General features: G+C 45.9%; 1 protein-coding gene across 1 annotated transcript; it reads left to right on the forward strand.

Moving 5' to 3' along the window:
* Positions 1 to 11,062: 11,062 nt before the first annotated feature.
* On the forward strand, positions 11,063 to 138,902 carry EFNB1 (ephrin B1). The gene is made up of 5 exons (XM_073360981.1): positions 11,063 to 11,684; positions 89,564 to 89,841; positions 125,725 to 125,817; positions 132,127 to 132,255; positions 134,509 to 138,902. The coding sequence occupies exons 1-5, from the start codon at positions 11,560 to 11,562 to the stop codon at positions 134,895 to 134,897; spliced, it is 1,014 nt and encodes a 337-aa protein (XP_073217082.1). The 5' UTR covers positions 11,063 to 11,559; the 3' UTR covers positions 134,898 to 138,902.
* Positions 138,903 to 288,358: the final 149,456 nt, after the last annotated feature.

Here is a 288,358-nt window from a genome sequence, read left to right on the forward strand (position 1 = left end):
ATTAAGATAGGTTTCAGAGTAACAGCCGTGTTAGTCTGTATTCGTAAAAAGAAAAGGAGTACTTGTGGCATCTTAGAGACTAACCAATTTATTTGAGCATAAGCTTTCGTGAGCTACAGCTCACTTCATCGGATGCAACCGATGAAGTGAGCTGTAGCTCACGAAAGCTTATGCTCAAATAAATTGGTTAGTCTCTAAGGTGCCACAAGTACTCCTTTTCTTTTTACTAATTAAGATATTTTCAGTGATGTTCAGTGTCTGAAATTATCAGCCCCACAAAAGGGATGCTGCTGTGCAGCGATTCATGGGGTCAGTTGATCCTTTTGTGATTGTTGTGAGAATATATACCTTTTTCCGCAGCTTATGTTCTGCCTTTCACTCTATCATGCTCAGCTCTGTGGGCTGAGGCCCATATGGAAAAGTACTATAGTTTCTGTAGACTCTTCTCTGTATATAGATGAAAACTGTGACAAATAGAAACTGCAATGAGAATGTTACGTAATGATTCAAATATAACGTTACAATTTATTTTAAAATACATTAAAGTATCTCATATCCTCAATCCCACATGGGGGATCTGAGATCTTGCCTTGCCCATTGGGCCAGCAGTGGTGGGAGGATACATACATGCCCAAACCTCACAGTGGGAAGGACTGCATCATTCTTTGTTCCCTCCTAAGGCCATGCATAGGCTCTAGGAATCTGCATTCAGCTCTTCTCATCTGCTCTTAAGAGTATCCATGTTCTATCAAGTCTGTGTATGTGTGTGTGTCTTTCAAATGAGTCCTTACACCTTAAGGTCTGGTCTTCTCAGTGTGGAGATTATCCTTGAATTTAAAGATGGAAAAAGCCCTGCTAAACCACCCAGTCCATCACTTGGCTACATGCAAACTAGTGCTTTGCCCAGTCCAGTTTAAAATCCTAAGTGACATAGACTCCACCTCTTCCCCAAGGGAGACTATGTTCCAACCTGATACAACACACTGTTAGGAAACTGATGCTGATATTCAGACTTCATTTTCCCTTGAGAAAAATATCATCCCATTCCTCCTACTTACACCCACTTGTATCACCCTCAATAATTTCTACCCTTTGTGCCAAAACCTTTCAGATATTTGTACACCATTATCATTTATCTTCGTCCTTGCTAACCCAAGCAAGATTGATCTCATTTTTTAAATGTTTCCATATAAATTTTGAAGCCCTGATTCATTTGTTTGGCTCTTTTTTCTTTCAATTTGTCAGTATCTTGTTAATAATGAGGTGCCCAGAAGTGAACACAATATTCCAGATGGATTCACATCAAGACATAAAGGATCACTGGTACCGCTCTGGTCTGTGATGACTGTATATTAAGCCTAAATTATATTGTCCTTTTTTGTTGCCTTATCTGTCATATTGAAACTCTTTTCTAATTTGCTGACCACTACCGCTCCTAAAACTGTCTTGCTATTACTGCATACTTGGTTTCTCCCTCCTTTGTGATGTGTGTTTTAGATTACTTTTCTCCTGGGTAGGTTAACTTATATTTTTTTCTACTAGGATCATTTTATTTTCTGCACATTTCTAAGAACATAAGAACAGCCATACCGGGTCAGACCAAAGGTCCATCTAGTCCAGTATCCTGTCTTCCGACAGTGGCCATTGCCAGGTGCCCCAGAGGGAATGAACAGAACAAGTAATCATATGGCTTAGACTACATGATTAGTATACAACCAGATTTTCTGAGTATTGTTTTATCTTCTCTTTATTGATAGTTATTTTTACAAATTCTTCCCTACTTCCTTGTCCAAACTTATTTTGTCTTGCTGAAAACAGATTAAAATAATGCGTTCAGTATCTCTCATCCATTTGTGATCATTAGTTCAAACCTCATTAAAGACCTACTTTCTCTCTAGTACTCTTCCCCCAGTATATTGGCAAAAGTGTCTCTTAGGTCTTGATGCAAGAAAGCATCCTTATTCTGGACAGAATTTAAGCACATGTTCAATTCTCATGCAAGCCATCATGTGCTTAGAGTTGCATATGGATGAACATCAGCATGTGCTAAGTGCTTTCCTGAATCATGGCCCTAGACCAGTGGTTCTCAACCAGGGGTACATGTACCCTTGGGCGTACGCAGAGGTCTTCCAGGGGGGTACATCAACTCATCTAGATATTTGCCTAGTTTTACAACAGGGTACATAAAAAGCACTAGCAAAGTCAGTGCACACTAAAATTTCATACAATGACTTGTTTTATACTGCTATATGAACTATACACTGACATGTAAGTGCAATATTTATATTCCAATCATTTTATTTTATAATTATATGGTAAACATGAGAAAGTAAGCAATTTTTCAATAATAGTGTGATGTGATTTTTGTATTTTTATGTCTGATTTTGTAAGCAAGTAGTTTTTAAGTAAGCTGAAATGGGTAGTCTGGAAAGGTTGAGAACCACTGCCCTAGACTCCTTAATCCCTGTGGCGTTATTCACTAATCTTTTTTTATGCTGCCCGCATTTTTTCTCTGGAAACTCTAATCGACTATACTCTTGTTTGGTTGTCCTTTCTCATTTGCTTTCTCTGATATGGACATTTTTAATCTCAAAGTCATGAGTGACCCCTTGTGAAGCTGTCGATTCTTGTTTCTTGCATTCTTCTTTTTCAATAGAATTGTAACTAGCTGTGCCTTAATCATCCTGTCTCTGAAAACTGCTTATAGATTTTGATACTTCCTCCCATTGAGCGTTAGTCTCTAGATTTCTCACGTCCATAAAATATGCCTTGAATCTAATACCCTCATATTCCTGCTGCATTTGGTACCCTCTCCATTCCTTACTTTTGTGATTCAAATAGCACATAACTACTCGTTCCAACGTTCAGTGTTATTTTCACCTCTTCGCTCAGTTCCTCCCTAACACTCAGTAGATGATCCAGAAAGTTTTCTCTTGTGGTTGGAGTCTCTGGGCCAAATTCAGAGATGATGAATAAGGTGGTGTGGGTTAAGCTTCCTTAAATCTATCTGCACCCACTTTATCAATATGTAATTGGCATAACTTACATGGCAAGGAGCCGGGAAAAAGTGGACATTAACTTAGGATGTGGGCCATTTTAATTTACATCTTCTTCCAGTTAATCAGCGTGTAAATTACATCATCTTTGATATCCAGCATATCCATGGGGAGGGTATCAGTAAGTCTCAAGGAGTCTTAATGCCAGAAAGTTTAAGTTACTGTAAGGGAAACTTATTTATATCACCTTACAACTCTGAATTTGGTCCTCTGGTTTTGGGTCATAGGTTTTCTGCTGCCTTTTTGGCTGGCTACACTTGTTATCTAGCAAGTACCTAGGTAGTCTGAATCTCCACAAGTCTTTTGTCCAGGAATGTTAAAAATCCCATGAAAGATGGTGGGGTTTATAAAGTGTACTGGTCCAAATTCACCTTCTGTCCCATTTGTACATCATATGGCATGTCAAGCCCCTTTTCGAGAAGCTATATTTTAGAGATGTGTGTTGTGATTCCTCTCTCTCTATACCATTGACTGAAAAGTGACATTGGATCAAGTGTACTGTGTGAATTATCACTAGAAAGGTTCAGGTGTGTTAGGTCCTACCCATTTCATCACAGAAAACAGCAACTGGGAAAAACCTATTAAGTCCCATCTAGTTCATACTGTTGGGACCAGTTCAGGATGATTCCCTAAAGTGCTGTGTCTAAGTGAGCTTTAAATAACACAAGCAATGGGCTTTCTCCATTTCCCTTGGGAGATTGACTGGAATAATCTACAGATTTAACAATTAAGCAATTTCCCCAGGTATGCAGCCTAAATTTTCTTTTGTTCAGTTTTATCACATTACTCCCTTACTATAAAATTCCTCAGGTAATTTAAATATGAAGTGATTTTGGAATATATTTCTTGATGCAGATCATTACTTGATGGGAAAGTGTTTGTTCATTATGGGAAACAGTGGGCTACACAATGCTGGAGGAGACAGAGAGGCAAGTTACAGGAAAGCAGAGGTATGTCACAAGCATATTGAAGTCCATTGAAGTGTGTAAGGGAGCTCCTTCCCTTTCCCTTTGGAATGAAGTAAAACATTTCAGGAATAATAGAAAGGCATTTGGGGGTGAACTTCCCCACTCTGTACCCAGGAATAGCAGTGGAGTTTTTTATTAGATTAAAAGGAGAGGAATGGTACGGGGCCATTGTGTGTATAGAATAGTGTGACACAGGACAGGTCCTAAACACAAACATTCTGAGAAACATGGCAATAAAGTTACTGCTCTATCTGTCCTTATAACAACCCTCTGGCTGTAGAAAAAGTTTCTGGATATGTGCAAGAGAAAATCCCCGGGCTGGATTAAAGAGACTCCTCAGATAGAAAGAGGGCACTGCTATGTTTTACAGACTTTGTGAAGAGGAGCTGAGACCCCCAAAAAACTCGTTACTGATTTATATATATATATATATATATATATGAAAGATTCCAGGATTGTCACTGTGTGTCACTTTGAAGCCTAGTGTATCTGTTGAGTCAGTGTGAAGCAACAGAAACAGCTGTTGAGAGTTCTTTTTGTTCAGAATATCAGTAGGTTCAATTATCACTGGGATTTGAGGTGTTACCATTCACTTTTTAAGTTCTCAGCCATTTTGACTTTACAGATTAAATCTGTGTATCAGCAAGGTATGTCTCTACGTCATGTCAAGAGTACTAGGTCACTGTGGTATCAGAGGTAACTTAACCAATCACCACACGTACTCAACAGTTAATTTGCATACAATGATTTTGTTGGTGTATGAAGGCGAATACAGAGATGGCAGATTACTTCTTGGTCCATTTGCCACACCCATGCGACAACACAGGCTTTCGACTACTAGTTTAATATATAAACCAGCTGTCCTGCCTCAAAACTTCATAGGCAAGAAGAACAGCCTTTTTCTGCCACAGCAGCTGAGAGCTGGCTACATCCTGGATTGTTTCTTTTATATCTAACATCCCCTATGCTGTACACATGCTGTGTACTTGTGTTTTTATCTGTATTCCATGCATATTTTTGCATCTGTGAAACATAAGTATTCCTCTTACATAAAATTCTGTATCTGTGTTGTGTCTGTTTATATTTGCACTCCATGCACACGTGTTGCATCCATCCTCTTGGCATGGAATCTTTTAAGAATGGTTTGTCCTGATGTGTGGCATGTGAATCCTTTGGACAGGTGGGAGGGCTTGTTGCATCACAGCTTGAGCCTCTGATCTCTTGCTATCATGGTAAAATGTATGAACTCTAGCTGTTGCTCCTAACAGGTGCTCCTGAGCCATGAGCTATCATAATACTATAGAGGATGGAACACAGCAAGTTGGTCTCCACTTTTGGTTAATGAGGAGAATTGAAAATGTGGATGCTAAACAAGTCACCAAGCTTCTCATTTATCCCTTTACTGTACTTAAACGTATTGGCTGAAGAAGTCACCAAATTGGAACTTCACAGACAGAACCTTAAACTCCCCCTTGCCCCCGATTCCAATTTAGGACCCTCTTTTTTCCCACTGAAATGTATTGGTGTAAAGGACAAGGCTAGAGTGACCATATGTCCCGTTTTGGCTGGGCCAGTCCCTTTTTTAAGCCCTGTCCTGGCTGTCCTGACTTTTTTGGCAAACGGGACAAATGCCAAGTTTCGTCAAAAAATGGGGCGCAGAGGAAAGTGAGGAGGGGGAAGGAGCAGCGATGTCAGCCCTGAGCAAGGGGGAAGGTAGGACTCGGGGAGGGGGTGCAGGCAGGGGTTGGGCGAGCAGTGATACCAGCTCCAGTCTGAGGCAGGCAGAGCGAACGGTGAGTGGCAACACCAGCTCTGGTCTCATGCAAGGGGGGGCAGGCAGGGCTCAGGCGAACAGCTTGGGCCAGGCCCGCGCAGTGTCCTGTTTTCCCTTTCAGAAATATGGTCACCCTAGACAAGGCCCCAAGGGTGTGTGAGTGGTCCCATGCTGAAGTGTGTGTCCAGTGGTAAAACTGCAAGTGAAGTTAAGCAGAAAGGCAAAGAGAGTGAGACAGCAAGGAAAGGATGATTTAATTCCCACCCATGTTACCAAGAGGCACTGGGCAGGACTTGATGGTGTTCATGAATATTAACTTCATTCACACTTCCAACTGCTTTTTAAATCCTGAGAAGGGCTTACAAAACTTTGGATTTTAAATGTATTTTTCTGAGGAAGGGTGGGGGTTCCATTTCATTAGCTGTACCTGCCCAATTAATTCGCCTCCTGGCAATTACTTATAAATCCTCACTCCCGCCCCCCAGCCAAATCAAAAATAGCAAATCTTTTCTATTTCTGCTAAATAATAGCTAACATCTTTCCTTGGAGATGGTTCAGTTGTACTGTTCTCAGCCCAAAAGTGAGATTTTATTTTTTCCCAAGGGGAAAATTTAGCAGAAGTCATTCATTTTGAAGCAACAATGAAGATATACTTTCTTGTTTCTGTGACCTTTTCTCCCCTCTATGCCAGGGGTTCTCAAACTTTAGTAACCTGAGGACCCACATTTTGATTTAAAATTTTGCCATGGACCCCTAAGCCTCCTGCTTAGCCCCAGGCCCTGTCCCCACTCCACCCCTTCCTCCAGGGCCCCATCCTTGCCCCAACTCTTCCTGCCCCTCCTCTTTCCCGCCTCTTTTCACTCCCTGACATACAGGAGGTGCTGGGAGGGAGGGAGGAAGAGAGGGCGGGGGAGGAGTTGATCATCGGGGCCCGCGGACCTCTGGAGTACCCTCGCGGACCCCCAGGGCTTTGCAGACCCCAGTTTGAGAAATGCTGCTCGATACAGAGAATTCTGATCTTTCACAGTTCAAGATGACATTGACATAGTCCTCCTTGAGTGCCAGTGCTTCTGCTTGGTTAGAGAGATATGACTTTGCATTTGTCCATCTGCTTGTCAGAAAAATTCCAGTAGCAGGAGAAATAGTAAAAATCTGCTGTTAAGCTGCATATTTATATAGCACATAAATACACAGCTATGTTTTTGTGTAGGTCATGTATTTAGGGTCTTTGATAACAATAAAGATGTACCAGCTGGCCTTTGATTGCTTGTTAATGACTGATTGTACCTTAGGCCCTCATTTTCAGAAGTGCTGAGTATGCACAACTCCAGCTGAAATTAGTAGGATCAGCCAAAATTCAACACCTCTGAAAATCACACCTGTAATTTTCCTGGGTTATTTTGATATGCCAAGACTGGCAGATACTGGTAAATTCTATGGCTGCATGGTTTGAGATGGATATACCAAGTGCACATGGGTAGAAGAATGCACAGTTCAAAGACTGTTGGGAAGCACAAGTTGGCCCACTTTTTCTTCTCTTTCCCTTTAAAAAAACAAAACCTAATAAATATATATAAAAATTATTACTACAACATTAAGATTGAAATCTGCAGTGTTAAAATCAAAGTCAGGAAATGCCAAAGTTAATATACCAATGATTGTATATTGTAAACCAGCTAAATTGCAGAGATATAGTGTGTGCTAGTTCTGTTTTTCTTTGTAATGTGTAGTTTCATACATTACTGTGTATAATAAATATTAAGAGCCATCCACAAGAGATACAGGATGTGCAACACTCCAGATGTTCCTATCACTGCTGCTGGAATCCTAACTTTTGTATTTCTATAGATTGGCTTTTTCAGTGCATCCTTCATGTAATGTTAAATTACTTTCTTTAGAAATTATTCTGGTTCCGTTGGATCTATTTTCTCTTTCCATTGTTTATTCTTTTTCACAAGGGATGTTTCTTAAGAATTCACCTGCTGCTTATTTTCTACCTGAAGTATCATCCTGTGACACTGGTCATCTCCATGGAAACCAATTGTGTTGTCATGTGCAGAGATTATTGGTCAGGAATACTTGATAAAAGTCTGCCAGTTTCCATGGGCACTTCATGCAGGTCAGGAAAAGTATGAATTGCTAGTTTACTTCCCCCATTGCTTAGAAATGGGATATGCAAATAGAAAGAATGCAAAAAACAGGTAGCTTGTACCTGTTAAAGGTAAACTACTTCCTGGCACAAAGGACAAAGGGGTTATTAAGCTTGTTGTGACGTGTCTGATAAAATCTCTTGTAAAAGTGTCTCTGTTCTTGATGTTATTCTTAATTTTCTGACTGGAAGAAATGATGGAAGACACAAGAGGAAGTCACTGATGCTATAATGCAATTTTCTATTCTCCAGCCAACTTACTTAGAATAATTACTTTTGTTGCAATATAACTCATTGTTGTAAGTTATAAATCCTCCCACCTAAAGAGAAAATAACTCTTTCTTCTTTTCCCCCAACATTTTTCTTCTTTTCTGAACTGATATCAAATAAAAATGGTAAGTGGCCTCACTCATTAGCTTAAACCAAATCTACAATTTCAACTTGTGTTCAGGATTCTAACTTCTCCTTAAGTGCCTAACAAAATAATTTAGCTAGCATGGGAATGGGTAATACAAGACACTGCTATATCCCTGTGTTTTCAGGGAAATCTCTGCAGAGCTTCAGTTTAGGAGTATTTTATCTTCCAGTTTGCAAATACCAAAGGATCTCAGACTAGGTTACTTCCAGGTTTGTTAAATGCCATACTTATAAGAGGCTAGAGTTTTGGCTTGAATGCTATCTGTTTTTAGCATTCAGCTCAACAGCAAAAAGAAGTGGCTCCACAGGTCTGCTGCTGCTTCTCCAAACTCAGGCCTGAAGTGTCATCTTTCTCACATTATCCATGACTTAGGCAGATGTGAAACAATGAAAGATAACTTGAGAACTTTGCTTGAAGCATTTTCAAAATGAAGGAAGAAGTGAGGGAAAGAAAGCTACCGTTTACCTCTTGCTCTGAAGGGACCCTCCCATTCTCTTAAGTGGAGAAATGGAGTTCTCTAGATTAGAAGAATATCTAATGGAGAAAATGCCTGGAGGACTGTCTGTAGCCCAAGAGTTTGATTTAGTGCTGACAGCTGCTCATCTCTTCAACCACAGGACTGCAGCAGCAGCAACAGGAGGAAAAGCTGAGCCTGCAGCAATCTTTATAGACTCTCACTGAGGCATATCAGGCTATGGACTGAAAGCAGGATGAGAGAACTGTCTTTCAGAGTCTGTTTATCTCTAACAGTTAATAGGGACATCATACTTAAAAATCAAGGTGAGCCATTTCAAGCAAGAAGCAAGCTATGGATATGAACCAAACAGTGAAGTTATTAGCCAGCAGGGGGAGATATTGGTCCATATTTGAATGCTGTAGCTGCCATGTCTCAGTAATTTAGAGGGGGAAAACGTAATACAGGAACCCTAGGGCAGTATTATTGGTATTGAAACACAGATAAAGATCAAAGTTGTACAAGAGTAACTGATGAAAACAACATATTACAAAAATAATCCCTTTTTTTGTAACAGAAGAAAAAACAAATTTATAAAATCCAAACCCAAATCCTAGGGCTCAGAGTACCATAATGTCCTTGAAATCATTCAAATACCACCCCAAAATCAGAGAAAATCCAATCAAACGGAAAACCAAACAATATTAATGCTCAAAACTCACAAACCCTTTGTAAAAACAACAATAAACTGTATGGCAGAAACAAGAGTGACAGAGGCTCAGGCAAACCCAGAGATCATTAGATACATAGCAGGTAATCCACTCCAGTTAGCACTATGACAGATTAATTTTAATCAGGATTTTATAATCATAATCCCAATGAAATAATGCGCACACACAGTATGACTTTTTCCCCCCGTTTTAAAAGCAGGTTATCTTGGACATGTCAAGGTTATGTAAAGTAAGAAAGATGTTGCGTAGGGAAATAGCTGAACAATTTGCGGGGTTCTAGAACTTGTTTCGGACTTTTATTTTATTTGTGTTGAACAGGGCGACTGTGTTTTATGGGAAGACGTCTACTATCCGTGATTCAGCAGGGAGGGAGTAACGTTTGAGACCTTGTGGATAAAATGTTGTATTTAATTTTACACCAGTAGAGAAGACGCAGAAATGTAACGGAATTATTCTCAGGGTGTGGTGAGGCGAGGAGGGAGAACTGAAAGAATAACCCCACTCTGCCTGCCCCATGAAAGAAACGGCTGAATGTTATAGAAGCGGGAGAGCTGCTGAGTAAAGAAGGGGGCGCCGCAGAGCGAACCCCTCCGCAGTTTCTTCCACCCAGCTCTTCGAAGAGCAGTACTGTTTGCAACACCTCCGAAGCGCTTTGCAGATCCCTGTCGAGTGGCTCAGAGACAGAGCAGCCTGTACACCAGATAAGGCTCAGACATTTCCTTCTGCAAACAGGGCTCGCCCCCCAGCCCTACTCTCACTCCGCTCCGCTCCTTTAACTAAACAGGGAGAGTCTCCTGCAATTCTTGAAAGCGAAGTGAGCCCTCTTTACCCGCCTGCTAAGAACTGCATGGAGTGTGAGCTTTCGGGCCAGGGCTTTAAGTTATCTGGGTGCACCAAGCCTCTGTACCCAGGGCGGCTTCTCCTTTCCAGACCCCAGTGTTGTCCCCACACACTTCGCTTTGCAAGGGGGAGCGCCCGAGCCAGGAGCTAGAACCAGAACCCTCGTGAAGAGCAGCAGCCGCCTACCCCCAATTATTGCCAAGGTTCTTGGCTCAACCAGTCTCCAGAGCAGGGAGAGGCTTGGCCTAGGAGAATAGCCCTAGCGAAGTCCTGCACAAGGATCCTAATGCTGCAAAGGCTACAGCGCCCCAGAACAGCTGATTCATCCCCCCCGTGTAATCCTGTGCATTCCTCACAACGCTGCCTACTTCACTACAGCCGCGCACCACCGCGCTACCCTCTTCCCTCGCATGCACCAACCCCAGCTCTGCGCGCCGGCAGCCGTACACATGCACCCCATCGGTCACTTCACGAGCCCGCTCCACGGGACAGACATTCTTGTACCTCGAACTCACAGCCCCACGCGGCGCTGCAGCTGCACCTCCCTTTAAGAGGCCGGGCTGCCCCGCCCCTCTCAGCCTGAGAGGCGGGGTGAAGGCGAAGGCCCCACTATTCCGTGTCGCTATTGGTCGCTAGGGTGGGGCTGGCCTTGCTGGTGCCTGCGCTGGGGAGTACAGAGAGTGGCGGGGCGGGCTGAGGCGCTGTGCAAGTTAGGCAGCTGGAGGGGAAGCGCTAAGCCGCCGGGACGGGACGGGCTGAGCCCGTGGAATTACAGTGTGGAGCCGGCAGTGCATGGGCGCGTTGAGCCCGGCGGGACCCGACAGCGGAGCCGGGAGACCCGCGGAAAGCTGGACTCCAGCCGAGGGGACCCTGAGGAGCTAATCTGGGGCGAGGCGCGGGGGGGCCCGGCTCGTAGGGACTAGCGCGTGGGGGAGAGGGGCGGATTTCTCCAGGGGAATAGCCCGTGCAGCAGAGCCTGTCTGGGGGAGCCGTCGCAGCTGCGCGGGGAGCTCTGGATGCGGGCGGAGTGAGCCCTGCTGCCGGGGGACGCCAACCTCAGGGGATGGGAGCGTGAAACCGGCTGGGAACTAGGGCAGCGGCCGGCGGGATTTACAGCACCGGGAGGATTAGCGGCTCCCCGGCCCCGGCGCCCCCGGGCGAGGGGGAAGATGGCCCTGCCGGAGGGGCTCCCCAGTCTCTGCAAGTGGCTCCTGGGCGTCCTGCTCGCCATGTGCCGGCTCGCTGCGCCGGCCAAGAACCTGGAGCCGGTGTCCTGGAGCTCGGCCAACCCCAAGTACGTGCCGCATCTTCGGGTGCCCCATCGCCGCCGCGGGCGTCTCCCCTTTCCTTTTAGCGGGGGCCGGTTCTCTGGGGCGGGGGCATGGCAGTGTGGTCTGGGCGCCTCTGTCTGGCGCAGGAACTGGCGTCCAGGGCGAGGCAATCCCTTGGCAATTCACGACAGGCTAGGGCCGTTCTGAGCCGGTTGAGCTCGCCCCGAGTCTGCGGTGCCCGCTCCTGCCCTGGTGCTCTCCCCCGGGCAAGGATCGAGCTGGGCTCGGCTGCTTAGAGTGGCAGACCAAGCTGTCATGTTCCTGCGGGTCGCCGCGCAGCCTTCCCTCCTTCCCCGGCCCTTTGAAGTGCCCGGCGAAGGCGTCTGGAGTCTCCGCTGCATCTGCTGGGGAAGCTCGTGGGAGGAGAGAGAAATTACAGAAGTTTAACGCGGCCCCGGTGCTTAAATCGGGCCCGTTGGGCTGTAACGTGGTTCGGAGTTCAGCGTTGCTCCCGCGGACTTTGCCTCCCCGTGGCCGATCCTGCCTAAAGGGCCGGCCCCATTGTGTCTGTTTTCTTCTTTCCCCCAAATACATAGCTCTGCCTAGATCCAGCGTTTAGAGAGCGGGGAAGATGACATGCACCAGGTTTTTAAATAGACTAAAATGAATATTTTATTAGCTTTTCTAGCTCTGGATAATCTAGGGTTTCATCTCTTCCACCGAAACCCATTTAGGAAACTGGCAAGGCATCCCGCTGGGGACTCCGTAGGTAACACATATACGCAGATGGACATAAATGATTTATAGGGCGAGGCGAGAGCCCGAAGTGATCACTGATGAAGCATTTTCTCTCTCTCTCTCAGATGAATTTAAACACATATTTTTACTTCTCCCTTACCCCCTCTATTAGGCTATCTGACTTGATAAAGCTAAATATATTCACTTAATCTTACCGTCCTAATAATGCATTTTCTATTCTAATCAATCATAACCTGGGGGAGATGCTCCCTGACTATGCCCTCAAAGAAGGGTGGAAAGACTGATGATATGCCCTTGCCTCTTAGAGAAATACCACAGGTCCCTTATTTAGGACAATGATAATATGAAAGGAGCATGTACAATGTATTAGTAAAAGAAGATTTTCTTATTTATCTAATTTGATTTTTCAGTTCATGCTGGTGGGACAGTTAATACAGTGGGAGAAGAACATCTCTTTCTCTCTCCTCCCGCCCCCCCCCCCGCCCAAATGGTTCAAGAAGTACAATATTGGAGTCCCATCTGTTTCTTTTATGCCAGTCTGTGTTCAGTCCCAAGCTCTAGGCATTACTTTTCTACAGGAGAATATTCCAGTTTTTGGATGTGCCCAATTAAAGTGGTGTAGAAATATTGTATTTTTAAATCTTGCATCTCACTTAATTGCTGCTGTTCAAATATTTTTGTGGGAGCGTCTCTTTTCTTTCACGAGGATTCCCTGGCTGCATTTAAAACATTACCTAAATTGTTCCTTCTTTTTGCAGTCTTATGACCACACTTTCACAAGATTTCCCCCATTTTTTTCTCCCCCACCTCCTTTTCCTCAGGGGAAATCGGTGTTGGCAAAAGTGGCGTGGCAGTGGGGTAAATTTCTTTTTATTTGTCATGCAGACTTTTCTCCAGATCTTTGAACCTTTAAGTGTATTATGATTTTGTCCATTCTATTCAGAAATATTCTATTTTAATGGCTCACAAGGGATTTCAAGTTGAATTTGGATTCCAAATTTTAGTGCCCCTCTTTTGCCAGTTACTTGTAAAATGTAATAGCTATATTTGGAGATTGGGTTTTTTTTTTGCTTGTTAAAAATAGGTTACTGAGAATCTTACTACTTAAGCTGTAGATATTGGTCTGGAATTGCCAGCAGATGGCTTTCAATTCACATGTTTTGTGAAAACTTGGGCTAGAGGCAAAAGAACTGGAGGTTAATATATCAAAACCTCATCACATCTCTGTCAGTTTATGCCAAAACAATGTTCCCTTTGCACAAAAAATTGGGTGAGAACTTTTCTTTTTTTTTTAATGTGTGAACTTACAACTTTCTGGCTGCTTTTGCAGATACAGATGAGATCTTGGAATGTGTATCAAGTTATTTGCAGTCTTAACAAGACTTCAGTTTTATTGCGAACAGGATTTCTGTTGATATCTTTATTAGATCACCTAAAAGTAATCTATGCTTTTTACCCTGGCTTTAGAACTGCACAGATTGCCTCTCCATTGTGCTAGGTTCTGATTGACTCTAGGCCCACTCTCCATTTTTTCTTCTTCTTCCCCTACTGTGCTAGTCTGTAAAGGATTTTTTAACACATTTTGACCAATGAGCAAATATTAAAAACTGGCCCCTGGTTTCTACCATTTACCTGAACTCTGCAAGCTGGTGCCAGGGAGACCTCTGCCTGCAATTCACATTCCCATTGACTCCAGGAGCCAGCATCCAGGGATATCAACTGGCTTCACAAGAGAAGTTTGTAAACTTTGGTGCCAGCCTTTATTTAATAATGCCTCTGGCTGGCACCTAGTAGCACATACCGTCTTTAGGTGATCTAGGATACACAGACATGGTAAACACTTTACACCTAGTTGTAGAAATATTACTCTTTATATGTACTTTAATAAAATACCAGATATGCTCATCTGCCTGCTTCTTTGGAGCAGATCCTCAAATTGTCCTTGATTCTAAAATGGCTTGGAAGTACTATTTTCTGAGTCAAAAGCTGGTCTTCCTTTGCTCCTGGCAAATTTGTTGTTGCCTGTTTGTTTTACCTGGTGTAAAGTGGTGGGGACTTTCCTATCTGTTTCTGTAAATGTCTTTGTTTGGAAACGTTTGTTGTTCAGAACCTAATGGAACATGTTGCCTCTTTGTAAATTGTTTTTCATTTATATTTAAGGCACCCAGAGGCTGTTAGACATGAGTTGCCCGTAAATTAAAGATTGTTAATAGTTCTGTCTTACCAGTTCAGTACTGGTGTACTTTGATATGGAAAGGCTGGTACGGCTTGTTAAAAAAAAGTAGATATTTTTTGAAGATTTCTGAGAGGAAGGAATCTTTCTTGCATTAAAACATGAACAGAGACGTAAATCTTTGCTTCTACATCCCCGGTTTCTGAAATCTAATAGTACTGATTCTGTTACCAGAAAAGCTTTTGAAACAACCAGAATTTAAACAACCCTTATCTTCAGGGTAGGGTGACGGGGAAGATTTAAGCACTTCCTTTAAATCCTACTTTATATATCTGATGGGATTCCAGCATTCACTCCTTTTTCCCTCAAGTCCTTATTGTAACGTGGCATTTACAACTTCATGTAGAATACGTTTGGTAGAATCCCAGAACAATTGTGCTCTTAACTTAAAAATATTAATGATGAAAGTTACTTTTTCAGCATGTGCTTTTGGATTAGAAAGTAACTGAACGCTTTTAAAAGACGTTTAAGAACCCAACTTGGGTACTAATAACATGTAGGCATTTTGAGACCGATTACATCAGGATGTTTTTGGTAGCAGTCTTGCTGAACTTTATCTTGTAAATCAAGTTTATCTTATCCCCATCTCGTCTGAATTTAAAAAAAAAAAAGGCTTTATCTTGATAACTTTCTTTCCAAATCTCTTAACAATCAAATGAGTTTATGGCTTTTCTGGGAGAGGGAGGAAAGGGGAAAATGAAATAATATAAAACAGTTTGGACATTCTGTACAGCTGGACACTAACACTTAAACACCAATTTATGTTGCTATCAGCATGCGAATGTGGATGTAAACGCTCCCATTCTGATCCAGAGAAGTTACAAAGACTAGGAAAGAGACTTTTTCTGGCCAATAAAATCCAAGTAAATGATTGCCTCTATTAGATTCTTCCCTCTCTTCTTCCCCCCCCCCCCGCCCTTGAAGATACCGTCATGGGCCTGGAGCTCAAGAGGAGCCCCTTTCCCCAAGAAGTGACCATCTGCTTTGTAAATCTATCATGCGGGCTTTGAGGGGGATTAAAAAAAAGTAAATTGGTTCCAGAGACCACCTCAGCTTATTTAAAAAAAAAAAAAAAAAAAAAAAAAGAAAGGTGGGGAGGGAAGAGTGGCTCTAGAAATCATTTGTAACTGATTGCATTATCTTGGGAAGTCATAGGTGGATGTACCTGGCATGGGACTGATGTGAGATGCCATTTTCTTAGTGCAGAGAGCTTGCCATTCTCATTTGTGCTGGGAAGCAAAAAGAAGACTCCCTCCTTCATTATGTGATGAGTCGTCTTTTTCTGAGTTAGCTGATACCCTTGAGCTGCATTTCTGGTACTTTTCCATATCTGGGTAATGTAAAATGTTCACTTTGAGTAGACAAACCTGACTTATTAAATTGTTTTTAGTGTTAAATTGTTAATGCCTGCAAGGTTGGGAGGAGGTTTATAAATAATTACTCTGCGTGTTTGGAGTATGATATTCCTTTAATGCCCCACCCAAAAGCAAGCATATGGCAATGAATTTTCAGAGTGCCTAGCTGTCACAGGAAAACTGGTTGCCCTTGTAGTCTAAGTTGTTGCAGTACTTGCCTTAGAATGTAACACTGAAAGGTTAAATTAAAAGAATGTTTCATTGCTTATGAAGATCAATGTGTGGGTGGATTTGGAGACATCCTCTTTAGTTAAGATCCTTGTTTTCCTTCCCATACAGAAGGTTTGATGAATATGTGCAGTAGTTACCCAATGGAGGGTAATGGTCACTCCTTGATGCTTGTGGAATTTGTTTGGAGTATGGTGGAATTGCTGGTCCTACTTCAAAGTTCCCGTAGTATGGATTTCAGAAGCTAAAGTTTGTAGGAACATTTGCTTATGTAGAACCTATATCTCTGATATATTCATATTTCTGTTTCTCTTCACTTTTCTGCCAGCAGGTCTCTGGTGTCAGCAGAATTTCCCTTTTGAATAGCCAGAGTAGAGTGCAGGACTTGGGTGAGGACAAAGGCACAGCTCCATTGCCAGGCGTGTACTGGGGTCTACCAGAGTGAATAGGGAGCAGTGTTGAAAATCATTTGTTCTCCTTCCCCTCTACAAATTAACCTGCTGAAGCAGCGCCAACTAGATAGGAATTAAAGATTGGCTGGTTATTCAGTGGTGGTGAAAGGCTGAAATGAACGTGGAACTTCTGCATGATGATAGAGTTCCCACACAGAAAATGTTCAGTTTTTGGTTTTCTGTCTTCTAGTTATGGATAGGTTGAGTTTTTTGGGGTACTTGGTCTCACAGCATTTCTTCTCTGTTTTGCAAGCTTACTAGATAGAACAGATCCACCTCTATGTCTCTAGTATCACTGTAAGTTTTCTGTATAGAAGGCGGCTGTGGATACCAGTGAAGTTTATCAAATTCTGTCTAAGGCTTGGACCCTTGTGGAATATCCTCCCTTGCTCTTGTGTTTTAATACATATGTGAAAATCAAATTCCTAATTTCCAGACTCTGGTTTTTCAAGGTTTGCCACAACTAAATCTGTGGAACCCCTCTCTGGTACTTTCTTTTGGGGTTCAGGTCTCATTGGAGACGACTGGTTACCAAACAGAACACGCTACGCTTTTTAATCTTGTGTTAGAGCTTTTGATTTTTGCAAGTTCTGATCAATTAGACATGTCCCCCTTTTCACTATGTATTGCTCTCGCTAGCAAATGCAATTGAATAAACATATTTAAAAAGTGGGGTGAAACCTACATAGCCCCCATCACACTTTGCGCCCCCCAACCTAATAAAAATGAACAATTTGCTTTTTGTTACATTACAATTATTTCCTCTGTGTAGATGCATTTAAAGACCAGTCACTCACTAGGATTTTTGAAACACAAAAAATGTTTTCTCTTGTGCTTCTTGGAAACATAGAACTGCGGTGATTCCTTATCCGTTCTCTATCCAATTGCACTTAACAGTGCTTAGAATGAATACTTCTTTTTAGAAGAAAGAGTGAAAGCCTTTAAAAATATCATGTGGAATTTTCTAAGAGATACAAGGGAAAAAGGATCACACTTTAGACTGGCTGAGCTTGATAGTGTCACTTTAAAGTATGTCAGTATTTTTATGCCCTTTTCTCCCTGCATCCCGCTACTGTTCATATAAAGGATGAATTTATAATTTTATTTTTGTTACACAAGCAGGTTTCTGACTCTTCCGTGGGGTGAGAGAAGTAGCTGTGGTTACCCTTTGGAATTAAGTGGACACTATCGGGTTAAATATTGGATGTAGAAGGGGAACTTCCTTCTAGATGAACAAAATGCCCTAGCCTTTTAAATCTTTCATTTAGACACATAATTTACTTTCCACTGTGCCAAATATTTTACTTAGTTCATGTTGAGTGAGAAATGCGGAAAAATTCTTTTGTTTCTAGTCAGTTTCATTTTTGGCCTTTGCACTAGCACATATTACTGTATTTTGTATTGTGAAAAATGCAGGATAAGGATGTGTATCTGAAAAATACGATGATGATTTTGATGGGCTTGAGCTTTTAATGTGTATTCAACAGACATTTCGGACAAATTTTGACTGGATTAGTGCCCCTTTAAGTGAGCTTTGCATTGGAAGTGAGCAGAGTTGTTCTACAGGGGGCTCAATGAACCAATGTGGTTCTAATTTTATCACATCATCTCTGAAGGGGGCTCTTTGAAAACTGCTTTCTGAGTTTACAGGGGGACAAAAATTGAAGTGTGGTTTCAATGATTTAATCAGACTGTGTGTTATTTAATAGATAGTGTTTTTGATCATTGGCTGGGGTGTACTATTGTTAGACATCTTGGAGTTATGCAGAAATTCTGACTAAATCTTAAATCCCATGAGTGTAATCTTGGAGAAATATTGACCCTGGTGGGCTTCTGTGCTGAATGCTGAAAAGAAACATTCCTAATAAAATATGGTTTGGAAAATTCATTTCAGGCTGGAATTTGGCTTTCCAGAAAGCATTTTAATAGGGAGGAGAGGGAAATGGGACACATCATCCATGTAGCTTTTAAGAATTGATTATAACCTACTATGCTTTTCTTTCCCTCCCCCTGAAAATTTTACTCCTAGGCTTGCTCACTTATTAGCTTTTTGTAGCAAGAAAATTACGGCCTTAAAAAAACAAATTAAAAAAGAAAGTCTGCCAAGAACAAAAATGTCTTATCCTTTGTGGTATTTTTATTCTGTATTTAATGACATCACAGTGTCCTATTTAATTTTGTAAGCATTGGGTTTGAAGACTGGTGTCTCTCTGCTTTTTTTTAATGTCTTTTATGAGGGACAAAGTGCTTGTGGGAAAGCTGTTTTTGATGGGAGTAGTTGGCCTGGAGCTCTGCATCAGTGGGCTAACACTTGTAAGAGCAGATGTAATTTAATTACCGTACTGGGGGTGCATGAGGCGCTTCACAGTATAAGAAGTTGAGCAATATTGAATACATGCTGCTTATTTTTAATTAAAAATGTATTTTGATTGTAGAACCTTTTGAGCCTTCCTTTTGAATAAGAGTGATTCTGCTGGTAGTAGTTGGCTGTTATCTGCTGTGGTTCCTTGCTAATCTGAGTGGGGGATATCCAGATGGCAGCGTAACTGATCTTATAGCATGCATGCACCTTTAACTGGTACATCTGAAGGGTTTTTCTTAATCTCCAAAGACTGGTTGGGATTAACTGGGGCTGGGCAGCTTGAATCCTGGTTCATGTTTCCTGCTGGAATGAAAGAACTGTTCTCAAATGTGCCAGGAAGACAAGGGCGGAAAAGGGGCTTCAGAGCATTGCATGCTTTGGTTCGAATAGTTCAGATGTAAGCTTGGCCTCATGATTCTGAGCATAATGCTAGTTCAGTTTTATGCAGGGTTGTTCAAAGTGCATTTTCCAGGTTGGCTAGCTTCAATTTAAAGTGCAAGCAGAACATTGTTTGTGTGTTGTGATTATAAGGGTGCAACAGTCTACTAACTACTTTGTAGTAAATCTGCATAAATTTGTGTTCGTGCACGATGGAGGGGATTTTCATTACACTTTGCCTGTCTCTCCATTCTAGTGAGGATATGGCAAGTTTGGCATGTCTTGGCGTTATTCAGGGAAGAGATGAATAAATGTAACCTTCAATTTCGGAGAAAGAGGAAATGGCTTTCTTTCTAAGTCCTGTTTCCTTTCTCAGTGCCTTTGCCAAGAGGGAAGAAGCACCCAAGGCTCACTGAATGTCTTTAGGGAATGACTCTTCTGTTGACTTAAGAAAATTAAAAAAAAAAAAAAAAAAAGAGGTAACTGAATTTGAAGCTGCGACTGTTGCAGTAGCTGTGTAAATACCACAGAATTCTATAAAACAGATTTAATTGCTTCCTTAAAAAAGAGCTGTGATGGGGTGACTGTGAAAGGAGCTGTAGTTTCATGTAGCTAAACAGCTGCTAAAGTACCTTAAAACACGGTCTGGAATTATGACAGAATCAAAGCTTTTGTTTCTTTGGAAGAGGTTTTTTTTTTTCCCCCTCTTTCAGCGTTTCAGATGAGAGGGTCCCATTTCATATTTGATCTGAAGGAATTAGTGACTTCAATATATCCTCTACCCTTTATATTTTTTTTAAATAGACCATTTCAGATATACATGACACTTTACATAGCGGTTTAGCAAACAGAAGATGAGTCTTGTCCAAAACAGGCATAGTACAGCAGATGCAGGTAGTGTATCCGTGGAACGGTGTGTGGATACTAGCATGCATCATGTAGGCCTTTCCCGTAAGGAGACCTCATCTGCAAGAGACCTATCCTCATTGTGTTAGTTATGAAGACCAATGCTAGTATTTCAGACTGTCTAATTAAAGCTTTTTGCCCCTTTATGGGATTAATATTGAGTGGAGTTTAGAAAGTTCTCTGGTTTCAGAGTAGCAGCCGTGTTAGTCTGTATTCACAAAAAAAAAAAAAAAAAGGAGTACTAGTGGCACCTTAGAGACTAACCAATTTATCTGAGCATACAAAAGCTCATGTTCAAATAAATTGGTTAGTCTCTAAGGTGCCACTAGTACTCCTTTTCTTTTTGAGAAAGTTCTCTAAAAGTCTTTGATTATGACGGCACTATTATTCTATAGGATTTTTGTGTCTTAGGTGGGTAGTATTCTCTCAGTGTCTCCTTCAAAGGTTTCAGAGCTGCTAATATCTAGCAGAGTAGCCCTTCTACAAAGTGTTAAGAGTCAAAGAAGCCTTGGTGCTTGGAAGCAAATCTGCTTGAGAAGTGCAGGAGTCCTAGTGGAGAAACGTCTTGTACAGATCAGTAGCACATGCTATTTGGAATCTGGCAGCTGAAGCAGGGTGTGGAGAAACAAAGCTGAAATCCACTCTGTGTCTAATTAATGATTCCTTGTATAGGAGGAAACTGGAGGGAGTAGCCATCATGTCACATCTGGGCAAGGATGCAGTGATGTGGTGGTGCTTTTATTATACTTATCTTATTTCCTCTAGAAGGTTAGTGCCTTTTGGCTTTTTTTGGTCTGTTTCCCCTTTGATTAATTTCTTTTAGGCCTTGTCTACATAGGGAGGTATTCTAGATGAGCTATTCTGAATTAACTCCATGGAGTAAAAATGTTTTATTCTGAATTAATCAACCCACTCCTCAGGTTAATTTGGAATAAGGCACTTGTATTGTGGTGGGGGAAAAGCGTCTATACCTGGGGTCAATCAGGAATAGTCAATCCACTTTAAATTCTCACACTACCTTATTCTGGATTAATTTTCATGTGTAGACGAGACCTTACTAAAGTTTGTATGGCTAAGAATCTAAACTCTTTTCGAAACAAAAACAAAAAAGCCGCCTTCTGTGACCTTACGCTTGGCAGAGGTGCTCGAGTATCAGGGACTGAGTTTTAGAAGCTGAGCCTCTTTGGTCACAAGGCAGCTCCGCAAGGGTGGTCGTTTCCCACACCAATCCTTCAGGGGACTGTCCACGCTAATGGGTGCTCATTCTCTTAGTGAAGCTTTATCACTAGCTGTCTGTGTTGGTCATTACAGTTGAGACTCAGAAGTCCACAGCCTCGCATGGAGGGCAGAGTCTGCTACTTACTGGACAGCCTTAAAAGCTGTGTGTACATGAGCAGTTTTTAACATTGCCTGCTACTGCACTAGCACCAATGCAGTTCCAGCAGTAGAAGTGCTGGTCAGAGTTGCAGACAGGGCATAGATGTTTTTATCTTGCCCTGATCCCAGTGGGGCGAGACAAGGTGGTGCTGAACATCTGTCCTGTCTATGCTGACTGGCCCAGCCCCTGTGTTGCCACCAATGGAGCAAGATTTACAATTTTTTTGCATTATAGCAGCATCTGGGAGTCCCAGACAAGATCGGGCTCCTTCATGGTAGATGCTGTTCAAACACGTAGGAAGTGACTTTGGCTTTGTCTACACTGCCACTTTACAGCGCTGAAACTTTCTTGCTTAGGGGTGTGAAAAAACACCTCCCTGAGCAATGCAGGTTTCAGCACTATAACGTGGCAGTGTAGACAGTGCACCAGCACTGGGAGCTACTCCCCTTGCGGAGGTGGTTTTATTACAGCCTTGGGAGAGTTCTCTCCCAGCTCTGGAGCCACGACTACACAGCCACGTTAAAGCGCTGCCGCGACACTGCTTCAACATTGGTAGTGAAGACATACCCTTTCTCTGTCCTGAAGAGAGTGCGGTCTAAAACAAGACAAAAGAGGAGAAAAAGGAAGAGTTATCCTCTTTTTAGAGATGGGGAACTGAGAGACAGAGATTAAATGACTTGTCCATGGCCCCCGGGATGTTTGTGACAGAGCTGAGACTAGGACTCTGATTTTCTGAGTGCCTGGGCAGTGTCAGAGTCACATAGCTATTCTGCATTAAACAAAAATGCTGCTGTAAGCAAGGCTCAAGAGTTATGATGGTGGTGGCAGGTAGGGCTTTGCTTTGGTTAACGATGACTTCTCCTCAGAGCTCTCTCCATTTACTCCCCAGAGCTGGATATAGAATTATTCAGGTGTCAGCATGGCAAGGCCGCCAGGGCCCTGGAGCTGAGCAGCTGCACTTAAAAAAAAAAAAAAAAAAAAAAAAAAAAACTAGCTATTTTTAACCCTGGCTTGTCTGTTCTGCTTGGAATAACCTTTCCTGACTACAGCTTGCCCTTCACAGGTGCTCTGTCTTCTCTCTTCTCTTCCCACAGCAGTCTTGTCAGCTTTTGTCTGTGGTGCTTGCTTTGGATAGTAGCCAGGTTGTGCCATGTTGAGGAAATACCAGTCTGTGGGTGAACAAATCACTGTGTAGGCTATCAGGGTAGGGAGCTACATAAAGGCAAATATGTACAGCTTGATACTGATGAGATAAACCTGTTTTCAAATGAAGTTGTAACAAACTGGATTTCTTTTTTACTTTGCTTGCTAGCTTGTCTTTAATACCTTCAGAATAGCAAATCTACATCTGGCTCTATGTACCGTGACCCTGGCTACTGAATTGATGGCTTGTTCCCCTTCTGCAGTAAAAGATAGGGATGGGCAAAGCTTGCATATTTGTCCTACTGGTTTAAATGAAAAAGGACAAAGGAACAACTGGAAACTAATCAACCACAATTCCAGCAGGCTTCTTCCAGCATTGTAGCTGTGTGGCATGCCTGACTAATTAACAAGCAACTTATTAGAGTGCAAGATATTGACATGATAAAGCATGAACTAGATTTGTGATATTGTCATGTCAGAGTGACTGCTACTCACAAAAACCCTTATGAAATGTTAGCATGTGGTGTAGCAGTTTGAAAGGGTGTTGGAGCACCTGCTCCAGAACTGTTTTTTTCCAAGCCCTTTTTAGTTTTCCTTTTTATTTATTAGCCCCTTTCCCCCACCCTGAAATCCCAGATCTGAGATGCAGCTTTATGGGCTAGCTAGTGGCTTGCAAAACATCAGTGTAAACATCCTGAGGGATTTCAGGAGCCTGAGCTGCTCTCACCACAACTTTTCAGTTGTATTTTCTCTTCCATATTATGGAAAAAGCAGATTTGCACCAACTTGTGAAAACTAGTAACACAAGAGGATTTAAAATGTCATTCTGTCACATGATCTGCAGCTGGGATTCCCACTGACTATGGCTTGGTGGTTGCTGTTCTAGTATTGGGGAACAAACTCCTTTTTCAGCTTATTCAAGGATATAGTTACTTGGAGAGTTGTGTTTTGGGAGCTTGAATGTGGGCTCTCCTCCCTTGACTGAGGAAGTTGAATACTTTACTGAGGCAAGATACTGGGGTTTTGTATACTGGGGTTTTGTAAATCAGACTGGGTAGATTCTTAAGCCTGTATGTTGCTTGTAATGGTGGCTCTTGTGTGGTGGTGGGTTGCGGAGTGAAGGGGAAGAGGCTCAGATCTTTAGTTCGTATACTAAATATGCAGCATGCATGTATTTTCTAACAACTGGTATCAGGTCTGGACATGGTAAGATTTCTCTCTCTCCCCTATCCCCCCACCCCCTATACTAACCCTCCCACCCCAGAGTGGAGTGGGATTCTGCCCTTAATGCTTAATCACTGTAAGGAATTGGGGACAGGATGCTATACAAGCTAATCATCTCTATCCCTGGAGAATATCATTGGTAGTGAGTTTGGGGAATACATTCTTCAAGAGCAGATCAAGTGTCACCCCCTGGTGGCTGAGCTCCTAACTCAGGTGGCTGGGGAAAGGAATGGAAGAGACCGAAATGAACCTGACACATTCCTTCGCTACCTAGAGCATGTGAATGTATTTTTCCTGCTGTAAAGGGCTTTACTTCTTTTTTTTTTGTAGTGACTGAAGTTCCCTTCTTTGCAGCTTCATCTGAACCTTGGAGAATATGATCTGCACTGCTTGATTTTATTTTTTTTTAATTATGCAACAGCTTCTGGTTCAGTACTTCAGAAAAAACAAAATGTCTTTGCCGCTTATCAGCTATAAATACACTTATGCCATTAGTATTGATCACTGAATATTTGCATATTTTATTTCTCATTAAAGCTGAGAAGTCTGTTTGTGGTTGGACCCGTTAAATGTGACTGCAAGACTTTACGTTTCATTCCTTTTGCTACCGATTTCAGTATTTTAATGGGTTTCTAAAGTGTGTTTGCATGTATGGTATTGTGTGTGTGTGTGAGAGACTATTAAATGAAGACATTCAGCTCCCCGTTACAGCAGCACTGAGACAAACGAGTGCCCAATTTGGATTGCGAGAACTGAACTGAAGGATGTCTGCCTGTAAATACAGTTGCTGTAAGGGTTGGATGCAATTCCTTTGTTTAGCTTTCTTGTAGTAACCCAACTGAACACAAAGGGGAGACCTGCTGTTTTCCTACAAAGCCTTAGTATAAGTCCATTCCCCACCTGGAGTTAAGAAGCAATTTTAGATGCAGTGTTTGTGAACGTGGGATCTGTGGAATGGTGACTCTTCCCCATTAAAAAGCAGTATGATGGCTGGAGTTTTGCAAAGGGGGACCCTTGGGCTATTGTTAGGCATCTTTTGGCATTTTCAGGATTATGGGATAGTGGGCCTCTCTTTTAGGGGAGAGTGTGAGATGGTTTGTGTTGTGCAGGGGGAAATTCCCCTGGAAGCCATGGGAGGGATTAAGGCGGTACCCTGTCTACCGCCGCAAGGGCAGCATATGGAAAGGATCTGAGTGTAATATCCCAAGCTGCAGAACAGCTTTACTGAAGAGGCCACTTCAGCAGGGGACGCAGTGTGGTTAGTCCTCACCGGCTGACACATCCCAGGCCTTCCTCAGACTTGAAAGAGCTTGAGTTTGCCTTTGAATCTAAGGATTTATAGCCCTTTTAGGCCTCTCCAATAAAAGCAAGGCTCCCTTCTCAGATAGAGCCCACCATCTCCCTCCTCTAGACTCATTATCCTGGGGATTTGTGTTGCTTTCTTTCTCTTTCTCTTGCTCTGTTGTTCACAACTGCTAGTTTCTTCTTCACACGTACAGCCGAGAACTTCAGAGTACAAAAGCAGAGTCAGCAGGCGCCAGGAGACCTGCAGATAGAACTAATGTTGCCAGACCATGGCCCCCACCCCATAACTGAACACCCTCCCTACAGGCCAGCAGTCCACTGCAGAGTCAGGCTGAAGCTGCAGTGCCAGGGAATCTAACAAAGACATCTGCTCCAAGGCCATCTCTGAGCAAAGACCCAGGGGTGCAGACAGTAAGTGCCTCCTGATTTTTATACGATTATGTAAATTAAAAAGGTCCTGAATGGAGAGGGGCACAGCTTAGAATTGGCTCAAGGCCGGTTTATTTTCTGTTTGGGGGAGGGGAAAGGGAGGGGCTAGTGAGACTTTATCATCTTTGGAGAAGAATCCATCTTGCAAATGTAAAATGCAACATAAATATAGAAAGATTTTTATACTTTTCACACTGCCTCATGACTTACAGCAAACTGAAGAGACCAATGTGCTTCTGTGTCTCATTGCCCATCAGATGCCTCCTTGTATCTGTGGGTTTGGGGAAGAGTTGGAGCTGGCTTCTTGGGTGCTGACCATGCAAGGAGCCATGGATGATGCTTTCTGATGTACAGTGAGATCTAGCCCAGTCTACAGACCATATTGTCCCCAAAGCTGAATATAAAAATATCCTGATAAAATGTGTCCACTCATACAAAGAGCTTCTTTTCTGACCTCCTGCTGTTTTAGCCTTGTGCTGCCTCATCCTTTCTGTGTTACATTGAGCAGTTTGCAGTCTGCAGTCAGAGTACTGACTTGTCACTACAGAGGTCTTTAAAGCACCATGCCCACTTGGGGTGTTATATAAACTGTACAAATCCAGCTTCCAGCAAGCAGTGCGAAGCTGCTTTGGGAACAAAGGTCCAGCCTCCTGGTAGCTCTGTTCCTACTAGCGTGTTTGTTTTTCTGCAGGGTTTTCAGAACCCATCTCAAGTCTGTGATTAGTGGCCTGTGACTTTGCTTTTCATGCATCTATGGCTGTGTCTATCTTAGTGTCAGGGGTGCTGGATTACTCACTCCTCTTGGATCCCAGGGTTATTAGAGCTTACCTCTGTTTTGAATTCCTGGGCTGTAAGACAAGCTGTACCCCTCCAGGTGTCTGCAAATCTTATTACCGACCGCTTTTCGACTTGCCTTGGCTATGGTCTTTAAATTTCATCTGTTTGAGTGCTTATTTGTCTGGTTCTGAATGGCCAGGACTGTACCCTCCCGCATTCAGACCGAGGGAGTGTTCAGCTGCTCAACACATGCTGCCAGATTTATTTGGTGTCTTGTCACGCCCCTCTCTCCCCTCCCCCCCATATATATATATATACACACGCACGTTCTTGCTTAGTGCCAGCTGAAGAATTCAAAAGCTCATAGTGGTCTTGTCTCCATGCAACAGGGCGTGGGGACAGTCCGGCACGTCTTTTTGCCATTCCCCATGGTCCAAGATGCACATTATTGGGGGTACTTGTTTTGCCCTCTTGCAGCATATATCAGTGGGGTCTGTAGTCTGTCACCTCAGTGCCTAGCAATATGAGGAGAAAGCTCTTTCCACATGAGTCTCTGACTCCATTTTCTGGCCCACATGAAGCCATGTTTGCAGCATCCGTCTGATATCTTCTGTGCAGGGCTGGAATTTATATTTGGGTCTGGGCTGCAAGGAAAATCATGGATGAGTTTAAAAAAAATCTGTCTCCTGTCTTTGGTCAAGTAATAGGTACAGTTTAGATGTAATAAAATGTTAGTGCAATTCTTTGAATGTCCTCTGCTATCCTACTCCTTTCTATGTAGGAGCTGTACACCCAGGAAAGGGTGGGATGGCTCACTGGACACAGAGGGAGGGTTTAACACTGCCTCTCCCTGTGGCTACATTGCAGCTCCTGGGTTTAGCCATTGTCTCATCTGAGGCAGGTAGTGGAAGGATGTGACTTGCTCAGCCTGTCATGCTGTGTCTATGCTGTAAGCTAGAGGTGTGATTTCCCCTGTTCGTGTACACGTACCCAGCTTAGCTCTCATTGAGCTAGCATGAGTAAAAGCAGTGTAGTGGTGGTAACCAGGGCAGTGGCAGCGGAAGTGCAGCTGAGCCATGCAGAGTACATAGCCGCTGGTTTCAGGCAGGTTTGTACCCTGTAGCTCAGCCGTGCCTCCGCTACCCAAGCTGTTGCTGCTATACTGCTATTTATACTCATGCTAGCTCAGTGAGAGCTAGCCTGGGTATGTGTAATGAGCAGGAGAAATAGCCTATATTATCTGTACACATGTAGGCACTACAGACCATATCTGTTTTATATATGCATGTCAAGGCTCTAGCTGTTTAAATAGAGGTTTAGGAAAGAGTCCACAGAAAAGACCTAATGTATTACATTTTTTTTCTTAATGGGCCCTGTCGGATCGCTCAATCTGCTATACGCATTGTGCTCTCCTCCACCCTAAACTCCTGCCTTGCCGAACTTCCAACAAGCTTTTTCCACTGCTTCATGTTTCTGCTTAAGAACCAAGCCCCTTTGGAAAATTCCTTTACTTTGGAGCCTCTTGGAATCCTAATGAGGAGACAGTTTGCTCAGGGAAAGACAGAGGCTTTCATGGGCTCATTAGCCTGGCCTAAGCTGTGAAGGGGCCCAGCAGGGACTGAATGCCTGAGTATAGCGGAGGTGAGTGCATACTGCTATTGGTTGGGACATGAATGGTGGTGGGGCAATTGTGGCAGGCTCTACCCTGGGGTAGGCCAAGATGGGAGGAATGCTTTAGTAGAAGCACATCCAATGAAGAGAGAGAGGCAGCTCCTTGGGCAGGAGTGCCCTGGGCAGAAACCATTCTTCAGGCAAAGGGAGGGCAAGGGATTTCTTATGACTGGCATTTCTTCTGTAAAGCATCACTGGTGGGACTGAGTCATTTTTGACTGCTGCAGGTGCAGAGAGGCCTTTTGGGACTGCCTCCTGCAGCAACCAATGGCATCATATGGGTGTCTTGTTGAAGCTTTAGCTAGTTGCACTCTTAAGTGAATGGCCTGGTTAGTCTGGATGGCCTGGGGTCTTAAGGGCTGTTTCTAAGGAGCTGGAAAGTTCCTCCCCTCCTCAGCATCCAGCGGTATCTAATGTGCCCCAAAGACTGGAGAGAGAGGAGCAGTGCCCTGGTTTCCATCTTTTTCCTCAGAATGGGCATTTCAATTGGCTGTTTGTCTCAGGTGTAGGCATCTAGATCTCCTCCTCTTCCATCCAATTTTCCCTTCCTGGTAAAACCAGCTTCCAGTTCAAATGTCCATTTCCCCCCTGAATCTACCTAGTTTGATATGGTGTTGAGCACCTAATCGTGTTCATTGTTCTGGCCAGTTGTGGGGTATGTTACCAATCTGAGCTGCATCATGGCTTTTATTGTGAGAGGTAGGTCAGCACTTTCTAGACTTGCTTTGTACCCTGTTGTTGGTCTGCCACATGTGTTCCATTTGGGTGTCTGGCATAAGTCATGCACTCACACTGGTCATACTCCCGTTCTGCCATTGAGAATTAACCTTAAAGCAGTTCCATTCCTCTTGGGCCACAGGTTTGCCTTGTTTTTGGTGTGCTGGAGCTTCACTCCCCAATGTGCACAGGGGAGTAATAGGACTGAAATATGGCCCTTCTACCTCAAACCTCACTCCATGGGGCATACACAGTTCATCCTACGCAGGTTTTTGGCAGCTCTCACTTGCAGGGGTGTAGACTGTAAGCAGAGGGAAAATGTGGTGAGTGACAGTGTGTGAATTTTTTCTTTGCCCCAAAAGTAAACATGTTGGAATTAGGGAGCAGGTTATGTTTCTCCATTGATGAGCATCAAATATGTTTTAAATTTGACAGCAGGGAGCAAAGAGCGGGTGGGTGAAACTTTCCAGGTATTGCGTTACATTTCCCCCAAAAGGGGTCTGCTAAAGTGCTTGGGATTAAAGGAAAGCAAAGGAGAGGGAAGGCTAGCCTGCAGTGCAGCCAGGGGATGGCAGCCTCCTGCAAGGACAGGAGTGGGACTGCCTTCCTCCTCTCCTCCTGGATGAAAACTCTGTTCACTGCCTCTAGGGGTTAGGAAAACCATAGCCCCTTTTAAAAGCTCTCTAATAATAAATAGGTGCACCGACTGTGAGAGCAGTCTGCCTTTACAGGGCACATTCCTAACACGCTATGAGGCAGCATGGTTAAGGCCCTACTTAATTCACAATAATGTGGAAAATTGTGGATTCCGCAATATTAGGCTTCCACCACAGTTTTGACGGTAGGAACTCCTGCTCTCAGCCCTTCTCCAAATTACTGCAAATAATAAGGTCCATTATTATTTTTCCGTGATTTTTTTCCATGGCTCATCTGCAAGTCACCTGCAGTTTTTTGACAATCATCCCGTGTTTCAAGTAGGGCCTTAAGCATGATCTATTTGCTGGAAGCTGAGAGCCCCTGAATTTCATTCCCAGCTGTAACGTGGGCTCCCTGTGACTCTGGACAAGTTACTGCTCATCTGTGCCTCAGTTTCCCTATCTCTAAAATAGAGATTATATGGAATTGTGCTTGTCTCCCTTTAGGCTGGCTAGACCCAGAGTGACTGCTGAAAAAAATCTGCATGCTTTGCAGTGAGAAGCTACTGCATGCACTAACCAAGCTTCTCTCTTCCCACCTGAGCTTTGTACAATTTTGTGGGAGTTGTGTCCCCTTCTGGAGCTGTTCATTGAGGCACGTGCCCCTGGCAGGGGTTGGGCAGGAAAGCCCCAGGAAATGTGCATGCTTGTGAGAGCTCCTTTCTGTATAAAGTTTTGTGGTGATGGATTGAAATTGAAAAGGGGGCCTTGCTAGATTCCGCCCCTTAGAAATGGGCTTTGAGGAGTAATGAACTCCTGTCCTTTGAGAGGCACCAAGTCTGTGTGGGCTGTACTTGTGCTGGGCTTGCTCAACTCTTTTTTTTTTTATGTGCAATACAAATGTAAAGAGAGGGTTCCCCTAGAGATAAAAGCCGGGGTGGAAGTAACTTAAAGGACTTGCCGGTACTCCGGAGTCCTGAGGAGAGGGGCTGGGGGCTCAACCAGAAGAGGCGTGGCCTCTATCAGAAGGGGCGGGGCCTTTAAATCAGGATTTAAAGGCCCAGGGCTAGGGCTGTGGTAGCAGCAGCTGGGAGCCCGGGGCCCTTTAAATCAGACCCTGAGCTCCCAGCTGCAGAGGTGGCTGGGAGCCCTGGGTCTCGGGGGCAATTTAAAGGGCCCGGGGCTCTAGCTGCCGCTGCAGAGCCCCAGGCCCTTTAAATTGCCTACAGAGCCCTGGGGGTCTGGCAGCAGGGCCTGGGGCTCGGGCTGCCACTACACTCCAGGGCCCTTTAAATTGTCCCCAGAGCTCTGCTGCTGGAGCCCTGGGGTAGTGGTGGTAGGGCTCTGGCAGCTATTTAAAGGGCCCGGTGTGGTAGAGGCAGCGGGAGCCCCCGGACCCTTTAAATAGCCACCGGAGTCCCGCTGCCACTACCCCAGGACTCCGGCAGGCTCCGAGGGCTATTTAAAGGACCTGGGGCTCCCGCTGCCTCTACTGCCCCGGGCCCTTTAAATCGCCACCCGAGCCCCACCGCCACTACCCCAGGGCTCTGGTAGCAGTTTAAAGGGCCCAGGGCTCCATCCATTGTTGGGACCCCCAGGCCCTTTAAATTGCTGCCTGGGGAAGCCGGTCTGCCCTGGTACAGCACACTGGCTTTTGCTGGCAGGGGTGGCAGGTTTGTAGAAATTTCGGTGGTGCCCAGAACCTACCCCTGCCCAAACTCTGCCCCCCCAACTCCCCCCACCCCCCACCTGCCCAAGGTTCTGGAAGGGAGTTTGGGTGGGGGAGGAGATCTGGGGTGCAGGCCCTGGGCTGGGGCAGGGGATTGGGGTGCAGGATGTAAGCTCTGGGAGGGGGTGCAGGTTCTGGGAGGGAGTTTGAGGATGGGAGGGGTGCAGGGGTGAGGGCTGGGGATGGGTTTGGAGTGTGGCTGGGGATGAGAGGTTTGGGGTGTGGGAGGGGGCTCAGGGCTGAGGCAGAGGGTTAGGGTGCGGGGGGGGATGGGGGCTCTGGCTGGGGTTGGAGATAAGGGGTTTGGGGTGTTGGACAGGCTCAGGGCTAGGACAGTGGGCTGGGTTGTGGGGGGGATGAGGGCTCTGGCTGGGGATATGGGGTCTGGAGTGGGGCAGGTCTTGGGTGCAGGCCAAGGGACTGGAGCCAGAGAGGAGGACCCCCCCATCCCTCTCACTCCCAGCAGCAGCGAGCTGTGGGGTAGGGGCCCCCTCTCTCCCCCGGCAGCACACTCACCCCCACCACTGTCACTGCACGTGCTCCTCGGGCCCCTCTCAGGTCCAGGAATCTTCCTCGCCTCCCCTGTGGTGGATGCCCTGGCAGTGGTGGGGTCTGCCTCACTGTAGCCTCACTGGGGATGGGGCTGCCTCTTGCCCAGCATGGGGCAGGAGCCGTGACTATGGGCAGGGGGGCGGCTGTACTGGTGGAGGGTCATGCTGGAAAATGAAAGGGTCTGAGGGGGAAGGGCAGGGTAAGGGCAGCCTGCCCTGGCAGTAGTGGATGGGGGACATTAGGACCCTGTGGCGGCAGTTGATGCAGGGAGGCAGCATGGAGCTGCAGGGGAGAGAGAGGGATGCTCTGCTGGGACCCAGGGAGACATGTGGGGGCAGCAAGGGGTGGGGCAGGGGAGAGGCCCGGTCCCAAACATTGGTGGAGCCGGGCCCCCGGGCCCTCAATGTTGCTGGAGCCACGAGCCCATATAACTCGCCTCTGCTTCTTGCCCGTACCGGGGGGGGGGGTACCAGCTTACTTTCACCTCTGGATAAAAGGACAGTTCAGGCTCCCCTTCATCTGATGGGCTGCCAGTTGCAGAGCTTATGAGCTGCTGCCTTCTGTTCTTTCTCACATGAGATTGCTTCAATCATCTCATCTCCCTTCATAGTACTCCAGGGTGGGTTTCTCTGTAACAGGCTCTTTGGACTCGAAAAACAGGGACAGGATTGGTAGAAGATGTAGATCAAGGTTGAGATACATTGCTTAGCCTGCACAATAGGTATCTGTACTTGATCTGACTCGAATACACTCCTACTCAGGGCAAAAGTGTATTGTGGGCTATAACTGGGACTAACCTCAGGCTTTCCTCTCTCTGGGTGCAATGGAAGTTTCCATCTCTTGGAGTCTACTCCTGGAGGACACCACGCAGTTTCTCTGGCTTGCGTGGTGTTGATTTATTCTAATCTCTAGCTCCAATGTATTTAATAAATGTTTCATGCAAGAGTGAACCTGGAATTCACTCAGAGAGCACAACTGGGGCTCGGCCAATTAGTCAATTATTTTAGAATAAGTAATAAAAAAAAATTAAAATCTTTCTTGAAGTGGGGAGGGGCTGATCTGGCTAATGCATCAGTGAACAGCCTCTTTCCTCTGGGAACCACTGGGGTCAGAGTGAAATGAAATTCATGGTAATAAAGGTTGGTCCAGAGCATGCAACTGCTGCGCACTAGTGATCTGTTCAGAAGTGTGGGACTCGAGTGGTAAGAAGTGTTGTGCGTCAGGACTGAGAGGCACTGCTGCGTTGCAGGGAAGCCCGGGGCAGAGTTGCTCAACTTTTTTTTATTTTTTTTTAAACTCCAGCTTGAACAACTCACCTCTCAGTAGAAGTCTGGATTCTAGCTTGTGTGTTGTTGACTGCTGCAGAAAAAGGCAGAAGCTGAACATTGGTAGGGAACATCTAAAGCCTACAATGTAGGCAGTTGCTGCTCCTTTCTGTGTCCCTCTCCCTCTTCTTGCAGCCCTGCCACTTTAAAGGCTGCTGTTCAAGTGATGCTGGGGAATAGGCAGTTTAGGTGCTGTACTCATCTCCTTTTTCTGGCCCTGGCCTCAAAGGAGCTGCTCTTCTTCCTAATCCCTGCAGAGCTGGGAACAAGCTGTACCTGGAGGAGTGAGGCTGATGGAGGAAATGGCAGAGGGGGATGGTGTGTGTGCATGTGCTGCGGAGCACTAGTGTCTTGGATGTTGAAGACTGCCTTGGCAGCAGGGCCTGGCTGAGGTTATTGTATATGTCCTGTGATCCGCACCACCCTCCCAGGCAGACACACAAAGAGCTGCTTTCTGAGTGTGATTGGAGGCCGAAGCAGCTGATGAGGGAAAGGCTGTTGTGGAAAGCTAGGCCTGGTTGGGTTAAAGTTTCAGGAAGTAGTTTGGAGGTGCTAAGAGCTGAAGGTGGCTGGAATTTCCCCTTCAGCTGTGTTTGTTTTAAAACTTCTATTATTCTTATTTTGTATAAACTCAGGAGACACGTCCTGATCGCGTGTGCACCAGTGCATGTGCATCCAGAACAAAGTGCTCTTAGATAGGACTCTTCCCCTCTCCTGTTCTCCACCATTAGCAGTTTGTCGTCTATAACTAATTGCTGAAATAATTGGGGCAGCTACAACCTGTCAGGATAATTTTGCTGGGCCAGAGGTCAATGGAGAGCCCATCGTACAGCTGTGCCTTTCAAGCTCTGCATTCCTGTGCAGCAGCTCAGAGTGATCTAATCATTAAATGAGTCTCTCGCCCTGTGCACGTGCCCTATCCCACCCTTAGTGTAAAAGCTCAGGGTACTGGCTCTCACTCCAAGGCTGGTTGTGTGCCCTTTCTTCTCCTGTAGCTTCATCTTACAGTCAATGCCTGGGTTCATTGAAGAAAGATGTCCCAGTGCAATATATTATATGAGGGTAAGGGACGTTGGAAGTAGTTACGGGGCCCCTGAAGGAAGGAAGAAAGCCAGCCCAGACCTCTAGCTCAAACTGGTCTGTAAGTGGGAATGCTAGTGTAATGCTGACAGACCTTGGTTGCCAGCGGGCAGGATTGAACCTGGGATCTCTGTAGCTTAGTGCCTGAGCTTGTAACACATTAGCTAAAAGCCAACTGCCTGTTAGCTAAGGCTGTAGAGCAGACTCATTTTATCTCTCTCTGTGGTCTTGGTGCCACTAGATGGGACAAAACACCACACCCAGGAGGTATGTTGGTTACACTAGCTCATTAGATGTTCCCTGATCTCTCACTTGTGCATGAAATGTGTGAGAATAGCCTTTTCTAGAGTGGTGGGTTGCTGTCAGGCAAAGGCTAGTAGGGAAAGGATAAAAATCCTCTCAAGGCTTTCAGAGAGGAGCTGTTTCTCCTCTTCTAATGGTCTTAGTCCAGGGGGAGATGCTCCCATGTATGTGAGCTGACTGGCCATATATGGGTCTTTCCCCTTTCTTCTTGATGGGCTTGGGAGGGGAGAACTCTGTGCCTTGGCTTTAGGGCAGAGTTATTTCAAAGTTCCCATGAGAAGTGAAATCTGTGCAAGTTCCCTGGTGCCTGATGCCTCACAACATTAAGGGTGGCTGGGATCTGGCAAGTGTAACCTTTACTACTACTGTGGCATTGGGGCCAGTGTTGCACCCCAGTAGCTTACAGGTGGGGAACAATGTGCTCAGAACTTTCCTGCCAGTGAACAATGTATAGATCTGCCGCTCCCTCCTTGTGTTGGTGCCGGCTCTTCCCTCCCTAAGATGGGCTTACTGGCTGATCAGGAACTGGACTGAGCTGCATTTCTTCCTCTGTCAGCTTGGGCAGGGACTGTGCTGGGGACAGAACTCCCAAAAAGAGGCCCTTAGCTGTTAGTTTTCAGCAGCTTGCAATGGGAGACAGACCCTTGTTTCAGTGGGGTGAGTCTAACAGCCAGTATTGTGGCTCAGCTCCTCTTGGAGAGAGTGCTGTTAAATTATCACTTACATTGCACTTCTAAGCTTTGTCCATGCATTGGTTGGGAGCAGCAAAACTAATTCTCCTTTGTGACTGGAGCTGCTTCACTAACTGCTCCTTGGGGTAGGGCTGTTCTGGGTGTTTATGCTTAACGTGCTTTTTGGAGAAAAATTATTTCTGGAAGGAGAGGAGAATGAGAAATAAACTTTCCTATATTTCAACTGGAACCTCAGAGCTCTGTTCATATAGCCCTTGCTGTCCCCATCCTCTTGAGGCAGCTTCTTGTTGCTCTGCCGGTTTCATAACATCTAGGAGAGGCATAGAAATCTTCCCAAACCACCTGCCTTTGCCCTGTTTTGGAGGAGAAGCTATTCTGAAGGTGGGTAGTCTTATGTTCATCAGGGCCTGTGTGCACCCTAGGCTCCGCTGTCCTGACAAGAAGTCAGTCAGTCAGTGATAGCTAGATTGAACTTCAGTCAGCAGTAACTGGCTTAAAGGGTGTGGGGAGGAGATGGATCCATTTCACATGATTCAGAACCATAAGATATGTTCCTAACTAATCTGTGGAAATGATTTTGCTCTACCCTAGTCCTCCCTCTCCCTTCCCTTCTGTTTAACACTTGTTGCATCAGTTTCAGTTTCGATTGTAAACTCTTCAGGGCAGGGACCTCATCTTTGCTTTGTGTTTGTACAGTATTTGAGGCTAAGTGCAAGTCTGAGACACAGGAAGCCTGGATTCCATTCCTGGGACTGCTGTAGACTTGCTGTTTGCCCTTGGGCAAATCCTTTCCTTTCTCTTTGCCACATTTATAATATGGGATAGCACCAGCTTGCTTCCCGTGGGAGTTGTGAGGGTTAATTCATGTTTTTAAAGTAATTTGAGTGTTTTGGAGAAAAGGGTAGCCAAGTAAAATATTAACAAGCTGCAATTTTAGATCATAGCGAACACTGAACAGAGCAGCGCCCCTTAATTGCTATTAGTAATCTCCAACCTCTCCTCTCCATTTATGCAAGTATGTCCTTCTCTCTTCACATGATTGTATCTACCCTGTTCCCAAGATGCATCCTGTTCACATGCCCCATATGCTTTGTGACTGGCAGGAAAGACATAAGCCTTTTTAAGCCTTTGCAGCCTACTTTCTCCAGGGAGAGAAGGAATCACTTTCTTAGTTTATTAAAGATAAACAGGTTGGTTTATCTTTAATAAACTATTACAAATTATTTCCTTACCCAAATACAAAGAGGGTGACAAATACAAAAAGTAAGGGGTTAATTACTTCCAGACAAACGCTTGCCCCATAAAATAGCATGGACATCTATGCTTGTGTGTGTTCCAAATGGTTGTCGGCTCCAAAGCTTAAAAATCTTGAGTCAGGCCTAAAAGAATCATGAGATGGGTTTAGAAAAAACATGCTTGAAAACAAAATAATTTTGGGTTCACTATGTCATAGTATTTGAACCTTTAGGGTGTTTTCTGGTCACATTTCCAAACTTTTCTCCACAACCATTGGTGTTAGAAACTTTTTAAAAAGAGAGCTGAGATTCTCACAATTACATAATCTGAGTGTTGGGGCTTTATAAAAAATATCAAATATCATGGGCCGTGTGATCATGAGTAGGCAACACTGATTCTAGGTGAGAGTCTCTTGTATTTTAATCTTCTGATTTTCCCCAACCCAACTTCCTGTCTGTGGGATGCTTGAATTGTGAGAGAGACCACATTTCTTTGGCATCTTGGCACAATCTTTTGCAGAAAGCATCAATTTAACACTAGTATTAGGAGGTTGAAAATACCAAATGATTTAAACATCTGGCTAATGGAACACAAATGTTACCAGCATAGAGTAACACAATACAGTCACCTCTGAGGATTTAGGACACTGGCTTAAACTGGCAACGTACTTTTTTGAGCATTTTCTGAATCCGTCTAAGGGGTAGTTGTTGCTGTTGAAGATGGGTTTCGTTTTAATAAACTTATGCTGGGATATCAATATTTAAAATATTTCTTGCTTACCTTTTTGCTAGTTGTAGTTTTGCAGCACTAAAGGCATTACCTCACTTTCAGCCAATTGGATCCTTTTATTCACTGATATTCTAAGTTGTCCTACCTTAACCTGGGCTGTGCTGGGAAAAGAGCAAGTTAATTTTTGCAGAGGCTTTTAAGTATGTTCTTGTATTTACATATAACATCTATTTTGTTCCCAATGTAAACTGCTCAAAACACACTTCTCAAGTGAAACCTTAAATTCACAACCACCATAACTTATAAATAGGACCCTTCATTTTCAGTTTTCATTTTTTTAAAATTTTCTCAGGAATTTTTCGGTGTTCGTTACTACAGCAACAAAAACAGGTGAAAATCAGTGGAAAAAACTATTAATTTTTCTGGGTAAATATCAGGTTTTATTTTGATGGATGGAAGGACGGGACAAAAGTATTCAGTAGATTAATGCTTTGCTCAAAGGAATTCAGTGTGGTTTGCTGCAGAACTAAAACAGAACTCAAAACACAATGCTACCTCTGAGTTTAAGAAAACACTATATCTCTAATCCCCAAATAAAACTTTTCATTTGAATAAACAGTTTACTGTTGTAGACTTACTATCAAGCTATAAATATTTACATTTAATAATTAGGCCACACCATTTGCAGTGCATACACTCAACTTCATCCTTTTCTCAAGTTTTTGTTTTTTAAAACTTCCTTGTGTTGTGCAACATATTCTGATATAGATTTTTGTTTTCTTCCCATTTGAGTGTCAGATCTTTAAACCGTTATCTGCTAACAGCTTAAAATGTGTACGTGGTAGGTGTGAGATTCATCAGTACTTTGAGGTGCGCACATATTTCAGAGCTTGTGTGCATGCCTCTTTGTTGTGTGTATATTCCAGATCAATACATAGCCTTACTTCAACTGGCAGCTTTGCATAGACACACAGACTAATGTATTATCATAATACATACATCTCCTGCATTGTATTGTATTTTCCTAATAAAACATGTTACTTTTTATATATTTGAATGATACAAAAGTAGGGTGAAAATCAGGAAAAAATGAATAATCTTTGTAAAACCTGGGATTCATGACTTATGAGGAGAGGCTGAGGGAACTGGGATTGTTTAGTCTGCAGAAGAGAAGAATGAGGGGGGATTTGATAGCTGCTTTCAACTACCTGAAAGGGGGTTCCAAAGAGGATGGATCTAGACTGTTCTCAGTGGTACCAGATGGCAGATCAAGGAGTAATGCAGTGGGGAGGTTTAGGTTGGCTATTAGGAAAAACTTTTTCACTAGGAGGATGGTGAAGCACTGGAATGGGTTACCTAGGGAGGTGGTGGAATCTCCTTCCTTGGAGGTTTTTGGGGCTAGGCTTGACAGGGCCCTGGCTGGGATGATTTAGTTGGGGATTGGCCCTGCTTTGAGCAGGGGGTTGGACTAGATGACCTCCTGAGGTTCCTTCCAACCCTGATATTCTATGATTCTATAAAATCAGTTTAAACTGAAAACAAAAGGGCTTACTTATAAATTGCAACCACACTTACAATCTTGGTAGAAGCACCCTGGCTGTAGATATTGTGACTTTTCCCAAGGAAATGTCCATGCAGAAACATCAGGCTTGCTGGTAAGAAGGGTACAGAGAAAGGGAAGGATGCTGGATGGCTTGTGCCCTTTGGCATGCCCATGAATGTATGTTTTACCTCTCTGCAGTTTCTCTAAACGCTGGCACCAGGAAAAGCTCAGTGGAGAGGAGAGGAAGCAGGAGTGTTGGAACAGTTTTTATAATGGCGGTGCTGAGAGTCATTGAACCAAACTGTAAACCCTGTATATAATGGAAAGCACTTCAAGCCAGGGTGTGCGGCAGCACCCCTAGTTCCAGCACCTATGAGAGGACAGGTGAATGGAGAGTAACTTATTAGTCCCCTGATTTCTGCAGTGCTTCTGAAGGTGAGACTTGAGTCACTTTGACTTGTACAAGCTCAGCAATTCTGTATCCTCCCCAGAGAGTTACTGAAGCCATGAAGGGAGACATAATGCATGGGGTTAAAAATAGACACTCAACAATAGGAAGGAATGACTGAAAAAGCTTTTTTAAGGGAAGTGGACAGAAGCCTGGCAAAAGGCATCTGAATTATACTGCACCTCTGAGGTTTGGCTTTAACGCTTTAGTCCCTAAATTAAACATAATTTGTAATAGTTATCTGACATGGAAGGTACTGAGAAAGAGGTTTAGATGTCAAGAAGCACACAGAGGGCTACTGTTTTTGTAGGGGCAAGAGCAAAACAATGCTTGCTCCCTCTGTTGGCTCCACGTTGGCACTTAACACTGAGTGCTGTGCAACTTGCTGGGGCACAGAGAGGTTATAAGAATCTAGATGGGGAGAAAATGAGAACCTCATTAAATCCTAATTGTGTAAGGAGGGCAGGTGGGAAATACTTGGTTTGCCAAATAGAAAAGGAGAACTTGGCAGAGAAAGAAATGTTCCAGCTTCTCCAATGCTTTTACTACCAATGGGGAGGGAGGAGTTCAGATCAGATTGGGGCCCAACTAGGCATCTAGGTCTCACAATGGCATTCGCAGCTAAACTTGTACCTGTGAGATGGCCCTAAAACCTCTGTTGTAAAATGTCTCCTTGTCAAGCTGTGCCAGCGGCAGAGCTCTTACCTTGTTAGGAGTGACCCTGCTTAGCCAAACTGTGAATTGCTGTGTGATTACAGAATTACATGAAGCAGCTGCAAAATGAATGTTCCTGCTTCCTTGAGGTTGGCTACTATATGGGATGTAAGTCCTGGGATGGGGTGTCTCAGAGGCAGTTTAGGCTCAATGCTTTTCAGCAAAGCATCTAGGGCTTCCTACGGGAAAAGCAGCATCAAGTTATTGGGGGAGTTCCACTGACAAGGCAAAGAGCCACATGACTTCTTAGCAAGAGGCCATGCCAAGGAATTCTTACACCAGAGGTGCAAAAAATGGCTCTGTACAAAATGCAGAAGTGTTAATTCTAAAATCATTGCTTGAGGCTTTTGTTAAAGCTCATTAAAACCATCTGTTGTTACCAAAGCCTGACTAGGGAGCTGGAGTGACACTGTCAAGGAAGACTCTATGACAGCACAAATCTAGGACTTTGTCAGCAACGCACAGTCTCACCCTTCCACAGGCAAATCCTGAACAATGGAACCCCCTTGGAGACTTGGGAGGGAGGAAGAGAGGAGAAAAAGATCAGTGCTCTTGCTATAGGGAAAACCAAGAGTGATTCTGGTTTCCTGACTGGTTTTAAGCTGGATTCTTTGTTCCATTTCTTTTACTCTGGCAGCTTTCTTGGCCTCATCTCTTGTGTAAGATGCCACAAATGCTGTGTGCACAATGGTTGTTGAAGGTGGGGGTAGGGAGGGAGATAAAAGAGGAAAAGTAAAATTGAGCATCTCTGGAAGAGCATTTTGATGTAAATAGGACTTTTTGATAGACTTTGAGAGACACCAGCAAGAAAGGGCATCAGTCTCCTTTCAGTTAGGAGAGCTCCCTGGGACTCTGTGCTGAGCTCTTGGCCCTTTCATTCTGTCAGGAAAAGGGCACTTTTTTTGTCAATGAAATGGGTTCTTCTGTTGGGTGCACCTAAGATTATCTAATGTTCTTCCCCATCTTTATAATCTCCCATGTCTGCCTTAAAGGGCGCTCTTCCCCTCAGACAATGGAGGAACAGTAATTGGATTGGAGCCGCTCTTGCTCCCTCACAATGGAGGAGCCTTTGAGTTAGGGGCCTCTCCCATCTGAAAAGGTACAGGACAAACCTTTGACAGTCCGCTCTCCACCTCCCTGCCTTTCTGGGAACAGACTAGGGTTTTAAAATTAAAACTTTGTGCAGAATAGTTTCACTGAGGAAGAACAGAGGCCTGGTTGGCTTAACAAATTTGATTTTCTTCTCCAGAGACTCGCGTTCAAATGAGACTTTGCAAAATCAATTTTCTCTTAACAAAGACTCTGCATTGTTGGTGTCACCATTACAGGGCTAGCTGCACCCTGTCCCCTCTGTGGTTTCTGAGTGCACACCCTCAGGTGATGGGCCTCGTGCCTTCCCCTCTCCTGGGGTGGAATTCTTCCACTCTTAGGACTGGGCTGTAGGCTACAGTATCTTGTGTATCCAGTGTGCTAACCCAAGGGGTGTGGCTGGGCTCAGCATGTGAAGTTCTTTCTTGTTGGCAGTCTGACTAAACAGCCTTCTTAACACTAAAATATTGTTTTGTTTTTTTAACAGTAGGAACCAAACATTTACATAGAGGATTTTGAAATAAGTCTGCTCATCTCTGTCTAACTTTAAGACTTCTCATCCCCTCATGGTAACCTAGGCAAGCCTGACTTTTTCAGGCAAACCAGCAGATTGAGTTCCTCTGAATGCCCACACCTGAGGGTCTGTTTTTAAAATGCTGTAGTCCTTTTGATTTCATGAACCTGGTCCTTTTCCTGTCCCTGGCATTCTTTTAACCCTCAAGAGACTGCAGGGAACTGGCTTGTCTTGAGTCATACTTTCTCTTTCCTGGTTGTTTTCCTTATGCTCCTCTATTAATTAAATCAATATATTCATGCAGTAAACATCACAATAACTAGGTCAACATACTAGTAAATTATTACAGAGCAGCTCTGATTCAGTCACAACTGGTGTTACAGCTTAGGAGAGATGAAGGACTTGAAAATATAGGGAGTTGCATGGCAGGAGTGAGGTGCATCTGCAGAGCTGCATGGGGACCCGAGACTGGAATAGCTAATGGAGTGGGGAGAGCTACATGTCCGGAGTGAGTGGTGTTGGGAGGCCAGCCATACATTGCTGCTATGCTTCCTTATTGGTCATATGCTGCCAGTTTGGACATACCATGGGCAGTGGAAAGCTGGCCAGGAGCTGCAGCCAGGGAACTGTCTTTACACACTGATTTGGCTGCGAAGTGCAAGTAACTAGTATTGCTTGTAATTAGTTTTGTTTTCTTTTGCTGATTGCAGATGGAAAATGACTTTTTTACTCCTGAGGGAATTCTGTGCCTAAAAATTCTGCACCAAAAAATTTAAAATTCTGCCCACAATATTTTAAAATTCTGCAAAATTTATTTGTCAATAAATAAATGTTCCAGCCTGGCAGTGGGGAACACAGGTTACTGACTGCATTTAGGTGGGAGATCACCCTGAAGCCCCCACCTCTCCCGGTACAGGGACTCTGCAGTGAGGCTGCACCTGACCCTGACAGTGCAAGGGCTGGCCTGCCCCAGAAACACTGTGTGGCCCTGCCCCTCTGTGCCAGGCACATCAGGTGTGGATGGGCAGGCTCAGCCCAGTGGGATCCAGGTGTGGGGTGAGAGGTTTCTGTGTGGGGCCATCTGGGTGCGGGTGGCTCAGTGGAAGATCTGGATGCACAGGGGCTCATGGGGGGGTTCTGGGTTCAGGGGCAATGGGACTGTGCAGATGATCCAGGTGAAGGTGGTTGGAGCTCAGCGGGGGGGTTCGGGTCCTGGGGGAGTGGGGCTTGACGGGGTGGGGGTCCAGGTGCAACTGGTTGGGCATCAGTGGGGTCGGGGTCCAGGTGTAGGTGGGTGGTAGGGCTTGTCAGGGTGAGGGTTCGATGGGCCTGCTTAATGGGGAAGCCCCAGCTGCTGTTGAGGGGATGCTGCATGCAGGATTCCTGCTTCCGCCCACAATTCCCCTTTCTTCTCCATCCATCTCCCCTCATTCCCACATTCCCCTCCCCTGCCCTATTCCACCACCCCCTCCTTCCCTACTGCCTTCCCCCTTCCCATAATCCCCCCCCCCGCAGGATTTACCCAGCCCCAACATGGGCACTCACTATTGCACAGAAAACAGGAAGGCTCCCAGGATACAGAAAGAGCACGACTGGCACTAGGACCTAGGAGGCGACGTTCAGCTACAGAGGCAGGGGAGCTGAGAGGCAGCCTCCTTCAGCTGGGCAGCTCTGTGCTTGCAGAAATGGGGGTGGGGGGGCAGTTGAAGTAACCCTGTGTGCCACCCCCATGTCTCACCTGTGTTTGGGGGGAAGTCCTCCCCCCCCCCCAAAAAAAACTGCACCCATGGTTGTCCCACGGTCCTTTGAGGCTTCCCTGCAGTTTTTTGCGGGGAAGCATAGGAATTTGCGGGGGGGTGGGTGTCACACAGAATTCCCCTAGGAGTACTGTTTCAGGTTTGCTTCTCTGCCCCTCCAGTGCTGAGAAACTGAGGATGCTAGTCAGTTTCCTTTTGTTACCTTTCTGTGTGTTTACATGCTTCTGTATGGCAGCTGCTAACCTCGGAAAGGCCAGTAAAGGGGGGTGGGGGGAGAGGAAGTGTAATAGGACAGAGATATTCCCAGGGAGAGACTTGAGAGAGCTTGGGATAGAGAGGCTAGAGGGAAGGGTAAGGGAGGAAGAGAAACCAGAAAAAGGTCCAGTAGTTGTGGTTCAAACTCTAGTGTCCCACACTTAACTGCAAGTACATGGAACTCTATTTCTGGCGTACGAAGTTACTGTATAGTGAAATTATTTCTTCACCTCTGCTAAGAGGAAACTGGGGTTGTAGCTGGAGAGCTGGCCTTCCATGGCCCTCCTGTTTTAATGTTGTGCCATTGACACTTGGATGGCATCTACCTCTTTTCTGTTCCAAACGCCTCGTAGAACCAGTGCTTTGTTTTGTTGTTACATTTTTATGAAGCTGTTATGAAAAGTTCCTCAGTCGCCATAGGATTTAATCTTCAAGTTCCTTATGCTGTAGCAGTGATGTTGCATGCGATGCTGCTCCAGATTCTCTATTGGGTCACTTGCTGTGTAGCAGTTGTCCTTCATGTCCACATAATGCTTGGCAGACCTGTAATTTTAAATAGCTTTCCTGCCAGAAATTACTCTGATGCTTAGCTGTAGAAGGTGGAGGAGCTTTTGGTCTGTGGTTTGTTGCAACTGCCTGATGAATTTCTGTTGTATGGCTTGCCTGGTTTTCCTTGTCAGTGGTACTCTTTCCCTCCACAGTATTTTGAACTTCAGACTTTTTCTCCAGGTGCTGATGACTTGACTCTGGCTCTTTGACTTGGCTACTACTCCTTCCAACTCCTGCCAAGACAGCTTTCTCCTACTGCTACCAGATGCGGGAACTGCTTTCACCCCTCTTAAGTTGCTGTCGCTACTCAGTTGCCAACAGTTAGAAAATTTACTGCCAGTATAAAACCATCAAAAAACTGACTGTTGGTAGAAGTAAAAAAGTCAGTAAAAATTGTCAGCGAGCTCAGGCAAACTAGCTTCTGCCTCTGACATAACTTTCTTTGACTCAGTCTTTTAATCTCTAATCTAGATTTATGGTCATCGTTATTGAAATGCTGGGTTCTGTAAAATGTTGACATGTATGAACATCATAAACAGAAGTTATAGGAATCCAAAATTGCTTTGATAGTCTGTCTGGAGGAAGCACTTTTAAAATCTGTAATCTGGATTTATTGGCCTCTGTGTCTGAAACAGTCAGTAGAAAATAGAATAATCGGTCCGTGTTTTTTCAGTTTGGCATCTGACTCCTCACTTCACTGTCTCCTTTGTCTGACTTATCGCTTTGAACTCATGTCTGTTCCCACACTAATTCCAATATCTTTTTTTACTTCCACTTCCTTCACTTGAAGTATTAGGTTGGGAAAAGCCCCATTTCCACAAGTAGTCCATTTTAAAACCTTTTCTTTAGCCTGTTCCTGGCTCACACTGTGCATCTTCAGTAGTAGTGACCAGTGCTGCTCCTACTCAGGATGCTTTCCTCTGCCTCCTGCTATTGAGGCTCTGCAAGAGTAGCAGAATGAAACTGAGTGAGATCAAGTTTGTTTCACACTGTTGCAACTTTTGGTCCCACCACACATGAAATGTGCAGGAGAAGCAGCAGAAGCACTGTCCATAGTGACAAAAGAACCCTGTAGAATTTTAAAAACCTGAGGACACGGGACAACATGTAAGAGCCTCCCCCTGCCCCAGAATAACGACGTCCTGTAACTGAAATGGGTTAGAGAATAGAGACTGTGTGTTTCAGGAAGGAAGCTTTAAATACATCCCTGTTAAGCCAGTAGGAAAGTGATAGAAGTGTCATAAATCTCCTGCCACTGCTGTCATAACTCTTATGACATTGTTGAGAGAAGAGTGGAAAATGTCCCATGCATGTTCCTGGCCTTGCTGAGCCCATGCTTCCTATGTCACTGCACTTTTCATTTATGTGTGGTATGGAGGGGTATTACACACAATGAATATACATAGTCTGACCCCAAAATATCCTGTCCAATGCATCCCAAATAGCATGTGTGTAAACTATTAAATACTGGAACTGTAGCTTTTCTAGCTGCAGGGGAGAGTGCAGTCCTGGTGGCTAGTGGTTTCTGCACCCTGCCTTCCCGAACAAATGGGCTGTTAATGTAGTAAAGGGGAGACCTGGGAGTCTTGTTAGCATTTCTGTGGGATGCCTAGGTTACAATGGCATCCATGACTAATATAAAAGGCAGAGAGACTCTTCCTCATAGATTCATAGAGTTGAAGGTCAGAAGGGACCACTATTTATTTGTATTTCCATAGCGTCTAGGAGACCTAGTCATAGATCAGGACTTCACTGTTAGGCACTGTACAAATGCAGAACAAAGACCATCCCTGCCCCAAGGACTTTACAGTGTAAATACAAGACGAGACAATATATACAGTTGGGAGTATTAGGTCATTAGATTATCTAATCTGACTTCCTAAATATAAGGCCATTAAATTTCACCTCATTACCCCTCAGAACTGTTTGGCTAAAGCATATCTTCCAGAAAGGCATCTAGTCTTGATTTGAGGACTCCCCAAGCAATGGAGAATTCATCCGTTCCGTTGGTAATTTGTTCCAATGGTGGTTCATCTGTTCTGTTAAGAATGTGTGCCTTTATATCTGGTTAAAAGAAAAGGAGTACTTGTGGCACCTTAGAGACTAACCAATTTATTAGAGCATAAGCTCACGAAAGCTTATGCTCTAATAAATTGGTTAGTCTCTAAGGTGCCACAAGTACTCCTTTTCTTTTTGCGAATACAGACTAACACGGCTGTTACTCTGAAATATATCTGGTTAGAATTTGTCTGGATTCAGCTTCCAGCGATTGGTTCTTGTTATGCCCTTTCCCTATGGATTAAAGAGTTTTTTAGTACCTAGTATTTTCTCCCTGTGAAAGTACTGATACATTGTAATTAAATCACCTGTCTTCTTTTTGATAAGCCAGACAGATTGAGCTCTTAGTGTATAGCAGTGAGAGACATTCTCCAGCTCTGGAATCATTTTTGTGGCTTTTCTCTGCACCCTCTCCAATTTTTCATCGTCCTTTTTTAAAATGTAGACACCAGAACTGTACTCAGTATTCCAGTACTGGTTTAATCAATGCTGCAGAAAGGCAAGATCAACTCGCTTCTCCCCATTTATATAGTCCAAGATCACATTAGACCTTTTCACCACCACCACAGCATTGCACTGGGACCTCGTGTTGAGTTGCTGCTTGTCCACAATGACCCCTAAAGCCTTGGCAGTGCCACTAAAGGATACAGTCTTCCATTCTGTAGGTATGGCCTGTATTCCTTGTTCCTAGATATATACCTTTGCATTTAGCTGTATTAATGCATTTTGTTTCAATGGGCCCAGCTTACCAAGTGATCCAGATCGTGCTCTGACTGCCCTGTCCCCCTCCACTCCACCAATCTTTGTCATCTGCAAATTTTTATCAGCAATTTACTTCTAGATCATTAATAAAAATGTTGAATAGTGTCAGGCCTACTATTGATCCCTGGAGAACTCCACTAGAAATACCCTCATTTGATGGTTCCTGATTGTTACTTTTTTCAGATCTATCCGTTCTTAATCCATTTAATATGTGCTTTATTGATATTGTATGGTGCTAATTTTTAATCCGAATATCGTGTGGTACTAAGTCGAACACCTTATGGGAGTCTAAGTATATCACATGTCACAGTTACCTCTCTTAACCAAATTTATAATCTCAAAGAATTAAACCAGGTTTGTTGTTTGAAACCTATTTTCCATAAAATCATGTTGAGTGGGGCTAGTTATACTCCTGTCCTTTATTTCTTTATCAATTGAATCACATATCAGCTTTTTTCCATTATTTTGCTTGGGATTTATGTCAGGCTAGCTGGCTAATTGTAAGCGGGATGACCTCTGTTGTTGTTGTTGTTGTTGTTATTATTATTTTGGCACTGCATTAGCAGTTTTTCAGTATTCTGGAATTTCCCCAATATACCAAAATTTATTAAAAGCTATCCGCATGCCAGAGATCTCCTTAACCAACTCTTTTAGGACTCTTAGGTGCAAGTTAAGTGGGCCTCCTGACTTAAAAATGTTTATCCATAGTAGATGTTGTTTAACATCCTACTTAGTTACCAGTGAACTGGAAAGTACTTCAAAGGGCAATGGTTGACCCTGGAAGAGAATGCTCTAATAGCAAAGCTTAATTTCAGTTGAGGATTTCCTGGTGCTGGGGTTCTCTACTGGCCTAGCCTCCAGGTTGCAACCCAAAGAGAAGGTTTGGCTGACCATCCTGGCAGACTTAACTTGCAATCCCCTCTTGCAGGGGGTCACCCTAACAAGCTTTCTCGCTGACTTCAATTCAGTATTGGGGTGAAGATGACTTCTCAGTTTACACTGTGTAGCACCAGAATGGTGCACAGCACTTTACATAAGGAGTAAAGGAATCTAGGAAGCAAGTAGCAGGCCTCTAACAGTTGGTGAGCCCTGCTTTCTCTTCTTCCTGAGCTCCAGATAACTTCCTATGTTGTAGTTCTTGTCTTCAAAATCCCCTTACTTAGGAGGGCTTGCTCACAGAACTGCCCTGGTTGGGGGAGTAGTAGGGTGATGTTTTAGCTGGGACAGTTGCTTTTTTAAGCCCTGTCCCAACATTTTTTGGCAAAACACTGCATTTGTCCAGTTTGCTTTTGTCAACTGGCTCAGGCCAGACCTGCATGCAGGGAGGAAAAGGGGACCTCAGTTGGGCCCTGTGTGCCAAGGGGAGGGAGAACTTGGACCAGCTCCGTGCCGGCAGGATGCAGGGTGGGGCTCGGACCAGCCCCGTGTGGTATCCTGTTTTCCCTTTTGGAAAATATAGTCACGCTAAGGAGTAGCAACTCTTGAGATTTGGGGATGGCTCTTCCACTCGGTATGCCCCTCCCTCCTTCAAAGATGCTGGGGAAAGTTTTTCCCATTTGCTGATGAGTTCTATACAGACCTGGAGTAATTGGATGCAAATTGGAACTGTTGGAGGCTGGGAGACCGTCAAAAGAGCCTTTCATGAGCTGTGAGAAGGAGACAGAAAGAACGGAAGGCTAAGGATCCTGGGGAGGAGGAGGAGAGGGGCTGTTCAGAGCTCTTCTGCAGTGAGGAAAGTTTTTGTGCAATTTCTAGGCTTTGTCTGAAGTTGGAGAGTTCTTTTCTGCTCCCCTCCCCACACGCCCCTGAGCTGGGTTGTCTATCTGGTGTTGTTCTTGTTCCCAAGACAGCTGTTTGCTCAGTCTTTTTCTTAAAGGGCATTAAACTCCCTTTCCTTCCACTTGCCTCAAAATGAATCTGTCTCCTACATTTGTATCCACCTGTATGTGAGTGTGAACTGTAGCAATAAGAAAAGGAGTACTTGTGGCACCTTAGAGACTAACCAATTTATTTGCGCATAAGCTTTCGTGAGCTACAGCTCACTTCATCGAAAGCTTATGCTCAAATAAATTGGTTAGTCTCTAAGGTGCCACAAGTACTCCTTTTCTTTTTGCGAATACAGACTAACACGGCTGTTACTTTGAAAGCTGCTCAAACAGTTTCATTTTTGTTTCTACTGCCTGTCCCTCCCTTCTCACATTTATCTCCAGACTTCTCCTCCTTGTCCAGAGCTATTCTGCCCCCAACAATCTTCTATTTTTTTTAAAATTTTGCACTTTTAGAGAGAAGTAAGGGATTGACTCTGTGTACACAAATTTGCAGAGGACAATAGGATTGAGGTCGGTTATTTCTCACCTCTGTATGTTTTATTTATTTAAAAACATTTTTTGCTGTTAACAAGCATGTTCTCTCTGGAGACACAAATCCACAGTTTGAGAACTGCAAAACTAAGCATCTCTGATGGTAATTTTCTAGACTGAGTACTGAGTCCCGTTGGGTAGATAGAAAGATTATCCTAAATAATCTATACAGAAGCCCCTGGAGCCCCATAAGATTGGGTCCCTAATCCATGAACTATTGGAACTAATTTACAAAATTTTTCTTAAACATTACATGAATGTATTGTCTCATACTATGGAATTAGAATTTATAATCCCTATTCCATGATGAGATATCTTTGAGCTATAATTATCTTAATTAAAACGATCCTTAGGTAGGATTTTTTCCTCAAACATTTCATTTAAAAAAATCTGATTTATTTTATTTTTTTAAAATAATTGATTTTTATCCAACCGGCTGTTAAGTATTTCAGAATAGTCAGTCTGCCCTCCTCCTCTTAAGTTGCAACTCCGGGTTCAGGTTTTTTCTCCACTCACTGCCATCATAAGTGAGGGGTCTGTCCCGAACAAATGTCTGTTTAGCATCATTAATGTGCATAGTGCTGTCAGTTTCTGCATTGTGGGCAATGCGTGCTAGTTACTGTGATCTTAGCAAATGGAGGCTGTTGCATGGAAACTGGGGAAGGCTAAGTTGCTTTGTACAAAACCAATGTGGGGGAGGAGGTCAGGTGTGATGTGGGTTCTGGAATGCCACGCTCTGGGATGAGGAGAAACAGCAAACTCTGTGGGAGCCAGTATCCCAGGGTAGAGTTCCTGCAGTACTGTTTTAGTGTCATAGCATAGCTGTTGGCACTTCACCAGGGTGGGAGTGGTTTGGGGTGGTGTTGTAGTAAGACAGTTGGAGAGGGGTCTCTGGTATTCATTAAACACACACTATGGCAACAGCTTGGTTAGCCCTCTTTGTGTGAGCCGAAGTCCTGTTACAAGGCACTGCCTACATTGCTGGCCCTGTGTGTATATAGTGGGGGGATGGAGGTGGGTTAGCAGCTTCCGATCATAACTGGTGGCTAATGTACGTGGCTCTACAGTGGAGTCTTCTGAGGGGCATTTTGGTTAGGGGAGTTCCCTGACTTCACTCATTGGCACTGTCAGAGCTGATGCTTAACCTTTTAGTATTCTCCATATATTTGCTTAGAACCCCTCACTTTGTGGTGCACTGGACCGTGGTGGGGGTGTGTGTGTGCATGGCAAACCTTGTATTTGCCTCCCAATGTTGAGCTCTGTGCAGTTATCGGACTGCTTCCTTGTACAGTGAATGTCCTGGCTTGGCTCTTAGCAACATTATCAATACCCTTTGAGATCAATGGCATTTTTATCTCAGGGTACTTTGGGGTGTGGGTCCCTAGGCTGCCACTCCCATGGGCAGAGTCAGAGCCTTCTAAAGGCAACAGAGGAAAAATTGGGAATTAACTTTATTTAATGCACTTCTTTGAGCACTAACCACTTTGATCATCCACCCTTGTTATTCCAGGTTCGTTGTTGGCAGGAGTCCCATGAGAGATCTCCCTCTTAGTTTAGTTATCTTGGCCTTTCACAGACCCTTGGAGTAGTGAAGGGATAGCATAAAATCCCTGGTACTGACCCAAGGTACTTGGGGAAGTGCAGTAGAAATGTTAGCCTGTAACCACTGGGGGAAACTGACCACCTGTAACAGGAAGACAGTGTCTTTCTGCCCTTCACCTCCCCTCAGGCAAATAAGGAAGGGCTTTAGAAGTAAGAAAGCTGGTAGCTTCTGATGACTTTGCTATTCACATAGCCCCTGAGCAATATAAGTTACATTGACCTAAGCCAGGGGTGGGCAAACTATAGCTCGGGGGCCACATCCGGCCCTTCAGACGTTTTAATCTGGCCCCCGAGCTCCTGCCCGGGAGTGGGGTCCTGGGCTTGTGCCGTTCCAGTGCTCCAGTCAGGGAGCGAGGTTGGGGGCATTCCCCACTCCGCGCATGCCATGGCTTTGTGTGGCTCCTGGCAACAGCGACATGTCCCCCCTGTGGCTCCTATGTGCAGAGTCAGCCAAGGGGCCTGCCCCAAGTGCTACCCGCACTGCCGGGAACCACGGTCAATGGGAGCTGCGGGAGCAGCGCCTGTGGACGGGGCAGGGCGCAGAGTCACCTGGCCGTGCCACCACGTAGGAGCTGGAGGGGGGATATACTGTTGCTTCCAGGAGCTCCTTGAGGTAACCTTTGCCTGGAGCCTGCACCCCTGGCCCGCTTCCATGCCCCTGCCCCAGCCCTGATCCCCCTCCTACCCTCTGAACCCCTTGGTCCCAGCCAGGAGCATCCTCCTGCACCTCCAACCCCTCATCCCCAGTCCCACCACCAGCCAGAGCCCGCACCCCGACCCCCAATTTTGTGAGCATTCATGGCGCGCCATACAATTTCCATACCCAGATGTGACCCTCAGGCCAAAAAGTTTACCCACCCCGACCTAAGCGCTGGTGTGCACAGCGCTATATTGGCCACTCTGGGAGGTGGAGTAATTGTGCTCTCTCCTGTCAGCATAAAGCATCTGTACTAGCAGCGCTAGAGCAACGCAGCTACATCGGTACAGCTGTGTCACTGTAGCAATTCTAGTGTAGACTAGCCGTAAGAAAAAGCCAGCCAAGAGGCGAGATTTATGGTGTGGCTTGGGGAAGAGAATGTTTTTTCTGAAGTGATCCAGCCCCTCCTAGATCAGTGAGAAATTTGTAGTCCTGTTTAGTGTGGCCTAGGACATAGACTTGAGTTGACATGCAAAATGTGACCTTTACAGGGGCCACCAATCTTGCAGAACTGTGAGAAATGTCCACAGGGACTAAGCTAAGAATACCAAACTCATTACACTTTTGTGTACAATAGTCCTGGCTTTGTATACATTAGTCCCGTCTCCAGAGGGTAAAGCTAATATATAACCCTATGTACTGCCCCTCAAAGGCTATCCCGAGAGCAGGTGTTACCAGTGTGGAGATAGGAGGAGAGGGTCGTGGGCTCCCAAGATCACCTTGTAGAATCTCTTGCTCTATTGTCATGCGCTTGTGCTGGCAGAAGGAGTAAATCTTTGATACTGGGAAGGTTTTGAGCCTAAGTAACTACCTTTGAGAAGGAAGCAATTTTAACTCTTCATTTATCAGTTGCTTCATTTTGAGTGTCAGGAAGGCAGGATCCAGCTTAATAAAAGTTTCCAATGCAAAAGTTATTTTTATTAGTTTGCATAACACCTTACAGTCTGCCAGGCTCTTGAGCTCTTTTGCTCTCTCTGATTTTTAACCACTTTTGCCATGAGCGGGAATAGCCCCAATGTAACTTGCTTCCAGTTTGGTGGTGAGCAGATGGTGCGATTTGATGTTCACAAAGAGTGTAAGCAACCAGTGGAGGAAGCCGTGGAAGCTAAAAAGCTGTTGAGGATAAGTGCTGTCATTGGTTTTGCTTTGATAAAATGATTGCAGTGGGAGTTAGCCAGTGGGGTATACTGTGTAGTTTTTGTATTTAAACATGATAGAACCAGAGCAAATGCTCCAAGTTGCCATTAATATCAGTTGCTCTGCTTCCCTGTTGTCTTGCATGTGGTGTTGGGCACTGGCCAAGCTTCAACTTTTGCTGGGTACAGAGGGATAGCAAGTATTTTTGTGCTGTCTCTTTGGAACCCAGTCCTCTAGGATTTGTCTCAAAGGGACTTTTCTCAGAGGAGGTGGTGTATGTGCTGCGTCCCCAGTCTTTCTATATGCTGCAGTTAATAGGCAGTCTTCCTCACTCACCTGTGCTTCTCATGCTTTCAAATGATGACTGTAGGTTTTCATAGACTTCAGGTATCTGTCTGTCTGTCATCTGGTTTAAAAACAGAAAAGCAAGAGTGAATAAGATCTTGTTCAGTAGGAGGTGGGTTGGAACATGACACAAAACAGTGAACTTGTGTCTCTTGCCTCTTTGCTGAGGCTGCTGAGTTCTTCATATTATGATCATTATTCTGACTCACATTTATTAGCCAGGGAAACTGGGGGCAGTGCAGGAATACATACGGGGGGCAATGGGGTTCACTGCTGCTTAGATTGCAAGCTTCTTGGGGCAGGGGATGTCTCTTTGCTGTGTTCGTACAGTGTCTAGCCCAGTGTGGCTGTAATCTCTTGAGTGGGGCCCCTAGGCGCATTGCTGTAATACAAATTGAGTCCTGGTCCATGAGTAAGGCCCCTGCATGTATGATGATACAAATAAATAATAAATGCTTGCTGCTCCCCACAACGGGAGAAGGCTTTGGGAAACCTTTTGTTTCCCACTTAGTGATCTTCTTGACTTTTAGGAACAAGTCAGTGAGCGAGAAGGTGGCTTTATCCTCTTTCTCAGGGTGCACATTCACCAGGCTTTAATGTCCAAGATGCAGAACTCTTGAACTCCTAGTTTCTTTTTGTGCATGGAGGGATGGGGGCAGCCTTCTGAGTTGTTAGGAGTCTGATGTGGCTTTTCTTCCCAGCCCATCTAAAACAGCCTGTTGTGAAGGGCAGATAGGTCCCATATGTATGGTGTGAAGGACATGTGGCTGATTTGTAATCAATGAATGTTGGTTTGGTTATTGACATGGTTACTGTATAGCTGTATTGGGCTACTGGAATGTTTACTGTGCCTACACGTTTATTTAGCATAATAGCAGGGCTGTGAAACTAGCAGGAAGTCAAGTGGCTCTAGATAAGCAACTCCAAGTAAACATGGCAGAGGCCATTAAGAGACAATGCTGAGCTGTTGGTTGGAGTATAGAAGTAGCATTTTCCCAGCCAAGTTAACAAGAATTGTTTTGCGAAGGCTAGGAGCCAAAAAATCAAAAGGACACCAAATAGTTAATCACTCTAGGGAAGGATATGGGAGACAGTGGCCGGAGATCCGTTTGAAGAACGAAAACCTGTGTGACCACCTATTACAGGGTGGTAGGGCTAGGGTAAGATAGGATGGGTGTAACCCTCATGTTTTAAAACCCTTTTCTCTTATGCTTTATCTTCCTCCTACTGTTAAGATTAAACAGTACTTCAGTTTGAGAGAGCTGTCAGGTCATCAGTGTACTGGTCACAGGCACCTGAAGGGAAGGTTTGCAGGTGCTGAACTCGGTTGGACCTGCTGGTTGAGCAGTTAGTATACATATAGGGTACTGTAGCCTAGGCCTGGCTTAAGAGTGGGAGAATTGTGGGATTCCACTGTTGGAGAGGTGAAGGCACTAGGCCTATCACCTGAGAAGGTGTACTCGGAGACCATCAGAGATGCAGCTAACCCTGTAACTGTGGCATATGGTTTCCTGAAAAAGTTCAGTGAAGAGTCAGCAAAGCTCTAATCCAGTGTGCATCATGAACTTGCTCTGCCATAGAGGATGAGTTTGGGCACAGTGGATTGGTGATCACATGCCTTGGCATTTGAATCCATGAACATGAATCCTGTTCCTTTCAAGGTGTGAGAGTTGCCTTAGAAACTCTCAGGCTTGTTCAGCCATATTAGAATCACTGATAGGATGACAGTTTGGAAGGCACAGGGCTGACTGGTGAAACTTTGTTTGAATTAAAGGTGGAAAGGTTTTCTGCTTGGCACTTCCAGGAAGTCTGGCTGAGATCAGAATGCTTGAGTGAAGCCATAGGTTATAAGTAGGTTTGTGTTATGTTCATTGGAGTTCTTGTAAAGATGGATTAGACTTGGTTCTGCATCCCTTTCCCATCTGAGGTGGCAATGTAGTGGAGGTGGCAGTGGTGGGAAGGGAAGAGGGCCTATTTCTGTTCCTATAGTTGTGTGATGGTGGCATGACTTGCTAGTGTGACTTCTTGATCGATATCATTTTACGAATGTTTCCTTGTACCAGTTGGTGTGTAAAGAATGGTTTTCACCATGGTGCTAACCATTCCTCCCTCCCACCCATGTGTTTGAAATGCTGGGACCTGTAGAGCCCTCACCTTCCCTGCAGGGGCTGGAGTGTGTTAAAAGGAGTTTGACTGAACAACTATGCCTTAATTATCTTTGTATTTTGGGACCCTAGCTGACTGAAGGGCAGGGTGGGTATAGGGGCAGATGTAACTGCCTTCAGATCCAGAGGTGTGGCTCAGTCTCACTTGGGGTTCTGTGTGCTGTCAAGTCCCTAAATTGTGCTACAGAGATTAAGGCCCATGGAGGAAACACGTTCTTCTGGCCCCAAAGTGATTAACCATGGCCTGTAATTTTCTCTTTGCTTTTGTGTTTTTAATTAATTCTTCAAAATGAATTTTTGGTGAGAGCAGGAGAGGGAGGGAGTCTTTGGGAGATTAAAGGACAAAATACTACATTTGGTTTCAGATCTTTGACCAAACAAAGGGTGCTTCCTCCTCTTTCCCCCTTCCAGGTCTCCTACTCTTGGTGGGGGGCAAGGGATGTTGTAGCAGTGAACACGAAGTCCATTCATACCAGTCCCTCCACCAGGCTCTGGATTTCCTGTGTAATGGTCCACTATGACGTTGTAGATGGCTGTAATTTGCCTCCTCTGTGTTCTCACTTGGGATTAATCTGCATTACGATTAGTGGGGTTTGGCTGGGAGGTCTTGCTCTCAGGTTCCCTGGGTGTATTACTGCTGCTGCCATTTTTCCCTTCCAAGTGGGCACACAGCCGCTGCTGTGTTCCAGGCCAAAGTAATTCTTTGCTTTGGAACGAAGAGACAAAATTTTCTCAGTCTTATTTCCAAGGGGTCAGGGACGGAGTGGGACACCTGCTGATCAAATCTCATTCCCTTTTAACCTTCTCCCTATTTCCCCCATCCTCCAAATGAATAGAGAAAGAATAGGGCTGCAGCATGAACGCAGACACAGGCATTCATGGTCCTCCCCCAAACCAAAGGAAAATAGAAAAGCAAACTGAGTCAAGCAGGGAATCTGATCTGCTTCCGTCAGATCATTTAATATCTGTGGCATCCAGGGGTTGGATTTTTGGTTCATGCCGTTTCTGATGAATTCTAGCTTTTGAAATTCCTGGTGGTGAACAGGGCTTGGCCACTGGAGGTTTTTTCTGGCTGGGCTCCTGCAAGAAGAACCTTGGATATTTGGAAGGCAGGAAGCCCCCTGGCTCAGAGTGAGCTGTGTGTGTGTATCAAGTTCTATTGGGCTTGGTAAGTGGGGTTTGCAGAAGGAGCAGAGATCAGTTGATCAGCCAGGTGGTCTTGCTGAGCTTTGAAGTTCTATAGAAAGAGAGCCCCTTGGTGCTCTGCTTTTACTGCTTTCCTGTTTTCATGGCTTTTTCTCTTCTTCAGCTTTTCTGCATTTTGGGGGGTGTCTCCTCTCTCTTCCTGGCTCAAATCCAGACCACTCCCCTTGCTGCTGGGAGAGCTCTTGCGTAATGCTGAGCATACAGCTGTCGACCCCTATCAAACTACTTGAGAAACCCCATTAAAAAAAAAATCCTCCTCTCTCCTAATTATAAACAGAAGGGGAGGGGGAAGTGCTTTCTCCCACCCTCTTCTGCCCATGTCAAGGCAGCCCCCATCTAGTACAGCCTTGCCAACTGGGGCCCTGCAATCAGAGCCTGCGCCTCATTGTCTCACTTTTCTCTCCATTCCTACGCCAATTAAAGCACCGTGTTGCCATTCATAGCCCTTATGGTTTTGTTCAGTTGTCTGTCAGTTCTTGTCAAGCACTGTTCCCTTCCCCTCCCCCATTTAAAAAACAAAACCTCTTACAAACCCCCCTTTGAATTGCATCTTACCTCATTCCCAGCATGGGGGCCCATTGATGGAGATATGAGCACTGACATGCCGGAGTGGGAGGAGGCAGGGAGACTGGTCCCCGGGACTCCATTGTGGTGGTCTGCCTGGCAAGCCCCTCTGGGCCAGCGGAATGCCAGGTCAGGCGCTTGGTGGCAGAGACACAGCAGCCCTTCTTGACGGCATTAATTAGATAACTTTTGGTTTGCCTTTGTCTCTTTTGAAGGGAGGTGGAGGCAATATCATTTCTGAGGGAAAATATATCATTTTTCAAAACTCTCCATGCATGTTGCCCCTCTCTAATAGCAGAGTTACTCGTTGTGCCTGAAAAAGAATTAGTTTCTAGGAGGGTCTGTGGGGTGGTTTTGTGTGGCTAGAGAATGGGGGTTGGGAGCTTGGACTTGACAGTCTTGGTTCATTAGCCCTTATTCATTGCAATATGACCAGGCATTTGCATTGCAGGGTTGAAAAGAGGCACTTCTAACGTTAAGTTGGGGAACCATTGTATAGAATCTCAATCAGGTGGGGTAGGGGAATCAGTGTGCTTAGCCTGTTTTGAGCAGGGTCTGGAATACTGACTTGTTTCACCACTGCTCTCTGTTCATGAAGGCAGCTCTTTGTTCGAGAACAGGGTGAACAATAACATTCATGAAACTAGTAGCAGTAGTTATGTTGAGAGGTCCTTATACTGCACCTGGACTCTTATTACAGTAGCACCTAAAGGCCCTGTAGCAAGGCGGTGTGGTTCTCCACTGCCCCGGAGAGGGACGAGCCCCTCCTGACACCAGAGTGGGCGGAGCCAGCAAGTCCTGCGCCCGTCCCCCAGAGGTCAAGGCGCAGGACTGGAAGTATAAAAGCTCGACCCCAGAGCTCACTCGAGGAGCAGCTGCCAGAGAGGCCAGACGCCTCCAGCCTAGCTTCTGGTTGGGAGACCCCGGTGACTTACAGCGGACCCGAGGACTGGCCTGACCTGCCGACACCCAATATCAACCAGAAGCTGGAGGAGCTGCCCAGCCTGCTCCTTGCCAGTTACCCAGAGGAACCCATGGTGCTTGGGCCCCTTCCCTCCTCCCCCCCAGAAGACACTGTCTGGACTCGGGTCCCTTCAGAGGGGGAGTTTGGAAGTAGCCCGGGGGACACCCAACCCTAGTCTGGCTGCAGCACTGCCAGAGCCTATGTCAGCGTGTTGCGGCCAGGATCCCAACTGACTCAGCAGCACGCCTGCTGCTGCTAGGGACCCGGGCTGGGACGCAGTCCCCCCTGCCACCCCAGCTTGTGGGTGGTAGTCTTTCCCCTCTCCCAAGCCATTCTGAGCCAAGAACCTGTGCTTGTTGTTTACCTGCCTTTGCTCAGCTCCTGCCTGAGGGCCTGAGCCATTGACTCTCTGCTCCACCCTGACCCTGGGCCTGCTAATTATATAAACTTGCTCAGCTCCTGCCTGAGGACCTGAGCCCTGGGCTCGCTATTGCCTGCTGATCATGGGCTGGGCGCAAATAACTGTCTGCCTCTATTGCTGCTGTGGCGAGAGACTCCAGCGGCCAGGCTAATTCCCCGTCAGCAACTGGAAGGAAGTAGCGAGGCAGCGTGGTTCCCTGCTGCCCCGGAGAGGGACGAGCCCCGGCCAAACCCCTCTACAGGCCCCAACTGAGATTGAGGCCTCATTGTGCTAGGTACTGCATGAATGTAGTGGGACAGTCCTTGTCTCAGAGCTTAAAGGTCTAAAAAGACAAGGCAGACAAAGGATGGGAGCAGAAATAGACACCGAGAGTGAAGTGATTTGCCACTGACCTGTGTAGCCTTGAGCAGACAGAGCCAGGAATCGTCTAGTGCCCTATTTACTGGACCTCAAGCCTCTTTTGAATGGATATAGAACATGTCTATTAGAGGCTGAGACAATCAAACTTGCTTCAGCTGTGACCTAAATATAGCTTGTGCCCTAGGTCTGTAGTGGCAAAAGGTTATTGTGTTAGTCATAGCCCCACTGGAACTGCCCTTTCTTTCACAGCTACCGAAAACACAGCAGGTGGCAGCACTAGCAGCATGCTGAGGTAATCAAAGCCCCAGTTAAATCTCCTCCCAACGGCCTGACTTACCAGTTTTCAGTGGCTATGGGCTAATGTTGGTTTCTTATGTGATTTGGGTACAGGGTGTTATGGACATCTTAACTTGTTTTGTGCTGGATTGGGATCTCTCCTAACATTTAGAATTGGCTGCATTAAGCATTTAGCACCAGAGACATGCTCTTGTAACTTCACTGTATGCTATCTGCATCCATCCATGGGATCTGGTGAATGGCGAGAACAATAACCAGTCTTCTCATCCAGCATTGGAGAGGTGTAAGTGGTGTAAGCTCCCAGAAAACCTTTTGGCTCTTCCTTTACCATGAATAGAGGAGGAAAGGCTGACAGTGTTTCATTGTTGGCTTTAGGTTAACAGCTTGCTACTTGTAGCAATAGTCAGGCAAGTCTTATACTGGCAGTAGATCGCACTTCAAAGCCCAAGAGAATTCTTTTGTATGGCCTTGGCACCACACAGGGTTTGCTCTGACTAGTCTTTCTGCTGTGCCACTTCAAAAAGTAAGTATAATTTAGAGGCACTGGTTTGAGGATCTGTCTGGTATCTTCCTCTGCTCCCCATCACCTCAAGCCCATGTTGCCTGACAGGAATCAGGAGCTGCAGAATAAATCCAGCCTTAAAGAGAAGGTCTGCATAGGACCTCCCAGTGCAGACTGAGCACGATCCATCTTTTACTCTTCAGTTCCATTCACATCTAATCCTGCATTTAGGCAGTCCTCGGAAAGGGGTCTTCCAAGGCCAGATACCAAATTGTACAGCCTGAATGAAAAGTCACCCCCATCCACTTTGCTGACCCCCAGAGTGGTATATAGTGTGCTCACAGTATAGTGCTCCATAGTCAGCAGCCCTTCTGTGATCAAGGGAAACAGACTTAAGCACTAGGTAGACAGACAAGCATTTCTGTTCTTCCCATGGCTGGAGATAGCTATTTCTGTGTCTGCAACCTAATTTGTATGTTTGTAAACAAACCACTGTCACATCACAGGGTTTAGAAAATAAAAATTTCTCTGTAAATGTCAGAGTTGCCCCTATGCAGTCTCTGTATAGCTCAGAAGTACAATGCAGACTGTAACAGAAGCCTAGAGCTTCTTGGGTGGAATACACGTGTGCTCAATTCAGTTCCAACTACACACAGTCTGCTTCCCAACTCTTTTTTGGAAACTGTACCACTTCACTCAGGGCCCTGAATTGGTGGTTTCGGTAGTGTCTCACCAGGCCCTCACCTTCTAGTCAGATGCTCCTGCTCCCTCTAACTTGCATAAAACTGAAATTGAAGCAGCTCATGCTCCATTAAAAAACTATTAGAGCCTCCCCTGGGATAGTGCTTGGGGTGTGCTATAGACCACCGGGATCTAATTTGGATATGGATAGGGTCCTTTTTAATGGTTTTAATAAAGTAAATACTAATGGAAACTGTGTGATCATGGGAGACTTTAACTTCCCAGATATAGACTGGGGAACGAGTGTTAGTAATAATAATAGGGCTCAGATTTTCCTAGGTGTGATAGCTGATGGATTCCTTCATCAATTAGTTACTGAACCAACTAGAGGGGATGCCATTTTAGATTTGGTTTTGGTGAGTAGTGAGGACCTCATAGAAGAAATGGTTGTAGGGGATAATCTTGGCTCAAGGGATCATGAGCTAATTCAGTTCAAACTGAACGGAAGGATTAACAAAAATAAATCTGCAACTAGGGTTTTTGATTTCAAAAGGGCTGATTTTCAAAAATTAAGGAAATTAGTTAGGGAAGTGGATTGGACTGAAGAATTTATGGATCTAAAGGTGGAGGAGGCCTGGGATTATTTTAAATCAAAGCTGCAGAAGCTATCGGAAGCCTGCATCCCAAGAAAGGGGAAAAAATTCATAGGCAGGAGTTGAAGACCAAGCTGGATGAGCAAGCATCTCAGAGAGGTGATTAAGAAAAAGCAGAAAGCATACAGGGAGTGGAAGAAGGGGGGGATCAGAAAAGAAAGCTACCTTATTGAGGTGAGAACATGTAGGGATAAAGTGAGACAGGCTAAATGTCAAGTAGAGTTGGATCTTGCAAAGGGAATTAAAACCAATAGTAAAAGGTTCTATAGCCATATAAATAAGAAGAAAACCAAGAAAGAAGAAGTGGGACACACTGAGGATGGAGTGGAGGTCAAAGATAATCTAGGCATGGCCCAATATCTAAACAAATACTTTGCCTCAGTCTTTAATAAGACTAAAGAGGATCTTAGGGATAATGGTAGCATGACAAATGGGAATGAGGATATGGAGGTAGATATTACCATATCTGAGGTAGAAGCGAAACTCAAACAGCTTAATGGGACTAAATCAGGGGGCCCAGATAATCTTCATCCAAGAATATTAGAGGAATTGGCACATGAAATTGCAAACCCATTAGCAAGAATTTTTAATGAATCTGTAAACTCAGGGGTTGTACTGTATGATTGGAGAATTGCTAACATAGTTCCTATTTTTAAGAAAGGGAAAAAGTGATCCGGGTAACTATAGGCCTGTTAGTTTGACATCTGTAGTATGCAAGGTCTTGGAAAAAATTTTGAAGGAGAAGGTAGTTAAGGACATTGAAGTCAATGGTAAATGGGACAAAATACAACATGGTTTTACAAAAGGTAGATCGTGCCAAACCAACCTGATCTCCTTCTTTGAGAAAGTAACAGATTTTTTTAGACAAAGGAAATGCAGTGGATCTAATTTACCTAGATTTCAGTAAGGCGTTTGATACCGTGCCACATGGGGAATTATTAGTTAAATTGGGTAAGATGGGGATCAATAGGAAAATTGAAAGGTGGATAAGGAATTGGTTAAAGGGGAGACTACAACAGGTCCTACTGAAAGGTGAACTGTCAGGCTGGAGGGAGGTTACCAGTGGAGTTCCTCAAGGATCGGTTTTGGGACCAATCTTATTTAATCTTTTTATTATTGACCTCGGCACAAAAAGTGGGAGTGTGCTAATAAAGTTTGCGGATGATACAAAGCTGAGAGGTATTGCCAATTTAGAGAAGGACAGGGATATCCTACAGGAGGATCTGGATGACCTTGTAAACTGGAGTAATAGTAACAGGATGAAATTTAATAGTGAGAAGTGTAAGGTCATGCATTTAGGGATTAATAACAAGAATTTTAGTTATAAGCTGGGGACGCATCAATTAGAAGTAACGGAGGAGGAGAAGGACCTTGGAGTATTGGTTGATCATAGGATGACTATGAGCTGCCAATGCGATATGGCCATGAAAAAAGCTAATGCGGTCTTGGGATGCATCAGGAGAGGTATTTCTAGTAGGGATAAGGAGGTTTTAGTACCGTTATACAAGGCACTGGTGAGACCTCACCTGGAATACTGTGTGCAGTTCTGGTCTCCCATGTTTAAGAAGGATGACTTCAAACTGGAACAGGTACAGAGAAGGACTACTAGGATGATCTGAGGAATGGAAAACCTGTCTTATGAAAGGAGACTCAAGGAGCTTGGCTTGTTTAGCCTAACTAAAAGAAGGTTGAGGGGAGATATGATTGCTCTCTATAAATATATCAGAGGGATAAATACCAGAGAGGGAGAGGAATTATTTAAGCTCAGTACCAATGTGGACACAAGAACAAATGGATATAAACCGGCCACCAGGAAATTTAGACTAGAAATTAGACGAAGGTTTCTAACCATCAGAGGAGTGAAGTTTTGGAATAGCCTTCCAAGGGAAGCAGTGGGGGCAAAAGATCTATCTGGCTTTAAGATTAAACTCGATAAGTTTATGGAGGAGATGGTATGATGGGATAACATGGTTTTGGTAATTAAATATTCATGGTAAATAGGCCCAATGGCCTGTGATGGGATATTAGATGGGGTGGGATCTGAGTTACCCAGGAAAGAGTTTTCTGTAGTATCTGGCTGATGAATCTTGCCCATATGCTTAGGGTTTAGCTGATTGCCATATTTGGGGTCGGGAAGGAATTTTCCTCCAAGGCAGATTGGAAGAGGCCCTGGGGGTTTTTCGCCTTCCTCTGTAGCATGGGGCACGGGTCACTTGCTGGAGGATTCTCTGCTCCTTGAAGTCTTTAAACCACGATTTGAGGACTTCAATAGCACAGACATAGGTGAGAGGTTTTTTGCAGGAGTGGTGGGTGAAATTCTGTGGCCTGCATTGTGCAGGAAGTCAGACTAGATGATCATAATGGTCCCTTCTGACTTAAATATCTATGAATCCATTGTATGCTGTGGATGCAACTGAATAGGAGGGTGTGTGGCCATTGGGAACGGAGGCTCACGGAGGGGCAGCTAGAAGTAGCGGTCTCAAACCTGAGAGCAAATACTAGTCTCTGTGCCTCTTTGGTGAGAGCCATACCCCCTATATCAAACCTTTCTCCTTGGGTTCCTTTCCTAGCATGACTGTTATTTTAGCAACTGACTCTGGACTACCCATAGTTTATTATCTCCATTACAAGGTCATTCCTTTTAGTAATGTATGCACACACACAGGTCTCCTAGGCTCAAAGTGCATAGCACAGCCCCAACTTGATCCTGCCCCCAACACTTTTATTGCTCATGTAACTCAGGGAAGAATCTTCTTTTCCGCGACATTGTCACTGCACAGTTGGTCAAGAGAATAGTTGTGAATAATGAGGTTCTTGCGCTTGCCAGAGGCAGAATATCAGACAAGGGGGATTAATAGCATGATCCAGTTTCAGTGGCATCAGAGGGAAGGATGTGGGTGTTTTTGAGGTGTGTGGCAGGAGCCTGGGGTGGTGTGAGTGCAGTATAGGTGGTTACTTGTAACTTTTTAGCCTCAGCAATTTTTCCAAGATCTTGCCAACTTTGAAGCCTGGATTGTAAAACTGCCAGATCTTTCTCTTGTTTTCCCCTTTCCCTGCTAATGGCCATGGTATAACTGTTATATCCCTGCAATCTGGATGCATGGTTAGAATTCAGGCAGAAATGTGAACTGGCAGAGAGACACAAGGTTGAAGGGAGCTGGCCTTTTTGGCTGATGCTCAGTGTCAGCCTCTTGTATCTGAGCTTCCTCTGCCATTTCCTCTGATCCATTTTAATTAGGGCTGTCAAGGGATTAAAAAAATTAATTGCGATTAATTGCATTGTTAAATAATAGAATATCATTTATTTAAATATTTTGGATGTTTTCTACATTTTCAAATATATTGATTTCAATTACAACACAAAATACAAAGTGTACAGTGCTCACTTTATATTTTTGATTACAAATATTTGCACTGTAAAAACCAAAAGATTGAAATATACTATTCATCTAATACGAGTACTGTAGTGCAATCCCTTTATCAGGAAATTTGAACTTACAAATTTAGAATTGTGTACAAAAAATAACTGCGTTCAAAAATAAAACAATGTAAATCTTTAGAGCCTACAAGTACACTCAGTCCTACTTCAGCCAGTCTCTCAGACAAGCAAGTTTGGTTACAATTTGCAGGAGATAATGCTGCCCACCTCTTGTTTAAAATGTCACCCGAAAGTGCAAACAGACATTCACATGGTACTTGTGGCACCTTAGAGACTAACCAATTTATTTGAGCATAAGCTTTCGTGAGCTACAGCTCACTTCATCGGATGCATACTGTGGAAAGTATAGAAGATCTTTTTATACACACAAAGCATGAAAAAATGTACATTGTAAGGAGAGTGATCACTTTAGATAAGCTATTACCAGCAGGAGAGAGGGGTGGGGGGAGAGAAAACCTTTTGTAGTTGTAAACACCCATTTTTTCATGCTTTGTGTGTATAAAAAGATCTTCTATACTTTCCACAGTATGCATCCGATGAAGTGAGCTGTAGCTCACGAAAGCTTATGCTCAAATAAATTGGTTAGTCTCTAAGATGCCACAAGTACTCCTTTTCTTTTTGCTAATACAGACTAACACGGCTGCTACTCTGAAACCTGTCACATGGTACTGTTGTAGCTGGCATCACAAGACATGTATGTGCCAGATGTGCTAAAGATTCATATGTCCCTTCATGCTTAAACCGCCATTCCAGAGGATGTGTCTATGCTGATGACAGGTTCTTTTCGATAACGACCCAAAGCAGAGCGGAGCGACGTATGTTCATTTTCATCATCTAAGTCAGATGCCACCAGCAGAAGGTTAATTTTCTTTTTTGGTGGTTTGGGTTCTGTAGTTTCCGCCTCTGACTGTTGCTCTTTTAGAACATCTGAAAGCATGCTCCACACCTCCTCCTTCTCGGATTTTGGAAGACACTTAAACCTTGGATTGAGTGTGGTATCTATTCTTAGAAATCTCACATTGGTACTTTCTTTGCATTTTGTCAAATCTGCTGTGAAAGTGTTCTTAAAATGAACATGTGCTGGGTCATCAAACGAGACTGCTATAACATGAAATATATGGCAGAATGTGGGTAAATCAGAACAGGAGACATAAAATTCTCCCCCAAGAAGTTCAATCACAAATTTAAGTAATGCATTATTTTTTTTTTTAACGAGCACTATCCGTATGGAAGCATGTCCTCTGGAATGGTGGCTGAAGCATGAGGGGGAATATGAATGTTTAACATATCTGGCACGTAAATACCTTGCAACAACAGCTACAAAAGTGTCATGTGAACGTCTGTTCTCACTTTCAGGTGACATTGTAAATAAGAAAGAGTCAGCAGTATCTCCCATAAATATAACCAAACTTGTTTGTCTTAGCGATTGGCTGAACAAGAAGTAGGATTGAGTGGACTTGTAGGCTCTAAAGATTTACATTGTTTTTTGAGTGCAGTTATGTAACACACAAAAAATCTACGTTTGTAAGTTACATTTTCATGATAAAGAGATTGCACTGCGGTATTTGTATGAGGTTAATTGAAAAATTATTTTTTATAATTTTTACCGTGCAAATATTTGTAATAAAAATAATAATGTAAAGTGAGCACTGTATACGTTGTATTCTGTGTTGTAACAGAAATCAATATATTTGAAAATGTAGAAAAACATCCAAAAACATTCAATAAATTTCAATCGGTATCAGGGTGGATTTGATTTAAATAAAATTGATTTAAATCACTAGTCAGGAAGACTTGGATCATGGATTTCTACATAAAAGTGCATTCTTGTTGATTGTTATAACCTTAATATTCTTCACAACTCAGAGATAGATGTGTACCTTCTGAAAATGGAACCTACGCTGTACATTTTTTTAGTGTTTTATTTTGAAAACTTTTCAGATTAGTTCATAGAATCAGAATATCAGAGTTGGAAGGGACCTCAGGAGGTCATCTAGTCCAACCCCCTGTTCAAAGCAAGACCAATCCCCAACTAAATCATCCCAGCTAGGGCTTTGTCAAGCCTGACCTTAAAAAGCTCTAAGGAAGGAGATTCCACCACCTCCCTAGGTAACCCATTCCAGTGCTTCACCACCCTCCTAGTGAAGAAGTTTTTCCTAATCTCCAACCTAAACAGCTATAGTTCTACAGCTCTATCAGAGAATGAATGATTGGTTATTTCATTTACGACAGGTAATTGAAGCAGTTATTTATGAAGTCATTGGGAGGTGAACTATCTCCAATTCAACAGGTTAATCATTAATATTTGGAGGATTTTCTTACCATGCTGTATTAGGAGGAGAACATCACCAGACAGACATTTAAATTGTTTTATTTAACTCAAACAACAAAGTTATGTATTCTGCATTTTTTTCTTAAAAAGCAAACATATAATACTTTTTTTTAAAGGAATTTAGTTAAACATTCAAGTATTTTTTTTTAAATCAGGTTTGTTTTTGTTAAAATTGTTAACTAAAATAGTTAAATGAAATATTAAAAAAACCCAAAAATTAAATACTGTCAGGCAGGTCAACTTGAGAAACTTAAAATATTGGCTTGTGCAACTAACTCAGTCATCTTCACCTTCATTTTCCTGTTTTCATAATCTGGAAAAGAAAAACAAGCTTTCCTGCTTTTTCAGGTTTCAAACGATTTCTCAATTTGGAATGAATTGGTCCAAAGGAAGAAAATATTCTTTCTACACTGGCAGAAGAAGCTACTGCTGTTAAAAGTGAGATGATCACTTCAACGGTGTCTGAATCCAAGTGCTTAAGTGACTTCCACCAGTTCACTGGTGTGACTTTCTTTAAAACATTATCAGCAAACATATATTTCTTGAGTGGTTCACCCTTAGCTCTGAAGTATATTATAGTTGGCATTATGGAGGGATGATTGCTGGATGTCCATGCCATAGCCAAATCCTCTTCTTCAGCAGTTAAGGTTTGACCATGGTACTGAGTATTGAGAATATTTGCAAGAAAATGAGCTGAAGATAGTGCTTGTCCCATTCATTTTTTTTAATGCTTTTAACTCAGTCATTGCACATTTCTCTTTTTAAGATCTCACTCAGTTCCTTCCAAATTTCAACAGCGTCAGTAATAAAACAGCTATTCCCCTGCATTTTGTTTAAGGCCACAGAAATTGGCTTCAGGGTACTCAGCATGTGTTCAACATTTCTCTTAAGCCCAATGTTGAGAACTCTGGCTGTGACAGCACCATCTATTTTTTTCACGATTTTGTTCACAAACTCTCATCAGATTAGGCCAGTTCTTGATCTAGTGCTCAAAACAGTCCACTACCGAGTTCCATCGCATGTCTTGTGGGAGAGTTAGCTTAGTTCCTCCCACTTTTTTCAGAGCAGCTGCTGCAAAGTGGTTGTTAGGGAAGTATTTTGCAATTTCAACAACATTAGCCTTTATTTCTGGAACACTGAAGTCTTTGGCGAGGAGGTGCATCAAATGAGCACTGCAACTGTATGTTGTTAGATTGGGACTCTCTCCTAAATAATTTCTTCTCATCTTGAATACATTCGCAGCATTGTCTGTGACCAAGCTGCGTACTAGACGTTTGAATTTTTTTTCAGTTTGTTGCAGCTTTTACTGCTGCTACTTGGAAGTATTCTGCTGTCTGTGCATTTCCTGATGTATCAAGGATGTATCTTCCTGATGTAAGGAAGACATTCCCTTCTTCTGTTGTCTCACAAGCACATACAACAGGATCATTGTGGACATTGCTCCACCCATCAAGACTCAGGTTAACGGTTTTACCCTCTAGACCTTTTGCACACTGCTCAATTTCTCTTTCATACACTTTATCCAGCAATTTGCCTGCGACATCTGCTCTGTTGGGTGGACTGTATCCTGGTCTTAATGACTGAACAATGTTAATGAAGTGTGGGTTTTCAATCAAATGGAAAGGAAAGTTTGTTGCATAAACAAACCAGGCAATTTTTTCATCAATTACCTCTTTTTGTAATTTGCTGATTCTTATCACAAACTTATCTGTGGTTGTTTCTGGATGATGGAGATTTTTTTTTTCTTTTTGCTTCAGGTGATATACTGTGGCTACATGACATACATGATGTGACTGAAACACTATCATTGGCAGATAGCTCTGAAACTATAGAAAATGATAGTAATCTTGAAGGTGGATAGTCTTCAGAATCCTGTGTGTTGAGGATGGAGTCTCCTAAACAAAATAAGTCAATGCAGTTATTTAATTATTACTATACTGCTTATTTAGTATTACTCACTGCATTCACTGACACTCAGTACTACTTTAAAGGTGAAATTGTAAAAGGAAGATCTGCCTATTTCAGCTATTTTTTTTTTCACAGCTGCATCTAAAATGATAGTACCATAGAGTAATAACCATATTTTTGCTCAAACATGAGAATTCAAGAATAATCCAGAAGGAAGACAGACAGTCCTTAAGAAAGAAGTATGAAATAAAAAAGTTTACCAACCTGAAGATCCTGCATGTTCAGACATGTTCCTTTCATCGTCCTCAATGCAGCTTCCTCCTTAGAAGGAACACTTCTCATGATGTTTCATTCGGGCAACCAGGCCTTGCATGTCTTTGTTGCACTGTTTCGTTTTGCACTCATGCCCATCTTTCTCATAGTTAGAGGAACTTCATTAAAATATTCCCAAACTGGGTCTCTTTTACAGCCTGCTGCCATTATAAGTTTTCCCTTCTAGTGAGAGAATGGTATGGTAGATCTCAAATCAATGAAGGTTACACTCAGAAAGACCACGAGTTCTGGAATATGCTGCTCAAACAGTTTCATTTTTGTTTCTACTGCCTGTCCCTTCCTTCTCACATTTATCTCCAGACTTCTTCTCCTTGTCCAGACCTATTCCGCCCCCAGCAACCTTCTATTCTATTTTTGAAACTTTGCACTTTTAGAGAGAGGTAAGGGATTGACTCTGTGTACACAAATTTGCAGAGGGACAATAGGGTTGAGGTCTGTTGTTTCTCACCTCTGTATATTTATTTTATTTATTTATTTTAAAACATTTTTGCTGTTAACGAGCATGTTCTCTCTGGAGACAAATCCACAGTTTGAGAACTGCAAAACTAAGCATATCTGATGGTATTTTCTAGACTGAGCACTGAGTCCCATTGGGTAGATTAACCTAAATAATCTATACAGAAGCCCCTGCAACCCCATAAGATTGGGTCCCTGATCCATGAAGTACACCTCTACCCCGATATAGCGCAATCCTCGGGAGCCAAAAAATCTTACCGCATTATAGGTGAAACCACGTTATATTGAACTTGCTTTGGCCTCGAGCATTTCTGTTATTAGTCACTTCCCACCCCCTGACTGATCCCTCAGAATCCCCAACCCATCCAACCCCTCCCTGCTCCTTGTCCCCTGACTACCCCCTCCAGAGACGCACCTACCCCTAACCACCCCTCCCAAGACCCCAGCCCCTATCTAAGCCTCCTTCCTCCTTGTCCCCTGACTACCCCCTCCAGAGACACCCCCGCCCCTAACCACCCATCCGAAGACCCCACTCCCTATCTAAGCCCCCTACCTCCTTGTCCCCTGACCGCCCCCTCCAGAGGACCCCCCCATCCCTAATCACCCCCAGGACCCCACCCCCACTGCTTCTTGTCCCCTGACTGCCCCAACCCCTATCCACGCCCTATCCAACGACCCCATCCCCTGACTGTCCCTCCCCCAGAACCTCCGAACCATTGAACCCCCCTGTCCCCTGACCGCCCCTCCCTCCCCCCGAGACCCTCTGCCCCTTATCCAACCCCTCGGCCCCAGCCCAGCATCCTTAACACGCCGCTCAGAGCAGCAGCATGTCGGAGCCAGACATGCTGGCGCGCTGATCCACCAGAGAGCGCAGGCCCACCCTCCCGCCCCAAGAGCGCTGCTTTACCACGTTCTATCCAAATTTGTGTTATATCGGGTCACATTATATCAGGGTAGAGGTGTATTGGAACTCATTTACAAAAACTTTTCTTAAACATTACATGAATATATTGTCTCATACTATAGAGTTACAATTTATAATCCCTATTCCATGATGAGACATCTTTGAGCTATAATGTATCTTAATTAAACCTATCTTTAGGTAGGATTTTGTCCTCAAAAATCATTTAATGAAATAAATCAGATTTAAATAAAAAAAATCTGATTTTTTTTTAAATCACTGATTTTTGTCCACCCTGATTGGTATTCTATTGTTTAACAGTGTGATTAATCATGATTAATTTTTTAAATTGCAGTTAATTTTTTTGGGTTAGTCTCGTGAGCTAACTGCGATTAATCAACAGTCCTAATTGTAATGTATGATGAGTCTGCATTACACCAACACCTCATTGTGGTAGGAGGGGGTGGTCGTCTTTGTTGGGGAATCTTGTTGGCTGAGACAAAAGTGAAAGATGTAGGAAAGAACTTCCTTTTGAAAGACTGTACCAGGGATGATCCTAATGCATTATCACGAGTGAATCTGGATACAGTATACTATTGTGCCACCCAGAACTGCCTGTGGGGTTTTGAGGGTGCAGGGGTGGGACAGCTAGCAGCTCCTGGTTTTTCCTTCTCACACTCTCAAGTATGGTTTTGCAGCCGTAATTTGGTGGTCCATTGTGGAAATCTGGGAGTGAGTATAATCTTTTAAAGATAAATTTCTGATCTCATTTCTTTTGCTGATTAGGTGCAGCTAGGGTAATGGAGAAATCCCACTTGGTTTCCCCCTTCTTTAGTGTGAATGCCTTGGTCTCAGACCTACAATATCATCTTCCCTTGTCACTTCCCAAAATTGACTTACCTATTTATAGGTAAGAAGTCAGTGCATCATGTAGGTGTTGAAATACAGTAAAATGAGGGAGAACCTTAAAACTAAAGTGGGTGTTGGTTTCCCTTTCCAAGGACTTGCTTGCTTGTACTTGGAATTTTTTAGTCATGCTCTTAGGTTTTGTTATTGTGGGTACCTTTTGGCAAAGAAATGAGTTCTTCATTGGGCACTGAAGCTGGTCAGTCTAGAACGCATGATGCTGATCTCCCCTGGTAAAGTGTTCGAGTTTAGGGCCTAGCACTAGAATGGACTTTTTCTCATTCCTAGTTCTTTATCTATCAGGTACATGAAAAATTAAGTGGTCTCGGAAGGCTATAATTGAGGTGGCAGGCACAGAGGTACCTTGTTCTTGACTCCAAAGATTAGGCCCAGACCTTGAAGCCAGAAGGGATTTGGGAATGGAAGGTGTGCAACTTGTAAGTGGTCTCTACAGCTTGTTCAGCCTTGTTGGCTAAATGAGGCAGCCTTCTGTTGGATAAACTGGAGTGGCTGCTTGGCTTTTGAATGATTATGCTAATAAAGGGCGTTGTCCTGTCTTGAGGTGCCCATTGTTACTATGTCCTATAGTGAGAGAATGAGCATAGTCTCCAAACACTGAAGAGAGGGGAACACTGTTCTGCCTTCCTGCAGGTAGGAGTCTCATAGGTCTCATTGCTCCATTTATCTGTACTGGGGGCAAACACTGAACAAGGCCCCATCTAGCATGACCATCTGTATGTGCAGTAGATTACAGAGCAGTGATGGAATTGTAGTGCCCATGTTCATGTGAGTGGTTGGTGACAGGAAGCCCTTGCTGCATGCCGAGAGACAGAGCTCTGTCTGAGTAGGGAACTTAAACTCCTGCTCTAACCTGATAGGGGGGTCGGGAAGGAAGTTCAAGTACCATATTTAGGTAGGAATAATCTGGCTGTATTGGAGGCTACTGAACGCATTTACTAGACCACCAGGAAGGTAGTGGGTGGCTGCTACTGGTTAGAAAGCTGAATGTATGAGTTGATGTCCAATGCCCAGGAGCACAGCTAGCAAACTCCCTCCATTATCTATCAAAGACTACCTTGCTTTTAATCAGCTTAGCACTTCCCAGGTTTAAGGTTAAAACCTCTTTCCAGGCAATGATGGTTTTCAGGAGTTGGGGTTCACATGGGGTTTTGCGTAAGTTTTAGCTTAAATTTGATTATAAACTTGAGAATCAGTCACTGGTACAAAAGTAATGACTTATGTATGTGTATATAATAAACATTACCTTTATTCCAGCTCTCTTCAGTTAGAAAATTTCAGCCCTGATTTGAGGGTACTCAGATTGTGGTTCCTGAAGACCTAAACTGCAGTCCTCAGGTCTGCTGTATCTGAGATTCAGAACTCTGGCGTGTGGATGCTAATGATTTCTTTTTTTTAACAGGCAAAGCTTTAGCATGCTGCTCTCCTCCAGTAGCCTTAGGATTTGTCCCTGCTGGTGAACTTAACAAACTAGTAACTTCTATTCCCCTACTGTGGAATATGCAAATAGAGTATTGCTGGTTGTTTTGATAATATCATATTTGATTATATGATTTACAAACTATATGATGGGCACAATGGAAATATCTTAGCAGAAATTAGATGTATCCTTCAGGCTCCAAATAGGGGCCATTCTCAATGTCAGAGTTTGTGGTGGGACCTAACATTATTTATGAAGTCCTCAAGAAAAGCAAAGATTTTTTTGCATGCTTTGCCAAAAAAAGAGAGAGACAGTTAGACTTCTGTTTCATAAACCCAGTGCTTTTTATGCAGTAGGACTTTTAAGAGGAGAAAGTGAGTCTTAATCCACAGTACGTCAACCAAAAAGGGGATGTCCTCAAATATTAGCAGCCAGCCTTGCCATGTGATACCAGAACTCTGATGCTGGAACAATAAGTACATTAAAAATCTCAGGAGGCAAACAAAACAGGGACTGTTTTCCTGCTTTGTCCCTTCAAAACCCTCATCCAGGTTTTCTTCAGAGAGGTTTAGGGATATGTCCGACCAAGGAAAAGTCCTAAAATTTGAGGCACTGGCATCTTTAATATCTGAATAGCAAAAGTTTGATTGTGCTGGAAAGAATGTTTCCATAGTGAGAACATTTCCTATTTGGGAGCATGAAGGCCTTTTGCTGTGTCTTAGGAATCTTCCCGTTTACAGGCTGGTCTCCTTCTTTAATTCTTAATCAGTAAAGATGTCTGCAGAATACCATGTATGTGGCAGCACAGTTGGTTATTGTGAAGATGACTGTGCCACAGATGGGATTGTGATCTTAGAGGAAGGATAAACAACCGTAGTAACTGAACTCTTGAGAAACTGAGCCCATGTTCATCACAATATACTGCTGGTGCTAAAGAACAAAAGGGAGCAATAGACCCTTTGGAATATAGAGGAATTGTCTGCAAAGGGAACCCTTTCTAGGGAGGTGGTGGTAACTCCAACTGTAGTTTACACCCACAGACTGGGTTTGAACTTCCATCTGTCTGTGTGTGTGCTCTTAGCATTTCTTGTACAGGCTGAGGGGAGCTCTCCCATAGCTCCATTGCATGGAGTATCAGTAGCTTATTTCCTTTTTAGCTGTGGGCTTCACGTCCTCTTTCCTGTCTCTCTTGGCACCAGGAGAGAGAGGGGGTGTTAATGGGGTTTAACTTTTTTGTTTTTTCCCCAACTGATTGGAATGTAAAAGCCATACCTAACACAATGGGAGAGTGTTGGAGCAATGGAGATACAAAATGGCAGCTGTTGAAGGAGGATGGGGCTGAGAGTTCAGGGGATTGGAGCTAACCGTGACCATGGACTTTATCTGTGGAGGTGGCTTCTCAATTCTCAACTGTTCTGTGTTAAGCACAGGAGAGAGGAAGGGGACTGCTTTGGGGGAGCTGAGGTTACCATGACAACCGTTTATGCCTCACTGATGCGTTGTGTAAATCCATTTAGAAACGAGAAGGGCCTTTTGTCTTTGGGAGGCTTGAATGGGCCTCATTAAACCTGAAATGTGAAAAAAATTCCCTTAAAGTGTGTCTGGGAGGGGGACGGGTCGAGTGGAAGGAGTGAAGAGGGCAGCCAACAAAAGCCCTCAAGTTGCTGCTTATCTCTCAGACTTTATTAATAGGGGCCTTTAACCCCTGGCAATTGATGTGGGCTTGCTTCCATTGGGGGTGCTAGGAGAGGAGGGGCCTTCTTAGAGCATCTCCCCATGGTGCAGCACCTGGTAGGATTTTACATAATTTAATTAAAGGGAGTTCTCCCTGCAGTGAGGAAAGGCCTGGTCACTTGGGCCTTATTAGATTATTCCACCACTCCAAACACTGGCAGCCTCTCCCATTAGGCTTTCTGATTGGGGAAGTTGTCAGGGGTACAAGAGAGCAGGCTGGTCTCTCTCAGGAATGTTGGTGCTGACAGACCATGAGCTGGACTGTCATCCTTTCAGTTTTTGGAATAACACAGCATAAGTGCTCTATGCCTCCACTAACAGGGGTTACTTCATTGTTTTAAGGCTTTTGCTGCCAATGGCTGTTACTCTAGCTCTAGATGCCCAGTTTATCCTCCCATGCTCTTCTCTATTTGCAAACATGTGGGAGGGATGTTATAAGTGGCTGGGGTGGGTGGGGCATTTTCATTCTTCCTCTGGAAGAGTTCAGGTTCGATATTAAGGAGTACTTTCAAACTCCATGAAGAACATGGGGCAGCAGAACAAGCACCTCAGGGAGGCTGTGGAATCTCCTCTCCTGGAAACATTCTAGGTGGAGAAATGGAGGCTAGCTCTCAGAGTGGTTTATGTATAATGAAATTGATCTTTCCTGATGAAGAGTGAGAGCCTGGATTCTTGCCCAAATAACTCTTCACATCTTATCACAAATCAATGGCTTCTCTGTCCAAGTTCTTCTCTCCAGGCTTGTGTGCCAGCTCGGTACTTTCACAGAGAGCATAAAAGGCGCAGCTACTCCTTGTGAACAGCTGGGTGTTTTCTACATGATGAAACATTGGACATTTATAGCACTCTTCACCTGAGCATCTCAGTGCCTTAGAAATGGGGATAAGAATTATCCTCATCTCTCAGAGGGAGAAATTGACACAGGGTGTGCTAAAATGATTTGCTGAAAGTCACATAGTGAGCCAGTGAGAGATGTGTGAGTAGAAGCTATATTTTTCTACCTGCTAACATGCTCTCAACTAGACCATACTGCCCCATATAACGAATTAGGGATGTGGTGCTCTCTAGCAGTACGAATCTCCCTCGAGAGCTTATTGCCTCACTGTCAGCAGCTATTCAAAGACTCTTTTTATCTCACATCTTTGTGTGCTGCATTCTTTGTCCGCTGCATGGTGCTTTTACAGAATCTTCCCTCCCTCGTTTCAGCATGTCTACCTCTTCTCTTGTAGCTGTGGAAAGCAGGTCCTGTCAATGGAGCCTAGGCCTGGCTGAGCTCCCTGGATCTCATGTCTCTCTAAATCACCCTGCATTGAGAAGTGCCTGGCACGTGACGTTTACATTCTGTGTTTATTGACATCTGCTGCTCAGATTAGCTGTTTATCAAGATGAACATAAAATCCAGGAGGCATAGCTTCTAAAATGGGCTCCAGGGTGGGATCTAGGGAATGGGGGAGGAGTGGAAGCTTTCCTTTGAGCCACCTTTTGTATGCAAATAAGGTGGTATTGTGGTGGTGGACTTGGAGCAAAGCGTGTAAAGAGATGACATATTTAAAGTGCTCTATACAGTATGGCATGAAATACGGTGTGTGGGGATTCTCCTCCCTTGGACATGAAAAGATTAGACAAGCTGAAGGCATCTGTTTGAGTCTGTATCCCTCCCCCTCCAGCCATCACACATTTTCCTTTTAGGGTTACATTCCCAAGGCCATGTGGTTATGCTAATAGGGCTGATTAATATTCATGAGCTTGCTACATGCACATGGTCACCTGCTGGGTAGCTGTAATTTGGGGTTTGTGAGGATGTTAACTTCTTTTGTGGGAGGGGATGGATGGAAGTTCCCAATTTTGGTATGGTAGTGACAAAATAACCAAGGAAACGAGGAAGCTGGCTAAAAAGAATTTAACAGTAAAAGTTAAGTAATCAAAATTTTGGAATTAGCATAGAGGCCTCAAAACCATACAGTAATGTAAGCATCTTGGAGGCAAAACTTTCCCCTAGACAAAAAAGGAAACAGGAGGGCAAAGCAAAGAAAAACAGCATGGCTAAATGACAATATAAAAGAATTAATTTAAGCCAAAAAGTCATCCTTCAGAAAGTAGAAATCCATCCTAAGTGACAGCAAAAGACAGGAATAAGGGCAGGCAAAACATAGGCTGGAGTAAAAGTAGTAAGAGGAAATTTGAAGACTAAGTAGTCATAGACACACATTCCTTGAGTACATCAGAAGTGGAAAGCCTGTGAGACCTTTTGGCTGATCAGGGAGTAAAGGGAGCAGTTGGAAGAGTGATGGTATAGAGACGCTATATCAGTCTTCATAAAAAAGGATGCTGGGGAGGCTGCCTATCCTGGACCAGCGCTTTGCAGATAATAAAGATGAGAGACAGTCAAACAGAGGTGTTTGTGTATATGTGTATAAAAATGTACTGGAACAAACTCATGGGTTAAACTGCAATAAGTCAGAAGGAGCAGATGGTATTCATCCAAGAATTTTGAAGGCATTTAAAGTAAAGTGGCTGAGCAGCTAACAAGATGTAATCTATCATTAAAATCAGAGGATTGGAGGATAGCCAATACTGTGCTTATTGTTAAAGGCATTTGGAATGATTCTGAGAATTACAGACCAGTTAGTCTTACTTCAGAACTGGGTAAACTATTTGATAAAATCAGTTACAATAGGGACAAGGCATCACAGCTTCTGTTAAGGAAAATTGTGCCCCTTCAGTCTATTCGAATTCTTTCAGGGAGTCAGCAAACTAATGGGTAAAGCAGAACTGCTGGACAGAATCTGTTTGGATTTTAAAAGCCAGTGATAGATTTCCTCCCAAAAACTTACTGGCGGAATTAACTAGTCATTGGGTGAGAAGTGATGTTCTGTAATGGATATAGAACTGGGTAAGAGATGAAAACAAGAAGTTATAGTCAGTGTTCAGAATGGAAGGAGGTTAACACTTAGGGTGCTCCACTGTTGTGTGGTGTTAAGTTAATGTTTGTGATCTGTGAGAGAGGGTGACCACTGAGGTGGTAAAATTCAGAGTTATCCCTAAACAGCTTAAGGCTGTCAAGACAGGTTTGTGAACACAAGTTTGCAAGGCCCTAGCAAAATGAGGTGATTGCACAATACTGCAGCAGATGAAATACATTGTAGACAAGTGCAATGTAATGCATGTTGGAAAGAACAGTTGCAGCCACTCTGGGGAAAAAAACCTAGATGGCATTGTGAATAGCTCAGAAAAAAATCTCCTCTGGGCCACTGAGGCCAAAGAGCAAACAAGATAGTATTTTTTAAGAGCGGCTCCTCTTAAATACTGTGTTCAGTTCTGATTACCTCGTACTGTATCTCAAAAAGGATAACATAGCAGAAATAGAAAAGGTCTATAGAAAGACAATGAAAGTAACTAGATGCTCTCAGGTTAGAGGGAAAAGTGCTGTTTAGAAAGCAGATAAATGAGAAAAGGGAACGTGACAGAAATATATGAACTAATAAATGGTATAGAGATGGTGAATCGGGTGCTGCTATTTACTATTTCTCATAATGAACAGCTCAGTCTAACAAATAAAAAGGCAGCAGAGGTAAAACTGATTAAGATTTTTTTTACATGATGCATAATTATCTTGTGGAACTCACTTCCACAGGATATCATTGAGTTGAAGAGTTTAAGATTCCACTCTGGTGTTTCTTGCATGTTTCTCTAAAACATCTGATACAGGACATTGACATCCAGGATACTGGACTAAGATGGACTATTAGTCTGATTCTGTATGAATTCCTGTGTCCTAGTTTATTGGCCCTTTTGAGGCATAAGGGATGGTGGGAGACTTATGATATGACACAAGCTGTTAGCTCCATTGAGGGGCCTTCAAAGTAAGGGTATCTTGTAGGCCTTACTGGGGAACCACCTTGTAAACTTGTCCTTGTGAGCAGAACTGATGCACCTTGTAATTCTTCAAGATAGGTGAGGCAGATGGGCAGGGCTTTCCATTTAGCTTGGTACTTCGGATTTTGGTTAATTTGTGACTTTCTCCGTAAAGAAGGAACTTGGGTGTCACAAACCAAACTGCAGGTTACTATGGGTGACAAAAGGACCCTCTGGCCCCATCATTCCCCTCTGGTTTGGTCTAAGTCTGTTTATGCTGGTGGGTTGGTTTTTTTGTTTGTTTTTTTTTGTTTTTTGCCAGGGCTGTCATTCCCAGTCTCTACTTGACTGTGCTACTGCCTAATCTGATGTACCACAATCTGCTGATACTAGCCCCTTGATTTTAGTAGGCCTGAATAAATATGCTTGCCAAGGTTGTGATGACTGCATTGTATAGAGCTGAGCAGCAGTTGTGGGCTCCAGGGGGAGCCCATGTCCTCTGGAAAAAGGAACGGTCTCACAATGTATGCAGATTCTGGAGGATTCCTCCCTCAGTAGGGAGGAAGTGAAGAACACTGAAGTTTCCTGTAGCCAGTGATTGTGAGCTTGGGGAAGCAGGGAGTGATTCTAGAGGTGGGGAATTTATGGTGGAGTAATAGCAAAGCCACAGTTGTTATGGTTGTATCTGTTAATTGTTTTTAACAGGAGAAAATAATAAAAATAATTGCTAAATGATTTATTCTAGGAAAAAAAAAAGCCTGCAAAATAGTGCAGGACGGCTTTTAATTTTCTATGAAGCTGGAGGTTGTAGTGGAGTAATGTATTTTACAAATATTTTGGATATAAGAACAGATGGTTTTTTAAATTGGGTCTCTAGCATTTCACTTTTTTCAGAACCCTTTTGCAAAAATAAATACACGTAGCGATCCTGCACTGAACTTCCAGTTTAGTATGTAGATATTTAGTAGTTACATTTCTTTTTTGGAATTTGAATGAGGGAAGACTATTTCATAACTGATTTGAGCTGTGCCAATTTGAAAGCACCACATTAATGATATGATGACACTGATTGCTAGGCATTGACCTGTGTCTGTACATTGCAGCAGATTTGTCAAATTCCAGTGGCTTCATTCTCTCTAATGTTGATTTCAGCATTGCCAATTTGAAAGCTTTGGTTAACTCATGACAACATTCTTTCCTTGGTAATATCCGATCTCTTACACATGACAGCAGATTCACCAAGTTGCAATGACTGTGTTCAATCTAACGTCAGCATTTCTTCAGAGTTGAACACCTGCTTCAGCTGCTGTTTTTTTTCCACTACATTGTTGTTCTTTATAAGACCTGTTTGCTTGTTCACTTTGGTTTATAGTCTCTACACTAAAAAGCTAGCAGATACAGTTATTAACAGCCTCACACTTCTCTCTGCCTACAGCGACATAAAACATATTCACTCTTACGACTATCCTCCTTCCACAACACATTAACACCCAAGACTTCCTAAACTACCTTGCAGCCTTAACTGCACATATATACAAGAACTAAAAGTAGATATCCTTTGGTGATATACTACTGGTTTGGGATTTCTTTGAAGAAATTAGAAGACCATATATCATCTTCTGTGCATGCCAGAGTTTGAACTGTGTGGCAGTTTATACAAGGAGACGTATATTTAAATGCTGATCTGTTTTCTTCAGAGAAGTGCAAATGTGGGAATACATATACTATCCGTGAATGTGCCCTGCATTTCAGACCTGTAAAAAAACAGGTTCCAGCCCCAAAGAGCTCAAGAACGATGTGTGTGTTAAAATTAAACACAGGTTAGCTGTTATGGTCACTCTGGGATCCCTCTGAGGGCTGATTCCCTGATCAGTTGGCATTTTTCTAAAGATGAGGTATCCTTTTTGTGCTACACAAGTGTTTAAAAACACTATTTAAAACATGCTGACTAGGTCATGTTAAAAAAGTGTAGTGTGTTCGTAGTCTAGACATGACCATACCAAATAAAAAGGGGTCTGGGTGTGGGGGAAGGACTCACTCACTCTGCAGATTCCTTAGTTAGCTCTGGGGTTAAGCAAACCTATTATCTTAGTTTGATTCTTAGCTCCTTTCTGCTTTGTTTAACCCTTGTTAAGTCAAGTTCCAGGCAACAGACAGAATAGTGCTGCTTGCACCGATCACTTCCAAGTCTTTTCTGAGAACTCATTCATGTTAGCTGGGCTTGATTCTTTTAGTGCTTAAGAACTCAGGTTATTGTGTGGCTGGCTCCTGGTCTGGATATATGCCAAGTGCCATGGCAGCCTCTAGCATTTCAAATGTAGGGACTCAAGGCTGGCCCAAGCAGGGGTTTGGAGACAGGGGGCCCCCGTGTTCACACATTCTGTTCTAGCTTGCTGTTCCTGTTTCAGCTTCCTGCAGTCTGTGCTTGAGCTATGGCTGCAGTAAGCCTTGTGGCTGAAGGAACAGATTATTTCTTCCAGAGGGAGACAACTGATCTGTTTGCAGCAAGGCTGGAAAATAGCTGACTGTATCCACCAACTAACTTTCCCTGTCCTGGGACAGAGGAAGCAGGGCTGTGCTTGGAGGCACCTGCTGGGTAGGGTCCAGGTTCTGAGCTCGTGTTAGGAGCTATGCTGTCTGAGATTTGCTCTGATGTAGTTGGATAGCTGATCCCACCAGTGAATTGGATGGACCCACATCTGCTCAGTCATGCTTGCTGCTATGGTCTGCTTGAGTTGGAGAGGTGGTGATCACTCTTGGGCATGTTTCTCACATGCTAAAGAGTGCCACCTCCATAATTTGCTCTGGCCCCTTGCGCAAGAGCATACTTACCCTTGACTCTCTCTCCCAAATGGCTGTGCCGGACAGTTTCCACCAGCCTCTCTCTGTGCACCAGGATTCCCTGTCTCCTCCTTTGGAGAACTAAGCAGGGATTATCTATCACACTTGGATTGGCATATGTCCCAAACCATTCCCTAGGATTTTCAGGTGAGGGCAATGGACAGTCTGCGGTCCATCTTAGTCTTCCACTTCATGAATTCACTGTGGTGGGTGACTGCTGTTTTAAATCCATGCTCAGATGCATCATGCTAGGACCAAGGGGCAAGCTACTATTTAAATCTGGCTACAAACTCCAGCAGCATGTTTCGGGGGAATATCCTTTCACCACCCAACCCTCTTCAGTCGAATTATATTAGTGGCGTTAGAATACTCACAGCACCGTCTATACTGGGCACTAGTGGAGCCAGAGGATTAACAGGCCATTTATGGTACTCATGCCATAAGGTCAGGTTCCACTTAAGCCTTTTGAATCTTTAAAACTCTGTATAGAGAGCCTGGATTAACCCTGCATTGGTGAGTGCACTTGTCAGAGGTATTGGTGTCTCCTGAGCCAGGCAGAAAGTATTGACTGGTCTCCTCCTGCCCATCTGCCATGCTGACTGGCCTATGCAGCCCTGTCTGGTTGCAATGGAAGCCTTTGATTTTGAGGCTCTATTTCTGGGGGGCCACTGAGGCCCCTCTCTCCCAGAGAGGGGACTGCTCTTTAATTTAGTTTCTCAGCTCGGGCATCTTTCTGACTCCCTGAGGCCTGCTGCCAACAGAGCTCTCCTTGTTTACCCAACTCTGAGGAATCAGTTTACAAGCCTCACAAATACCCTTTTCACCTTTCCCATCAGAAAACACCTCCCGAAACAATGAGGAAATTGGATGCTGCCACCTGATAGCTCCCAAGGAACCTGCAGAGCAAGGAATTCACTCAGCAAACAGACTTCTGTATGTGCCCTGCAAGAAGAACCACAGCGAAACCTGCCTTTGTACTCTGGCCATTGAGGGCCAGCTGGCTGGCATACTGAGGCTTTCAGTGGCCCAGCACGGGAGAGGCTTTGTGGGTCTCAGGGTGGAGGGCAGTAACAGGAGTTCTATCCAAAAATCAACTCCAGGGCCTTAGAGTAATCAGTCCTCCTGCTAACAATGCAAATAAATACCATGAATACTCCCATCCTGATGTGTTTTTGAAAACTTGTGCAGCTTGCTGTGCCAGTAAAGATTTTTTGAACTGAAATGACTTGCCCCATCTTTCCCACAACCAAGAAAAGGTCTTCAGTAGCTGTCTCAGTCTGTGCTATCTTCAGTTAATGACTAACTCCATTACCTGACTGCAAAATTAAAACTAGACATCCTCCCTACCTCCCTCTTGTGGTGTGGTGAGAAGGCTGGGCTGGGAGAGGAGCTTCAAGGGAATCCCGGATGTGAGAGTTGAGGGGTGGATCTTCAGTGTGGTGCTAAGGGCAACTGGGAAGGTTTTATTATCAATGATGTACCAGCCTTTGTGGCATAAACTGCAGTGGAATGGGGTCCCACACTGAGCAGCTATCTGATAGTGAACAATCTGGCCCATTGCCTAATACTCCAATCACAAAAAAACTGGTAGTTGGGGGCAGATGAGGGACTTATTTAACCATCTCTTGTGGTTGTGAGGCTCCAAGTTCATAAAGGACTTCATTTTTCAAATGAAAGGAGATCTAGCCATGCAAAGCATAAGTTTTGTGATTTGCATCAGTTGAGTGTTTTCCTCTTTTTGTAGTAACGGGAATTGTTCTAGCTGGTGCCCTCAAACTGTTAGTCCCTCAGGGCAGAGATTTTTGTGCAGCACCCTGTACTTTTACATTTCTCTATAAATGTTTGCTTCCTCTGAAGTATACTGGCCCCCTGAAAGCCAAGCAAAACAACTACGCTATTTTTGCACCATCTCTTCACAGTAGAGCTGGCCTAGAAGCCAGCATTTGCTTTAAGTCTGGTTTATGGAACCAAATCTGGTGGGACCTGTAGGGAGGCTGTTGGTAACTGCATGCCTTTAGAGTTGACAGTCACTCCCAGAACACACTTAACAGGAGACTGCTCTACACCAGTGTTTGCCCACCCCAGCCTGGTTCCTGCTGCATTTCTGCATCCCAAGTTGTAGTACCACAGACTGCCTCAAAGGGGGTAGTGTGATTTGGGAGGTTGTGGGGAAATTAAGGGGGGAAGTAAATTGTGAATGGAATGAGAGGATTTACGCTGGTCCTTTGCTGTGTGAAGGAGAGCCAAGAGAGGAGGAGCGGGGACTGTAGCTGAGGACATGCTTCAGTCTTCTCTGGATTCTGCTTTAATTTGCTTGATTGGTCAGAATATCCATCTGGTCATGGTACAAAGAGGCTCTCTGATCAGGGGGATCCTGCGTCAAGAAACCACCCCTTCTTGTAAAGGGATTGCATGTAGTGGGTAATCAGTGTCTGCCGTTCTCTTCACTACCTTGAAATTTGATGGGTGGCTAACAGATCCTGCCTAATACCACTCTGCGTCTGTCCTTCCCCATTTTTCTATAACTCCTTTTTGTTGCAGGGATGAATGAATATAGATCTTCTGCTAAAGCTAGGGTAATCACACTTAATCTCTGAGCCTGTTTCCCCATCTGCAAAATGGGGATATGTACCTTTAAGTGTCTTGAGATGAAAGATGCTGTATGTTAGTAAGAACTATAGTAAAGGCCTCACTTTCAATAGGAAATCTCCTTAGAAGGCCTCTCTTTAAAGAATTCTATAGTTTCCAATATAACTTTGTTAGGCCAGCCTCTTTTAGGCAACTGACTTTTGTTTTGCTAGTCCTGGTCCCTTGGATGGCTGCTGGCAACAGGTGTGTGTGTTTTTGTGTGTGCACTCTACCTCAAAACAAGAATAACTGAAATTGCCTGCTGGGCTGGCCTGTTCATTGGTTTCCATGGGCTGTTTAAGGAATGCAGCAGCTCAGCAGGTGCACTGAAGGATTAGCAGTGAAAGGGTTAAGACTACAAGTGTTCTTCAGTATCATTGGCTGGGGTTATTGGATTCCAGGCCATCTCTCACCGATTCACTGCCAGTTTTGTTTGTGAGGGGCCTACCAAGCTCCTGGGTCTCCTTGGTGCTGCAGTTGCATGTGGCAGTGCCTGGCTTTTGCCCTTCGGTTAGTTTGGGGGATCCAAAGGTAGTAATTCAAAGCAGGGAAAGCTGTCAGCTAATTTAAGACTTCTCTGTTAAGTCTAATGGAGAGTGCTTGCAAATTCTAAATACGGGAAGATAGAGTTAAAAGCTGCCGTGTTTTGGGAAACTGGATTAAAAAATATTGGGTCTCTGTGCTGGGCCCACTCTCACTGAGAACCCTGTTTTCTGCTCTGACTTTGCTGACATACCAGACTGTTCTCCAATTGGCTGATAGCACTAATGTGCATCAGCATGGATAGGCAGCCAGAGGGTGCTCTTAGGCTTTCCGTGCTTGTTGTCTTCTCCCAGGTCCTTCCAATTCAAATGTCACAAAAGAGTGTAACCATGTGGAGAGGAGACGTTTGTAGATCACAATCCAGATCTTTGATTTTTCCATGGGGCCATAAGGTGGGCCCAGTCACATTGCCAGAGCTAGTCTGTACTGGTTGGTGTCATTTGAGCCATATCCTGGATGGGTAGGTAGATTAGCACTTCAAGCAACTGATCTGTACTCTCCTTGCTACCCTTCTACCCAATGCTTTGCCACTTTTACTGTTTTCTGAGGTGTCTGTCTTCCATGGTTTAATCTACTTTATCCTAGTACATACTACCTGCATCCCAAAGAGCTTTATTATGGAGGTGCATGTCATGGCTTCATAGTTAAGGTTGAATTGAGTTGTGCATTTTAACGAAATGAACTCAGTCTTTATGTATGAAAAATACAGCAGATCCTCCTGAGGTTACAGCACATGCTCTTAGGGCACAGAATGAATTTTCTGTTAATTTACGAGTAGATCTGGTCGTTAGTTTTAGATCAGATTAATTTATAAATGGGTCATTCAAGAGACTGGGCACCGGCTGTCAGATTCCGCCCCAAGTGAGCTTACTAGAATAATGCACTCTTCATATGCATCATGGTTAAATGTCACTACCATGTTATGTATAGGCCACATATGAAGAATTTCTTTAGGACTAATAGTACATTTTTTTCTGCTGTTCACAACTGAAAAACTTCAGCAGAACATGAAGAATAACTTTATTTCAGAGAATTCCATAAAGAACTGACCTCTTCCAAAAGGTCTACCATTTGTTATTCTCAACAGAATGGAGACTACAAGCTACCCTTAACAAATGTAGTTCCCACAGGTTGCCTGTTTTTCTCTGCCTTGTTATAGATTAGGAGCTGCAATCTTCCCTGAAAGCAACTTGGGGAACTGCTACTGGAACAATAAGAGTTGGTGGCCGTTTTGGAAAAGGGCATCTTAACTGATGGCAACCTGTGGTTTCAGTTTTTTTGAGAACAATGGAAGTTGGCAGCCATTTTGAAAGTATTCAGTTCTTCATGAATTTCTCTGAAGATTTTGTCCGTTTTTGCTTGAGAGAGAACGGTTATGAAAAAGTCAACAAATTCCCATTATTCCTACTTATTTAATTTTGAAAAAAATACCTTTTGTGCCAGATCTACTCGTCAAAGCTTTGGGGAAGTATGATGGGGGCGGGAAGGAGAAGAAAAGTGAATGCATGTGTATACAGGAATGGGCGGGACAGGACATGAGGCAAAACGGGTATACACACGGGCAGCTTGGTGGCAGTCTGATGCTGCAAAGCAGATGTAAACCCAGTTTCTGTGGCCACTACAATTTGGCTGATTTACATTACTTGAGTGAAATAAAGTAGCTAGAGCAGAAGTGGGCAAACTATGGCCTGTGGGCCAGATCCGGCCTGCTAGCTGTTTTAATTGGGCCCTCGAGCTCCCGCTGGGGCTTGCTCTGCTCTTGCGCTCCAGCTGAGGAGCAGGGTCGGGGCGCACTGCATGTGTCTCCCGGCAGCGACATGGCCCCCCTCCAGCTCCTATGCATAGGTGTAGCTAGGGGACGCTGCCCCCACCCCAAGCGCTGCCCCTGAATCTCCCATTGCCCGGGAACCGTGGCCAATGGGAGCTGCAGGGGTGGAGCCTGCGGACAGGGCCGTGTGCAGAACCTCCTGGCCGTGCCTCTGCGTAGGAGCCAGAGAAGGGACATGCTGCTTTTGGGAGCCGCTTGAGGTAGGCGCTGCCTGGAGTCTGCACCCCTGAGCCTCTCCCCATGCCCCAACCCCCTGATCCCCCTCCTGCCCTCCAAACCCCTCGATCCCAGCCTGGAGCACCCTCCTGCATCCCAAACCCCTCATTCCCAGCTGGAGACCTCACCCTACCCCGCCTCCCCCTGCACCCCAGCCCAGAGCTCTCTCCCACACCCTGAACTCTTCATTTCTGGTCCCACCCTGGAGCCTGCACCCCCAACCGGAGCCCTTACTCCCTCCTGCACCCCAACTCCAATTTTGTGAGTATTCATGGCCCGCCATACAATTTCTATTCCCAGATGTGGCCCTCTAGCACCCCTGAGCTAGAGCAAAGTGGTGGATCTGGATCTAGCTCTGAAAGCTGAAAATCTTAAGTGTTCAGGTATATACTGTGTAATGTCTTGATAACTCCGTTTAATCTTCTTTGAGACCACACCCTGTTACACCTTAATCATAATTATACAGTTATTGCATGGTGTCATTTGGGTATATAGGGTATTGTTGAGGGGCTTTGTATCATTGCAAAGACCCCTCTGGATAAAGTTATGCTGGGATCCCACTGAGGTGGGAAATGTGTAGCATTCTTCCTCCTTTGCCCCAAAACCTCAAGACATCTGCTTTGCTTTGTCTGTAGCTTCCTATTTGGAATCTTTTGGTTAGGAAGGAGCCAGCAGAGGCTGAAGCCGGGAATTTGGAGTTATCTCACCAGAAAATGTGTGAGTCAGACGAGCTTTGGAGAGGTGGAGGTTAGATCCTGCTTCCTGTTAGGGTGGAAACCTGTGTGTGTACAAGTGTTTACTTGTTGGACCAGATGTGCACACCTGTGGCTTGTCACAGGGTGGATAAAGAGGGGGCAGTTCTGTACAAGATGTAAGCATGTTCAGGGGATTGCATCAAAGCTCAGATGATGGGTGGGGAAGCCTTTATCACTTGCAGTACCTTGGAAAAAGCATTCTGGCTAGCGGACAAGTGGCATAGCTGTGAGGTGACCCCTTTGAGGGCCAGATCTAGTTTACATGCCAGCAGCTCTGTTGAGTTGGAACACAGCTGCATCATTCACTTCATGCCTTGTGAGGCACTGGAAACTCTAGTGCAATAGTCATTTTCCCACCTTCTTTTCTTCTCTGTATTTGCAGTTTACAGTGACAGAGCTCAGTCACTTAGGGGTTAAGTTTCATGACCTTTTAAGGTTACTGTGTATCTTTTGGTCTAGGAGTCATGGCTTTTATTAAATTTCATTACTTCCCCACAGCTTACATGGTAAAAGTGCATCAGCTAAACTGATATGTGCTATTGGTATTGGAATCGGACAGGTGAGATAACTTGCTCAGTCAGAGTTCCAGAGGGTGACTGACTTCCCATGTGCCTGATGGGTGCCCTGTAGTTAAGCATTGAGAGCTTGTTAGCTACTGAGTGTTAAGTTCCAGCTGCTGCTGAGCTCTGGCTGCTGGGAAGAGTTTGAGCAGATATGCTACACCAGATAGCATGCAAATACTATATCTGAATCAAATTCTAGAACAGGGAGTGGCTCTTATCAAAAGTAAATGTTCCTGCTGCCCCATAGCCTCACCCTGTCTTGTTGGGCTAGTTGAGGTCTGGGGGGAGGGCAATGGCAATTAGAATCAGGGCTACTCCAATCTCTGAAGCAATTGATGCAGGTGAGATCAGTTTTGGCTGTCTTTTGCCTTAACTGCAGCTGGAATGTAACTTGGAATCTTTGCCAAAAGTATGTGGGCTCAGACTCCACCTTTCCTGCCGGCCTCCTCTGAGCTTGGGCTGTCAATCCTCTCTGTGGAGCTCATGTGATGGGAATTTTGAAGCCCAGGCTGCTGGCTCTGGCTTCAGCCCTTTGGCTTCTTGCTAAGACTTGTATGAGAGCCACAGAGCAGGTTGATCTTGTATGTCTGATCTTGTTTCTTTGATGCCTATAGTTTTGAGTTGTGCAAATCTCTTTGGTATGGAGGAGGGGACAATAAAATCTGCTGGGCATATCCTCAGAGTGATGTCTTCTGGTTAGCAATTTGTTGGGGGAAGGGATTTGATTACATCTGGGAGGGGCGAGAGAAATGAATGGAGGTGTAGCCCATCTGGGAGCTCTATCCAATTCTCAAAGCACCCATATTGCATCAAGGGAGCCATGGCTGCACAGCAGAGAGAATTTTTGGTTATCTTCCATCAAGAAGAGATTATGCTGTTTATGCTAGGTAGATGTTTTGCCCTTCCCCTCTCTGCTGCCCCAGTTCTCTAATTGCTGTTGTTTAAAATTCAGCTGAGTAATTGCCCTGTAATAATGGAGCCTAAGTGTTAGCCACATTGCCTTCCTTCCTTTTGCTTAGTAATGGCCTGCCTTCCAGCCCTGAATAGATTTTTTTTTTTTTTTTTTACCCCTCCTTGCCATTTTCTGTCCAGTCCTCCCTTGGGCATATTGCCAAGTTTAGGACTTCGAGGCAACTGCTGTGTTGGCAGGAGGCACCCTGCTGAAATAGAGCTCTTCTTCCCTTTCCTATTCAGCAATTCCGTTGGTGGTGAGGGTGTGGGAGGGATCTCTCCACACTCACCAGTTCTCATGCTCCCAGTTAATCCTCCTTTTCTAAATGAAACCCAGTGGCAGAACCTCACCTTCCCAGTCATGGAAATCTGGACAAGGTACTCTTCCCTTCACTTCCCTCTGTGTTCCGTTCCTGGGTGCAAGGAGAACTGTCTTCACGGTACTCTAGTCCATGAAGAGAGTAAGTGGTCCCAGCAGCAACAACGTAGTTCTCTCATAGGCTAACCATATTGTGGCACTTCCAGATTGGGGCGTGGTGAGAGATTGAGACTTCTCCCTGGCAGCTGTGTGAGACTTAACTGTTCAGGAAGGTTAGAGTGAGGAGAATGAGGGACTGTCGCCTGAGTCTCCATTTAAAAATGGACTGAACCGAGCCCTGGGTAATGTACTGTAGGCAGCAAACTGGCTGTGACCCTGGCATAGGGGATAAGTGTCTGAACGTGGGGCTGAAAGGGAACCTTCAGACAATGGCACTTTCCATCCTCACTGCTGGCATTTGTCATGAGAAGGAAAACTTGTTTCAACATAAAAAATGTTTTGTGGCATGGAAATGGTGGGAGTTCCACCTGGGGAAAGTACTAGGTTTCCCTCCAGGAGGGAGGGGGACACAGTTCTGGTCAGGATGAAATTTGTGAATATTGCCCCAGCCAAGCAGAAACTTGTCGCTGCCCTGGTGCACAATGTGGAGCTTCCCCGCTCATCTGCATCCAAATAGGGCACATGAATCTAATCTCTTACTCTCTCTCCTCTCTAGATTCATGGCGGGTAAAGGGCTGGTCATCTACCCAGAGATCGGGGACAAGCTGGACATTATCTGTCCCAAGGCGGAGCTTTCCAGACCTTATGAATACTACAAGTTGTACCTGGTGAAGCGGGAGCAGGCAGAGTCCTGCAGCACTGTCATGGATCCCAATGTGCTGGTGACTTGCAACCGGCCGGAGAAGGAGATCCGCTTCACCATCAAGTTCCAAGAATTCAGCCCCAACTACATGGGCCTGGAGTTCCAGAGGCAGCAGGACTACTTCATCACATGTGAGTCGTCCTCTTCCTCATTGCCCCAGTTTACAGCTGTCTTTCCATGTACTTTCAAAGCCTTTCATTGGCCTGATGGTTGTTCCCCCATTAAACTCCCTTTTAGTAGCTTTCTGGGCCAATGCTAGGGCATGTTTTCACTTCACCACAAGAGGGCATACTTCATTGTCTTGTTTAGAGGATCAAGAGGAGGCTTACAAACACGTTTAGCACATAGGGATGTTTCTGGTTTGGGCCCTGCTCATGGCTGACACTTATGGAAACTCTCCTTGATCCTTTCCTGTGGGGGATCATGGGGAGGAGAACAGTGGTGAGGAGTGGAATGTAAGCTGCCTCTTGGGTTGGTGTATGGTTCTTATCCTGCCAGTGTGCTGAGTGAGTAAGCACCCCTCATCTTCCCTCCATCCCCTCAAAAAAGCCACAACACACTCTTGTTTAGTTAAAGGGGCAGGGAATATTTTCTCAAATTCCGAATGGACCAGGGAGGGGAAAGAGCCATGTTCAGTTACTTCTTTGCAGCATCCTTGGAGCATGTGTGTTCAGTGATCTCTGTGGGGCAGGAAAGAGGTCAGTATGTGAGACCTTTTTTAAGGGCTTGTTCTGGAAGTAGGAAGAACTTTGTAGGTATCGGATCTCAGACTAACCGTGAGAAATTGGCCCAGTGTAGGAAACAGCTGTTCAGTTTCCCTTCTGGACAGAAGTTAAAATTAAGCCTGTTGGCTGCTTGGAGCTGTCCTTGTTGAAACTGACCACAAAGTTGCCTGCAGAAGCAGCCCTTGACAAAGGATCTTGGTATTTAGACAAAACGTACTTGCAATGTTACTGACACTGCCTTAGTTTTGACATTGTTTCATTGCTTCATAATAGATGACGAGGGGGAAGGACTGAGATTCTCCAAAGCCTGGAGGTCCTCACAGACACAGGAAAGTGACCATGTTGGATGTGTTCAGCTGATCGTGCCTCTTTATTGCTGTAGAAGGAGACACCTATATCCTGTATAGATAGGACTCCTTTTGATCTGCCCTGAAGAAGGGGAGGGGCTCTTTCCATGTGTTGACTTTTTTTTTAAAGCAAGGGCACTGCAGTCACCTCATCTCCTGCAGTCAGTTTGGTTGTGATGGGGGTTCAGTGTGCCGTGTCTGGATTCTGTTAGGTAGGCTTCTCTTTCTTCTTTCTTTTCTCCTGTGGATTCTCCTGAACCTTGCCACTCGACTTGGTGCACTGCACGAACCCAATAGCAAGAAAGCAGGAAAAGGGTACAGCGGCCCCACCACAACTCATCTGTCACCTCATGCATCATTGGCTCCTTGTTTGCTTGCTTGCTGTCACATGCTGCTAACTTGCCCCTCAGCAGCCTGGACCAAAGATCAGCCTGCGGTGCCAGGGTCGAGCTCAGAGACATGTAATTGGGCACACCTTATTCAGAAATCTATTCTAGCCCACATATCTCATCTTGGCAGTCGGGTGGGGACGGAGTCTACCAGACCAACATTAACTGTATGCTACAAGTACAGCAATTGCCTGGTTACAGTGACTGCCTTTGTGGTAGGTGCTTATAAGCCCTTTGTGGGGCTGCGTTGCTCATCTTAGCTAGCCAGATCCAAATCTTCATGGAGTGTCTGTATTTTGCTTTGGGTTAAACTGAACAGAACCTGGTGCCCGGAGAGCAGTAGAGATGGGCTCAGGTTACAAGATTCAGAGCCAGATACAGATTTTCAGACAAACCCACTTTTGGGACTGTATGAATCTAGACTTTGGCTTGGGCCCATCTCTAATTCTTGGTGGGAGCAGAGGCTGGTGTTGGAACTTACAGAAAGTTGGCACTGTTGATGTGACTAGCAAGCAGAAACTGAACTGGTCATATGAATGTGCCGAGTGTGATGTCTTTGCAGCCGTGGTTTGTGCTGGGAAGGCCTGAAACAATTCATCTACAACCAGCTCATTATGGTTTTAGTTTTCAAGAACAGTTCAAAGTTAGGGGTGGAAGGAACCAGATGTTGGCAATTCAGCATCACCAGTTTTTTTTTTTTTGACCTGCCATCCTCAATCTCCCCTGAGAATGGGGGGTCATTAGAGGATCTGCCCCTGCCGCACCCCATTCTTGGGTAGACCGGCGGATGTCTCCCAGCTCAGCACCACACTTCTTTGGTGAGGCTTAAGGTTTGGGAGTCAGTGATGAGACTCAGTTGCTCCCACCCCTTTCCCATTGTTATACGGGTGCCAAGAGGAGTAGAGGGGTTTTGGCAACAATGATAGAAACAGCTTTAAAACAGGGTGTTCTTGGTATGGGGGTGGCAGCATTGAGAGTTGTCCTTCCTAATATTTCCAACAGCAAAGTAGCCTGCCACTTGACTCCCGGACTAATCTTCATCTTCACTTCCAGTCTCACCTTCTCGGCTGGGATTGTGGTTCCATTGTCTCACCCTGAGTTAACTCCCCTACCCACCCACTCACACCTGCACATGCTTTATTCACATGGTTCTTAATTCCCAACCACCGCTTGCTTCTGCAGGATGTTGTTAGCACTTTGAATGGAGAATCCGAAACTCATTCCTGGGGCCCCCATCATGTGCAGCCAGCCGTTGCTGCTGCATGCTGTCAAGGGCCCCAACGCAGATTGCCTTCTCCAGCATGGCAGCTGTCAATCTCAGCTAGGTCACACCTCAGTCCTTTCCACAGCTTCTCAGCCAAAGGAAGATTTGATTGAGCTGCAAGTTTCCCTAAAGTGAGCAAAAGAGGCGGGAGGTGAGGGGGCTAAATGCAAAGGAACGAGTCAGCCTTTCATATCCCGGGCAAACATCTTGAAGCACTCGGTCACTGGTTTTTCCAAGTTAAGGGTCACTGCAGGTCAAGTTCAAGCAGAAGTCGACTCTTCAAACTAATGAGGATTGAAAGCAGGGGTCCCAACCGGGGCCTCTGTGTTACACCCCATGGGACATCAGGGATTCTTGTACCAGAGCTGACTCGAGCAGTTCTGAGCAAGAAACCTACCGACCTCTGTAACTGTGGGGCGGAAAAAAGACTGAATGACAATTCATGCACCAGAACAAGCCCGTTAGCTAAGGAGTTCTCAAACTGGTGGTCGGAACCCCTCAGGGGGTCGTGAGGTTCTTACATGGTGGGTCATGAGTTGTCAGCCTTGAACCCAAACCCCACTTTGCCTCCAGCATTTATAATAGTGTTATAAATTTAAAACATTTTTTTTTATATTTAAGGGGAGGGTCGCACTCAGAGGCTAGCTATGTGAAAGGGGTCACCAGTACAAAAGTTTGAGAATCACTGGTCAATAGTTCCCAAACTTTTTAGTACTGCAGTTCCTATACAGATATTTTAAAACGTGGTAGCTCCCCAGAACCAATGCTGTTTATTTAACTGACTCGGGACATTAGATTCAAGTGTTCAAGAACAGTAGATTCACAAGGGACATTAGAGTTGTGGTGATTTTTCAACTTTATTCAACTATATACAGTTTAATTATATAATCCAGTCTAATCCCGGTTTCTAAAATTATAATTTGAAAATATGAATTGTTTGGCATGTTCAGACACATTTTTAAGATTTTAGTGAGCAGAACAGGCCTGTCTCGAACTGCACAGTAGAGCAGTGTCTGGTTGAATCTCTTAATGGTGCCAGATATAAGTTGTTCTCCAAGTTTAAATAATTTCTGAGTTTCGCTTTCACAGAAATTGTTGCTGAAAATAGAGAGACTCAGAGATAAGTGGAAGTGACTGGAAGCAGCACTTCATAGCTTTATCACTGAGTTCATCTTACTCTCCTTTAATGTAAATCCAGAATTCCTGGTTTGTTAAATTTGAAAACTTGGTCTTTGGTGTGTGATCATTGGGTAATTCTAAGATTTTCTTGAGCCAAAATACTTGATCTTGAAATGGAATCAGCTGTTACCAAGAATGATTTTCAAATACAGTTGGCATCTGAAGGTTCATGTTAAACTCCAGGAAAATATTCCCCAAAATGGGAATACAATCCAAGCAAATTAGTTTAATACTTGGCCTTTAATAACATTTTGATCACTTTCACCTTTTTCTTTCGTAAAAGTCTGATAACAGTGAAAACATCTTGGTAACTCATTTTTCAATATGGCATCTCCAGAAACAAAATGTCTTCATTAATCCACCGATTTTTCTCTTTGATATCTAATATGTTTGTATTCCTGCCTTGACATGTTAGGTTTGCCAATCATGTCCACCAGCTAACATCATCGTGGAGTCCACACTTCCCATGTAACCTTCAAAGCTTGTTTTCCCAAGCAGAAAAATCCTGACTTTTGTCATGCAATTCAAAGACGCCTTGTAACACTTTTCCATGTGACAAACCTTCTGACTTCACTGTGAAACAAAAGCTGAGTGTGGTCAGAGTCCATCTCTTTGCACAGCATATTAAAACATACTCAGTGCCAAGGGTTTTACAAGATTGACAGTTTTTATAACAATGTTGAGGGCTTTGTGTACTTTGATGCCACAGCTTGGCGATGAGTCGTGCAGTCTGTCCAAATGGCTGCTGATGCCACTTCTCTACTCGTGCTGCAACCTCACTGTTCCTTCTGGTCCCGGCTGCCGCACAGACGTGGCATATTTAAGACCTTCGTCCACTACAAATTTGAAGATCTGTAATATTTCCTCACCAGTGTTTCAGTTGGACTTTCTTTGCAAAATAAACATTTTTAGGCTGTTGTACCTGCTTTGACAAATCTCACATAACACAGAAGCTGAGCCACGTTGGCTGAGTCTGTGGATTCATTGAGGTTCAGTGCAAAATATTTACTCTTCTTAACATGCTCTGTCAGCTGGTCCTGGGCATTTTCTGCAAGGCCATCGGTGCATCAACAGAATTATTATTTGACACAGGAATGTTTTTAGTGCCATTGTTGCTTCTTACCCAGTCATAATTTTACATGTCTGTTGGTCCTGGAAGTAGATGGGTCTTGCAGATAGTATGTACTTATTTGTATTTTGCAATTCGTAAGGCCACAGTGTAAGATGCTTTTAAGGAACAGTTGCTTCTTCAGATCTGACTCTTTTTTTTTTTTTGGCTGCTTTAATTCTTTTCCTTTCTGAAGGAAAACACTGCAGTTCTTATTTACAAATTCTGGATGTTTGGTTTCTAAATGTCTCTTAATTTCTCTGCCCTCATACTTTCTTTCACGAACCCTTGAAAAGAAATGACACATTGGGGTTGTAGACTTTTTGCCATAATATTGAGAAGTGAAAATCCAAACATCAAACAACTATCATTGTGCTGTCTATTTTTCTTCCTTTTCTGTTTAACTTCATTAAAATCATCTTCAGTCAATCGTTTGTTACCTGTAGGCTTAGCACTTCGTAAAAATTGTTCCATTATAAAGATAAGATGCACTGTCTCTCCCTAAGCCTCCTTCCCCTATCTGCTAGAGCAGGTGTTGCTGCTGCTTGCACCAAGAGCCTCCCTGTGTCCTCTGCTTGAGCAGGGAGCTTTCAGTACAGAGATTTCCCACCCACTGCTTCCCCAGCAGGAAGTCTCCCTGCTGAAGCCCCCTGCAGGGGCAGAGACCACAGAGAGGTTCCCAGTGCCAGCAGCCGCATAAGACGCAGACCCACAGGTAAGATGCAGGTGATTTTTAAGCCTGGTTTAATACTCTTAATTAGAAAAAAAACCAAACAGCATATGGATATTTTTTCTGAGATGCTTGTGGCTGCCCCATGGAGCCATGTCTTAGTTTGGGAAGCACTGCACTAGCTTAACATCTTGTACTCCCAAAATCGGAACTGATCAATGCTTTGATTTCCATTCTCTGCTACTGATCCTTTCCAAACTCTCAAAGGAAAATGCTCTTGCTCCTGACACCCCCAGATTAATGAGAGGAAACCAGAGAGTGGGGGTGGGTCATCCTTTCCTTTTCACGGGGGGAGGAAAATACAAATTTTTGAGGTTCTGGATTTCACAAATTCAAGGAATTTACTTGGTGTTTCATATCACAGAAGCATGTTGCTTAAATCATTTGCCTTTAGCTCTAAAAGGCTTTTTTTCCACAAACAGTGATGGAAAAGTGTGCTGCAAAATATAAACACTGTTCATGAGGGAGGAGTGACTTTGAGTTTATCTGCCATCATGCAGGCAGGATCCGTGTTGGCTCTGCCAACACATCTGTATCACTCCAGCTCTTCCAGACCTGGGGCCCTCTGCAGCTTTGCCAGTATCCCTCAATCCTGACCTGTTGCATCACCTGTTGCTATTGTACAGTCTGCTGTTTTCATAATCTGAGCACGTACATAAGTCAGGAATTAGGCTCAAGGTGCTAAACTGATTTAATTTTGACCTAACTGGAGTCCGTTACCCAAAATTTGAATCATGTATCAAAGAAAAAACGGTGTCATATACTGCTTTTTACCAATGTCTGGGATGGCCCCAAAGACCTTTATAAAATCAGGCTTTACCTGTAGGTGCAAGTGGTAAATATAGCTTCCTGGCTTCTTGATCTATTGTTGCATAGCCCAGTAACTCACATCCAATACAAGAGCTTTCTTGCAATAGAGGAATGTTGGGGAGCTTGAGAATCGGGGCTTTGCCTCTCAGCAGAAGTGAGATTTTGCCAGTGCCTCAATTCTGTTTAAAGGGCCTTCGCTTAATATGCTATTTCCCCCTCTCCAAGAGCCCCTAACAGGGGAGTTAAGGAATCCGGGAGAGCCCTAAGCCTGACACCCCCTCTGGCCCTAAGACCATTTCTCACTTTAATTTCTCTTGACTTCTCCACTCTTTGAAGCAGCCTCCTTGGCTCCAGGATTGTGTCTGTTGTGAACTGACCTTTGGCCCTTGGGTGGGCTGAAGATGCTCCTGCGATCTGGCTGTACCTTCTGCCAAGAAGCCCCAGGAACTCTCTCTGCCAAGGAATAAAATAGCCAAAAAAACAAAGTCAAAAGTCTCCCATGCAGACCACCCACATGTTGTCTCTTTTCTTTTTCTTTTTTTTTTCTTTCAAACTTGCCTTGAGACACAAAAGGTTTTTTCTTCCTTTTCATTTACTGACGGCTTTAAGCCTTAGGGAAGCTGTGTTCAAACGGAAAGGAGCATGGACAGCAACATGATGTGGGCTGCCCAGGCACTGGCTTCCCAAGACCAGCTGAAAAATCCTCGCCATTGGAGCGAGAGAGCTTCCTGGGGTTCATCCTCATTCAGTGGCTGCTCCCCCTTCCTTACTCCCCTCACAGCCGCATTGGATATGCCAAGCTTCATTTAGGGCCACTTTCATCATCTGGGGGCTCTGCCCCAGGACTGGGCTTAGACTGCTTAGCAATCAAAAAGGCCTTTGAAAGCTAACATAACCTCTCCCCATCCCTCAGACTCCCAGCGCCAAGCACTTGAATGCCATTTTAAGGCTTTCATTAAAAGCATCTTTTCTCCAAGGGTTAGGCAGAGAAGAAGATTCCTCTCCTAATCCTTTTCTGAAAGAATAAAGCATGAGAACCCTTGTCTGCATGTCCAAACTTTGGCCAGGGTCTCCTTGGGCTGCAACAGGAGAGTAGCACCTTGAGCTGAGCATCTTGGGCCCAGCCTATAGCACTGGAGCCTTGAGAACAAACATGTACCAGGGTTTTTCGTATTCCACTTTGTTCTGTAAGTGCTTCAATAAACAGATGGCACAACACTTCTGCATGTGCTGGGCTCGAGTTTATGGAATGTTGGATTTCTGTTGGTGGGTTGAAGGGGGCATGCAGCTCTTCAACACCTGCAAACAAGTGGCAAATTCCCAACAACTGGTGTGGGTGTGGGAAGCTGCCTTGGCAGGAAGTTCTTTGTTGTCTTGTGTCTTGTCCTCTCCATGCCAAATCACTCTAGTTTCCACAGGGTGGTAATGTGTGAGTGGAGACTGTTCTGACTCCTCTAGCCATGGGTCAACATTTCTAGCAGGTGGCTTTTTGGGAAGAGTTGAAGGGCGTGGCCTCGGTAGCTGTGATTTTCCCCCTCCCACCCCTTCTTGTGGAGGATGCACAGACAAGAAACACATCTGTTCTAACACCACCTCCTGTAGGGTATCCATGTGGCCAGTGAGGATAGAGGCCCTAGTGCTGAGATATACCAGCAAGTAGGAATGAAAGAAAGGGACCCCCTTGGGATCCTGTGTGGGGATTATGGTAAGTGGTCTGGCTCTGAAGGAGGAGAAAATTCCTCAAAAGGCCATGCCCTACAGTAGAGCATACACCACTCACACCACCTAACAGCAGAATGAAAGATATGGGTGCAGCTTTGCTTGTGGCATTTGCTAATTTCCCCTGTCCCAGCCCCTTTCTCCATTGTAACTGGAAGGTAGGACCTGTAATCCAGTCGTGATTAACTCCTGTCTTCTACTTGTAAGAGAATCCAGACGGAATCTGTAAGATGTGGAGGGAAGTGCAGGATCCAAAGGAAGCTGTAGAAGCGTATGGCCATCTTGGTTCTAGCTGCACGGCAGCTGGCTCTGAATAACATTTTTACTGCTGCGGTCCCAAATAATGTATTGGCAAACAGGCCCTGCCATGCAAATGTTTGGTAAGCCATTTTGGGAGCCAGCAGAGGGGTTAGATTCTGCTGCAGGAGCCTAAGGCAAATACTAGTGCTGTGGTTTACTATTACACCTGGATTACACCACCTAGTTTGGGAGACTGTATTCCACAGCATAAGAGATCTCACTCTCGGGAACTTTTATATTCAGTCTAAATTGTGTCTTGTTAACTCCAGCCCACCTCATCTACTGACACTGACATCTACTGTATCAACCTAAATAATCTCCTCTGGTGTTTACATCCTTCAAGTATTTGTAGACTCTTATGGTTTCCTCCTCCAGTAAACACCTAGGTAGCTTTTCAGTTTTAGTTTATATCTTACTAACTTACTCCAGGTCTTAATTATTTTTTCTGCTCCTCTGAACTTGCTCCAATTTGGAAATCTATGTGCCCATAAATAAGTGTACTAATTCACGTGTATTGGCACCAAAGCTGTATAGAGAGAGGAAATACTCGCTCTGTCCCATGATGCAATGTCTTTGTGGATACAGCCCCAAAATGCATTGGTTTTGTTTGTTGTCATATGCATTTGTAGGGAGATGGACTAGAGATGTCCTTTTGTTATATTCATGGCATACAGGTGAGTCGCATCATACGTGCATTTAACTTACATGAATTCAACTATACGCGCTTGGCAAAAAAAAAAGAAAAATAACAATATCTGTAAATAGTGCGGGCGATTCTACCCACCATTCCACTCAATGAGCATATGCCCCAGAGTGAGCGCTGTTTCTTCGGTTGAGCATCAGATGATCTGTTCCAACGCTGGGGGAGGAAAAACTGGCTGTGTTGGACTTATTGAGAGATGGTATGTCGGTCTCCAACGTGGCTCGTAAATATGGCTGCAACGAATCTAGCATCCGTGTCATTAAGATTCAAGAGAGAGAAATTCTTCAAGCCGTGGCATCAAGTGCTCCAATAACTGCTAAGGTGATGAGCCAGGTGCGTGATAAGACTTTAGCGAAGACTGAAAAGGCATTAAACTTATGGCTGGAAGACATGAACCGTAAACGTGTGCCTACTGATGGCAACACGTTGCGAGAAAAGGCTCTTAGCCTCTACGCGCTGTTCAAACCTCCTGCCGAAGAGGGACAGCCTTCTGATGAGAAGGAATTCAAAGCCAGCCAAGGTTGGCTTAACAGTTTTAGGAACCGCTTCAATCTCAAAAATGTGCAGGCTACTGGTGAAGCTGCATCTGCTAATGAAGAATGATTTAATTTCTGAACATAATCCTTCTGTGGAACGAAGCCTCAAAATCACACGTAGTATTACAGAAGATTTGAGACTGTATCAAGAAATGTTTAAGCAGCTCAAGAGACAACAGTGACAGTTGCCCATCACCATGTTTTTCAAGGAAAAAGAGCCAGCTTCAGATGAGCCTATGCAATCAACTTCTCGAGCTGAACCAGAGCCAGCCACTTCATTTACAACTCGCTCTCCGTCACCGAAGCTCTCCGTCTCCTGGATCGACATCAAGCCCTGTAATTACCCCCTGTAATTAATAATACAGTACTGTAAAATTATATTTTGCATATGTACTCTTCATTATATACTGTATATTACTATATAAATTATACATTTATAGATATTACTGTACAGGGTTGTATACACACAACTTTGTACAGTATACTGTACTTTATGGGCGATTTAAGGGATTTTCAAGGGTAATTTTGACTATACGCGATTTTAGCCTTACATGCTGACTTTAGAACCTAACCCCTGCGTAAGATGTGACTCCACTGTACTTTCAGAGAAGTGAGACAGAAACATCAAATACTCTTGTTGGAAGGTTCCAATATAATGCTATTTTCATCCTTAGAATCGAGAACGATAATACCCAGTAACCAAAAGCAGACAAGGCAAAGCAGGCTGCTCCATTAGGCAAAGAGAGACAACTTACCTCACCTTGCTGGAGGCCAGGTTGTCTGCAAAACTGACTGCTAAGTCTGGAATCACACACCTTTCTACAGATCCCGGAGTCTGCAAGTGAGGCTAGGAAAAGCCCCATAGCCTTTAAAGTGATAGATTACAATTTGGATAATTTTCCATGTACTGCATCTTTTCAGTCTGTAATGTCTCTTTTTAGCTTTAGAAGTATTTGTTTAATTTGCTTTCCGCTTTCACCCGATCTGTTTATTTTTAGTGTAGTATAGGAATTGTGTGTGGTGCTGTACAGAGTCAGACAGTTCTTGGTCTGATGCAGGCCTCTTTCAGCCTTTGCTACTTTCCAAATTTTTCCTTATCCCTCAAGTATTTGAGTTTAGAATTATATTCTAGAAGTATTAGCTGCATTTCCCCAGGTTGAATCTCTTGCTTTCTCCCTTGTATTTGAGTGTCTTAAGTACTTCTGTGTTATATGTTTGTCTTCACTGGTGTTTACAGCTCTTCTCAATTTAGTATCAATCGTAAATGTAATTAATGTGACTTGCCTTCTCTTGCATTGGTTCACAAAGGTTTTAATCAGCTCCTTTAGCATGTTAGGATTTGGTTCCTCCAGAAAAACTCATTATGTTAACATTTTCCCAGGTTTCAGAGTAGCAGCCGTATTAGTCTGTATTCACAAAAAGAAAAGGAGTACTTGTGGCAAATTAGAGATTAAACAATTTATTTGAGCATAAGCTTTCGTGAGCTACAGCTCACTTCATCGGATGCATTCAGTGGAAAACAGAGTGGGGAGATTTATATACACAGAGAACATGAAACAATGGGTGTTACCATACACACTGTAAGGAGAGTGATCACTTAAGATGAGCTATTACCAGCAGGGAGGGCGGGGGGAGAAAAACCTTTTGTAGTGATAATCAAGGTGGGCCATTTCCAGCAGTTGACAGGAACGTCTGAGGAACAGTGTGGTGGGGAATAAACATAGGGAAATAGTTTTACTTTGTGTAATGACCCATCCACTCCCAGTCTTTATTCAGGCCTAAGTTAATTGTATCCAGTTTGCAAATTAATTGCAATTCAAGGAATATTTCCAACACACCTCTGAACAACATACTAACCCACAAAGACCTTCCTACCTAGACTACAAAAAGAAGGATTCTGGGTGGACTCCTCCTGAGGGTCGAAACAATAGACTGGACTTCTACATAGAGTGCTTCCGCCGACGTGCACGGGCTGAAATTGTGGAAAAGCAGCATCACTTGCCCCATAACCTCAGCTGTGCAGAACCACACCACACAAAGTAAAACTATTTCCCCATGTTTATTCCCCCCCCCCCCCCCCCGCACCCACCACTGTTCCTCAGATGTTCCTGTCAACTGCTGGAAATGGCCCACCTTGCTTATAACTACAGAAGGTTCCCCACCCACCCACCCCTGCTCTCCTGCTGGTAATAGCTCACCTTACCTGATCACTCTCATTACAGTGTGTATGGTAACACCCATTGTTTCATGTTCTCTATGTATATAAATCTCCCCACTGCATGCGTCCAATGAAGTGAGCTGTAGCTCACGAAAGCTTATGCTCAAATAAATTGGTTAGTCTCTAAGGTGCCACAAGTACTCCTTTTCATTTTCCCAGGTATTTATCTACCTGTTTTTAATCAATATCTAATCTGTAAACATCTTACTTCTCTTAACTCTTTTAGCTACCATGAACACTTTCTTTTATGCTTCCCTAATCCTTTCCCCTGTAAGTCCGAACTAATTTTGTATTCTAGTTCAGTTGCCTGCGCTTGTTTCTATTTCCCATATGTGTTGGGTTTTTTTCCTCCCAAATTTTAAACCAACCCCTCATGAAGCCACTTGAGTCATTCTTCTTTTTTTCAGACAAATTGTAGTCTCTACCTTAATGATAGCCCAATATTCTGCACTTTCACATTTCAGTACTACTTCCCATCACATCTCACTAAATTGTTTAACTTACCCCAGATTTGCTATCCTGAAAAATTAATGCACAAAATGAAGCAATGCAGGGGTATCCATTCTTTCTTGTGGTGATGTAAGTGGCTCACAGTCACTGATACCAATCTTGTGTATTATTCTCAATTGGTTCTTCCTTATCAGCATTTATCTAGGTGGGTTCTTCTGTGGCTGGAGTCTCTGGAGTACAAAGTAGTCTTTTGTACCTTAAGTACATTTTGAGTATGTTTGGCTGTTGGAAAACACAAACAGCTATCTGGATAGTTAAAATTCCCCATGAGAGTAGCATTGCAGCTTTGAGTACTTCTAGAGCTGGGCCAAGAATGTTTCGTTCTTGTTTTTTATAGCCCTGATGTTCCGATGCCTCTTGTTTAATTTATTGTGTAATTACCAAAACATCACAATCATTCCATTCTGTTTCTGAATCATCAGTATTTTTTACGCAAGTATGTCTTCTCCACTTCCTCTTCCTCTTGTTCAAGACATCTAGACAGAATTGTGTGATGCTGGGGAGGAGCGGTGATAGTGGTAGGCACCAGTGACATAGAGAAAGGTAGGAGAGCGGTCCTGGAGGCCAAACTGTGCTGCTAGGTAAGAGATTAAAGTCCAGGTCCCCCATGGTAGCATTCTCTGAAATGCTTCCAGTTCCACACACACAGCCAGTTAAACAGGCAGAATTGCAGGGTCTCAATGAGTGGGGTGAGATGATGGTGTTGGGAGGAGGGATTTAGGTTTATTAGAAACTGGGGAACCTTTTGGGAAAGGAGAAGCCTATACAGGATGGATGGGCTCCATCTAAACCAGAATGGAACCGGATTGCTGGCATGTAAAATTAAAATGGTCATAGAGTTTTTTAACTAAGGGCTTGGGGAAAGCTGCAGGTGTGGAGAAGCACAGGCTTCAGACAGACACAGGGAGGATTTATTACAGGAGACATTTCTATATCGTAAGAAGAGGCAAGGATAGAAGTTGATGATGTACAGGTAGGAACTGAAGAGAAGCAGTCAAACAAAAGGGTCTGAAGGCAGACAAATACTGACAAATTTTATAAGTGCTTGTATACAAATGCAAGAAGTCTAAATACAAAGATGGGTGAACATCAGTGCCTGGTATTAAATGAGAATATTGTTATAATAGGCATCACAGAAACTTGGTGGAATTATGATAATCAATGGGACATGGTAATACCAGGGTACAAAATATATAAGAATGACAGAATAGGTTGTGCTGGTGGGGAAGTGGCTGTGTGTGAAAGAAAGCATAGAATCAAATATAGTAAAAATCTTAAATGAATCAAGCAGTAGCATAGAATTTCTATGAATAGAAATTAAATGCTTGAATAATAAGAGTATAGCTGTGGGAATATACTACTGACCATCTGACAAGGAAGGTGACAGTGATTATGAAATGCTCAGAGATTAGAGAGGCCACAAAAACAGAAAATTCAGTAATTACGGGAGATTTCAACTATCGCCATATTGACTGGGAACATGTCCTCTCAGGACAGGGTACAGAGATGAAATTTCTAGATACCATTAATGACTGCTTTGTGGAGCAGGTAGTCCTGGAACCCTCAAAGGGAGAGGCAATTCTTGTTTTAGTCCTAAGTGATGCACAGAATCTGGTCCAAAAGGTGAATATAGCTGAACCGCTCAGTAATAGTGGCCATAAAGTAATTAAATGTAACATTATTTTTTTTGGGGGGGGAATACCAGTGAAGGCCACCATAGTAGCATTTAACTTCAAAAAGGGGAACTGTACAAAAATGAGGAAGCTAGTTAAATGGAAATCAAAAGGAATAGTCACACAAGTGAAATGCCTGCGAGATGCATGGAAACTTTTTTAAAACCCATATAGTTTGAGCCTCTTATGTGTACTCACGTTTTTGGGGTTTTTTTTAAATGTGAAGAGGGCCAAAAAAATCTATGGCTAACCAGGGTAAAAGTGGTAATTAGAGACAAAAGATATCTTTTAAAATGTTTAAATATATCAGAAGCAGGAGGCCTGCCAAACAATCAGTGGGGCCACTGGATGATCAGGCTGCTAAAGGAGCCCTCAAGGAAGACAAGGCCATTATGGAGAAGCTAAATTAATTTTTCTGCATCGCACTGCACTGCAGAGGATATGAGCGAGATTGCCACATCAAGCCATTTTTTTTTAGGTGACAGATCTGGGGAACTGTCCCAGATTGAGGTGTTGATAGAGGTAGTTTTGGAACAAATTGAGAAATTAAATGGTAATAAGTCACTAGGTCAGTTCTGAAGGAACTTAAGTATGAAATTGCGGAATTACTAACTGGTGTATATAACCTATTGCTTAAATCAACCTTTGTACCAGATGACAGGAGGATAGCTAATGTAACACTGATTTAAAAAAAAAAAAAAGCGGGGGAGGGGGGGCCTCCAGAGGTGTTCCTGGAAATCACAGATCAGTTAGCCTAACTTCAGTATCAGGCAAATTGGTTGAAGCTATAGTAAAAAAATAGAATGATCAGACAGATAGATGAACATGATATGTTGGAGAAGAGTCATGACATGTTTTGTAAAGAGAAAATCATGCCTTACCAATCTATTAGAATTCCTTGAAGGGGTCAATAAACATGTGGACAAGGGGGATCCAGTGGATATAGTGTACTTGGATTTTCAGAAAGCCTTTGACAAGGTCCCTCACTAAAGGCTTTTAAGCGAAGTAGGCAGTCATGGGATAAAAGGGGGTCCTTTCATGGATCAGTAACTGGTTAAGAGATAAGAAACAAAGGGCAGGAATAAATGGTCAGTTTGCACAGTGGAGAGAGGTAAATAATGGGGTGCCCCAAGGATCTGTGCTTGAATCAGTGCTGTTCAACACATTCATAAATGGTCTGAAAAAAGGGGTTAACAATAAATTTGGAAAGTTTGTAGATGATACAAAATTATTCAAGATATTTAAGTCCAAAGCAGACTGCAAAGAGTTCCAAAGGGATCTCACAAAACAGGGTGACTAGGCAACAAAATGGCAGATAAAATTCATTGTTGACAAATGCAAAGTAATACACATTGGAAAACATAATCCCCAACTATAAATACAAAATGTTATGGAACCATTAGGAAAGGGATAGATAATAAGAGAGAAAATATCATAATGCCACTGTATAAATCCATGGTACTTCCTACATCTTGAATACCGTCTGCAGTTCTGGTCATCCCATTCAAAAAACGATACATTAGAATTGAAAGAGGTACAGACACATGCAATGAAAAATGATTAAGGCTATGGAACAGCTTCCGTATGAGAAGTAAAAAATAAATAAATACTGGGACTGTTCTGCTTAGAAAAGAGACGACTAAGGGGGGGATATGACAGAGGTCTATAAAACCATGCCTGGTGCAGAGAAAGTGAATAGGGAGTGTTATTTACCCCTTCACATAACACAAGCACCAGGGTCACCCAATAAAAGTAATAGGCATCAGGTTTAAAACAAACATAAGAACGTACTTCACACAACACACAATCAGCCTGTGGAACTTGTTGCCGGAGGATGCATTGAAGCCTGAAAGTATAACTGGGTTCAAACAAGAATTAAATAGGTTCATGGAGGATAGGCCCATCAGTGGTTATTAGCCAAGATAGTCAGGGACACAACCCCATGCTCTGGGTGTCCCTAAACCTCTGGCTGCCAGAAGCTGGGACTGAGGATGGATACATTGGCCTGTTTTGTTCATTTCATCTGAAGCATCTGGCACTAGCCACAGCTGGAGGACAGGATACTTGGCTAGATGAATCATTGGTCTGACCCAGTATGGCCGTTCTTATGTTCCCTTTGTCTCTCCTAAATAGATTGCACCTGTTTATATCAATATTCAAGTTACATAGCATCAACCCAGCAGATGGCAGTTTGTCATTCAGTGACAGTTCTCCTTGCTTGTTTTCCCATTCTGATTACATGTGTTTACATACCTTAATATATCAGTACTCTTCATTTTCTATTCTACAACAACTTGTTTGATATGGTGGAGGTACATGCCAGATTAATTAAGTTAAAAGCTCCTAATTTTCCAAGTTAAAAGTGGAAGTGCTTAGTCTATTGTAAATGGAGATTTCTGTAAATAAAGCCCCCCTAAGCAGCTTGACCCTAGGAGGTTGGCACCCTATTGAAGTGCAGACTAATCTAAAGTTACTACTTCTCTCTGAAGGCATTGCAGTGTTGTGAATCAAAATCTCTTTTATGCACCAGTGGCACAATCAGTTGGTTTCCAGTATTGGTTTGTATTCACTAGTGCTTGGGCCCAGAGGGATTTCTCCAGGTCATTTTAGTTTTTTCTCTAGGTTCCTGAAACCCGTTCTTGATTTAATTGAATCTTAATGTACTAGTGGTCATTTCCACAAGGCTTATGACCATTGAGTTTCTCCAAATACTTCAAGATATCCACTACCCTTATAGTGTTCGGTACCTGGGAGATGACACCGTTTTCTTTCTCACTATGGACCTTGCTATGGAGTCATTAATGAGGGTTGCTACCCCCCTTTTTTCCCAACAGGAGGACTCTAGAGAGTAGAGTAGGAAGAGTATCTGTGTGGTGTTGAATGGATGGACCTGCAGCCTTTCCAGTTCCATCAGGAGCTGCAATAGGGAGTGAGTGATGGAGTGTTGGCTATAGGATGCTTGCAACTTCTCCTCTCCCCCAGGAGGTGCTGTGATCGAATATGTGGGAGTGCCCAATCTACTGTTATGAAGACAAATGGCCTGTAATAGTGTATGTCTCAGAATTTCAAAGCCTATGTATGCGCTGGATGTGTCAAACCCAAATAATGGCTGTTAGGTGACACATGGTTACTTGTCTTGGAAGCTTGTCTGAAGACCGTGACCAGAGTAAATGTGATTTTATTGAGCCCTGTCCTTAAGCCTCTGCCTCTTTTCTCTTCTCCGCTTCCCTCCTGACCTTTCCAGCTCAGAGTTGTCCCTGTACAGCCCCTGGCAGCTGATCTCATAGCTGAGCCTTTCATAGCACTAATAGGGATGAAAAGCCCTATCAGAAAGGGACTGTGTCCTTGCACCCAACCAGGAGGTAAATACCCAGAACTTTGATCTACTGCTTGGGGAGGAGGGGAGGCTTCTGTGCAGAACAGAGTGAATGGTAATGGCACCATCATTTTCAACTTTTTAGGAGCAGGGCAAATTTGACTGAGTTTTCACTCGCCCTTTCCTACACTTACCTTTGCTCTCAGGGGAAGCTTTTTCAGTATGATATTTGTGTAGGCTCCATGAAATTCCTGTTGGGGAAACCTCTCTTCCTGATTCCACAATGTTTGGTGCAGTTCTAAGTGAAAGGAAAATCTAACTAGATTCAATTATGGGTGCAGACTCTTCTCGGCTCACTCTGGAGCCTCAATGCTTTCCAGAAAAAATGCTTCCAATTTGCAGCTGGGGCTCTCTGTAGACTGAGCTGATGACTTATCCCATTAGGTAGAAAAATAAAATTTTTAGTGCTTATGACAGCTGAGATGACTCATAGCACTTTGCTGTAGTTCGGCATAATGCAGCAGATAGGCACTATGCAAACTTCAGCCAGTTACCTCTGATCTGCTCTCCCCTGCTATTTCAGTCTTGAGCGGAGACTCAGCTCTGTACCTCAATCCGCTCCCACTGCTCCTTCTGCTATTCCAGTTGTGGGCTTCTCTGAACCAGAAATTACCAACTGCATGGCTGTTTCATGATGAGGACAAAACTGAAGTCACCAGAATAATTGATTGTGGTCCCTTAATTAAACATGAAAATTCACAGAAACCCTTTTTAAACTCTCACTACTTTAGGAGGACTTGATTTGATTCTCCAGGTGCTTTTCATGCTCTTCAGAGCCTTCTGAGTAGAACTGGAAAGGTTAAAAAATTACTCCTTTTGCACTAGTATCAGAGGGGTAGCCGTGTTAGTCTGTATCCACAAAAAGAACACATCTGAAGAAATGGGTTTTTTACCCATGAAAACTTATGGCCAAATAAATCTGTTAGTCTTTAAGGTGCCACTGGACTCCTCATTGTTTTTGTCCTTTTGGACTGAGCTTCTAATGTTTTTTGGGCTCCTGTAACATTTACAGCCTCAAGATAAAAGCTTGCAGTTTTGAAGAGGCTTTCCAGGGGAATTTATGGGGAAATATAAGTGTAGACAGCTACTTGGTTAGTGATAATTTCTGCTTCTAGCCACAGAGGCTGACAACACTGGACTTCACAGAGAACTTCCATTCTTCAGTGCTGCCTCCCTGGCTTCCCAGCACCTAGAAATTCAAGTTCCTTTAGTCCTCCTGGCTCTATCCTTTTCCTGCCCTATGCGACTATCACCCCTTCATCTTGTGGGGGCCTGTGACAGGTCAGCACAGACAGCCCTGGCTTGGTGTACCTAGTATGGTCCATCAGAGTAGGGCTGTTCTCTGTAGGAAGTTTGTCAGAAAAGTTGCCCTCTTAGCAGAGGAGTCTCTGCTTGTCAGATGATCACCAGAACAAGGCTGCTCTCTATGCCAAACTCTTTTAGACTCTTCTTAATTTAAAATGTCAGGGGTATTCCCACACAAACATGCTAATGTCCAGTTGTAGTAGTAGAATTTTATATTTGTATTTTGTATAATTTAAAATAAAAAATAATAAAATAATAATGTAGTATGTATTACATGTATTGGTATATGATTTAATCATATCCTGCCAGCCACCCTTTTTGAATAGCAGAAAGGAATGGCCTAATGGACCATTTGGTAAAGATGACGGAATCTGTGTCTGGGCTAATTTCAAGGCAGTAACAGACGTTTTAAGGTCACTATTTTGTTGTAGGTTTAGCATTTTAAAACAAGTAAAAGAATAGCCATGATTGTTTCGTTGTGCATTGCAATTTAATGTTCCTGTTCAAAATGTTCTGTGTAAATTAATTCTGTTCTGTGTGTGAATAAGGAATGTATGTGTAAAAAAAAATAAGTGTGAAGGCCATCGCTGAGCCAAATATACAAGGAAGAAACCAAAAATAGACATAAGGGCGCCAGGAGGCTGCCATACACCCCTATTGAAATGTCAGAGGAGGGCAGATTAACGACTCTAAAAATAAAACAGGCACCTATCAATGGGGACAAAATAGCTGGCATAAAGAATGAGAAGGACAATTTAAAAAAACAAGCACTCGTCAAACAACAATTAATTACAGCATGACGGTGCAAAACTCATTGGTCCCAGTGAAGAAAAATCACAATATAAACAGGGTGTCTTACCATGAAACTTTGGGTTCGTCCTGCCAGCGCTTCCCCGGAGCATCGTGTCATGGCCGACAGAACCCAGCTCTTCCCTACCCGTGATCAGCCTCGCTGGCCACTAGATTGATCCGGACTCTGGACTAGTAACTATAACATCGACTAGCAGGATAGTGTGTGTGTATGTATGTGGTGTGATTGAATGCATATATTAATTGTTGTATCTTCAATAAATGTGGCGTATTGCCTTTTCCCCTGAAAAAGATCCCGTGTGCTTCTTATAGGCATAACACAGCTAAAGCTAGTCAATTAAGATGACTAACATCTTTAGTTGGGGTTGGTCCTGTTTTGAATAGGGAGTTGAACTAGATGACCTCCTGAGGTCTCTTCCAACCCTAATCTTCTATGATTCTGTGATCTTCCCCATCCTTGATTCACAAAGCAACACAACATCCAGATAAGCACTCTGATTCTTACCCTCTCTCGACAAACTTAATTCGGTTTCACCGCCCACAGTGCACACATCTAGTTCCTGAGAGTCTCACTCAAAGGCCCAACCTTAACCCTGACCTCAAAATTCCTTATATAGAAATGGCATGCTTTACAATAAGTTGGTCTTCTGAGATCTGTATCCTTCTGAGGTTTGTGTTAAGGGGGTGTGTGTGAGTAATTTAGGGAAATTGGATGTGTGCATTGTGGGTGGTTGCGTGTTGGAACTGAAGGGGTGGTATGGGACCGAGGAGTCTTAACACATTTGGAGGCTGGCTGATGTGGATGCTAATGTGGTGTGTGACCAAAATGGGTAGAGGCTATAATCTATATTTTGAAATCCTCTCAAACTGTGTGAGTGTCCTGCTGAGGACTCTCCAGTTTGTATGCTCTGCCTTTAAAAGCTTGTCTTTCCTGCGAGAATTAGTCCTAGTTGCTTTTTGAAGTTCCTTTGCCCTAGGAGTGATGATTTTTTTTCTCCTGCTGCTGCTGTGTAATGACTGTGCTCTTTGATCCAGGCTCCAAGCTCAGAGCTGATATTAACACAACTAACTGAGCCCCAGTTATGGCAGCAATGGCTGTCTGCAGAACAGCAAGGTTAATGGAGGGATCGGATGAAGGGCTCCCTACATTCTTCTGAAAATGAGCACAAGACAGGATGAATTGGGTAGTTATATTCTCCTTCCCATAAAATATCCCATATGCCCTGGAGATCTTCTGGCTGACCAAAAGAGAGAAGGAAAGATTTTTTTTTTTTTTAGTGGTTTCAGGTATTAATTTTGGGAAAGAAGCAGCCTGTCTCCTCTGTCCACTATTTTCTCTTGCTTTTCAGACACAAATGGCAAGTGAGCTAGTTCTGTTCAGGTTAAGTACACCCCAGGAGCTTGATTAGGGCTGATTTAAGAGTACCAAACAATTCCATAACACAGAAAACGAGGTGAAGGTTGCAAGTGTGTTGTTGAGTCCATACCAGTGTAGAGTGCCCAGAGTGCTCCCTGGGGGGAGAGTTCTCAGCTGTGTTTTTATTTAGTTCCCCAAGGACCACCTTGCACAGCCCCTCACAGTCAAGAAAATAATGCCTTGATGCTTTAGGTATCAAATATATGACCAGTTCACCCTTGGAGTGTAAACACTCCTCATGCTTACTCTGCCTGTCTCCCTTCCACCAGTTTTCAGGCCCAAGCGTTATGGATGTTACTGTATAACATATTATCAAGATATAAACAGAACACTGCATTATGGGGAGGATAGGATGGGTGTTGACTTCCGCCTGAATGATACACTCGTCCTGTTCCACTCGTGCAGGACTGGCTCCAACAGCACGCTTTTGTATGTATCATCCAGTCTAGTTTCAAATGTCCCAAATTAGGGGATTGCCAACCCTTCCCTTGGGCAATGATTCTTCAAATAAATCATTGTCACTAAGTGGTTCTTGATATTCATGCAAAATTTTCCCTTTAATTATAATTTGAATCCTCCTTATTGTGTCCCCCCTCCCCCCTAAATTCCTTCCCCTCTCATGGTTTACACCCTTCAGAGCATTGCATGCTTTCTCCCCCTTATTTGTCACTTAGCCAAACTAGACAGACTTAGCTCTTTTTGCATCTCTGGACATAAATCAGTCTTTCCCAGCCCCCTGATAACTGTGGTTGTTTTCTGAATACCCTCCAGTTTGTTGGTATCTTTTCGGTAATGAGGTGGCCAGACCAAGCCCAGCATTGCAGTTGCAGTCTCAAAGGGGAGTGTCGCTCATGGTTGGTATGTCTGCATCTCCTTCTATGCAGGCTATTAACATAAAAGTGAACAAAGAGCAGTCGTTAGCCTAACTGGGGGATTGGCAGTATCCCCACATGAATCTTTCTGTTCCCTTAATAGCAAATTTCTTATTCACTGTCTTGGATGTTTTGCTACCTAACTGGAGAGATTTACACCCTGTGAAAACTCAGTAAGTGCTTTCCTCCTCTTCTGGTCCCTGTGGGGCCAACAAATGACTCCGGCAGAGCATCAGGTGGAGAATTATATGGCACTTTATTCTGACATATAACTGTGCAGGGCCACCACAGAGCTTTTGTGAATGACCTTTTCCTTTAGTTGATGTCTCTTCTCTTGTTTGTTGTTTTTTTTTTCTTTTAAAAAGACAATAAAGGTTTTATTTTTGTGTCCCTCTCCCAGCAGCACTTTAAAATGAACGGGTACGTGCAGTGCTGCTAGGGATAGCTCGGCGAAGATTACAGGGACTCCTCAAGGCCTTTTTTGCCCCAGCCTCGTGGACTTTTCTCCTACACTGAATGTTGTGGAGAACTCGAGTTTGAACAGAACAAAGATCCCAGAGCCAATTAAAAAAGAGCCTTTCTCGGTTTAGTGAGAGTACAGGCAGTGTAGCTGTTTCTCTTGATTAGGGTTGGTCAAAAATTCTCCATCTAAACTGTTTGTTTTTGATGGGAAATGGGGTTTTTGATTAAACAAGAATCTCTGTGAAGTGTCTGATTTTCGGACCAAATGTCAGTTTTTCACCAAACAGCCAATACCAGAAATATTTTTATTTGAAATGCTGTTGTGGCGCCTCCTGGGAGCTGTAATTCAATTACCTCATGTCCCTCTTTTCTTCTTTGGGCCAGGCTCCTGGCTAGACTATAGCTCCCAGGATGCATTTATGGGAGATGTGGTCCAACCAGGGAGTTTAGCACACACAGGAGACTGGGAACATGAGGAATATCTAATGGTAAGGCTAGGAAATCAAACAAGAAAATTTAATATTTTGGTATAAAATTAACTCTTCCACATTGTACATACTGTGCAGTTTGTGGCTGATATAAAATTCTAATCCACGGTATACCTGTAACAAAGAACAGCAACAGAACATATCAGAAATGTGACAGAGTTAATGTATGAGAACTCCAACATTTTGAATTTCCTGACTTCCTTGTACATGTGTATACAATAACATTGCATTAATGGTAACTTTTGCATTTCATTCCTTTTTTTTATAAGGGGAGGTGAAATAATACTTTATACAGTATACTTCAGTATTTTTAGGAATGTCTTCAAAACTTATCTAAAATAACTTTTCTGTAAGTTAGGCTACTGTGACTTTGTGGGATGTTTTGCAGCTTGCTGAAGCTATAAACACAAGCTAGAAAGAAAGCCTGGATTCTTAATGGTGTGAAGCAAATGATGTGTTTCTTGATTGTCTCACCCTGACTATTCCTATTTCCTTCATACCAAAGCCGTTCCTAAGCAAGAGAGATGCTATTTTGTTAGGAAGTAGTCTCCCAATGGAAGGAGTTGGGAACCCAGTTGTTGGGCTCTGTGTGCAAATCACTGAAGGTTACGCCACAGGAATGAGCGTCTCTTCGTCTCCCCGTTACTGAGGAATGGACTAGGTACAACCTAATAGTCTCTTCCATCTCCATCGAGAATTTGTTGTTTTCTGTGAAAACAAAAGGGAACCACTTTTAACCCAAACTGGAATCTGTGCTTTTGGGTCATCTCCTTATCACCATGATCAGAGAGCCCAAGCTGAGGTGGCACACCTCTCACTGCAGATACACACTTGTAGAATTGGCTGTGGTGCTACATAGTTGGGGACTGGAGGGAATTAAACTATTTAGAAATAGTGGAGGCAGCAGAAGGCCACTTGCATCTTCATTCCTTGCACAGGGATGGGGCTGTACTCTGTCCCTGCACTGCAGGCCAGGAGGCAGTCCATCTCCATATGTCATAAAAAGCAGGCAAGTTTAACCTCCTGTTTGAGAGGTGCCTGTAAGGAGAGCCAGCAGCAGCTCCCAGCCAGTGCGCATACTTCAGGAGACCCTCCAAATATTAGCCCTCTTGTGAAGGAGGGAACTATATCCACTTGGAGCAAAGGGGTGAGCACACCAGGAGTTCAGCAGAGCCTAACCTGCTTTCCAGAACACTGCTAGGAGGCTGTTGCTGGGGCCCTCAATGAAGTGCAAGTTTCATGGGTGTCCTAGTACCTCTGTTGCCTATCCCCAGCTCCTCATGAACCAGCACTGTTGTTGTGTTCTGCCCTTCCCCATCACACTCTGGATTTTTTTATGTGTTGTCCTTAGACCTCTGCTGAGGCACCTCTAACTATTTCTCTTGTACTGTAATTGATTTTCAGTAGGTGGTGGTGATTTGTAGTGTTTTCCATGAACAAGCTAGGCAGATGCCACCAAATTTAGTTCAAATGTGCCCTAAGCAGGATTTATATTGTATGTAGGTTATTTCTAATGAGCCTATTATCCAGTGCCACACAACATAGAGTATTAATTAGTATAAAGGGCTTTTCTCTCAAGTCCATCCAGTCTCTTGAAATATTCAGAGATCTTTATTTTGGTTAGTTTAAATTTCTGTGTATTGGTTCAAGTGCTGGAGTACTTGAACGTTGGTCTCTGGAGGTAAATGGTTAATGCACTAACTGTATATCCCCAAGCCATGCCACTATGTCTGTGCTCAGTGAAAATTTGCTGTCCCTGTAGTAAGATACTGGCTGTTGCTTAGCCCTTTGTGAGAGAAACTGAACAATATAAAGACTTGATGGAACCTCCAGCACATGCATGTTCACATGGCATCACTGACTGCCTATACCTGTTCCTGCACAGCATACTCATGTCTTCCTTGTTAAGAGTGCATCTTCCAAGTGGGGCCCATATGGAAACAGGATATATGGGGCTTTTATGGACAAATAAGGAGGTGTGGTGATATCATCAAGCAAAGGTAATGTTAGATTGAATATTGGGAAATAGCAGTGTGGCCAGCTCTTATAGTCAGTGTTTTTAAAGACCTCGCTTTTGGAGTCCTCTGATTTTGAGAGTCTCAGCTTTCATTATCCCTCGTGGCTGTGTAGGAAAGCCTGAAAATGTGAACCCTGAAAGCAAACAAAAAGAACCCAAAACTTATTCATTTTAAAAACTCATGATTAAGCTAATTTTTTTTGGCTGTTGAGGGGGAGGAGGAGGAGGCTGATTCATGGTTTCTGAATGCTTGGGGTTGGCAATGTGGAAACAGTTTGTAATAGAGTGCTTAGACTGTGGGTCTCTCAAAGGAGGTGTTGGAAGGAGTGTGACTTGGGGATATTTAAAACTAGATTGGTGAAGACACTGCAGGTAACAATCTTGCCCTGTTTCTTGAGTAGGAGAATGAACTAGTTTAGTGTACCAGGTCTTTTCTGTCTCTGGTTGTTGAAAAGACCCTACTTGCTTCACTCTGCAGCATCTGTATTGAAACTTGATGGTGCAGTGACTGTTTCTGCTGACCCATTTCTATAGTAAGTTTCCTTTTAGCATCTGCAAAAAGGGTTATTGGTGACAGGAATCAGGTCAAAAGGGCAGCTGCCCCGTGCTGTTGTTGCAATGGAGACTAGAGGGACAAACTGTCTGGGAACCTGTGTGTGTGCATCGTGCATCTTTACTATCTGCTCAGGACAATGGGGGAGTGCAGAATGTTAACTCGAGTCTGGCTTGCAGCCACCTGCTTCAACCTGGAGCCAGTACCAGCTCAGCACCAGCTTTCACTCCATGGAAGCTTGGCCTGTGATTAAAGATCTGAAAGTTCAGGCATTTTAATCCAGTAATTACATCTTCCCAAAGGGAGCCCTTAAATGTCAAGGGTTATAGTGTATGGAAACCACTCAGGCCTGTGGCATCCCTGTTCTGAGTCTCTGTGCACGGGCCTGTCCAGAGCCCTCCAACCCTGAGAAATACTATTTGAACCTAGGGATTTCTAATCTGTTTCCACCAAGGCAAGTGCAGACTAGTTTACAGCTTTTTTCTTTTGAGGAGCCATAGCATTTTCAGTAACTGGCATGTCAATCACACACATTTCTTTTTGGGTCTGTCTAGAGCAGAGATTTGAACCTGGGTCTCCCCCATCCCAGGTGAGTGCTCTAACCACTGTGCTAAAGACTATTATGGGGTGGTAGCACCACCAGTACCATCACTGCTGGCCCTTTTGTGAATGGCCAATTTCTTTGTGTCAAATTCACAAACAGTTTTGAGTCGAATCAAAATTGCATATTTTTTTTTGGTTGAATAAACTATTCATCCAAAATTATTTTGCTCATCTCTAATTGCCACTCAGGGAAGTCCCCTCTCTGTTTGAGATGCACCGTACCACTGGAAGAAAGAGCACCCTGGGGACCTTGGCAGCTATGCTTTGGGGTGAGATTTATAGGCTAGGTTTGGTCTGTAGCATCTTTCCCTCTCCCACCAGAGTTCATCTAGATGCAGGCATCAATTTAATTTCAGGCTATTCCTTTTCACTTTGCCATCCTGTCCAGAACTAGCATGCTCTGGAATGTTTGTAGTCTCCCCTGGATTAGATCAGACAACTACCTTTGTCTTTGCTCTGAAAGGGTAGGTCTACAAGCACTGCCTTTGTCAGGCTGCTTCCTACTCAATGGGATGTTGCAGGCTGGGATCTGAAGACCCCCAGCCTGCCTCTCTATATTTAAAATAACAATAAAAGGCTATAGTCTGCTCTGTTTAACATACATTAGATACAAGCCTTGGTCACTTGCTGAGCTGCTGATGCTAGCCTTGACTACGGAAAGCTTAGGGTTCCCAAGTGAGTAATGAGGTAATTGCGTCTTGAGAGAAATGAAGAATTTGATGTATTAAATGTAATACACGTGCTGCCTGATGCAGTTCAGGATTAGCCTTCTTGAAGGTGACAGAGGCTCTTGGTTACCGTACTGATATGGGGCATGTAAAAAGCTAGGTAGATGGAAGCAGAGAAAGAGAGAGGCTGGCTGCTCTTTTCCTTAGATTCCCAGACTGGAAAGTGAACTTGGATCCTCTGCTCCTGAGATACCATGAGGGTGTGTGGAACCCTAGCCTTTCCCATGCTGCACTAATATGGGGTTGGGACAGGGCTGGACTGGCTTCAGTACAAATTTCTGTGGCTTTAGAGTCCCCTTCCCAGTGCAGCTGCCTCTCCAGTTTGAAAGGTTGTTCACAAACTCCTTGGCAGAGTGACAGCTCAGCATCCTAGTCCCCTGCCTGCCAGACCCTGCACAAACCTCCCCGTACTTGCTCTGGCAGGCAGTTGAATAACTGTTCCTGATCTGATGGAAGGGGCTTGTGTGCATGTGTGCTGCAGGGGGAGGGAAGACGGGCGGCAATGTCGGGAGAGGGAGAGCAAAACATCAGTACACATCAGGCTGTTACCTTACAGCAGGGCTCGGCAACCTTTCAGAAGTGGTGTGCCGAGTTTTCATTTATTCACTTTAATTTAAGGTTTTGCGTGCCAGTAATACATTTTAACGTTTTTTAGAAGGTCTCTCTCTATAAGTCTGTATATTATATAACTAAACTATTGTCGTATGTAAACTAAACAAGGTTTTCAAAATTTTAAAGTAGCTTCATTTAAAATTAAATTAAAATGCTGATCTTACGCCGCCGGCCCGCTCAACCCACTGCCAGCCTGGGGTTCCATTCACCTAGGCTGGCAGCAGGTTGAGCAGGGCCCACGGCTGGGACCCTGGCTGGCAAGGGACCAGCAGCCAGAACCCCAGACCGGCAGCGGGCTGAGTGGGGCCGGCAGCCAGGACACCAGACCAGCAGTGGGCTGAGTGGCTCAGCCCGCTGCTGGTCTGGGGTTCTGTCCGCCAGCTCCTGCCAGCCAGGGTCCCGGCCGCTGACCCCGCTCAACCCGCTGCCGGCCTGGGTTCGGCAGTGGGCTGAGCAGGGCCGATGGCTGGGACCTTGCCGGCAGCAGCATGCCTTAAAACTTGGCTCGCTTGCCGTCTTTGGTACAGGTGCCAGAGGTTGCTGACCCCTGCCCTACAGCATAGCCCAGAAATGAAATAGCCTCTACAGTTATTGCTATGTGCAGTAAAGGAGGGGTAGTATCACCCAGGTAACACTGGGGAAATGGGACTCCATCTACAGGGGTAGAGGATGCAATGCCTTCTTGTTCAGCTATGCTTTTCAAACAAGGCTTTGTGGTTGTGGTTTCCTGTACACATGATTGGCTCTGCTTTGTGACCTGGAAACATCCTTAAAGATCGCACCATGGCTTGCGGAGAAAGCGACAAGTAACTTGCGTCATAGGAACTGGAGGTAGAGAAACCATTTAATCTCTTACCCTGGGCTCAGCGGGAGTTTGATAGCTATGCTCTGGTCTCCAGGCCATGGAGGAAGTGTCATGAAAGAAAGTGCAAAGCCAGAAGTGGGAGGAGCAGGCAAAAGGAGTGGCTAAAAAAAATGCAGGAGTTGATTTGTATCTAAAACCCTCCCACAGTTTGTGGGTTTGCATAGAATCCTGTCAGCATGTGCCTCTGAGACATTTAGGGTATGTCTTCACTGCAGGGTTAACTTGGGCTCTTACCCGGGTGTTGCCTCTAACCTTCTTCCCTGTCCACACAGATGTAACCCTTTCACCGAAGTTTGGTGCTTTGACCCTGGGGTAGCTGGCCTGGCTGGAGCTCGGGTGCTGTTTTCAGTCGGGTTAGTAACCTGCTCACTTCGTAGTGAGAGCACAGGCTAAACCTTCTGGTAGTTCTCCAGTGCCTCCCACAATTTCCCCCCATGTGCCCAGAAGGACAGATAAGTTCCTCCCCAATTCACTGGGATGGAAGCAGAGCAGCTCATCTTAGTGCAATACAAAGAGCAGTGGGATATGCCCCCAGAAGTCCTAGTGACACACACACATGAGTGCAACACCAATGAGGACACAATAACTCAGGCAGAGCTTTGCGTTTGGCCACTCGCACTCAGGTTGGATTAACCCAGGTGCTAATACCTGGGTGCTAGATAAACTCTGTAGTAAAGACACAGTAAAAATTCCCCTGCCTGATAGAGCTTTCGGAAGTCTGGGGAGGACCTGGGAAGGAGAGGGAAACTGGTATGATGGCCAGGACTGGCACAGGTGAGGCGATGGGGAAGGTGGGGGGAATCTTAATGGGTTGCATGGGACAGAAGGAACCTATTGCTGAAAGAATAGTCATCTGTGATAATTTAGTAAAAATGTAAAGATAAATTCACTAGACAAAGTGTGTTGGTTCCACTTCCCTCTGGATGTTGGTGAGGGGCTGGTCTCCATCTTGTTGCCTTGTCCTTAGCTCATTAGCTGCCTCGTATAGAGAGGCCCAGGCTTTCCTGTGGAACGGATGAAGCATGTGTATGGATTTTCTCCCAAAGAGGGCAGAATTTCAATCCTGACTCTCCCTGATCCTGCAATTACAACAAAACCACAGCCCAAGCTCTTCTAGAGGGTTTTGTCCTTGTCTGGGTGTAGTCGGGAGTCACGTCTTTTTCTTTTTTTAAATTTCCCATGATGTGCTCTTGCACTGTTCAGAACAACCAATGGAGAGGGAGAGTGCATGGAGGAGGCAGGCAGTGGGGTTGCTGTGATGCAGCTGTTTTTTCCTTTAACCATGAGATCAATAGGAGCTAAGAGTTGGGGAATCTACGTCTTTCTTCTTAGCATCTGGCTAGATAATGGGCTCTTTTCTTGGAGTGTAATTGCCCCAGCCTTCCCTTCCCAAACTGCAGGGCCACTTGTGGCTGAAGAGCCTAATGTTCCTACACTTGGAGCTTCTCTTAAGCTCTCTGAGGTGGGAGCTCATCAGATCTTACTCTGCCCAGGGGAGGGGGAAATCATCTTCTTAAAAAGAAAAGAAAAACATTGTGACTGAAAGCAAAGGCCCTAACTGAAGGCTATATAAGGGTGTTGGACCCACACAGTTCTGGAGAAGAGGAAGAGGGATTGCAGAGCCAGATTGCGTACTGTATCTGTGCTGTGTTTGGCTGCACCTAGCGTCAGGCTGTTGTACACAGATGGCAGAGTATTTAAGAATAATAAAAGAAAAACTGTTTGGATTTGCAACAGTCTCAGTATGTTGATTGTGCATTGGGGCCCAAATCATAACAGAGATCTGCTAAAGGGAATCGTGAGAGAAATCAAACATCTTATTCCATCCAAAGTTGACCAGTTAAAAGACCCCTGCATCTGTCTGCCAACAGGTACGCCTTCCATGGCTTCAGATCCTCCCAAATCAAATTGTTGTACACCATTTAAGCATTTACACTGGAGAGTAAGACATGACCAGCTGATATGAGGGAAAGGCCCCACACAGAGGATATTCCTGCTGCTAGTAGCTAGACACAGGAAGAATCCTGTGTATCTGGATTCTCCTAAACCTCCACCTGGTATGTTAATACCCCATGTACTAGCCAATTGGTGAGCTTCAGCCTTCTCTCAACATTTTATTTGTCGTGTGCTTAGAAGCCATAAGCATGCTCTATCAACAGCTCAAGCTCTGCTCACAGCTCTGTATTAGCAGAGTGTTTCTCCTAAATTGATTAGCAGTGATGTAGTTAACAGCATTGACATTACATTCTTATCGCTGAGTCCGAGGGTTAACTCTCCCTTGAGATGAATGGAGACCTCTAACGACTCTCCAAACCGAATGCTAAACTCATGAAAAGAGAGTTTGCACAGGGGAGGCTCCCACTCCCTGTTCTGGCAAATGAAGGAAAAATCCTGCAGAAATTGATGTGGCTACAAGAAAATGCTGGTATGGCCAGTGCCACTAAGGCTGGCTTTGCTGAGCTCCTGCTTATACTAATTAAGGGACCTTTGCCTTCTGCAGCAAAAAGCATGGTGGGGCATGATACTAATCCAATCTCCTCATCACAGCTGCTGCTGCTTTGGCTTGAGGATGTGGCACTGATACTCTTGTGGAGAGGGCATGGTGGTGATGCTCATCACAGCAAGGCCATACAAACGGACCATGTAGCTGAATGTCTACACGACTTAGAAATACTCTGTGGTGTGCACTTCCCTGCCATAGCACTAGCTCCTTGTTGTGGTTTACACTGGCACGTCAAGTTGATCTCCTTCCGGTACTGGCTGCTGATGGTGCTGCTTCGGAAGGGAGTGGGGCAATTTGAGCTCTTGCTCCTGCTTTCACCATGCCTGCCAATGTTCTCTTTGGTTCCAGAGAGATAGCTTGCACCCATCTTTTCCGTGAGTCTTTTTCTCTGTCAGGAGCCACTGCCTTGTCTCTGGTCGGTGCAATCTTGTGCAGCTTTCTCTGGCTATTGTGCTCCTGTTTCTAAAGGGCTAGATCTAAGGACCAGAGCAGAGCACCCCATGGACCTGGATGGTTTTCTCTATAATAGGGTAAAAATTGATAGATGGAGAAAGGTATCCAATAGTTTTACATTTTCTTTTGTTTGTAATCCCCCTTTCTTCCCATAAACCAGTCACAAGTGGGGCAGGGGGAAGGAGGAGTGTTCCTTGATTTTTATCTTACAAAATATCTTGCCTTGTGCCCACCAAAGATGAACTGACTGCTATGGGTGTATGGAATACAGTTTACACTTGTCGCGTTCCCATAGCCCCATTGCTTGTAACGGTAGGCTAGGGTGTGTGTAGTTTCCTGTATGTGAAACTGTTTTAGAATTATGCTTTTGGCCATTAGTCAGTTCTGTTTTTATTCTGGACCCTAAACACAGAAGAGTGAATGGGTGTGCGGGCATCTTTCCATCTCCATGGCATCATAGAGTCTGTTAGGGTGCCCACTGGCTTGTCCTGTACCCTCCAGCCATCTAAATAGGGTAACTGCCCTGTCTTCCACAACAAAGGGGAAGTTCAGGATTTGTAGGTCAGATGATTTCAAAGAAACCTTTTTGCTGTTTCTGAGGGGAAATGAAATGAACTCGCCTACACCGTTCTCTCATTTGCCTGCTCGTCAGTTCAACGAAGAGTCCTCATTATGGGCCTGCTTGTCTCACTAGTGATCCTTTGTTTTATTGGGAACCCTGTCACTCCTCTGTATGGAACACAGGATGTTATTGTGTATGTTGATTATAATTTCTGATACGCAAAAGTTGAGTAGTGGACTGAGTTGACAGTTCTCAACATCGATAGTAAATTGGTAAGAGTGGGCTAGAGGCTGGTAACACTGATAGTCTTCTAGAAAATCTGAAGCAGATAAAGGCCTGACCTGAATTTACATGGCAGGGTGAGAAGGCATAGAGGGAACCATATCTCTTCTTGATCCCATAGGTGCTGGGACTGGGGGTGCTGCTGCACCCCTTGACTTGAAGTGGATTCCATTATATACAGGATTTTACTGTTCGGTTCAGTGGCTCTCAGCACTCCTGCCATAAAAATTGTTCCAGCACCCCTGCTTGTTCTGGAGCTACCCATTTCTCCTGACAGAGGAATTATCTCCCTAAAATGCTGCTGTGAGGGGTCTGAGTTCAGGGCCTGACCAAGAGATGGAAATTGTTAGCATGGTTCTCAAAGGGAAACTTCCCCGGCCCCTCCATCCAGTTGACTTAGGTCTGATGGTGACAGAGCACTTAATGAAACTAACAGCCTGTGAATCCCAAACACACAGTGAAATAAGACTTCAGGCAGTGACGAGTTGGTCGTCTGGGAAATTGGTGCCACAGGAGGGTTATCAAGGCACCCTGTGGCTGGATAACTTTCTGATCACTTATAACATTTGTGGTTATTTCATATTAAGGAAGTATCTGATCACCTGCTTCAGAGTATCAGCAGATTCCTGTGGGTTCATCAGGCAGTTCCTCTTCTCTGTGCAAAGCATTGCACTGTTAACTAGGTATACTAAGGAAGGCCTGTACCTTCCTGTGAATCACTGTTTATTGATTCTGACCAAGGCACCAGACTGAACAATCCTGGAACCCTATTTGTTTGGGTTGGGTCACTAGGAAAGAGACCTTGTTTCAGGCCCTTGCTACTACCCATAACATCCGAGCTGAGATAGAATCAGATTTGTAACCCTAAAGATTCCCTTGCGTTCCTGATGTGTTTATTCCAGTCAGCCACATGTCATCAGTTTCCTGTGTTTCCCCTTAAAATAAGACTCTTTGTACTACAGAGGGAGGGAAGGGCTCAGGCCTTTCACAAACCTCCTATCCTCTTTTGGCTATTAAATATGCCATGGTGCTCTGTGCAGGAGTTAGGGATGGGAATTAGCCCAGATATCCTGGCCAAATTCTGTTTTGCCCTAGTATGGCATCATCCATATAACGGACGGGTCGGGGATCAGAAGGCAAGGCGAAAAGATCCGTATCAAGGGACTCCATTTCCCACCCACAGCATCCACTCTTGGAGGGCCAGGATTATCCTGGGGCACTATTCTAAATTCAGAGACACAGCAGTTTCTCTTTTGATAATTATATGGTGCTTGTTAGGGTGGTATACAGTCTAACCAAGCACCTAACTACACATGACTCCCAGTCCTAGCCGCAACACAGGCAGGCATATCAGAGCTGCTCCAGTCACGAGAGGAGGCTCTTGAGCATGTTGATATGTCATTTTCTTCTCCGTAACAGCAAGAGGTGTGTGGCTTACTTCACTCCCACAGGAACAAAAGAGACTTAAAATCTGCACAGACCAAAAAAAAAAAAAAAAAAGTTAATGTGAGTTTAGCTGACTTCTGCCCTGAAATTATAGTCATTCGAATCCATTGGGGCTCTGAGTTTACATTCTTTGATGCACAGTGTGTAATTATATATGTATAATTTATACTGTGCATACATACATGTTCCTATCACACACCTCAAGCAGTAAGGGGAATTATCTACTGGCGGTAGAGGGGGCGATGAAGGGCCCATAAGCCTTGAGGATGAGGTATGGGTGATGAAGGGCCTGATTCAGAACTGCTTCCTTATCATGGGAAACACTGTCTTTTTAAGTGGCCCTGACGTTGCTGTTAAACAGCCACTTTCTCTTCTGCGCTCAGAGATGAGTGCATTCAAGTGGTCTGTAAAGTAATTCCTGTGTGTACTGTACTTTATTTGTATGAAATGGTTGCGAAACAAAAAATAACCAGTAAAGCTTTATTCCTGGCAATAAAAATGTCTCCCAGATTCTTTTATTTATGATTTGCTTTATGGTAGAAATCAACTGTAATTGGGGCCTCGTGCTAGACACTGAACAAATATATAGTAAGATACAGTCCCTGTCCCAAAGAACTTGCATTGAAGATAGGCAAAACAAATAAAAGGTGGAGAAAGGAGGTGGTATTGTCCTTGTTTTACAGATGGGGAACTGAGGTACAGAGAGATCAAGAAACTTGCCATGGTCTCTCAGTCTATGTGGCAGAGTCTGGGTCCTGAACCCAGATCTTCTCCATCTCAGTCCTGTGATTTAACTGAAAGACCATCCTTCCTGACTGTATGCTGAATTGTCTATACTTCATGTGTGGAGTGCCTCCCCCAATCCTTCTTTAAAAAAAAAAAATAAGGAAAAACTTGGTGTAATAGCATCTACTGTGACATGCTCTCAGGTAAACATTTTCAGGGCTGCAAGTCCTCAGGCTTCAGAGCATAAACTCAGCAGCAGCTGGGGGCAGGAAGAAATCCCCCCTGAACCTTCTAGTATGGGTGGGAAGAGGTGAGTGAGTGTGAGCGAGAACTGTCTCCTTCCTCTGCAGCATCTTCTTGAAGCCATGCTGCACAGATGGACCAGTCTTATCAAGTGAGATGAGGAGGAGGAGGGATAATCCAGTTCTAGACAGACCACTGGTCTGTGCTGCTGTAGCAGCCCATATTCCAGACATCATCTGAGCTCATCAAGTGCTGTGCTGTGCCTCTTGGAGGAGAAGCTGCTATGGGGCTGGAGCTGGGGACTGGGTCAGAAGGAGACAGCGTAACAAGGAGGGGAGAGAGGACTGTAGACCCCATTCCATGAGGCAGCTGGGGTCTGTCCATCAACTGCCACTTTTCTGAGCAGTAGCAGCCCCTTTAAGTGTTAGGCTAGTGCCCCAGGCTGCTCAGAAAGCCATTAACCAGCCTTAAGAGGGGGAGGGCGACAGGTTGGTGAAAAGAACATTTCACGTTTTGTCCTCATGGGGTTAACAAGCTCCCTATTAAGGGGAGACAAAGTGATGGAGAGAATCTCTCTGGTTTATGGCTTGGAAAGTTTAGCCTCCGGAGCATTCCTCTCTTCCAGTACCCTGCTGCCTCTCTGCAGCTTTTATCCTCATTGTGCTATGGCTGTGGAATGGGAGCCTTGGCCTTTGTCAGATTCGGTTTCTCATTTTTCCTTGGAGTACAATCTAATTAGCAGCTCAGCAACCAGTTCAAGCAGCAGGATAACTATTTTAATGGGCTGGAGGTTTGAGTGAGTGGAACTGGGGGGTGGAGCAGCTGGGATTTGGAGAAGACTACAGAAGACTAGAGTTCGGTGTATTAAACATTTACTGTGTGCTCAGGACTATAGAATGAGGAAGCCCATAAATATCCTGACCGAAGGCTAGAAGTGGGGAGGGAGGTGAGAACATTGTGGAATGAATGCGCACATCAGGAGAGAGATGGAAAATGTTACTAGGACTCATATAATACTATTTTGTAGCCTAACTGGCTCCTGCTCTCAGGAGGTTTTCCTGTTATGTTTTCTGAATTTCTTTGTTCAGTTTCATTCTCTTACTCTGATTGTAAACAGAATTTTGCGACGGTAATGTTAGGAGAAACCCTCAGGGTTTTTCTTGGGACCTTTCTGAACAGCTAGCCTGAGGTGACCAGCCACTGAATAAAGGTCTAAAGCACTGCATCCCACTGCTTAGCAAAGAGAACACAGCTGAAGAGACATGGAGCCCCCTGTGTTTCTGCAGCGACACAAGCAATCCTCTTTAAACTGCTCCCCATTCCTTTAGGTTACCTCAGCACAGACATGAGATCAGAGTAACTCTTGAACCACTCTTTTTGGGGCACCACCCCCATGTTAATCTATGCCTCTTTCCTTGCCTTCTTGAAGACCCTTCCATTTAATAAATGCTCTTTAACTGAGTCTTCTTTTTCCCTGTAGCCACTTCCAATGGGACTCTGGAAGGCCTGGAGAACAGAGAAGGTGGAGTCTGCCAGACACGCTCTATGAAGATTGTCATGAAAGTGGGGCAGGGTGAGTCACTCCAGTCGTCTGGAGTTTTCCCATTGGACATGAAATCAGTATTGAAATGAAATGTGCTACGTTTTACATAGCCGCTGTGCAGTCCAGGCTTGCTGAGATGTGCTAGCAAACCCTTCTTGGGAGCTTGACAAAGTATCATTGGGACAGCAGGTTTGCAACTCCCAACACTACAGGAGGCTTCTCATGAAGGGACTGAGCTGGGCAGGACTGAAGAACTGGTGTCTTTTGGTTGAGTTGTTTATCTTAATTGTGACATCATGTGGGGAGTGGTGAGGAAGGAGCTAGTTTGATGTCTTTGTATTTGATCACTAACTTATGTTGATCAATTCTATAATAAATGTTATGGTGCCCAGAAGCCTGTGGCTCATTTGATGCTGTAAAATACAGGTGATGATGATGCCTTTGGGTTGCTCCATTTTTGCTCCAGGCATACTGAAGAAACTGAGAGAGAAGACGACCTATGAAGTCCCCTGTAATCCAGGGGGCAGTGCAGGGTTGTTTCCTACACTTTATTTTCCAGTGCCCCAGACTTCCCACTTCTGATTGTGAATACCGCCCACCCCTGTCCCATTTGATTAGAATGTCATTTAGATAATGAAGAGGATTAAATCATTTGAGTTTAATGAAGAGGATTAAATCATTTGAGTTTAGCAGCCAATCATGGTTCAAGATTCTGAAGCATTCATGGCCTTATCTGGGAGGGCCCATGCAACAGATATTCTGATTGGCTGCTAATGGAATGAGCTGTTTCCATCTAATTAAATGTTCCATCATTACTTTCCCACAAGAGGGTGGTCTCTCCAAAACAGAGATCTAATTGGAATTATTTTTTTTCCCTTTTGTGCTAACACTTTAGAAAGTTCAAGCAACTTTTTATAGCAGCCTCTTCCTCTCTAGGCCCAAAGTGGGGTTACTGGCTATAGTCTGGCATGTTGATTAGGGAGTACAGGGCAACTGCTGTTTGAGCAGTGACATTTCCCAATTGTTCAGCAGAGTTTGAGTTTTAGGGTCCTGTTTTGGCCAACATTTGTGCACACACAGCATTATGAGCCCAAGTTACAGTAAGTGTCAGTTCCACCCCACCTTGGTTTTATCACTTCGCTGGAAATGAGCTCAGACTCTGAGATGGATGGTCAACTGAAACTGGTTTGATCTGTGATCGGGCAGAGTCCTCCAGCTTCCTCAGTGCCATACATAAAGGGGGTTGCCATGTTCCCCATTGCTGGGAGAACAAATCTGAATGTTGGATACTGCAGGTCCCTAGAAATAGCTGAAGTTGTTTAGCCTGTGCTGAATTGGCCTGTTCTCAGTTCCTGCCTAATATATAAACTAGACACAACTTTCAAGTCTGAACTATTCTGCACCAAAGTAAGATGGCAAAAACTGCTTTCTGCAAGAAAATCCAGTTCTTAAACTAAAATGGGGGCTTCCTGTCTCTCCCCACCTGTCCCATTATTGAAGTGAGCGAGAGATGGCCATCAGAAGGGAGAGCTAGAAATTAGGGGCTTCCCCTCTGAAATAGCTCAAAGTCCAATAGTTACTCCTAGTTTGCATAAAATGGAATTTATTGCAACCAGTCAGGAATAGAGGTCCTAGAAGCCACGTTGCCCAGACTAAGAATTGCATTCTAGCAGTTGCAGTTTCTGCAGACCATCCTCAAGGAATCCATGTTCTGCAGATAGCCGACTCAGGGAGCTACAACTAAACCTTGGGCATTCAGCGTCAACAGTTCAGGTCACTACTGCTTGAGCTAACAGAGATCTGGCAGAAGCCTTATCTTCTCTCTGGGATAGATCCTAAAGGGGATAATGCATCTACCAACACAATGCACTAGATGCTCATCAATATTAACAATGAAGGTGGCTGTGGGTCTTGTTGCAAAACCCACTGCATTGCATAGGGCCCTGGGCACCCAAGGCACAGATGGCTGTTCCTCCATTGACTCTCCTTTGAGCAGCCCCCTGCATATTTGTAGGCAATATCAGTCTGTCGTTTTGTGGCCCTGGACCTTTCAGTGTGTTCAGGGGAGAGTGATTTTGCCCCTAATACTAATGAATTTCACCTTCTGTGCTTTGAGATATTCTGGGAGTGATATCACAGCTTCATCCAAATGGCGTTTCTGGAGCTGCAATTTAATTCCAAGAGGTACCACATGGCCCAGTCTCTTTGGCCTTCTATGAGCTTTCCCAGTGCATGCTGGGATTCTACAAGGAGGTCATGGCGAAGGGGCAGCTGTGGGAACAGGGCTGAGGCACCGAATTCTTTCTGACATCTGATGCTTCCTTGGGAAATGCCCCCAGAATAAGGGATTGTAGTGCAGCCATGACCTATCTGAGTCCTTTAAATGTGCTCTGCTGTGTAATTTTTTCTGATGGCCGAAGCTCTCTGAAAACATCCTCTTCCCAATCTGTGGAGTTCTTCTGGGCCCCAGTGATGCCGCAGGCCTGACTCCAGCTCACTCCCTGGATGCAGAGCTCAGAGTGGCTGCTTTTCGTTATTTTGTTTGATGTTGTTGGAGCCAGTATTTATAACAAAACAAAAGGAATAGTGCTGCTGCCCTGGAAAGTTAGATTCCTTTGTGTTCGCTCAGCTGCCTTTGTTGGAAATATGCGCAGACCCATGCACTGGAGCTCAGAAGGAATCTTAAAAAAACCACCAACAAAAAACTGTTTCCCCCAAAGTTCTGAAATGTTCCAAGCCTGTGATGTCCCCGAACTCCTCTCTCTCAGCCTCCTGATGCCTCTGCCCTCCCTTAAAGACAGTGCTACCTCATCACTGCCCTTTCATGTGTGCTTTCTAGAGTGATGCCTTTCAGGCAAAGAGGCAGACAAGGTCCCTGTCCTGAAGAGCTTACACTCTAAATAGAAGACAGCAAACTAGGGGATGGGAGGCAGCAGCAGGCCACTGACTGAAGCTGAAGTTAGCATATGGCTTGTTAGTTCCGTGGTTTTCATTTGGCAGTTAGTCTGGTTCTGTTGCCTGTTTTGTTAATGCTCCTTTGCGGAGAGGACTAGCTTTGATGTTGCTATTTCAGTAACTCCTGTGGGTTGGCCTCTTTCCTTTCTGCATCATGTCACACTTCCCAGACCAGGGGAGCAGTAATAGGAATTGCTTGGCTCTCAGACTGTTGCTGGTTTCCCACACTCAGTCAAGTCTTATGCATCCCTTTGGTCTGCTTGTAAGCAAAGTTCCAGCCAGAGTAGGTGAAGCATCTTTGCTCCCTGGGTTGTGTTTGATGTGGTCACTTTAGAATGCAAAATTGGGCACATAATCAGATGGACGTGAAAGGGAAGGATGGGGGATATGGCTGCAGCTAGGGTGAAGCTGGCTTGTCTGTGTTGCCCATCCTCTAGTGATGCTGAACAGACCATGGTCTTGCCAAGGAGGCACCAAGAAAGCCATCTTGTTCTGCTCTGTCAAATGCCCTCCCTGCTCTGTGACATTTTGCTACCACCAAGGGAGCTACTTGCATTATTCATCAATGAGCAACAAATGCCTTGGAGGCGGCAGGAGGTGGGTCTGGAGCTCTGGGTTCTCCCAGCAACACCCATGACAGGCTCATTTCTGTGTGATACTCACAAAGGTTTAAAACTCCATGACTATGTTAAACTGGGAGTGGAGGGACACATTTATTAGCTCCCTTTCTGGGGCGGGTAAGAGGGCAGCCAAAATACGCCAGCTTCAGGTGGTTGTTCCTAAACCCTAGGTGGAAACATTTTGGGGGAACAAAATATCTAATGGGGCTTGTCACATATTGTTAGTGTTTAAGTTGAAGGCCTTACTGTGGTCCAAAAGGCCCACAGGCAACAAGCCCACACAAGCTTCACCCAACTAATTACAGTAAAATGCAGTTTGTAACGTTGTCCAAAGGGGAGATCCTGGTGCGTATAGGATTCAGCTAGGAATCTACCTCTGCTTCTTGTTTATCTGACTCTCACTGCTGTTTCTGCTCTAGTACTTCTAGCCTTGAAGGGGATGGCAGGACTTCCCACCCACCGAGCCAAGGGAATTGCCTAGACTCCCCCAAACTGAAAGCAATTCAGGCAATGTCAATCCTAATGGTCTTAAAAAGAAACAGATTGCTAGCGCTTGTCTTCAGCTTGTCTCTCTTGCATACCACCAAGATTAGAGGTCTGAGGGTATCATGCAAAAGCAGCACAGACCTTTGGCTCAAGACGGAGCGTTACCAGCTATGATCTACAGTGTCCATACTCTCTCTCTCTAGGCTCCATATCAGATTCAAAGTCTCACTCTTATATTTGAGGTCCTAGCCCCACCTATGTCTTGTCGCTGGTCACTGGCTTGCCCTCCTATTTGGACCCTCTGCTAATTCTGTTTCGGTGTAAAAATTCCTTTGTGCCGTTTCCAAGGCTGTCCAGGGAATGTTTTCTCTCAGCCTTACAATGCGCAGCCTCATTCCCCTCCTGCAGATCCCTCCTTCAAACCCATCTTTGCTCACAGGGCCTCAGACAGTGACCCATATAACAGATACTACTCAAGCCAACAAAATTACTTTAAATATGGCAGCTGATGCGATGCTCCCTGTGTCACTTCAGCAGCCATGACCACATTTCAGCTTTGTGCGCCTTCCTTCTTTGCTTGCTGTTGTTTTCCGAGGATTGTGTCTGCCATTCTCCTGTTAGATTGTAAGTGTCTCAGGGCAGGGCCTGTGCTTCCAGTCCTGCAGTGTTCTGCAGCACACTGTGTATGTCTGGGGCCAAACTGAACAATTGTATTACTTGTGAAATGAAGCTATCCATGAGCTGCACTTAAATCTAATGGAAACGCCTGCATTCTGGCAACAGATAAGGATCTTACTCCTTAATTCCCCGCGCCCTCCCGTGCGCGCACCCTCCCAGGCACACACGCTCCCCATAAAACTCTGAGCTGCTCCTCTCTTCATCTCCATTTGGTGGCCAGTTTCATGTCTGGTGTAGCCCTCTGAAGTCAGTGATGTTACCCTAGGGGTAGATATGGCCCAATCCAGTCTTGCTTCTGCAGCATGTAACCCCTTGATTTCCTGGGCCAGCCCTGTGAGGTGCAGAACCGTCCAGGCGGAGCTGGGTTCCAGACGGAGTTCAGGAGAAATGTTTGTTTTTGAGTGTTCTCAGGAAACGCAACCTCGCTCACAGTCCTGCCTTTTAACGTGTACTGCTCTTGAGAAGGGGTGCCTGTGTGAAACCACCTTCCACCACCCTCTTTCTGTTCCTGAGACAGCTGATACTATTTTGTATTGTGGTCACACTGAGAATCCCCAATAGGGATTGGGGCCCCATTGTGCTGGGTGCTTTGTGCACACTGGAAGATACAGTGTTGCCTTAAAGAGCCCTCCCTGTAAACAATTACTGAATGTAAGGGACGATAAGATGAGGTGAGGGAGGAGCATAATGAAGATAAAATCATGCCTCACATTAGGTTAGTGACTTGTGCAACTTGGTGGTCCTGATTGTTCTCAATTGTCTTAAATTTCAATCAAATCACTCTCCTTGACTTACAACTAAATCATTGTTGGCTGGTTAGTTTCTTGCGGGTGTCACAGCAGAGGTGAGTCTACTGGAGGGATTAGAAAGAGGAAACAGTAGTAGCCTTACAGATTAATTCAGGGAGGGCATTCCCTGCATAAAGGGGTAGTGTGGAGGAAACCACGGAGACTGATTAGAGAATGACTTTCAAATGTGGGACTTAACCTCAAACCATCACACATCCTCTAGTTAAAAGGAAATGCCTCAAATGCAAAACCAAGGCAGGACCTGTGCCTGCCTCCAGGAATCATGCTTGCTGGTGCAATAGAACGCCAGGGGCTGTTTTGGCCCAGAGTCCTGAACACTGGTTATTTGAATGAGGGAGAGAAGCCTTGTATCACTCTGGTTCACCCCGACCCTTTCTCTATGTGGTTAGCCTAGCACTCACCGTTGGAGCTGGGGGACATGAGAATCAGAGTGCACGTTTAAAACCAAGGGGAATGCTTGCTCCTCCATACATAGTAGGCAAATGTACCCAGTGTTCCTAAGCCTCTTTACCAAGCCTCCCACTCTTACCCATCAATCCCTTGCCCCATGCCTCTGATTCCTTCCTCCTGCCCATACAAGCATGTAGACCTTGCACAGGGCCAGCCTGCACTTGTGCACACGCAGCATGTTGTGCTGCACCACCTTTATGAACAACGTTTGACATGGGCACTCAGATACCAGGGTAAGGAGTGAGGTTTAAGCGATTGACGGTGGAGGAAGAGCAACAGCTCTTGATCTTGTAATCTAGCACCTGGAAGCAGATTTCTCATTCCGTCTTTCTTTTTCCCAGATCCAAATGCTGTGATCCCAGAGCAGCTGACAACCAGTCGGCCCAGCAAGGAATCTGACAATACAGTGAAAATCGCCACACACAGTCCACGCCACAAGGTCCCTGTGATGGAGGATCCTGGGAAGCCAGGTAGGTTTGCCTGTGCATTTTAAGAAAGAGAGGAAAACCAGTAGTGCTCTTAGTGGGTCCTGGACCAGCTATTGATTGCCAGAGGAGCCAGGCCCAGTTCAGTTCTAAGAGTCCAGGGAAATCGAGATACCTTAGAGTAGGGAGTTAGACATCTGCAAGCTCTCTGCACAGGTTCCTGCAAATTCATCATCTGGGGTTCCCTCACCATGCATCTCCTGATGTCGCTGCTCATAGACAGTGAGATGCTGCCAGAGTCCAGAGCAGTGGCAGAATGGACTTGGACTCTGAAGGATAGTTCCTGGAGCTCCCCGGTGTCTTAAGCAGGGGGAGTTTTCCTTTAGCACTCTCTTGCTCCTGTCCTCTGTATTGGTTGTTATCTGTCAGTTTACTGAGGCAGAGTTGGGGGGGTCAGAAAAATAGAGGTTGCCTGGATTTTTGAGCCAAGCCTGGGTGAAAGGCCTTTGAAGGTGGTTTCCTGAGTTCCTGTCAGGAAAAGTGGAATCCGATGAAGTGGGGGAAAGTTGCTCGTTTCTCCATCTGTGATACAGACAGGAAGCCAAACTGCTCCCCTCATGGGTCTTAGACCTGCCTTGTACTTGGGGGTTAGAGGGAGGTGGGGGCAGTAACAGGATATGGCAGGTCTACAGGCATCAGAACCACTTTCAGTAGAGCTTTCTAGTCTTCTGGGGGGAGCAGGGACTCCTGGGGTTCATCTGATTACATACTGGATGTGAACAGCCATCTGTCTCCAGTCCAGTCAGGTGAACGTGAAAAGAGAGGATGTCAGATTAGGGTGAGGAAAGGGGGCAACAATGGGACGACAGTGTCTGTGAGTGGCCAAGGTTTCTCTCTTATGGTATGTCTACACTGCCAGTGAAGGTGTGATTATAGCATGGGCAGGCATACCTGCGTTACCTGTGCTAGCTAGATTAAAGCTAACAATAGTTGTGTAGACATGGTGGCATGGGCTTCAACACAAACTAGCAACCAGAGTACAGGCCCTCTAGGAAGCCTGGGTAAATATTCTACTCTAGTTGCTAGCCTGTGCCACTATGTCTACACTGCTATTGTTAGCTTTAATCTAGGTAGTTTGGGTAACACACAAGTATTCTTACCCGTGCTACAAACACATCGTCACTTGCAGTGTAAACATATCCTGAGATTGCATTGCTTCTTGAGACTGAGTAATTGGGGTTACGTACATGGGGAATCCAGTACATGCAAAGTGAAAGAAGATATGCTGTGGACACTGCTGTGCTGGGGTTTCTCCAGAATATACCCATTCCTCCTCCTGGAATCAATGGGTCTCATGTTCCCACTAACTGGACTGTTGCCTCTGCTATCTCAGTTCACTCGGAAGAAGGGCTTTGCTGCTGACTACCATCTGTAAGGGTTGGAGATGCAAATATAGCAGAGTGGGGGCCCTTGGGGTATTGCCAGCCCCTTGGTGTGTACTCAAATCTGGGTGTGGTACTGGAACCAGGTACTTAGGCTCCATAGTTTAGACATAGCCTGTGTCAGCATAGGGTATGACTCCACTATGGGGACTATACCAGGCTAGACATAACCTACACCGGCAGATGGGTTTTCTGTTATAGGAAAACTACCTCTCAGAACGATGTTAGCTATATTGACAGAAGTACTCTGCTGTCGACATAGCTGCGTCTACACTGGGGGCTATGTCAGCATAATTATGTTGGTTAGGGATTTTTTTCACACCCTAGACCATTGTAGCTACGTTGACATAACTTTTAAGTATAGACCAAGCCTTAGACTGAACTTCAAACCCTACCCCCTGAAATCACCTGGTAAACTCTCTTCCTCTGCCTCTTTGGGTTATGCCCAGTCTTGTATCTTAACCTTTTCTTCTGTCCCATCCTATAATAGCTACTTTTCAGTTGCCATTGGAGTACATTAGTGAACTGAGTTTCCTTTTCCTTATGCAGATGGGTGAATTTGGAGCTGGGCCAAGTGCTGGTAGCCGTACAAGCTTCTTCCCGAGAGCTCTACCAGTGTACCTCATCCCTGACTTGCAGTTCCCCCTGCTATTCCCGTCCACCACTCTTGCTAAATTGGGTGTGGTGGCTTTGCAGTGGAGCAACAGGATTAGGCTGAGACCATGTAAATTCTTTTTGTGGGTTAAGCAAGAGAAGAGCCCAGGTTCCCCGAGGGGGAAGGGAGAATGACTAAATGCTTGGGCAGGAAGGTCATTTCCTCACTTTAATCCATCTTGTTTTCTCCCCCATGCCCCAGGCTCCGTTAACCAAGATGGGCAGAACACCCAAGGTAGCAGTGATGGATTCTTCAGCTCTAAGGTGGCAGTATTTGCTGCAATCGGTGCAGGCTGTGTCATCTTCATCCTTATCATCATCTTCCTTGTTGTCCTCCTGATCAAGATCCGCAAGCGGCACCGGAAGCACACCCAGCAGCGGTCAGCAGCCTTGTCACTTAGCACCTTGGCCAGTCCCAAGTGCAGTGGTAATGCAGGTTCAGAACCCAGCGATATCATCATCCCCTTACGGACTACAGAAAATAATTACTGCCCTCACTATGAAAAGGTGAGCGGGGACTATGGGCACCCCGTCTACATTGTCCAGGAGATGCCCCCTCAGAGCCCAGCCAACATCTACTACAAGGTCTGAGGCCTACTACAAGGTCTGAGCCTCGGCATCCTACCAATGCAAGAGCACTAGAGAGCTGAGGGCCCTGGGGGCAGCCGCTGGCTCTCCCCACTAGTGTGCTCGCTCTGTGAGGGAGGAAGTGAAAAGAACCACATGCCAAGACCAGGGGAGCGCAAGGGTCTCGCACCTGATAGTGGATCACTCGCACGCTCTCGCTCTGTTTTCCCCTTTGTATTTAGTTTTGTAGTTCTCAGCTTTTGTAATCCCAAAACTCGAGGATGGACCTTCAGCATCCTCCTCCTGCTTCAGACTGCATCCTGGCTCTAGACACATCTAACCGTGATGTGGCCCTAGCTGCGCACAGCAGCCATTGTGCGTGGGCGCTGTGCCTTTCCTCACTCTGATGCCCCTGGCGATACCAGAAAACTCTGCCCTCTCTTGTTTTGGGGATGTCCCTTTCAGCTTTTCCATCTATATTATGTTAAGTATTCTTGTGCTTGGGGCTGTGCTGGTTGTTGCTTTGGTCCAGGATTGTCCTAGGAGTCGGATTAACTTGTGGGCCCCAAGAAGAACCTCCACTTACTTGAGGAATGAGCAGCTTGCGGCAGCACTTTGCGTAGGTGTGCCAAGGACGTAGACCCTGTGCAGGGAGGAGGCTGACAAACCCAACATACTATTATTATTATTATAATTATTTTTTAACTTTTGTAACATTTTTATTTTTGTGAAATATTGGTGGGACTCTGAGCCACCACCTACAGCCTTCTGGCATACTCTTCTCCCTCTGCCATGCCAATCCCCTGGCCATGCTCTGCCAGGACACAAACTCTCACCTTCTGCTGTCCTTGCCATTTTAAACTTTTGTGTTAAGTTTGTAGCAGTCAACTCTTGTTTACCTGCTTAAACGAGGGGGGAGAGGAAAAATATAACTCAAATGGTCAGTGCATGAGAAAATCCAGGGTTCTACCCCATGCCACCAGAGCCAGGAGCCTCCTCCCTTTCAACAAGACAGTAGCCTTTGTGGGAACTCCTCAGAAAGGCATGTCTTCCTCATGGCATGCCCCTTGCCTGATCTCTTTTCCTAGGACAGAGGCTGAGCTACTTTCTCCAACATCAGGGAGAGGGCAGGAGGACAGCATTCACTGATCGCCTCAGTCAGGCTGGATCTGGGACTGGGCTGAGAGAAAGGGTGGGAGCATTCAGTAACTTAGTCACAGGGTTCATTCTTGGCTCTGTCGTTTCCGCAGATCCTGAAGTTGGTTTGCTCTTTGGGTTCAGGCCACAGGGCTTCCATTTGGACAGGAAACGAAATGAATCATGCCTGCTCTGAAGCCCGTACTTGACATGTTCTCAGGAGGCTAGAGCAAATGTTAAGAGAGCAGGAGAAAGCAAACTGCATTGATGTTGGGGGTGGGGCAGATATTCAGTGGCCACAACAGTTAGGTTGTTCTGACCCTGGCTGAGCTGGGGTGGTTGGAATTCTGAGTAAACTCAAAGGCCATCTAGGCCCCCATGTACCCCAGCATCCTCACCCCTTCCACAAAGAGCAGCTGGGCCTCTTCTCCCACTGACCCTTTCATTTCTAGAACTCTTATGTATGTTTGATCTGTTTTCCCTAGTGACTGCCAGGCATGAGCCAGTCATTCAGCACTAGAAGCTGGGCTTAGCTCCTTCATGGCTTCAGCAAACCCTATTGATTGCTGTTGTCATGGCATGAACACCAGTCAAAGACCCTGCTCCATCCTCCTGATTTACTAGGTAACAGATCACCCTATCTGGCTCCATTCCGTGAATGCATGCGTCCCACCTCACAGGGCAGGAATGGCTGTGTCCTGCACTACAGAGGAACCCATCACAGGAATACTGCAGTTCCTTGCAGTTATGGCCCCAGATCTAGTAGTAACATGACTGAGTGGCAGTGTTTGAGGGATCTTGGCACGTCTTTGAGAAGGTCCTGCCATGCTGACCTTGTGTCCAAGGGGTCGGTGGCTACATTCCCAGTCTGTCCTTGGGGTGGGATTTGCCAACATCTCATAAAAATGTAGGGCTGAAAGGGACCTCGAGAGGGCAAGTGTAGCCCCCTTTCATAGAATCATAGAATATCAGGGTTGGAAGGGACCTCAGGAGGCTTTGAGCAGGACCTCCCTGCTCAAAGCAGGACCAATCCCCAACTAAATCATCCCAGCCAGGGCTTTGTTAAGCTTGAGCTTAAAAACTTCTAAGGAAGAAGATTCCACCACCTCCCTAGGTAACGCATTCCAGTGTTTCACCACCCTCCTAGTGAAAAAGTTTTTCCTAATATCTAACCTAAACCTCCCCCATTGCAACTTGAGACCATTACTCCTTGTTCTGTCATCTGGTACCACTGAGAACAGTCTAGATCCATCCTCTTTGGAACCCCCTTTCAGGTAGTTGAAAGCAGCTATCAAATCCCCCCTCATTCTTCTCTTCCGCAGACTAAACAATCCCAGTTCCCTCAGCCTCTCCTCATAACTCATGTGTTCCAGTCCCCTAATCATTTTTGTTGCCCTCCGCTGGATTCTTTCCAATTTTTTCACATCCTTCTTGTAGTGTGGGGCCCAAAACTGGACACAGTACTCCAGATGAGGCCTCACCAATGTCGAATAGAGGGGAACGATCAGGTCCCTCGATCTGCTGGCAATGCCCCTAATTATACATCCCAAAATGCCATTGGCCTTCTTGGCTACAAGGGCACACTGTTGACTCACATCCAGCTTCTCATCCACTGTAACCCCTAGGTCCTTTTCTGCTGAACTGCTGCCTAGCCATTCGGACCTTAGTCTGTAGCGGTGCATGGGATTCTTCTGTCCTAAGTGCAGACTCTGCACTGGTCCTTGTTGAACCTCATCAGGTTTCTTTTGGCCCAATCCTCTAATTTGTCTAGGTCCCTCTATATCCTATCCCTACCCTCCAGCGTATCTACCTCTCCTCCTAGTTTAGTGTCATCTGCAAACTTGCTGAGGGTGCAATCCACACCATCCTACAGATCATTTATGAAGATATTGAACAAAACTGGCCCGAGGACCGACCCTTGGGGCACTTTCCTTTATACCAGCTGCCAACTAGACATGAAGCCATTGATCACTACCCGTTGAGCCCAACAATCTAGCCAACTTTCTATCCACCTTATAGTCCATTCATTCAGCCCATACTTCTTTAACTTGCTGGCAAGAATACTGTGGGAGACAGTGTCAAACACTTTGCTAAAGTCAAGGAACAACATGTCCACTGCTTTCCCCTCATCCACAGAGCCAGTTATCTCGTCATAGAAGGCAATTAGATTAGTCAGGCATGACTTGTCCTTGGTGAATCCATGTGACTGTTCCTGATCACTTTCCTCTCCTCTAAGTGCTTCAGAATTGATTCCTTGAGGATCTGCTCCATGATTTTTCCAGGGACTGAGGTGAGGCTGACTGGCCTGTAGTTCCCAGGATCCTCCGCCTTCCCTTTTTTAAAAATGGGCACTACATTAGCCTTTTTCCAGTCTTCCAGGACTTCCCCCGATTGCCATAAGTTTTCAAAGATAATGGCCAATGGCTCTGCAATCACATCCGCCAACTCCTTTAGCACTCTCGGATGCAGGGCATCCAGCCCCATGGACTTGTGCTCGTCCAGCTTTTCTAAATAGTCCCAAACCACTTCTTTCTCCACAGAGGGCTGGTCACCTCCTCCCCATGCTGTGCTGCCCAGTGCTGAAGCACGACCAAGTAAACCTAGACCATCCCTCACAGGTGTTCAGAGGCTATTAAGAACACATTAGACCAGGGGTGGCCAACCTGAGCCTGAGAAGGAGCCAGAATTTACCAATGTACATTGCCAAAGAGCCACTGTAATACGTCAGCAGCCCCACATCAGCTCCCCGCACCTAGCCCCTCCTACCCGCTGGCAGTCCTGTCGATCAACACCTCCCCTTCCCTTCCCACGCCTCCTGATGGCCATGATCAGCTGTTTCGTGGTGCACAGGAGGCTTTGGAGGAGATGGGGGAGGAATGAGGGCATGGCAGCCTTGGGGGAAGGGGTGGTGTGGGGGCAGGGCCTGGGGCAGAGCAGGGGGTTGAACAGTGAGCAACCCCAGCCCACTGGAAAGTTGGCGCCTGTAGCTCCAGCCCCGGAGTCAGCGTCTATGCAAGGAGCCGCGTATTAACCTCTGAAGAGCCACATGCGGCTCTGGAGCCACAGGTTGGCTACCCCTGCATTAGACAATGATGGCAATTTCACAACCACCCGTTATAATAATTCCACAACTATTCCAGAGTTTAATTACCCTGATGTTAGAAAGCTTTTCCTAATATTTAACCTGAATCTCCCTAGATGCAGTTTAAGCCCATTACTGCTTGTCCTACTTCAGTGGACATGGAGAACCATTGTTCCCTGTCCCATTTATCACAGCCTTTCACATATTTGAAGACTGTTGTCAGGTCCCCCTCATCCCAGCCGTCTTTTCTCAAGACTAAAGATGCCCAATTTTTTTCACCTTTCCTAATAGGTCAGGTTCCCTAACAACTTTTATCCTTTTTGTTGCTGTGCTTTGGACTCTCACATCTTTCTTAAAGTGTGGTGCCCAGAACTGGACACAGTTCTCCAGCTGAGGTCTAAAAGAAGCATTGTCTTAAGTGAGTGTGATGTGATAACAAGGTGAGAGCCAGTGTTTCTGTGACCTTGTGTGGCTGCCTTCACGGCTGTCCCGGGGAGGGGGGGTTTTCTGACCCTTCTGATGCTGCCTCCGCCTCAGGCGTGAGAATGGGTGGGGAGTGAGAGAGTTGCTTGTTTGTTCCTTGCCTTTTCCTTTGGGAAGTGGCTGCTTTGGAGGAAGTGCAGTGTGAGGGATAAAATTTGTGGGATAGACATTTCCTTAACTCATCCTTGAACCAAATAGTGAAGATATTTCCAAGAGACAGAAAGTCCCTTCTCCCTTCCTGTCCTCTCTGTAAGATTCAGGTATGGAGCAGGGGAAGAGTCATCACTTCTCCCATGCAGGTCCTGCTTTGCTGGGCACAGTACTTAGGAGTCATTCAGTCCACTGGACTCACTCTGAGGCTGCCATCTGCCTTTCCCAGCCCTATTTCTGGGCGGGGATTAGTCATCTCTTTAGTTTACTGGATCCCATTTGTAAATCCATGAAAGGGATTGGCTACAGCACAGTATCTTAAACTATCTTGGGAACCAGAGGCTGTCAGGACATGACAGGGGCCCACAGCACCCACATCAACCTCCAAGCTGGGTTCTGCTTAAGGAGCTGGGCTAGTGCCCTAACCGTCCCTCTGTTTTCCCTGCATGTTTCTTTGGTGTGTATTCAACTGTTCACATTTACTGGTGGCCCCAGAATTGGCTTTTTGGAAGTGCATGGCCGGAGAGCACCACCATGCAATGCAGCTGGGTGCAATAAGCACATGCCTGCAGGCTGCAAGGGGAGATGTGGCCCAACTCCAGGTACAGCCCAGTAAGTAGGGAGAAGGAACACAAAGCACAGCATACGGTGGGGGACTCCACTGTTCTGATCTCATTACAGGCAGTCTCTCCTGAATCCTGCCCTTGTGCCTTCTCCCTCTAACCCAGGGCACTTATTTCCATAAGGCGTATGTAAAACCAGGAGGGATATGGGGCCCACTGAGATCTAGAGGGGAAAGCGGGCACTGTGCTCTGTGGAAATGGCCTCCTGCGGGCTGCATCAAAGAGCAATTGTTCAGTTTTTTAGAAATGAAAAAATGAGAGCTCAGGGTTGAGCAGAGCACCATTCTCCTCTCCCTCTCCCTCCAATCCCAGACAGGGCAAGAAGCAGGATGCCCCCCACCCTCCACTTCTCAGCACCGTGCAGGGCAATAAACCGGCTAGAGTCATGGCTGCCTTTACGGTGGGAGGAGAAGAGCCTTAGAATCACAGGGAACTTAAGCTGATCCCATTGTCCCTCCTTGTGGGCTCTGGGCTGAGGCACAGCGGAAGGGACACTGTTCAGCTGCCAGCCCCTGAGAGATGTCAGGATTGCAAGAGGTTTCATTTTACACCTTTCAGTTTTGCTCCCTCCCCAAATGCACCTTTACTTCCCCGCTGTGGGGGTCTGTGCAGGATGCCGTGCTGTGCCGCATAGCTGCCAGGCTGGGCAGTGTTTTGCCAAGGTGTTTCTAAAGCGCTTAGACAAAAGTGCACTTTGAGGCTTGCTCGGCTGAGGTCGTTGGCCAAGGTCCAGGTTTTTCAGGACTCCACAGAGGATTGACTGAGTCTGTTGTGCAAAACTGCGAAAAGATTCTAATCTTAGAGATATCCCCCCTCTCCAAAAAATCAGCATCCTGTTTCCAAGTGCAACTAAAACAATCGAGATTGCTAAAACTGGAGAAGCAGCCCAGCCTGTGTGCATTGTTAAAGAACTGTTTGTTTACAAGGAGTTTCACCTCCCAGCCTGGAAAGGAGTGATTGGCAGTGGTTTGAGACTTCGATGGTCAAGCTGGAGGCATGCTTGATGGGAAGGGCTAGGAGACACAAGGGGCTTGGGCTGGCCAGATGTTTAAACCAAAAGTAGATAAATACAATTGTTCCAACTTTTATTGTTAGCTCTCCAATGTGATTACTGCCCCCTGAATGCAGTGACTGTCCGCTCGCCCCTCCTCTGTTTTTCTGGGATTTTTAAATCTTAGTAGTATACTGCTAATGAAAGGGCAAAACCACCCATCATCAACAGAATGTGGGTTGCTTGGTAGTAACCCCCATAAACGTAACTAACTCCTCTAGCTGTGGGCAGCTGAAAAAACTTGTAACCATGTCAAGGGGTGAAATCTGAACTGTAATCTTGCTGCACACCTCAGTCTGCTGGGTCCTATAACTGAGTGTCCCTTTTGTTCTTTTCACTGAAAGAATTGAAGGTGGTTTTTGTTTTTGTTTTGTTTTTGTGTGTAAATACTAGTCTTTTTTGGAAGAAATAATGTAAAGATGTTTTGTATAAACTCTGAATTATTTTCTGGTTGCTTTTTCTTAGAAAAACAAATGAGAACTAAAAAAAAAAATAACTGCAAGAACGGGTGTAAAACATTGTCATACCGCAATCAAATTCAGGAGGCTCATCGGCGAAAGGGTGTGTGTGCGCGGGCACTTCGGTGGAGCTATGGAGAATCAGGGAATGGGGTCTTTATTGCACCGCGATGCCCTTCTGACAACAAAAATTACTACATGGCCCCAGGAGGAGGGACTGAAGCTTGAGCCCACCCAAGCCCCAGCACCCCACGTGAGGGGCCAAAGGCTTCAGTCCAGGCAGGGGGCCTGTAACCTGAGCCCCACCGCCAAGGGCTGAAATCCTCGGGCTTTGGCTTCAGCCCCAGACAGTGGGGCTCGGGCTTCGGCTTCAACCCCAGGCCCCAGAAAGTCTAAGCCAGTCCTGGTGACCCCATTAAAATTGGTTCGCAATCCAGAGTTTGAGAACCATTGCTCTAAAGGCTCTAAAAGCAGTTGGTAAATCCCTCCCTCCCCCCCCCACACACATTTTAAAAAAAAGTTTTTAAGCCAAACTCATGAATTTGGGGGGCCTACCTCGTGATGTGTGAGTTGTCAGTGCTGGGGTGGGATGTTAACCCACCCCCTCTTCTTTCTAATTGATAAGAGAAAGCTAAACTCTCCCCACCCCTCCTTACTGTGCCTGATGCCTTCATGTTAGAGAAGTGCACTTTGCCTAACTAAAGTGAATGAGTGGGGAAGCACCAAAGGTTAGTCCCATGGGGGAAGGTGTGCACGTGCCTCATGGAAACCATTTCCAGCTCTGCTGTCACATCACGAATGGCAGGTGGTTCAGAGATGGAAGAGGCCTAGTACGTCTGTCTCCGAGGACTGAGTCTGTGGTGATTGCCCTGTGTATTAAAGCTGCTGGTCAGTTAGTTATGCCAAAAACCTTCTGCATTATAGCAACACAATGAGTTCATGTGAGGTGATTACTGCAGTGCCAGGTTCTCTGGAATGTTAAGATAAGTTGATGAGGTGGAAAGGGTCAAGAGAACCCATTGTCTCCATGGCAGTGCACGCGCAAACACACCCCGTAACGAGGCGTGCACCCACATTTCAGAGATGTAAACAGGTACACGTTCGTGGGGGGTGTACACACCGTGTGTATGCAAATACACCCTGGCATGACAGATGAGCCCATGCATCACAGCCATGTGCACATTTGGGTCATCTCATTAAATACCACAATCCAGTATTCTGCAGCAAGTTAAACTTCCTTCCATTTTCCTAAGTTGGGGACGACCTTAAGTCATGTGATCAACCAGTGGCGCTGCTGCCTCGGCCGCCCTTGCCCGTCTGTGCTGGAGCAGTAACAGTCAGTTATGGTCTCACAGGCATTCTGGCTGGATCATGCTCTCGCCTTTCCTTCCTGCACCTCAAGCTCTTTCTTGCCCCTACAGCTGATGTTGCCAGCAGGGTACTCCCAACTGTAAAAGATCTGAGGTAGCAAGTATTCCTCATACATTTCTGGAGTGTCAGTGAACCAGACAAAGGAGGGTGATTCACGAACACGTTCTGGGACAAGATTAGTGGTCAGGCTGCCAGTGCTGTGCTGCCCTGCTGCTGTAACTGATGTCCTCATCTGTATGCAGAGAGTACAGATGCTCTCCAGCCACAGGGCTAATGAGTGTTTACACATTTTGCCTTCATTAACAGAATTAAAGTACTCACCTTCTCTCCAGCCTCTCCACAGAGAGTCCATCCACTCAGGCCTCTCCTTGGCAGGCAACAGATGACTTGGTCTGAGAAACACTCCAAAATGAGAGTGCCTCTTCTCATGAACGATTGTTCCCTTCCCACCCTCATGATGAAGTGTAAGGTGCAGAGTATTTCTCCTTGCCCTAGAGCAAGATAGTCAGTGGGCAAGCATCTCACTGGCTGGTTGATCCTCTCTTGGTTTCTAATCATGTTCCATCCATTTGTTAAGTTTTGGTTTGGCTTCTGGGCCACAGTCCAGAGTCCTGGAATCCTATTGGCCATGCTCACCCAAACCATGTATTCTTTTGTTCTTGTCATGTTCCTTTTTTTTTATTCCTTTGCCTTTTACACAGCTGCTTTCACCCAGTATCATATCATCAATAATCAGTAATATGGAATCTGAATTCCATGGAGCCATGATGGAACCTGATATATTGTTAAATAAAAGATTTTTTTCCTATGGAAACTTAGCAGTCTTCTGTGTGTTTTTGTTCCTGCCCCAAACTCTTTTTGGAAATAAAGTTGTTTTAAAAGAACCAGGAAAAGGTTAACTCAGGGAATTGATAATGGACTACGAAGCAGTACCTTGAGGTGCTGAGTGCTAGACTGAAAAGCATTCGGAGAGAGTTTATTTTGACTGTTAAAAAATGGTCACACGTTTGTAACCCCCTCTCACTTGTCTTGTTTGACTCTTAGCTCCTCAGGGCAGAGATCTCATGTTCTGTGTTTGTACAGCTCCAAGCACAATGGAGTGCTGAGCCTGATTGCAACCTTAACTGCAACGTGAAACTGCCACTGCTTTGAATCAGGCTCAAGTTAGAACCCACCAAAGCTTTTCTATCTGCCTATCAGTAATTGGCCCTCTGGTAAATAGGTTTGTTAAGGGGTTTTGATCCTGTGCTAGTGGGGTTGGGACCCAGATCATACAAATGGCCAGTGTAAATGTTTCAATGGATTTTTGTCTCAGCCAAAAAGCAAATGTGCCATGACGGAACTCTCCTCTCTCCCTGAGGTCGGGCTACAGGACCTTGGCAGAGGGCAGCCAGAGGGGGAAGCTCGTGTTCTGTAGAGACACAGAATTTTAGTCACTGGGGGTACGTCTTCACTACCCACCGGCTCGGCGGGTAGTGATCGATGTATCGGGGATCGATTTGTCGCGTCTCGTCTAGATATATCCCCAAATCGATGCCTGTACTCCACCTCAGCAGGAGGAGTAAGCGGACTCGACGGGGGAGCTGCCGCAGTCAACTCGCCGCCGTGAGGACGGCCAGGTAACTCCAACTAAGATACTTCGACTTCAGCTGTGTGAATAGCATAGCGGAAGTTGCGTATCTTAGTTTGAAAACCCCCACCCCACTGTAGCCCAGGCCTGGGACTGTCAGGCCAGCATCTTCCATCAACACTGAATAGTGCCCTTAAATATTAAACCAAGTCGCAGATGCGTCAAAGAACTGGGAGTGATTTTTCCATTTGGAAACAAGTCAGGCTTTCTGTGTCTCGTTCACTGTCCTAGGGATGCTTTTGTGAAATCAGGATCTTTGTTCCTTAGCACAAATACTTTACCAGAGATCAGCACCCTCTGCCAGGGCCATTGTACTTGGCTGCTGTGAGGAAGCCTTGTGAAAGCCCAGCCAGCGGAATCTGCCTGAAGTTGGGGGGTTGGCAGCAGAAGCAGGAACCACGAGCGCCATGCTCCTGTACTGAAGACAATGCCCTGAGATTGTACCTAATCTCTGGGAGTATTGCCCAAGGGCTGGAAGCATAGGCCCCCTTTCGCTATTGATATTTATTTAATCATTCCTCCATATAACTTAATAAGTTATTAAAAAGTCATTCTGGGAAATGGCAGTAATAAATCCTTAACAGATGGTGCTATAACCAGCTCTGAAGCAGGCTCCACCATAGCTGTTGCTCTGCCTATTTATAACTGCTTTAAAATAGGATTTTACATGACTATAAAGTACCACAAAATGCAATAAATAATAGATGAGAAGCATTAGCAAAATGGATCCCCATGCCACTGAGCGTGGAGCCCTTCTGCTTTGCTTGGTCATTTCTCACGGCAAGTTGGGTGGGTTTGGAGGCCAGTAGCTGCTGCTCCTGTGCTAGTCTATTGCCAAGTGCCAGTCTGTGTACTCACTGCCGATGCATCATCGTGGCACATCTAAGACATGCTGTTCCCTTCCCCCTGGGTGGAGAATAGGGAAAGCAGCTGCACAATGAGCTGTCTATTCCTGAGTGGAAAACTGTCCAGGACTTCCCAGGTGATTGGCTTTGGTAGTCTTTAGTTCCTGTCACACTGTGCTGTGTGATGCTGTGAACATGTATTTAAGACTTTCTATTCAGCCAAGTTCCACTTTGGAGGCAACTGTACTTCCATTAGTTGGGACCCTTTGGTCTGCAAGGCACTATAGAAATGGAAGATCCCTCTCTCCAAGTGGAATGGAAAGTGTAAGGATGTTGCTATCTCCCTCCACCCACTAACCTGCAAAGATGCCTTGCTCCCTAGCAACTCTGAAGAGAGCCCCTCTGCCATTGCTCCGCTTGCCTCCATATGCTAAATTAAAAGCCACTCGACATGTGAAATACAAAGACTGTGATTTATGTCAGATAGAATCTTTGCAGAAATGATTCAAGAGAATGTGAAATGTCGAATTCATTTCCTGTGAAGGAAGTTCCTGGTGGGGAGTGTTTAATGCTCTCCAGACAGATGCCTGTGGGATTCCATAAAGCAGAAGCCCTCATAAGGGAAAGGGCTCATTTCTGATTCTTTATGGATGAATCCAAACCTTAGAAGAGGGTCTCTTGTATATTCCTGGGGTTTGGACTGGGAATCAGGACATCTGGGGTTGGCCCTTCTTACTGGGAAAGATGCCATAAGCAAAATCTGCTGGCTCAGCAACCTCCCAAGATGCAGAGAGGATGTCAGGGTAAGTGAAGGGATCCCTCCATGTAGTTCATATGGGACTTAACGTCTCAAGCATTTGGGATCATGTGGGATGAAAGGTGCCACAGAAATATAATGTCCTGATCAGAGATACTTCATGAACCAGGCAGGAGGAGGCTGGTTAGAAAGAAAAGGGCTGTTCTTTATACATTGACCTTGCTAATTAGCAATGAATGGGAAAGAGGGTCTGGGGGAGGGCAATCAAAGTGCACTAAAACAAGATTGACGTGAATTTCATGCTGTAGAAAGATGCCACTGTGAACTGCAAAGTCCCCTTTACACTGCATAAGTACAAGATGGACTGTGGAGTGCAAGCATCCCTCACATCAGTGGTTCCCAGACTGGGGTTCGTGAAATGTTACAGGGGGTTCTCGAGAAAAAATTCCCTAATGGTGGACAGAGCTGTCCCCAGGGACCCTGGGCAGCACAGGGCCAGCAGCCCGGAGCCCCTGGACTTCCAAGAGCTAAGCAGATCAAAGCAAGCATATCTATCACACTGAGGAGATTTAAACTTCAAGACTACTTATAAGAAATGGAAAGGGAGGTGGATATTTTTTGCTGTTTTTAAAATTAAATAGGCAGCTAGTATTGTTTTAAAAATTATTATAAAGAACAAGTTTAAGCTTTGTTGTAACGTGCGTTGTTTGCCTGGACGGCTCAAGACCTGAATGCTTGTGTAGGAGGAACTCTTTGAGTTGGCTTCTTAAAAACCTTCCTGCTGTTTCACATCTGATACTCCTTGATGAAACATAGGAGACTTGTCTATTACAGGCTTATTCAAAGTGATACAAGCTACGAAAGTGAGATCTTGGAAGAGTGTTGCCATTTTCATAATATAGTAAAAATACTGCAATGATTAATAATAATAAATAGTGTGTAATAAGCATGTCACAAAAACAAATTTTATATTTCCAAGATCACTGCTTTTATAATTTATTCTTGGGTAAAAGAGAAAATCCCTGGAAATATTCATTTTTAGGAGGGGGTTCATGAGACTTGACATTTTAGTGAAAGGGGTTCGCACGTTGTTAAAGTTTGGGAATCACTGCCTTCCATCCAACTCCACCGACGTGCCTGACTTCTCCCTGCAGTGATCACCTCTAGGGTAGGTGGTGAGAAGGTAATCAATATATATTGATTTAAAGTTTGTTCAGTTGCCCCCTTGTAAGTGTGAACAATTTCTATTCTAGGGATGGAACCTTTCTCTTGATCTTCTCTGTGGTTCCTTAGACAAAGTATCTAATGCAAAATGAATCGTTTTCTTATTTTCTTTAGCTTCTAGGTTTAGTTCAGAACTAGGTGGAGCCTATTTCGGTTTCAACGGAGGTGGATAGTTTTTCTGATTTTTGAGGGTCAGGAGGAATTAAGTTATTAAACATATATTCCAATCATGCTTGTCATCTATACCTCTCATCCTGTAGATCCATGTATGTCAAGAAAACTCCTTGAGCAGCTGGATCACTGAGGGCCATGATTCATTTCCTAAAATTGTCTTTGAACCCCTGCCAAGGAATTGGACTGACCTCAGAAGGTTCCTTCAGCACAGAAACAGAGCTTAGGGGGACCTCCTGAAGTCCATCTCTGACCAGCTGTTGCTACAAAGCATCGTAATTCCAATAAGGCAGCTAACTCTGTCCAGTAGATCAGCACTATTCTCCATTTATCGTGACCACATGTTTTCCTGTGGGCCATGAACTCCACTGTGGCTCTGCTCTGGCCAGGTCTGACTCAGCAGAAAAGTGTCCTCATGAACACATTCATGAATGGATTAATTAACTGACAGAGAGTTCTCTTATAGAAAGAAATGAGAGTGAAACCTCATGATGTCACCCTAATGGAGCCTGTGGGAGGCCTGGCCTTGGAATTTCTGTGCCTGCAGTCACTGTCTGCTCTGGGTCCCTTTTAGAATCTGAGCTGTATTTTCCTGGGATGGGTTTCAGAGTAGCAGCCGTGTTAGCCTGTATCCGCAAAAAGAACAGGAGTACTTGTGGTACCTTCTTACTATATGTTACATTCTATGCATCCGATGAAGTGGGCTGTAGCCCACGAAAGCTTAGGCTCTAATAAATTTGTTAGTCTCTAAGGTGCCACAAGTCCTCCTGTTCTTTTTTCCTGGGATAGTTCTCCCTTGGGGAGGGATTCTTCCACTCATAGAATGTATGTGGAATGTAGCCTTAGGATGTACTGGAGATCTAACTGCAGAGGGAGGGACGGCAGGCAGTGTGGCGAGGGGGGAGATTGTATCTCATAAAGAAACAGCCATTTCCCAGTTCCTTTGCTAATTTAACTGCCTCCCACTATGTCCAGGGTAAACATGGATCTGACTGAAAGTAGCATGGCTCTGTGGAGTGTCAGAGAGGAATGTGGAGAAGCAGGAAGAGTGAGAGTCAGGGTCAGGGTATGTGTTGGGAATGCAAAGCACTTGGTGTGAGCTGTGACAGGACCCTGGGGTGGGAGCAGCTTGGGGTTCATGGTGGCTGGATATTAGCCAAAAGAGGAACCTGCTGTGCATTCACTGTGCACAGTTGTGAAGCAACAGGACAAGCCAAGCAGCCCATAGGGGCTTAAGGTCATAGGATGTGGGCTAAGAACAGAGCTTGCTTATTGTGTGTGGGAGTCCAGGAAGGGGTGACCCCAGACAGAGATTCTTTTGGAAGCATCCTTCAGGAGCAGTGAGTGCTAGTTGGATCTATATTGGGGTTAGAGGGAGGGGATGTTTCTTGGGCTGAGATTTCCCTGGACTGTCCTGCATGAGCAGCATTCCCTACTGGAGGCTGTGCGACCAATGGAGAGTCTCTGACAATGGAGAGACTGAAGTGCAAACTGTTTGTGTCTCAATGTTCAAAATACAAGGAGCGCAAGAGAGAGACATTCCCAAATTATTAGGAATTGTAAATGGCTTGTCAGCAAAAAATGAATGGGGGAAAACTGTCTGATCCCAGGGAGAAAGGAGCGAGAGAACAAAAGTTTTGTTCTGTGTAATGCTAGCAATCTGCACCCTGATCAGGGATGGATGCTGCTGACAAATGGACACAGGAGTCAAATCCCCAACCACAGAGGGTATAGGGTAAGTTGTATCAACTTCTAAGCAAGCAGCTCTGTAATAATTTATTAATACTGTATTGTTGTTGGTGTGTTTACTATATGCATATATGTGTTTAATAGGGGGCTATAAGAAAAAACAAACAGGAAGGAGAAACAGTCGTTCAAGATAAGCCACTTCTCAGCAAACACTTGAGGGTTGTTAAGAGACAATACCAGGTAAAGGGCCAAATGCCCTGAAGATCAAGGGGACTGTGGCAGATTTTTACAGGGACACTTTCAAGAGGGGGAAGAGGATGGGGAACCAGACAGAGACACAGGACCCTGGTAGGATATCTGAAGAAATTAGGCCTGCCTAGGTTACCGTCCGGGAATGATACACTGTTAGGTAAGATAGATGTGTATAGACTGTTTAAAATTCTCTTTCCAAATTCTTTGCTCCAGCTGTTAAAACCAAAGTACTGTTAGTTTTAAGAAGGCTGTCTGGTCATTCTGTTTGCTGCTGGTTGCAAGCTCCTGAAGGGAAGAACTGCAGATGCTGAATCCAGTTGGACCTGTTGGGTATACATAGTAATATATAGGGTCCAGAGTGCTGTATGCCCAGGGCTTGGTCTGACAGAGAGACAGAATTCTACCCCTGATAAGTAATGGCACAAGGCCTGACACATGCGGAGGTGCACTCAGGGAGACCACAAAGGGCCCTGTGATAGCCCTGACTGGGGTAAATTGTACCTACCTCTAGCCAACACTTGAGCAATCTGTCTCCTTTATGCTATTGGCATGACAAGCTATACAACTGTTGTCAAAAGGTCTCCCTCAAACTGGGGAGTCAGATGGGGCTGCGGCTCCCACAGGCTGTTCATGTCATTTGAAAACCACTGGGCTCCCAGATACATTTTTACCTCTGAGTTTGAGATGAGAGTTGCTTTTCATGCCCAGCATGACTAAACCTGGGATCTGCTGGAGGAGTCACCCTGCACTGTCCCCTCTCCACCATCCCCAATTCCTTCACATGTAGCTTGGCAGAATTAACTCATTTCCATGTTCTCCCATGCCGCTGTGTGTGTTTGGGTATTGCAATGGCAGCCAAAGTGCTGTTCTTGACCACAAAACTTCACAGCAGGCCAAACCCCCGAAGCCAACACACAAATTATTGATCGTAGATATCAGGGATAAAAATGTCCTACATGGCTCCATCTAAACCATCTCCTGGCCTATGCAGCATTATTATTGGTTGTATAGTTAATAATGATTTCTACACTAGTTTTCAACATCCCAGGTAATGTGTCTTTCCATCCTTTTTCTTAGGAGACAACTTCATCCTCAGCCTGATACATCTCACTCACAAGGAGTTATTCCTGATATTCAGCCTAAATTTTCCTGTTCTAAATTCCATTCCTTTACTTCCAACTACAACCACTTGTACCACAACAAATGACTCATCTCCTTCCTTTGTGGTTGCACCCATCAGATAGTTGCAGACTGTTTGTTTGTGGTGTATTGAAAAGTGTGTTAAAATCACAAGCTATCACTTTAAGTTTGCAAGGGGTTTCCCAGTCTTGCTTGCAGGCCTGGAGGCTGTGTGACATCTGGGCCTTGAGCTTCCCATCTGCAGAGCCATCCTAGAGCATGGTGAGTTGTGCATCTCTGCTTTTGGGAGCAGTCTGCTTTGTCTTTCTGTGTTTTAGGGTTCTTGTGTGGTGGTGCTCTGAATTCTCAGATACTATGTAGTGTTACATTGCAACTTCCCAGCAAGGGTATTTTATGTTTTTCTCTAACGTTTCCGTGTATGCTGTAAACATAACACTGTTCTCACATCCCATGTGCCCAAGATGGACAGTTACAGCTCTTTCAATCCTTCCTCCATAAATCAATTCCTCCAGCCCCTGGATAATTTTTGTGGCTCTTCTCTGAACACACTCTAATTTGTCAACATCTTTCTATCTTTACGTTTCTGGTAATGAAGTGCCCAGAACAGAACCCACTGTCTAGCTGAGGTTGTGATATCATGCCTCTGCATTTTCAGCCTCTAAATTGAAATGTGTTGTCCCAGTGTGGGGCTTAGTGGTTTACTTAGTGTTCAGTGCAGAGTTAATGGTATGGCCCAGAATGAGAAATAATTATATAGGTTAATTGGACAGTACTAAGTAACCAGACTAACGCATGGTTGAACTTGGGGTGGGAGAGAATAAGAGTGGGCAGGGTGCATGAGCGCACAACCAACCAAGCATCAAACCAGTCCCTAATGGCCCACAGACTATCAGAAGAGTTAAGGGAGAATTGGAGATCTGCATTTCTAGTTTCCATTTGAGAAGAAACTGGGCTAAGATTTCTAGTGGCTTGAGGCCACACCCAGATTATGCCTAAAGTGTTCCTTGAGACTCCTCTTTGTCACAGCAGACATCATGCTGGCTCAGACTCATTAGAAATCACCTTTCACTCCCTCGGGAAGTACCAGCAAATGTACTGACTGAACCCTGCTCACCTATGGCGCGTGATTAACAAATAATGTATTAATACATGTGTCAAGCAGCGGAGATATGTGCAGTATCTTGCAAGCTGAGCATACAGGTCATATCTGCTGCATGCAGAGTACACAGAGGAAGCTGAGGGACAATGCAGAGTGTACTCTTTCCGCTGCCTACCTAGTCATGTTGCATGCATGGCTCATTTACTTCGCTGCTGTAGCACGCACGCCCTCGCTCTTATTGCACATGGGGTGCATACCTGCACTTCCATAAGGGTCAGGTTATTATGAATGCAACAGATCCAAGCAGAGAGCTTTCTCGGGCCACCTTTGGCCCTGCCTCCGTACACTCACATACCAGCAGATCCATGTAACCCAGCCGTAACCTCCCCGAATCGAAAGCAGACTGCAAGGAGAGACTTGATGTTTTTCAGATGTTACTGGTGTATTTTGAGCTTTCCGTTTATGTAAGTGCCTCCTGAGGAATACTCAGTTTACTCAGAGAGGTGTGTGTAATTTACCGGTCCCAGATAGGGAAGCTACACTCAGAGAGGGTGGCTTCGAGTAGTCAGGGGTGTAGCTGTGCGTCACCAGCACTGTTGATTTTGTGGGTGCAGGGATGTCCTGGCAAATGTATATGTGCACCCACTTCAGCCAGGGCTCACAGCGCTGCGCCTTCCATAACTCGCAGGGATAAGCTCTACATGATGTAGATGAAGCAGACTCCTCACACGTGGTGTGATGCAGTCAGAGTGGAACTGACAGGCTCACCTGGTCCAGTCCCCTGCATCATGAAACCAGGAGTTTTTTCACTAGCCTCTAGTGTGGCTTCACCCAGGGTCTATTTTCCCTATATGCTTTGAGCAACAACACGGCCTCCCGTGGAGATCCCATTAGCTTGTGTCAGTTTCCAAAATGCTTTAGCCCAGGACTGACAGTGCTGCTTGGAACCAGGCATAGTGTGGGCAGGTGCTCTGCGTTCCTGACCAGCTCTGCCAATGCCCCTCAATCCAGACCTGTAACAGGCCCTGTCACGCACAGATGCTGATCATTCTGAAAAGCTCAGCTGACAAATATCTACCAGGCACCTGACTTGACTCTGAACTTATGCCTCCAAGAGTTGAAATATTGGCACGTTCTTCCACTGCCCTGCACCTTGATCTTCCCCGGCGTGCTGTCTCCACATGATGGCCAGGCATTGGGTACACAGGGTATCTAAATTCTCACACACCTCAGATCACTGGCTCCCCTGACAGAGTGAGCAGTGGAGGCTGGTCTATGTCTGCAAGAATAAATCAGACCCTCAAGAAGCAGCAGCAAGAGGGCAGAAGAAAGGCAAATCTCCTGAGGTTATTTAGTGAAAGTGTTGGTATGTGAGGCTGCTCTGAGCAATGACTCCTGACAGCTGTGTCCCAGGGACAAAGCCCTCCTGAGGGCTTCTCCTTTCTTTGTTTTATTCTTCAGCTTCTCGGGTTCTGGCGAGGGCCCCAAAGGCAGGTGAAGATTCTTTGTTGGATAACACAAACCAGTGGCAGGAGTGCCACAGAATTCTGGCTGTGTGCCCCACTGAAGCTGGCTTCTGCTGCAGCAGGTGGAGGCCCTTACTGCCCCCAGCCCTTGTCCCACAGTCACCTCCCTCCGGGTGCTGGGGAGCAGGGGGGAAGGTCTCTCGGTTCACTGGGACAGCCTGTGTGGCGTTGGATGTATAAAGGTTGAGTGGGTCACCATAGCAACCTGTGTGCAGCCACTGACCTAAAATGCTTTTCTAATCTTTAGTTAACAGGGAGGTTCAATGTTCCCTGTCTCTCTTTTCTCTCTTCCCCTTTCTGCTTCATTCCAGTCTCTGGGGTATTGAGGGTTTCCCTCCCCTCAGTCACATCATAGCTAGCCTAGTCCTCCTGTCTCCACCCATTTCCACCCCCTCACCCCCCCCCACACACACACTATCTGCTTTTCCATGAAGGCGGCTGTTCGTAACCTGTCCAGCCACCTCTTTGAATGTTTCCACTTTAGCTCAAAAAGGAACATTAGAAAAACCCAAACTGCATTAGATTATATAATAAAAATGCCATCTAATAAATCTTGCCTGGGCCAGCTGCTGCAGTGGGGATTAAGAAGTTTATCCTAGTTTTCCCTGAGGTATCTCCAGAATAAATAACAGGTTCCACTGGTTGAGGCCATGTGCCTTTCCCACATGCAAAGCCTCTTATAACCTGCACCAGCCAAGCTGCACCTGGTTTCCAAGCTCGCACAAGGAAGAACCTGGAAGATCCATTAGACCTGCCATGGTATGCAACTAGTCCCAAAGGCCAAGTAATTAGAGTAATAACTACAATTCACTGGTGGGCTATTTTTCATAGGCCCATCTGAATATTAATTTGTTTAGGCAGTGGTGGCTGCAGGAGACCCAAAGCTCAGAAGCTGCCTCCTTCCTGCTGCTGGGTTTCTGAAGGGTTCCGGAGGGAAGGTGCCAATTGAATGCCCTGTGCAAATGGCTGTCGAACAGGTGGCAATTCCCAGAGTGCTGCTGGCATTGGGCTACACAGAGGCTGCCTCCCTGTTCTCTAACCTGGAGTAAGAGCACTATGATAGCAACAGTCGGACAGGGGAGAGAGTATTAGAAAGGAGCCTCGCATAGATGGGGAATGTGGTGGAGAATCTATGCTGAAGAAGCTCCTAGGAAATTACTCAGAATACTTTTATTGAACCAGCTTCAGTTAATGAAAGAGACAAGACCTGAAGAAGAGCTTGTGGAGCTCAAAAGCTTGTCTCTCTCACCAACAGAAGTTGGTCGAATAAAAGATACTACCTCACCCTCCTTGTCTCTTTCATATTCTAGGACCGACATGGCAATAAGAATACCTTAGAAGACCTTCTCCGCCAATAAGGCCCTCACCAAAGCCAGCACTAACTCAGTCTCCACCCACTCTGCCTTTGAGACCCTCCACATCCCAGCAGCCCATAATGCTGGAGCCACAGTGAACACTGCTAAGGATAACACTTTCTCTAACATCACCTTGGCCAACTATCTCCACTACTATCAGCAAAGACATCCACGTTTCAGCCCATAACACCAGCCTCCACAGTCAGCTGGTACAAGCACTTCGTCTAGCAACACCCCCACCAGGCAACAATCCATCAGCACGAATGCTACTGTCTGTGATACCTCCCGCCACCCCCAACAACACCGACAGTGCCATCAGGGATACCTCTCCACTAATGCATGGTGGGAGAAGGACGTGGCCAGGAGAGGATGGAGGCAAGGCGGTAAAGAAGGGGGAAGGAGGAAAGGGCAGGACAGAAAAGGCCACCACATTAAAGAATTTTGGGCCCCTGCACTGTGGAAATTGGGGACCCCTTCACCTTCACTCAGATTTGGACTGGGCACCACCGATCCTCCCCTACCTCTCTTCATGACGGAGGAACGACCAGGTTAATCTAGGCCTAGAGAAGGGACAGAACCTTCCCCTTTGAATTCAAATGGGATGAGATGTCTCAGGCTTTGCTGTCAGGAAAGTTGCAGGGCACTATGTCTTTTACATGCCTGATTCCCTTGCTGTCCTGCAGGCTCTCTCAGACCCTTGCTGCTGGTAACTGGATTTGTTGGTGGTCTCTACCCAAATTCACAGAACAGCATTTGAAAGTAGGGAAGAGAAGGAGAGGAGATCAGGATACGCTAAAATCAGCAAACAGTGTTCTACAATGTGGCCCAATGACTTACTTGTGTGACCCATGCACCACAAGTCCCAGCATGAAATGCACCATCGTGTGCTGAGTGAAGGCTACTGGCATTCCAGTTGCAATGTGCTCCGTTTAGTACAATTAGACGTGGTCCTTGGCCACTTGGAAAATTTGCCAGGTACCCCTCGCCTAAGCAGTATTTGGCCACCCTTGATTTAACCTTTCAGCCTTCCCTAGTCCTTGTCTCTCTTGGGACTCAGCACTGGTAAATTCCACACATATTTATAAGCCCCAGAAGAGCTGCCGTTTCCAGAGATTTCTGTCAGAGGACAAAACCTGACCCCCTGTGCAAAGTCATGATGCCCCCCACAGGCATTCCCCCTTCCCTGTGATTGGGGATTTCAGCACCCTGCCAACAGGACAGACAGTGCCATGGCAAAGGGGCCCACCCCATAAAATGCAGGCTGGATGGAGCTCTCCAGTGCTGGTGAAGGCTGTGTGGCAGGCTTGGGACATCTTAAAGCATGGCCCAGCTTAACCAAATCTCCTCCAGCTTCTGTAATAATGATTCTGCTCAGCTTTCTCTCCCTCTGGATTGAGTTTTACAGCCAAAATGCCCTCAGGAAGCTGAAGACTAATCTCAGGAGGTGAAGGAAACAACCGGGACTGCGGCCCATCCACCTACACCTCAGGATGAGTGAAAACCAGTGGCTTACAGAATGAGTGGAGACCACGAAATATTGCTGCCACTATTTCAGAGCTGTCTTTGATTCACCTCAGGCAGGGGGGGACGTCAGCCATGGAAGTGGACCCCAGCCCAAGGGGTTCCTCCTGAGTCACCATCAGCTGATGGTCTCTTGTTTCCCTTCCTATATTCCTTGTTCACTTGATAAGAAGCCAAGTCCGCCTAACCTTTCAGCTGTGAGGGGAAGGCTGGGTAACCCAACCCCAGAGCCAACCCTGCTGCTGCTTCTGCTGGATGGCAGCAACTTGTGGAATCTCCTTGCTCTGTGGAGAGCTGTCTGGGAACAGCCATTGTGTGAGGCTGAAGACTGACAGAATCAGGCATCCTATGGTGGTTAGGCCACTGGGTGTCCTTGGCCTGCCTTAGCTGAGGTAAGGAGAAGGCTGGGGTGGAGGTTCTCTTTCTGATGGGCTTTATGTCCAGAAGGGTGTGGGGTGTGAAGTAGTCAGGGAACAGATGAGCCCCAGCTGAGGGGGAAATGAATGGATACTCCAGCTTCTGCAGTGCTGGGGATGGAGACCCTGGGACCTTTCTGGTCAGGTCTTTGTGTGTAGGCAGTATGTAGGAGTGGTGAACAGAGGGATGGGACCTCAGGGGTGAGTGCACCTTACAGATTCTGGGATCCTCAATCAGGCTCCTTAGGGGATCCCACAGAATATCCTTATTCCCCACAATGACCTCCCTTTAGTCCCCCCTCTCCCCCATGGTCTTGCATCAGATAAACCTATCCATCTAATCAAAAAGGGCTGGATGTGGCTTAGAGCAACTTGGATTGGGAGCAGAGAAGGTCACTTGAGCAACATGGGGTGCTTCCCTTTCCTTGGGGATGAGCATATCACTCCATGCCCCTTGCAGTCTCTGCTGGCCTGGGTCTGGGTTACTGAGCTCAGTTTCCCTATGAAGCGTCCTTCAAGCAGGTGCGCTGGTCCTAGTGAAACATACAGCACATAGAAGAAAGCCCTTCTTTATCACCAGTCTACAGTGCTTTATCCTGCGCTGTATGGCACAGGGTACCATGGAGCCCCGTGGGATGTGATGCTGTGATTGTACCCTGTGTTCCTGGGTACATAGACCTGCAGATCGACACCCTCAGCAGATCAGACATGTCCATGTAGTGTGCTGTAATGATCCACTGTGACATTAGTATTACCTCTTTAGCCATAGCCCTTGCCTCCTCCCTGCCAGTCTGAGCAAACAGGCCAAGGACAGATGGGGCCGTGGGAATGGAGCTCCCCTCTCCTAGTCCACAGGGGACAGGAAGCCACCTTAACAGCTTGCACTCTGGGGCCATCTCGTGCACTAAAATGTGTCATCATGCAATGGTCTATAGACATGTTATATGGTGGTGTCATGATGCAATGTTGAATGCTGTCTATGGACATTGGTATCTTCATGACCATGGTAACCGAGGGCCTATAAGCACCGCTGGCAGGAGGCAAGAGATCACCCTCAGAATCAAAACTGACATGCAATACTGACATCAACACTGACCCAGCTCAGCAGTGAGGTACGTTGCAGAGGAATGATGTTTGTGGGAGGCTGGCCATGCCACTGTCTGTGCTGCACCTGCTCTGTGGGTCCATCCAGTCAGCAGGGCTGTCAATCTGGCATCTTTCTCCAACATGGCACTCCCTTTAATACAAAAAAATAATCAGTTTGTTGTGGAGGCAGCTCCTTGGAGTGAGAATCCCCCCACCTCTACTTGGATATGGGCTGGGCAAGGAATCTGTGGAGAGGTCAGGAGATGGTATGTGCAGCCAGCCCATAAGCCAATGGACTGACTGGGGCCCCACTCCCAGCAGCCTCTATACCTGCAATGAGCACGGGGGGAAGGGATGGCTGATGTCAGTGGTGCCAGCAGGCTGCCGTGTTCTGTCTTTGTTATTGCCTAGAGCTGGTCAAAAGTTTTTCAACAGAACAGTTTTCCAGCAGAAAACGCTGATCCACAATGTTTTGCAGGAATGTATTGATTTCAGTGGAAAAACTTCAAAATGTTCAGGACTGAAGTGGAGTATTTGGTATCTGCCTTCTCATTTTTCTTTATCTTAATTTTTTAAACTTTTAATTTATTGCTAGATACACACAATTCCTATTTACATCTAAATAATTCAATCTTATTATTGAAATTAAATATTTTGATGGTTGTTTCAATGTTTCTGAAATGAAATATTTCAGATTTCCATTCCATGATAAATTTTGCAATTTGATTTTTTTTTCATCCTGATTCAGAATAGAAGGAAATGTTGAGATGTTAGAATTCCACTTCCCTACCAGCTCTCCTCGCATCCAGTTTGATCGCCTCTGCAGTTCATGCTTTCATACGAATGCTAGATGTGTGTCACTAGAAGCAAAAGAGCTGGGGCCAAGATTGGGAGGAGGCCTAGTAGGTTGGCATGGGGTGTATATGTGTGGAGGGAGCCATGGTATATATGAGTCTCATTTCCTAGAGAGGAAGGATGATCCAGCGGCTGGACACTAACCTACTGTGACGTTCCCCTCTGGTGTTATCTGGACCGGTGATCTGCTAGGTCACTCCAATCCTTGACTCTGGGAGCCAGCCTTACCCTGCTCTGCTGTGAGAACCCCCACTCCTGGGCTGTTCACACACAGCCTCTGGCACGTAAGCTGCTCCTTGGATTGTGCAACCAAATGACACTAGCCAATATCTCCGGGCCCAGACACAACCCTAGGAACCTCCATCTTGCAGTGTCCAGTTATGCCCGCTGAACGCTGCAAGCTTATATGAGTTCGTCAATTTAACAAAGAAATTGATATGTACCAGGCTTGTTATCCCAAGGGGAGTCTCTGACACACTTCAAACCAAACACACTGCTTCAGGTAGAATAAACAAACAGATTTATTAACTACAAAGATAGATTTTTAAGTGATTATAAGTCAAAGCACAACAAGTTGGATTTGGTCAAATGAAATAAAAGCAAAACGCATTCTAAGCTGATTTTAACACTTTCATTGCCCTTACAAACTTAGATGCTTCTCACCACAGGCTGGCTGGTTGCCCTTCAGCCAGGCTCTCCCCTTTGATCAGTGCTTTAGTCGCTTGGTGTGTTGTCTGTAGATGTAGGTGGAAGAGAGAGGAAGAGCATGGCAAATGTTTCTTGCTTTTATCGTGTTCTTTCTTCCCTTTTGGCTTTGCCCCCTCTCTCCCCTCTCCCGTCTTCAGAGTCAGATGAGCATTACCTCATCGCAGTCCCAAACTGACGAAAGGAAGTGGGGGGGGGGGGGTGACTCACTCAAGAGTCCAACAGATCCTTTGTCGTTGCCTATGCCAGTGTCCTTTGTTCTGTGAGGCTGGGCTGGGTTTGTCCCATATATGTCCTGATGAGGTGTGAACTTCCCCTTTGCTTCTGGAGAGTTTTTGTCTGGGCTATCTTTAAGCCAGGAGGACACATTTTCAGCTTCGTAACTATATAAATGAAATTAAAACCTATAATATTACGGTAACAATGATTACTGTAACATTACCATAACAACAATGCTCAGTACATCATGAGCCTTCCGAAGACAGCCGGCATGACAAACTTTGCATTAGATACCACACAATCACATTATAAGGATGAACATGGGGGTGCTGGATGTTCCCCCGAGGTACAGAACGTCACACCTAGGGCTTAGGAGACCCTGATTCAATTCCTTGCTGTGCCAGAGACTTCATGTATGATCTTGGGCAAATCACTTAGGCCTGGTCTACCCTACACAGTTAGGTTGATGTAAGGCAGCTTACATCGGCCTAATTATGTCAGTATACACGCTACAGCCTTGTCCTGCTGATGTAAGTGTCATACTACACTGACATCATAACTCCATCTCCCTGAGAGGTGTAGGGCTTATATCGTTGTAATTAAGGTGACACAGTACCTACACAGACTGTGTCTACACAGACACTACATTACTTACACTGGCTGCTGACTGTCTCATCGAGAAAGCTGGGCAGCTAGATCCCTGCTCCCAGCTGGGCTGCGCCCTCTCAGCTCTCCACTCTGGGAGGCGAAAAGCCCGGGCCGCTGCTCACCCCCCACTCCTGCTCCCAAGAGCCTGGGGGTGATCTGGGCTCCCGGTGGGGAGCTGCGTGGAGCTGAGAGTCCTGGCTGTCAGCCCCACACACTGCCCCTTTTCAGTGGGTGGAAGTGTTCCTGGTAAGGCCTGTCAACTTAAGTCTGTAGTGAAGACATGCCCTCAGTGACTCTGAGCCTCAGTCCTGCATCTGTAACTTGGGACTAATGGCACCGCTCAACCTCACAGGTGTGTCATGAGGATAAATATAGTAGAGATTGCTCAGTTACGACAGCGATGGGGCCCAGATAAGTTCCATAAATAGATGTCACTCATTCTGGGCTGCAGCTAGAATGTCCCTCTGATGCCAATCTCCTGCTTAGCTTTGTGGCCATGCTTTGCCCGGAGAGATAAGGGCCTACTCTCCTGAACAGGCTAGGGTGGCCTGTTGTCCCAGCACACAGCAGTTTCCAGCCAGGATACCAGCTGTGCTTGCCTATGGGTGGTCATCATGCAAAGCCTCTCCTGAGCTGCTTCTCTGATGGCCTTTCTCCACTCCCTCTGGGTCAGAGCACAGCCACTCTCGTACCCAGAGGTTGGGGCACAGTTGTGAAGGGCACTTATTTACCTGGGCAGCACCCAGATTCCAGCTCAGGTTTTTTGCTCCCAGGGGTGGCACCCAGAGTCCATTTGTTGGGGGGAAACAAATCCATCTGGGGCTGGTCTTTGTTGATGTGCAGGGTGGAGAAGGGTGCAAGGCTCAAATAGCTGTAATTACTCTGCCTTTCTTTGGACTCAGACCCTCCCCAATCCTGGTGGGAAGCACTGAAGGAGTCTTAGATTTCAGCTGGGTTTTTTTCATTTCTAATTCTTGCAGGCTGGTGTAATCCTCCTGAGTGAGCCGAGCGCCAGGTTCTTGCTGGAAATTGGCTCTTGTTGCGGCTCTGGGGTCTTTGCAACATTGCTGAGCCAGAAAGAAAAGAGAGACGGCTATTCAAAAGGAAATGGCATTGGGGAGGCTCCGGTCTCTTTCATCAGGGTTGGGGGGAGGTAGGTGGGGTAGCCCCCTGGGCTCTAAAACAGTCCAGACAGCGTCTAATGCGGGTGCAAATAGCCCTGAATCCTGACAGTGAGCTAAGACTCTGTCTGAACCCATCCCAAGAATGTGTGTCAGGGAAAGAACTGCTGCAGGGGACAGCTGCCACTCCTCAGAAGCTGCCAGAACAGTGCTAAGGGGAACGGAGATGTTTCTCACCTTGGAAACTTGGTCTGTGCTCGTTCCTGGAATAAAGCAATGGGCCCAAGCTGGAACCTTTGATCTTATTCTCCCCTCACCCAGGCGCCCTATCATGGTTCAGATGAAATGGAACCTGGATCAGAACCATCCCTGGACCAGAAAAAGCAAAATTCTATTGAGATGAGATTTTGCAAAACAAAAAACAATCCCCCATCCACTGTACAAAGAAAGCAGGGACAGACAAAGGGAAATTCAGAGCAGAGAGCAAGGGGGAGAAATCAAGAAGTAAAGGAGAGCAGTGTGTGTGTGTTGGGGGGTGGTTAAGGAGTGAAGGAGACAGATGATGAGGAAAAATCAGAAATTGAATCCAGCCTGAAGAGATTAAAGTAAAAGGAGAGAGAAATGGCAGTGAAATAGAGAAAAAAACCAAATAAACGAGTGTGTGTATGGGAGGTAAAGCGGTTGTGAGGGGGAGGGAGAAAAAAGGGGACAGAATAGAGAGAGGGAAAAAATCGGGGGGAGACAGTGGTGGATAAGATGGGAGAGCTCAGCCATAGCCAGAAACGCTACGGCAGCCGGCTGTGCGGTTTATTTCATTTTGCAGTAATGAGAGGAAAGGTCCTGGAAGCCTTCCTGCAGTTCCTGGTCACTGTGTGGATGCCAGTGCCCTGCTGCCCGTCACTCTAGGAAAGTGGCTTTTAGTGCCCTGCATGAAACCATGATCTGCATTTTGTGCATGTGTGCGTGTGTGTGTGTGCTTAGTTCCAAAGGCACAGAGTCCTCCGAAATCAGACAAAGCCACAGGAACCCCATCTCCTTTAGGATGGTCTTTGCTCAAGTGTCCCTTCTGCAAGACAGGTGAGTTTGTGGCAGGATTTTCTACCTACTATTGCTATGCCCATCACCATAGTATCTGGGCAATGATGAAGTCCCCATCTGGGATAAAGGTGAGTCTGTGTGTCTGTAGAAAATGTGTCTAGTCACCTGTCAATTTGCTTGGCCTTCCCTTAGCATGCAAGTGAATGGAGACTCTGGGAACTCACCTGGGACCTGGACCTGGCAATAACAGTCAGGAAGCTGCCATGTTCCCAGGCCTCAGCCAGCAAATGTATTACTTCAGTGTCCAAGGATCTGAGGGCAAAGGTGTCAGGTGAAATGCATCCTGCCTCCACAGAATCCAGCCAGCTGCCCAGTGGTGATGCCACATTCCTTGTTCATGAACTTACTAATCATTCACACCCAGGGCTGGCTCCATACATGTGGAGGGCAAACATCACCACTGGTCCATCAGCATTGCTGGTAGTTCTGAAATACAGGGACATACGGAATGTGTACTGTGTTCTTGGGTCCCTGGGTGCAACATCCTATTGTTCTGGGGGACAATCCCATTGCCCTCACCAAAGTCCCATGGCAACAAAATGGGCACTGAGCGCAATTGGGGCACACACCAAACCATGCACATCAGCATCTTAGCCTTTCTGAGCAGACCCAAAGTAACACCGATTAAGAGTTTAGGGTGGGAAGTGAAGCTGCAGAGGGCACTTGAGGCAGAATGAATGTGATCTGCCCAAGACACTAATGTGCTCTTCCGAAAAGTGCCAACTCCCATGACGACCAGTTAGAACCTGAGTTTTATATCTAAGACAGCATCTCCACTAGCCAAATGTCACCTCCCCTCCTCCCCAAATTCCACAGCATAGGGCTGGGGCACTGGGGTCAGCAGTAACTCACAGGGAACAGGGACGCCTGCTGAATCGTCAGCACCACTCCCTTCCGCACCCTTGGACTTGTTCTAAATAAAATACTGACTTACAGGAGTGACATGTAGAATTAATTCCACAATTATGTTATCATATTATGTAGCAGGAGTCTAAAAAAGACATGACTTGGAACCTCTGATCAGCCTAGCAAAGAGCTGCTTAATTCAATAAAGAATTTGGACTCCAGTAATTATTTACTTAAAAGGCAAACTTGCTAAGGGACCTTGAGTAATGAATGAATGCATCATGAGTGGTGCCAAGGAACAGAGCAAATGCTGAGCGAGGGCAGGATACCCCAGAGGAACAAAGAGAGAATACAAATACCTACCCAGCCAGGCCTTTTGCTCCAGTACGAGGCACCTGCTGGCTAAGCAAGGATGAGCTCCCCCTGCGAGGAGACTGTGCAGGGTTGCAAGAAGCCTTCACAAGGGAATGGTTCTGAGCTCTGCCCCCTCCTCCCAGAAGAAAGGAGCCAGCGAGTACGGAATGGGCCTAGGCCTTTCATTGCAACGAGCCTAGCCCCACTTTGAATTTGTGCCTAGAGTGAAATTGCAGTATATTGAAAGGAGACTGGTGTCAGGCTCATGTAGTGTGTTCTATCTAGTGTCATGGGCTTCATTTCCAGCGCACGAATGTGGGCCTGTGTCACAAATGCTCTGTGCTGGCCATTGGGTGAAATGGAAATGAGAAACGTGATCCTGGCTGGGTGTGAGAGGGAAAGTCCCCTCACCAGGCTCAGGACAGCTTGCTGGCAACAAAATACAGGACTGATGGGTTGGCTGCTGAGCTCTCCGTCTCCCCTCACACTATTCTTTTCCCCTCTGTCTCTATCCCCCCTGCCCCTATTCTCTCTCTCCTCAAGTCACCCCTCTCTGAGCCCATCTGTCTCTTCTCCCTTCTGCTCTCTCTTTCACACATTCTCATCCCTCTCATGGTCTCTGTCTTTTCCTCTCCCTCTCACTGCTCCTCTCTCTCTCCTTGCTTCCCCCTTCTCTCCACCTCATACCTACTCAAGCCCCCACCCCACATTCCCCTTAGAGAAGACCCATCAGAGCGACCCTGCGAAAGCCTGATGCCTCTGCCTTCTCCTCCATTACTTTCAATAATAATCCTCCTGCCTGCTGGGCTTTGCTGCTCTTGGAAGCCAGGAGTGGAGCTGGAACTTTTGACAAGTAAGGCAATACTCTGTCAACAAACCCAGCCTGCGCAGCTGAACAAAGCCTGTACTGTCTCCATCAATGGCCGGCTCTCCCATTGGAAGTGCATCGCCTAGCATGGGGTCAAGGGGAAATTAATCCCAGGCTGGGGTGAAAGGGTTAATGAATGCTGATTTTACAAACATTGGCAGTATCCTTCCCCAAACTAATAGAGGGATAATTAGACCTTAATAAAAAGGGAAAATGAATCCTCTAGTCTTTGGCAGAGTTGCTGAGTGGAGCAAAGAGATGGCTTTCCTAAAGTTCTGCTGGGGCCTCAAACCAACCCCCTGAGCTGCCTGTGTCAAGCTCCAAGCCCAGGGCCGGCTCCAGGCACCAGTGTTCCAAGCAGGTGCTTGGGGTGGCAGTGTTTCCACGGCGGCAGCAAATCGGCGGCAGCCCCTCTGCCCCGCCGGTGGCGGCGGCAAATCGGCGGCAGCTTCTCCCTTTTGCCGTCCGCAGCGGCAGTTTTTTTCACTGCTTGGGGCCGCAAAAACTGTAGAGCTGGCCCTGTCCAAGCCTATAACGTATTGCAGACTTGGTGGGATAGAAAGGTTAGTTCTTCTTCAAGGCTAGGTGATAAGGTTGCTGGATGATTTATTTCATGCCTTCAGTGCAAACTAAGATGATAAGGGCAATGAAATATCATGCTTCAGGGCTGATTGTCTGTGGGGTCAGGATGGAATTTTTGCCTCATGTACTGCAGTGTCCAAGTATTAATGGGGATTTTTCACCTTCCTTGGCAGCATCAGCTATTGGCCTCTGCTGGAGACAGGTTTCAGAAGCACTGGGTCAATGTCCATCCAACGTGGCCTGAAGCTGAGACTGGATTAATGACACATTGCTCTTCTCTAATACCTGCCATCTAATCTAAGGATCTCAAAGTGCGTTACAGACACTGAGGCATTTGAACTAATCCTCACATGCCTGTCCTGTGAGGTAGGTATTATTAGCCCCATTTAAAGCTTGGGGAAAATGCAGAGAGATGCCCCAAGTGTCTGATGTGGCCTGGCATCTCCATTACTCCTGTTATTTCAGGCCCAAATAGACAGTGCACAAACAGCCCACTGTTTTTTGGAAGAGGCCTGCTGGGCTGATTTTGGGGAATGGAGGCTGGTACCTGTGTTGGGTAGAGCAACAACATGAGCCCTGGTGTGGCAATCCTGAGCTGGAAAGAAGAGTCCTTTAGCGTCGTGGAGACTTGCATGTTCCCCCACCTCAGGGGGCCTGGTGTAAGGAGATTCTCTAACACCCAAGCCGCCTGGGGGCCTAAAATAGAGTTTGAGGCTGTCATGATGAACACAAACCATCTTTTCGGCTGTGCACCATCCCCATGTTTTTATTTTTAATCCTTCCCCCTTGCAGTATCATATCTGGGCGGAGAGAGAAACAATCTTTTTCGCTCCAAAGTGAATAAAAAATCCAGAATAAAGTAAGATCAAAGCTAATTAATTTGAGTTGATTGTAACTGGTAGCTTTTTTGTTACTGTACAGTGAGGGCTGTGTTCCTCTCACTGTAGGAATTTCATACCCTATTATCTACTATCCCATCTCCAAATCCAGGGGGGAACCTATGCCCCAAAGAAACCTGGGCAATGTAGGGTCTCTGAGCCTGTCTCTTTAAGGGCATCAGGCAGCTCCCCTGTTCCTCTGACAGCCATGAAGTTCTCACTTAAGGATCCCCCCCTGCCCCGCCCCCAGATAGCACACAAGCAATCAAACGCATATGCCCTGACCATTTGTAGCTCACCGTGAGACAAACTTTTTTCCCTTCCCCACTCCAGGAAGAGCCTGCTCTGTGTCTAGGATTATTTCTCTGGGATATTCTCTCTTTGTTCTTTGGGGCTTTGCAGTTTGGAGGATGATCTGAAGTGTCTTCAAGGATCTGGCATTGGGGCTGGAGGGAGCAGCTTCTCTAGGAATTTCTGTGTATTTCAGCTCTTCGCCTTCCATGCCAGTCTGTGACTCAGGCACACAGGCTGCCGCAACAATAAAAACATACCAGGGCAAAATGAAGTTCCCCAAATGCCTGGGGACCTCACCAGAGGTTTGGGCTGAAAGAGAGATGGGCCCAGCCCTAGAGGCTGAGGAATGTGGATCTGCTGTTGTGGTTCAGAATCACCGAGCGGAGATGGGCCTGAGGCACAAAGTTTGGATCCAGATCCAGACCTGTATTCTCCCAAAGTTCCAGCGCTCTGGATCGGGCCCATCTCTTCTCTGCTAATCGTCATTCTTTGAATCTGCAAAGCCAGTGCCTGGGTGTTGAGTGACTCTCCTCCCCTCCAGCTTCTGGGGCGGTTCTGGAAACCAAACAAATGAGAGAGAGGGCTCCAGTGTGAACTGCCAATGCTCAGTGTCGGTTTCCATTGTAAAAGCCAGTCAGGCATGGAGTTTTGGCAGGTTCTCACAGGCTCTCCAAGACCTCGACTCCCCCCTTTCCCTGCAGCCTGTCTCACACACTGAAGACACTGGCCAGACAGCAGGTTGTTTCATTGTTGTTTGCACTGTCTCGTCAGAGCTCTGAACCAAGTGAATTCTGAATCACTTTTAATTTGTAAAGTGAGTTTCAAAATGCTGCAAGGCGAATCCTGCCAACTTTACCTCCCTGCCACAGTATTCCCCTGGGGTACTAGCCTTGAGGTACACAGCACAGACTGCTCTGATGGGCCTGGGAGAGTTGGACTAGACAGCATGATGTCCCAGCCCCACACCTCCCACACAAACACCATAGCACGTGTATACACAATCATACTGCTCACTCTCTCTCACATAAACAGCTTGCTCACACCCGCAGCAGATAAACCATTCCCATGCACACAGTTGTCACACGCTGACACCCACACGTCCTCTGCTCCTGGGCAGTCATGTCTCCCAAGAAATGGAACTGCTCCTGTGCCTCTCTCAAGGAAAAAGGTGTTGAGAGGGAACTACAGAGCAGGGGTCTAGCTGTGGTGTATGTGAGCTGTGGAGAGGACCCAAAGGAGTCCAGCCTAGTCTGTTTCTCACAAACAGGAAAGCAGACAGCTGAGAATTTATCCTGTTTGACCCCCTTTTCAATCACTATGGGCTTTTTAAAGAGACACTGTCACGTTATAAATCCTATATATTAAAAAATCCAACCAGTTTCCTTTCCCTGTGTCACTAACCACCTCAGTAAAGCATAAAGAGCTGATTTACTTCCCAGTCTTGATGCTGTCTGCATACTTTTTTCATTTCTCTCAGGTGGGATAACGAAAGTTTCTAGTCAGTTTTCCTTCCAGGTTCTCTTGCACTAACCCAGCGCTGCCTGATTTAGGTTGCAAACACTGCAACGGGAAGGTTATTTGTTCTGACTGTTGTTTCCACTGGAGTTTTCTTTTTTTAAGAAAAAGGCTGGATGTACATTTGTTAGTGATAGTTAGTTTTGTTCTTACTTCGTTTGCACAGATTGGACCTTATTGGATCTCCTGTGCTGGGCACTAGCCTTGCTGTGAGTCAGGAGGGAGTTTGTTTTTACACCACCACTCCACCCTGGATTGGCTGTAGGGTTATGGCAGGAGAGGGGATTTTGCCTGCTCTGGTGCAAAACATTTTTATAAACTTTGAAAATGTTTTTGTGTCCAAGTTTAACAATGCAGGAGAGATCTTGTGATTGAAGCAAAGGATTTGGAGTCAGGCCTCCTGGTTCCATGCCTGACTCCTCCACAGACTTGTTAGGGAGCCTTGGGCTTAATCCCTCTGTGCCTCAGTTTCCACATCTATAATATGGGGATAATGGTACTGACAGGGCCTGCAAGAGGGTGGTGAGTTTTAATCATTAATGTTGTAAAGCACTTTGTGATCCTCCAATGGAAGGCACTAGAGACAGGTAGAGTGATATCATTTCCCAATGCCCTGCCCCCAAAAGGCAGGACTTCTGGATGTAGCCAATCAGCATTACTGTGGGGCTGTCATATCAGGACACATCATTCCCCATGGGCGTGGCATCAGACAGCAGGGAAAGGCTTGATGCGTTATTGTGACTGCAGAAAGACTGTTGCCTTCTTTCTTCTTGATTCTAATCTGTACCTGCAGGGCATCTGACCTGTAAACCTTTGTCCCTGGCCTCTGCAGGGAGGAGCTTTGGGAGTGGTGCACCATCTCCTGGCCAAGAAAAACCCATGCAGCTTTTGAGCAGCAATGCAGTGGTGTGAGGGGGGCTGAGCAGGGGTACTGCTCCCTCCAGGAATAGGGAGGAGAGTGGCAGGTGGGGCGACTCGCTGGCTGAAAACAAGGGAGTGGAAATGTCAGTGGCACCGTGTTTGGCCGTAAGACCCCAAAGGAGAAGGATTCAGACCGAGATGAAGCTGCCCTCCCCTGCCCTGGGCATGGGTCCCCCTTTCCTTAAGTCCCCACCCCCTGCTCTCTGCCTTCGTCTTCTGAAGCTCCCCTAAGTGCATGCAGTGCTGCCTAATGTGACTTGGCAGCTGCTGATGCCTCCTCCCTGGAGGGAAGCCGTGGTGCTCGCTGATGTGATTCAGCCTGACATCCCAGCCATGTTATATAATGGGGTTGCTTAGGGTAAGTGCAGCGGGCCAGAGCTCCCCATCCCCATGCCCCTCACTCTTCTGTGCTAGCTGCAGGAAAGATTCATCTGCTGATGGCTCTAAACAATGAAAAGGGTCAGGGATGGGTGGGCCAGTGCTCATCCCTTGTGGGGAAGGGGAGGTCCTTCTGCTGTATGACCTGGCACTGTGAATGGGAGGAGCTTGTTCAATGGGTCCTGGCCAACAGATATGAGCAGCTGGCCCTATGGCCTGCAGGCCTCCCCCCAGAGCGGGGCAGCTCGGTCCCAGGCTAGCATGGCCCCTGGGGTGGGGTTATCTGAACCCAGTCTTGTGAAATTCACCTGCTGCTGACTCTCGCCTGACCTGGCATTTGCAGAATGGTCTCAATCCTCCCAGCTGGCTCCTTTGCTTTCTCTCCATCCCATCAGGCCTGCAGGCTGTTCAGGGAGCCCTAAGTTATCTTTTGGTAGGATGATGTGTGACAGCACCTGGTCATCATGGTGGCTGGGTTGCCACTGGGTGGTGATGTGATGACTCTGTCAGGTCAGATTAAGGGAGATGGTGATTGTGGGCAGAGCGATAGGGCAGGGGCTAGGAAACGCCTCTGCCTGCTCCACCAATAGTGACTATCTTTGTCCGCTGCGATTCTGAGAGCGGAGGGGGAGTCTGTGGGACAGCTGGGGGGAGGGGGACAGGGTCTCCCATTGTCTCCTCTCTCTTTATTCTGAAGTTTTTTCTTATCCCACCCCAAAACTCCCATGAAGCCACCTCATGGCATCTTGCGGCTGGAGCTTAGCACCCGGTGTCTGGAATGTGAGCCCCGCTGTGGACCGAGAGGGCTCTGGCTTGCTTCTGGAAAGGACCTGCAGTTGGGCACATGGCTCTGGCTGCCACGGCTGGCTCTCCCAGCCAAAAGCCTGTGCAGTGAAATGGAGCCAGCATGGGACAAGCCAGGCCCTGAGGTGGCACAAAGGACAGGCATATTTACTCTCTGTGCATGTTTAACAAGTGCGATGCAGTAATGGCTTCTTTACAAAGAACTGTCACCCACCCAATCCCACGGCCCCTTCTACCGCCTGTCTGCTCTCGGCTCCTCCATGCTGGTGTGCAACCCCTGCTAAAGAATCCCCCTTCCCAAGGAGCCTTGAATGTAGCCCCTCGGTTCCTCCTGGGCTCAGTACCTGGGCCTCCTGTGCACACTTTTTACTGGGGCACTGGATGTGTTGCCTCAGCATCTCTCTAGTAAGTCGCGCTCCCTCAGGGTTGCTCTGTTCACAAAGCAGACATGACTATTGCAGCAATGGCAGGGCTACAAACTGTGAGTTTTCGTAGCATTTGTGTGTGTGCGTGAGCGCGTGTACAACTTCTAATTGCTCTTGTGCCGTGCATGGGGAGCCCCGCTGGCCGGGACTCCAAACACCACTGCCGAGGGCACAGAAAGCCAGCGATTTGTCTCTATTGTTTAATACTGACAAGGTGCTAGATCCTTAACGAGGAGAGAGCTCTTGCCCCAAGAGATCACAGTCTACAAGCCTAGAACAGTTCAGGTCCTTCCACCAACAGGCCAAACCCAGCATCTGTTGCAGAGCACTGGGGCCAGATGAGGGGAAGAGGACCAGGGCTCCTTGCCACCAAGATGACAAATGAGCACCAGTTTTGCAGGCTGATTCCAGGTGTGGAAGAGCATCTCTCCATCTCTTTCCCTGCCCCATGACCTGCCTCCTTTCCTCACCCCCTTAACGGAAGGGATATTGAGTCTGAGCAGGAGTCTTGCCTGAGAAATGTTACAAGTACTGAGCTTCCCTGGCAGGGGGAGGGAAGAGGAGGGGAAGGGGCTCTGTGACAGAGACATGTCAGGCCAGCAGGAATGCCTCTTTCGCTTGGCTGGCAAATGAAATGGGGTTGTTGGAAAAAGCAGCTGGTACCACCTGGAAAACTAGGGGAATTTGCCTGGTTTGGAACAATTAGGCTTCTGTTTCCCACTGTTTCTGCCTTTCTCTCTCCATCGCACCATAGACAGGAGACATGGACCTAAAGTGAACCCCAGCTGCAAACACTCCTGGACATGGGGGAGTCTTTATAGCTGCCTCATTGCTTGTCATTGTATCTGTGCACTGGATCCACACTATTTCTGTAGTGAACCCCAAAGTAGGACCCTGGATGCTGATTAAGTCAGGCCTGTCTCTAAGTCATCTCTTTCTGTGGCTCATTGCCTGCTTGTGGCATCACAACTGGTGGTCATGGAAACTATTATGAGTCATACCCAGTACAGGAAGTCACACTGCATCCTACCCACCCAGCCTCCTGTCAGGCAGCTGAATGTCCCCTAAGTTTGGGGATCCTGGCACATGCAGTGGGTCGCCCAGCTTGGCACCTCCCCCATTCAGAGCCCTCACTTATTTTCCCTTGTGACTCTCGAAGATGGCCCTAGCTAGGGGTGAAATCTAACTACTCTTGCAGCCTCACACATTCAGTAACACCCCTGAAGAAGCCCCTGGGAGGAGTCACTGGATTCTCCTTGCCAGCCCAGTGAGACCTTGGGCAGCATTGAGATGGTTCATCAGGGAGGATTGGCTCTAGGTGCAGACCATGGCCTAGGAACTAAGAGACTGCAGGGGTGGGTGCTGGATAAGGAACGTAGCCCTGTGTAGGGTCCAGGCCCCAAGTCTGAAAGAGGTAGGCAATTCCCAGAACACCAACGACCTCTGCTCCAGGACTCTTGCTTGTTCTGTGCTAAGGTGTGTCTATCTCCAGGTCCATGTTGCTCTTGTGCCTATAGCAATGTTCATACTGTCTTATGCCTCTCTGAGTCTGTCCATGTCTGTGCTGTTCCATGCCCAGAGAAGCCAGGCAGGGAGGGAGACCAGCAGTGACTCAATATGAAGATCAGAAATAACAGCAAATAGAGTCAGGAGGGACTTCGCAGCCCAGTAAATGGCTCTTTGTGTAACCCTGGCCCCGTCCCTCCAAGTTTGCTCAAGTCTGAGAGTTGCACTTGAGAGGGAACCCACCCCTTCTGCTCAGCAGAGCAGCTTGAAAGTGGCAGGAGGGGAAGGGGGCAGCGCTTCCTACCAGGAGTAAACTGTGAGAGGGGCTGGGGGAATAGGGTCTTTTTTCACAGTCCCCTGCTGGAGGCTTCCACCTTCCTGAGTGGTGACCCCGACAGTGTTTCGGGGGGGGGGCTCCCTCAGGGTCAGAAACTGGAAGCCTTTTCCCCACTTTGCCTTTAATTTTGGGTTAAGGGTCAGATGATGTTATTTAACGCTTAGCATTTACAAATGAAACCTTTTGTTTTCATGGGAGACTTTATTCTTAAACCAGTCCCACCACTGCAGTGTGACTGGGAGAAGTGATATGCAATGAGAATCATGTACAAGTCACAGCTTTCCGCACATGAGTGAGCGTCAAGATGATGGATGTGTCTGTGAGCATGCACGAAAAATGTAGTTACGTGAAATCTGCCCCATGTTAGTGTGTGTGTTACAAAACAACCCTCCATGTCATTGAACAGGAGTGGGTAGATACATAAAATCACCCTGAGTGTGGAAATCTCTTGTGTGACATGACAGGAAAGATGCTCCTGCGCTGACCTAGTGACTGGCTCCCAAGCCCTGCCATGCCTGCTCTCTGTCCCTCCACTGCTGGGGTCAGACGTGACATCACCTTTCAGCAAGATGGCCTAAGGGAAATCATGGGACCTACCAGATGGCACCATATTGCAGCTCAGTGACTGGTTCCTGTACAGGCCCTTGCCAGTTCCACAGGTAAGACTATGAGAGTTACAGCCACATGTCTTCAGCATAAATCTCCAAGCACAAAGAGAGCTGCAGAGGAGAAATCATCCATGAGCCACAGCAGGTGGTGAAAAGGCTGAGAGGATTGGAGGGAAGGGAAGAGCCTGTAGAAGGTCAGAGTAGCTCTCAAGCCCCATGCAGTGCTGTACATGGTGTGCAGAAGACGGTTTCCAACCTGTGCTTGCTTTTAAAGCTGATGCAAACGGCCACCTTTTACAATGATTTATAGGTAGGAGACTAGCATTATAACCCCCACTTCTTTTTCCTCCTTTCAGGGTTTTGTGTGGCACCCTTTAGTCTTTAGGAGCACAGAGATGATAACACGCAGTGCAATCCATGTGCATCCAACACACCCTGTGCCCACTGCTCAGTGTTGTGTCTCCACAAGGCTTGCTTTTGATAAACATTGATCTTCTACGGGCCCTGAGGTCCTCCACGTACACATGGAGAGAACAAGCCATTCTCCATCATTGGTCAAAGGCAAGTACCCCTGTTTTCTGTGTTTCAAGCTGAAAAATGTCACTATTTCAAACTGCTCCCATAAAACAAAAGCTCTGTTGGCAATGACTGGAATGAGAGACACCTGTGAGCTGCTCTGTTGCCAGTCTGTAGGAAAGAGCCCATGAGGGTTCTAGTTCTGAGCAGAAGTGGGCCCAGGTCACCTTGCTCGGAGGCAGGCTATGAACTCCCCAGGAGTTATGGGAGGATGGAGATTCAGATCCAGGGTTCTGACTCACGACTATAGTTAGCTCTCATGTGCTGGACAATAAGGAGCTCCAGGGAGACCCCAGGCAAGAGCATGCCTCTATTTCCTTAGGGGTGGGGCCATGCTCACACTCCTAGTTGGCTCTGGCTGGGCCTCCAAACAAGGTAGATGATGTTCCATCCTGGGTTAAGACTGAAGGCCACAGTGTGCAGTCACCCTGCACAAGAGCCCCAAGTGAGACACAAACAGAGAGACTCCATAATGTAGCATGTCCAGGGATGTGTGAGAGCATGTGTGCATAAACAAATGGTATCTGTGTATAGCTGTATATGTCTGTCAAAGTGTCTGGGTGTGCGTGACACTCTGTGCACCAGGGTGTGTACATGAGTCTCTCTCTCTAGATGAGGCTATGCTTTGTATGTCAATGCCATAATTATGAGTTTGGGCATGTGTATATGACCGGGCATATCTGTGCCTTTGCTGGTGTGAGTCATACACCTGCCCTTTCCCATCCAAAACCTCTGCTTTTCATTTTGCCCCTCTCATTGGCCTTTCTCTGAGCTGCCTGTCCTGACAGCCTCTGCAGCCTGCTTCATTCCTTAATATACAGCTTGGTATGATGCAGGCTCAAGGGCCCTGTGCAGCTGCTCTGCTTAGTGTCCTATCCTTGGTCTCTTCTGCAGCATTGTGCTGCCAAGTCTCCCTTGCCAGAGGAGCCCCTGAGCAGATGGAGGCACTTGGTGATCCCTGGAGCTCTGCATGCTCTGGGAGGCAGTTGGGAAGAGGCTCTTAGGGGACTGTTGTGCTCTGTTTGTTTGTTTGTTTTTAGTCCATTCTGCAGAATTCAGTGGAACCAACTCTTGTACCCGGTGCCAGGTGTGGCTGCCCGCAGAGCCTGCTGGCCTCTTTCCTTGAGGAAAGCAGTTCAGCCTGCTGGCCACCAGCCCAAATGCTTGTGATTGTGGACTGACCCAATGGGCTGGACACAGCCGCTCCTACACAGTTGGCTTTTGGAGACAGCACACAGACCCCGGGCTCAGGAACGGCTGATTCAGGGATCTGCGGCGAGTTGCTTGTTTACAACATGGATTGACATTAGGACAGTTTAGATTTCCTGAGCGCTGATGCTCCTTTTACTGCTGCCCACGAAGCCCAGCTTGCAAGCCAAAGCTAGCCAATAGGAGATGCTGATGTCAGAGGTGTGTGCTAAGCCCTGCACCTCCCCCAGAGATAGGCCCGTAAGTCTGGGTTTCTAGGTGGTGCCTAGCTCTGTGTGTGATTCACAAACCGGGGAAGATAGGCAGCCAGATGCCTGTCCTGGGCAGGGCCTGAAATGATAGATGTGCTCAGAGGCTGCCTAACTCCACAAAACAGCTGGGTTGGCCAGAGAAGGAGCTCCCTTATAACTTCTAACCTAGTGGTTAGTACACTCACCCAGCGTGAGAGACCCTAGTTCAAGTCCCCCTTTCCCGCTGCCTGATGGTGCTAAGGGATTGGCCACCACCTCTCAGGACAGTGCCCTAACCACTAGGGTGTAGAGTTATTCTAGCTATCTTTGACCCAATTCACACTTAATTATTCAATTATATATTTAAAGTGGAATAACTTACATTATGTTCGCTATTACCGAGTTGTTCAGCTGTATGCACCTCTTGGACCAGATCCTGCTCCATTTAGGACTGAATCAAGAATTGCCTCTCCCCTGCTGGTTCCAGGACTAGCTGCTCCAAGAAGTGGTCATTAATGTGTCTAGAAAGTTAATCTCTGTGCCCCGTCCTGAGATATTACATAAGAGGGTGAGCTGTAGGGCTGAGGGCTCACAATATGAGTGTCTTGTAAATGAAACAAATTTGACCTGGAAATCTTTAAGGGGTTTTTCTAGTCACCTTTCAGAGGATAGCTACATGTTTATCACAGTGTATTGTACAGCTGGGGCTGGGAGATGCTTAAACCCAAGTGGAGCCTGAATTACCCAATCCAATAGAGCTTCATTCTGAACAGCAGTTTTCATCCAAACTTTAAGTTTGACAATACAGGGCAGACACTGTATGGTGTGAGTCACAGCAGGCTGCAGTGCAAACTAGGAGAGTGTATGTGCGGTGAACAAATTACAGCATCCTGACCTAAGGCCAATCAGAGGGAGTGAAATGAAGGCGGGCAGGATGTGTGAGAGAGGAAAGATCTGATGAGACTTTACATAGATGGAGTGGATAAGTCAGAGAGAGAGATGGGGATAAGGTTGTCCTGTTCCTTGAGGCAGGAGATGCAGAGGAGAAGGCTCTCACCTTTACAGAGGGGAGATTGTGGGAAGGTGACAGAATGTGAGGACAATACATAAAACCCCTGACATCTTGAGTGAATGTGAACCCACACCGCCAATGAGTCTCTGCACCTGGGAAGGCGGATGGAGGCATTCTCTTGGCTGGATAGCAAGTGATGGAGGAGAGCTTGCACTCAGGGAGCTGGGGAAGGAAGGGCCAGGTGCATTGGTGCCCCGCGACTAGAACCTGTGATTCTGCAGAGGATTAGTAGGTGAAGATCATAACCCTTCTGGAAGACTGTCAAAGAAGCTTGGCTTTTTGGTGTCTGCCTTTCTACCTATCTATCTTTTCAACAACACCCGTCTGCTCCAGCTCAGCCCTCTGCTGCTGTGTTATGGAATGTTAATAAGAGCCGAAATGAGAGAATAAAAATATAATTGTTCCCCTCTCCAAAGCATGTCTGCTGCAGAGTTGATGTAAAGGCTTCTTTGTGCTGAGTCGGGAGCAATGTGAGCTCTTCTGTCCTCCGTGCTCGGAGGCGCTTTGCCTGGTAATTGCAGGTGTATCTTGCTTTCTGACTCTCCAGAGATGGTAATTGGAAACACTTGCAAGGATTCCTTCCATGTACAGCGTGGCTGCAGGAGGGTGGGGTAGGGGGAAGCTGTGCTGCTCTGATCTTCAGGAGCATGGGATTGTTTGCAAAGTCCCAACATTCGCTTCATTTGCTGCTGATTCACACTATGCAGAAAGCAGGGGAGTGTCTTGTCGGCTTCTTGCATGCACACACGATTCCTTGTACTTATTTGCATGTTGGCCTAGGGGAAGGGTATTTCACGACCAACTCGATGCTTTCTGCACAAATGAAAATCAGATTTTTGTGGGTGGGAGAAATCTCCTCATGTGGGAGGATCCTTGCACCATGAGATGGTTTAGTTTGGCTCAGCCCTGCAGTCTATTGGGAGGCCAGCAGAGGCAGAGTGCATTGGCATACAGCTGGGTTGGAAGGATGAAGGCAATATGTCCAGAAGTGTGTGTTAGTGTTGTCCTGCCCCTATTAGGGTATCCCAGCAAGCTGCTATCTTGCTTTTGCCTGTTTGTCAGTGGTTTGGACTGTGGTGCTTTCTGTGGCACCAAAGCTGAAATGGGACAGGCAACAGCCCAGCTCAGCCTTTTGCCAATATTTTGGTTTTAGACCCAATGTTGCTGAGGGGGGTCTGGCTACAGGTTCAGCCTGTCATGAAGGGGGAGAGGGTATGTGTGTGGGAGAAAGGATGTCTGGGCTGGTTTGGGAAGCGGTTCTGTTAACTAAAGTGTAACAATGAGTTTTTAGGAATGTTTAGAACCCTGTAAATTAGAGTTGGGAAAGTCCTCCAGCATGAATGTCCACGTAGTCCTCTCTGTATCCAACCCTTCCTGTCACCCAAGGGCCAGTGCAAGATTGGTTCATATGGAGCATTCTCTCTTCCAGACTTAAATGCCTCAAACAATGTGACTTCCAATATGGATGAGGTTCTTTGACTCCTTACCATTCTCCAGGGATGGTTTTTCCATGGGCCTTTATGGGTTTCGCAGGGCAAAATTTCACATGATGACTCAAGCTTTCTCTGTACTGTGAGATGAACCTGCAGGGCCGTCACCTGTTACTTACCTCCCTTACCATTCTGACTGGGTTATTTGCTTGCAGGGCCCACGAAGCTGCCTTGAGGTTCATAGCTCAGCATATGGGACAAGCATCTGCTTTGGCAAGCAAAGCTCCCAGACCGGTTAGTGCTTGTGCTAATGGGGAGCAGTCAGTCCCTTTGCACAATCAGCCCATGACCTGCTGATCTGTGTACCTATGCTGTATACTACGTACCTGGATAGAAAGCTGGAGGCTTCATGGAGAGGTGGGTTCACAGCCTAACCTTTCCCTTCAGCAGACAAGAGTTAGTATCTTGCCTTGGCTCAAAAGTGAAAAATGTTCAGAGACCTCAATTTATAAGTCTCTAGTGGACATCTTATTAAACCACAACATGAAGGACATCTCTGGTCAGGAGATATTTCCATATCCCAGAGCCTTACATTTGGAGAACGTTTAGATCCAGGTGTTCTGCTATGTTTCACCTATAATCATTTTATTGGAGGCCTATCATCTAATGTGAGGAGGGAACTAGGTATGTGCAGTGCTCTTAGTCACGCCTCCTTAGATAGCTCAAAAGCTGTTATGGGAGATTCTGAGAAGGTCTGGAGGGTTACAGCTGCAGAGCTAGGTTGGGAATCTCAGGAGAATGCGCTTTCTTATAAGGTCTCCACAACTTCCTATCTCAGCTGGTTGGGAGATACCAGGAAAGCAGCTTTTCGTGGCCTGTTTTGGGATCAGAAAATGCAGAAGCAGCACAAAAATGAACAATAACGACATTCCGAGTATTTGGAATCCCAAAGAACTTCCCAAAGTTTCTACAAAGCTCAGCACAATAGAGACCTGATTCTGCTCAGCGCTACCCACATCCAAATACTAATTGTGACCATTAATCATAATGAATATGGTTCGGGACTGGAGGTTTGGGTTGGCTCTTATTTTATACAAACAGTTTGGTCTCATTTGTACTTCAGTGCCTCTGCATCTTGACACCTTGCAGCAGATGAAGGAAGTCCTGCTCCAGAGCCACAGTCTCTCTGGAATCAGATGCCCAATGTTGTTGTTTGTGATGCCCGGAGGTCAGAGCTGTATGCGGGCCATAGCAGATGCTGCACTCCATGGCTGGAAGGGACACAGTCAATGGTGGGGCACAAGCTGTTTGCTCAGAGGCACCTGCCTGGGCAGGAGCAGGATCCTGCTATAAATTCCACTAAGAAAAATGACTCCTGGGGTCTCCTTCTGCTCCCTCTCTCCTAAAGCAGCCTGGTCTCATGTCTCCTAGTTTCTCTAGCTCATCCCGCCCTTCGTGTTCCATTTCAGCAGGAGCCCGTTGATTCAGGGAGGGAGGCAATAGCCGCCCCTCCTCCCTAGCTCCTGTACTGCTCTTGTTCTTCCCATCTCTCTCCTAGCTCGCCCCTTGCTGCTCTGGGATTCCATCCTGCTCTGGTGCATCTCACACTCCACTGTAAATTAGGCTCAATTCCAGAACGTGTGAGCTTTCATATAGACTGTGGGCCATGATTTACCATTGGTTAATAGACACTAACACTGCTACCGGCGTGTGTCCCCCCACCCCTGCTCGCGCACCCTTTCCCTGCAGCAGCTTTAGTGACCTACTTTGAATCCTGGGGCTGGGATAAATTAGAGACAGAAAAGGGCTGGGAGAGGTTTTGTTCAGCCTCTCTGTTTTTGTGGCTTTGAGTAGCACATCTGGGATCCCCCTTCGCACTTGGGGACTCTTAAATCCACCTCCTTGAAAGACTCCCCCAAACAGTTCCTCTCCCGTTCTCTTTATTTTGTGATTGAGCTCCCCTCCCCCTGGTATCAAATCCAGCTGCAGAGCTGAAGAGATTCTTGGCAGGAGACGGACGACAGAAACAATACTTCAAGTGTGGGGGGTGGGGGGGCCTGGGCCAGAGCTCTTCCCAAAGCCCCTGAGAGCTGCAGGGCTTCATTAAGGGGATTTTTGCAGCCGATGGTCAGAAAATCCTTTAACTTGGTAGCTATAAAAAGTACATTTCTATAATCTGTTTTGCCCAAGCAAATTAACATGAGAGTTTCACAGCTGGATTCTTAGCTGTATTGATTTTTGGATCTGCTGAAATGCACTAAAGTGAGCACCCGAGTAAGGGGGTCTCACTCTTACAGGGTACAGCTGGGCTGGATAATGCACTTGCCTCCCACCCTGCGAAACCCCAGCTTCAAATCTCACAATGAAAATAAGTTTATCCAGCTCTATTCTCAGGCATTTGTCTGCATCAGAAAACCCACTTTGCAGCCTGGCTAGGTCATCACCAGCCTCCGCTCAGGAGGGTGCCTAGCATGGAAAAATAGGAGGTACTGTGATCTGGATGGAGAGCTGTCAGATGGAAGGCTCAGGCCCGGAATTACAGGGGGTCTGCAGGTCAGGACTAAAGTGCTTCAGTGGAGCTGGGTGGTGGCTTTTGAATGGAATAGTGGAGGGGGCTGTAGGGAGGGATTGAGGGGCACAGGCAGAGCTGTGTGGGGCCGAGGACTGGGATAGCTTTAGGATACGTGCCAGTATTGATCCAATATCTTTGAACCTTATTTCTTGCTTGCTCACCCCATCTGGGGAGGGCTAATGATCCCTGAACTCCCCAGTGATTTGCTCCCTGCTCATTTCTGCTGCTTAATGAATACTTGGGCTCTAATAACATGCCTTGGGGTACAGTTTATTATGCAAAGTGGTTTTGCTGTAGCTGGATAACGGGGTCACTTGGGGCTTTGCAGGAACCTGAGGAGCGCAGGGAAAGTGCATTCATTTCCCTTGCCAGCAGAGCAACACTGCGGGGGGTTCCCACACACATAGGCCTTTGGGACAGGGTAAATGTGAATGAGAGTCTGGGTTTGATTTGACTTGGTTCACACAGAGAGGATACCAGGAGTGTCAGCAAGCAGGGAAACAGGAACTGGTGTTTGGTGGGGAGAGGCAGGGATTCCCAAAGCTGCTTGGGGACTTGGCTTGCCAAGGCTGGTTCTTGTCCCGGATGCTGTGTCACTCCAGAAGGGATGATACTTTTTATTCATTGAGTTAGACCATCACTGGAGAGCAGTAACAGAGACGGCCTGGTAAAAGAACAGGAGAGGGTCGACAAGGTAAGGCAGCGGGGTGTGTCCCTGTGCCACTCTGCAGGTGCAGGCTTTTGGAGAACAGCAGCAGTTGCTCATCTCTCTCCAGGTCCTGTTGGAGAGGAATAGTCAGAGCCACTGTATGGCTGGGCTAGATACTTCAGCTACATAGAAATGCCTGCCGCCACTGGTATCTAAATGAGCCTTCTGCCTGGAGTTGCAATGGCAGGAAATATTTGGTAATAAAGCCAGCAGGGTGGTGAGTCAGCAGAGCATTCAGGGGATAGGGCAGGTTGATTGGGGGCTGGGGGGTGCTGTGTCTGGGAATGGGAATCAAGTCTTTGTCTCTAATGTCTCTTAGGAATCATTTATTCTGTTGTCTGTGTCCTATGTCCCTGGGCTTTCAAGGACAGTGAGTAGGGTCTCTAATGGCAGCAGAGGTCAGTCGTTTCTACCTCTGGAGACTTCACCCTGACATGGGCCAAAAGGAAGAGACTTCTGGACATATTACCCTCATCCTTCCCACCCAGCTGTACTCCAGTGCAGAGTAGCTGGAGTGTGCCCATTCTGGGGGGCTGTAATGTGTGAGGCTGCCTTAGGGAGGAGGCGCCCCCCATGGGAAAATGAGCTCCAGCTCAGGAATGAATGTGAAAAAACCAGATTGAGCTCTGGGTGGGGAATCTCTGGGGGATTAAAGGTTTAATAAGATCAGAGGGACAAAGCAATAATTAGTCTAAATTATGCTGTAATTTACAAAATTAAAAAGAAAGCCTCTAAGGTCAGAGTAATAACTATGCCCAATAAACAGTAGAGACATAAAGGGGAGCGGAAGACTGGCAACTGGGGGAGAGAATCAGATGGGAGAGAGAAAGTTCAGATCGAAGAGGGAATGGAGCAGTTTGGCTTGATTGGGGTTATGATTTGGGCCTATCTCTTCTCATTACCATTTGCTGGCTTCCACAGTCAGGCCCATGCATGCGTGTGTCAGCACAAAATGCTGGGAAAGAGGCCAGGTGTGGGACCTTTATGCTAGTCTTCCTAACTGGCTGATGCTGGTGTCTCTTGTGTAGTAGGGCCTCTGGAATAATGAGCTATATGATTGGGCCTTGTTCTTAGACTGACACCATTGCACCAAGCTGCAGGAGGACGATTGGTCTCCACACTTTCATAACAAGCCTAGGAGGCTCATCAGCATGGCAATGACACTGGAGTCAGGGTGGTTTATTTACCTGCCCTAGAGCTTAGCGTTGAACTCTCCCTTGAACTTCACTCCGGCCACTGTCTTTCCCTTCTGTATCGTTGTCTGAGGTGTTTTCTGAGCAATTAAATACCCAACCAAATTTTGAAAAGTCCACCTGCAGGGGCACCGTTCACACTCCTGGTTTTACTAGCGGAGCAAGGAACAGATGAATTCCCTCCATCTCTGTCCTACTTGCTGCAGCAGCGGGTGCTCTTTGAAGCCTGCTGAAGTCCCGTACTCTCCAGCAGATGGGAGAAAGGGAACCAGGAATAGCTGCCTGCCTGGCTGGAAGCAGAATTTTCACTATTATTTAAGAATTTGCCTCTGGAGACAATCAGCTCAGACCCCAGACCTTAGCTCATTATACTAACATCAAGATTAAATAGGATACAGAAAGCATCTGTCCTAAAGCTCCTTTTCAGCAGATGTAACAAAAATAGATTCATATTTATTATGTTCCCCCTCCCCCCTAACATTTAGATCACTTGGGTATTTTATTTCTGTCTGGGTCTCCCTGACTCCACACAGATCCCAATCCCATTCTGAGAACTACAAGCATAGTAGCTACTGGGAGGGCTGGAGATGAACAGAACATTTGGTTTACGGTAGCTTTTGTGTAAAATGCCAGGTCACTAATCAAGAGCTGGAATCAGGTAACTTGCAAGAGAAGAATCTGAGCAGAATGATGCTCAAAGCTGTCCAAGCCCCATTCTGCTCAGGGCACATTCACCACCCCAGACTGCATTTTCTGTTACAAATGCTAACCTTGCTGCTGCATGAACTTAACAAGCAGCAAATGTCCTAGATCCACCCTCCCATACCCATTTGTGTGCACACATGGCATAACTCTGCTGATGCCCTTCATCCCTGACCTGCAGCCCCTCACCTGTCCAGAGCTCCTCACACAACTCTGCCTTGCACCTCAATCTCGATCTGAAGCACTCATCGTGAATCCCATCCTCCCCAGCCCCCTGAGTTCTGCCCAGGGCCCCAGTCTCGCCCTGCAGCCCTCCTGCTCTTCCAGTCCTGGGCTTTTCTGGAGCAGAAAACTGCAGTTGTGCCTCACTGTATGGCCATGATTTTGTGAAACTCTGATGCAAGAACCTCTCTCTCCCACATGCAACACAACTCACTGAGCACGGGCAGAAAGGCTGGGGAAAGTGGGCAGCCACCAAGCACTCCGCTTATCTGGCACCTGATAAAGATCAGGAACGTAATGAGGCAGGTGGCTAAATCCCACAGACCCACGCAAGGGGAGTATCGCCACTGATCACAGACAGCACCAGTCACTGCGCATTCACAGCAGGCTGCAGCTAGATGTGCTTCCCGCCATCCTTTGGTGACAAGGACTGAACTTATAAAGGGCAGCGGCTGTGTGTTCAGGGGTTAGTGCTACATAATCAGTGAACCCAAATCAGAGTCTCTCTGGAGTGAGCAGGATGTTGCTTGCTGCTTTCTGTCCTGCCCCACGGGTCTCCACCATGGGAGCTGCCACTTCCACTGGCAGAGCTAGAGCTGAGTGCAGGTGTGAATGATTGCCATGGTGATAGCGAGGGAGACAGGCCTTTACAGGCCTTCGCCTGCAAGTGGCCTCAGGTCTCTCCATTGCTTTGCAAGCCAAGTGGGGCAAAGTAACCACCATCAGCCCCCCTCCCGCCTCTCCCTCGCTGCTGTATTTTCCTTTCCTCTCCCACTAGCATCCTTCTCTAGTAGTTTACAGCAGCTGCAAGCCCGTAGGTGTCATGGAAACCTAGATGGGATTGGAGAGGGGCCCAGCCAGCTCCCTCCATGACACTGTTGCCATTACAGCTATAACCAAGCCAGGGGACAAGGTAAGACAGGATTCAAAGGTGCAGTGGAGATGAGAACTTACAATGGCTCTGTAACTAGGTTAAAACCCAGGACCACTGTACTGTAAACAGGTCTCCTGACTCTGTTATAACTATAGCTGATGCATAAAAGGAGTGGTGTTCAAAGAGGACGGTTCAGGAAGTGAAGCCTCTTGAGTGAGACTCAACTTGAGTAAACTCTCACTCTCCTGGAGATAAAGGCATGATCTTGAAACCCAGCTTCTAAGAAAGCTGCCTTTGTAAGAAACCTCAGCCAGAAGCCAGGCGCCCCCCCCCCCCCCCCCCCGGCCCCTTGGAGAGCTAGATCAATATTAACAGCAACTGAAGAACAGGCCTGGGATTTTGGACTCCTGAGCCTTAGTCTTATCTCTGCAACAGACTCACTATGTAAGTTTGGACAAGTAATTTCCTCCTCTGCTCAGTGTAGTATGGGGTAACGAGGGGAGATTTGATTAGCTTGTGTGTGTAAAGTGTTTTGACCTCCTCAGATGGTGGGCACCAGAGTCAGGCAAGGTATTGGGCAGCACGTTTTCCCCCAAGCAGTTTTTAGGACTATCCATTGCAGTTTCATGCATTTTGTAACTGTGTCTGGTGCACATCTCTCACAGTGGGAGCTGCCATTTTACTAATTTTTCCCAGCAGAAAGTCAGTCTGATGACAACTTGAGAAACAAGCAGTTCAACTCAGCACCCATTCCTGTTGATGGCAAAACTCCCGTTGTCTTCAGTGGTGCAGGAGGATCAGGCCCTTGAGTGCTGCGTTGAACTGCTTGGCCTGAGGGCACGGGGGAAAGATGGGACTGGAGAGGGCCCCAGCCAGTCAGTATGTGAACTGACAGGGATGGTGGTGGCTTCCAGCATTGGTATAAAGTCTGATTTTTTAAAGAAACTATTTTCATCCATTTCCTCCCCTAATAACAGAACTTTGAAAGTTGTTTTACGTCACAAAGTCTTGTGCACTTTCTATGTGCTGCCTTTTCTCTTTGTCTCTCTCTGTGCCTTTTCTCAATAGCCTCTCTCTCCTCCCCTTCTCCCTACAGAATGCTTCCCCCTCCACATCTATCAGGGCATCTCTGAGGTATCTTTTGGGTGCAGCTTGAGATGCTTTTGTTTTCTTTTGAGTTCCTTTGTTTTGGGCTTTTATGTTTATTGTAACTCTCTGGCTTTGGTATTTTTATAGGCATATGGCCTCTGTTTATTAGAATTCTATTTTCAGCTCCTTTTGCTAAGGCGCCAGAGGGCTTTAGGCATGAGGAGCCCACAAAATAACATCTATCAATGTCTTTCTTTCTCTAGCTTGCTCATAGGTCTCTATTAGCTTCTCTCCTCTGCCTCTCTTACCTTTTCATCCCACCCTTTGTCTCTTTCTTTCTCTCCCTTTCCTTCCTTTTTGCAGTCCTCTTTCCCACTTTCCTTCCCTCTCTCTCGTCTCTTCCTTGCTTGAGGGGTTATCCTTGCTCTGACCCTCTGCATTTATCTCACACACAGCCGTTACCCCAGATCCTTTGGTGGGATTCATCTGTTGCTGGAGGATCCACAGTGTAAATTGCTTAGATGGGAAACCAGCACCTGGTCTCATTACGACTATCACGTCTAGTACAATGTAATTATCAGCTTGCAAAGGAACTGGGCATAGGACCTGACAGGAGAAGGAAAGTGGCACCAGTGACTTTGGGCTTGCGTGATTGTAAGAGCCAGTCAGAATTAGAATCATAGAATCATAGAATCATAGAATATCAGGGTTGGAAGGGACCCCAGAAGGTCATCTAGTCCAACCCCCTGCTCAAAGCAGGACCAATTCCCAGTTAAATCATCCCAGCCAGGGCTTTGTCAAGCCTGACCTTAAAAACCTCTAAGGAAGGAGATTCCACCACCTCCCTAGGTAACGCATTCCAGTGTTTCACCACCCTCTTAGTGAAAAAGTTTTTCCTAATATCCAATCTAAACCTCCCCCACTGCAACTTGAGACCATTACTCCTCGTTCTGTCATCTGCTACCATTGAGAACAGTCTAGAGCCATCCTCTTTGGAACCCCCTTTCAGGTAGTTGAAAGCAGCTATCAAATCCCCCCTCATTCTTCTCTTCTGCAGGCTAAACAATCCCAGCTCCTTCAGCCTCTCCTCATAACTCATGTGTTCCAGTCCCCTAATCATTTTTGTTGCCCTTCGCTGGACTCTCTCCAATTTATCCACATCCTTCTTGAAGTGTGGGGCCCAAAACTGGACACAGTACTCCAGATGAGGCCTCACCAATGTTGAATAGAGGGGAACGATCACGTCCCTCGATCTGCTCGCTATGCCCCTACTTATACATCCCAAAATGCCATTGGCCTTCTTGGCAACAAGGGCACACTGCTGACTCATATCCAGCTTCTCGTCCACTGTCACCCCTAGGTCCTTTTCCGCAGAACTGCTGCCTAGCCATTCGGTCCCTAGTCTGTAGCTGTGCATTGGGTTCTTCCGTCCTAAGTGCAGGACCCTGCACTTATCCTTATTGAACCTCATCAGATTCCTTTTGGCCCAATCTTCCAATTGGTCTAGGTCCTTCTGTATCCTATCCCTCCCCTCCAGCGTATCTACCACTCCTCCCAGTTTAGTATCATCCGCAAATTTGCTGAGAGTGCAATCCACACCATTCTCCAGATCATTTATGAAGATATTGAATAAAACCGGCCCCAGGACCGACCCTTGGGGCACTCCACTTGATACCGGCTGCCAACTAGACATGGAGCCATTGATCACTACCCGTTGAGCCCGACAATCTAGCCAGCTTTCTACCCACCTTATAGTGCATTCATCCAGCCCATACTTCCTTAACTTGCTGACAAGAATACTATGGGAGACCGTGTCAAAAGCTTTGCTAAAGTCAAGAAACAATACATCCACTGCTTTCCCTTCATCCACAGAACCAGTAATCTCATCATAAAAGGCGATTAGATTAGTCAGGCATGACCTTCCCTTGGTGAATCCATGCTGGCTGTTCCTGATCACTTTCCTCTCATGCAAGTGCTTCAGGATTGATTCTTTGAGGACCTGCTCCATGATTTTTCCAGGGACTGAGGTGAGGCTGACTGGCCTGTAGTTCCCAGGATCTTCCTTCTTCCCTTTTTTAAAGATTGGCACTACATTAGCCTTTTTCCAGTCATCCGGGACTTCCCCGGTTCGCCACGAGTTTTCAAAGATAATGGCCAGTGGCTCTGCAATCACAGCCGCCAATTCCTTCAGCACTCTCGGATGCAACTCGTCCGGCCCCATGGACTTGTGCACGTCCAGCTTTTCTAAATAGTCCCTAACCGCCTCTATCTCCACAGAGGGCTGGCCATCTCTTCCGCATTTTGTGATGCCCAGCGCAGCAGTCTGGGAGCTGACCTTGTTAGTGAAGACAGAGGCAAAAAAAGCATTGAGTACATTAGCTTTTTCCACATCCTCTGTCACTAGGTTGCCTCCCTCATTCAGTAAGGGGCCCACACATTCCTTGGCTTTCTTCTTGTTGCCAACATACCTGAAGAAACCCTTCTTGTTACTCTTGACATCTCTGGCTAGCTGCAGCTCCAGGTGCGATTTGGCCCTCCTGATAACATTCCTACATGCCCGAGCAATATTTTTATACTCTTCCCTGGTCATATGTCCAACCTTCCACTTCTTGTAAGCTTCTTTTTTATGTTTAAGATCCGCTAGGATTTCACCATTAAGCCAAGCTGGTCGCCTGCCATATTTACTATTCTTTCGACTCATCGGGATGGTTTGTCCCTGTAACCTCAACGTCCTCTTGGGGACACCATGAGCAGGGCTAACATGCCACGTCCTCTTGGGGACACCATGAGCAGGGCTAACAAAGGATGGATGTAGTCTTATTGACAGGCAAGTACATAATAAGACCGTGAAAGACTGGCAAAGAAACAAATCACAGGAGCAAATGCACGATGTGCTGCATTTCTTTTTTTGTGGGGGGAAATCTGAAATCCTGACCCATCTCATAGGCTGATCCCATCCTTCCAGCTAAAGCAGGATGAATAGTACAAAAAGCACTAGTGAGGATTCAGTTGAATACAGAACATGAATTCACGCCAGCTCTATCCCATTTTATTCATGTCCTATGAGCATTCTTGACAAGGATCTCTTACGTTTTTGAAGGATTATTCATGAGTGGAAGTCTTGTGTGAACACAGATTTGCACAATGGTTGCAATGTGAAGGGTTTGCACAGCCACCTTGAAGTCTCATTGATTTCCCTTCCCCTATTTGTACAAGTTTAGATCATCCAATCAGGGAACAGAAACAGTCTCATGTGACTTGCACCAAGTTACTGATCACATCCTGAATAACGAAGAGTCGAAGATGTGTTTGAAAGGGAATAATTTGTGAGGAATCCATAGGCTGAAATATATCAACACAAAGTATTGGGCCACATTGATTATTCATTATTGTTACCACTCCCAGTGGTGTGCTAAGGTAACTTACAGAAGAAGCAGAAAGACATGAGGGTTCATAAAAATATCCAGCAGGAAGCAAAGTACTCGAGGCCCCAGTGGATCACTTGTGTTTGGGCCAAAGGGAACCCTTTAACGGTGAGTAGGTTGCACAGGCAGCATGAGTCACGATTCCTTGCTCTTCTCCTGTCATGGAGCTGGGAGAGCTGCTTCTCACTCAGTGTATGGCTGGTACAATGGCCAGCCTCTTCCGAGCCCTCATTCTGTGATCTACAGATTGGATGAGACAAAGATACCATTGTGCGGAGCCATGCAGTTACTGGGCAGGCTTTTTAATCACAGTCTGTAAACATAACCCAAAGCATTGTGCAATTTAATCCAAACTGCTCTGGCTTGTAAAAAACTGGATTAGGGGAGCTACAAGAAACCCAGACTGTATCCCAACTTGCAGAAACCTTATAACCAGCACTGAGAAAATTTAGAGCAATTGCACTTGCAACCAGTGTCTTCTTCATGCAGTACAGACCAGGTGATGCCTTGATCCAGCCATACTCTCACTGTTGTTTGGATCACATGGGAGCTCTCTGGGAGTTGCTCAGAGATATGAGCTGGCAGGACAGCTGTCTCCTCACCCTCCAAGTTCTGTGTAAGCAGGGTAGTCCTGGTGCAGTAGGGTGATAAATGGGGAGGCAGGTTAGTTCTTGAGTCGCCAACCACCATCACATAATACTTGGGCACTATTGCTGATCTCCTTTGGCAATGACAGTAACTATCTGGTAACAACTGTGTCCATCTTTGCTGAGGTGGCGATGAATAATCTTCATCTCTGCTACACAGATCAGACCTAATGGAGCAAGAATATGTTGCTCTCTCACACAGCTGGGAGACTGCCCTGTTGCATGTGATTTAAACTCTGACCCGAGCCGAAAGCAGCAGGCACAGTCAGCTGGGGTCATGGGATTCAATTGTCTTTATTCACAGCTTTGTCAGCTTGATGTAAACGACACCAGCCTGATTCAACCCCTGCAGAGAACCTATAACTACCCTTGAAGTTAATGGGGGCTGGGGGAGATTCAGATCCCATGCTGACATCTCTATGCTGGAGCAGAGAGCACTGTGGACTTAGCTCAGGTCTCTTCTTAGCTGAAGTGTCTCTGTTTCCAAGTGAGTATCAGGGATCTTTCTTTGATATATTTCTAGAAACTGGAATGTGTGTATGTTGCGCCTCGCCATCCACAAATGCATTGGGGAATGGGGCAACTCTGATGCTAGAGTCATAAGCATAAAGGAACTACCTAAAAAGAAGTGTGAATAGATAAATCCGGCTTCTGGGGATTGTCCCTCCCACACATCAAAAGCCCAGTGCAAACCTGACCCTTACCCTGGTATCACCAACACTGTCTAGTGTTTAGAGCAGGGGGTTGGGAGTTCTGTTCCCAGCTCTGCTACTGACTCGCTGTGCGGTCTTGAGCCAGTCATTTTCCTCACTTGAGGGCAGAGAGCCTGGGGGAAGGGGGAGATGATCTGGTTCAGTAAATTCTATGCAAAAAGACTCCTCTGAGAAATGGCTATGATCTGTACCAGGACAAGGCAATGTCACCAGACCTCAGGCGGGGTGTATTCAGCCATCGGGCCATGGGGATGGTCAATACTTATACATTGCTCTGGGGGCAGGGGACAACTCAAGCCTAGCCCCTATTCCATGAAGCAAATGGGGAACAGTTCCTCCTCTTCCTCTGCTGAAGCACATGCCAAAGGTCCCCTCATTCAGTCTGGCTACACCTGCTGCTCTCTGGAGCGAGGTTAATCTTGCCTACCCTTTCAGTGCATTCAGGTTGGGAAAAGCCGCCATGGAAAAGCAGTCTGAGTGACAGTACCCTAAGAGCTTCCGGCATTTGTTTTATAGTGCCAGGACCCTGGCTCCTGAGGAGTCAAACGGCTCTGTCATTAGCCCCATGGCTGCATGCTCCTGGCCCCGTTGGATCCTATAACACTATGACCCTGAAGTGATCGCATCATACACCTTGAAGAGATCAGGCATTTAGTGGTCAGGTCCCACTGATCTCTGAAGTGATGCTTGGTCTGTTTGTATGTTCCTGAAATAACGATACCCTATGGGTACCCGCATGGCCCCACAGTATGCCAACATTTTTATGGCTGACTTAGAACGACGCTTCCTCAGCTCTCGTCCCCTAATGCCCCTACTCCATTTACGCTACGCTCATGACATCTTCATCATCTGGACCCATGGAAAAGAAGCCCTTGAGGAATTCCACCATGATTTCAACAATTTCCGTCCCACCATCAACCTCAGCCTGGACCAGTCCACACAAGAGATCCACTTTCTGGACACTACAGTGCTAATAAGCGATGGCCACATAAACGCCACTCTATACTAGAAACCTACTGATCGCTATACTTACCTACATGCCTCCAGCTTTCATCCAGACCACACCACATGACCCATTGTCTACAGCCAATCTCTAAGATACACCAACATTTGCTCCAATCCCTCAGACAGAGACAAACACCTACAAGATCTCTATCAGGCATTCTTAAAACTACAGTACACACCTGCTGAAGTGAAGAAACAGATTGACAGAGCCAGAAGAATACCAAGAAGTCACCTACTCCAGGACAGACCCAACAAAGAAAATAACAGAACGCCACTAGCCGTCACCTTCAGCCCCCAAGTTAAACCTCTCCCGCACATTATCAAGGATCTACAACCTATCCTGAAGGACGATCCCTCACTCTCACAGATCTTGGGAGATAGGCCAGTCCTCACTTACAGACAGCCCCACAACCTGAAGCAAATACTCACCAGCAACCACACACCACACAACAAAAACACTAACCCAGGAACCTATCCTTGCAACAAAGCCCGTTGCCAACTCCGTCCACATATCTATTCAAGGGACACCATCATAGGACCTAATCACATCAGCCACACCATAAGAGGCTCATTCACCTGCACATCTACCAATGTGATATAAGCCATCATGTGCCAACAATGCCCCACGTACATTGGCCAAACTGGACAATCTCTACGCAAAAGAATAAACGGACACAAATCAGACATCAAAAATTATAACATTCAAAAACCAGTTGGAGAACACTTCAACCTCCCTGGTCACTCAATTTCAGAGCTAAAAGTCGAATTTTCAAACAGAAAAACTTCAAAAACAGACTCCAATGAGAAACTGCAGAATTGGAATTAATTTGCAAACTGGACACCATTAAATTAGGCTTGAATAAAGATGGGGAGTGGATGGGTCATTACACAAAGTAAAAACTATTTCCTCATGCTAATTCCCCCCTCACTGTTACTCACACCTTCTTGTCAACTGTTTGAAATGGGCCATTCTGATTATCACTACAAAAGGCTTTTTTTTCTCCTGCTGATAATAGCCCACCTTAATTAATTGGTCTCGTTACGGTTTGTATGGCAACACCCATTTTTTCATGTTCTCTGTGTATATATATCTTCCTACTGTATTTTCCACTGCATGCATCCGATGAAGTGGGTTTTAGCCCATGAAAGCTTATCCCCAAATAAATTTGTTAGTCTCTCAGGTGCCACAAGTACTCCTCGTTTTTTTGCTGATACAGACTAACATGGCTACCACTTTGAAACCTGATACCCTATGTGATTCCTGACTTCCTGTCCTGCATGGTGGCATTAGAACTAGCTGCATCTCAGACGACTGCTTAACATGGATTAACACCCGCCCACATCTCTATTTCCTTTCTGGGGCTGGCATAGTTTTTCACTTGCCTTGGTCAAGGGGGAGGCAGGGGAAGGTATCCCTGGAAAATGCTACTGCAGTAGTGGGAGATGTTAGTCCATCTCCCTTCCTGCAAGTGACTGAAAACCTCACCTCAGAGAAGTGCAGCTGCCCTGATGCAGAGACCTCCAATGAGCTAGTGCCCAGGTGAGCAGGCAGAGACTTAACAGGCCCTGTCATTCCTTTGCCATGAAGACAGGGCTAAAAGTACCTGGCTGACCTTTTGGCTCAAAATCGCTTTCAGGAACCAGATAAGATGCTCGTAGCTGTCGTAGCTGTCGCTGAGATCAAAAAGCTGTGACTGTTTCTGTTGAAACAGGGCCAGGGCAGTGACAGGGAGACCTTCTGCAGAGTGCTGCTAACAAAGAAGCTGAACTGCATGCCCAGCAAAGGCCCTTGCTGGAGCGCTCCTTTCATGCCTTTTGCTATTACCCCTTCCCACTTGTGTGAAGTTGCTGTGGAGTCACTGATGGCTTCTCACCTCTGTACTCAACTCTGCTAAAGAAGGTTTCAGAGTAACAGCCGTGTTAGTCAGTATTCGCAAAAAGAAAAGGAGTACTTGTGGCACCTTAGAGACTAACCAGTTTATTTGAGCATAAGCTTTCGTGAGCTACAGCTCACTTCATCGGATGCATCGGATGCATACTGTGGAAAGTGTAGAAGATCACTACACTTTCCACAGTATGCATCCTATGTAGTGAGCCCACAGCCACTGGGCACCACAGTATGGTGGCAGCACAAACAGCAAGAACACTACAGATCACCCCTTGCCAATGTGCCCCAACGCTTTCTTGGAAGGACCAGCTGTAGGAGTGAGCGTGACGTTTACTCACCTCTCAGAGACTGTCAAGAAGGATGGTGAGTGAGTGCTCATGCTGATGGTTGTTTGTATGACAAACAACTCTCCTTTCCTCCAGCCACTGGGGTAAAATTCCTGTTCATTTCTCTACAAAGCATTGCCAGATGGTAGCAACTTCTGCTCACTACTGATCTGGACTAGATTTGAATTGATGAGTTTGAGATGAAAGGCTCCAAATTCCATTAATAAGCCTACGAGCCATCCAGTGCCCCAATCTACAGCTGTGCTGACAACCAGGTCTTCATTACTTCCTGCTCCTGACTTTCATAAACCAAGGCCTGAGGACTGCACCTACTTCTGAGTGTGCAGTGTATTGCCTGGGCCTGTCCAATTAGACCTTTTGGTGTGTGCATACAACTAGGCAGACACTTCTCTGGCCATGTGGATGCACAGATCCCTAACTGCGCCCGCACATGGAATGTGTTCACACAACAGGAGGCGTGCAAGCTGACACCTACTTCTTAAATAGCTACAGTCATTGTTCATGCCTCTGCTGTTTTAATAACTCAGTTATATTAGAATGATTAGTAAATGATTCTCCCTCCCTTATGATCTGCTTTCTCTCTATGTCCTTTCCCTCTAAGATACTTGTCAAAGCTCTTTGTTCCTCTTCACCCTTTTCCCATTGTGCATAAAGTCTTCTTCCCCGCTGATCTTGGAGCAGCTCCTTTTGAAGACATACTGACCATTTCTGCTTCTTTTGCAAAGGGACTTCATATCCCTTTATTGGGGTGTCTTTTAGGATTCTCCAGACTGTTTCCACACTCATAGATTTTAATATTTCCTCCAACTGCTGCATGTTCAGTAGGTTCCCTGTGTCCCCTAAACCGGCTTTCTTGAAGTCTGGCACCCCTGCATTACTGTGCTCTGGGAGCCTTTCTTAGTCTCAGGACTTCAAATAGTCCCTTCTTGTTGTTACGTACAGTGAATCCGACGTGATTTCCGTGCATTCTGGATCTGTGTTGTCAGTTCACTGAGTCACCAAAGTGGTCAGACTTCACCTTGGCTTCTTTACCTCTACGTTGTGGCCTGCCTCACGCCTGCTGTCTGTTTTATTGCCTTTTAGATTGTAAGCCCACTGGGGCAGGGCTTGTGTTGTGTTTTATACGTGAGAGGTGCTATACGTGTTTTATACATGAGAGAACATTGTAAGGATATATTAGTAGTATTAGTTGTAATGAAATTAGCCTGAATTGACATAGGAACATCTTTGACCTCTTTAGCTGTATTTGGCTCACCTTTCAGAAATCTGGATGCTTCAAATCCCCACTGGGCCCCACTGCTGTGACCCCTACCTCTCTGTGGGGAGAGAGGGGACTCCATCTGCTCCTGAGGGGAGTCTGGAGCCGGAAGTTCCAGGAGTTAGAAGGGAGACCTCTAGTGCCACCCATGCCTCTGGGGTATGCTTGTGTTATGGGGTGGGGGTGGATCTGCAGGGCTAAGTCTCAGGGAACTCCATTTCATAGTGTGTCTAGGGCCCCAGACTGCCTTAATCCAGCCCTGCCTGCTACTCCCCAGCTCCGCTTCCTGTGCCTTTTGGGTGCATTGTAAAATGCAAGTTACACCCACATTCCTTGTTCAGAAAGGCCAAGACACAGACTCCTGATAAGTCACATTCTGCCTGAATCTTTAATTTAAGTAGGCCCCTGGGGACACATCTGCAAAACACCAAATTGTAAAAATTAGGGCCCATTCCCCACCCTAGGGTCTAGTGCAGGTTTGGCTCTGACAGACTGTCTTCCAGCACTTAACCTAAGCACTAGCCTGGTTTTAAAGGGCTCAGCGGTCATAGCAGTTCTTGCACATCAGGCTCAGTTTAACTAATTCACTTGCAAGATTTCCCTGGATTTCTGAGTTCTGTGATTATGCCCCTGTTATACCCCATCTGCCATGAAGGCAAACCCTTTGTACCGCATCCTGTGTCTCTGGATGCCCGTTAGGTGTCCTGTGCCCTGTGAACCCATGCCTAAAGAGGCAGAGCATTGGCAGGTTCAATCCTCCAAGGGAGGGTGCACCCCACACATTCAGCAGCCAGTGTGCAGCCAGCATTATCTGATGCTCCCAGCCTCGGAGGCGCCGTTGTAACACAGCTCCACTCTGTCAGCAGCACCACCGGAGCAGAACGAAAGTCAGGGGTACGAAAGAGAGCGTGAGCGAGAACGTAAGCACAAAGAATGCTGGCAGGGCAGAAACACTGAGGCCTCACTGTGCAGCTCCCAGACAATAGGAAGCAGAGGCTTCTCCCCTTTGCATGGTCGTAGGCTTTTAGCATTCCACAAATCCTGCTGCTATGAATGGGGGAAGGGGAGAAGGTTAACTTCTAATGTGGTTGTTATCAAATAACAGGCTTTTATGCTGAACATTTCTTTCTGTCATTGATGACAGCTGCTAAAAGACTTCTAAGCTCAGGTGGTGCCGAGTGCTCTTCTGGCTCTTGCTCTTTTAGTAAATTTTTCAGGACCTTCTTCCATGGGAATGGTGGCTGCGTTTATGATTTTTAAATTAGTAAGGGATGAACTTGATGCTTCTGAAATGGAGGGGGATCATAGCATAGGTCACGGAGCAGCAGGCTTTGTGCAGGGAACGAGCTCTGCCGGGCACTCCCAGCCTGGCTCACAGCTCCCTCCTCCTGCTATTCCAGTCCTGGGTTTTTCCTAAACTGAGATTTACAATTATTATTTTTTAATTGTAAAATATTGGTTTTGCAGTAGCTCCCAGGGCCTCCCATAAAAAATGGGGCACCATGGTGTTGCACTAATGTATGTGAAGACATGGTCCCTGCCCCAAAGAGCTCACAATCTCTGGTAAATTGTGCCCCTTTTTGGTGCTTTTCTCAGACAGGTCCCCTTCGTAGCCATGTTGCCCTAGGGCATTGGGGTTGCCATGGAGCAGCACATTAGCTTCTCATTGCAAAAGGTCAGTGTTCAAATCCTAACTGGGTCCCAGCAAGATGGGCGGGGGCGGGGGGAGGGATTGACTGTCTTATTCCAGTCAGTAGTGGCTGTTTGCCCATGTTCCCTAACATAGCACACAGCAATGCATGGAAGAAGCCCAGCACTGAAATAGCAGCTCAGGATGGAAGTGCCCTGGCAGAGCAGTTTGAAGGGAAGACAAAGGTGGTGTTCTCTATTCACTCGCAGGAGCACTAGAGTCAAAACCCAACAACACACACAATATTGTCTGACCTCAAAAATCTGCTCCCTGCATACAGGGAAAACCTCACTGGCCAAAACTCATCATGACTATCCGTGATGTCAGAGTAGTAAGGGGTTCCAGCTCAGGGCTCCTTCCTAAGGGTGTATACACTTTCTTTAGTGACTCCAGCAATTGTCACTCAGGAAGAAATCTTTCCAGGGTACCAATAGCAACTATCTCCAAGCAGAAGGTGCTGTGCCCTATGACTCAGTGACTTCTCAGCATGATGTAAAAGGTGCTGGGACAGAGTAAGGTTTAAAGCGTTGGATAGTAATGAACATTAAAAGTGATAAAACTATCAGGAAAGTATTGCAGCCAGCAGTGGGCTATTAAATCTTCTCTGCAAATTCTGGCCCTGTGAGCTGTGTTGGAAAAGCTGAAGTGAGTGAGTTTGATGGCCTCATCTCAGTCTTTCACATATAAACTCAGTACACATGATGACTTGGTAGAATAGGCATTGGCTGTGCTCATGGGAGGCATAGCGGGGACTGAGCTGCTGTGAAGATTGAAGCCCCTTGCACCCTAGGACAGGGTGGTCCCTCCAAGTCATTAAAGGGGCAACAACAAGGCAGGAAGTAAAGGGGCCTATTGATAAAGAAAAAGGGTCTCAGTTTTCATCCTTCTCTCTGAAGCTGACTTGCCCTCCTTCCTTTCCCAGCCCCCTGCTTGCGTCCCTGCCCAGCACGCTGCATGCATGTTGCATACCACCAATCTTTCAGCTCCTCTCCCAGCGCCAAGACATTCTTCAGCACCAGGCTATTCCATGGTGATGAAACAGCTACTCAGCCAGCTTCAGGCAAAAGACAGTGACCTTGTGTCTCCCCTTTGAATCTCCTGAAACTGCAGTTGAAAGATGGGGACAAGGTCAGTGACTCCTGCCGGCAGCTTTATTGACGGGGAGGAGCGAGGGCTAGTCTCCAGGTTTACATTTCAGCAGTAGTGCAGCATGTTCCCTAAGCCTCTACCTGGCTGAGGAAGGAACGCAGAGAAAGTGCAAACTAACTGACCATGCTGAGAGTTAGAAATGCACCTCAGCTGCCAAGTTCTACTCGGGGTCCAAAATGTCCCCAGGTTCTAGGGGGCTGGGGTTAGAAAGTGGGGCCAGCTAGAGAATTAGCGGCTGGATCTGAATGTTCAGAGGCCAAGCTCCGGGGCAGGCTCCTCTTTGATGAATAAAGGATGCAGCGGTAAGGGCTGTAAAAATCCATCACATTCCCCACCCCCTATTTCCACTGTGCTTGACAGGCTCATCTGAGGTTAAGTCCCCTCACCTGATCATGATGGTCCCTTCTGGCCTTAGAGTCACACTGCCAGTCTCCCTTCTTCTAGTTTTCAGTAATCATTATGTCACTCGTAGTCCCCACTCCTGTCTGCAGCATTCAGCTCCTTGCCCCTTTTAGGGCTTGTCTCCACTTAGTGGTGCATTGACGCTGCAGCAATGAATCCACCAGGAGTCGATTTAGAGGGTCTAGTGAAGATCTGCGAAATCGACTGCAGATCGCTTTCCCGTCGACTCTGGTATTCCACTGGAATGAGAAGCGTAAGGTAAGTCGACGGGAGAGTTTATCCTGTTGACCCAGAGCAGTACAGACACCGCAATAAGTCGACCTAAGGTACGTCGACTCCAGCCACGTTATTCACGTAACTGGAGTTGCATAACTTAGGTGGACTTAACCCCGCAGTGTAGACCTACCCTTAGATTCCAACATGCAGTCTCACCTCAATTGAACCTTCCTCCCTTCCATGGCTCTGAGTATATCTCATCCTGCTCCACTGCCCATTGTTCTTCATGCTCTCTGAATACCTTGCTCCTTCCTGCCCATTATCCCTCATGTCTCCCTGGAGAGCTGGGAAGATAGGTGTTTACTTAGACAAGTTAGATATCTTCAAGTCACCAGGGTCTGATGAAATGCATCCTAGAATACTCAAGGAGTGGACTGAGGAGATATCTGAGCCATTAGTGATTATCTTTGAAAAAGATGCATCCGATGAAGTGAGCTGTAGCTCATGAAAGCTTATGCTCTAATAAATTTGTTCGTCTCTAAGGTGCCACAAGTACTCCTTTTCTTTTTACGGATACAGACTAACACAGCTGCTACTCTGAAACCTATCTTTGAAAAGTCATGGAAGATGGGAGAGATTCCAGAGGACTGGAAAAGGGCAAATATAATTCAGCTTGGGCAAATATTACTAATACTCCACCTCACACAACCACTGTTTTCTTATGGGTTGTCCCCAGTATCCACGTGGGGATCTAGGGAACTTTATAGCTGGCCTCTCCCACCCCTCCACTTGGTAGGAAGCCAGAATCCGTGGCCTAGTCAGGGAAGGGATCAAGGACTCAAGCCTGATTACATGACTTGCCCAGGGGTTTGAAGCATGTCAATGGCAGAGATGGAAGTAGAGGCCAGGAGTCCCTTTCCAGCATGGATCCTCCCACAGAAGTGTTCCATACTCACTCTTCCGGCTTCTGTTGAGAAAAGATTATTGGCACTGGCCTGCCACCCACATCAGCTAGTTCCTGGCGTACCGGCAACCTGTGGGTGTGAGCCCCAGCAGCTCAATACTCCCAGCGGCACCTAGTTGCCATCTGCATTTGCCAGCACTGCATTGCTTTTGCTGCACGGACACTAGGGAAGACGTGTGCATTTGTGAAGTAGTCTGTGTGCTGCCTTGTAGGATCATGGGGAACTGCGAGATTGTGGGATGTGATCTCTCCAGGTGGGTAGCTCACTTAACAAAGGGAATGCTGGAGGCACTGGTACTTCTCTGGGACAAATCACCTGTTAGCTGTCACTAAGGATGTTTTTGGGAGAGCTCATCTCTCTCTTCAGTTGCAAAAGCTGCTGGAGCAAATGACAGAGCAATGTTGTGTGAAAAGCATGTTGCTTGGACATTTCCACCACAGGGCGTTCTAGGTGAGATAGCCCTAAGAAAGACTTCAGCCACAGGGGAGAGCCAAGTAAATGCTCTCCTGAAGCTAATATAAGCCAACATTTCAATTTTCACCACTTCCTTCCCCTTATTTTGTCTTAGAGCAATTTGATTCTGGTATTTCCCTCCTCACGGGCTTGTTTTATGGCTGCAACAAGAGGATGATGGGTTGTCATCTTGCCAGATCTAACGAGCTAAGCAGGCGTTGGGTCAGCCCAGCATCAGGATGGAAGGCCAGCAAGCAGCATCCAGGGAGCTGAGGGCACTGGTGCTGGTGATTCAATAGGTGGTGCTTTCTTCTCTGAGTCCAAATTAAACCAATGCCTCAGTGCGGTGCTAGGTGTGTTATGCTGCTGGCTTTTGGATATAGTGGAAAACTAGGGGTTTGCCTAGTTGTGGCCATTTAAAGAACCCATGCAACTTTACCCCAGAGCAGGCCAAGTTCCAGTTTGGGAAACGCCTTTCTCTCTCCTTCAGTCTCCCTTTCTTTACTTTCTGCCCTACGCTGTTTGCTATGTGCTGTTAGACTGGAATGGGCCCAAGAGCTGGGTGAATTGATTCCTGGGTAGGTATATTATGTAAAGTGAGCTGCAATGAAACAGTCCATGTATCTATAGCAATCTTATTACTGGTAGGATCCTGGGCTGGAATTTACCCTAAAGTAGGATCATTATGGACTCAACCTCATTATGGTGTCACTGAACAGGAATTCTCTAGAACGGGACTTCCCTCACTGGAGTTACCAGTTAATATCTATCAGACAGATGCAAGCAGGGACATCGCACTGACAAGGGCTTGGAAACTAAAATGCTGCTTTCAATAAAATCCTGCTTCAAAGCATTACCACAACTCCAGTGATGAAATAAGAACTCGACTGTCTGTAACAGTTTTAAATCCATCACAGGGAGATTAAATTCTAAAGGGATTTTAGCTTTCAATATAAACAGCAGACTCTTAAGTACCTCTTCATTTTCCACATTTGGAAAAGACATAGAAAGGTCTAAAATCCTTCAAAAGCCCTCAGTATTATTCCAGCCCTGAGCAGAGATGGGCTAAGTGTTCTACAGCCTGTGGTGGTTTTGTACTGTGGATAAACAGCCCCTGTAGACTAGGATGCCAGGAACCTCCCACCTCATATCCAGGTTTTTAGCTGGAGATGGGCCTGAGCCAGCACTCTGGCTCAAATATCGCTGAGCATAAGGGGTGTTTCGAATCCAAACCCAAACCTGGAGCCTAATTTTGCAACTAGCCCCATATCTTTATAATAGGCTAATGCAATTCCCCAGGTCTGAACCTTGGGGAATCTGAGATCTGGATGGTTCCTTTGTGGCTTGAGTCTCTCTCTCTAGTTTGAATCCCAATTTCTAGCAGGGCAAGGCATTGTCTGTGACAGTCCCTCAGTAATTCTCAGTTAGACCAGAGATGTTGAAAAATGCCTCTAAAATTCCAATGCAGGGTAACTGCCAGAGAAAGGCTGTGTGAGGTGCATTATTGAGGGGGTTCAGAGCCATCTGATGCTCACTCAGAGGCATCAGAGGTCACTAGGGGATGGAGGGAAGGATGGCTCAGAGAGATGGGGAATGAAAGATGGAGTGTTTCATCTCTAGGCTACTAGTTAAAATTGAGGTTAGTGCCTGAAAGGAAGTGAAATTAGGTTGGTCTCAGCCCATCTCCTAGAAAGCAGTGTCCACATCACAAAACTTACTACCATATTGGCTCTTATTGGATCATCTGGGAGAGAAGCCAATGACTGAACAGGCCATGGAACCAAGGGGGATCTGTTCTGGATAGGATGGAGGGACACTGGCTGAGAACGTTGTGGGGACAGCTTGGACTATTGCTGTCCAGGCTGTATCTCAGTCCTCAGTCTGCAGGGATGCAAAGGGACGGCTGCTCAGGCAGCAGCTCATTGTAAGTATGATGGAGTCACCCGTGCTCTCAAACAGATGCTATCCAGTGAAGCCTACTTGTGTCTGCTCTGCCTGCAATTTGTGTTGTTTTAGCATCTTTCTATAACTGCAGTGTTGCCAAATCTTGCAACACTAGAGATATTTGATGTTTCTCTTAAAGCCTCAGCTTCTGGAGCCAAAGGAATCTCAGCCTTCGCCACCATTGTGGTGCACAGACAAACTTGAAAATGTGAAGCGAGACACCCTAAAGTCTCAGAAACTCATCAATAAAGAAGACCTACATTGTACTTTAATTCATTTTAAAAAATCTAGTGATTTTTAAGCCAATCTAGTAATGGGGGGGGGCAGGAGGGGAGGTCTGACCAATAATTTTTGAGTACTTGGAGCTGGCAATGCTGAAATGTTTTAACAGTCGCTTTTTATTTAGTTTTCACTTGCTCTTTGTGTCAGGCAAGGCTAAAACAATCAAACCTCAGCCAGATAGTGAAAAATTTCTCCTTTTCTGCCATCAGTTTTGGATTGAAAGGAACTTCCAGCCCTCCCTCCTGGCATCCCCACATGTCTCTAGCCCCCTCCCATCCTCAGAGCAGGAAATTCCCAGCTGAAGTGTAGTTAGTAAGTGTTTTAACTGGCTGAGATGACTGGACTGAATTCCTTGACTAACCACACCTGGAACAGAACTGGGAAGTCCCCAGAACCTTCAGGGCAAAAAACACATCCGATACCAATAGCATTACAGCTGCAATCCTGAAACTGCATACAGGGGTGGGAGTGGGAGACGGGAAGGATGCTATCAGAGTTATAAGGAGGGATGCAGAAGAATACAGGATCTTAGTATGGAATGCTCCTGGGACAAGAACTCGGATGTGTTGGTAGAGCAACTCAGACTGTTTTCTGGCTTACCCAAGCTAAAGCTTCTTTCCTGTACTTGTGTGAGAGGCAGCACTAACTGGGAACTGGCTGCCCTCTGGTGATCTGGCTGCTATTCTGTTTGGAAATTTCTCCTGACAGTTGGGTGCTTCTCTTGCCGGCACCAGACTGGACCAGACTGCTTAGGCCATGATGAGACACCGGCCTCCAGCCAAATTCCTTCCCCAGCTTTTTGTCTTTGTTTGGGCACGGCGTTGGCTGGAAACCAAGGTCTGGGTGTGTCAGCAACATGATGTCTGGGGTCGATTCAGTCAGACTGCTACTGTCTAGTCACCTCCTGCCTCCAGCTACATTCTCATGAATTGAAGTTGGTGAGTGGGTTATCTCATGGATTATCTGCATGGGACAACCCCTGCATCACAGCCTCCAAGACAGAAAGATTCCAGTCATTGCACCCAAAGGTGCAAGGTGAGGAAAGGACAGCTTAGTACTTACCGAGTCACCTTCCATCTTCGGATGTGAGCTGCTTCTGACCTACTCAGTTATCAAGCCTGGAGAGAGGCCCACTTGATTTTGGAGAAAAAGATTATGGTGGGCAGTGTTGGTTTCTGATTGTCTCGCCTATCTCTAGACTGGCCCATGACGATGTTGAATGGGGTCACACCAGGAAGTTCCATACCTGAAAGGGGTATTTTCAGGAAGTGATGTCAGGGTTTTGATTGGCTGTTGCTATAAGTGATGCCAACTTTTGTAATCATATTTTGCGGAGTAGTCATTCCCCAAATACTCTCCTTCCAAATGGTGGGTTTGGACCAAAAGCTGGTTAGTCATTTGTTGAGTTCCCAGAGGCCATTTGGTATTCAAGCCAGGTTCAGATTTCTCTGTTCTCCTCAGACCTTCACCCAGAGTCCAAGGGACACAGAAACCCATTCTAGGCTCTTCTGTGTCTTTTTCCAAGTGTCTGAATAGTCTAAGCAAAACCTCTACTTGTTCCACACTAGAATCACGTATCACCTTCTTTCCTTTGTGCCTATTCTTGGGCAATATATGGAAAGCATTCTGCCAGCAGAACAAATATGGTTATTTATCCCCCATGTGGAAGCTGGCACACTCTCAGTGAATTGGAGGGAGTTTTGCTGGCGTGATGGGTGCACAGAGTAATGGCAAATTCTACCTGGGAACACCTCAGACAGATGGGAACTGGAGTTGCTGTCATGCACTTAGTGCACATGGGAACATTGCTGCAATTTGTCCTAACCACTGACCTCTAGTATTTCTCTTCTGGGCTTTGATCCCTGGCTGGAAATTATTACAGTTCAAACATTCATTCTGGGTTGTTGTTTTTTTAACCTACTAAGTTTAAAACTAAAAATACAGCCCAGCTGCAGTCTGTTCTTGTCTGCAGGTCCATCTGGTGTTTCAACCATGCTCATCACCCTTGCACCTAGGTGCTACCATATAGAAAGGCTCTTCTTGTAGTGCTTCGGCCCTTGAAGAAATTCAGAAAACTGGTGGGAGTAGAAGCCAGTTCTCATGAAGTGTCTAGGCTAACATGCTTCCCATATACTTCAGGTGGGCATCTCGGCTTCTGGGAGGCTAATCCCAACCCAGCAATCTGTGCTTTGCCAGCTATGGTATGGGGTTCAGTGCCAGATACCTCTAGTTTTCTGGTGCTGTCATGTTTCTGGCAGAGTGGGTGTTTTGGAGAATGGTGCAGGGAGGCCAACGGACTTGTCTTTTTTCCTCACCTTTATCTGCTAGGAGCCAGGGCTCCCTCCTGCCCTGTTGCAAAGTGGGCTTACAACATGCGGGACCTTGGCAGGCAGTGGGCTAACAGAAATGCTGCTGTTAAAGTGAATCTTCCAAAAAAAAGCAATACATTGTGTATAAATAAAGAAACCACCCACTGAAACAGTAACAACGTGAATATTAAACGCTTGCTCTGAAATCCCCTTTTGTGTAGCTTGTTCCACTTATTTGCTCATAAAACCAGTCACAAAGAACAACTGTTTGGTCATGTAAAATCCTGCACCGACGATGGCCAAAGTCCAAGTCAGAGCTGCCCCCGAGCAGCCTTGCCCCAGACGCCTTGACTTCCTGGGGAAGCTTTTTCTTCTTGGGTATGTTCCAGGCTGGACGCGCCTTTTTAGTTTTGGCAGAATTCAGAGTTTTTTGTCTCTCTAGCCTGTGCTGGGTGGGCATGGAGAGACAGGGTGAATTGAGCCAGACCCCAATAACAAGGAATGGGCAGGGATTAGGTGACTTCCCTTTCAAATTGAAGATAAACAGATGGGGACTCCTCTCTAGAATGGAGCCCAATGGAATGGGGGGTGGAGGGTTGGACAGATTCATCTCATAGTGAGATTGAAGCCCAAGTCCCATCTGCTGAGGGAGGCTGCCTCAGAGGTCAGTTCCTTGTCCATACAGCTTTTAGAGGAATGGGTCTCAACTGGTGCTGGAGGCCCTTTCTCCCACAGATCAACTCTGGCACCATGCCACTTGAGAAGCCTCCCTGTTAAGGGAAATCCCAGGTAGTAAGTTAAGCTGGCTTTATGGCCCTTTTGTGAAGCAGGCGTTGCCCAAGAGGCCACAGTGTGGCAAAGAACCAGACCCCGTGTGACTAGAGTGTCCAATCACAGAGCGGGAATAACAAGAGTGAATAGATGTGGTGGACACAATTTGTGAGCTACCCACATGCATGTGAATTTCAGCTTGAAACCGTTTCTGAGCAATTACGAAGAGTGAACAAATTAGTGAGGAATCAAAGTGTGTTTGTGAACAGTTTACAAACAGGGGGGAAAAAAGGGCAAAATGCCTTGAATAAATTGTTTGGTAAAAATAGTTTGCCCTGTTCTAATAACGAGCGACAAACACAGTCAAGAGAAAACAAGGATAATGCATCACAAGATTTACTTTGTTCATTTATTTGACAAGTGTGGCTAAGTTTTAATTATTTATGATTATACTTTGTCATGTGCTAGCACATGTTCTGAAGGATATTTTAGTTTTAGTAATATGAGATCTCACTACAGCACTGTCCCAGCTATTCCATCTTTGCTGCACAGCAGGGAGAGAGGGAGGTTTGGTCAATGCAAATCTTGGAGTGTGGAAATTAGTGAAGTATGAATGAGATCCCACTGTGTATGCAAGCCAGGTAAGGAAACGTGGTGTTTGAAAATATAGGATTGTGAACTTCACAATATGCCTTTAATCTTTGTCACTTCACTTTCCAAATCCCAGAAGTGCTGAATTATTAAGTCTAAAGTTCCAAAATAAACTCACACTCAGAAGATTATTTCCATATCATTTGAAATTTCCTGCTCTAATAATTCCTGCGCTGTATGTGTGTCTCTTGCCCTAATCGTGTTTTGAAAGGCCAAGCCCAGCTTTAGGGCTGAGTAGATCCCCCCCAGCGTGGGCTCACCTCCCTTCTTCCTCCCATCTTCATCCCCCAAACTGATGACTTCTTAATTATTGTGCAGGATAATTAGTTGTGGAACCAGACAGAGTCTCCTCCAAACTCATTTCACACGGGAGGGATTGGACTGATTTCCTCAGGGTCTCAGCTGCCAAACTTAATTCAAAATAATTTAACAGAAAAGTTCTTTAATGTTTCAAACAGGTAAATGCAATAAAATCAAGAATAGCCAAGGGCACTTCAGAAACGCCACTGAAGAATGGAGGCTGAAATCAGCAATATGCATGCCGCACACGTACTCGCTGGATGGAGACCACCAGCAGCTAACCCTGCTAAAGGGTTAACTCTGGTAGATTATACTAATGGTGGATGTGCTCTTGCCAGGCAAATGACAAGGGAATTTAGAGAGAATCACGCCTTGCTCCTCACCCACTGGTATCACTGAAACCTTCCGCCCACCTCTGGCCTTTGCAAAGCCTTGAAGATTGACCTCCTCTGTGTATCACCAGAAGAGAGACTGCACAAGTAGCAGCAGGGCAAGGTCCCTACATGCCATCCTGCCAGCATGGAGAAAACATCTGTCAGGCTCCAGGCCCAGTCGGTGCCTGGCATCTCTGCTGAGACTGCCAACATTGGCACACTAGTGTGTCACATAATGCTCCTTAGGAGATGGGGACACTTGTCTACTAAGAATTGGATCGAAACCCACCAGCTCTTTCAGGCCAGCTGTCAGATGCGAATGACTTTCCGTCACTTCCAACTTGAACCAGCAGGGTAAGTGGTGAGCACAGCGAGGGGTCTGGGCAGGCACAGGGCTGGGCACAGAAAGGGTTCCAGGCAAGTTAAGGGCCGGCACAGCGAGGGATTGGAATGGGCCCAAGCCTGGATGCAGCAAAGTTGCAGGCGTGGGCACAGACATGGATCCTGGGGGCACAGGAGTTAGCACCGTGAGGGATCCTGGGGGGAGGATGCAGTGGTGAGCACAGGGATGGGCGCAGCAAGGGATCGGAGGGAGGCAGGGGAGACGCAGTGCTAGGTATACCAAGGGATCTGACCCAGACAGGGAGTTTTCTTACCAGGAAAAGGAGAAAAATGCTTTTGCTGCCTGGATTTCGATTTTTTCCCCCCTGCAGTAATTGGAGGACAGAAATAAAATACCAAATTATTAACTCTAATTACACCCAGAATTACTTCAATAACAGCATAATTTCACAGATGACTGCTGAGAAGACAATACACAGGGATAAAAGGAGGCAGGGAATCCGCTTCCACCACAGGAATGTTTGCAATTTATTATTTTCGCATTAGTCCTTCTTTTTCAGTTTCCCCATATTTTCCTTAGGGGCGATTGAATTTCAAACAGCGTGAAGCAACACCCCAACATACGTTTGTTTCTCTGGAATTTGCCAGCCTCTTGTGGCTTTAAAATTGAACTGGAAATCTCATGAGAATGGGCCCACTTGGGAGAAAATCAAAAATGCCAGAACTTTCTGCTTCCAGCCAGGCCCAAAGAGAGTCTCCTCTGTCCAGCTCTTTGTGGCCCTGGAACTACAGTGACCTGGTGTAGGCAGATGGCATTTTTGGAAGCACACAAAGGACTGCTGACAGAGGAGGAGAAATATTTGCTGCAACGTTCCAAATGTAAGCTTTGATGTATTTTGTTGCAAATTCAAAACTGAGCCGATTCAAAACTGGTCCCATTATTGCAAACTTAATTTTATAATTAGATCATGGTTCAGTTTTTTTCACTGCAGGCACAGGTAATTTTTATTGATTTCCTACATTTCTACAGATAAGTGCTCATAGTTTTGGTGGGATTTTGCAAAAATCACAAAATGTTGGACACACAAGAAGAGGAGAAATTAAATGGCGGAAAATTTCATGAATAATTGTCCATAGTCTCACATGACCCCAGTTCTAGAGAATGGCTTTGGTTTGAGTTGAGTCAGTTTATTTTATTATTTTCAGGCTTGTTTCCTCATCCCATCTTCACTGGCTTTGTCCCAGCCAGGCTGTCATATGGTTTTTTTCTCTTGGAATGAAGAAGAAAATGCCACAACCCCTTGGTGGGGCTCTACCAGAAAAGACATTTTCAGGTACTGCAGAATTTTTGGAAGCCCACAATATCCTCTCCCATTGAAGCTGTTGTCACAAGGCTTGATCTGCCCCCAAACAATGTCATTAATGATTCCTCTCATGGTGTGGTCTGAAGCCTGAGAGTTCAAGCCCTGGACCAGAACATGGGCTTGTCTCCATCAATTTAGTTCATTGCTGGCTTGCATCCTCTTTACTCCAGTGGCAGTTAAATATGCCAGGCCATTTCTTGGACAGTTTAGAGGAATAATCCTACTTCTTGCCTAATCCCCCCTCTCTCAATAAAATGGTACCCAACACCTGAGCCCGCTGCATGCTGCTGCTGGGCCCAGAACAGCGGCTGGGTTCACCCCCAGAGTCACTGCATTGCTCAGTGCGATTTGTTGCTTTACAAAGTACGCTGGACCACCCAGATTGTGCCATCTGGGCACAAACAGGACGAGTGTGTCACTGAATGAAGCAGATGCACTGCAGTTTTGCATGGCTTTGCACACCTGCATCAGTGTGAGGAGATGCAGTTGGCTCGCTGCAAACAAACTGAGGTGCCAGTGTACGTGGAAAATGATCTGTTTCATGTTGCTCCTAACACAGGTCTTTGCTTCCTGGTCGTGCTGAAGGTATGTCACCAGGGAGAGGGTAGCCCAGCATGAGCTGTGCTCCCCACTTAGTGGCTCTGTATCTGAGCCACAACCCCCAGGCTCTGAGGTTGCATCCTGCAACTGTTCGAAAGCACTAAATCCAAGGGGGTGGGCAGGGATGAAAAATGCACTTTACACTGGAATGTGACCAGCCTGGGTAACTGAAACCAGAAGGCACCGGAGGCAGCCAGTGGCAAGTGCACAGATGGCAAGCGGCCTGTCGTGCTGGCATGTCCTCAGAGCTGACCTGCCAAAAGTCTCTCAGTGCTGCAAACAAGAAACCACCCACACGTGCTGACTTGGAGAGCAGCGTTTCTCCTTCGTTTCTGCTCTGTGTATTTGGGCTGCAGGCCTGGGAGCCCTGATCTGCTTCATTGGAAAGAGCAATTTTAGCTTAGGGCTGATCAGCTAAAGGTATGTGGCGAGGCATGGTTTGGGGGTGAGCGGTGACAGGTACAGCGGTGGGAGAACAGCAGCAGAGTGTGTCAGCAATGACACGTATGGATGAATAGGCAAGGTCAGGGCAGATGAGCTGGAGGGACATGACCAGCACTGGGATCAGGAGATGAGTGCTGGGCAGGCAAAGCTGCAGAAGTGGGTAGCACAGGGTGCTTAATTACCCAAGAGTAGCTCTTCAGCTCATGGGGAGCCCCATTTTGCCCTCTGATAGAAGGACCTGGCTCAGCTTCCTCCTGACAGTGGGACTGGAGAAGACAAGTCACGTTCAGCCCCTCCCCTCTGGCAGTTCAGGTCTGTGGTAATGAGCAGAGATGGGTGCCATCTGAAAGCGGGCGCTTGCCGCTGAGAGACAATTCCAGGAGTGGGTAAAGGCATCTGACTGCAAGCAGGATTAGTGTCCAGGCTGCCTGCAGCAGCACATTGTCCTCCTCTCCCCTCAGCCCTAATGGAGTCACATGCAGGGAGGGGCACCCCCTTTCCTCAGTCTCAATTCAGGCCTCCAGTTAGCATCATGAGGAGGGCGAGTTTACATTGTGCTCTAACCCCATGGAAGTGAGCAGGGGCTTCTTTCAAGCTACATTTACTTTATTTCATTTGTAAATGTCTTTAGGAGTGGAACCTGGTCCCTGAATATGGGCTTCCCTCCCAACTCCAGCCACACTTCCCTTGCACCTTTGTTTCTTCCATCAAGGAGCGTTTGTCAGCCCTCTCTGATTTTCCAAAGGGTTTAGTCTCTTTGATCCTGGCACGTTTGATTAGCATGATAAGGTGAATTTGGTACTATGGCAAATGGGTGGGGCTGAGAGCACTGATAGCTACAAGATGCACAGGGGAAGGCAGACAGTGTGCAAGCTTTCTTAGCTATAGTTCAGACAATGCACTTCACTTCTGAGTCCCAGCACCTGCTGATACTCCAATCCTGGCTCCCATGCACAGTGAGATAAGGATGTTCCCATCCCTAATAATAACTCTGGTCTCAATAGCTAACGGTCATGTATTCTCTCACTTCTTCACATGTGCTACCAGTGCCATTCTGTGGGTCATTGTGGCCAACGCAAACCCAAGTGGAACATAACCAGTTTTCCCTAGGGAACAGAAGCTTCATCTGGGATCAGTAATTCCTGCATTTGACTCTGGAAATCCCCAGAGTCCTGGCAGGTGGCGGCTGCTGCTGGATTCTGAAAATGTTGCACTTGGATTTTTACAATTTTTATTTTTAAAAAATTTCATACTTTGTCTTCATCCTGCAGGTAGCTCTTGCTCCAAAAGCCAGAGATGGATTCAAGAATTGTTTTGCACAAAGGGTAAAGCTATTTTCCTTCACTTACAATAGCAATTCCATTCTCTCTCCACTTCCCTGTCCCTTTCAACTCTTTATTTTGACAACTTGAGTTATGTGTCTCTCTCTTGCCAAACTCTCAACAGTTATTCCCATTGGCTGCAGTAACTCCTCCTCCTGAGGGTGGAGTCTCCGCCCTAGCTACTGCCTTGGCCAATCAGCCTCCCATAAATCACAGCAGCTGTTTCTGTTTTTAAGAACAAAGGGAAATTTCATAGAACATTTCCCTCTCCCCCCCACTTTTTGTCTTTCCCTGGAGATTAAGAACAAAGTGCTGATTACATGAGAACACAACAACATAGTTAAGGCTTGGAAAGACCATCTGGCTCATCATGGGGCCCAGGAAACACAAATCTGCCTAGATACTGCCATTTTCGCCCCCCCCAAATCTCATTTATGGACATACCCTCAGATTCCTCCTCTCCAATAATGTCTCCAGCTCCCCCTTACATTGATTTACAGTACACCACTGCCTTCCTTCACTGCTTCATTCCATAGTCCAACCTATTCCCTGCCTTAGCTTCAATCCATCATCACCTCCTTTTTGCTAAATTACTATTCTTTTTTTAAAAAACAGCACTGTTTCCAGCTCTTGTATGCCTCTAGGAGGTGCCCGTACAGTGCACGTGTCATGTGGGATCTCCAAGGGAAAACCTAGGCTCCCAACAAGACCTTTAAACTGGTTTACTTGATCACTTTTTACTATTTGAAAATCATTTTGCCTGCTACTGCATTAACTCTATCACTATTCTAGTAATGCTACTAATTTTCCCTCCTCGGTTTTCCAGCCATGTTTTACGTGAAACATATAAGCAGGTAGAGTTTGTGATCTGAAAAGGTGGCGAAGATAAACTTCTTCATGCCATTAAGCGGGAACCACTGAATCCAGGAGCATCTGCTCTAGCAGTTGTGGGAATGGGAATCTCCTTTGGCCAATAGTGAGTCTTGTCTACACTTGATATATTTCCTGCAATTGATAACAATGCTGAAAGAGTTAGTGTAGACAAGGTGCTGGTGGCTATCAGTCTTTCAAGTATCATGATTTCTAGACCTGTGGTTAAAATACAGATAGCCATCTACAGTTGGGCACCCATTGTTGTTACCATGGGTAGAACTGCACCAGTGGGAAATGTTAGGAAAGTAAATCGAATGTAGACAGGGCCATAGTTTCATTCAGCCCTCCAGCCACTCAAGAGTGTGTGAACAAGCCCATTACAACATGGGATAAACATGAAAAAGACCACACCAACAAAAGGCAGCTTAATTTAACTGTAGTTTCCTCAACACTGAATTGTCCCAGAGACTGGAATATGAATAGGCGCTGTTCAGCCTTTCCGTCTAGTTTCCCTTTCTGCTATGCCCTGCAGCAAGGACAGATTCCTTTCCTTGTTCATTTTTATTTTCTTTAAAAAACGTTTTTTAGGGTGAATTCTGTGCTGCTGGAAAGTGCCAGTTTGACAATGCCAGAGACTAAAGGCCTCTGTTACCCACAGGAGAGAGATCACAAAGAACGGCAGTGCAAGTTTCCCATACACGCTGCCTCTCCAAAATGACAAACCTCCTCCCAAGAGGAACCCCTCCAGCAACTGAGAGGGGAGTTGCTTCTCCAGAACCCATTCAGTTGTTGTTCAGGCTGTCAAACACGCCCACAAAAAGGCCAGTTGGTGCCAAGCGGGCTGGTAGTTTTTGTGATGTGGATGTATGTCCACGAGGAACTGGCCTGAGACTCTGCAAACTCCTTTTGCCACCAAATAGCCAACAGATAAACCCTGCTTGACATGATTCCTATTTCCTTGTAACTGATTGGGATACCATAGATTCAGAATTACAATTACACAGAAGGATGGGAAAAGGGGCCCAGGAGGGACGTCAGCCCATCCCAGGAACACGGATAGCTTTGATAATTAGCCAGGGCTGTGTAGGGAAATGATGAAAGGTAAAAAGGATTTGTTTAAACATGGCAAGCTTTATTGCTTTTCCTCACTGAAAGCCTCTCTTTAAAGTGGTTGGAAGATTTCCCTCCTATTTCCCCCCAGATGTTTAACTTTAATTACAGCCAATGCATTGAAATACCTGAAATAGGAATAAATCAGTTAAAAGATTTTTTTCCCAAGGATTCCCTCCTACCTTGTATTGCACGCAATCCCCAGCCAAATGTAGGGCTTTGGAAGGAACTTAAGCCTAAGGTAGCAATTTCCAGGTGCTGTCCCTACCCTCTCCTTTCCTTGTCTGATGTAGGATGTACTGAAGGATCAATCTGGGTATGGGGCTGTGATCTCTCTAGGAGGAAGTATATGCTTTTCTGGGCTGGCCCCACTGCGGAGTAGTGGACCTCCTCTGGGGGACTCCCTAACCTGACTGGCTGTATATCTGATATAGTGTGTGGTATAAGGTATCCATATATCTCACACTTCCTATGTTATTCAGTCTTAGCTGAAGGTCCGTGTCCAGGACTAGGTAAATACCATGACATTCAGAAGCAGGGTCCCCCTTTCTTGCCCCACAATCCTAGTCTACTAGTTGTCTGCTTCCAATGACCATCAGGTACTTCATTAGTAGCCTGGAGCTCTGAAGCACTGGGAATGCCCCCCAGCCCTGAACCACATGACAGGGAGTTTTCACTAGCCAGATCCATGCAATTCTTTATCTTTACTTTGAGTGTTATTTCTATTGCAGGAATACTCAGCACTGAGGCCCTGTTATGCTGGGCACTGTACAGACATACATGAAGACAGTCCCTGTCCCAAGCATCTTAAAGACAAAATGGAGTGACAGAGGAAGAGGCTGCATTGTACAGAGTGATCAGGGAGATGCTGGCACAGGAGTAAGAGTTTCACCGTGATTGTTTATTTGCATGACCTATCCTCAGTTGCAGCCTCTTCTATTAGCTGGCTGCTTCTTGAAGGTTTCTTGGGAGATTAATGTCTAGAGGAGAGTTTTGAAGGGTGAGAGTGTGGTGACCTGGAGTAGCAGCTTGGGAACAGCATTCCATGCCCGGGAATTGGCATGAAAGAATTGAACAAATAGGGCGACAGGTCTAGTATGCCTGGCAGAATGGCGGGGATGAGGATCAATGTACAAAGATGCAAAAACACCTAATTATGGAGTTCTGCTTGAACTTGATGTAGTGAAGAAGGGAAAGTCAGTGGAGGGATTCAAAGAAAGGCACGATGCACTCAGATATTCCCCAGGGCAGACCGGACATATGAGTAGCTATTATCGACTAGGTGTCTGGATTTATTATTCATACTACACCATAAATGCTCAGGGCATTTTATAGGCAAATAAAATTGGCAGGTAAGCGCTCAGAGGAGTTTTGCTCCTATAAATTAATCTGATGGCTCTAATTGTTTTAAAGGTTCCCTTTCCCATCTCCATTGCCACCTCACCAGTACAGCAGCTCCATAATGGGAAGCTGCTATCTCTCTCCTGTCACTCCCACTGGCTAGTCACTTTCTAGCAGCTGGGCTCATGGTAGAGCACACACAAGTGACACAGGCTGGCATCTCCAGTAACAGGCTGGCCTATCCAACTCTGCCTTCACTTGCTCATGCTGGGAAATAATCAGCTGCTCTCTCTAGCTGCCTTGCTCTGGGGGAGCAGTATCTCTCTCAGACATGTCAAGGGCACAAAGTGCTACCTAGCCTGGCAGCAATCACATCATGGCTTGCTGTATGGACATACCCAGAATGAGCAGGGACCAGAGTATTGCCCAGCAAACAGTGAAAGCAGAGCCTCTGGCCATGCTGTAGGAGCTGTAGGCCACCCCCAGGCTTCTTCACCCGGTTCCTGACTTTCTCTGGGCTACTATTTTCTGTTCTCCTGTTGTTGTAGCTTTCTCCCCTTCCCTCTCTTCTTTGCAACCTGTCACGCATCTCTCCAGCTGTGTATCCACCTGGCTCCTCCTTCCCCACACTCCTTGTCACTCCCTTTCATTCGTTTCTGCTCTCCTTTCCCCTCTGCTCCAGCCATTCTTCATTTCCCCTCTTTACAGAGTCCCTTTTCTCTCCTCCTCCTTTTCCATTCTTTCCCTTCCATTTTCTCCAGCCAGCAGCTCCCAGCTAAAAGTACTGCCCCAGCAGCAGGCAGAGCCTGGGGTGTACCTACCTTATTTTCCTGGCAATGGGCCATACATTAACCCTAGCAATCCACTCATTGCCTCTCTTCCTCTGCTTGCCAGGGAACACCCCAGCGTGAGTGGGGCAGGCTGCCTGGGTGCGAGAGAAGCAGGCAGGCAGACCAGCCTCACCAGCAGGGTTTACACAGGCCAATATGATTCTCCAAGTTGGGCAGGCTGTTAACTTTCCTCCTCCCCCAATGACAAGTGTGGGGTTGGGGAGAAGTGAGATAAAAGGGGGCGCTGGGTGAGCCCCGCCAGCTGCTACCACCCTAGCTGTGGGCTGTTAGGTTTCAGTTTAGCTGAATTAGGTTTTTAAGTCTTATTCAATAAACATAGTTAGTGCTGGGGCAGCACCCAGCCTTCTGCTTGCAGCTGGAGCCAGTGGGGAATGCGGACCAGTGGGCAGCCCATGTGAAAGCAATTTGGGAGGGTTAGGTTGCCCGGGCCTGGCCAATTAGCCACACTGTCAAAAATGGAGACATTAATGTGGGGGAGGAGGGGCAAGGCTACAGGGTAAGAGTGGGGCAGGGAGGCTAGTGGGGAATGAGTGGCTGTGGGGTTGACCTGAATGGACATTAGGAGTCTAAGTACCTTTGTGGATCTTGGCCTAAGGTCCTGGAGAAGGGTGAATGGAAAAGAGGCTAGTCAAGATAAAGTCACAGGGAACTGATTAATAATTAGTGGGTGATTAGTTATCTCTGGCTACCACCTAGAGAGAGATTAAGAAAATGAGGCACTATGGGGCTGTTTCCTCCCGGGGGGGGGGGGAGAGAAGAGAGGAGATGCCTGTGCCTCTGTTACATGCACCCACTGCTCTGGTACAATGTTTTCCCTACTTTGTGCTCCTGACAGTGTAATTGAACCGGTGTGTGTGTGTCTGCTGACGTCTCCTTTTCTGCAGCAGTTACAGTGAAAATACATATCCTACCACCCCCACCTGTAAAGAGATGTGGGGGTGCATCAAGGGGAAACCACAGCCTTAAAACTTAATATTTGACAAATGTCCTGAGAAAGGCAAAAGCCTATGAATGAGAAGGAGGAGGGGCTGCCAACTTGATTAGTGGGAAGATATGGGGAGGGTGCTAGACAGGGTGGGCTATAGACATTATATTTTATCTCTAGAGTCCTGAGTTCAAAAGTCACCATCAGCTTTGTGGCTTCTCAGCCAGAAGATAAAAATGGGCATTTGTCAGATGGCTGAATAGCACTCATGTTAAAAGGACACTCACCGTCCCTGGATGGCAAACAAACCAACCTACAGCAAAACTGAGCATGGGTGACAGTCCCTGCACAGGAGAGGCCCACACCGGGAAAAGCAGGACACAGAGCTGTGCAGGGATCCCTGCTGGAAAGCAGGATGGAGGTGTATTCGCCGAGCTGTGTGGACTGAAAAAGCAGAGGGTGCGTTGGTCCAGAACCAGGTGCATTGACAGAGCTGTGTGATGGAAACTTGCACAGCATCTGCTGGAACAGTTTAAGATTGCACCTCCCAACCTTGAGTTTCATCCTGCATTCACTCTCTCTGCCTCTTAATGGCCACTCACCCATTTTGCATGGGGATTTCTAAGGTGTTCTACTTCTTCTTGGCCTAATTAAGTTAATATCAGGAGCAAAGAGACCCCATGTCACGGAAGTCCAGGATTTCTCCCTCAGCACAATCATTTCCACATCATTTGGAATTTCCTGCTCCACTAATTTTTGTGCTGCTCTTCCTGCTCCGTTGTGCCACACTGCAAAGGGCACAGCAAGTGAGCGCTACATTAGGTCCTTCCTAGATGCAAGGAGGCCTGAATTATTGAAAAGTTTGCTTCTTCATTTAGATCTGGAGCAGCTGATCCTTAGCCTTTCGTCTCCTCTTCCTTACCCCCGAAGTAATGGGCTTGTCTGTATCCCCAGTCCCAACACTATACTGGGTACTGGGGGTCTGTAAGGAAGGGGTGAGGACAATACCGGGAATGTAGTGCTGGTGGGGCTGTGCACATGAAGAAGTGCCTGGACCTCTCCTCCCCATGCTTCTGGAATAGACTCTGAGTCTCATTCTCCACTGCTTTGCACCTTGTCTTTTGGTAGCATTTTACAGCTGCTTTACACTTACTTTGAACAGGTAAAAATGAGGCACAAGGTACAAGGCAGTATAGGAGTCAGCACCACAAGGCACTTCTTGCTTGGCTTGCTATCCGCGTGGAAGCCGTGGGTAATCCTTAGCTGTCACCCACACTCAGGGTAGACTCCGGGAGAGGGCGGGAGGGAGTGAATGACACCTGCAGGGCAGCATCACAGTGTGATGACACCATGCTCCAAATGCTATTGCCCTGGGTCTCAAGGTGATGTGATGATGCTGTGCAGCTGAGTCAGCTGAATTAAAACCCACAATGTTTGAGGCTCATTTGGCAAAACTATGATAAATGTCCAACAACAACTGCTTTCCCCAAACCCTAATATTATTGCTTTTCTATCCAATGCTTCTGGGAGATGGCTCAGAAACATCAACTGAATCCCCTTTGGACGAGATGCAGCTGTAGCTTGGAACAGAGATGCCATTTCCTCTAGTGCCCTGCTGTGTATTTTAAATAAGATCATTTCGACATGGCCAGATCTCTGTCCCATTTGTGTGCAATAAATGGAATGAAGCATGTGACAGGTTTCCATTGTCCTTTCCGTGGGTGGGGTAAGAAGCCCCATCTCCTCCTATTCTCCTGTGAGCACTCTCACAGGAGACTTGCCTTTGCTCTGATGTGGGCTGTGTTGTTTCCACACACATGAGCAATAAAAGGCATGGCTGAGCACACACTAGGACTGGAAAGGTTAGCCAAGAATGAGAGAGACTTTGACTTCCCCTAAAAGAGCTCTCTGGAGGGGATTTGACTAGAAAAATAGCACCAGTGCAGAAACCAGAAAGCCCTTCATTTAGAAACAGGAATAAAGGGATTTGAAGACCCAGTGGAGACAAACACCATAATCTACTATTCAGTGAACTGGAGAAGGCTCTGAATTATGGGGTCATGCCCACATCCCACCCCTAGTTCAATGGGAGTCTGCTTTGTAAAATGATGGCAGAATACGCTTCATGAAGGGATCACTTCACTGCCTGCAGTGAAATGCCTCCCTCACCCTGGTGAAACACCAGGCAATCACCAGCAATACTGCAGAGAAGTGCCAGGCTAACAGATTTTACTGAAAGGAAACTGAAAAGGAAAGTGTGGCAGTAAAGAAGGGGACAGTGAGCTGGAATCTCGCTAAGAAATTGGGGTTAGCAGTGCCTCCTTTTGGGGACAAGCAATGGGAACTTTAAATATGTCTTTCCCCAAACCCTCCCTGAAATGCAGATACTTCATTATGGGTCAGATATTCCCTCTGGGCACACTACCCCTCAAATGCAGTATTTAAGGCCATGGGAAAATTTCTGCTTTCAGTTCATTTGCATTTCTGCAAACATTGCATCAGGTTCAGTCCAGATGTTTCACTTTAAATATAGGGTTTGTTTGAAACCACCATGGTCAAGGTGAAACTGAAGTGAAAGCAGTGAGTTTTGTGAAGCTCTCTGCATGGAGAAGGTGTACCAGAGGTCCTGTGAGCTTTGTGAGGACTTCCTTGGGTTTTGTTAGACAAAACCCACCATCCCACACATTTAATCACAAAGCCCAAATGAAACCACAAAGCTCAATCGAGAGACATTTTCTGCCTCTCCGGAGATTACTAAAATGTTCTCATGTAAATTTGTCTGGTTTTGCTTCTGTATTTGGAGCTGAAAGTAGTTTTATGCCTCCTGCTTTCAGGTTAATAGTACCACACTGGGCCGGGGCTTGTATACTTGTGATGTGAAACCTCTGTCGTCGAAGGGCAGAGTGACATTAATTACCAAGTAATAATTTGGAGGAAATAAAAGAATTGTCTGAAGGGAAGGGGAGACGGATCACAGTGCTGACATCCTTACTGAGGAATCCTTGAGTGTCAAAGGCCTCCACAGACTTTCCCAAAGGAGGCACCGGCACTTTCCACATCCATAACGAACCAGGCTGCAATGACTCACACACTGGCTAGTTGGTTCTGCATTTCATATCCTTTGAGAACTGATGCCCCAGTGTAACAAAAGAACCTCTGAGTTCATTTTCAATTTCAGGTGGAGCTGATCAATGCCCTCCCAGGGATGGGAATTATGACTGGTTTGCATTAACCTTCCTAAACATCCTAAATCACTTTGTATTTTGTCATTATAAATCCACAAGTTGCATCCCTAGCTGTTCATCGTGGAAATGGCCCGTTTTGCACAGGGCCCAGAGGTACCATAGGTTCCTAAGCAGACCCCAGTGTTTGCAGATCTGCTTTTGCTATGTCTTTCTACGGCTCTTTAGCAAATGATACAAGTATCAAACCTCAGTGCAACTCAGGGGGCAAAAAAGGAGAATGGGGACTCAGAGCTAGTGCGATGAGTTAAAGAGAATACAGTGCTAGGATTGGTGGGGAGAGAGCTGAATCTGTGGCATATGCTTGTAACAGACTGAATAACATTATTACCTTATTTATCATTGTTCTCCCTTTTGCCACTCCATTGTTTGTTGACATCACTTATTCCTACTCCCCCCCCCCACTTAAATTTTGTAGGGGGTGGGGGAACCACATTTTTTTTATGTGAAGGCATCTGGAACACTTTAGGGTCTGATACAGATAATAACTACACACACACTTAAAAGTTAATTAATGGAAACTTCCAGCTGTATCCATGCCTCACTGATTAACCATCTGATATTCATTACTCCTGTTTACTTACCTTCCTTTCCTTTCTTTTTTGTCTCCTTGTGATCTTTGCTTGTATGTCAGGGGGCATTTATTTTGTAAGCTCTGTGGGACTGGGATTGCTTTCTCACGTATCTTGTGAAGGCGCCTGGCATGTATTTGGGTGCACAAAAGAAAATGACATGCATGCATATAGACATCCCCATGCACAGGTGCATCCAATCTGTAAAATGGGGACACTGCTAGTAACAGTCCATTGTAAACTGCTTTGAGATCTGTGGATGAAAAGTGCCATAGAAGTTCTAAGTATTAGTGTTTTGGATTATACACACACACACCACCTGCATTCAGGTATGCACACCTCTGAACAATATAGCGATCAGTAAATCTGCAAGCCTAGAACTCTCTGATATGCTCAGAGCCCTAGTCAGTTTTCCTAAATTTTATAAATTTGTTGGCCCATTGACAGGGACTAGCAGCTCAGCTTTTTGTCCTTCTGATTTAGATTAACTGAGGGCTATGCACGTAGAGACCATAACATTGTTAGCTCTGCCTAAACATTTAAGACCCATTAAAGACTGGTTATCTGACTGCCTTCTTCCAGAGGGGGCAGCACCACTGTAGTTTGTGAGATGGTGAGAAGTGCTGCAGATATATGTTGTTATAATGTTCTTGTTATTATGTGAATGAACAAATGTTGGACACAAAATGCCCTGGGCCCATTTCTTTCCACAGTCCTTGGGCCTCATCATGCACTTCACCTCAACGTTAGGCATGTTTTCTTGGCTCCTACTCACCAGAAATTTTCTGCTACAGAAGAAAACCATTTTAAGATTTGTTTTCTGATGTAAGATTTTGGAGCAGCCATTGTTCCGGCCTTGAAACGGAAAGTGGTTTTAAGGACTCCTGAGCAGAGGTGTGCCAACAACCAATTTCTTTGAGTCAGTGGCCAAATGAAAAAAAAATCAGAAAAAAATTCGTTTCAACATAAGACAAAACAGTTTGTTCAGTTTTCAGTGTTTTTACCTTTTACCAAAATAAAATGAAAGTAAAATTCAAAACAAGTCATTTAGTCTTTTTTGGACTTTTTGTGTGTTTTCTGATGAAACAATTTGACAAATTCTATATTAATTTGTGACGTGTTTCAGTCAACGCAACTCTGAATTTTTCACTGAAAAAATGTTTTTTGTCCAAAAAATGTTATGTAGCTTTACTCCCCAGTTCTCTTCCAAGCTCTGACACTGATTGTGATTTTAAGCAAATGCCTTTCCCTCTTTGTCACTTAGTTTCACCATCTGTAAAATGGGAATAATACCTATCTCCCAGTGGGATTGTGAGGCTTAATTAATATTTATAAAATGCTTTGAAGGAAAAAGTGACTAGATAAGCGCTGGGTATTGCCATCCATGTTATAGATGGATTTATGACATGGAGGTGCATCAGCCAATTGGCACACAGTTTGCATTCAGTAATTTGCACGCTACCAGCCTATTGGTTAAAGAGTTGTTAAAGTTATTTTATTTCTCCTGGTCCTGTCCACTTTGACAATCTCTTATTTTTTGTCTCTGACCTCACTGCTGTTCAGTTCTGCCCTCTGAAAACAGACCTGGGGAGACCTTAGAGGTGGCATTAGCTAAAGCTATCAAATATATTGGAAAGTCATTGATATCACTAGTGAACCTGGTCTACAGCCAGATTCCTTTGTAGACATTTTAATTATAATGAATGCAGTTAAAGACTATGGAGATCAGCCAAAAAATGTAATAATGTATCCAATGTCTTGAGACCCTTAGCTGATGGGACCAGATCCATCTCTTGTCTTTCCATAAAACAGGTCTGAATTTGGCTCCCTATATTATGGTTGCAAATCTGTCTTTCTGTCTAATTAGGCATGGTAGTGTGGACTTGGTGATTCTTACATCAATCCCTTTCTTTTTCAAAAACTGTCATTGGATAATACTGTAGAAATTGCAGCATGTATCTAAGCCCAGATATGGACATTTTACACAGAGAAATCCACTCAAACTTCCAATCTAGAGAGGAAGAATATTAAGAGTCTGCCCTTTAGATCATACTTTCTATCTAGGATAAGCCAATTGCAGTGATCCTAGCAGCTGTCCAGCAACAGGCCATAGCGCGGCTTCTAGGAACAAGCCATAGACAGTGCCCTCCTGTAGGTTGGTTTTCACTAGTGCTCTGGCTGGTGTTTTAATAGCTCAGCCTTCACGGAGCTCCAGCGGAGTCATCCATCCATCAGGCCTAGTGATATCAGTGGCCAAACATCTCCGAGTAGGGTTCTAAGAGCCTACCGCACCAGGGGCTGGTTGGAGCTCTAGTGAGCTCTTGTATGTAAATGACCTGTTCTTATCAAGATGGCTGTGGGCTTGGCAGCTAGTGCTCAGAGCTCTTTGGATCTTACTGAGTCTGGGGGAGCTGCCAAGAGCAGGAATGCTCTTTTTCTGTGCAGCAGCTTTATGTATACACATGCTGTGTATTTATCTGAAAGTCTCCTTATCTGTAGCTGCACGTTATCCCCAGCCTTGAGATTGTTTATTAGATTCAGCTGTTTTCATATTTTGCTGATGTGTCTGGAACTTAATGCTGTAGAAATGGTCATGTGATCTCATCGTACAATGCAAACCTGTCAGACATGTGACCCCAGGGCACTGGAATGTATTTAGAGAGATTTGTCTGAAGACAAGCTTCTCAATGGGAGAGCAGTTCAGTTATACCTTATCTCTGGTCTGGGCACAAACCTGCTCCACCAGCTGCCTTGTTCTACAGGCAGCTTGGGAGAAACCTGAGCTGCAGGTGAAGTGCTGTAGGGCAGGAGTGAGGTGTATTGGAAGAGCTGGGTGGGGAGCTCAGGGCTGGAGCAGAAGGAAGGGGTGCTGCAGGGCAGGAGTGAGGGGCTTGGCAGAGTTCTGTAGGCAACCAGGATTGGACTAGTGGAGGTGGGTTTGGGATATTAATTAGCTGGAGCTCTGGAGTGAGGTGTGTGGGGAGAAGGGCAGCATTAGCATTGTCCTGTGCTGTGCCTGGCTCTACACCAGTGGTTTTCAACCTTTTTTTTTTTTTCATTTGCAGACCCCTACAAAATTTCAAATGGAGGTGAAGACCCCTTTGGAAATCTTAGATACAGTCTGTGGAACCTCTGCTCCAAACAACGATGGTCTCACTGTCACAAACACTGGATTCAGTTTTAACAGTAGAAGTAAAACGCAGTGAAGCCTTCACTGAGGACTATCCGTTCTCATGTTGCGGATTCTCATACCCGTGTCTATTACTCTGGTGCGATGGAGGCAGGTACAGGAATAAGGAGAGATTCTGGTGGGTCAACATTCATTGTAAAGCTCTGTTCCCTACAGGCCAGCAAGCTGTGTTTGGCAGCTGGCTTATGATTGTCTTTGGCATTCCTAATGAAGTCCCTTGGGCTCCACAGCCTCTTTCATAGCATTCAGTGTTCCTAGACACTTTAAAGCTCCTTTTGTTACTGGCTAAAGTCTGCCTTTAAACTACTATTAAAAATGGAATTAAATTAATTTAAAAGGGAGCCATTCAAAGCCAGAAGGGAGGATTCTGACCATGTGGTCTGACCTCTTGAATTATACGGGCCCTATACTCTCACCCAGTAAATTCTACATCAGCCCATAACTTCTGTTTGAGCTAGAGCATCTCCTTTAGAAAAATATCCAGTCTCAATTTAAAGGCTTATAGTGATGGAGAACCCACCACATCCCTAGAGATGGTGTTCCAGTGCTTAATTACCCTCACTGTTAGAAATAGGTATGTTGTTTCTTATCTGAATTTGTCTACCTTCAGCTTCAACCTACTGGAGCTCATTATCCCTTTTTCTGCTAGATTAAAGAACCACTTACTATCAGAAGTCTCTTCCCCATGTAGGTACTTGTAGGCTCTGATCAAGGCATCTCTTAAACTTCTTGATAAACAGAATAGATTGAGCTTCTTTAGTCTGTCACTCCAATGCATATTTCCATTACTTGAACGATTCTTCTTGCTTTTCTCTGAATTCTTTGTAACTTTTCAAAATCCTTCTTGAAGTGTGGGAACCAGAACTAGACACACTTATTCCAGTTTTGTCTCAATAATGCCATATGCAGGGGTAATACCACTTCCCGACTCCTACTTGCTATTTCCCTGCTTATGCATGCAATGCTCATGTTTGCCCTATTAGCTACAGCATCATGTGGGGGGCTCATGTTCAATTGGTTGTCAACTATGACCCCAAGTCCTTTTCAGTGTCACTGTCCAGGATACTGGATATTGTAAATATGACCTACAGTCTTTGTTCCTACATGTATGGCCTTGGATTCAGCTGTTTTAAAATGCATGTTATTCAAATGAGCCCATCTTACCCAATGATCCAGATCGGCCTGTGTAGCTGATTTGCCTCCCTCATTATTTACCATTCCACCAATTTTTATATCATCTTCAATTTTTACTAGCAATGATTTTAAATTTTCTTCAGATCATGGGTAAAACTTTAATATGACTGTAAGTTTCTGTTAGGTCTGGGTTCACTCGTAAAGCACTGGAAAAAGGGAGTGTTGCAGGTGAGGTGAGGTGCCTTGTTAGAGATTTGGGTCAGCTTGAACTAAGACTTGTGCAAGGAGGGAAGATAAAGAGGGTGAATCCTGGAAATTCATTTCCACCCCCTCCCCACAATGCCCCAGAAAGTTGTGATCTTGCAAAAAAATATCCATAAGACAGTGGTGAAATTAGGTGGCGTTTATAAAGAATGTGGCTCTGGAAACTCAAAACATTTGTCTGGTTCTTATCCAGACCTTCGCTAGGGTTCAAATGTGAAGGGATTCACCCACCAGGACATTAGTGTTGGGATTCTTGTAGGTGCTGAAATTGGGAGAACTGCTCCCAGTGTGCTTGGCCATCTGTGACCAATCAGGGCTGCATTTGGTCTTGTTTCTGAAGCTCATCCTGTTCCTGTGCAGTTCTGGCTTCCTGCACTCTTTACCCATTGAGTGAAAGTTGGATCCGAAGGTGGTCAGAGGTCAGCATTTCTCTTCCTCTTCGAACAATGATGCAATGGACTTCAGCAGCTATTAACAGTGCACTGATGGCTACCGGCTGTGTTGCCTTAACATCTTCCCATTATCTCCAGGCTGCTGGCTGACTCTATCTTTGGGGAAACTTTCCCCTAACTGTAGCGGATGAAGAGACTCTCACAGCATGGAAAGCTGGCCTGATGCTGGCTCAGTCTACCCTGAACATCTGCCGTTCAGTGGGAGTGTTAACTGGGCTGCATACCAGCTATGACATTTGGAGATGTTCAAAAAGGAGAACACACACAGTTAGCACGCTCAAAAATCCACATACACTCACTGAACTAAAACTCACAAATATATGAGCATGCACACTCACTGAGTCACACACAGACTTGCGGGTGAACAGACACACGTGTACTGTTTTTCAGGAGCACAATGTGGAGCTGGTCTTCTTTAGCTTCTGGATGGATGAACTGGTATGGTTCAGATAAAATAACTAAAAGAAAAGGAGTACTTGTGGCACCTTAGAGACTAACAAATTTATTTGAGCATTTGTTCGTCTCTAAGGTGCCACAAGTACTCCTTTTCTTTTTGCGGATACAGACTGACACGGCTGCTACTCTGAAACCTGTCATAAAATAACTAGTGACTTAAGCTTGAAATTAACCCAAACCAACCTTTTTTTTTTAGGTCCTAAATTGCTTAGGCAAAATTTTTCTCTCACTACTTTAATTTTCACTGTGCACATTTGCATGTTCCAGCTGTGACTTGGACAAGAAGCAGAAGGGCAGAAATACCATACATCTGCTCTCTTGACATCCCAACCCAGTGTTGGTGCTTCAAAGCTCAGGATAGTTCAATTAAAATTCAATATTGGGAGTAGCTTATGCACATGGCAACTCCATGCTGCGGTTCACCATCCCTACTGCTAGTACCTTGCCCCGGCCTCAATACAAATATGGGACACAAGATCCACTCTCTAAAACTTCCAGTGATTCTAAGAATTGTTCTAGAGCAAGCAATTGTTCACACCTGGCACACTGAGAATCCAAGCTCCAAGGCCAAAATCAATGGGCCATACTAATCTTTGGCATACCACTGAAGTTAATGGACTTTCACCAAGTCTGAATTGGGCCCAGTGAGCTGATTATTATTATAATGATTTGCTCTTTAATAAGCAACAACAGTGTGCATGACACTGCACAGACATGGAGTAAGAACCTGCCCACAAGGAGCTCACAGATTAATAGCAAAGCGTGCAGGAAAAATGAAGCTGCTGCACTTCTTAACCTTTGACAACCACTTCAGAAATGAAATCCCTACATGGAGAGGAGGTAAAGGATCACTGGCATCTGATGTGCAAATATAAATTAAACCCAAACATTGGCAATGTACCAAGGTAACAGTCTTGGGCCAAAGGCAACTATTGGAGCAGCTATTGTGCAGTGATGAAGTTTGATGTCTTGCCTGACATCTCTCCACCCTGTTGTATACCTGCCTGGTGTGTTAGAGTGCAAGATTGGGAACGGAGCATTAGACCAATGGTTTCAGATAATCAGATTGCTACACTTACCATGGATCGATGCTGTGGTGATTGATCCACCAGGGTTCAGTTTAACGGGTCTCGTGAAGACCTGCTAACCTGGTGATCTCAGGTCACTCTCCTGTTGACTCTGGTACTCCATAAGGTAAGTTGACAGGAGTGTTTCTTCTGTTGACCCAGCGCAGTGTAGACATCGCAATAAGTAGACCTAAGCTACATTGACTCCAGCTACGTTATTCACATAGCTGGAGTTACATAACTTAGGTCGATTTAACCCCATAGTGTAGACCTGTCCAAATTGTGAAGAGTGCACCTGGAGGCTGCAGTTCAGGACTGAGACACATTGGCAGAGGGAGCCCAAGGCTGGAGTAACATGGAGAGGGCCGGGGGAATGGCTGCAGGGCAGGACAGAAGGGCATTAGCACATCGGGGTGGCCACCTTGTCTCCTTCCTTGTCATGACAGATATGCAATGCAGCGTGAATCACAAATGCCGAAATGAAAAAAACAGATTGACAGAGCCAGAAGAGTACCCAGAATTCACCTACTACAGGACAGGCCCAACAAAGAAAATAACAGAACGCCACTAGCCGTCACCTTCAGCCCCCAACTAAAACCTCTTCAGCGCATCATCAAAGATCTACAACCTATCCTGAAAGATGATCCCTCACTCTCACAGATCTCGGGAGACAGACCAGTCCTCACTTACAGACAGCCCCCCAACCTGAAGCAAATACTCACAACAAAAACACTAACCCAGGAACCTATCCGTGCAACAAAGCCCGATGCCAACTGTGTCCACATATCTATTCAAGTGACACCATCATAGGACCTAATCACATCAGCCATGCCATCAGGAGCTCGTTCACTTGCTCATCTACCAATATGATATATTCTATCATGTGTCAGCAATGCCCATCTGCCATGTACATTGGCCAAACCGGACAGTCTCTACGCAAAAGAATAAATGGACACAAATCTGACATTAGGAATCATAACATTCAAAAACCAGTAGGAGAACACTTCAACCTCTCTGGTCACTCAGTAACAGACTTAAAGGTGGCCATTTTGCAACAGAAAAGCTCTTGCTTTTCAGGTTTTGTGCTCATCTTTAAGAGAAACACATGTGAAATGTGTCCTCTGTGGCCCTATCTGAGAAGCCTTTCCCATTTTTGTGTTAGCAAACTGGAGACGACTCTCTCTCCCTACCATGAACTACTGAGCAGGGATCTGGGCTTTCTGCTCCATTTTCATTCAGAGCTTCTGCCAGTATCAGAAACCCAGGAAAACGTTATGGCATTTTGCACCCATTGGGAAGCCAAATGTATTTTAATGTATATTTAATAGATTTCAGGTCTTTCTGATATTAAATTTGCTTTTTTGCTTCCTTCTCTTTTTGGTACATGAGACGCAATGGGAAATTTTAAGTGTATTAAAACAGCATCTCATAGAAACAAATCCAGATGGCCTGGTATGAATCAAAGAATCACATCATAATCTATTAGAATCTTTAGTCCAAATATAGTACACATTTCATCAATCAGAGAGCTGCGCCGTTTCTCAGCTCCTTACTAAATGACATAGAAGAAACATGTGTTTTCTTGTTTTGTTTGCTTTATAAAGTGAATTGTAGTTCTTGGGAAGGTGATGTATTTGACAGCCCTGGAGGCTGAGGTCTAGATTCCTCTCAGGTACTGGTGTAAATCTGGAGTAAATCCACTGACATTAATGGGGTTATTCTGGATTTGCACTGCTATAACTAAGAGCGGAACCCCAGCACAATTACAGGACAGGAAGCAACAATACAAGCTTCCTACCTGTGCGCCATGCTGCCCCTGCCAATTAGCCTTCCCCTTGATCAGGAGGGGAATTCAATCAAAAGTCTCTTTTCAGTTCAATTCCTGTTCTCCTAGGTAAGATTACAAACATGGGCATGGTGGGGAAGGCCTAGAGGACTTTTATATCGGTCCCCGGATCTAGGAGCAACTCTGACATTTGTTCCACTAGATTCCCCTCCCCTGCACTCCCAATCTAAACTCCCGGCATAAAGGACAGAGTCCTTGGGAATATTGCTCTGGGGCAGCTCTTCCAGATCAAAAGCCAATAAGGTCCATGCTAAGATCATCAAGATAAAGCCATAGGTGGCTATGGGGTAACATTCCTAAGGACTCTATCTCCTACACTGGGTGTTGGGATTGGGATGGTGTCCCTGCCCCTCTGGTCCCATTCCCTTCAATCAGTGTCCTTTCTAGAATATGGAAAGTGGTAGAAATCTGGGGTGGCTTTAGATGGCTTTGAATTCAACTACAGACCTTCTCAACAGAGGTGAGTCCAACAGACAAGAGCCCACTGTTAGCTCTCTATTCTTCATGAATCCATCAGTGGAAAAGTCAGAGGGATGGAGATGAGGGGTGCATACATATGGATAACTGTCTTGCATTGTACAGTGGCATGTGGAAGATCATTGACAATACATGTACATCCATACTCTGCAATGCATGTGTAATGTGAGTGTAGGTGGTGCATATTAGTATATTCAATGGGTATCGTGTTAATAGCAGATTATTTGCAAGGTAAACAAGAGGACCACAACTCCCTAGTGACTCAGATTTACATAGTTTGCTAGTATTGTAAACCACAACGTTGTCTGTTCTGGTTAGGAAGGATGGAGCATGTTAACAGTTGAAAATAATTTACTGTTTCTTTTTCCTGGAATAAAATGTTGACAGATGGTTTGTAGTTGGGGTAGGGAAATGGGTTAGAAATGGGGAGCATTTTCCTAAACATTTCTAAAGCACTCATCATTGGAGCTGGGCAACTGCTGCAAAACCTTTCCCACACATATCATTCCGATTTTCAAACAAACTCACTTGGATTGTGCTTGTGCCCCTTTTGTGTTTGCCTTTGACTACTGTTCTAACAAGTGCAATGAGCTACTGGCAGGAAGGGTTGAGGAAACAGTTAATTTTAAGTAAATCTCACAGAATGTTAATGGAAAGCAAATTTTGAATTTATAGTCAGAAGTGTTTGCATCAGAAACCCAATGCTAAGAGAGAGGCTCATCAGCCAGGTATCAGAAGCAGCATCCTGTGACCTATGTAGCTAATAAAATAGCTTGAATTTTGAATACTTGCAGTGATCTGCTTGTGGATAAGACACAGGCCAAGAATTCTTTGCAGAAATTATTAAGGGTCCATTTGTCAATAGAAAGGTAACTCTGCATTAGGCCCCCCAATCATTTTGGATAATGAATACATTTGAGAACACTGTTCTGGTCACAGCCAATTCACAAACAGAAAAGGAGGCAAATTCAATTGAATAAGTTATGTGCTACAAGTAACTTGCTTAGCTGTGCTCATCTCCGTTGTATCTGAACTTGAAAACACGTCAGTAAATTTAGAAAGCAGAGCTCCTCCCTTCTCCCTGGAATTTGGTGTCTTGCAGTGATGGGGGAGGCAGTTGATTCCTTCTGCAGCTGGTTTCCTATGACATGGTGGTTTGGGGAAATGCTGGTTTGAAGCATGAGACCATTGAAAGACACTATTTCAATTAAGAGAGGCTGGGAGCTCCACAGATCCTGAAGGAGCTGGATTAGGATGAGGTAGAAAGCAGCAAGGTAGGATATAGTTTCAGCATTGCTTCCACTTTAAAATCATTAAGGTGTGACATTTTCAGGCATTCCAGAAGTCCAGTAGCAAGCAATGATTGTCACTGTTTCCTTTCTTCAAGCGAAGAGATTCATCCACATACTTGTTTTGTTGTTTATCCCTCAAGACTGGCAAATAATGCCGGAGGCTAAGAAATCCAGTTTGCTTTTTAAATAATGTTCTTTCCGTGATAATTATCATTATGAACATTTCCGATGTCCGAAAACAACACAACAAGGCTGCAAAACATACGGTCACTGACACAGCAATTAGAAGAGTCAGCAGCATCTAATAACCTGACCAGGCATTTGTGGGGAAGGAAATCATTCTCAAATTAAACTGTCCATCTGGGGAAAATGCAGGGAGCCAGATGTGTGAACAACAGAATAAGAGGAAGAAAAGGAGCAGGGAACCTGAGACATAGGAAGTACATCACAATGGAGAGTGACTAGGGAAATGGACTTAAAAAAACCCCCATACAACTATGTGTTATATTTTATATAGATAATTTGCAAAACTATCTGCATTGAATACCAGTGTAAGGGGAAGCCAATGTCAGGGTGTATGACCCCAATCCCATCTGGATGCAATTCTGATTTAGAATCTGAAAAACAAATACATATTTTCTCAACATCTCACCCTCTCACTCTTTTTCTGTGTTTGTTTGTCCCAGGTATGTGTTAATGGGGTTAATGTAACAAGGGTGTGAGACACAGAAGTGCTGATAGGGGAATGAATTCTGTTCCCTGGTCTGCATCAGGGTTACACAACCCAATATGTCACATGGCAGAGGCCAGTTTGCACTGACTCCAAGTAGCTACTGGTCTGGCTATGGACTCACTGCCAGGTCAGTATACCCCAAGGGTCTTCTTGGAGTCCCTCTCTGGGAGCCCAACAATGGGACAGAGACTGTATATGCAGTAAGGATGAAATTTGCATTAAGAGACTCCTTGCTGTTCACTACAGTTCAGACATTTGGGGGAAGGAAGCAGTTCCAGTCTGCAGGACTGGAAAGTTCTTCCCATCTTCATTCCCAACCCCCTGCCCTAGTTTTATGTGGTTAGTCATTAGCATTTTTAAATAAATTCACTTTGACTGTGTCACTCTCCATGAATATTGCAGTGAGCAGATTACTCTCAGAATGCTCATAGAAACAGAGTGAATTCTAAGAGAACAGTGGGAAATATTTCCAGACAGTGAATTCTGAATTCAGAAGTGTGAGCATTCACACCAGAAACCTGAATTACACTCAGCCAGTCAGGGAACAGAAACAATACCATGTGACTTATGGCATGTGTCCAATCAAAACTAACCAGCATAGCTTGACTTTTAAATGTCAAATATACTCAACAAACTGCAGGCGAACAATCTATAGGCCAAGAAATCAGTCATAAAGAGTAGGTGGTGAATCAATTTGAATGTTAAATAAATTAGAGAAAATTGCAATCTGCCCACAGACCAGTCAAAAATGGAAAAAGAGGTAAAATTCATCAAATAAATGAGTCACTGTGAATTATTTGTCCACACTGGACTTTTACCCTCAGTGAAACTCTACCCATTCGTGGGTGACATTATTACAAATGCGAGAGCAGGTGTGATTCCATACACTGTGGTGTGGGTGTGTGTGCACAGACACCATCATGTTTGTGCTGCGAATGGGCTGACTCAGTAACTGGAACTTAGATCCCCCTACGGCCGCCCATTGGGTACACCTGATATAGAGGTGAATGATGTATATTCTGAAGTCATACAATTAAGCAACTGGCTGAATATCTGCAAGCACTTTTTTGATCCATATGGCAGGATAGGGAAAATAGATTGCAGCAGAAGAAATCTGTTTATTCCTTGATCTCATTCTATTGCAATGGAGAGTTTGCTGTGGAGCGTCAGAACTGTTCTTCTGTGGCTGGGCAGTTTGTGTAACAAGTATGTTGCTAATGGCCCCTGGTAGATACCGGGTGGCTGTAGTCAGTCGATGCTTTTCTGAGCTGGGAGGGGGGTATGTTTCTGCCCCCATGGATGTAATTGGCCTGAGCTGAACATGGCAGCTAGAAAGAAATGTTCCCATCTTCCCAACTCAAACAGGAAGATTCATTAACCATAAAAATATACATGGCCCCAGCCCTTCAAAAACCTGCAATTTATTTTACTCCAGGCAGCCAAACGATATAATCCAAGATGAATGCAGGGAGCGGGGGAGGCGGGGGGAACGGGACAGAAAGTGCAGGGAAAAGAAGGCAGGGGTGGAGGGGAAGGAGGAAGAAGGCTGTTAATGAAAGGACAAGCACTGAGGGAGTGTGGAAGAAGGGAGTTTTCCGGGAGGATGACTACCATAGGGGCAACGTTGAATGATTGATGAACAGGCGAGCGCAGCAATCAACATGCCACTTTATCCAGCCAACAAACCTGGAGCCGTTGGTATTTATACAGGCCCCAGAGTGATTATTATTGTAAGGGAGATTTCTCTAATCAAAACTCCAAAATTACACACAGGCCGTGCTGATTAATATTACATGATAACAGGAATGGGGCACATCTGGCAAAGAAGCCAAGAATTTTCCACGCTGAGTGTCCATTTATTTGCCTGTAGGAAGAATAATAAACGTACCCCCACCCCACCCCAGACTCCCCAAACACCCCACAATGGTGTGTTTCCTCTCTTAGGGAGCTTGCAGGTCTGTCTGAAGGGGGTTACTCTGCCGTTCCATCTCTGTGCTTTATGTACACATTAGAGAGAGCAGAATGTCCTGCATCTAGAGAGCTCAGCTGTGCAGGAAAATGTATTTGGTGTTGATGGAAGGCACCAGATTAACTGCGCTGGAGACTGGATCCTCTTGTTATCCAGAGACTAGCTACCAGCTACAGCAGAGGCAGTGACAGCACACGCCTACCCCCACCCTAACACCTGAGGATGTCTCTCTGACTAGGAGGGCTTCTCAAAAGGAGGGAGAGGGCAGCAGCCCCATCAGCCTTTGGTCTCGCTGAGGAGGCTGCCAACAAAGAGGGCCAGTTGGATGCTGATTTTGGGCTGACACTTACGTGCATGGGACAGTGGACTGAAAAAACTCCATCTTGGTTCATTCTGGTCACCAAACAGCTGTCGTACCCTGAGTGCCTGTATTCCATCCAGCTAATCAAAATACATTTGTGAAGCAAATACAGTGAAATTCATTATGGGGTGCGGGGGGTGGGTGCGGGGGAAAGCTGTAACACAGCTCCTCAGTAGGAAGGTACCGGATGGGGCACAGGGAGGATGTTCTTGAGGGGAGGCTGTACCCGCAGAATCCAAAGCCTGAGCTCCCAATAACCCTTACCCCAACCTCCAGTCTGAGAGGAAGCATGCTGCCACTGGGTCTTTATTCTTGGAGTGCTGACAGGACTTTACCTGGAGCATTGTGAGTGCAACTCAATTACATGCATATGTACAGAATATATTTACAGGCTCTCCAGTTTCGGGAAGTTCCCAATGAGTGGCTTGAGCGGCCCCCTTAGCCCCACTGCGACATTCTGCCGATGCTAATGTGATTTTTTTGGAAGCCAGAATGGAAACATTCTAACCTCATATTATAAAAAATAACAAATATGTGCAACAGTGCAATGCAAGGAAATTCCAGCCAGGGCTTTTGGTGCCTTGAGCTCCACTCTCCTGCTTTATGATGTCACCAGAGACACTTGGTCCAGTTGCAACTGTCGCTTTGCATTACATGGCTGTTTATTGATTAGTCTTATTACCACATTACCATACTAAATGCCTGTGGCTGGCTCTTGTCTGAATGTGGCTGGTGAGGGGAAGGGGACATTGGCCAACCCCAGGGATTGCTCGCAAAGCCCTCTTCTTCATTATTCTGTATGTGAGATGTGAGGCATATTTCGGGGCCAAAATGTGTAATCAAAATGAATTGTTAATGCAATTACATACATCACTGGGAGATACATTTTTCTTCTTGAAAGGGTGCATTGTTAGGAAGGTAAGATTGAAAAATTGACGTACCTTCAAATTATTCTGGGCTGCTATGGCTGTGGTTCTCAACCAGGAGTCCGGAGCCCCATGGGGGGCTGTGAGCAGGTTTTAGGGGGTCTGCCAAGCAGGGTCAGCATTAGACTTACTGGGGCCCAGGGCATAAGCCAAAGCCTGAGCAACTTAGCTTCACGGGGGGCCCTATGGCACGGGGCCCCAGGCAACTGCCCTGCTTGCAACACCCTAACACTGGCCCTTACTTTTATATACAGAAAACCAGTTGTTGTGGCCATGGAGTTTTTTTAGCATGTTGTGGGGTCTCGGAAGGAAAAAGGTTGAGAACCCGTGTGCTAGGAAACGGCCTCTGGAATCATCATGGCTACTACAAAATCCCACCGTTGAGTTCCAGTAGAACCTCAGAGCAGAACCTCTATTCTCGAGGTGTTTGTAGCTCTGAAATGTTCGTAACTCTGAACGTTATGGTTCTTTCAAAAGTTTACAACTGAACGGTGACTTACTATAGCTTTGAAACTTTACTATGCAGGAGAAAAATGCTGCTTTCCCTTTATTTTTTTTCGTAGCTTATGTTTAACACAGTACTGTGCTGAGTTTGCTTTTTTTGTTTCCTTGTGTGTTTTTTCTTTGTTTGTTTCTGCTGCTGCCTGCTTGCATACTTCCAGTTCCAAATGGGGTGTGTGGTTGACTGGTCAGTTTGTAACTCTGGTGTTCATAACTCTGAGGTTCTACTGTATTGAGAAACTAATAAAAATAATACCCAGTGTTTATATGTAGGACCTAGACAAAAACAAATCATTGTGCTCTGATTTCCTGCTGGCCTGTAGGAGCAGTTCTGCAACATGTGCTACTGGAAAAACTGATCACTGGCTATTCTGGGGCACCAACAAGGATATAACAAAAGGAAGAGAATCTGTCTGTGGCCATTATGTACCCGCAAGGACAACACGGAAGAAAATAATCTGAGATAGCCAGACAGGAGAAGAGAAACCAGGAGGGAATAACGTGTGTTCCGTCTTCATTTTGGTCTTGTAGTCCTTACCCAAGCCAAACTCCCCAGCCATCAGTGAGTCCGTTTCCTCAAGAAGAGCTGCAGGAGCAGGGTCCATAAGGAGAGTAAAACAGGGACAGTGAACAAGGAGGAGTCATTTGCATGCTATGCTGAGGCCAGGGAAGATTAAAACCATTCAGAACCCTTGCTCAGAACTCAACCTGAGCCTTTCCCTGAGGTCTGGAGAAGAGCATTTTGTTTATCCCCCCTCCTATGTTTCCTGGCTCTGATTGGAAGCTGAAATATCCTGGGAGAGGCTTTGCTCATGGTATTTCTGATGTGGCTGGAAGTATCACAGGGTTCCAAACACAATTGGTTCAGAGGCAGCTCTGAATGGGCCCCTGAGATTTTGGGTGCTTCTCTGTACTGAATCTTTGAAAACTCCCCTCATCTTTTCCTCTGAGAGAGCCATTTGGAAGTGCCAGAATCTGTATCTTTCTCCTTTATCTTGAAGCACTTTGCATACTGTGCTCCTCCTTGGCCACCTGGGAAATGCAGCTGCCTCTAGGGGGCAGAACAATGGCTGTTTAACAGTGCTCACCATCAGTACACAGCAGCTTAGGGAAAGGAGTGAAGAAGACTCATCTCCAACTGAGACTGCAGGGGCAATCTAAGGAGGTAGAATTCCAACCTGGAGTGGACCAGGACACCAGTATCAAAACTAAAACTCAGAGAAAGTTCAGAGGTTCCATCTGTGGCTATTCTCTGACCTAATCTGATACTTACCAGCAAACTATATTGTGCCTTACACGTGCATGGTGCTTTACAGCCCCCAAAATGAGAGGCCCCTGCTTTATGGAGCTTGTGCCTGAGCAATAACTGAGGAAGGGATGACACTGAACAAAGGGGAGGGGGAGAGATATGGGTGAATGATCCTCTGGTGAAAGATCATGAGCTAAGCTGTTGTTATAGCTGGATCTTGTTAACGTCTTTTTATTTTGTTTTATTAGTCTTTTAGACAGTACAAAACTGGAAATTTGGTACAATATGAAATTAGATCTGAGCGCAGTGAGAGAGAATTTGGGGCTGCAGAGGCATCAAGGTTAGTGAATCTCAGTAGAGCTCTGGTGAGGCTACCCAGAATACAGAGCTCACTTCTGTGCACCTCTGCACCAGAAAGAGACCAACAGATTTAGAGTAACGTAGAGAAGAGCAACAGATATGGTTAAGGGGCCAAGAGACTGGATTTAGGAGTAATAAAGAGTGAACAAGCTACGTATGCCCAGCCAGCTGAAAAATGACCAAGAGGGATGTGTTAACCATCTGCAGATATGTGAAAGATGTGACTGTTGTGTGAGCGAGGGAAATAGACACACAGCAGATACAGAGTTCTTCCCTAGGATTCACACCAAGGAGGGAGGGGAGTTAGTTAGGGTGGATCATGAGAAATGGGGTGGCATTGAGCCAAGGAAAATTTAGGCTGCATGGCAGGAAATATTTCCTAAGAGTGAGGACTGTTAGACTGTGGAGCAGTCTCCCCATGGAAGGGGTGGAAGACCCATTGCTCATGAGGAGGTAAAAGACTAGTCTGTACAAAGCCCTGGATGGGAGTAATGGGAGGGAACAAGCCTACTTTGGCTCCTGGGGCTGGCCCTATGAGGTCTTTTCCATCGCTAATTTCTCTGCTGTCACCAAGTTTGGTTCCTTTCAGAGCTGAGTTACCTGTAGCTGCTCTGCAGCCGGAGTGCAGGTCATGCATTATCAGAGATTTACGAGGCCTGATTTATGGTGCTGGTTGCTGGTCTGGTATTATATAGCCCATATTAAGGATTCCAATTTTATGCATAAATGCTATTCTTGGAGCATTATACCTGCAGGAATAGTGGTAAGAAAAGCACTTTTCAGTTACTCACAGCTCCAGGGACCGGGAGTGAAATGGAGTCTGGTTCAGTGCCATCTCACAGTCTCTGACGCCTGGAGGGAGTTCCCTTCGCTCAGCAGCCAGAGCAGTCATTCTAGAGGAAGAGGGAGAGTGAGGGTAAGAGCTCTAAAGCAAACAGTGAGTCTCCAGAAATAAACAGAAATAATTCCCTTTGGTAGGTAGCATGGACCTCAGGTCTCCAGACACAGGAAGATACAAAAGCTACATCCAAAGCCTTGCAGTCAATGGAAAGATTCTCATTGACTTCAGATTGGGCCCATATTGCACTGAATGCCAGGATACTCTGGACAACTGCAGAAACAGTACACTGGTGCCTATCATCAGGGCATGGCGAAATAGCAACCTTTCTTCCCTACTGAATAACATGTACCAAAGAGAAAGGACTGGAATAAAACCAGAAGAATGGTGACTTTCTCCTTCTCAGTAACATCAGGCCCCTGGACTGTGGGGAGAGGAGCTCAGTGGAAATGCCCACCCCTCTAGTCACTGATACACTGGGACCCCTGCCACCTTATCTTAAAGCCTCTACAGGTTGAAAAGCATCTGTGTTTCCAGCCTGGCCTGACTTGGCACAAGAAATCTGGCAAACCTCATTCAAGTCTGCCTGCCTGAAGCTTCCACCTGAGTTTTTCAGACAGATAGAGGGATAGAATCTGTCAGTAAGGCAAGATGTTTTGAAGGGCTTGCTTTGGGAGAAGTGTTTTGTTATATTTGCCCTGAAAGCTGTCCCCTGACACCCCCTCAGGGTGGGAGAGGAGTTCTGTCTGTATTGTATGATCTATTCAGTCCTTGATTTTTCTGGTGAGACTGACAAAGAGGGATCTAATGATCATTGTGGGATTTGAGATGTGACCACCTGTCCATTAGGAGCAGGGGTAAGCCCATCCATGCTGTGGTGAGTAGCTATTTCTCAGCTCTGAAGCTGCTTGCAGTTCATACAGCAGCTGTCTAGGTGGAAAGAAAATCTCTGTACCCAGTGTTGTGGGGAGAGGGCCAAGGTCCGGGGTTGTTCTTTGACTGACACAGACCATCTGTCCACCCTGTCCTTGAAATTCCAGCACAACCATTCAGCCTGTCTCCGGCCATGACCCTTTGGCAATTTTGCTTGTCCTGGAATCCATTAGGGAAGTGTGCCCTGGCCTCAGGACACAGATGCTTGTTACGCCAGGGCCTGGCCTGTAGGGGGGTTGCACTAGTGTGGGATGGACCCTAACCCACACCTGTTTGCATTAGAAAGAGCTGTTTGGGGTGACGCAGAGGCGGTGGATAGCTCCTTTCATCCCACAGACAAGGTCATACTCCAGAGAGAGCTGGGGTCAGGCCTGGAGGGGGCATTGCCACCTGGTTTCCATTAGTAGGTCTCCTTTCTCCAGGAGAGAGTGATGTCATTCTCCTACTCACCCCAATTAGCCTGGTAGGTTTCTGTTAGCTCTGCAAAAAATAAACTGTCTCCGCTTGACTCTCAGGATACTCTGGGCAGGAGCATGACTTGGGCAGATGAATCTTTGGACAGGAGCTTTCCAACATGCTGGTTGCCAGCAGCCCTCTCTGGAAATATTCCTTTGGACAATGACCTTTTCCCCAAACACTTTCCTCTGCTTAGGGATAACCTACCTCACTACTATTTCTCCCAGCCAAGTCCTCCTTCCTGACTGAGGAAAAGTGGGCAGCTCTTGATGGCTAGTGAGCCCCACAGGTTACTGAATTGCTATGTCATATACCTGTTCGCCCAGACGGGGGCCCTATGCAGTGGTCAGTTGAGGGTTGTGTTGGCAACTTGTCAGAAGCATCAAATCAACCTGAGCACAGCCACCATCATCTCTAACACAGTAGTGTGGCCCGCAGAGACTGCAGGATCCAGCATGCAGAGCTCTAAGATGGAGCACTGTATGATGGGAGATGTCGTCTCCACAGGCCACATTCTGGTGTTCAAGAGGAGACCAACTGCAGAACATACTGTAGAAGTCCATGGGCTGCTCTTGGCTGCCTCTGCGATCAGCTCTCTAGTCCCCTTGGAAGAATGATTTAATCCCTCCCCGCTCCCCCAAGGGTTTGTTTACATGGCTTCCCTCCCCACTTGTGATGGCTGCCCACTGATGATTAATTCAGGGCAGGGAGAAAGGGAGTTGAAGTGTCACCTTCACAGCATTTGGTCCAATTTGCTGGGAGCGCCTCTGAGTGTTTCATCAAGTTACCCCCCCCCTTTTGTTACACTGTGCTGCCAGGAGGAAGGAGTCCCCGCAGCGGCCAGAATGAGGGGTCAGTGTCCCTTACTGAGAGCCGTTGCAAGATGGTTGTGCTTGGTCAGACTGGCCTTTCGGAACTATATAGAAAGAATGTTTCATGGTGCCTGTGTGACACCAACTGATAAAGGATGAGGCTCATGTCTCTGCTATAAGAAAACAAGAGAGAGGTGTGGGGTGTGACGTTTCCCTGGTCATTAGTGCATGGAAGGCATCTGGGATTTTATCTAGCTGTTTGCAATTGCTCCAGCTGCTGATGGCACTCTAGGCTAAGGTGTGAGTGAGCAATGTCTTAGAGATGAATGCCATGGGGCTGGGCTATGCTCCCAGGGCCATGTGTCTCTGGAATGGGGCAGGTTATCACAAGGCTACATAGTGGAGCATTGTTAAAAGGCAGAGCCGCTATACGGTGTTGATTTCACAGATGGTTCCTTGAGCAGTTTAAATGGACTTTCATGGGATACCACAGGCTCTGGCAGGGTCACTGGTTTCCCAAACTTCCCCCCTTTCCTTCTGCCCAAGTGCCTGGTGATAACAGCAGCTAGGAAATGTGAGATATTTCAGTTTGGGTATCAAGGCCTCTCTCTTCTCGGCAGGAGATTAGATGGATATTTGTATATCATCTTTCTAGCCTCACTGTCAAGGCCCAGAGCTGAGTGTAACCTCGACACAAAGGGTAAGGGGCACAGGAAATAGCCTAGTGGGGAGCAGGGTCCGGCAACTGTATCAAAGGGTCATTGCTGTGTGGACCACTTGGGTCCAGTGTGTGTAGCTGTGGTACTGATGCAACAATGTCCCATTCCCCTGTGAGATGGTGACCATTGCTGGCCAGCATCCCAAACGGAGTCTACTAAGCAGCCTGTATGTTCTGTGCTCTTTCTACGAACATGACCCAGCACCTCTTTTCTCCCATTGACATACTAAGTTGATGGGTTCATGTAGGACACTGAACCATTTTTCTGAACTTTTGCATTGCAAGAGGATAGCCCGATAGAAGAAAACACCAGCTCAGATCCCTTAATGTAGCCCATTGAATCTGAAAATGAATTGCATCCAAGGAGATTTTCCTGGAATATGTACATGGCCTCCCTTCTTGCTGATTTGATGGTTCATCCCATCAAATCACCCCAACTGATCTAGTAAAGGAGCTGAATCACTGAAGGGGAAGGGCTCCCTTTAAGCAGTCATGTGAGCATGTGGTATGGGGTGGCATGTGGGTGATGGGGACTGATAGATGATAAAATCCAGCCAAGTGCCCTCCCTCTGAATTCAAAGTTATCTGACCTCTTCTGCCTTGTCTGTGGTAGCAATGAGATCTTTGGTGTCTGGAGAGGTGACTGGTTTATGGTACAGCTCCAGCCCAAATGTTGCTCAGATCTCCCCTTCCAAATGAACAGCTGGGTAGGCTGTCTGCACCTGGCCCGATTAGCATATTTCCAATTAATTCTCCCCTCAGCAAGCCAGGAGTGCCAAATGCAAACCGACAGCAGCTCCGCGAGTCAGGGCGTGGCAGTGAAGAGGAGCCAGCCAATGGGTGAGAGGAGGCAGGTGAAGAACTAAAGGGGAGGCTTTTGGGAAGTGCAAGTTTAAAACCCATCCTCACCTCTCCTCCCTTGGGTTTCTGTCTCTGTCTTCGGAGAGTGGTAGAGCGGTCTCTATCTTCTGGGTGCAATGGGGCAGAAACCTCCGACCCATAGAGAGGGTCAGGGAGTCATAGACATTAAAGTTGGGAAAGGCCGAAAAGGTTATTGAGTCCATTACCCTGCCAGCGTGGGATTGTTCCATCTTGTGTATTTAACTGTCGGGGCCAGGCGGCTAGCCCTTTTCTTGCTGCTATTGTTGTAGGGCCACTGTCAGGGCTCTAGTAATTTGGTTCTAATCTGTACATTTCCACAACCCCAGATGGTGCTGCAGAGCACTTGTGCTTTGGGTTAAGGAACAGGGAACTCTTGGGGTGGGTTGATACATATCAGAAGCAGCCAAAATGCATCCACATTCTATACTAGCAGCTTTGTGAAACCTCGGCCGTGTTCTGCCAAATCTCAGCCTTCTTTGTTTTAAAAAGCAAGCCTGTAGTTGGTATGGCTGGGAAGAAAATCTCAAAGTGTGAACCGAGTGTAACCAATGCCGAGATGTCTATATGACTCTGCAAAGAGCCTGGAATGACATCTCTGACAGGTGTAACTGCCCCATTCATCTCAGTGAAGAATGAACTGAGATGACCCAGAATGATAATTTAAATGTCAGGATCGTTAACTCTTTCATTCCCCGTGTAAGGAAGGAGAGAGAGGATCACAGATCTGTACAATTTACTGTGAGCGATGTCATTCTGGCAGCTCGCATGGTTGGAGCCTGGCGCAATAGCACTCTTCCCCACCCCCCTCCAGTTTGACCCCTGGGTTTATGGTTATTGTCTTTGTGACATAACCCTTTTCCGAAGGTAAGTTGGCCTATAGTGATGTGGATTTTACGTCTTTGCCTCTTAAAATGATTGGGTAACTGTAGCACAAGGGAAGCAGAGAAAGCTTTCTGTGCAATCTGAGCATGGATTGAGAAGAGGATGTCAAAGAGAGCTGTTGACAACAGCCAATCAGAATTTCTTTATTTGCATATAGAGTATCCAGTGGTTGGGTCCAAAAAAAAGTTGCAAGACTCAGCAACTGGGTGACTCTAGGATTGCAAGGTTCAAGAACTAGCAACTGGAAATTTGGATGATTCAGGACACAGGCAGACTGAGACTATAAAGGGAACTGGGAAACTCTTAAGGAGGTGTAAATTGGAACAATATGGGTAATATTGTGTCCTGATTTGGTTTCAGGGAATTAAGAGCTAATTCTTTCCCTGAGACTGGAATTGCTGGAATTGTACATGCAACAACCAGGGGAGTTTATGATCTCTGAACATGACCTGGGAGTGCTAAGGTTCAGGAACTGGAACTTTAAATGATTGTTTTTATAGTCAGTCCTTTCCTGGTTATTGAAGTTTAAGTTTTAGGTGCAGGCTTCCTTGTGGGCATTTGCTTTTATTAACAAAGGATCTGAATGCACTACCAGCAACTCCTAAACCAAGGAGAAATGGGTTACAAATTGATAACAGTGAGTTACAAACTGGAGGCAATTAGTGGGATTGGGCAGATTCATAATAAGAGCAATTACAGTACTGGAATAGCGGCACTGAAATGACAGATAAGAAGGCTGGGGCTCAGCATGGTGGATTGAGAGCACCGCTTTTTCTGCCAGAGTCATTCAGCGGAGTGTCTGATAAATGGATAGTGTGGGCAGAGCAGTCTGAATTATAAAAGCAAATGGATGGAATGAGAGAAGGAGGCTCTGTTTTCTAATTCTGTTATTCTGAGGATGAGAAAGCGAGGTGCATAGAGATTTACCACCTGAGGGGAAAAGTGACTATGGAAGTTAAAAGAGACATTAAAGCAACAATTCGAACCTACAGTCCATGCATACTGGAGCCAGACTGCACCCCTGGAGTGGCTGCAGAAAGCTGGGGCTGCAGAACAGAAGAATAACATGATACTTGGCATTCAGAGAGAACCTTCCACTCAAGAATCTCCAAGCACGTTACATAAGAGGGGATTGTTATCCGTGATTTGCAGATGGGGAAACAGAGGCACAGACAAGGGAACAGATTTGCCCTGAGGTCTTAAAGCAAATCTGTGGCAGAGCTAGAAGGAGAATCCCAGTATCTCAACGCCAGATTCCATGCTCTATTCACTACACCTATATGCATAAAGTGCTTTTGGTATGGCGTGCCACCTGGCAGTGAAAGCTTAGTAGAATATGATTTAGCTACTAGAGAGTCAGTGATTCAGGGTTATTTTGTTACTGTGGGTAGGGGTAAAATCAGAATTCATTTACCTAAGAGTTTAGAAGAGGCCATAAATGTGGCTGACAAAGCTACCCAGATATTGCAGAGAATGGTGCTCTCTCAAAGCCTTAGGCTAGGTCTACACTAGAAATGCTTCCCAGTATAATAATATTAGTTTGAGGTGTGATCCTTTATCACACTTTTATACAGCCAAAAGTCTTAGTGCAGATGTAGTTAAACTGGCAAAAAAAATTCCATTTGCTGCTACAGTTTATTTCATTCAGGGAGCTGTTAAAAACCCATATAAATTCCATCTCCACCAGGGGGCTTTGCTGGTAGAGCTATACTGGCAAACCCTTTCCAGTGTAGATGAGGCCTTAGCTAGGTAGGTAGAAATAGGACAGACAAGGAACCTGCTGGGGAAGCTGAGCTTGGGTTATAGCACAAGGGAATGCCAGCCATCTATTCCGGATCAGACCAAAGGAAATGCCTCAGCCCGCTCCAGTCTGAAGATAAAAGGGAACCCTGTCATGGTGAGTGCAGAAGAAACTTTGGCTTTGATGGGTGAGGCGGGTAGAGCAGCTCAGGGAGAGGCAATGCCAGCAGATCCTGCTGCTGAAAACCAAACAGGACAAAGCTCCTCCATCTATGAAGCTTAAAATATGGACATGGGAATGTAGGAGGGAAACACTCCAGGGGCTTGTTGACAGGGGGGAGATTTCTGAAGTTGCCCTAACGTTGTTCATTAACTGGTCCAGGTAGACCCTGCTGGTGCACAGTAGCTGTTCCCTTAGTGTGTGTTAATGTAGTACTGTTACCAGCAGGGTCTGCAGTGACCAAGCAATGCACAACACTTTGGGCCGCTTTAGAAATCACTCCCTTATCAAGTGCATTACCCACTCTGCAGAGAAGCCCCAAGAGTTAAAAATGACTCCTGAGCTTAATCCTTACTAAAATATGTACGGTCACTGCAAATATGGACTGGGATCCTTTGCCTCAGGCAAGACCCCCTGCAGTTAATGTACCCGATTATCTGCTCACGCACATTGGTTTTACAATGGTGTAACTGCATTGACTTCACAGGAGTTTCTGCTGATCTACACGGGTGAGAGGAGAATCAATATCTAATTGAATCGAATTACCTGCTGCATTCCTAGAGCCCCTGGTATTGGAGCACTGGAGGGAGCAGCTAGCACTTGGGGGGGGGGGAAGGGAACATTTAGGAGAAGGGGTTGTTGTGGTTCATGCAGGGCTCTGGGACTCAGGAGAACAGCATTCAATTCCCACAAACTTCCTGTGTGACCGTGGGCAAGTCACACGATCTCACTGTGCCTCAGTTCCCCATCTGTAAAGTGGGCACAACAACACTTCTTACTCCCACCCTCTCCTCTGTCTTGTCTATGTAGATTGTAAGCTCTTCAGAGCAGGGGCTGTCCTGTGACTGTGTGTATGTACAGCACCTAGCACAATGGTGCCCCAATCACACTTTGGTACTAAGAATAATAAAAAATCTCTGGCCTCATGCAATCAGATGGCATTTGGTATCATCTGAGGTATTGGCAAAGACAACCCTCAGGTGTAACAGTGTGTGTGGGGGGGGAGTGGGAGGAGGAGGCTCTGGGAAGAGCCCTTGGGGACTTGTATCCCCCTTGGTCCAAGAGAGTTGAGTCTCTAGGCATCCTAGGCATACTGCAAGGCTTAACTCTTCTCTCAGGCTTTCCTGAAGGAGGTTGGCATTTACTCCTGAGACTCTGCTGGGGTAAGGAGAGACCAGACTCTGTGAGATTTGCTGTTGTTTATAATGTCCCTGGGCCCAGAGCACTGGACAATGCTTTAATGATAACCCACCTCAACAAATGGGATCTTGCTCCAACTGGCTTAGCTGGCGAAAAACTGCCACCCTTTGAAGTAGTGCAGCATTCCCATGAGAGGGTGGTCATTTCTCTGGCTGCCTCGGGCAGATAGCATAGTGGGAAGGGCCCTGAAGCCTCACCTGTGAGCGGCTTGCGCAGCCCTACTCAAGGGTCTCCTATTCTGGTTACCCACCTGCTCTGCTGCTCTGTCCCATTCAGCTTCACTTCGGTTCCCCTCTACCTGATGGATGCAGCATACTATGTCAGAGACATTCTCCACCCCAGTGGGCACTAACCCCTCTTCTGCCAGTGGGTACAAAGACCCAGGCATCAGGTGACTTTGGTCCACCACACAGCACAGCCCTAGGGGATGGAGGTGATCAATAACCTCTATGCTGAATTATTTTCAAATATGAAAATAGCTACAATATTACACAGGGGAAAGATGCTGGCTTACCAGGCCTGGAGATTGATGGCCTGTATCCAAGGGCCAGGGACAGCACAGGGAGCGACAGGGTAAGTGTCCCCCACAACATCCCACCAGTATGCTTCAACCGTCTCCTGGAGAGCCCCCCGTTTCACTCCCAGCTCCAGCCAGGTTTCCGTATTATCCAGGTCTAAGATCAGTGAGCACAACAACCTGGCATCGTTTCTCTCTCATGTGGATGGGACACTCACTACAGCAATGGGAGTCGCCATTTCCTGAGTGACATGGAAGTGACCCCCCCCCATACTCTTCACCCTCTGTTCCCCACCCCCATCCCTATTAAACTCCCCTCCCCAGGGTGTCACTGAAGAACAAGGCTGAACAGCAGGTTCCGCAGGGGTGGGGGACGACTGGGGGTTTAGCGCCGCAGGCATGCTGTGCAGGACAGTTTCCGGCACTGTGTGTGTGAGCCAGGGGGAGACCCAGTGACTCTCCTCCCAGCCCAGCGCAGCTGTACCCACTAGTGTTCCTGCACCACACCTGGGCTCTGTAACTCACTGGGGGGAGGGGCGGATTTGGCATCCAGGTGCTGGGGGTGGATGAGGGAAGGACTCATTTTTGCTCCCTTTTAAATACTTGCTTTAGACTCCTATTAGAACCCGCAGGTTTACGATGCCTCCTCTCCCTGGCTTGAGCAAGCAGCACTTCCACACAGCTCTCCCTCCTCCTTGGCTCGTGCCATGAGACTGCCCCCTTCTCTTTCAATCTGCTTTGGCCAACAGCTGTTATTATTTATTACTATTATTATTCATTGGTATTACCCTAGCCATGGCTCAGGACCCCATTGTGCTGGGGCCATAAAATATCCAACCCCACTGATAGTGACATCTCCGTCCCTGGGGTGTCCCCTGCATCCGTGTCTGAGCTCTCAGGCTCCCCCTTCTTTGTGCTCCCCACCCTCAAGGTCCTGAATCATTGAGGCCACCCTCAGGTTTAAGCCACTTAATGTCACTCCTTACTTATCCACAGGGGGCAGTGCTGTGTTACAAAACACGTACCCTTCTCTCAGCAGCTCCTCATGTTCCCCACATACGTGCTCCCAGGGGATGAGAGCCAAGGGACCAAACCGCAGTCACTGACCCTGGGTCTTCTGTGGCGCTGTATGAGTGAAGATGATCATTTGTATAATTGTTCCTACCACTGTTATACAATTACAACAAATCTTATACAAAGTGCATCATGCAAGGTATCAATGGATAAGTTACAATCTGTCAGGGATGAGTATCCTGGTTAAATCCATCTATCATCACTGTATCTGAAATTATTAATATTGGCTATGTATTTGTAGCTCAAATGTGTTTGTTCTTGGGGTGACACCAACAAGGTAGTTTATACCCAGTCTCGCCAGCCCATTGGGAATGGACTACTCAAGCTTGATGGGCCATTAAGAAGGATCAACTCTCCAGATACCTCTTCCTGAGGATGCCTCAGACAGCAAGGGGCCAATGGCCAAGCATGTGATTCAGCAAAACATGTAAGGATGTGATATGGACATGTGACCTAAAATTCCATCTTTGCCAGTAACTTTCCATGCACATGAGCTATGAACATTGTATGGGATAGTAACTTTCCCTGCATGTGGGAGAGGGTATAAATTGCAACTAAAACATCTCCATTTTGCCTCATTCCTGCTCCAATTCCCTGGACTGTGGATTTACAACTAAAAGGAGTATTTTGAACAATGGACTGAGGACCTTCCAATCTTTTGGAAGTTACCAGAGAGACTTTTGCAAGGCAGCAGACTATTCCATCACTGATACAAACCTGATTTAAGGACTTCTCAGTCATTTGTAAGTATATGATCTTTGAACCATTTATAACTCAATTCTTTTCTTTGATTAATACATTCTTAGTTACTTTACTAAGGACTGGCTGACAGCGTGGTATTTGGGTAAGATCTGAAATATTTAATTGACCTGGGGGTAAGTGTCTGATCCTTTGGGATTGGTAGACCCTTACATGCGGTGAATTGGGTTTTCAGTATCCTCTCACTATATTAGACCAGTTTGTCTGGATGGGAACCAAGGGCTGGAATGCCTAAAGGGAATTGTGTTTTGCTTCCTGTTAACCAGTGTGATGCTACAGAAGCTCTGTTGCTACTAGTTTGATGAATCTACTTACAGAATAAACCACCAGTTTGGGGTTTCTTGCAGTCTGCCCTGAGTGTGGCATTATCAGTATCAGCACCCGGTCACATCTCCCACATAATGCTGGTGGACACTAACAGGCCTGTCTCTTGTTGGAAAGAAGAACTGAAGGGAAAGTGAGGTCCAAGGTGTGCACCAAGGCAGGACAGGAACAAGGGAGACACTGAGGCAGATTGGATACCAGGGTGGGTGGCTCAGGTGAGTACAGCAGGGCTGCCTGTGGAAAGTTCTGCTTAGTTTCCATTTTATCTCCCCTGAAGGCAGCGTAACCATTCCTGCCAGCCCAGATTGTTTCAGTCCAGTGACCTCTCAAGTGGCTTTGCTAAAGCTGCATGTTGATCTCATGGAAAGAAATTGAATTGTCGTCGGGGCTGGGTGTAGCTGGGCTTTGGGCTCTGCTGCCTGGCTCAGCCTATTAATGTTTGCTCATCTGATTACAGGCACAGCTTGGGGTGAGAGGTCACGTTTAAATCATGCCTCTTTCCTTTCTCATCAGAAAGTGTGCCACTGAGGGGTTAGAAATGTGGGGGGAAGGGAGGTGGATTAGCAATGCCAGTGGGCGAGATGCAGGGCATTTTACTGGGGATCAGATCTTGAGCCCCAGCTAAGGGAGCCACCTGCCAAACAAGCCCATCAAATACTAGTCTGAGCTGCTCAGAACTCGGTAATGTAGACCCCCTGCCCAGGGGCAGCATCTCCTCAGCCAGAGGCTGGGGCAACAAACCATCAGCATGATCACTGATCAGCATGTTTCACACGAGCAAGCTGATAGGGGCTATGCAGCCCAGAGATCCAGGGAAGCTACAGTGCCCAGGGACTCTGAGGGACTGGGATTCCCAAAACTGGTCTGATACCCAGTGAGCAGGTTAGCATCTATGCAGCCCAAGAATACTAGCTTGCTGCTGTGGTCATCTTGGGTAAAATCCTGGCTCTATTGGAGTCAATGGCAAAAGTCCCATTGACCATGGTGAAGCCAGGATTTTACCCCTTTATCCACAACCCAAGGTAACTCTGTGCAAGGTTGCCGGAGGTCTCAGAGAAATCCACACAGAAAACAAGCAGATCAGAGTATAGCCAGGGTATGCAAGTGATTGGCCCTTTAAAGGGAGCTGGGGCCAGTCCCACCTGTGCCATAATTAATTAGCAGCTTCCCAGCCTGATGGGGTGGGACAAAGGGGATCAGGTGATCACTTAATGGACACCTGGTCCTCAAAAATGGGCTGGGAGAGCTCAGTCTGGGGTGTGGAGCTGCTTGCTGGCTCAGAAGGCCCTGACATAGGGTTTGGAGCCATAGTGAGTGGGCAGGCTCCAGCGCTCTATACCAGAGCAGGGGAAACCCTCCAAGGTAGCCCAGAAAGGGGCTGAGAACAGGGTCTAGAGCAGCGGTTCTCAAATTGTGGGTTGCGACCCCATTTTAATGGAGTCGCCAGGGCCGGTGTTAGATTTGCTGGGGCCTAGGGTCAACGCCAAAGACTGAGCCCCACTGCATGCAGCTGAAGCCCAAGGGCTTCAGCCCTGGGCAGCGGGGCTCAAGCCTGTGGGGTTTGGTTTTGGCCCCCCACACCCAGGATGGTGGGGCTCAGTTTTCAGTTTCGGCTTCCTGGCCTAGGGAGTCAGGGCTTGGGTGGGCTTAGGCTTCGGTTCCCCTTCCTGAGGTCTTGAAGTTTAAGAATCCCTGGTCTAGAAGGTGGGCTGAAGAGAAGCCCAAGACGGGCAGAAGAACCTTTTCATGTGTTAAGATTTTCAGCTGGATTCTTGTTACCCTGAAAGGGGTTGTTTGTTTGTGACTTGGCCAGAGGGCGCAGCCATCTCCAGCAGAGACCTGTGTGGCGAGCTGAGGAGATCTGCCTTGGGGAAGGAAAGTGAGCCAGGGAGTGCTGAGCAGAAGGACCCAGGGATAGAGAGTAGGAGCCCTGTCCCATCCTCCCCCATAATAGAGATTTCAACACTGAGGCACAAGCAAGTGGAGTGCAGTTAAGAGCAGAGATATGTATTAGAGAGGGGGAAGCTTACTCAGCCATTACTCAGGTGATCTCTGAGAATCTGCCTGTATCTTGGCACTGTCTGCTGTAGTAAATCCCCCTGCCTCACCCCGCCATTGGGCTGTGGTCTAGCATTGTAGTGTATCTATGGTACAATGCTAGAAGCTTGCAGATATGGGGAGACAACAGTACTGCCAACCCCAAGCATTCAAGGAGGAAGACCCCAAAAGCATGAGATTATTAATTGTTCAAGTGCTGAGGGGTTTTTTTATTTGCCCTGTGGTTTTTGAGCCTTTCTAGGCCATGTTTCAAACTTTCTTCACAACCACAAGAACTAGAAACAGATGTTTTTGAAAAATGGAAGCTGAGATGATCACCTAATCACAGGGCTCCAGGAGCTGTGGCTTTAAGAATTCCCCCCGCTGCCCAATACCATGGCCTGAATCTCACATTCTAGAACCAAAGGAGAGGAGAAAAACCCAGCCAGGTCTCTGGAAAGCCAAGGGTTGGTGCAGTAATGTGTCCCAGTGGGAGGGCTGACCCTGCACTAAGCATTGTGTGCAGCTGTGACTGCTCTGGCCCCAAAGCAAAGGCTGTAGGGTGCTTTACGTATTAGAGGCAACAGGCTGGATGCCCCCTCTCCTCTCCACCCTAGTTCTCTTTAATGACCTTAATCACCACTTCATTTAGATCACTTTCCCCACTGCTGCCCTCCCCCAACATGAAGAAAACATCTGTTACCCAACATTGCCCCTATAAACTGCTCTGATTCCATGTCACAAAAAAATATATAGGGCATTAAACTAGGTATGTTTTATAGGGGAACTGTCAAGCAGCTTAAAGCCAGTCTCTGACCTACTCAAAAATTGTTCTAATCTGGTGAGGCATGTGTGTGGAGTTTAAATCTCTATCTCATCTATACTGTAAATGCATCACCTCAATGCTAAGAAATTTTTTAAAAAATCATCATGCAAAATAATGGATGATGCAGAAATGTTCTGTGCTCCCTCTGCTGGTCCCATAGCAAGAGTTCCCTGGCAGACCCTGCTAGGTGGCTGCCAGCAACATGCACCACCAGGCCTATGCACAAAAAAAGAAAAAAACAACAGAAGCCAAGTGTGTCTCATCTCAGGGGTGAAGAGGCAGGTGAAAAAGCAGGCCAAAAGTGGGACAAAGGGTCCAGTCCAGGGCCCTGACCTTGCAGCTGGATGCATGTAGGCACACCTCTTCCCCATTTGACTCCCAATGGAGGTCGCATTGGGGCACCTTTGAGGAGCTCATGGGGGCTCCAGATAGGCACACAGGCCTCACAGCATGGGACTGATTGCAGGATCAGGGTCCATCAGTGGAAAGAGATAATAATGCCAGCATTTATTCTCATTTTAGAGCACCCACTAGTGTGTAGATACTGTCCAGTAACTGGGCAACAGGTTGGTCCATGCACTGAAGAGCTTGCAATCTAAATGGAAATCCAAGTAAAAGGTAAGCATGCGGATGAAGGTCTTTTATGGCTTTTACAGGGGTTATTTAATTTTGCAAACAAAGGAGAGTTAAAAAAAATTAGGCAAATTATATTTTAATAATGGTCTGGCTTAATTCAAACACTATAACAGCCCAGCTGCAGCGCTTCAGTGTAGACACTCCCTGCACGATGGGAGGGGCTCTCTTGTCGCTGTAGTTAATCCATCTCCCTGAGACCTGGCAGCTAGCTTGATGGAAGAATTCTTCCATCGACTTAGCGCTGTTTATACTGGGGGTTAGCTCAGCGTAATGATGCCTCTCGGCGGTGTGGATTTTTCACACCCTTGAGGAGTAGCTATGCTGATGTAAGTTTTCACTGTAGACCAGTCCAAAGTAGCTGATGGTGAGTGTGTCATGAGAAGGAAGGAAGGACATTTACCTAAGACTTGGGTGACCTGGGTTTAATTCCCTTCTCTGCCACAGATTTCCCGGGTGCCCTTAGACAAGTCACTTTGCGTCTCACTGCCTCAGTTCCCCATCTGTAAAATAGGGATAATGGCACTTGTCATACCTCACAGGCATGTGGTGAGAGTAAATATGTTAAAGATTTTAAGGCACTCAGATACTACAGTGAGCAGGGGCTGGATAATTGCCTTACATATATGTTGGGACTTTATCCTAAGAGGGTTTATTAATGGCAAGAATACCAATTAACTCTTAGAGGCAGCCCTTCCATTGGCTTCAGATCAGGCTCGTGTATTGCTTTTCATCCACAGATCTCCAAGCCCTTTACACAGGACAGTCGGGCTCACTAGCTATATTTTACAGGTGGGGAAACTGAGGTACATTATCAAATGACTGTGTTGATTTTAAAAAAGCCCTAATACCATTGCAGCTTGGCAGCCTGAAGATCTGAGTGCAGTAAAGGAGAGCAGCAAAGCCAGCCATTCTCTCCATTCTTATCAGAGAATGGAAGGGGCACTGCCCAGCTGCAAGGCCCAGCTCCATGCACAAGCTGAGAGATGCTTGTTGGGTTAAGAAGGGTGGTTGGATTTCCATACTAGAAAGAGATTCAATCTAACCCTGGCAAAGGCTTCTTAGGAATACTTATGAACAGCTTCTGGGAAAGAGAAAGAAGGGGGGATCCCCCTCCTGCCTCTCTGTGTCAGTCTTTTTTGCTCTCCCTCTGGGTTTGTGGAGCTTTGTCAGAGTTCCCCGCCACCTTCTGCAGTGGCCATTTGCTACCTGAAAGCTCTTATGGGTGGGGTATTTCCCAAGTGTCTAGCTCTGATGGTTGGTGACGCTGCTGGTTGGTGACTCTGCCAGCAGAGAAGAATACTCTCTTCTGCACAAAATCAGGAGGAAGGGAAGTGAAATTTTGTCATTGAACTTCAAACCAACACCCAGATCCAGTTCCCCAGTGCCAGGCCTAAGCCCAGTGGCAGGCTCTAGCTCCACAATGGCAAGCAGTCCCCTGTAGGAACCCAAGTCTCTAGGCACCCGTGAATGATAGTAGAGAGCACACCCGTACTGACTGCTGAGACAAGGAGCAGCTTCAGAGTCTCACCAAGCCTGAAACAGAAGGGGTGAATCTTCCCACCCCCTCAGGTGGATTGTCCCCACCGCCTGTGGATCTCTACACACCAGCAGGTCTCAGTTCAGATCCTCCCCTGCCAGCCACGTGCATCTGGGTGTTCTGGGATCTGGTGCTGAAGGGCTTTCCACATCCAGTCTCCTCAGGGTTCACTTCCAGCACTGGATCAGTATTCACTGGTCAGTGTTCACTTCCAGCACTGGATCATCGGCTTGAATAAAGCATGTGTGTTTGATCAAAATGTCTGCCATAGCTGTAAACCTTCCCTTACATATTCTCTTCCTCGCCAGCAGGTATGCCACATGTCCTTTTGGGATGCACACAGAAGTACCCATCACCCATGTGCCCTCACAAATCATAGACTCCTCAGACAGGAACTTGTCTACTCCACCAGCCACACCTTGAGAAATTGTCTCCCAGGGATTTTCATGCCATGAAGAAACACAGGTAGGATGAGTAACAGTGATCCACACTCTGACAAAACAATATTGACCATAAAAGCCTAAAAAGAGCTTAAAGCTAGCTCCACAGATCCCGCCCTGTTGTTACGGAACAGACCACATCAAGGACCTGGAACAGGGATGGGCATGGGTTCCTCCTGCAGGCAGGCTCTGGACACGGGGAAAAGGAATGTGTTACACAGGGACTGGTCACGGTCTGCCCTCCAGGCACTGATTCAGACTCAGACTCAGCAGAGTACATATGTAAGCCTCAGTACATCTGGAGGCGGTGAACCTTACACTTACCTCATGTTCCTCACTCAGCCGGTAAGTCAGGTGGAGGTGAAGAAATCATTACAAGCACTGCGTCATCCTCTTTGCTTCGTTGCCCGTGTTGATACATGACATGTAACGATCTGGGAAGATGAAGGCAGAGTGGGATCGCACCTACCGTCTGGAATCAGTACGGTAACTCTCGGTGCTGTTAGCATGGGGAGGGGGTGGGAAAATGGACACGGAGTGGGACACTGCTCTGCCACTCAGCGTTTGCTTCTCTTCGCTTTGTGACCTGCACACTGCCATATGTAGGCGGAAGCAAATGTCAGCCTGCCCCTTTTCATTGGACACCAGGTAAAAATTAGTTTGGCCTAATGTGAATTTCCTTTCTGGGTGGGGCTCAGAAGAGGGAAGTGCTGAGAACGAGAACACCCCGTTAGCCAAGCCCTGCTGCCTTTTGAGATTCCTGGTTTCACTAGTGGAACGAGGAGCAACCAATGCCAATCTCATGTGCACCCTGGGAGCAGCCAGGGAAGGGACAGTTTTGCTGTCACTGTTTGTGCCACAGATCTCTGAGGGCAACATGTCACCCTCATTGCTGCCCTCCCCAGCCCCCCCTGGTTCCCTACCTATAGCAAACACTGGGTATCATTTATTGCTCACTTTTTGTTCCCATTTCTATTTGGCCTGGATTCATTATTAACTGTAAGAACTGTTGGTTTGTCCTATTTCCTTCTTCAGACAAAATACCAAGGCAGAAAAAGAAGCTAAAAAAATATGGGATCATCATATTCAAGCCTAGCCTCAGCGAATAGCCTTTCATAGGGGCTGAACAAAGGCTAGGAAGTCAAAGGTACAACCCAGTGGTCCACTAGGCTGGTTTCCTGTCTCCAGCAGTGACCAGAGCTGGAGGCTTTAATGGGAGGGTGTAAACCTCCAGAATGTCAGGCTTTAGGGTTTGGTCTAGGGATTTTCATCAAACCTGGCTGTGTCATGTGTCCCCCAGACCAGCACACAGAAATCCACGGCCTTGATTTCTTTCACATGGTCTCCTTTCCTGCCTCCTCTCTTTCCTTTTCTGTCTCCTCCCTTTTCTGTTTACCTTCTTTCCTGGCTGGGTTTCCCTTCCTTCATCTGACTTCACTCCTGGGCTTGCTCAGTTTCTATCTCTAGCTAGCTGTCATATTCCCAATGCAGCCACCAATGAAGAATCGAGATGTGCCTGCTTTGGTCCTGGGAGGGGAGAATCAGTGATGGTGGAGAGGGGTCATGCAGATGTTTTGAATGCCAATTCACTAATATAGGCCCCCTCCTCCCATGTCCAGCTGCTGCTCAGCTGGATAGCAACAAACTGGCTCACCTGGAACCTCCTATCTGGTGATTTCATTCCCACTTTGGGTGCCTCGCCATAGGTTACCAGGGCCGCATTACAGTGGGCCGACGACAGACATCAAAGGAGCTGCTTTAATAGCATATTGAGTATTCAGAGCTATTGGCCAACATGTCCCAACACGTTCATTACCTTCCACTTTCTCTCAAGGCACTTAGTCCCTAATTAAACTGTACCCAACATTCCTTTCCCATCACACCTCGTAAAAATGAGGAACCCCCAGAAACGGACTGTGTTACACCAAGGATAATGATGAGGCCACTTACTGTACAGCACATTTGGGTCTGTGACTCCAGCAGAGAGGGGCAGAGTCTGCCAGGGAAAGTGCGACCCACGGAAGTCCTAGAGAGGAGGTGTTAGTTTCTGTGTCAGTCACTTTGCATTAGGTTACCTGCAAATAAATAATAATAAGGGCAAAAAATACCCATTTGACACACACACCCCCATGGCATTGGTAAGTGGGAGCCATGCTAAATTGGCTGCATTTCAGCCTGACATAAAATACACACATAGCTGGAATCAACAAATATTTTTGCTGACAGGACCGATTGGTTGATGAGTAGTAGGTCCTATGGCTGTGGTCTCTGGCCTCCTTTCAATTATTGAAAGAATCCAAAATATTAGACCTCCAGTGGATTTCCAATAATATGAAGATGTTAAGTGATAGGAATTTAAATAATAACCCAGATATTGTGGTTATGTGATTATGAAAGGTTTCCTATAATATGAACTAAAATATATTGTGTGTTTACTTAAAATAAACCGTCTCCCATTTCTGTGTCTTGGATTAGATCATAAAGCTCTTTCTGTGCTGCATGGATGCTGAAGACTCCAAGGCGCTTTTCATAAGAGCAGATGTTTTCCCTCTTATTCTTGTTCAAAATGTCCCCTCCCCTCGCTGATGTGCAGTGGGCTATGCGATAGGTTCTCCCTACCCCAGAGATTGCTGCATGTCAGTGGGACTGTAAATGTGGTGTTTGCAAAACCTTTTGGGCTTCTTTGGGATAAAAGGGGATGAAAACATTAGTTATTAGTTATTGTTCTATTGTCATTAAAACTAGGGCAAGTTTTTAGAGGGGTCAAGATCTGACATGTAGATCATGCTTATCCCTCAGTCCACTCACACGGGGGAATCTTTCTCTTCCTCCATTCAGACGGGGATTCAGAGAGGACAGAGGAAATAGTAGCAGTCTTGACTGCTAACATTCAGCTGCAGTTGGATGTGGGAAAGATGCAAGACCACAAGTTTGATGGCTAATGATAGTTCTGCTCCTTATATGGGAGATGTAGAGGGAAGTGTCAGTGGTAACACTCGGCACCCATTGGTGTCAGGGCATAGATTTTGCATGCATGGAGATCAGTATGTATGTATGTCTAGATATAACATAGGTATGGACACAACACATGTGGCAAAGCTCACTGGACTGTGCACTATACGGTTACCTGCCCAGAAATCCACACACATTTTGTGGTGTTATGATAACATCTTGGTAACCATGAGTGAAGCTCCTTTTGTCAGGACTTGGAGAGAGGGTATGCAGCCTTATCCACTATCTCCCTTTGTTGTGTTTCACATATTTGGCACTTAGGAGATTTTATTTTTGAAAAGCCTGTTTGATTAAAATCACAAACAAAATGGCCTCTTTCCTGGGCCCACCTGCAAGTTATTTATTGTTTTTGTAAGACTGTTTCTTAGTCAAACAGGAAAAACAATGGGAGAAGAAATTTGATTTCTTTATCTTGCAGTTTAATATCAAGACAATTCTACCCTCCCAAGGGATGGTGGAGTGTGGGCAGAATGTGACACCAGAGGGAACCTACCCAGTAAGCAAAGAGCAGACTTGCACTCATTTGCATACCACAGTTTATGTTGGTTACATTTTGACATGGGGTTGAATTGAACCTGGGGACCCAGTATCCCCCAGTTTTGGGAAGTTTGGATCTGGGTTTGAATTTTTTGTCTTGTGCCCATCTCTAGCTAATTTGAAGGCTAAGTGAAACAGTTAAGGTTAACTCAGAACTGACCTGTCCTTTACCCAATTCTCAAACCAAACCATGATCCACAGAATCTTTTCTGAGGTTTGGAAAAGTGTGGTTAATGGGTTGGGTGGAAGGAGGGAGGAGTGAAATTTGTTTTCACTGATCCCTGAACATTCTGGTTCAAGCCATAACCAGAAGTGAAGACCAAACTACTGAGAGAAACGCTGCTTTTCTGGTATTTCTGACTCAGCAAGAAGCAGAAAGTACCAGAAATCTTGCAAGAAAGCTGGTTAAGCTAAAGAGGTTTGGCTAGTTCCGATAAGGTTTGGCTTATTGTTTTGACTTTTACAATACTGTCGTTGTGACTGAGGTTGTGGGGAAGCATCTGTTAGGAATTGAGCAAAAACCGAGACCAGACATATTTGGACCTAAATTGGATTTGAATTCAGCTTTTCATAGCTAACAAACTACCTTATATTTCAGCTTGCTAGTTCTTGTTTTGCAGAGATCCCAGTCTTGGGATCGAGTTCACCCTTTTTTTAATCACCTTTGGCAAAACCCTCCCCATTGCAGGGTGGGACTGCTATTAACACATGCCTTAAACTGGTTTGCAGCTGGCAGAGAGAGCAACTCCATGTTGGGACCAGTGGTCACTCATGCTGTAAGAACTGGGGGGGAGGGATAGCTCAGTGGTTTGAGCATTGGTCTGCTAAACCCAGGGTTGTGAGTTCAATACTTGAGGGGGCCATTTGGGGCAAAAATTGGGGATTGGTCCTGCTTTGAGCAGGGGGTTGGACTAGATGACCTCCTGAGATCCCTTCCAGCCCTGATATTCAATGATTCGATGAACTTATAGGCCATGTATGTGGCTGGATGGTCAGGAGGAAGTCCCGTCTGTGTGTCTAGACAGCTCCAGCTTGGCACTTTTTTTATTAACAATTTCTCTCTCTTCCAAAGCACAGAGCTTTCAGGCATGACTATGAGACTCAGAGACGGTCTCATGGATGGCATCGTGGGAGATGCATTGCTCCCAAAGGAAAGCTTCCAGACCTTGGGTTCTTCTAATCCGTTTAACATCTCCCTGTACGCACATGTCAGTGTAGTAAGGACAAGGCTGGCCTGCTTCATTTTTTTAAGGGAGGTGTCTGCGATGACCTCTAGTGGTCTCAGTGTGTGAACACTCCAAACACCCACCTCTTTCACTTAGTCACACTGTTGGATGGAATACATTGCAGCCCCAAAACAATAGCACAGAATTGCCATGGAATCTAGAGATTGACAAGCCCTATTAAGAACACCTAGGATAAAAAGTTCAAAGTGAACACCTAAGTGACATAGGTGCCTAAGTCCTATTGAAAGCTAATGGAATGTAGGCACCTAAGTCACTTGAGCACTTTTGACTCCTTTATTCCTATTCCTTATCCATTATGCACTGCAAGGTAAATGTACTTGCCTGTCTTAGATGTACAAGGGCTAGTCATTGTAACCAGCAGAGACTACTCATTGGAACCAGTTCTGCTCTCACACAGGTGGAAATCAGGAATAATTCCACTGAAGTCAAAGAAATAACTCCATTGTACACTTGGTGTGAGAGGTGAATTAGACCCACTGTATCCCCTTGGAAGGGCGCTATTTTCACTTCAGTAGTTGTTAGTTATAAGGGAGATGGGATTGGTGGAAAGAGTTCGTAGGGGGTAAAGGTGGGGATTATTGTGGCCCGGGCATGAAGTGGCTTTTGCGGGAAGGAGTTGAGAGTGGATGGTCCTCTGTTGGTTAGGGTGAGGTGATTGCAAGTCACTATGCTTTACATTTTAGCACTTTGTCCCAGTTAAATATTTGTACAGTTAATAAATATATTATAATTTTTTCAGTAAGGAAATGAGGAGACTGCAAAGAAAAATAATGAAAGGCCCTTTCTTGTGCTTTCCTGCTCTCCAAGAACTTGGATCAGGACCTACTTCTTTCTCCTCGGCCCTCACGCTATGAGGAACCCTGCTGTGGATTTCACAACGGCGTGATTGACAAGATTAGAAATTATCTCCCCCCCTCTCTACATATAAGGTTACTGCCGCTCCAGGCACAGTGTGAAATTCCCCTTGCCGGAGCTCATTAAATGGGTCAATGGATCCGTTCCAACTTCTCTGCAGTTCACAAAGGGCCGAGTCCTGGCCACCCCACCAAACTCTGTCCCAGGCTGTTGACGAGTAAGTGCTTCCATATGGCTCACCTCAGCATCTCCAGAAAGATAACAGAGAGCTAATGGCTTGCAGATTCCACGGATACTCATTGTTAAATGTGCAAAGAAAGCAGGGGCTCTGGACTGCATTCAATCACAGCAGATTGGAATGGAGGGGCACAATTGGCTCGGTGCCAGTTTTCAACCCCCTACAGATCTTCCCCTTGAGGCAGAGGGCACTGGCAAAGGACAGCACATTCACACAGCATCTGAGGAGCCTCAAGCTGGGTCAGAAATCAGAGCAGGATGATGGATCCCTTAGCTGAACCAGAACCATGGCACCTCTGGGTGACAGCAAGGCTGAGACACATGATCTTTGATTAAGGTCCTGTGGTTATACAGTGTTCGCAATGTCCATGGGAGTTGAGCACATATAGGTATTGAATGCTTATATGATGATGTGATGTGCAGTTACTGTACAGAATAGGCCCTAGGAGCACTGCGAGGTGCTGAGACCAGGCAGTCATCCATGTTGTCGTGGTTACAAGGAACTGGGCAAAAAATGTATAACAAGTAATTTATTGCTAGAATTTTGTCTCTCTTTCTTTCACAGAGTGTTTGTGAGCAGATCACAACTCCGCATTGTGTTTATAATTTAAAATTATTTGCAAATTTCTTTATAACTTTTACCACCTTTTGTGAACTGGCTTGTGAGCAGTTTGAGTATTCAGTCTGAAATTCAGGTGGTCTTGGCTACTTAGGTAAGTGACATGGTTTTGCTTGTTTCAGAGTAGCAGCCCTGTTAGTCTGTAACTGCAAAAAGAACAGGAGTAGTTGTGGCACCTTAGAGACTAATACATTTATTTGAGCATAAGCTTTCATGGGCTACTGCCCACTTCACTGGATGCATAGAATGGAACATATTGTAAGAAGATATGTATACACATACAGAAAACATGAAAAGGTGGAGTAAGAGGCTAATTAATTAAGATGAGCTATTATCAGCAGGAGAAAAAACTTTTGTAGTGATAAACAAGATGGCCCATTTAGACAGTTGACAAGAAGGTGTGAGGATACTTAACATGGGGAAATAGAATAGCAGCCGTGTTAGTCTGTATTCGCAAAAAGAACAGGAGGACTTGTGGCACCTTAGAGACTAACCAATTTATTTGAGCATAAGCTTTCGTGAGCTGTATGCTCAAATAAATTGGTTAGTGTCTAAGGTGCCACAAGTCCTCCTGTTCTCATGGGAAAATAGTTTCAATATGTATAATGACCCAGCCACACATATTGAATCTATTTCCCCATGTTAAGTATCCTCACACCTTCTTGTCAACTGTCTAAATGGGCCATCTTGATTATCACGACAAAAGTTTTTTTCTCCTGCTGATAATAGCTCATCTTAACTAATCAGCCTCTTACTCCACCTTTTCATGTTTTCTGTATGTGTATATATATCTATATCTTCTTACTATATGTTCCATTCTATGCATCCGATGAAGTGGGCTGTAGCCCATGAAAGCTTATGCTCTAATAAATTTGTTAGTCTCTAAGGTGCCACAACTACTCCTGTTCTTTTTATGGTTTTGCTTCTTTTCCCTGATTGGATGATTTGTGTAATTAACCAGCACAATGCTGATTTCAAATGCAATCAAGTACACAATTCCAAATGTTGTTGAATATTCAAGCTTAACATTTGTTTTGAATGCGTATTTGCACTAGGAAAGTTTGAATGCTGGAATTATTCATGCAGATCAAACACAATGGAATTGAGAACATGGTTGAATCAAAGATCACTTTTGAATGTGAACACATATTCATGGAAATATATTTCCACTATTCACTCAGCTCTGTAACTTCATTGGGGCAGGATACCCTGTTGCCCTGAACCTTCCTAGTCCCATTATGCCAGGAAGGTGTTTGGAGCAAGCTGCTAACTCTGATTCTCATGATGTTTGAGAACTTAATAAACATTAAAATAATAGAAAGCAAAGTTTTCTCAACTTATATATTGAGCTGCCACATGGGGGACTCCATCTTGGATAACCAGGGAGGGGCCAGAGAGATTATGAAGTCCAAGGCTGAAGGGTGAAGAGAGGCACTTTAGCCTCCAAGAAGTGCCTATGTGACTATAATTAGTATGCCGTGCAGAGTATTATTGTGCTTATAAAGTAGAGATTGAATGTATTGCTTAAGGAGTTCTGACCTGTGTGGTTTATGGTCTTGTTATTACATAGCTCAACATCCTTGCCAGCCAATTAGATCACTTCAGTCCATGTCATTATTGTAACTAACAACCAATTAAAGTCACTGCTTTCAGCTGTCTGGTTCACTGATGTTCCGCTTTCCTTCAGGACAGATATTGATAAACTGCAGTTGTACAGTCTGATCTGAAATTGACATCACATTTTACACTGTGTGTAACACATGGGACCCATTTTAAGGTATCTCCAGCTTATAGCTATAACTAGGCATTGTTAATGTGTCCTACATGCACCTCACAAGGAAAGAAAGATGGTTTTATGGTTGAAGCACAGATCAGGGACTCAGGAGACCTGGATTCTATTCCTGGCTCTGCCATTGACTAACTGTATAAACATGAGTACGGTGCTTTCCCGCCTATTGGCCTCACTTTCCTCATCTGCAAAATGGGGATAATGTTACTGCCCTTTCACTCAGGGGTGTTGTGAGAAGGAATTGATGAATGCACAATGCTTATTTGGAAGGCACTAGAAATGGGCAAAGGATTATTATTTGTACTAACTGAGGTTGGCACCCTGTTTCAGAAGCTCTGGTATTCTCCCTTTGCTGAGCTACTGTAGATGGCTTTGTTTCACAGCTGGAACTTGGAGCCATCCAAGGACACTCATTCCTACCTTCAGAAGTGGTATACCAATGGACTGAGACCTGTGATGAATTTATGGAGACTAGTGATGGGCCAGACCAGTTGGGAGAAACTAGTCCAAACCTTTGCCTGAAATACTTGGACCCTGAACATGTTGGCAGGTTTGAAATTGTCCCAGTGACTTTTTTTAGTTACCATTTTGCATTTTCATGCAGCCCATGCACTTTGCATTACACACAAAATACCATGAAAGGTGCTCTTCTGCCATTGCCAGTCCAGGTGGAAGTAGTCGAAATCTTGTGAGAAAGGCAGTGCTCAGGAGATTTCCATGTCAGCTTTGCTGAATGAAGAGCACTGGAATTTATAAATACTTGTGCAGCTGTGAAATTGTTGAGGTTTCCCCATTGCTACTTGATCCACATTGGAAAGCAGCATGTCCTGGTAAGAGAAAACAATCCCACTCAATTCCCAGAGAAGAAAGTGTTTGCCGTCACTGTGCATCCCCCAGATCCAGTGCAAGTTCTGGGCCCTTTGTTGATTTCGTCTCTCAATTAGCAAAGTTAAAACTCCTCAGCCACTCTTCCCTGTTCAGCTTTACTCCACGTTCTAAAAAGTTAAACACCATCTGCTGGTCTGTCCCTCCCCTATTTGGGGAGTGAAATAAATGAAATTACCTTTAATTATTCTCATTTTTCTTGGGAATGTCAGAGTGAAAGGCAGCCTTTGGCAGTGAGCTACAGCAGGACTTTGCCCTTCCTTCTGCCCCCCAGAAAAATCAGCTCCCCTGCCATCCCCTGCCACAAGCCATGACTCATTTCTGTGGTTTATTGAACACACACAGAGTTCCCCTTTCCTTCTGTGCAGGATGAAAGGAGGGGACAATGTTAAGGAGGGAGAAAAAGAAGAAATAGGACAGACTCTGGAGTAGGAGAAAAAGCCACAGGGCAGAGATGAAAGTGGGTAACCCTTGGGTTAAATGGCTGGGGGAGGAGTGGAAACTATGGGTCAGAGTTCACATCTAGGGAATGATCTCATGAACAGTTCTAGGTCAGCTCTGGGCTCCAGGGACCCTTAGGTTTATGGGGATGGAAGATGAGGGCAGATTTTTCAGGGCGCATATCAGAATCTGATCATTTGGCTAGTTGCTCTTTTGTAGGGATCAGGAAGGAGATACCATTGTGTCTTTCCCTTTCAGGGACCCATTGCCGTTTATGGCCCTTTATCTTGTGTTCCCTCTCAAAGTTGTTCCATTCTGAAAGTGGGGGTACAGAAGGGACAGTCCTCTCTCTCCAGCCCTAGCAGAAACAAGCACAATTCTGGAGCTAGATCTGAGTGGAGTTTCCCCTTCTCTGTGGCCATGTGTTCCAGATTCCTTTCCCCTGGGAGGCTGGCCATACTGCTCTGGCAAGAGAACACTTCCTGCCCACTTATCATAACTGGCAACTAACAGGCCCTAGTTGAGCACGTCAATTTCCTTCCAGGTGAGAGAAGAGTTTAGAGGGGAAGCATGATCTAGTGGATAACATCATTCACCTGTCTTTTCAGTGGCGGGGGGGTGGACTATAAGTCTGCATTGACTTTAAGCTCTTTAGACATTCTTAGATGGAAGATGCTGTAGAAGAGCGGACTATTATTACTAGGTATTTAAAGATTTCTACAGTGCCCATGTACATTGTGTTCTAGTCTTAGCTCCATGCAGACTGGCATCGTCCAACCAGTGCGCGCGCAGGTGTCTGTTAATGTGTAGATGTGACTCAGGCTTGGGCTGGAGAGGCAGCAGAGAGTGAAAGCGTGAGATGGCTTAACTCCGCGTGAGTGCCCTTCTCAGCTGTCTGTGTGTATGAGCGTGTAGGGCCACGGCAGCTGGGGTCCTCTGGAATTGTTGCTGGGTGTTCCGCTGAGCTGTATACTGGTCAAATTCCCAATGTGTGGCTGCTTTCAGTAAATGTCCAGTCAATTTCCTCAGCTGGGGGCTCACAGAAGCTAAGCCAGGTTCTTGGTCTGCAATTAATGTCCAGCTGTCTTGCTTGCCCACCTGAAGCAAGCAATAGCCAGTGTCTCCCAAAGGGATTCCCATGGAGTGCTGGCTATGAGGTGGTTCTCTGAAGTCCCTGTTCTCCCAGAAGGAAGTGCTGTAGAGAATAGAGCCAACGGCACCTATGCCTGTCATTGCAGTCTCTGGTGCTATAGACAGTGGGTAGAGAAAGCCGTGTAAGAGCTTGGCCTGATGCGGGTGCTCAGGGCAAATAATGAGTCTTGTTACCTGAACTTCAAATGTCCCCAAACACCCTTGTGGGCCCCTTTCCCCTACATGGAGCCAAGGGAAGAAGACTCTGTTGCTGTCTGACCTGGTAGCCACCAAACTCCATCTGATTCTTACAACTGGGGAATGAAAACTGTTCCTTAGCCAGCTCTTTCCCTCAGGCAGCAGGACAGTAGAGGAGAATGCCTCTCTGACCTCTGTGTGTGAGGAAAAATGGCCCTGCTTCTATGCCCAGCACCACTCCTTTCTCATGCAGGATCATGGCAGGGGAAGTTGTAAGAAATCATACACTGGTCACAGGGGACCTATGAGGATAGACCTTCTCCCTGCCAGGGAGCCAGTACAAAAGCAGCAGAGAAGCCCCAGTCATCTGAGAAGATTGGGAAGATGAGGGGGAGGGTGGAGGAGCCCACTCCCAGATGGACACTGGGCCATTCTTCCAGGGAAGGTCTAGTTACCCTCCAAGGTCAGACATGAGTGACACTGAAACTGCTGGGGCCTTTGGAAATGAACATTGAGACACGTCCACTGTCAAATGGAATCTATTAAAAGGGATTAGAAGCTTTTTTCATCAATACCCCCTTGACACCATGATGGGCTGAAATTGCTGCAAAAACATCATTATTAAAAATGGGGCTATTAGTATTAGAATGGACAGAAGCTCCCTGCTAATTTTAGCACCAGTGGCTGGAACCAGGCTCAGGAGGGAGGGGAAGCAGCCCGAGGCTAGTCCTAGCAAGTGCTGTGTGAAACACACAGGCCAAGACAGGGGTGAGAAGGGTTCCTCGGGGGATATGTCTACCTCGCCCACCCCTAGATGGGACTCCTCTACTCTCATAATTGTGTGTGTGTGTTGCTTAGCTGGCCCTGAAATATTGGTGTGAAATAACCACAGTGATCACTCAAACATAAAGCAAATACACACACAATAATAATGTTTGCTCTAACATGCATCCACCAGCACAAAGGTGCTAAGTGAGCACCTACCACAAATATGACAACACAATCAAAAGCACTGTCAGTATGAAATGAGAAACTATTCCAAACATCCAAACAGCAGCCGTGTCCAAAGAGGGCGGGCAATCCTTGGAGCTGACAGGAATTGAAACCGACAATCCATTGCTATTCAGAATAATGTCCTTTGGAGGAGACTTTGCCTGAGCTCCCTTCTGCCCGTTCCCTGGGGGTTGGGAAGGTACCATATCAGTGCTGATCATATGGGGCAATAATAAGAGGTGAAGGGAAATACCAGACAGGCTGTCCTTTGGAGAGGCTCACCCAAGCTCCCTTGGCCCCATGGCTGGTGGCTGCTCCATGTGGAAGTTGTGCATCAGACACACCCAACAAGCACAAACTGTCACCGTGACATAGGCAGAGGAGAGCCAGTTCTGCCAAATGAGACCTGGGATCCAAAGTCCCTTAGGCTTATAGCCTGGATGGCAGGGATGTCCAGACCGGGATCAAAACATCATGGCTCAGGCCCTTCACTAACCTGAGCCTTCACCTGAGATTGGGGGAAACTGAGGAGGCTATGACAGTGTGAGGGGAGGCAGCCAGGTTGGCTATGACTGGGTGGGGGAGGAAGCCAGATTAGGGGAGGCTGCGGCAGCTCTGGGGAAGGCAGCCAGGCTGGGGAGGCAGCAACCATCCCAGGGAGGCGGACAAAGCAGGAGAGGCTGTGACAGTACCAGCAGTGGCAGCCAGACCTAGTGACACTGCAACAGCCCAGCGAGAGGCGGCCAGCCCAGGGGACACTGCAACAGCCCGGTGAGAGGGGGCCAGGCCAGGGGACACTGTAATAGCCCAGCGAGAGGCAGCCAGACCTAGTGACACAATAACTGCCCAGCGAGAGGCGGCCAGGCCAGGGGACACTGCAACAGCCCGGTGAGAGAGGGCCAGGCCAGGGGACACTGTAATAGCCCAGCGAGAGGCGGCCAGACCCAGTGACAGTGTAACAGCCCAGCGAGAGGCGGCCAGACCCAGTGACAGTGTAATAGCCCAGCGAGAGGCAGCCAGACCTAGTGACAGTGTAACAGCCCAGCGAGAGGCGGCCAGGCCAGGGGACACTGAAACAGCCCAGCGAGAGGCGGCCAGTCTGGGGAGGTTGCAGCAGTCCCAGAGGAGACACATTCACTTTTCCAGGTTTGAGCTAATTCGGTAGTTGATGAAGTGAAGAAAAATGATTGCAGGTTTGGTATTTTTTTATTGCTATGAAAACAAAGCTAACGAGACGGAGCCAAATTGACAGGTTCTGCCCATATACTGAGGTGAAGGAATCACAGAGCGTCTCTCAGCGTCATGCTACAGCAAGTGCCTGGCACACTTTGGGGCGCTGTAAAATGAATAATAACCTTCCCACCGTGCGTGCGTACACAGCAAAAAGGGATGGCTCTGGTGTGAGTGTCATGTCTGAGCACACTGGGGGCTGGAACTAAAGCAGAGGTGAGGGCTGGACCAGGGCAGAATTTGCTGCCAACACCCACGCTAGAGAGGAGCCTTCACCGGTGCTAAAGCTGTGAATAATCTCTCTAAGACCTTGACTAGGCTGGGGGCTTGTCTACACTTGAGATGCTAGTGGCACAGCGGCAGTGTAGACACTACCCATGCTGATGGGAGGGGTTCACCCGTCACCATAGTATCTATCTTCCCGAGGGGCTGGAGCTCAGTCGACAGAAGAAGTCCATCAGCCTTGCCCTGTCTACACAGGGCATTAGGTTGTCTTAACTGGGTGACTTTCTCACATCCCTGAGTGACATAGTTGGGTTGACCTAACTTTTTAGTGTAGACCAGGCCTAAAAAAAAAGGTTCTTTTTTTTCATTGGAGTGAGCTCAGCTTAGCTTTCTTAACTTGACTGACAACCCCCCTTAACACCATGGAGACACAGCTTAACCCCTGTAACTTGATTTTAGTATGTCAAATCATAGTTTAGGAGATTGGGCAACTCCCTGCCATGACCAACTCAATATGGCTCTTATGAGGTTGGTCAGGGGAAGACGACTCCCAGCCGAGGCCAGCTCAGTGTGGCTCCTAATAGCTCATGTTGTGTTCCCTTGTTTATGGTAATGTGCAAGAGGCACATAGTCTAGCTGCTAGATGGGGAGATGCCTCTGTTGGGTTAATGCTGTTCCTGGGCCTAGCACAGTTTCTTCCTTTTCCTGGCTTTCAGCTGATTCATTACACATTGAATAGAGCTGATCGAAAAATTTGACAGAACAGTTTTCCACCAGAAAATGCTGTTCATTGAAATCTAAATATTTCACAGGCACAGATCAATTTTGATGACATTTTTGATGAAAAGGCTTCAGAATGAGTCACTTTGACTTTCTTGTTTGGTTTTGTTAAGATCAAAAGGTTTTGTTTCAACTTTATTGTTTTGTTTTCAAGTCAGGGTTGAAGGGTGTTGGCTAAACTGTGTGGGGAGCCCAGGACTCAAATAATGCAACAAGGTGGGAGTCAGCTGGGGACCCAGAACTGGAATAGCTGAGGGTGCCCTTGGGCATTGGTGCAGCAGTATGGGGGAGCCCAGGGTGGACTAGTACCTGGAGGGCGCCACCACTCAGGGGCATAGGCAGAGCTGTGTGGGCGTGGGAAGGTCCGATGGTAGATGCCTGCACTGTGCAATAAAGCACAGTCATTAGCCCCTCACTCAGGTGAACACTAAGATTCACATACAACATTTAGGTTGGATCCCCAGGTAACCTGATAGCAGCTCACATCCAGACAGGTCTGAGGAAGCCCAAGGGAGGACACACCCTCTGCACTAGGTAGCTCCAACGCCTTGCTGCCTGCAATGTCACCTGCAGGCTGCTGAGACAGCTGGCATAGCCTAGAGAGCTGTGTGTGTGTGGGCTGGAGAGTTGCCCATGAGGCTCTGCTGACATGCAACCTGGGTGCTTAGGGCTTTGTTTATAGCATACATGACTGGTCCTGCTGCCCAGGAGATGGGGTAGGACATGAGCCCAGGAACCTGGAGCCCCCAGACTCTGCATGCTCCTCCTTTCACTCAGCCCTCCACATCAAGTGCTTTGAATAATTTAACCTGAATTTGTTTTCTCTTGGCCCTTCCCCGCCTGCTGCAAGCAGCACCAGATGGTATTCAATATCCAGCTCTAAACGTTAGCTTTGATAATCAGCTACATACAGTCATTATAATTAGGCTTCATTTGTGTGCAGACTTTTTTCATTTCTACAGGGGATGAGGCCCAGCATTGCCTGGAAGCTAAGATCTCACGTGCAGCATGCATTTAATATCAGAGATGTCCCCTATCTGCTAGGCAGACAGATCTTGCAATTACTGCGCTTGATGTTCTGAAAGAGCAGGATGTTTCTATTTCTAAGCACTGTGATCGTTATACCAGGGCCCTGTCCCTGCCACCTAGCTGTGCCAGGAGACAGGATACACCATACGTGCTAGATGCTATTGCATGGGGAAGCAGGAGCGTTATGTTCCTCATTGTTCTTAGAGCTGGAAGATCAACAAGCCAATGGCTGACTATTTCCCCAAAGGTCCAGGACCAGACAGGAGGTGGGGAAGGGAAGGCCTGCCTGTGCCTTGGAATTTGCTGTGAGGAGCTCCAGATGGCACTAAAAATAGCTGCAGCCCTTGGAAATGAATCCCGATTGAGTCCTCACCATGAAAGAAGCCAGTGGCTTGACTTGGGAATGAAAGGTTAATGAAAGCAGAACTTGTTTTCTTTACTCCTTTGCTTTTTTCTCGCTTTCCACAGACTGTTACAGAACTCGAGGGTGGGCCCAGGCTCAGAGAGCTGCCCCTCTGCTGTGCTGGTCTTTGGCAAAGTTTGCAAATCAATCTGTGTCACTCCTTCTGTCGGTATCATTTGTAATGAGTCCGTTGAAAGGGCTTATTTCCCTTAATTGAGCTGATTCCTGTAATTTGCGCCCGGCCTTTCAGGCCATTGTTTGTTTGCATTTCCCAGTGGCTCGGTCATTTTGTGCACTAATTAGGTAATTTCCCACATAACTGGGCCCAGTCCCTTCCCCTGAAGGGCTGCCCGCTACCAGTCGGTCTTCACTGAAAGTGTTGTCAGGGTAAGTGTGGGAAGGGGGATAGGTGCACCCTGGGGCCCTTGGACAAAGGTCACATGCTTCAGCCTCCACCACCATGCTGCTGGGCCACTTCCCTTGTCCAGCGGCCAAGATTCTCTTCTCCCTCGAGCAATGGAATTCACCTTGGAAAGCTCAGAGGCAGGAGGGAGCACATGAAGTGCACTCAGTAACTTAGTGTATCTGGAGGGAAGCAGGGAAAGGGGTAGATGGGTTTCCCACACAATCTGTCACAATCCATATACGTTAGCTTCTCCCACACAGCTCCGCCAATGCACCTCAATCCTGATGCCTTGCCAGCCTCTCCTGCTATTCTGATCTCAGGTCCCTCTACTCCTCAAACTATGCTGATGGACTTCATGCCTGACCTGCAGCACCCCCTGCTGGACCCTCCCCCCCCTTCCCCGTGGCTGTGCTGATGCACCACAACTCTGCTGCTAAACAGTGCTGGAGTTGTGTAATATGAACAAACTTCAGCTGGGAACAGGCTGAGCATCCACTCATTTTTGCTAATAGGTAAGATTTGAACTTAGGTTTCCAGATATGAAAGACTAATTAATTAGCCATTGCACCCTCTTGAGTTCCCGTTCCCGCTTCATCTTAAGGATGGGTTACATGCCTCTTACTACCTAGAGAACTAGTCAACAGAACTGTTTCTATTGTTTGAAGGTAGCCCACTGTGAACAGAGTCTGACAGCACTGCACATTCTGGAGAGTGGAACCATGTGCTTAGATGTGAGACCAGCAATATGGTGGGCATAGGTACATGGGGCAGCAGAAATCCATGAATTTAAGGACCAGTCCTGCATCCCTTATTCACGCTGACTCAGGTGACCAGTCCCATTGGAATCCATTAGACTAATTCTTTGAGTAAGAAGTATTCTTTAGCAAGGGCTGCAGGATTGGGCCTTTCCTCACATGAAGGAAAAACCTGATACCTCAATGAATGAAAATTCCAGCAATGAGTTGCTTGACGCTAACATTTATTATGCTTCTATCTAAGGATCTAAGTCACCAAGGAGAAACTCTATGGCCACCCAGCCCATGTCGCCTAGGCAGAGTGGGGATGAGATAATTTTGTTAAGTTCTTTGATTGGAATTAGTAGGGCCAGCATACCAGCATACCTCTGGGCATAGCAGCCTAGTAAAACAGGCTTTTTAATTAACCGTACGAATAAAGCCATGGACAGTCAGTAACCATGGTGACGTGGAACCAATCCCAGAGGAGCTCCAGCCAGCTGGAATATTTGCTAGATGGCAAAGCTTCAGACCAGCGTTTAATGGTGTTCGACTCTATTCGGGGAAACAATTACATGCTCCATTTTCAATGTAGTCAGCTGAACAATAGATTAAATGAAGCAATTTAGACAGGCTTCTCCTGGGTGGGTCTGCTGTCTGACCCAGTGGGGCTGTCCCTCTAATAGACTAAATTATTCCCTTCAGCAGTCTACACTTGGGGGGGTAGTCCCTGTCCCACAGCTAAAAGCCACACTTCAAGACTTGCAAGGAGAGCCTCTGAGATGTAGGTGGAGGTGGGTGCTCAAAGGACATTTCTTCTCACCAATTTCCTTGCCTCACTGGAGCAAACCAGTGGTTCATGAAATCCAGTACTTTGTCTCTGAGAGTGGCCTGTGCCAGATGCTTGAGAAGAAGGCCTAAAATCCATCATGATGTACCTACTGGTGCAATATCAAACACGGAGGAGTGTGATACTTCCCAGGGTTGTGAGGGACCTCACTACCACCCGCCCTCAGCATAAGGGAGCTTTGTCTGTGCCTTCCGGACATCAGCTCCCTGATTCTACTGACCATGGGCAACACAAACTCTCCCCTCTCAGCCTCCGCAGGCTCTGCTGCCCTCTGCAATTAGTGATATACATGTGCCACCCCCTCAAGCACTCTGAGCATCCCCTGGAGTCTCCAGCCCCTGTCCCACTGGACACTTACACTGTTTGCAGATCCACTGCTCTCAAAGGAACAGTGTCCCCAGCTTACCGGTTTCACCTGAGACCACAGCCCTGCTTAACACACAGCACTTAGATATGTTTATAATGAAAAAAGTATATGTGAATTTAACAAAGAATAGAGATTTGAGGAATAGCAAATACAGGTATTGGAAACAAATGGTTACATGTGAAATAAGATCATAACGGACATTCTAGAGCTTAGACATAATTAACAAGATAATTTCCTGTCTCCTGAAGTTTAGCTCACCCACGGTTTCTGCAGCATTTTCCAGCCAGATTGGCTGTGACCCTCCTTTCATAAGACAGAACACACTGACAGTTTGTCTCCTTGGTGAAGGATCCAGGGTGTGTACCCCATTGCCCCCAGTTGTACCCCCCAAAATGATTCTCATTACTTGTAAATAGGATGTTCCCTCCCACCCAGCCCTCTGTTTTTGGTTTTTTTCTTTGCAGTTTTTCTCTCATGTGATTTCACAATCTCTTCATTAGCATCAGGCTCAGTAATGCAAATAGGCCCCCAGTTGTGCAGTGGACACTACACAGTGGACACGTAACCAGCCAGAGAGAGGTCAATGTTTCTTCCCTCCTACCTGACAGGCGCAGGTTTATCACCATCTGGTGATGTGCCTTTACTCACAGACCTTGAGAACATAATTTTCAGTAGAGATACATCATTCCTTAAACATTATCCACACACACACATTTTGCAATGATTATGATGACTAATGGGCTCTTGGTTCTTAGTAGAGAGCTCACATGCCACCCTTTGGTAAACCTTATATGCACACATCTGATCCAGGGGAACCCTATGAAACGTTATGCACCCCTGTGTCTGTTCACACATAGTTACACAGTAGAAAAACTCCAGAATTCACAAGGAACTCTGGCCTACATGTTCAAAAGTGACTCCTCGTCATTCTGGGTGTCACCATTTTTGCATGCTCAACTCAAGACACCGTAAGGAGTTTTAATTTTCAGAGGGCGGATGTGCAGCTCCTTCTGAAAATCAGGCCTCTTTCAGTTTTCTCCAGGTGGGCACACAGAATCACTAGTCTCTTCTGAAAATGTAGGCCTCTATTGCTCAGTGAATTAATAAACTGGCTCTAAACAGCACCAGAGAAGTGGTAATTAGGGTCACTCAGTTATATGTACCTTCCAACACCTTAACACTTCCTCCTTGCTCGCCTTTTTTTGCCTCTCTTTTCAAAGCAAGTTTGTGGCTTCATTTCAGCTTCCATCATCTAATGTCTGGAGGCCAAAGGTACTTCTCTAGGGCAGCACGAGCATCCTCATTGTCTGCCTCCTCTACTTCCTCCTCTAACCCTGCCCTCCCTGTTGGCTCTGCTGTTCAGACCCTGGCATCAGGCACACATTGTACTTTTTTCTCCCATGCTCACTTTTTCTTTTTGGATTTGCATAGAAACTGGACTGGAGTTTGTTGAGATTTCACCATCTGCATCTCCCCAATCAGAATCCTCCCCAGGACATCATCCTTGTTGCTGTGGAAATGACTGTGATGTCATGCACTGAGAATAATCGCCCGCGCAAAGGAACTCCTAACGAAGCAGAGCTCTTGGGGTAAGTTCGTTCCTGGTATAAATCATTTGAGTACAGTGGAATTATACCAGGAATGAATTTGACCTTTGCGTTCATGGAAACATCTTAGTACTACAGAACAAAGGTGAAAGAAAGACGGAAAAATCTAGGCCATAGGAACAGAACTGTCCTTAAAGACAAATTGTTTGTCAGTATTTTCCCTGAGGCATCAACAGTGCTTTAAAGAGGAAGAAGGCAGAGACACTTAAAAGCATAACACCTTATAAGGGATGCAGCAGTTGACTTAGTTTCTATATTTGACCAGTATAAAAGTTAATCTTTAAGTCTCCTTTTTTTTTTTAAATATCCCATCAATGTATTTGACTTCTCTTTACCTAGTAGGCTTTATTGTTATTATTTTTTTAAACTATTCCAAAAATTTTGAGAATATTTATCCAGGGCATAAAAATACCCCAAAATGCTGCTTTCTTTGGCAGAGGAGCAGCTTTGCCTGTGATAAATGCTCTCTCTGGCATGTTACACCCACCACAAATTCAACTCTTGTTTAATTTCCAGTTCAATTTCTAAAAAGCAAAAGGTTCTGAGAAGAGTTAATGTTATATTAATTTTTTAAACCAACAAGGCAAACTGGCTCAGAACATAAATATTTTACCAACCATTTATAAATATTGTGGCTGCAAAAAAATAACACGCTTGCTCGAAACTTCAGAGGAGTTGTACTGGAAGTGAACACACTGTCACCTTCCCATGTGGAGTAAGAAATTAGAGGAAGAACAAATCCCCCAGTGCCCACTCCACAGAGGGAAGGAGATGATGCTGAATTGGGCCCAAAATGCTAAGCCCAGAACTCAAACCCATTTGGCAGCTTTTCAGGGTTTGAAACTTTCCTTCCCTTTCCCCTTTAACCTTCCATGCCCCTCTGTGCCTCCTGGGCCTGGGAGCACTGAAATACAGCCAAAAAGCAGACTGATATTTTCAATTCCCTCATGCTCCTTTCCCCACTCTTCCTTTTGACCCTGATCCTGTGAGCTGCTCTGTGTCGGCAGATTGCAGAGCCCGACTGATTTCAGTGGGATTCCCCACGGACACGGGGGAAGGTCTGAGCGGAGCAGAGCCTCTGTTTATCAAGCTCATGTTTTGCGTTTTGTCTCAGATTAGGCCCTGTCCATGAGGATGGGCTGTTGCACCTGGGCAGAACCCCATGGATGGGTGCAGCAGTCCACCCACACACTGCACATCGCTTGATTGGAACCTTAGTTGTAAGCTCTTGGGGGCAGGGAGTGCGTCCTCTTATGTGTGTGTACAGTGCCCAGCACAATGAGGCCTCAATCCAGATTGGAGCTCTGGGCACTCTACCTCAATACCAGTGTTAATAATAACGTCCACATGGGATTTGTAACTCAACAGAAAACGAGGCATATTGGAAATCTCATGGAAAAACCTGTCCTCACAAGTTCTCCAGCCCAGTGTGATCTCGATCCATTTGGACAAGGGTGTTTTGCTTTAGCCAAACCATAGAAATGCCTGCGGTTTGCTCCATCACTAGGAATCTGTGGAGGAGGCAGCAAGAGCGAAAGCTCAGAGCCAGGAGATGTGGAGAGGGAAGAGACTTTATAAACTTCACTTTCAAACAAGTGAAAACAACGTTAAACAAACATGCAGCATTTTGTAAAGGAGGATAATCCCTCCATTCAGATGTTAACATTAAGGAGTTATAACAAGGCTTTAGCTGTTTTCTCTTTCAGAGCAGGAACAGTAATTCCATAAGTACGTCTTGGGAAGGATTCCAAAGGTTTGGGAAGTGACAGTAATAAAAATGGACATCTACCTTTAAAGGAAAATCAAAAGGATAATGGCCACGAGTCTGAATAAGTGTGGCCAGCCTGTTTGAAGCTCTCTCATTTGCAGCTTGGATACTCTCTAGCCTGTGCTAACTGGAGCCACATCTGGGACTTGAAAGGAGTAAAAGAAATGAAATGTTTTAAAGTATATAAAAATTCAAAAGCAGATGAAATAAAAAACCTCTTCTCTCCTAAGCAGAGATTTGAAACCAAGCAGGTCCAGACCAGGGAGTCATCCCTCTCTGTTAAAGTAACAACTCATAATTATCACCATGAGAGATCAGCAAACCTCCGGCTGCAGCAGCTGGAAGGAGTGGAGGTGGCCCATGAATTTCTCCCAGGCAAACAGCACACTGTGTGAAATATGTGGCCGCATCATTCGTCTCCCAGCATGCAAACATAATTGATTTGCCGTTAGCCAAATAATGTTGCCTCCTTGGCAACTGAGAGGAGAGTTTCCCTCCTGTGAGGCTCTGCTGGCTGACACACGCAGAGTGGGTGGGAGGGGATGCGCTGTCAGGACTGAATGTTTTAAAAGAACACCAGGGACAGGCACTGGCCATGTCTGTAGGTTTGGTTCCTCCCATATTACATCTGCTGTCATGCCAGAGGGAGACACATACCTGGGCCTGTTGTGAAGATCAGGGCTGGGCTGCTCTGGGGATTGTGCTGAGGAAAGGGTGAGGTTGTGCAGAGAGGCTGGGGTAGACTTTGGAGAGGGCCTTGAGAAATGACTTCAGAGATCACTGGGGAAGCTCTCCCAGGTCCAGAGTTTAATCAGGGAACTTGGTGAACGGGAGGAGAACTCTGTCTTTAGAGCTCAAATAGGGCAATGAGGATGGGAGTGGGGCTAAAACGGCAATAAGGCAACTGAAGGAGGAATACTCTGAAGGATGGGAGGGTCTCTGGAACTTGACTGAGAAGACAGGGATGGCTATTGTGTGGGGAGCTCAGAATGGGAGCAGAGGAACAAAATGAGGAATCTGGATAGGACCAGAGAGGACAAATCTCTGACCCTAACTCTGCCTCTTCTACACTCCAGGCTGAGCTGATAATTTGCTATTTACTCTACCAATTGGTCAAAGCTATTTCCTATTCCGATTGCACATGGCTGAGTCTGTGGCAGTTTGCACATTTCCGTGTTCTCTCCAGCCAGGGGCCAGTTTGGAATCTGACTGGAGAAATGGAACCATTTGAGGAAAGGCATACAGACGGGAATTCTCTTTTCCCTTTCCATGCGGCCTCTCCTTCCTCACCTCCAGCTGGCCACTTTCCCTATAAGTGTGAAACTTTCCCAGGGGCTGTGACTAGGTAGGATAGAGTCAGCCAAAGCTGCAGAGGTCAGCGAAGTTGGGGTGGAGTGGGAGGGTAGACTGGAAGTTTGATGGGACTGGAGATGGAATTTGGAGCCTTTCACTTCGAGGTTACCAGTTCAAACCCAGACCTCCTTGACAGTAATGAAATGAATGGGTGGGTCTACATCTGGTTCCTACTACTCCCATCACAAAACTCATCATTGCAAGTGACACTGAGGGGCCCTTTGCAGAGAACCATGGAGCTTGAGCTCTCCTTTGTCCAGTACAGAGGGCTGACGCTCAGCAGGGCTGAAGCATGCTGGGAGGTCGGGGTGTGTGCATGTCTGGTGAACCTTGCCCTGATACTACATCTGATACCTCCATTCTGGGCGCAGGTAGAGGCTTCCCACTCCAGGCCTGTCAGTGCAACATCTTTCCCACCACTAGATTCACTTTAGCAAGAATCCTCAGCATATTGAAATGAAGGGCAGCTAATTAGCAAGCCAGTGAGATTCAGGCAGGACAGCACCTTCTAAGGAAAGAGGGGAGGTTCACACAGAGCACAGTATCCTACCTGAGCCAGCAAGCCAATAGGTTAGCTGTTTTCTCAGGTGCTGTTTGCTGAGGAGGAAGAGGAGGTGTTTGTGTTCTCACACACCAGGAGCTGAATGAACTGGGGCCAAAATGCCTAAGCAGAGTGTGCAAATATTGGTCACACATCCACGGCCAGCAAATGTCCCACAGGATAAGAGCTGACTACCAGACAGCTGCAAAGGGAGCTGTGGACTGCAGGTAACTCCTGTCTCCAGTCTGAGCTCAGTGACAGGCACCACATTGCCAGGAAGATGGTGCATGACTGTTGGAAGCTCAGCAAAAGAGCCACAAGGGTGATCAGGGGCTGAAGGGATTGATGATCTGCCTAGTTGGGATAAGGGAAAAGTACAGTGAGGATGGACATAACAGCCTGCATGTATTTCAGGATGTAAACACCGCAGAGGGACTTGTTCAGGGTAGTACAAGGGGGTATCACTAGGAGAAATGGGATGAAATGAAGACTATTTAGACTAAATATCTGGGCCAATTTATAGCAGAGAGATGTATTTTGGCCAGGTACTGTCTCCGGGGGGAAGAAGTAGAAGCCCTTGTGCTTGGAACAATCAAACCAAACTGGACAAAGCACGAGAAAATATGCTAGAGGGACTGGTCCTGTGTTGGCCTCGGAAGATGGGACGGATGATCTTTTGGGGCTTTCCCGCCTCTTAAGTAAGGCGATACCCACCCCACCAACTGGCTTCCCATTGGCAGATTCACCACAACTGGGTAAACACAGAGCCAGATGACCCCTTTGCAAAGCACCCTGCTAACCAGGTGGCAGGAAGGAAAGCTCCATCAGAAATGCAGCTGCACTCCAGTGCCTCATGCACTGGAACAGCCAGCCTAGCAATGAGACTTTGCGTCCTCACAATAACTGAGCCTGGGCCAGATCCTTCTCACTCAGGCATCCTTCCCTCCCATTATGAATCCTGCAGGATGATGGTGTAGCTGGGCCAACCATGTATTTTTCCCCTCTGGCCTACTATCTCTCCCTCCACCCCCTGCAGTCTGTCTTGTATGTGTCCAATGCTCCACTAACTTTATTAATAGTCCTAATGTCTGACGTGTAAAAGGAAGCCCCCCTTGGGAAAAATTCCGCCTATAACTCCTGGGCGTGGGGACAGCATGTCTCCATCAACCCAAGATGAAGCGATGTTGCTCACCTCCGCCTGAACCTTTCCGATGAAACCGTGGTCCGAATAAATTAAGCCTCTGCTATCTAGCAACAAAGCAAGCAGTGAAAGGCCATGACGCTCCACCTTGGGCTGTATTTAGCACAGGGCTTGTGCATTACAGGGCTCCTGAACTTAAGCCTAAATTATAGATCCCTGTGCACCGGATCCGTAAATTTTAGAATTTAATGGGGTTTTACGCAGGCTATTTTTACAACTTTAATGCACTTAGCACTAATTTGGGGAAGTTTAATGCAAAACACATAAATGTTGGATGGGAGACGGCCGAGGTGTTTTACAGCCTCTGGGAATTATACAAAGTATGTGGGGCTCATTTCAACTTCTGATATCACTCAGCACAAAATTACCTTTGCCTGGCCAGGTGCCAAGGAAACCCAGGTTGCAGCTGGCAAGTGTGATGTATTACAATGTCACTTTCATAACTGTGACCATGTATATATATAAAACTGAGGCCTATTCAAGGACTCAAAGCCTCGCTAATGCCTTCCCTAATCTGGCAGGATCAAATTCGCCCAAAACACTCACAGCCGCTCAGACTTACATCCTTTGGTTTGTGTGGTTGGCCTGTTATTCGCAGTGGGTAAAGTGGAGACAGCTTTGGTGCAAAAAAGCATCCTGCAGCAAAGCTTAGGGGGAAGAGGACTCTGCTGGGAATACAGACTTAGCCATATCAGAGCAGACCAATGGTCCATCTCGACTGGCCTATGGTCTCTGATAACACCCTACACCACAACAGTGCACATGTACCATATAGTACCAGGGAGCTATGACTGCCTGACCCATCTTGTGACCAGTTTATAGCCTGAAGCATGAAGGTTGTAGTCTTCATAATTTTATCTGATTTTAGGTATTTCTATGGCATCTACTAATGTGATACCTAAGTGCTGAAACAAGGTCCTACAGAATCTGGGCTTGATTTTCCAAGTATATGTGGACAATTCCAAGTATATGTGGACAAATTGACAATAATTTGTGGATGTAGTTATAGTAATTGCAAGTACAATAAATCATTTGCACACCTAATTGGTCACATGTGCATACAATTATTGCATGTGTAAATGCAGAGGTATTTTGGCATGTGAAATTGAGCTCAAACTTTGGAAAATGTGTATCTCTATTATTAGAAGTAGTGCCGTATTTTCAAAAGTTTACAGACTAAAATACGCACAGCCAAAGCATGCATGTAAGATTGGGATTTGTGCATGTATGTACTTATTCACATGCTCAACTAGAACACACCCAACTTCTGGGCATGCATAAACATGCATATGTGTTTGGGCCAAAAATGTATAAATATTTATTTTTTACTCATCTATTTGCTTCAATATTATCCAGCTGCAGTGAGTCCCACAAGTTAATTAGAATGCTAAATTAAATAACATTGCCTTTTTTTCATCTGAAATTGGCTGCTTTGGGATTTTGCTAAGCGCTTCCTTGTTACCATATTCCAGGGCTGGGTGAATAAGAGTATCTGAATGGCTTTCATTATACTATTCATAAAGTCATGAGGGAATATCACAGCCCTAAAATAAATTAAGAACTCTTGCATTCTCTGGTGTCGGAGAAATCTTGAAAAACGAAATAGGCAAAAATCAGATGTCCCTGCATTACAAGGATTCTGGGTGAGTACCTCTGTGTGATAGCATTAATTCACTCAATCTCAGAGACAAAAGAAGACCCAAGCCTGTCCCATCAAGAAAAGAAACAGAGACTTATGGATAGATGGGTCTCCAGACAGGAAAAAACAAAAGAGAACCTGGAGGCAGGAGAAACTAAACCAAAACTACTGAAGCTCACGCATTTGGAGTTCCAGATGAATTTTTAAGCCATGTTTTAAAGTTTCTGGCTCTTCTAATGTAGGGATTTTGCCATGCGTTTGAATAAGATATTTAGAATTTCACTCAGTCCCTGAAATCTCCCTCGTTTAAATTATCACAGCTTGAGCACCCTGGGAAGCTTGATGGTGAAACTAGTGGCAGCTGGGAAAAGAGATGGCATGTAAAAAAGAGTTGTAAAAAGATTCAGGCATTACTGAAGCGAACTAAATGATCCTTTTATTCTTTTCTATTTTTCACAAAAGGCAAGGGCAACAAAAGGTAAGGGCTGGCTGGTTCCAGGGCCTCAGAGTGAGATTTGCAGCTTTTCACCTTCAGGGGTTGGTTCTAATCCCACCCAAAGATAGGGAAACTGGGTGATTGGCAGTTGGAAACAGAGTACAGAGTGGTTCACCAACATTAATGTGTTCCTGGTGAGAAGTGGCTGGAATTTGGATCGCTGTTTGGCGGGGGGTCTCAGTCCAACTCCTAGTTGGCAGGTAGGCACACCCCCAAAATCATTGTCAGCATAGTTTCTGATTGACCATGTTGATAGACATCTCAGCAGAGAGGCTAAGGAGTGACTGGACCGTGGAGACTGAACTGTTCTCTCTCCCTTCAAGAGGGCAATACAGGACTTAAGTCTCTCAAGGACTGTTCATTTAGAAGGTGCCACCTAACAGCTGATTCATAGAGGACCCCCATCACTCAAAGAAACACTTTAGATCTTTTGGATTCTGATTGGTTGAGAGAATAGCACTATTGTGTGCTTTGGCCAATCAGTGAGCAGTATAGCATCTTTTGAACCTATAGTGGGCACCTTAGAGAATAGCTTAGTTTATGATTGGCCGGAATGAGTTTTACTTTTCCAAGTGATTAGTCACTCCTTCCAGCAATCTGATTGGCTGGCACACACTCCATTTCATTTAATTCATGAGCAGGGAAACCAAAATGAAGTTAAGCGACCTTATCTTTTCCAAACTTCATCTGCTGTGAGAGGATTCAATAAATCATCATTCCCCAGCCTGAGCTTCTATATAGTCCTTTGCATGGACAAAGCACACCCCAAATATTAACTCATCAAGCCCTGTGCATTAGGTCAGTATTATTTTCCCATCTTCAGATGTGGAAGCTGAGCATGAGGCAGAAATTAATTCTTATCTGAGGCAAATGGCAACTCAGTAGCAGAACCAGGACTATAACCCAGGTCCCTGCGCTTAATCCACTAGGGCATAGTGGCTCTCACTAAAAAAGTTGGAACTGCTAGAATAAAGGGACAAAGTAATCCAGTGAGATCAAAGCCTGGGGAGAAGCCAGGGGTGCTCTCAGATAGTTTCTGGAAGTCAATGGATCTCAATCAGCCTAATGGCAGAGACCAACCTGTGAGTGTTCAGTGCTGCTCTCATGCCAGCTTCCTGGTGGGAGCCGGGGCAGCACCATGACGGTGCAGATTGAGGCAAAGGTAGGTGTTCAGATAGCTGTCATTTTAAAAGAGCTCTGAGAACCCACTGGAGAAACGAGAAGGAGCAAGGAACTCAGGGAGCATGAAACCATTGCCAGCTGGCAGAAGTACGTTGACTGAAGTGGGGATGAATGTTCCTGGCCTACACACAACTCAGGATGGTTCTGCAAGCAAGTATTTGGGGGCAGTCAAAGCAAGTGCAACACGAACAGGGTAGGCAGAAGCCAAGAGAAGTAGACTGGAAGGAAGTGGGGCAAACGGTGGCACAGGAATGCTCCATGTGGGCTGCTTTGGATGAGTTTGGTAGTGCTGAATTAGCTGCAGTGTTGAGCTTGGCAAGACCCTCATTCCACCTCCCAAACGCCGGTGCTGTGAACAGAGCTTCTGGGTGGAAGGGGGTTCTGGAGACCACTTGCTGTCTGATCTCATTTCTTCATGGAGGCCTTCAGCACCCACCCTTCAGGGTTTCCCACAGCGGGGAGTCCATATTGTAGCCACCAGCCATTCAGCGGAAGGATGGGGGTGGGGATTTCCGCCAGTGCTATCTGTATCTTTCTCTCTAAGACACCAGGTATGATGATAGCTAAACAGCAGCGTGAGCCCCTAAACAGTGGCACAAGGCTTTCCCACCTCCCCTTCCACTCTGGGGCTGAGCCCGCTGCCTTGGGAGCCTTTCCAGCCACCAGAGGCCCAGAGCTGAAAATCAAGCCTGAGACTCTGGCCTGGCAGTGCTGAGCACTTAAACGCTGAGTCACTCCCCCAGTGTGGCCCAGCTGTCCTCCTCACTAAAGGGAACTATGGAGAAGAGAAGAGACTGGCATTACAGCTTCCAGGTCACTCACACAAAGACAAGCTATGGTCACCTGAACGTGTGAGGACAGAACCTGTATGGCCACTGAGACCAAACCAGGAACACTGTTCACCTAGGACATCCCTAACATTTGCCCAAACAAGGGCAACATGCCAACACCTCGAGGGCTACATTTAATTGTATAAAATTGCCCATGCTGCAGGCAACCTCACCTTTAATACAAGGATGGGGCTCACAGAGACGACAAGTCCCCCTATGCAACTAAGATGGAGCATAGTATGCTAGGTCTTTGCAGGTTGTGTCCTTGTATTAATGGCAAGCGTTACTGAGGACCATATTGTAAAGCTCCTTAAGGGGCAATCACACTTTGTCCACCATTGTGCCAACCTTTGTCTTTCCTCACGCAACATGGCTTTGCATCCCTCCTCCACTTCAAAGAGAGCCATGCTGAGCTAAGTTCTGGCTTTGCAAAGCCCACGTCCCTTCCCAAAGAATGTCTCTGGCATTTCAGCCTCCGGTTATGTAGCACATTGTAAAAGCCTTTTTGAGTTAATGGGAGAAGATTTTAAGTGCATTGCAATGAAGCTACGTGCTCCCTCGGGAATCTCACTTTCAATCACTGTAATTTTTCCTTTAACTTTTGCCTTTTCTTCCTCTGTCACTTTTAATTATTTAAAAAGGACCCCAAAATGAAATTAGCTCAAGTAAACGTGTGTTCCCAGGAGAGTGTCTGGTAGCTGTGCAGCTGCAAGAGCCATAGCTGCATCTCAGAAAATATAGTCTATGTCTCTGGAAGGCGCTTGGGCTTTTAGTGAGGAAAGCCACAGGTTGCAGTTTCTTTCTCTTTCTATTCTTTACTCCATGAGGCTTTGATACCTTGTTCCCTGGGCTGGTAGGAACTGGCTATGGAGGCACACAGCATTCCTGGGCTAACTCACCGTGCTCTGCAGCACCCCCTCTGGATTATAATGGTATAAATATATTTTGGAGAATCCATCTCAGTCAGCCAGAGGCAGCCACAACCACTGTGAGACTTTGGGGGAAGGAAGCAGAGGAAGAAAGGCGAGATACTTGTGTGAGCCTTCTCCCCCAAATTATCCCACTTGGCATATTTTGCATCTTGTGGAACATGAAAAGCTACTCCTCAACCACACAAAAACACTGTGCTTATGCCACACACACACACACAGTTCCACACACAGTCCATGCACACAATACACACATGCAGTGAACATACCATGTGTATGCAACATACTTCCAAGTATACATACAATGCCATACCCAAACCCCACACCAATTACAGACATACAGTGCAAGCTCACATGTACAAACATAGAGAGAACACACATTCACACACAATGCTCACAGGCTCGGTATATGCCCACATACACAACATATCCCTATGTGCAAGACTCAGACTATGTAAAATTCCCAGGACCATGCATACACACGCAGTACACACAGACACATGTACTGTACTCAGTCAGCAGTACATAAAGGCACAGGACCATCCATACACTCACATTTATGATGGACTGAGGAACCCTGCAGAGTTGGCACTATTTATCCTTCCCTCCCTTCTCCTTGCTCCCTGGCAGGCTGGTTATTAACTGGCTGCTTTGGGGCTGTCATTATAATCTGTGTTCTGTGTCTCATGTCATCAAGCTGCAATTGTTCAAGGGTTGCTCCATTATCACCTGCTAGTCTCTCTCTCAAATCTCATACACCCATCAATCACTGTCCCCTGGGGAACCTACTGTGAGGGGCTCCAGTGACCCCTCCTCCCATCATGTCATGTGGGCAGCAGCGTCATTCATCAGCAGTGTCATGTCACAGAGAGCTGGGATGGGGAGACAGCCCCAGCCGCCCCCACCCCAGCTGCCCCATCTGTGTTCAGCTGCAACCCATGCAGCAGGGAATGGGAATCCCCTTCTTACAACGCAACGGTCAAAAAGGATGAGGGGAAACCTTTGAGGTGAAAGTGACCTCCTGGGGGCTGGAGCATGACTCCAGCATGGCATGGGCTAATCTAGGGGGCTGTGCCAGCTCTGCTGGAGAGCATATGACCCCCCTCCCCAGATGCTCCCTTAAGGGTACAGAGTGCACTTTGTGGAGGCCACGGCACTGAGTTTGAATTATGCTGTGGCACGTTACCCTGCCTGTCAGTAACTGGATCATATGCCAGTGCCCAGCAACCTCAGTTGTTGTGGTAACATCCAAAAGGCAAAGTGAGCTTCCTAAAAGCCCGGAGCAACGGCGACTGTGTGAATTATAGAGAGACAGAGCAAGAGCGGGTGTGTACATGGGCGTGGGGGTGGATGTGTGTGTGTTGTTCCATCTGTTGGCAGAGCTGTTCTGCCATTTCTAGGCTCCCAGACAGCTCTGCCAATGACCCTCAGCAACCTTGATCTTCAGCAACCACTGCGACTCCCGTTTTTGTTGTTTCATGGAGCAAGCCTGGGGCTGAGTTCCCACTCAGTTCAGGAGTGCCATGACGAACCCTCGCAGAGACAAGTGCTGAGAGCGATGGAGAGGCATGTCCACTGGGGACTGAAATGGACAGCACCACCTCTATTTTCCCTGGCAGCTGAGTAGGGTTTGAACCCTGGTGTCCCTCTAGTCTGGAAAAGCTCATGTGCTGGCCCACTGCACCATGGGACCCCAAGTCTAGGCTTTTCAAGTATACAGGGTATAATTCCATTAAAACAAATGCAGAGGACTCTGTGGCCAGCAGTGTGATGATCTGTGACAGGCCAGTGCCTTAGTCAGACTCCTCGCTCTGCAGCCATGTGAATTACTGCATGCCATTTGCATGTGAATGAAAGGAAAATAGGACATCAATTACCTTGGTCAGAAATGGAAATGGTGTTTCAGATGGGCTGGGAGGGCCCTTTGGTGCTGTTTAGACACGCTTCTAATAGCCAATTACAACAGGAGAACTAAATGCTAATTGGAAGGGCCCAGGAGTTACAGACCCTCCTCACTGCTGCTCTGGAACAGCTTGCTGGGAAATGAACAGGTGTCTGATTTTACCACGACTCAAGTGGAATGGCCATCAGCTACAGGCTGCTTTGCTGAGGAGAGCCATTGTGGGGGACTCTACTCCTTGTGGATGGCATAGATCCCATCTGGAGATGCAGGGGCCAATCCCTGGGGATGATGAGATGGTTCCCCCAGAGAGATTTCAGTTTATCTACTGTGGCTCAGGGTATTTATAGATGGGGCACTGGAGGTGTCTAAAATAAAATGGAAGGAGCATTGAGCATACTTATCACTACCCACATCCAAACACGTATCTGGGGCCAGAAGTTATTCCCTAGCAGCTCTTCAGGTCAGGGTGAGCTGCAGCCTGGGCACCATCTCTGGTGTTTTGTTAGAGCTCGCTGAAACTCAGAATTTCCATTCTGTGGGAAATTCCAACATTTCAAAATTTTCCTTCATCCCAAATCAGAATGAAAAGTCAAAATTTTCAAATTTCCTGCTAAACTAATATCTGGAATCATTTCATTTTGGACATATAGCAGAAAGCCTAATGAAATGTTTCATCTCAATAAGGTCAAAGTGCTTTTTATTTCAATGTATCCTATCCTATCCTATCCCATCATATCATGTCCACAAGTCAAAATTATAAAAGTCAAAATAAAGTCCTGTTTTGATCATTTATAATGAATCACAAACTAAATATGAGTCAACAATGTAATATATTGCCCCCAAAAAAGGGAACATTCTGGGATGCATTAGCAGGAGCATTGTGAACAAGACAGTAGTCATTCTTCCACTCTGCTTAGCACTGATAAGGCCTCAGTTGGGGTACTATGTCTAGTTCTGGGCACCAGACTTTTGAAAAGATGTGGACAAATTGGAGAATGTCCAGAGGAGAGCAACAAAAATTATTAAAGTCTAGAAAACAGATCTATGAGGAAAGTTAGACAAAAATGGGTTTGTTTAGTCTGGAGAAGATGGAGCGGGGGGACATAACAGTCTTCAAGTACATAAAAGGTTGTTATAAAGATGAGGGTGATAAATTAATCTCCTTATTCACTAAAGACAGGACACGAAATAATGGGCTTAAATTGCAGCAGGGGAGATTTAGGTTAGACATTTGGAAAAACTTCCTAACTGGCAGGGTAGTTAACTACTGGAACAAATTGTGTCGGGGTGGAGGGGGGGGTGGGGTTGTGGAATCTCCATCACTGGAGGTTTTCAAGACCAGGTTAGACACATCCCTGTGAGGGATGGTCTAGATAATATTTAGTCCTGCCTCAGTGCAGGGGATGGACTAGATGATCTCTCGAGGTCCCTTCAGTTCTACATTTTTGTTTTTCATCAAAAATTTTGTCAAATAAGAATTTTCAGTCAGTAAATTTCCATCCAGTTCTAGTACATACTAGGTAGAAGAACTATAGAACTTTAGACTGTAAAGAACATAATAGAAGAGCTCTGTGCAGGCCGAAAGCTTGTCTCTCTCACCAACAGAAGTTGGTCCAATAAAAGATATTACCTTCCCCATCTTGTCTCTCTAATAATAAGCATTAGTGAGTCATAAATAAATCCAAGGCCACCATGCAAGTATATCCTATCTACACAAACCAAGGGCTGCTCTGGGCAGATCAGCTGGGTTTATTCACTGTAGCAGTGGAGAGTTTGACCCTAGTCCTCCTCTTACAGGAGCACACACATACATCCTCTTCCATGCACAGCGTGAGCTCTATCACGTGCGGAAGTTTGGCAAGAGGGGGACCCCCTGTTTTGAAAGTTGGCAGCCTCATAGGCACACATACACCCCTCAGACCCCAATGCACAGATCAGAATACAGCGACTTTTCCCTGTACATACACACATATAGTGGTACTTACATAGCCAGACCTGCAGAGCTGTCCCCACAGCACATGTACAAAGCCCTCACCTACTCACGCCCACACCCCCTGCACACCCAGTCTGGTGAGAAACTCAATTTTTTTGGTTTCTCATTCCCTCATCAGCTGTTCACTGAACTCTGGTCCTGTCCCACAGAAAAGTATAGTGTGGTCTCCTGAGGCCTCAAGCTGGCACAGTAACATACCTTCCTCTGAGATGTGAAGTCTTTGCCATTGCTGAGGAGGCAGGCAGTGCTCCAAGCAGGGGTTCCCCCTGCTGCCAAACCTCTGCATATTGTGGGGCTCTTGCTATGGGGGGAAGATGGGGAGCGCTTGTGACACCTATCTGAAATGGACAAATTGCTACTGGGACAGGTGGACTAGTAGCAGGCGAAGGCAGAAGGGTGTGTACACACAGCCTAGCCCTTGGCTTGTGAGATGATTGTCTGTTTTTACTCTGTCAATCACCGCTAAAAAAGATGATGGGAGGGGGCCCAACTTTAGTTGGAGGAAACAGCCCCCTTATTTTTCCATGAGGAACTGGGTCCCTTTCCCAAAGCCAGCACTTACAGTTGGGTTGGGGGAGTCCAGCACCTCCTTTTCCCTATCGGGGTCTCCTCTGGACCTGCCCTCTCCCGGCCATTCAGTATTAAGATGACACAAAACCACTTTACAGTCTAAATAAATACCATCAAATAGGGGCAATTTTCTCACTATTAGACCCAATTGTCACATTTATCCCAGGCGTGATCACATTTCACAGTTTTACTTAGACAAACAGCCCAGTCTCCCTTGTGCTGGGGCTGGCCTCCAGGGCACTGCAGGGAAGGTCTGTACGCAGCTGTGTCGGGGCAGAGGTGAAGTGGCTTCACAGTCTAACCCCACATCTTCTTCTCCCCATTATCAAAGGTCCATTAACTCCCCCCAAAGATAGGGGAGCTGGACACTGCCTCAAACTCCAAGGGCTTGTCCATACACAACGCTGCTCTGGTTGCATTGCTAAAAGTGTGATGAAAAGTGAATGAGTTAACCTGTCACAAAAGGTGGTGTGGACACTCCTGGTCTACACTTAAAATTTAGGTTGCTGTAACTCCAGCACTCAAGAGGTGTGAACAATCCACCCCCATGAGCGCTGTAGCTATGCTTACCTAACCCCCAGTGGAGATGCTGATAGGCAAATGCATCCATCGACCTTGCTACCATCAGTCAGTAGGTGGTGTTCCTACAGCTACAGAAAAATCCCTTCTGTTGCTGTAGGCTATGCCTGTGCTTTGGGATTATGTGGCCATAGCTACAGCACTGTAGCTATGCTGCTATAGTCCCTGGAGTGTAGGCATTGCCCCACATCCATACAGACCTGGCTTATACGATTTAGGTCAAGTCGATGAGGAACAGGTTTAAGCTAATCTGAAACAAGCCATTCTTTAACCCAAATAAATGTTCCTATACAGGGGTTTGCACAGGTATGTTTAAATTGGTTAAAAATCAATTTACGTTAAACCAGGGCAAAGTGTGGACAAAGTCTAAGAGGGTCCCTTCTCCCCTACACTTCAATCTTTAGGCAGCTCATCATCAGAAGGACATTCACAGACCACATTTCGACAGGTTTCAGAGTAACAGCCGTGTTAGTCTGTATTCGCAAAAAGAAAAGGAGTACTTGTGGCACCTTAGAGACTAACCAATTTATTTGAGCATGAGCTTTCGTGAGCTACAGCTCACTTCATCGTGCTCAGAGAAGAGAAGAACCACAAAAATGATCAGGGGGCAGAAGGGATGGAGTTACAAGGGAAGATGAAGAGCTAAGTGGTCACCATTAAAAGCCGACATGTGTCAGCAGTCACCGAGTAGTGGTTTCCCAGGTATTAGGTTTTCCCAAACAATAGAAATGGCTATGGTATCTCACACACCACCATGCAGTGATTGTCCGGAGGCACTGTCTTTGTAATGTCTTTGTAATGATGGCTGCTCTATGCACAGGTTGGCTACGTGATGAATAAAATGGGTTGGCAACAGAGGGGGCTTGATAATGGTCCATGGATATTTGACTCCAAGAGGAGGGAAAGAAATTCACTGGGTGCAATACATGGGGCTATAACTGGGAGGAGAGGGATGACATTAAGAATGGGAAAAGATAGACTATCAGATGGAAGAGTTTCCTGACAGTCAGAGTGGATGTATCAGCTGTAGAGCTATCTCCCAAGAGAAGAGGTGGAAGCCCCATCGCTTGGGACATTTACAGATAGACAGGACTAAAACACTCAGTGTAGAAACAATGGAGAACAATCCTACACCAGCCCTAGGGAGCATCATTAGCTGGATTTGTTAACAGCTCTGTTCTTTCACTGAGTTCTGTGATTCAGGTCTCTCCCTTTTATTTTCACATAACTGCATGTCAGGTTCACAGACTTCACTCATGGGTCCAGGCTGCTCAGGTCACAGACAGGGAACTTCCTTCTCCCTCTCGCTTTCTGCTACACAATAATATCTGGAGGTGACATGTGTTGGAGGGTTGGGTGAAGGATTCTTACATCCTCTTCCCTCCTAAAGGACCATACTCCACAATGGAAGGGTCAGCACAGCCTCTCCCAGTTATTCTCAATGCATTGAAGAGTTTAGTTTTTCTGCAGAGAGATGGTTGGTAGAAGGAGGAAACAGTGGGGAACCTTGATGGTCACTGTCACACTGCCTGGTATGGGACACAGCTAAGAGCACCAATCTCAGGTCAGACTTCCAGAAAACAGGGCATGTACCCTACACTGGTGGTATACTCTACCATAAGATTTCACCACTCCAGTAACAAATGTGTGCTTCCAAACCGCTGTAACTAATTATTATGAAGCCACAGTCAGTCCCCTGTAGCCCTTCATGCACCACCCAGACAAACCAGACTTCTGTGATAAATGACTATTAAAACCAGCAATCACATATATTAGGTTCTTCTAGTTCCAAAGAACCAGACACACACCCCAGGTCAAAATATACTTCAGATCTAACCTAAAAACCACACTGGCAGCCAATCCTTTAGTAAAGTAAAGATTGATATATATATATAAAAGAAGAGAGTTATTAAAAGGTTAAAATGATATATACACCTATACATTACAGTTGATTTCAGAATTTGTAAATCAGGATACTAGCAGTGATGTTAAATATGCCATTTTATAATAAGTCTCTCTGGGTCACCCAAAAGATGGGGGTCCTCAGTCCATTGTTAAAAGCTCTTCTTTGTTAGAAATCAGAGCCCAGAGAAGTGGAGCAGGAAAGAGGTAAAGGGTGATGTCACAGTCTCCATTT

This window comes from Lepidochelys kempii, chromosome 9 (genome assembly GCF_965140285.1).
Source record: "Lepidochelys kempii isolate rLepKem1 chromosome 9, rLepKem1.hap1, whole genome shotgun sequence".
NCBI classification, from domain to species: domain Eukaryota; kingdom Metazoa; phylum Chordata; order Testudines; family Cheloniidae; genus Lepidochelys; species Lepidochelys kempii.

Bases quoted from the DNA above. Each gene is read 5' to 3' on its own strand.
- EFNB1 (XM_073360981.1), top strand. From the start codon at position 11,560: ATGGCCCTGCCGGAGGGGCTCCCCAGTCTCTGCAAGTGGCTCCTGGGC. The intron at 125,818-132,126 runs GTGAGTCACTCC...TCTTTTTCCCAG, and splicing joins TGTCATGAAAGTGGGGCAGG to ATCCAAATGCTGTGATCCCA. The intron at 132,256-134,508 runs GTAGGTTTGCCT...CCCATGCCCCAG, and splicing joins GGAGGATCCTGGGAAGCCAG to GCTCCGTTAACCAAGATGGG.